Genomic DNA, 282291 nt, shown 5'->3' on the forward strand with positions numbered 1-282291 from the left:
ATTCGTGAAATTCAAAGAGCATCACAAGGATTACTCAATTCCACTGCATACTCCAGATGCTATTGGAAACGTTGGCACATCAAAATGGCGATTACAGTTCTTCTGTGGAATGGCAGATCAGTCACTTCAAACAGAGAATATCTGCAAAGAGAATAACTTTGCTAGGTACACACATTGCAGAACTCTCAGAAGTGTGATTTAAACCAAATTCTTTGTTCTCATTACCAGGCAACCACATTTTTCCACAGGGCAGATATGATGGAAAATGTGGTTTAATATGGTTTGTTAGGTCACTGCTTCCACCCTCTGCTAGTCCTGTAGAACCATACCGTACATTAAAGACATTTCCAGACAGTAGCGATGTGAGTTCAACTACTTTGGACCCTTTCATGTGGGCATTACACAGCCCTCCAAGGATAAAAATTGAAATTGATAAGTGGCAAGCTTTGGTTACTCAATTCCATCCCCATTCTTGTTCTGAGGAGAATTCAATACTCACCATACGACCTGGCAATGCAAGCTGGATGACATATATGTCTGAGATGCTTTGGACGTTGCAGAAGAATTCAGTTTATTTATATACTGTACAATGGTTGCCCAACTCTCACCCCGACGCCTGTAAGTCACTTGTCAGTGATAGACATCACCTTACGTTCTCCCAACAGATCACAAGAATTTAAATATGTAGTTTGTCCTTATTTGCAAGATTATGGCGTTCTTTTTGTACCATGTCTAGCAGATCTTGAAATTTGGTTAACGGAAATAAGTCTGTCAGTGTTGGCGACACTGCACGTGACATGCAAGGTTCTCGCACACGTGTTTTGTCGTAAAATGTAAACAAACTTGTGATAGATTGTTGTGTGCAGTTTTCCACTCATTGTGTTGCGTTTAAGTATGAGCACATACTGTGAATATCGGTTGTAGAAGCTGGCTGTGTGATGGTTACGCAGAAAAATTAGTTTCTCATATTGAGTTATAGGACACTGTTACATACGGCTGCTTTTATTTGGTGTATATATCCGTTATTGTGAATGTAAGTACGTATTGTAATTTCGTGTGAGCTATATTCAGTAAAGATTGGAGGCAGAAAGTTCCACTAATGTTAAGGCTTTAAGTGTTTTTCGATGCTTTGATGACTGGGTGTCAGTCTACATAGGAAAGAAAATTTGTTCGTAGAGTGTATTTTTATGTCACTTAACGTTACTTGCAATTATCTGGCGATCGGAAAAATTCAATTTGAAAACGTCAGTTTAGTTTTACCATTTAACTGAATGAATGGGATGCCCCATATGTGGGTAAATGTGATCGACCAAGAAGTGAAACATTATTGTGCTGAATCATCAATCAGCAACTGCTTTATTTTTCTTGACTGCACCATAATTCATGTGTACCATTTTCTTACAAATTGTCTTACGCTCAAGTGGCCCTGTTTTATCTGTTATACAGCTACTTGTAGTATCAATGGATTATTAGTGAAAATTACTGTTTTACCTACTATCCAAGTCGAAGAACAAACTTTTGCACTGTTAATGCTACTGGGGTTTCACTATTACTTGAGTGTCTTTCTGTCAGATATAACAACATGAAACATGATATCTTTATGATTTACAATTCAAGAACTGTTAGACATTTAATCAAAGAGACATATCCACACGTTAGAAAAACACACTATTTTAGTGACTGGTGACCAAGGCAATACAAAAATACATTTAATTTTATAAACTTATCTCTGTATCAAATTGATTTTAAAGTGAGCCCTAGTTGAGCTGTCATTCTTTGGAAAAAGTCAAGTAAAAACAGAGTGTTGTAGTACCAGAGGGACACTTTAAAAGCATATCTCGATAGGGACATTAACGGATACGTCTAGAAAGTCAATATTATCTGCTTCACTATACTGGCTTCAGCATTGTAATGTTAAATGACAAAGTTATTTGTATGCTATTTTGGAGAGGTGTATAGCAACTATGTTCAAAACTTGTGAAATGTTTTACAGAATTACAAACACTTAAAAATTCCAGAAGCTTCCATGATTTTAAGCCATTGGATAGATCCTAGGTAATCAGGGAGCAAGTAAGATCAGTAATGATGTGGACACCTATCTGGAATGAAGAGTTAAGGAATAAATTGAAATTCCTTGCAACATCATTATGGTACAGTGGTACTGTTCAGTTTACGTATTCTACAGGATCTTCACTGTCATTCGATTGGTGCATACTATAGGATATTTGCCCAGTTCACCTTACCCGCTGTATGCAATCCTCTGAAATATGTAGGCCACTGTCTGCTGACTGAATACTTATGCACATTCAACTTATATGGCAAATGTCGGTCCACGTTTTGTAAACATCGCAGCACAAACGTTTCATTACGATAACTGATGACCCGGCATGTGCCATAGACAACCATGAGGCCACAATGTTGATACTTCTAGACTTCAGCAAAGCATTTGATACAGACTTTGACATACTGCTTAGAAAAATGTGGCAACTAAAATTTTCAGATGTGCAGCGAAGTGGCTGCTTGAGAAACAGAGAACTAATGAAATGATCATTTGTCACTGATGGCCGGAAGTCCCCATTTGTGGAAGTTTGGCTGATGAGGTGCAAGTCTTTCCACTTGATGCCGCATTGGGTGACGTGTGTGTTGATGCGGAGGAAATGATGATAGGGACAACACCCAGACCCCAAGTGGAGAAAATCTATGACCTGGCCGGGAATCTAACCTGGGCCCACTACTTTTCAGTCAGACATGCTGGCCACTCAGTTTGTTGTCTGTGGGAATGATGAGTTATCCTCAAAGCACATTATCTCGGTACAGCCACAGGACTCGGCCGTAGGCCCACTGGTGTTCTCCATGTACATCAATATCTCGCCAGTTCTGTCATCCTGTAAATATAATTTATGTGCCGACAACTTCCGGCTTCACTGAAGTGCTAGATCTGATATATCGATACTGCCGTCATTCAGATGAATGACGATCAGTTTTCAGTCTTCAGAGGGACCAAAAACTAGGTCTCAAATTAAAACTGACAAGTCACAAGTAATTCTAGTACTGTTTAACAAATTTGTTGTTGTTGTTGTTGTCTTCAGTCCTGAGGCTGGTTTGATGCAGCTCTCCATGCTACTCTATCCTGTGCAAGATTCGTCATCTCCCAGTACTTACTGCAACCTACATCCTTCTGAATCTGCTTACTCTATTCATCTCTTGGTCTCCCTCTACGATTTTTACCCTCCACGCTGCCCTCCCGTGCTAAATTTGTGATCCCTTAATGCCTCAGAACATGTCCTACCAACCGGTCCCTTCTTCTTGTCAAGTTGTGCCACAAACTCCTCTTCTCCCTGATTCTATTCAATACCTCCTCATTAGTTATGTGATCTACCCATCTAATCTTCAGCATTCTTCTGTAGCACCACATTTCGAAAGCTTCTATTCTCTTCTTGTCCAAACTATGTATCGTCCATGTTTCACTTCCATACATGGCTACTCTCCATACAAATTCTTTCAGAAACGACTTCCTGACACTTAAATATATACTCGATGTTAACAAATTTCTCTTCTTCAGAAACGATTTCCTTGCCATTGCCAGTCTACATTTTATATCCTCTCTACTTCGACCATCATCAGTTATTTTACTCCCCAAATAGCAAAACTCCTTTACTACTTTAAGTGTCTCATTTCCTTATCTAATTCCCTCAGCATCACCTGACTTAATTCGACTACATTCCATGATCCTCGTCTTGCTTTTGTTGATGTTCATCTTATATCCTCCTTTCAAGACACTGTCCATTCCGTTCAACTGCTCTTCCAAGTCCTTTGCTGTCAGTGACAAAATTACAATGTCATCGGTGAACCTCAATGTTTTACTTCTTCTCCATGGACTTTAATACCTACTCCGAATTTTTCTTTTGTTTTCTTTACTGCTTGCTCAATATACAGATTGAACAACATCGGAGACAGGCTACAACTTTGTCTCACTCCCTTCCCAACCGCTGCTTCCCTTTCATGCCCCTCGACTCTTTTAACTGCCATCTGGTTTCTGTACAAATTGTAAATAGCCTTTCGCTCCCTGTATTTTACCCCTGCCACCTTTAGAATTTGAAAGAGAGTATTCCAGTCAACATTGTCAAAAGCTTTCTCTAAGTCCACAAATGCTAGAAATGTAGGTTTGCCTTTCCTTAATCTATTTTCTAAGATAAGTCGTAGGGTCAGTATTGTCTCACGTGTTCCAACATTTCTGCAGAAATTTATTGGTGCTAAATTCTGTGAAAAATCACATGCAGTCCTTTTTGACAGTATCCTAATCCTGTGTCAGAAAACTATGAAGACTTTGGGTGTATCTTAGATGAGCTCTTGTACTGGGCATGAAGTTTCCTTCTTGCCTCTGTGGCCCCAGGAGTTTTCGTGGGGGAGGCGCGATGTCCTCACTACTGGTGGGTCTCTCTCATCCTTTGGTCAACTGATCTGCCATTCCTTTTATTCCTTCCCCAGTATATCCCTCTCTTGTTCCCAAGGAATGAATGATTGGTTCTGAAATATAGAATGGTGTTTTGTCTTTTTGTGTGTGTGTATTGCCAGTACTGATATTTCACATTGTGAAGATAGTACTGTTCTACCTCATAATTTTATAGTTTTCTTAAATGAATTTCATTTTGATGTGTACACAGCTTTGGATTCGCAAGCGTATTTAGGTAGGCTTAAGCTGTCTGTTGTCATGATTACATTCTGTAAAACGATTTTTACATCAATCCTTTACAAATAGCTCCATGTTATAGGAAAACTTTAATTATATCTCTGTCTAACATGCTGTCTGTACTCTGTGTGCACTGTTTAGATTTTATTTTTAATTTATTTGTTTATTATTTTTGAAAGCAACAGATTCAGATCTCAGAGTGTGTGTATATGTCAATGCTGCCACGTGGAAACGGTTTCCTATGTTGTAAGCACTGTGATATGTATGAAATGTGAGAGGTTTTAAGCATTTGGTCATTTTGTTGAGATATAACTCTATTATTCATTCACCACTGTTTAACTGTCTGCCTTCAACAGCTGAGAGGTTAGTGTGGCTGACTGTCGTGCAGGGAACTCAGGTTCAATCCGGGTCCTGAAAGGGATTTTTCCTTTTTGGAGGGACTGTATTAGGCTCCACTAAGTCTTGTGATGTCAATTGAGCAGCGACTTCATCAAATAGTACTGGCCAGGACTGGGGTGTACTGATCACCATGCCTCCATACCGCATCCACGTGACACCCTCGGTTGCCAGATTGCACTGCGTTCAGTCGGGTTCAGTTGGCTCTTCTGTGGCAAGAAAGACAGTGCTTTGGGATTTTTTAATAGTTATTCTCTTTAGGGATATGTAATTATACCTCAGATATTTCATCCACATTAAGCTTTGTGTATTCCAGCAATAAAATGTGTTTTGATCACAGGTTTTTATCAAATCATTTTGTCTGTTCAGTGTAAAGTAATCCCTTAATTGACTAATTGGCATCATAATCAATCATAATGAAATTCCTGTGGACGTCACCAACAGGAAATTTAAAATCAATTAGCGTTGCTTTTGTAAGTGTGTGAAAGAAAAAAACACCATTGTGAAATATGTAAGGGTAAATTGCGAATATTGGAGAAAATAATCTTTGAAATATGTTGTTGTTATGGTATTCAGTCCTGAGACTGGTTTGATGCAGCTCTCCATGCCACTCTATTGTGTGCAAACTTCTTCATCTCCCAGTACATACTGCAGCCTACATCCTTCTGAATCTGCTTAGTGTATTCATCTCTTGGTCTCCCTCTACGATTTTTACCCTCCACACTGCCCTCCAATACTAAATTGGTGATCCCTTGATGCCTCAGAACATGTCCTACCAACCGATCCCTTCTTCTTGTCAAGTTGTGCCACAAACTTCTCCCCAATACTATTCAATACCTCCTCATTAGTTATGTGATCTACCCATCTAATCTTTAGCATCCTTCCGTAGCACCACATTTCGAAAGCTTCTATTCTCGTCTTGTCCAAACTATTTATCGTCCATGTTTCACTTCCATACATGGCTACACTCCATACAAATACTTTCAGAAACGACTTCCTGACACTTAAATCTATACACGATGTTAACAAATTGCCTTTGCCAGTCTACATTTTATATCCTCTTTACTTTGACCATCACCAATTATTTTGCTCCCCAAATAGCAAAACTCCTTTACTACTTTAAGTGTCTCATTTCCTAATCTAATTCCCTCAGCATCACCAGACTTAATTTGACTACATTCCATTATCCTCGTTTTGCTTTTGTTGATGTTCATCTTATATCCTTGTTTCATAACACTGTCCATTCCGTTCAACTGCTCTTCCAAGTCCTTTGCTGTCTCTGACAGAATTACAATGTCATCGGTGAACCTTAAAGTTTTTATTTCTTCTCCATGGATTTTAATACCTACTCCGAATTTTTCTTTTGTTTCCTTTACTGCTTGCTCAATATACAGGTTGAATAACATCGGGGAGAGGCTACAACCCTGTCTCACCCCCTTCCCAACCACTGCTTCCCTTTCATGTCCCTCGACTCGTATAACTATCTGCTTTCTGTACAAATTGTAAATAGCCTTTCGCTCCCTGTATTTTACCCCTGCCATCTTCAGAATTTGAAACAGAGTATTCCAGCCAACATTGTCAAAAGCTTTCCCTAACTCTACAAATGCTAGAAACGTAGATTTGCCTTTTCTTAATCTGGCTTCTAAAATAAGTTGTAGGGTCAGTATTGCCTCAAGTGTTCCCATATTTCTACGGAATCCAAACTGATCTTCCCCGAGATCGGCTTCTACCAGTTTTTCCATTCGTCTGTAAAGAAATCACGTTAGTATTTTGCAGCCGTGACTTACTAAACTGATAGTTCGGTAATTTGAAATATAGGAGTGATTATTATGTAAATGAAAAACCACCAAACTGAGGAAGCAGAATATAATATTAAAAGGCCTACCATATGAATCTTAAGGACTCTTGTCAGCTCGTGCTGGACACTGAACAATCAACTGGCCAAACAGGTTGTAAATAACCCCTGTGCAATGATTAAAATGGTAGTACATGTTAATAGCATTTGAAACTGTTGGCTAAATGAGGTGTGGCAGAAGACATTTGAGACAGTAATGGAATTGTTTCAAAAAAAGCATCAAAATTATTAGCTGTTCAAGAATCTGATATAGTCACTGGGTTAGGGAGTGTAGGACAGTAGCAATGTCATTATATTTGTTATAGGCTGCCATCTGTGACACAGCCTCTAACCATACAGTCATACAGTCATGTACCGTCAGTTGGTGGCTCTAGAACCAACTAACAACACTTTCCTAGATCTCAAACATAAACAATCTGCATCAACAAACTCGCACTGCCTTGTGTTAAACTGAACATCCAGTAGCCGTTACGGTACCCTGTGGTGCCAGGGGCATAAAATCCCTGCAAACAGCATTGGTGTCATGGCCACTACCTCACTTCCCCCTAGTTGTGTGCCTCCTGAAATATCCTTCTGCTGGTTGAGTATTTAGACCACTACCTGACAGCTCTGTAACCAGTTCACACCCTGGGCTTACACCGACCGTGCTTAGTAGCCCACCAGTTGTGGAGTTCACACGAGCTCGCGCTTATTTCAGACTGGGCTTATACTGGCTGTGCCTGGCTGCTCATTAATCGGAGTACACTTTACCGAGTCAAACAAGGTGTATCTCACCACTGTGTCTGAGAAAGCTAGAGTGCATTTCACTTGCTGGCAGCCTCACAGACTTTGTCCATTCTAGAGCAACCTCTGTGTACCGTTGGTGCTGAGTCTTGTACATCCTTCGGCGCCCTAGGCTCACCCCTGACCCAAGCCTCATTTGTGGGCTGTCAGCCACAACAAAGTAGTGTGATTCATGTCTCTTGGAACTGGGATTGTACTCTGCTCTTTAGACTTAAAACAAACATACAGTCATCCTTTGGTACCTAGGCACTTCAGTGGTTGTGTGTTGATCCACTCAGTCACGAACACTACCATACCACAACTTACATGTCAAGTTAAGTAATTTGACAGTGCTCGGTATGAGATGTGATGTGAGTGTGAGGGGGCTTGTTATTAGATGGTTGCTGACATCCGTTGAGAGTGCAGCATACAAAATTGCTTGCAATATCCTGAAATGAATATAGTCAGCAAATGCATAGTGTATTTAGAATAAGTGCAGGCCTAATCCCAGAAATTTGCAAGGTATTTTCCATAGCAATTAAAAACTTGTTGCACGGAATATAAAGCTAAAAACGCTGTGTGAACTATTCAGTAACTTTTTGTCCCTGCAGCCGTAACTCTGGCCGTTGTTTTACATTCGTTGGATTCGCCAACTCGAAACCTGTCCTTTTTCGTCCTACCCTAGACTTCTGGCTTATGTAAGTGTCATCACTTCAATCTTCAGTGATAATGCTCACTGTGTATGAGGCATTCGACAAGCCTCATGTGCCCCTCAGGTAGTGCCAGGTGGCAAGCATCTCAGGAAGTTCAGTCTTCGTTGACTTGGGTTCCCGGGGCTGGGGGCTGGCAAATGCAACCAGCAAGCTCTGTGCATGGTTCGGCCATCACTATTGTGTGTCACAAGGACCACCCAATTCTAAGAGAGTTTATGTGGCTACCTGCCACTACTAAAGAAAACAGATACAGTAACATACAAAGTCCTGTAGTTCATAACAGTTCCATTATTCCCAGATGGACGGCAGGTATGCTTGAGAATCTGTCACCATTCTACAAGAATAAAGTGATGGACGTAATTGCAGAAAGACTTCCGCAAAGAGGCTGCATTTCGACACACTCCTGGTTGATACAGTGACGTACACCCAAATAACCAAGCTGTTAAATGCCATACTGCAGAATATGCCATACAATGTGTGCTGCACAGCATGTGAAATTACATGAATGTTGATACCAAAGAATTGCAAGATATAATGTCGCTAGAGTAAAGAACATGACAAAGACATGTGATCTTGAAAGGCAGGAGATTTTATTCTGAGATGCAAGATACTGAAATTGAACAAATACATTGCTGCAGTCCTGACCTATCTCAGAAATAGGCCACATATAGCTAACCTCATGTGCTGTTTCAAAGTGTGTTCCTCCTATCTGTCCTCTTCTATGTTCTATGTCAAGCAGTTCTACTAAATCAAACAACGTAAAATTCAGGATGGAATGTAACAATCTTATAAAAAGGATAGTTGCTACCCACCATATAGCGGAGATGCTGAGTCACAAACAGGCACACACAAGGCTGTGAGATAGTTACCCGTCACTTGCTTTGTGACAGTATGAAGTGCTACAGTGTAAACAGTATGCAAATGGAATAGAAGGAAGAAAATAGATACGGTTGGCAGTTTAATACATAATCATGTTGCATTGTGCAAAATTCTCAATGGGAAACTACTATATGTGTGTAAATAGAGTATATACGATACAAAATAATTTAAATTATCACAGCAGAGTAATGTCTCTTAAGAACAGGACAGGAATGTTCTCCTTTCACTTGGACTTCAACTGTTTCCCTTTTGCAGCTATGGTCCCCAGCCGATGTACATTCGTCCGAGATTATCGGTACTGGTTGCTTTCGTAATGAGACTATTGGCTTGTCCTAACAGACAGTGGAAATGAGTATAGTTTGCTTACAAACAGCAGAACGCCTTTCAAACATTGCTCTAATCTTGTGAGGTTTTGCACAGCCATTCCAGCATTTATTTACTCATTTTTCTTTACTGAAATCTTGTACTTCCATGTAATAATTGGATCATACAGAGAAGGCTACAAAACACCCATAAGAATATCACTTTTTGTGTGCAATAAACACAGTGTAATCTCACTGGCACATTGAAATGGTCCTTTTGTTCCTAACAGGCCCATAGCTGGAACCGTGTTGTGTGTCAGTTGAAATTGTACTACTTCTAGACAGTCAAAATTCTCACCCTTGTTGAAAAGACAGGTTCTCACTAAATTCATTATACTACTGTCCCGACCACGTGGGGATTTTAATTTACACAATGTGCTATGGGGCTCAGTAGATACCTGCGCAGGTGTAGAGCCATTGAGAACATCATCTGCAGTGGGCAGAGGTGCCAAATTCAGTACTGCAGCAGGGCCATCCACTGCTGTCAGTCTACTCATATGCTCTCCATTCTTGGTGCACATTACTCTAGAGATGCGGATTCACTCCCCAGACAGGACAGTGCTTGAAAGAAAGCTGCCACGAAGGGTGCTCACTAACTTAAACTGAATGCTGTACAAGCCGCTTTCTGTATTTTAACACTCGTATAGCACCCAGGATTTGTCAGATCACATTATTACCTACGTAATTGACAACACTGCCGAAATGTCCATACCACAATCCTCAGGCTGGTGATACAGATGCCGCGCCGCATTCAGGCAGGGGCGTGCAGACAACTCTGTGTAGGTGCAATAGCTGGGCAGCTGCAGAGAATTTGTCAGCCTTTTGTGTAGTGGGGGTAAAATGTTGTCACATTTGTAGGGTGAGCGTGACAGCAGTTGCTGATCACCATCAACTGGGCAAAGTGCTGTGTGTCCAGTTGCTAATGTAATGTATCTACACACTAACTTGCAAATCATTGTCCAGACAATTGCAGAATATTTTGCCAAAGTTACCACCACCACCACCAACTGCCAAAATCCAACTTTACTGTGCTGTTCTACATCTGCATACACACTCTGCAAGCCACTATACGGTGCATGGTGGAGAGTACCACATACCATTACTTGTCGTTTCCCTTCCTGTTCCACTCACAAATAGGGTGAGTGAGAAAAACTGCCTGTAAGTGTTCATATGATCCCTAATTTCTTTCTCTTATCTTCGAGGTCCTTACATGAGACGTACGTTGGTGGCAGTAGAATTGATCTGCAATTGGCCACAAATGGTGGTTCTCTAAATTTCCACAATAGTTTCAAGAGTATCACCTTGTGACATTGTGCCTTGTTATCCAATTGATGTGTTTCGAGCAGCACGTGACTAATGCTGTGTTTGATCACTACAGGATTGTTTTACCCACTCATCCGAATTAACTTTAATTTTTCTACATTTAGAGTAAGCTGCCATTCACCACACAAACTAAAAATTCTGTCTGTCATCTTGTATCCCCCTACAGTCACTCAAGGATGACACCTTCGTGTACACCACAGCATCAGCAAACAGTCATCAGTTGCCATTCACCCTGTCCGCCCCATTTGTGTATATAGAGAATAAGAGTGGTCCTATCACACTTCCCTGGGGCACTCCTGATGATACTCGTGTTTCTGATGAGTACTTGCTTTCAGGAACTACATAGTGGGTTCTATTACTTAAAAAGTCTTTGAGCCATTCACGTATCTGGGAACCTATTCAGTATGCTCGGAACTTCGTCAACAGTTTGCTGCGGGCACTGTGTCAAATGCTTTCCAGAAATCTAACATGAAATCTGCCTGTTGCTCTCCATCCACGGTTTGTAGGATATAATGTGAGAGAAGGGCAACTTTCACACAAGCGATGCTTTCTAAAACCGTGTTGATTTGTGAACATAAACTTTTCTGTCTCAAATAAATTTATTATATTCATACTCATAATGTGTTCAAGAATTCTGCAGCAAACAAGTGTTAAGGATATTGGTCCATAATTGCACAAGTCCGTTCTTTTACCTTCCCTATATATATATGAGTCAACTGCGTTTTTTTCCAGTCACTTGGGTCTTTGCCCCGGGCGAGACATTCACGATAAATGCAAGCTAAGTAAGGGGCCAATGCCACTGAGTACTCTCTGTAAAACTGAATTCGGATTCCATCTGGATCAGGGTACTTATTCGTTTTCAACTTTCAGTTGCTTTTCTGCGTCACGGATGCATATTTCTATGTCTTCTGTGCAGGAACCTGTATGACAGCCAAACAGTTTGTACAATCCTTCCATGTGAATGACTTCTTAAATGTGAAATTTAAAACTTTGGCTTTCTTTTTGCTGTCTTCTGTTTCCACCCCAGACTGATCAACAAGAGACTGGATGGAAACCTTTGCCCCACTTAGTGATTTTACATATGGCCCGAATTTTCTCCAGTTCTCGGCAAGATTTTTTGCTAAGTTATGATACTGGAAGTTGTTTTATGCTTCACGCATTGATCTCCTAACAGCTGCGCGAATTTCTGTTAACTTTTTCCTGTCAACATATGTGTGTCCATTTTGAACCAAGAGTGCAAAGGGTCATTTCAATCCTTAATCCACTTATTTGAAACATTCATCTCCATAGTGTGATTGCCCCCCCCCCCCCCCCCCTCTCGGCGGCTCGCCAATATTTGGCGGGTTCGTGCTTGGCTACCACAGGGCCCCAGCCTTCGCTGCATTTTTCCCCTTCTGTGCAGCATGTCTATCCTCTTGCTGTTCTTTTTCCCCTCACTTGGGGAACATGTCTGGGATGTTGCTGGGAATGTTGTGCATTGCCTGTTGTTGATGTAAGAATAGTCTCACCTTTGTTTCTCACTCCCTTTCCCTTTTTTGTTTCATTTCTCCTCTCGTTCCTCCGCTTCAGCATTTGAGGTTCCTCTTTTTCTTCTTCCTCCCTCTGCACTCCTGAAGGCTGGCCCATGCGTCCGACGCGTAACAGGTGACTGGGTAATGCATAATTCCCAGCCCTGGGTTGACAGGTTGGGTTTGCACGTACCCCCTGCTACAGGCCAGTCCCTGGAAGGGGTAATTGCCTGAGCTGCAACCTTCCCGAATTGCTGATTGGTCCCTCTATCAGGTGTTCGGGAGGTGTGAACAATCGCTTAAGGCGGTTGCACCCCCTTGTGCAGGGGCCCCCAGTTGGAAGGAGCATGCCATTGGAGATGGTGGCAATCATGGGGGATTTTCTCGCAATTAGTTAATCATCTTCCCAATTAATGTCTACGAAACGTAAACGTTCTGAGGCTAATGATTCGAAGACCCTTCCAGCTGCACAACGGTTCCTCATGGTCTGATGTACTGAAGACTGCCAGTCCTTTGCCACGGTAACTCCATTTATTATTCAGAAAGGTATTGATGCAAATTGCCGGCCCTGTGAAATCCTGCTCTCGTTAACGGAATGGCACTTTGCTTTTGGAGACTACTTCTGATTCTCAAGCACAACAACTGCACGCTGCCTCACTTCTCCACTGCTACCCTGTTCATATCGAGGCCCGTAGAACTTTGAATTCATCCTATGGTTTAATTTACACCAGGCTGCTCGACGGTAAAACTGAGGCCGGAATCCAGTCTTACCTCTCTGGTCAGGGTGTCATTGCTGTCCTTCATGTAATGAAAAAGGTAGATTCCTCCTTAGTGCCCACCCACACTCTTTTTCTCACCTTTCATAGAGTGGTGCTTCCGTTCAAGATCAAAGCCGGCTATGAAATTATCACAGTTGAGCCTTATATTCCGAACCCGATTTGCTGCCATCAATGTCATCATTTCAACCACACTATAACGTCTTGTTGACACCCAGCCAAATGTGTCACCTGTGGTAGGGATGCGCATGAGGATGATTGTCCACTTCCTTCTCCGTGCTGTATCGACTGCAATGGCAGCCGTGCCGCCTCCTCTCAGGATTGTCCCCTGTATCTTGATGAGCGTGCTGTTCAAGAGATCCGGGTAAAGGAAAAAATGCCTTACCCAGTAGCTTGCAAGTTACTAGCTAGTCCCAAACCCTGCATTCTCCCATCTGGCACCTATAGTTCTGTTCTTTTTACCCCTCGCTCGGTGAAGGACATCGCAGACATGTGACTTTCAATTTAGCTCTGAGGTTGTACAATCGCCCAGTGTCAGGGTAGCGTCACCATCCCCCCGTCCACCTGTGCAACGAACCATCAAACTCTAGCCTCAAGGGGCGAAGCCACAAGCTACACAACTGGTGGGCCAGAAAGGACAGGAGGAGTACTCCCTTGAAGACATCCTCCGTCCATCCAGCCAAACAGCACCGAAGATTTCCTCTAACTGGAAAGGCTCAAAGAAGTCCACAAAGGAAAACAGTCTTCTCCTTCGCCAACTCGAAGATCCTCTCAATGGTGTCGCCACATGATACCTTAGCCTGGATGGCCTCTGTGTCTCCAGTGCACACCACCATTTTTTTTTCAGCGTTGGACTCCACAGACCGACCCAATAAGCAAGCTGATACTTCTGTGGACCCCATGGAGCAGGATCCTCCTGCTTCTGTGCTTTGTAGTAATGGCTCTTCATGGCTGTCACTCGGCAGCCGCCGAGGTGACACCTCTACATCCCTTCGTTTTGACTGCCCTCCAATGAAACATTCATGGCCTTTGGCCCCATAAAGAGGATTTATGGCTGGGTTTAGCATCGCAGCGTCCTCTTGTACTCTGCCTTCAGGAAACAAAATTGAACCCTCATGACCACTGTGAACTTTCAAATTTCCTGCTGATTCATTTTAACCTTCCCCCCGAGGTCGGCGTTCCATCTAATGGGGACGTCATGCTGCTCATACAGGATGACATTCATAGTCAACAAATCTCCCTGCTACCCATCTTCAGGCTGTTGCAATTTGCCTTTCCTTCCCCACCTGACTTTCCGCCACCTGTACCATTTACGTTCCTCCATCATTTGATGTCATCAGGGCAGACTTCCTTCAGCTTATTGGCACATATCTCCCCCATTTTGCTACTCGCTGACTTTAATGTGCGTCATCCCCTTTGGCATTCTCCAGGACCTGTCAGAGAGGTGCCCTCTTGGCTGACCTTAACCAACTTAACCTCTTTTGCCTTAACACTGGAGCACCCAATTTCCTTTCCGACTCCTCGCACACCTATTCCCATTTGGACCTGCCCTTCTGCACTGCCCAGCTTGCCCATTCTCTTGAGCGCACATGATCCCTGTTGTCTGTTGCACCCTAAAGCAAAACAAAACCAAAGCCAGTAGTGTGATATACAGTCAGTTTAAACTTTGCCCATAATCCCTCTAAGTCCGCCATACTGGAGCTAAATTCTGTCCATCTATTGTCTAAGTGGGATGCTAACAATCACTTATCTCCTTTTCCTGGCATAAATACTCTCCTTGCTTTACTTTAGTAGCTGTCATCACTATGACATTGTGATCACTAATTCCTGTCTCTACACTGACGCTGTTGATAAGGTCAGACCAGTTTGTAGTTGCGAGGTCTAAAATATTTTCATTGCATGTGGGTTGTTGAACTAGTTGTTCCAGGCAGTTTTCAGAAAATGTGTTCAAAAAATACTTCGCAAGACTTTCTGATAGTACCATCTGCAGTGAATCCATTGACCTTACAGTCTGCACTCAGTGATTAATGATACCTCCAGCTGGTACTGCATGATCCCAGTCATGTAGTACTAGTGGCTTACTGAGCATAGACTTTCTGTGAATGATTTTACAAGGTTATGGTGGAATCGGGTGGCCAGTAAAAACATCCAATAATTAACTTGAGTTTACCTAGGCCTGCTACTTGAATCCAAATAACTTCACAGTCAGACTCATTTTTGACCTCGATAGACACAATATTTTTGTCGGCAGTTTTGAACACTTCACCTCCTGTGGCATCTAATCTCTCTTTTCAATGTAGATTCCTTAGCTTGTTAAATATTTTGGAGCTTTCTACTTCTGTTTTCAGCTAACTCTCAGTTCTGAGAAAAATTTGGGCACGAGAGCTTCCCTGGGGGACAGTAAATTCAGGAACTTTGTTACAATACTTTGACAATTTACTGACTAAACGTTCTACAGTCGAACTGTCTTTACTCTGAACACTGTCCGATTTTGCATCCTGCCTGTCATCTGGCGAGTGTTCGTCAGAGTACCTGAAAATGCTGCGTAGCCTAAAAACTCCCAGGTGCTGCTACCCAAATGGCTGCTTCCGTTGTGTAGTGCACCACTGATTGTCAGCTACAATTCTTCATCCTCTAAAGCAGGCCTAGAAATCTGCTGCGAAGACCGTCACAGAAATAACAGAGCCTTTGGTTGAGACCATCCACTTGGCTCCAAACCGAAGGACCCCAATCAGTTCCAGGAATGATACTGCAAATTGTGAGTTCTTCTGATACCCCATACATGAGGCCAGCAGTATTCACTTATTCCACCAGCATCCGGTACGAACTGGGGACGGCTTCAGAGCCAAAGTGATGGATGTCACCGGTGCTGATGTGACGCACAACTTTCATGTGGTGACTGTGCCCTGCTCACTCAATAGCCACAGTCAGGGGGTTATCCACTTCCCAGTTGAGGCCCCCCTACAGACATGAGTGCACATTGTCTTTCTTTCCAGCCCTGGATGCTGTTTCCTTAAGGGGCGCCATAACATGTCTAATGTTAGAGCTCCTCCCCCCTGTGTGCCAGGAGCAGCCACCTGCCCATTCACAGGGTGAACAGGTGAGGGCAGATGGCCAATCTCCACATTAATTTTCTGCCTAGAGCTATGCAAACAGATTACAACCTGCAACTCGTCCTACAGTGAATGCAGATTTCCTGCAACAGTTATGCTACAAGGTGCCTTGGCAGCAGAGCATGTGTGTGAAACAGGTGACATCTGAGGTGTCCGGTGTGAGGTGCCAGATGCTCTGCCATTGCCACACCCCAAAACAGCAGCCTGCAACATCTTCAGCTGCTCGTTAACTGCAACCAGTTCCTCCTATGTCTGCGCACAGAATGCACAGACCCTATCCGTTCCACTAACTTAAGATTTAAACTGTGGAACAAACAGGAAAAGCTAAGTATGTGACTTCCTAGACTCCTGTAGCTTCACCAGTGGACGTTGCCACCTAACGGAGCTGTGAAAGATGGAGTGGCATAACAATATGCACAACAAACTGTGTGTCATTAAGGAGAGTGCGAATGTGTGGAAGTCTTCCCTGCGTGCTTCTCGCAGGGTATCGGTTGTCCTTTGTCGGCTCCACATTGGCCGTACGTGTCTCACATGTGGTTACCTCCTCCTTTGCGTGGACCAACCTCAGTGTCACTGTGGCTCCCAAATGACAGTGATCCACTTCTTGCTGGACTGCCCACTTTTAGCCGCTCTGTGGCGGGCTTTTAACTTTCCCAGCACCCTACTTTCAGTGCTGGGCGACAGTGCCTCAACGGCAGCTTTAGTTTTATGTTTTATTCGTGAGGGTGGGTTTTATCATTCGATCTGAGTTTTAATGCATGTCCTTTGTCCCTCTGTGTCCTCCACCCTAGGGCTTTTAGGCTGGAGGTTTTAATGTGTTTCAGAGTGGCTGGCTTCTCCTTTTTTATTCTCATGGTCAGCCAGCCATGGTAATCTGCTTTCTTGTTTTTAATCTCTTCTCCGTGTTTCTTGCATCTCTCTGTGGATTTCTTGTTCTGTTTTGTCCATTGTTGTGCTTCTGTCATACTTCTGGATTTTCCTTTCTCCTATTATTGTGCTGTATGCCTTCTTTGTTTTCTTCTTTCCCTTCCAAAGGTAACTGTTCTACTGGGAACAAGGGCCCAAATGACCTCACAGTTTGGTCCCTTTGCCCTCCTTGTAAACCAACCAACCAACTTAACGGAACTGTAGTCAGTGCTTACTATTTTTTGTGGTGGGGGGGAATGACTACAGACTACTTGAATACGCATGTTACTGTTACTAAAATGTGATACTGTACCTCTCAAATACAAAAATACTACACAATGAATTCATGAATTCAAATATATGCAAGCACACAAACATGCAAAGAATTTAAGGATTAAACTACAAACACAACAGAAAAACTAGGTGCTGAGTGATTTGGTGGTGAACCACCAGCAGTGGAGGGTGTATCTTTGACACTGCCAGCCCCTGATGATCGTGAAATGGCAGAAAAATCGTTAATCGAACATGTGCAGAAGATTCTGAGACAGCCAACCGGTAATAGGTCAATAATAGGCCACGAAAGCCACAACAATTTGTAATATGTTTGCTCCTTTTCCATGGGGCCATTTCACTGTCTGCAGTACGTGATATGTCACCTGGGCACTGGAGGATATGTCGATGCATGATGCGGGACCTCACAGGGAGTAAAAGAAACATCCTCACTGTTTTAGTTAGCTAACAGGAGCATTGAGGAAGTAAACTTTGTTAACCAATCTCTTCAAACCAAGGAAGGACCTCAAATGCTGCATTAGTTGTTATATTTAGACTTGCCCACAGTAACTGCATCAGAAAGACATTGTAGCATTTGGTCATCTGTCCCCTTGTCAGGAGCTCAGAATCCAGACAACGGCTCAGTTGTTTTCAGTGGGGATTCAGGAAATATCACTCCACATTCACTTACCTGACCCTGCTGGAAATAGTTATACAGAGGGCTTTCCTGTGCAGATGTCCCTTAACAGAGGTTTTCCTTTTTCTTTGAGGAGTCCAATTTAGTTAAACTGTTGGTATAATGTGAATTTTAAAATTTTCCCGGCGAATTGACTGTTCAAACAAATTTCGGGCTTGCAGCCGGTCGTCGTTCAGTACTTTGCACGATATTTCAACTGGGCACATGCCAGTCATCTTCAGGTGAGCCGTCGCAGACTGGCGAAAACGTCCCCCATTCCGCAATATATAGCATACTGTAAGTATTCTGCGCATGCGTCGAAAACTTGATAGTTGAACCACACTGCCCGCCGGCAGTGCCCTCACTAGTGGAATAGCGGAACTCAGACGCCCTCTGCGTTGCTGTTTGCCACGGCCGTCGACGCACTCTGTTGCATAGGTCAAACCACACGCACCGTGAAAGAACGCTGCACTGAACATCAACGTTACACCCGCCTTTTGCAGCCAAGCAAGTCCGCTATTGCTGAACATTGTATTTCTACTGGACATTCAATGGAGTATGAGAAAACAATGATTTTGTCCACAGCAACGTCTTTCTGGGACTCCATTATTAAAGAATCCATAGAAATACGACTGGCGGAACATCTGTTAAACCGTGACAGCGGCTACCAGCTGGACAGTGCATGGAATTCCATCATCTCCACGATTTGCTCAGAGTGCGTCGACGGCCGTGGCAAACAGCAACGCAGAGGGCGACTGAGTTCCGCTATTCCACCAGCGAGGGCGCTGCTGGCGGGCAGTGTGGTTCAACTATCAAGTTTTGGACGCAGTACGCTATATATTGCGGAACAGAGGACGTTTTCGCCAGTCTGCGACGGCTCACCTGAAGATGACTGGCAGGTGCCCAGTTGAAATATCGTGCAAAGTATTGAACGACAACCGGCTGCAAGCCCGAAATTTGTTTGAACTGTTGGTATAATGTCCTCAGACAACTCGACGAGTGTGGATTCTGAGAATGTTTTCACATTTTTATATATTCCTTGTCTCCCCATGTTATTTTAAACATCATCTCTGACTGCTTAATGTACAGGGTAATCTGTCGTGTGACCAAAGTGAGAATTTGTTGTGTATGTTACCTATCATAAGACCAAAGAGAGAATTTGTTGTGTAGTTTTTTCTAAGCATTTCTATTCAATTGCCGGTCTCATTTTCTCCAGCCCTTTGTCTGTTGTTTCAGCTCAAGGAACCTCTGACTCTGAAAGCTGGCTTCTGTGAGATTCTCAATCTTTACCTGTTTCTACAGTTGTGTTCTAGGTAGCAGTTATTTGGTTTAATTTTAATTTGATGTTAGCTAATAGTATTGAAATATTTACTGATACATTTTTTAGTAAACTATCAGGTTTTAATACTGCTGACATAAACAGAAATTTTGTTTGTGTAGGAATGCTCAGTAATTTGTGTTTCATAAGAGAATGACTAATTTCTTTTTATTCCAGGCCATAGGGTTAGCTTGGTACATAGGAGCATCATGGGGAAGAAAAATAGAAGCAAAAAATTTGAAAGGGAAGAAAAGTCCAAAGTTAAACTGAAGAAAAAGCAGCTTCTTCCAAAAGGACAGAATGTGACAGATACTACTTTCAAAGTTAAAAAGATAGTTATTCGTGAACAACTGAAAGCACCATCTTCAGAGGAGCCCCTCTCAAGCAGAAAACTAAATGTGAAGGTAATTAAAAAGGATGTGCAAGTATTTTCATTGAGTGATGTATAAAATGATGGACTTAAAAGAATTGAGGAAGTGATTTTTAAAAAATCCTAAAATAGATTTGTTGATTAACTTCCTTACATTTCCCCTAAATAGTTTCAGCTGAGTGCAAACTTGGCAAAATCATGACATTTAAAACCATAATGATTTGTTGAGACAGTATGTTATTGGAATAAGATGCTTTATTTATACCACACGTCAGTCTCAATCCATACAGTCATTTTGAAGTTTGTTACATGTGCTTGTGATCATATAAGGGGTGGACCATTTTAATCCATAATGGGAAATAACTCTGGATAGAGATGACATACAGCAAAATGCCTTAGATAAAGTTGTAGGTGGCAAAGAGGATCACATATTGCTGCTAATGGCCATGACCTTGAATGTAGATTCCAAGATGATTTGGAGGCTAAAGTGATTTTTTTTTTTTTTTTTTTTTTTTTTTAAATGGGAACACTAATATTTGGTCCAAAGTGTGAAAAGAGCGGCAAATTTTAAATATAAAATGCTACATTATACAAGGTCGTGGCAAACTTCAATGAAGGTCAAATGAGCAAGTATCTGTTTAGTTCTAGTAGGGATTAACTTGGAATACAGGAGGAATACAGCAAAATACAATGTTAGATACAAATTGGAAGAGGCATAAGGGGTCATGTATCATTTACTGGTAATCATGATCATAAAGTTAATAACTGAAGGTCATTCAAAGGTTGACTTTTGCTTCATGGAAACTCCCATTGGTGGTGTCAGATTTGGAAAGATTGAAGAGAGATTTGAACTTCGTTTTAATTAACATGTTTACTGGAAAAAATAAATACATGGTAACATATAAAAGTTATTTTGACATTTGCAGGACAGAACAAACACAAATAAAGCAGAGATAATTGATTTACAAGTCCTTGAGTGTGCCCCCCTCATTCCTCAGGATGCCCCATCTAATTTGTATCGAACATTATATTTTGCTGTATCCCTTCTCTGTTCAAAGTTAATCCCTCCTAGAACCAAAACCGTGTTTACTTATTCAACTTTCATTGATTCTTGCTGTAACCTATAATAATGGACCATTTTATACATAAAATTTGTACTGTTTATTTCATTCTGCCAATGGGTATGAGCGTAGTTAACAGGTGTTATGTTTCACAGATTGATTTATATTTAGAAGGATCACTGATGCATTTGGAACATGCCTTGGCATTTTGTTTTTGTTTTTGATCCCTTTTTCAATCTACATATAGCATATGTATGGTTGCATGTACGTGTACACTTCAAACTTGAAACTGGACAGCAGTGGTAAAAACAGCACATTATTCAAACAGTACAGCCAAGATTGCATTTAATTGATGTTAAATTGCTGTGACCCAAAGATAAGATCAGTTGGTTTTTATTTGGTCCCATTTAAATGCATTGTGTATGGATTGTGTACATTTGCGAGGAGTGTTCAAAAAGTATTAAACGTTTGGCTGTCGGTAATACATTTATTGATGTGGAGGTACTAAACCCTAATCTCTTCAAAATATTGTAGTTGGTAATGCACACACTTATCTTAGCCTCCTTACCATTGTTGGAAACATTTCTGGAACACATCTTTTGAAACGGTGATCAGCCAGGCTGTCGCATTCTGCACAATGTATTCTCTCAACTCAAGTTTTGTTCCTTTCAGGGTCATTTTTGGCATGGGATTAAGGATCCTGATTAACTGCAAGAATGTGTGTTTGGTAAGGAGAGTATCGAAGGTGATGAAAGACTACCTGGTATAGACCTTCCCATATTGAGTGTGTAACAACATACAAATTTTTTAATCAAATTAATTTATGTATTATTGCATTGTATGCTACCTGTGATTATATACGAAATATGATATTACTCAGATGCCCTTCACGACTGCAGGCACACTCCTGTACTTCCGATGAAACTTTGCACAACTTTCTGGCACACTTGCACCGCATTCTGTGCTGCGAACTTAATAGAACAGAAATAGTGGGCATTTCAAAAGTTGTGTTGTCTGTGAGACACCCTTTATTATTCCTTTGTGATGGTTTGCCCTCTTGGCACGTACTGTCATTGTAACACCCCACGAGAATCGAAGAAAATGGTCAGTGTGACCTTCACATCAATATGAATCTGCCATGCAATTTTTGGCCTAGGCGATGTCTGCTGTTTCCACTGCGATGACTGCATCTTGGTTTCTTACTCACATCAGTAAACCCATGTCTCATTGCCTGTAATCGTGGTATTCTGTTTGCATTATTCGGCACGTCTTGTGTGATTTCCAGATAGTGTTGCTTCGGCTCCAATGCCACCAATTTTGGTGCAAATTTCTTAAACATTTTCCTTGTGCACAAATCATCGGTCAAAGTTGAATGTACCAATCCAGTGCTTACCCCTATCTCGTTCACAGGTGCTTTTACTGTGATACAGTGGTCTCCCTTGACCAAAGTCCCCATTTGCTCAGCCTCCAGGTGCCCCACAGCTCTTTTTTTTTTTGGGTACAGTGCCCTGAACTATTGCAGCCTTTCTTCCTTCCCAGGCTGCATTGCTTTCTCAGCACCCATTCCTTTCCGTCCTAGCTCCTCTCCCTCCTGCCCTCTGCCCTCCCTCTCCCCTTTCACCTACGATGTTTTCCTTCATGACAGCCTTGCTATTCCCTCAGTTCCACTATTCCCTTTTACTCTTGTGTCTTGTGTTTCCACTTTCCCTTGTTTACTGGCCTTGTTTGGTCCCCCTTGGGATTTGAGCCTCACTTTTTGAATAGTTTCCGTGATGTGATCCATGTAGGGAAGAACCCTGGCATCTCCGATGTGGATTCCTCTTTCCCTCTCACCCCTTCTTCTCCCCTTCCCCGCTGTAGCCCTGCCCCCCTCACTAGGTCACCAGCACATGTAACCAGTCTGTACAGGTACTGTTTATACCAGAATGGCTGAGCCCCCTGACAACACAGGGCCCCTGGTGACCTGAGTGGGTGGTACCGGGGCAAACAAACTGTGTGTGAAGCTGAGCTCCATCCTTGCTGCTCTTTTGTGGCCATCTCTTCAGACAGGAAGGATTCTCTCTCAACCCTCACAGTTCCTCCCTCGGCCTTCCCCTTCCTGGCCACTTCCTTGGAGGAAGCCCACACCTGCCGGCTTGGGGCAAAACCCTTTCCCCATTACTCGACTTGTTCTAGGACAGATGGGGAGGCTTTTGCTGCTACTGAACCACTCTTTTTTTAGAACATATTGAAGATAAGTTTTATGAACTTGACTCAGTTAGAAACATGCGATCTGGTTCCCTACTGATTAAACTCTCTTCTCCAGTCAGTTGCCTTGCATTTGTTCTTGTGAGCACTTAGGAGACATCCTAGTGAGCTTCACTCCTCACCAGTCCTTAAATATCACGTGGGGCATTATCTCCCATACGGACCACCTCCTTCAATGTGACGAGGAACCCGGGGCTAATCTGGCATGGCATGGCATTGCATTCATTTCATCCGGCAGGTCCAGAGAGATCCTAAGAACAATTGCGTTGATACTGGCACATTCATCCTGTCTCTTGAGTGGGTAACCTTCCTGAAAAAGTCAAAAGTTATAGTTCACTGTTGCGACACGAAGCCCTACACGCCACCTCCAGAGCGCTGTTTCTGATATCTCTGTTTTGGTCACTTAGCTTCACGATGTGAGGCAAATCGTATTTGCAGTTACTGCAGCTGCCCTCTCCATGTGGAGAGTCCTTGCACCCCACTGCCCAACTGCACGAACTGTTGTGGCACGCCTTCTCCTCGTTCATCGGGTTGCCAGACCTATAAAAAGGAAAGTAAAGTTCAGGAAATCAAAACTCCCAACCCTCTATCCTAGTCCGAGGCATGAGAGAAATTCGACTGTCTCCCTTCCTCAGTCCTGTCCGCCTTCCCTTTACTCCTCCCCGGCAATTCCCATTCCCTCCCCTCATATAACTGCTCCTTCTTCTCAGCCGAAGAAGAAACCCTCTTCCCTGGCACCTGCCGGGAATGGGGCTCCTTCTAAGAATCTCCTTTCCTGGCACCTCCAGGACAAGAAGCCTGTTGCTTCAAGTTGCACACAGGACCCATACTCTGTGGGTGTCGAGGCTGCTAGTTCTCTTTTGGATGCTGATATTGCTGTGGCTGGCTGTCTTCCTGACTGCACCCCTCTCACACTGTGATGGAAAAGATGGTGACCCGTAAGTATCGGAATGAGGTCCCTCTGGTGCCCCCTCTCCTCAGTCAGGATTTGATCTTACATTCATGGATGTCACTCCATCCTTACAGATTCTGCCTTATTTGATGTCCAGCCAGCCTCTTCTACTACCCTCCTCCAATGGAACTGTAATGCTTATTATTGTCACCTTCCTGAATTGAATTCATTTCTTCCTCTCTACTCTGTAGCTTGTGTTGTATTGCAGAAATCTCATTTGGCTGATACTCATTTGCCAATTCTTCCTGGTTTCCAGGCCTTCTGCTGGAACGAGGTTGGCCCTTTGCGAGTCTCTGGTGGTGTCTGTACATTGGTCCACACGGACTCTTCTTGCGCTCTTGACAACTCCCTCCTCCTTCCTCGTCCTTGGGGACTTTAATGCCCGTAACACCCTGTGGGGCAGTACTGCAACCACTGACCGGGGCAGGATTGTTAAAGACCTGCTGGTGGGGCAAGATCTCTGTCTCCTCGACACTGAAGTCCCCACACGTTAGTGTGGCACACAGTACTTTCTCAGTCATCGATTTTTCCATCTGCATCCCGGATTCCTCCTCATTCGGGGAGGTCGTGACAATTTGTGCAACAGTGATCATCATCTTAACTTTACCCCAGCATCACTTGCCAGGACCCCCTGCCAGATGGGCCATTACTAATGCAAATTTGGATGCCATTTCCTAGGCTGCCACCCCAACTGCTCCACCGCATGACAGAATTGATAAGTCTGTACAGAGTTTGACAAATACCATCCTTCCTGCTTTCGCAATTCCTTCTTCCGTGGGTTCTCCCTGATAGATGACTGTTTCTTGGTGGTCTTCCCCAAAAATTCTGTGACTATTAAAGGCCACTGTCGTGCCCTCCAACACTACAAACAGCATCCATCTCTCGACCACCTCTTGATCTATAAATGGCTTCATACCTGGGCCTCTTATCTTATTGAATGTCAGAAACAGATTTCTTTCAAATGATACGTTGCTGCAATAGGGCCATATACTCCCTCTTCACAGAACATGGCTACAACCAGGCACATTTTTGACTGCCGCCCTCCTACAGGTGTCGCAGGAATTTCCTTGAATAGTGTTATCCTCACCGGCCCGGACTCTCCTTTGTAATTGTCCCTGGAATGAGGGGGAAGTCCCTTCGCAGTGGTGAGAAACTGTTGTTATTCCAATTTTGAAATTGGGTAAACTGCTTCTTCAGGTGGACAGCTATTGTCCAATAAGTTAACCAGTCCCCGCTGCGGGTCGGGGGGCTAGAAAAGGCCCGAGATATTCCTGACTGGCGTACGAGGCGACTAAAAGGAGTTTCACATGTTTCGGCCTTTATGTGATGGTCCCCTGTAGGGTTTGACCCCCATTCTTCAAAATTTTCCCGAAGAGTGAGTCAATTGGGGAAAGGCACCTTACAAGGTGCATCGTGTCCATCATGCATTGAGATCTTTAGCCCACTTTCTCGTTGTCACATTGCAATCCTGCCCATTCTCCATCTCTTGGGCGAGGACTCCTTCCTGGGTGCGTTTTCCACCGTGCACTATGCAGTGTCGATTTCTGTGTCGACGATGACTGTGGACTTCTTTGCAACTGATATCCAGTACGGTAGCCAGTCCATTGTGGTGGGGCCGCCATGTACCCTGTTGCTTGTAGCCCCCCTGACCACACAGGGATTTCTCTGCTGATGCCTGCGCCGTTAACTCCCCACGTATGCCAAGGGGCAGATGCCCATCCCCCTGGGGCATCGGGACTCCCGGCAATGGCCATCCTGCCAGGTGGCGCCCGTGGGGAGGGCCTCTAGGTGGAGTGGATGGCATCAGGGCAGATGGCATGCAATGAAACGTAGTCCATCATCTCTTGCTGGTGGTGAAACATCTGCAGTCTCTAAGCAATCACGAGCTCAATTCAGTGCACAGAAGTATGACCCCAAATTGTTCCCCATCCCTGGCCACACCATGGGAGGAACACCAGGCTAAGGATGGCAGTGGATCTTATTCGCCCCAGTACCTTCTACGTTCGAGAGCTGACGGGGAATCTTTCATGTTGCTGAAGCCTCAGTTTTTTGTTGAGCATTTAGAGGACAAGTTCAGGGTGGTGGAGGTCTTGTCCAAAATGAGATCTGGGTCAGTCTTGATCAAAACAGCATCCTCTGCCCGGTCACGGGAGTTATTTGCTTGTGACAAGCTGGGGGATGTTTCTGTAACCATCACGCCCCATAAGAACTTAAATATGGTGCTGGGTATCATATTTCACAGAGACCTTCTTTTGCAGTCCGACGATGAGCTGCATGCCAATTTAGAGCACTGAGGTATACATTTCGTCCGGCGTGTTCCCTGGGGTCCAAAGGATAATCAGATTGCCACCGGTCCCTTTATCTTGGCCATTGAGGGTGATACATTGCCCAAGAAGGTCAAGGTGATGGTCTGCCAGTGTGATGTAAAGCCCTATATCCCTCTCCTGATGTGGTGCTTCAAGTGCTGGAAATTCGGCCATATGTCTTCCTGCTGTACTTCCAGCGTCACATGCCGAGATTGCGGACGCCCATCACATCCCAATACTCCATGTGCACCGCCTCCCATCTGTGTCAGCTCCGGAGAGTACCTTTCGCCTTGCTTGCTTGACGCAGGATTCTCCAGAAAGAAAGGAAAATCATGGAGTAAAAGACCCTGGACAGACTGACCTATACTGAAGCTAAGAGAAAATTTGAACGCCTGCATCCTGCGTGTATGACATCGTCTTATGCCGCTGCTACAACAGTTCTGGCTTCATCAGCTCCGCTATCCTAGGTCACCTCTCAGAGCCAGAAGACTACACCTGCCTCCTTGATGGGGGGGGGGGGGGGGCATTTCCTTCCCTGTTGCTCCTGCACCACCTTCTTCTGGAGCAACACCCCCCAACCATCAGGGACGTCTGTCCCCACTTCTAAGCCAGCGAGGCGTAAGCCTTCTTCACCTTCTCTAGCTAGGAAGGGGTCCCTTGGGTCACTCCCTTCCCTGGTTTCATCCAGTGGGAAAGACAACACCCGGCAGTGGCTGAAGAGCTCAAAAGCAGCTGGTCCTAGGGATTCACACTCATCCTCAGTCCTGGAGACTGAACCAGTGAAGTCCTCCCAGCAAGGGAAACCCAAGGAGCAGTGAGAGAAATCCAAAAAGAAAACCCCTAAGACCAAGGAAATTCCGGTGGCACCCACACCACCGCTACCTACCAGCTCTGCAGCTAAGGATGGGGTGGAGATTTTGACATCCACTGAGGACCTAGATCTTGCCAGACCCTCAGACACTTTGGATATAGACTGCTCAGGCAGTAAGTTGGTGGCAGCAGGTGACTCTGAGGCATAAACTGCCTCATTGAATGTGCCATGCCTTCCCAGTCTCACGATGTCATCCTCCAGTGGAACTGCGGCGGTTTTTTCCACCGCCTGGCTGAGCTACGGCAAATGTTAAGCTTTACATCTGCTATCTGCATTGACCTCCAGGAAACCTGGTTCCCAGCAATGTGGTCCCCTGCCCTCCGCGGCTGTAAGGGATATTACAGGAACTTTAGCGACTATAATAGAGTGTCAGGTGGAGTTTGCGTTTATGTCTTAAACTCACTCTGTAGTGAACATGTGCCCCTTCAAACTCCTCTTGAAGCTGTGGCTGTCAGAAGAAGGATGATGCAGGAAATAACTGTCTGCAGTGCATATCTTCCTCCAGATGGTGCAGTACCCCTGAATGTATTAGCTGCACTGATTGAACAACTCCCTAAACCTTTCCTACTTCTGGGACATTTTAACGCCCATAACCCCTTGTGGGGTGGTACCATGCTTCCTGGCCGAGGCAGAGATGTCGAAACTTTACTGTCGCAATTCGATCTCTGCCTCTTAAATACTGGGGCCGCCACACATTTCAGTGTGGCTCATGGTAGTTACTCGGCCATTGATTTATCAATTTACAGCCCAGGAGTTCTCCCATCTATCCACTGGAGAGCACATGATGACCTGTGTGGTAGTGACCACTTCTCCACCTTCCTGTCACTGCCCCTGTGTCTGGTGCATAGACGCCTGCCCAGATGGGCTTTGAAAAAGGTGGACTGGGGAACTTTCACCTCTGCTGTCGCCGCTGAATCTCCTCCACACGGTAACATCGATGTGATGTTTGAGCAGGTGACTAGTACAATTGTTTCTGCGGCAGAAAACGCGATCCCTCGCTCTTCAGGGTGCCCGAGGCATAAGGCAGTCCCTTGGTGGTCGCCGGAAGTCACTGACGCAATTAAGGAGCGTCGGTAAGCTCTATGGCGGCATAAGCGGCACCCCGCATAGCCTTTAAATAGCACTGTGCCCGTGTTCACTACCCTATCAAACAACGGAAGGAGGATCATTGGGAAAGATACGTCTCCACCATTGGGTGCCACACGTCATCTTCCCAAGTCTGGGCAAAGATCAAACGTCTTGTGTGTACCAGACACCAACAGCTGTCCCCAGTGTTACTGTAAATGATGAGTTATGTACCAATGCAAACGCGATTGCTGAGCACTTTGCTCGAGCCTCTGCATCGGAGAATTACCCCCCAGCCCTTTCACACACTCAAACAGCGGCTGGAAGGGAACATCCTCTCATTCACTAAACCCTGCAGTGAATCCTATAACGCCCCATTTACAGAGTGGGAGCTCCTCAGTGTCCTTGCACATTGCCCCGACACAGCCCCTGGGCGTGATCACATCCACAGCCAGATGATTAAACATCCCTCATCTGACTACAAGCGACATATTCTCGTCATCTTCAACCAGATCTGGTGCGATGGCGTCTTTCCGTCACAGTGGTGGTAGAGCACCATCCTTCCGGTGCTCATACCGGATAAAAACCCGCTCGATGTGGATAGCTATCGGCCCATCAGTCTCACCAACGTTCTTTGTAAGCTGCTGGAACATACGGTTACTTAAAGCATATGACACGACTTGGAGACATCATATCCTTGCCACATTGTACGAGTAGGGTATGCGGGGATCACTCCCAATTTTGATCCAAAACTTCCTGTCGCTCCGTACTTTCCGTGTCCAAGTTGGTGACTCGCATAGTTCCATCCATATCCAGGAGAATGGAGTCCCATAGGGCTCTGTATTGAGTGTCTCTCTATTTTTAGTGGCCATTAACGGTCTAGCAGCAGCTGTCGGGTACTACGTCTCACCTTCTCTGTATGCAGACGACTTCTGCATTTCGTACTGCTGCTCCAGTACTGTTGTTGCTGAGCAGCGCCTCCAGGGAGCCATCCACAAGGCGCAGTCATGGGCTCTAGCCCACAGCTTCCAGTTTTCAGCCGCAAAGTCGTATGTCGTGCACTTCTGTGGGCGTCGTACCGTTCATCCGGAACCCGCATTTTACCTTAATGACGATCCACTCACTGTAGTGGAGACATACGAGTTCCCAGGACTGGTTTTTGATGCTCGATAGACTCGATACCCTCATCTCCGTCAGCTTAAGCAGAAGTGCTGGCAGCACCTCAGTGCCCTCTGTTGCCTGAGCAACACCAAATAAGGGTGGAGATCGCTGTACGCTGCTGCAGCTCTACAGAGCCCTGGTCCAATCCAGAATTGACTATGGGAGTGTGGTTTATGGTTCGGCAGCACCTTCAGCATTGCATTTGCTTGACCCTGTGCACCTCTGTGGGGTTCGATTAGTGACAAGAGTTTTTAGGTCAAGTCCGGTGACCAGTGTACTGGTGGAGGCTGATGTCCCTCCACTGCAGATCAGACGTGCGCAAATGCTTGCCAGTTACGCCTCACACATTCATAGTTCCCTGAGCATCCAAAGTACCGTCTCCTTTTCCCGCCTGCGGCAGTCCATCTCCCGCATCAGTGGCCCAGATCGGGGCTAACGATTGCGATTCGCGTGCGGTTCCATTCTCTCTGAACTGAAGTCCTTCCCTTTACCACCTCTACTTGCGGTCCGTTCATGTCTGCCTCCATTGTGTACGCCTCAGCTGCAGCTTTGTCTGGACCTTTTGCACGGCCCTAAGGACTCTTATTAACCCTGCCGCTCTCCGCTGTCACTTCATCTAGATTCTTGACGTGTTCCAGGGCTCTGAAGTGGTTTACACTGACGGCTCAATGGCTGATGGTCACATAGGCTTTGCATATGTTCATGGAGGACATACTGAGCAGCACTCCTTGCCAGTTGGCTGTGGTGTTTTTGCTACAGAGCTGGCGGCCATATCTCGTTCTCTTGAGTACATCCGCTCGTGCTCTGGTGAGGTATTTCTCCTTTATACTGACTCACTGTTCCGTGGTGTTTGTGTGGACCCCAGGACACACCGACAGACTGGTGAAACAGGCGATGCGGAAACCGCTTCTGGAGATAGGCATCTCTGAAGCTGACCTGCATTCTGCCTTACACCGCTTGGTTTTCTGGCTTTGGGAGACGGAATGGCATAACAGCACACACAACAAATTGCTTGTCATTGAGGAGTCTATGAATGTGTGGGAGTCTTCCATGCAGGCCTCTCACAGGGAATCATTTGTCCTCTGCCGTCTGCACATTGGCCATATGTGGCTAGGAACGCACGGCTACCTACTCCGTTGTGAGGACCCACCTCAGTGTCGCTGTAGCGCCCAAATGACAGTCGTCTACCTCTTGCTGGACTGCCCACTTTTAGCCACTCTGCGGCAGACTTTTAACTTTCCCAGCACCCTGCCTTTGGTGTTGGGCAACAATGCCTCGACAGCGGCTTTAGGTTTGCGTTTTATCCGTGAGAGTGGGTTTTATTCTTCTATGTAGGTTTTAGCGCATGTCCTTTGTCCCTCTGTGTCCTTCACCCTAGTGCTTTTAGGGTGGAGGTTTTAATGTGTTGCAGAGTGGCTGGCTTCCCCTTTTTATTCTCGTGGTTGGCCAGCCACTGTAATCTGCTTTCATGTCTTACTCTCTTCTGTTTCTAGCGTCTCTCTGTTGTTTTCTTGTCCTCTTTTGTTCCTTTTAGTGTTCGTTGCCTTCCCTTCGTTCTTGTGACTTTTTCTTTCTTTCCGTTCTATGTTACGTGTTTCGTCTGTTTTATTCTCACACTTGTGGCATTGTTTTATTAGGAACAAGGGACTGATGACCTCGTAGTTTGGTACCTTCTCCCACCTCTAAACCAACCAACCAACCGTATGTTAACCAGTGTCCTCTCCAAGTTACTCGGATGAACGGTGAGTCGAAAACTGTATTGGATCCTTGAGTCCCACGACCTTTTTTCTTTGAACCAGAGTGGTTTTTGCCGAGGCCACTCTACTGCAGATCAGTTAGCGGGGACTCTGCTATCTGAATGGCTTTTTTCTAGCGTCATCACCTTGTTGCATGCAGTCTTCTTCAATCTGCATAAAGCTTATGACACCACACGGTGTCAACACATTCGTGCCACTGTACACGAGTGAGGCTTCTATGGCCTGTTCCTGATTGTTATATGGAACTTTCGTTTGTGTGACACTTTTCAGGTACAGGGCTGTGCCTCCCATACCTGAGTCCCTCTCTTTTTAATGACTAATGGTCTTGTCACAACTATGGCTCCTGCAGTGTCCCCCTTCTTGTATGCTGATGACTTTTGTAATTATTTTTGTTCTTCCGTTATGAGTGTTGTTGATTGCGGACTGCAGGGAATAGTACACTGAGTGCAGTCATGGGCTCTCACTCACGGCTTCCATTTTCCAGCTGCTAAGACCTGTGTTATACAGTTGTGTTGCCACCGTACAGTCCATCCCCGTTTGGATCTGTACCTTGATAGCCAGTCCCTCAGTGTGATGGACTCTCATTGTTTTTTGGGATTGATCTTTGATCCCCGGTTGATGTGGCTTCCCCATCTCTGTCAACTAAAGCCGACATGTTGGTTGCACCCCAGTGCTCTTTGATGCCTCTCACATCATGTTACAGATGCTGGACTGCGAGGTACAACTGGCGACTGGTCCTACAACTGGTGCCTTTCACACTAGCCCCATGATCAGCATCCTAGTGGAGGCTTCCTCTAGAGATTGTCCTATTTTTAAAGATGAATGATTTATTCAGCAAATCTGAGTGAAGGAAAAGGTGTCTACCTTTGCCTCTCGTACGTTATTTGCCAGTAGAAATCCCACTGTGCTCCTAGTGGGTAAATATAACACTGTCCTAGCATCTCCTCGACCTACTGAGGAGGTAGCCACGGAGACTTGGGATCTCACTTTCAGCGCCACGGTCGTAAGTTCGGCGAGCCCAGAGATTGCCCATTCTACCTCCCCACTGTCACCTACTCACTCGTAGGCTCAACCTTCATAGTCTGCTGCTAAATCACAGGCCCCAAAATCGGACACCCGTACTTCCAAAAAAGAGCCTGCTCGTGAAGATTTTATGCGTACCTAGACCTCCAACCATCGACTCCTCCCTCATGTCAGTGCCTTGCTTCCAAGGAGGCTCATAAGAAAAACAGTTCCTCTCCTTCGCCGTCATGGCGTGTGTCTTCTACAGTGCCACCCATCGGTAGCCACCCTCAGCCTTCTTCCGTGTCACTGAGAGGCACGTGCAGGCGGCCGATCAATCAGCCGATCACCGGTGGCAGGAGCTGCCCCCGAACAACCTATGGATCAGGATCTTCTGCCTTTGGCTGAATGCTGTTCTACACCATTGGCCACTGGCTGTCAGCAGTCGTTGAGTTGCCTGCAACAGAGGTGCATTTTTTTCCCCTTTTCTGTCCACCCCATGTCAATTAATGATTGGAACATCCACAGAAATCGCTACTCTCATTTGGACCTTTCGGTTGGTACTGTTCTTTTAGCTCGGTGCTTTAAATGGTTTGCTCTTGCTGTTACACACTTGAGTAACCGTTTTCCATGTGTCGTTTGATTACAGTCACAACTTCCATTTAAGCGCCAAGACGCTAGCAGGTTTCCCAAGCCGATTGGACACTTTTCTCCTCTCTAGCAACATTTGATGACCATCAAAAAAATGGCTCTGAGCACTATGGGACTCAGCATCTATGGTCATAACTCCCCTAGAACTTAGAACTACTTAAACCTAACTAATCTAAGGACATTACACAACACCCAGTCATCACCAGGCGATGACCATCAATTTCCTAGCATCGACAATAGGTCATTCATGTTACAGAAGTTATTCTAACAGCCGCGGCATGTTCAATGCCTCATATCTATCTTTTCGCTCCCCTCCCCCAGTTCCTTGGTGGAACAAAGCATGCCGTGATGCGATATGTGAGCGGAAACGTGCTCTTTGCGTTTTCCGCCATCATCCTATGTTGGCCAACTGTATCCGCTGTAAGCAATTACATGCACGATGCCATTGCATCATCTGTGATAGCAAGAAGGCAAGCTGGGACATCCTTACCAGCTCCTTTAAAACCTTCACTCCCTCGCCTACAGTTTGGAGTCGAATTCAGCAGTTATCTGGTGTGTCTAGTTCCTCCCTGATCTCTGGCCTCACTGTCACGCATGATACCTTAGTGGACCCAGTTGCAATTTCTAACTCATTGGGTCAACACTTTACTGAGATTTTAGCTCTTCAAATTACCCACCAGCCATTCTCCCGAAGAAACGAGCATCGGAAGTGCGACCTCTTGTTTTCTCCTATCAAAATCGCGGAAGCTATAGTACCATTTTTTCTATGTGGGAACTCCCAACACGTACCACCTTCCTCTCACACTTCTGCCCTGGGACCGAATGGCATCCATGTCCAAATGTTGCTGTATTTATAATACCATAGTCTGTGTACATCCTCCACCTTTGTAATCAAATTTGGACTGACAGTACCTTTCCCAAAAGATGGCGGGATGCTATTTTTATTCCTGTTCCAAAACCTGGAAAGGACAAACATCTCCCCTCTAGCTATCGCCCCTTTCTCTCAGGAGTAGTGTATATAATGTTTTGGAGCGTATCGTAAATTGCCGTTCGGGCTGGTGGCTGTTGTCCTGAAACCTTTCACCTGCCCAATGTGGTTTCCAAAAGCATTGTTCCGCAGTTGACCATCTTGTTGCCCTCTCCACTTATATCATAAGCAATTTTCTCAGGAAACGTCAAACAGTAGCTATATTTTTTGATCTGGAGAGGGCATACAGTACCTGTTGGGAGTCAGGCATCCTCTGCACACTATTCTCTTGGGGATTCTGAGGTCAGCTACCCCTTTTCATGCGTGAATTTATGACAGAGCGCACATTTAAGGTGCAGGTGAACACTACTCTTTCCTTTACTGTCTCCCAAGAAAACGGGGTTCCCCATGGCTCCGTGCTAAGTTTTGTACTGTTTGCCATCACCATAAATCCAATTATGTATTGTCTCCTTCCCAATGTCTCGGGTTTGTCGATGGTTTTGCAATCTACTACAGCTCTCAACGGACCAGCCTTCTTAAACGACATCTTCAAGGATGTCTCGATTGCCTCCACTCGTGGGGCTTTGATACCGGCTTCCAATTTTCTCCCAGTAAGACTGTTTGTAGAAATTTTTTGCATCGTACAGAGTTTGAGTTTTATCCGCCTTCCCTACATCTAGGCCCTATCGACCTTCCATTCGTGAATGTCACCAAATTCTTGGGACTTATGTTTGACTGAAAACTGTGCTGGTCTTCCCATGTTTCATATCTATCGACTCGCTGTCAGCAATTCCTCAACACCTTCCGTCTTCTGAGTGGTACCTCCTGGTGAGCGGACTGAGTGGTCCTACTCCGCCTATATCATGCTTAAGTGCGCTCAAAATTTGACTATGGAAGCATAGTTTACTGATCTGCCCGGCTGTCTATTCTTCGGCATCTAGACTCTGTCCACCCCCGTGGAATGCGTTTAGCGACTGAAGAGCCTTTACACTGAGACTGCTGAACCTCTGCTGTGCAATCAGCGAGCTGTCCTTCTGAGTTGTTACACTATTCATCTGTCTTCCATGCCTGCTCATCTGACCTATGCTCTTTTCTTTGACGCCTGCTTGGATTTGGGCTACGCAGGCCGTCCTTCCTCACTACTACTACTACTGGGTGTCCACTTCTGTCAACTGTTACGTTCACTTTCTTTCCAATTTCCTAAAACTTTCTCGACAAATGGGGCCACCTCGGCTTCACCCCTGGACCTGCCTTCTCCGTGACCTGTGCCAGCTTCCCAAGGATAGTACCCCCCCATATAGTTTATTGTCGGCATTTGCTGCTGTATGCACACGAATGGAGGATGTCACCTGTATTTACATTGATGGCTCCAAGACTACCTTTGGTGCCGGGAGTGGCTATATTGTTGGCAACACCCTTATTAGATTTCGGCTTCATGACCAGTGTTCGGTTTTTCCTGCGGAGCTTTACGCTGTCCAATACATCCAGATACAGTATATTATATGCTCGGGTTCACTCAGCTCCCTTCTCAGCCTCCAAACTCTTTATCCTGTCCACCCTCTGGTCCACTGGATTCAGGACTGCCTCCACATGCTCCACTTTGGGGGGGGGGGGGGGCATCTCTGGATCCCAGGGCACATTGGTATCTGTGGAAACGAGGCAGCTGATATAGTGGCAAAGGCTGTAGTCTCTCTTCCTCAGCCTGCTGTTCGCATGGTTCCCTTTGCCTATGTACATAGCGTTTTATGTTGTGGTGTTGCTCTTTTATGGCACACACATTGGTCTGCACTTCCCGATAATAAATTATGGGACATAAAACTTCTTCCCTGTGCTTCGACCTCTTCCTCCCGGCCTCGTCGTTGGGAGGAGGTAATTTTAACTACACTCCATATTGGCCACTGCCATCAACAGCTTTTAAGTGGCGATGCTCCCCCTCTTTGTCCCCACTGTTCTCAACTGTGGATGGTGAGACACCTTTTACTGTAGTGCCCCTATTTGAACCTGCTACACACCTGTTTACAACAGTCACCTGATATACCTTCCCTTTTAGCAGTTGACACACGCTCAGGCGATCGTGTCCTTGAATTTGTCAGTGTCATTGAGATGACATTGGTCATTTGAAGCTCTTTTCCTGGGAACCCCCCCCCCCCCCCCCCCCCTGCTTCAATAGCAGTGTTCTAAGATTTCCTTCCATATTTAGTTTCCCTCCTCCTGGAGTTTCACTTCCATTGCTGCTGATTTAACTTTTGGTTTTTTACCTCTCACTAAGACACAGAATGGGCGCTTATGCCCGTAGCAGTTTTGTGCCCTAAAACCATAATTAAAAAAAAAAAAAAAAAACTTATTCAGCAACATTGTTGTTTTGGCTTGTTGAGGGTCTGCGTCAAGGCAATTTGCTGTCCATTGAAATGCGGCCATCTTTGAAGTAGTCATACTGCTCGTTTATATGTAAGTTGTTTGTGACATCATCCCCAAAAGCTTGTTGAATTTTGTGAATGGTTTCCACTTGGGTATCACCAAGCTTTTGGTAGAATTTGGTGCATTGTCATTTTTTCCTTCATTTTACATCTTAACTGGAATCTGATGAGTTGTCCTCACTCATAGCCCATCTGCCAGTGACTGACTTTCTGCAGGTGGGAAAAAATTCATGAATGAGTGTGAATGTCTCCTACCAAATCTCCACTGAAACTAGTCTCCCACACTTCATTGGTTTACACAGGAAAGGAGAAGGTGCAATACTCTTTGAACACACCTCATTAGATAGGACAAGTCCGCTTATAATTTAATGTTTTGAAATTAATTCACTGATTGTGGTTTCCTTGACATCAGCTGTATTAGGTATAGATTTACTAGCCAATAGAGGCATGTGAAAATCTGTGCTGGATTGGGACTCGAACCTGGATTTGGGCTGGGCCAGTCTATGTGGTTAAGGCGACAACTCGCAATAAGCTGGAAATTTTCATTTGAGTCATAGACCAGCACAGATTTTCACATGTCACTATCGGCTAGTAGATCTATACCTAATGCTGATGATGTCAAGGAATTTGTGATCAGTGAATTGATTTCTTTCAGGCATGCATGTAATTATTAATCCAATGTCTAACATATTTATCCTACATGCTACAAAGCAAAACAAAAATTTGAATAAGAGGTATTACTTGTGTGTAGTTTCATTTGTATTTATGTTTGGGCCTTAGAGTTACTTAAATACTCTTTATATCAGCTGTTTGCAGCACAGACTTTGGACAACATATGGGACTTTCTATAATTTACCTTATGTGTGTATTATATTCATGGATCATTTTCACTCACTCTTTCACATATGTAACTATAATATGTAATGATGATAAAAACATTCCCCATTGTTTACATATATACTCCTCTACACTGTAAAAATCTTTATGCATTGAGTATCTTTAAGAAATTTCTGGAACATCTTCTCATTCACACTGTCTCGTAAATTCTTAGCTACCACTGTGCCAGTTGTGTACTTGACTGCTCTGGTCCTTTTTCAACAACTCTTTCTGTATGGTATACTTTTCAGCTGATATTTATTTCTTGTGTCATAAGAATGGATCTCAGCATTTTTTGCAAATGTATTGTGTTTTATTAATGACACTGTTGTTCTGTAAATGTACATAGATGAAAAATTTAATACTTTTGGATTATGGAAAACACCTCTGCGTGAGTCTCTTAGATTTTTATTCACATTGATCCTAACGACTTTGCTTTTTTCCCAGTGCACATTCTTTTTTGTGTTCATGCTGCTGGAGATTCCCTACACAGTAATTCCATACTGTATGTATTGTTAAAAAGTCAGTGGTATACTGTATACAGATGTTGTGTACTGGTATAACGTGAAAGGTATTTTGTGATAAGTACTACAGTACGTAGAGCAGACATGCTCTACATGTTATCTCCTTTGGGTGTTATTGTCTAACACAGTACCCAAAACTTTTACCCAGAAACTTCTTCCAGTATTGTTTCACTTACAGATATTATCTGCGTGACCTGCTTTTTATTTATTAGTAAACAACATGAACATGGACGTATTCAAAAGAGACAATTTATATGAGCCATTAACTGTGTTATTTGTTGAGATAAATGTGCTTGTTTCAAGTGTTTCCAATTTTTTTCTGCATTTACTGATGTCGTCATCAGTGCTCAATATTTATTGTTCTTTATAAAGAGACTGAACAACTGTGATCTGTTGTAACATGTTGCTTCCTATTGCCAACATGTGATTTTATCCATTGTGCTGCATGTTCATGTATGCCATAGCTTTAAAGTTTCCACATTAGAGCTGTGTGGGTCATTGTTTCAGAAGCTTTAGCCAAATCCAGAAACGTAGCAGCTACACAGTTTCATTTGGGTACTGCATCTGTAATGGATTGTGTTAGGCCAGAAATAGATGTTTCTTTATATTTCCATTATTGGAACATTATATTCATGTATAAATTGAATACATGTATAAACTGAATATTGTGCCCAGAATGAGATTTTCACTCTGCAGCGGTATGTGTGCTGATATGAAATTTCCTGGCAGATTAAAACTGCGTGCCGGACCGAGACTCGAACTCGGGACCTATGCCTTTCGCGGGCAAGTGCTCTACCAACTGAGCTACCCAAGCACGACTCACGCCCCGTCCTCACAGCTTTGAATATTGTGTGTCTCAAGGACTTTAGTTAATCTACTGTGCATAAGCATCTGTAATAGAGTTGAGACATTCAGTACTGTAGATAAACGTTTAGGAAAGTTCTGTCACAGATACTTTTGGATTAAAGGAGCCCACACACCAAAAAGCAAAAGTGTAGAGTCATCGATAGGCACACGCAAAAAGAAAGAAAACTCACTAGCTCTTGAAGTAACTCTTTTTTGAGCTAGAAAGTAAGCTGCACAGAGGAAACACGCTTGCATACACATGTCTATGCCTGCTGGAAAACAGTGCCAATGCTGCATTTTTGCAGGTAGACTAGGTAGTGGTGGGGGTAGTGTCAAGTGGGATGGACAGAGGGAGAGAGAGACTTGGAGAGTGGTTGTGGGTGGTTGGCTAGCAGCTTGGTGGGAGACAGCTGGTTTGCTGCCTAGGACTATGAGGGGTGGCAAGAACACAGTCCAGGCATGTGATGCATGGTTATCAGAGCCAGTGAGGAGGAGTGCACGCTGAAGGTTTCGAGGGAATGACAGGACAGAGAAAGGGGAGCTTTTGGGTGGACGGTGCAGGCACATTAGGTTAACAGAGATTGAGGCCACGATAATTACAGGAGTGGAGGATGTGTTGTAAGGATAGCTCCCATCTGTGTAGTTCAGATAGGCTGGTGGTGGTGGGGAGGATATAGATGACCCTGAATTCTTCACTCTGCCACCAGCTACTGTGAACTGTGCAGATGGGAGTGACCCTTCAAATTGTATGCATCACCAGAGGGAGGTATCTTGTCTGATTACGAAAATAGTGTACCTTCAGCTTCCTTCTGTACCAGCAGAATTCAAAAGCTTCTGTTCTCTTCATATCTGAACAGTAAACAGATGCAAATGGATGTCTCTTGCTGTGGGTATACAAAGATTGAGAGACTTGCACAGGGTAGATCATTATGGAGAGCTGAATCAGAGTAATTTTCAGATTCAAGGCAACAATAAAAATCTTGACTTGTTGTGTAACAACTAGAATCATTTTCTCTCTTCCACCATGGGTTGGGAATTGAGTATATATGAAGAAATAAGGGAAGGGAGGCTGTAAAAAGGAGTGAGTGAAAGAAAGAAAGTTATTCAAAAGCTGTCTCCAATGTTGGGAAAAAGAAATAATCTGGTGACTGTTATAGTTATTAGAATTTCACTTATAAAGCCTTGCACTGTATATGTTGATTACAAAGATAGGCATGTCTAATATTGTTGTGGATAATCAGTGTGCAAAACTGATAGACCTAAGGTGCATTAACTGATATTTTTAAAAGTGCATGATTATGTTTGATGAAGGTGAATATACATACATAAATTTGGAATTTCATTTGTCCAGGAGCTTCTTACTAGACTGCAGCATCACAATAGCTCAATGCGTCAGGATGCTATACGGGGTCTGGCTGAACTGGTGGCAAATTTCTCATCAGAAGTTCTAGATGATGTGCACTTGCCCCAAGTGATTGAAAATGTTACTCGCCTTTCTCTAGAGTGTGAATCTGCTGTTCGTAGAGAGGCAGTAAAACTTCTTGGATCAATTTTCAAAAAGGTAATTGATGTATCTTTATAAAATTCAGCTTGGAAAATTAGTTTTGTATCATGATCCAAAAAATAAGTAGAATTTATTCAGTAGAAACAACATTGATATTTTGTGTGTGTGTGTGTGTGTGTGTGTGTGTGTGTGTGTGTGTGTGTGTGTGTGTGAGAGAGAGAGAGAGAGAGAGAGAGAGAGAGAGAGAGAGAGAGATTGTGTGAGTGAAGTTATTTGTGAACAGTTCATTGCTTTCATTCGTCTGTAGATCTCATTGTGTTTGCCTGTTATTTAGCATCTTCTTTCTTTTAACTGACCTTGTGAGATTTTGTGAACTATTAAGAGATTTTCAATCTATTCATCTTTTCCATTTGAACCTTTAATTGACTCTGTGAATAACTATTACTGATTTAACTGCTGATTTTCGTGTATTTGTGTCACACATCCTTTAATATAGAGTTAACAGTGTTCAGCAGTATCCAAAATGAATATATCTAAAATTGTTTCATTTGATCAGTGTCATCATTTTCAAACTTCTAACCGTATTGCTCAAGTTCTTATTTTGATTTCCTTTGGAGATGAAACTAAAAACCTTTTGAAATTTTCTATAGAATTTTATTGTTTTCAACCTTCCTCTCTTTCAGAACATTTATTATTTCTTTCAACCGTTAGTGACAAGGAGATTTGTTTGTGTCTGACATGTTTGACAGTCATCTTGCATAGCCTGTTTTCTTTTGTGTGTGATCTAGATGTACTTGAAATATCGTTCTGCATTTGGTTGCATTCAGTTGCTGATTTTTGTTACACAGAGCTTCATAAACTCTCTTCATGCATGTGATGATTTGTTTTCAGTATTTTTCTTAGGATTTTCTTCTCTCTCTTTTTCATCTACATCTACATGGCTACTTTGCAAATAACACTTACGTGACTGGTGCTGGGTTTCTTGAACCAGCTTCACACTAATCCTCTGTCATTCCACTCTTGAACAGCACATGGAAAAAAATGAACACCTATGTCTTTCTGTGTGAGCTCTGATTTCCAATATTTTATTATAATCATCATTTCTTTCTATGTATCTCAGCATCAACAAAATATTTTCGCATTCATAGGCGAAAACTGGTGATTGAAATTTCGTGAAGATCTTGCCGCAATGAGAAATGCCTTTGTTTGAATGAAGTCCATCCCATAGCTTTTATCATGTCTGCAACACTCTCTCCACTATTTCTCAATGAACACAAAATGTGCTGCCCTTCTTTAAACTTTCTCAATGTACTCCGTTAATCCTATCTCATAATGATCCCACATCATGCAGCAGTGCTTCAAAAGAGGGTAGACAGGTGTAGTGTAGGCAGTATCTTTAGTAGATCTGTTACATCTTCTAGGCATTCTGCCAGTAAAACACAGTCTTTGCCTCACCTTCCCCACAACATTTTTTTGTGTGTTCTTTTTCAGTTTAAGTTGTTTGAAATTGTAATTCCTAGGTATTTAGTAGAATTTATGGCCTTTAGATTAGATTGATCTTATCATGTTAACACAGTTGAGTGGGTTCCTTTTAGCACTCATGTAGATGACCTCACACTTTTCTTTATTTAGGGTCAATTGTCCATTTTCACACGAAACAGATATCTAAATTGTTTTGCAATTAGTTTTGATCTTCTGATGACTTTACTAGATGATAAATGACAGCATCACCTGCAAACAACATAAGATGGCTGCTCAGACTGTCTCCTAAATCAGTGATAAAGAGGAGCAGCAGAGGGCCTGTGACACTACCTTGAGAAACACCAGAAATCACTTCTGTTTTACTCAGTGACTTTCCGTAAATTACTATAAACTGTGACCTCTCTGGCAGGACACCGTGAGTCCAGTCACATAACTGAAATGATATTCCATAACTGCACAGTTAAGAGTACAAGATGCTTGTGCGCTACGGTGTCAAAAGCCTTCTGGAAATCTAAAAATAAGGAATCAGTTTGAAATCCGCTGTCGATAGCATTCATCACTTCGTCAGAGTAAAGATCTACTTGTGTTTCACAATAACAATTTTTTTTATAAATCTGTGTTGACTATATGTCAAGACACTGTTCTCTTCAAGGTAATTCATAGTGTTCTAACACAATATATGTTCCAAAATCCTACATCATATCGACATGAATGGTAGGGGGCCTGTAATTTAGTGGATTACTTCTCTTGCCTTTCTTGAATGTTGGTGTGACATGTGCAACTTTCCAGTCTTTGGCTACAAATCTTCTGTTGAGCGAGTGGTTGTACACGATTGTCAAGTATGGAGTTATTGTATCAGCATACTCTGAAAGGAACTCTACTGGTACACAATCTGGACTGGAAGACTTGCGTTTATTAAATGATTTAAGTTGCTTCACTGCTCCGAAACTATCTACATCCAAGTTACTCATGTTGGCAGGTATTCTTGATTCAAGTTCTGGAACATTTGCTTGTTCTTCTTTGGTGAAAGCTGTGATTAGTAACTCTGCTGTGGCAGCACTGTCATCAGTAGTATTTCGATTGCTAACACACAGAGAAGCCATTGATTGTTTGTTGCATATTTTACATACGAGCAGACTCTCTTTGGACTTTCTACCAGGTTTTGAGACAAAGTTTTGTTGTGGAATGTATTATAAGCATCTCACATTGAAGTCCGCACTAAATTTTGAACTTCTGTAAACGATCACCAACCCTGGGGGTTTTTGACATTCGTTTAAATTTGGCATTCTCTTTTTGTTGTTTCTGCAACAATGTTCTGACCTGTTTTGTGTACCATGGGGAAGCAGGTATGTCTTCAGTTGCTGTTGACAGTGTTTCTGTGAATTCATGCCACAAATGGTCTGTACTTACAGTGTTAATTTGGAAGGAGTGGAGATTGTTTCTCAGGAATATGTCAAGCAGAATTTTTATCTGCTTTTTTGAATAGAGATATTTTTCATTTATTTTTGGAAGAGTTGGGTGTTACATTATTCAGTGTCGCTATGACAACCCTGTGTTCACTAATGTGTGTATCCATTTTGATGCTCATTATTAACACAGGAATACTTGTTGCTAAGAGTTCAAGTGTGTTTGGACAACCACTTGCTATTCAAGTGGGATCATGTACTAATTGCCCAAAATAATTTTAAGAGAATGCGATAGCACAATTTTGGATGATGTTTTATGCATACCACCAGATTTAAATATGTATTTTTGCCAATATGTTGAGAGTGAATTGAAGTCACCAGCAACTATAATTTTGTGAATCGGGTATGTGTTTGAAATTAGACAAGTTTTCTTTGAACCTTTCAGCAATTGCATCATACGAGTTGAGAGGTCAATATAGGAATCCAACTGTTAATTTATTTCAGTTGCCTAGAATGACCTCTACCCATACTAACTCACCAGAAGTATCTACTTCAATTTTGCAACAAGGTAAGCTACTTCAAACAGCAACAAAGACTCCACTGCTATCATTTCCGAATACCATTAGATCCTTTGTAAAAATTTCAGCTGAATTTATCTTGGCCTTTTGCCAGCTTTCAGTGCCTGTAATGATTTGAGCATCAGTGCTTTCTATTACAGGGTGTATACGACCTGGGACAACCGGGAGATCTGGGAAAAACCCGGGAATTTTTTCATCCGGGAGAAAACCGGGAAAAACCTGGGATTTTTTTACAATTCCGGGAATTTTTCATTGTTTTAATTTTCAGTTAATTTTTTGTAACTTTGACTGGTAAGAACCAATACTCCAACAAAGAAACTGTATCTCGCTGCTGTAGAATAATACTGCAGCAATAAAAAACGAACGAGAGAAAAAAATGAAAATAAAACTTAAGTTGCAAAGAAAATGCACCATATACAACAACAAAACACAGTGCTCATACAAGCGTCTGCCAACAGCAAAATCTGTAAAATGCTTTAGGAAGGCCGGCCGGAGCTGCAGAACGGTTCTAAGCGCTACAGTCTGGAACCGCGCGAACACTACGGTCGCTGGTTCGAATCCTGCCTCGGGCATGGATGTGTGTGATGTCTTTAGGTTAGTTAGGTTTAAGTAGTTCTAAGTTATAGGGGACTGATGACCTCAGAAGTTAAGTCCTATAGTGCTCAGAACCATTTGAACCATTTTTTGAGCTTTAGGAAGACTATGCAATGTTTCATAACAGGCCTGGAACTAGGGGGCGGGGGCAAACCGGTATCTGCCCTGGGTGGCAGTTTCGGAGGGGGGGGGGGGGGGGGGGGTCACACACGACAGATTCATATTATTGAGGAAAAAGACCTTGTTTCACAAAGCGTCTAGCATCCAGCGCACATTGGTCTATCGATTACTCATATGATTTCGAACACATCCGTGTTGATTTTTGAATACGTGCATAGTATATGTGATGTCTCTGCCAAGGGAATCCCCGTCGCATCTAGAAATAAACTTTCCTGCAGACAAAAGGGGACGGGTCTACACGAGCTGAGCGGAATAAAGTCGAACGGGTGAATGCCAATCGCTGTTTATTTGTTTGACTGTGTTTGCAAATGATCGGCGTTGTTATAATTACTAGCGAATTCCATAGATTCAGACTAACAGAGTGGAAATAAACGACTATCAGGAATAACAGGCAACAGAGATTACGCATTGTCTTCTCCGTCTATCCAAGAAAATGAAATTTTGACAGAAAACTTTTGACCAGACCGCTACAATACTAAGGGCCAGTTATACAGTCCATGGATAGCAGCCGCTAAAGTTCTATTCTGGGGGTAGCGCGGAAAACGCGTTGTATGAATATGTAATAAGGTATAACTAAACCGGTGACTGTGGCAGGATTAGTTAACCAGAGAATAAGTTTTGACACTGGCAGGGATAGTTACAGAATTAGTGATGACAAGATTGTTTGTTAGAACGAGGAAGGAGAAGAAACGGGAGACTCAGACAAATTACGGAAGAATATGACGATTCCAAATTTATATAAAAATTTCGTGCTACTACTTTTCGATCTCATGCTTCAGAAGCCAGAGAGTATGAATAAAATGTGAAACTATCTCCTAACATAAAACTTTTTGCTTGTAGTAGGCCTAATAGGCATTTGATATTGGTACTTCGTGAATTACATTCCGTTGTGCTATAAAAATGACCTTTTGTGCCAAACCAGTCTCATGTATTCGGTATGTGTAACAACTGCTGCAATATTAGGCAGGCCTATTTGGTTTTACCCAGCAGACAGTGACAAAATACACGTAATCACCTCGAGAAACCACACCAGTCTTGGGTACAATTTGTATTAACAGCTTTTTTTAGCATTAGACGACAAGATTTCGTTTTTTGATGTAGCAAAACCTTCGACAAACTTTGATGAGGTAATAGATTCTTTTCCAGAAAGTACGCCATTTAAAGCTGTGGCAGGATTAGAGAGAAAAAAAGCTAGGACTTGTAAGGAATGAAGAAATGTGTACTGTCTTGTCTTGACTCGTTTTATGTATTCTATATTTAATTTTATGTCACACAAAACAACAAATTATTAGCGAATAGGCAGTAAAGACAGCAAATTTTCTGGAGTTCTTGTTCTGCCGGTTACAAATAATCCCATCCAGTATTAATTGCGAGATTTTTTTTGAAGAGGGGCAGGGTGTCAAAACGGCCGACTGGGAGCAGGAAAGGCATCACAGGACATTTTAATTTCCACTGGCCTGAATATAGTTTGATGGCACCCATTACAAAATATTACACGTTTGAATTCCACAGAGCGAAATACGTGCGGTAGAAGAATGCTGTGTGAAGAGGTGTGGCACTGCACTTTGGCACACTTAAGACCGAATAACATGTCTTACGTTTCCTCGAACACATATGTTTTATGTTTCAGACTTTTCAGAAAGATGTGCGCTAGAAGATGAACATATTTTTGAAAAGCAGATTTTTTTAAATTTTTGGCGTCCTACCTCAAACGCTCGAGGGAGGGGGAGCGCCACTATCTAATATTGCCTCGGTTCGGATTTACGTTAAGTGATTTTGCTGTTTCCTCTTCATTTATTGGTCTCAAGTCAAATGAAAACAAAACGGATTTCTTTGGTGGGAAGCTATCAAGTGCATTAAAATACATTCACGTAATTACGGAAGTCTACAAATGTTATTAGTTTCAGATTTATTTTGTTTCCACCTTTCTAACAGTCAAGTGTTAATCGCCTTGCAGAACAATGAAGTTATTTTTGTCGGTTTGTTAAAGAAATTTGACCTTTATTAATCTTTTGTGCTGAGGCAGTCAATTTATTTGAAACGAAGTGTTTAATTCGACACTATTGGGTAGTTTCAACTGTTCGTTGCATTTCAAGTTCACATCTTCATCTTCTAGCACGTATGGCGTTATGCCATAATAAAGAACCAAACATGAAATAATACAGTGCTGGTACTCCAAGAAAATTTACATCTGAATCTGGACATACGAATGTGCATTTTAAGCCGAATTATGCATTTTAGTATGATTCACAAAATTCCCATGCTCTTGGACTATCCCCTAATGTCTTGTTTCTAGTATGACATAATGTAAGATCTTTTAATGTTTTACACGTACAAATGTACGGCGCGGCGACGCCTGTTATCTGGTGCTCTCTGGCAACTGCCGAAACGAATCTGTTTCTAACTGGTCGCGGGAAAATATTCCGAATGGTTGTTTGAAAAGCGTTACTTTCAAAGTAAATTTCCTTATGAACAAAAAGAACTCTGTGCGCGAATGTCCCATGAATTTCTTAAATCACAGAGCGTTCAACTCTCTTTCAAAAATCAATTCTTTGAGGACGACCATTTAGAATATTTTCGAGCCCATAGGATCAGACATTTATGTCGTTCTTAAAAATTTTAATGGCACATTTGTGTGACGTATCTTAAATAGTAACACGCGCAAAAAACAACAACATTATGTGTGAAAGCTTAGCTTCTCTTGCAGCTTATTAATCTTAGAGACCAATATTATACGTGAAAGCTTTTCTTGTAGCGACACTATGTATATTAATTTAAACCATTATCTTTTCTTATTTGTGTGTTCGACCCCTTAACAGTGACATTGGTATTGGCCGACTACATCACATGTCCTATGCTTTGAATATCGGCTGGCGAGATCGCTTGACATGAGCTATGACTGGCTTGCAAAAGCGCATCGCAATCTCGGACCAATCCTTCAGAAAGTAACATGCGGTATTTTGTGGAATTCGAATTTATACTTTCGTAATACGAAAAAATGCAGTGTACATGTTGCTGCACATCAGAAATCTTTCCAAAACGTGTTTTTTCTCCTGAGTTTCGCTTTCTAAAATGCCGAGAAATTATCCGCCAGTGTATAAAACCACAACCATTGAAAGGATTGATACATTTTACAGTTCCAAGGAAAAGTATACTGTTATTTAACACAGAAAAAGTGTATTTTCATCCGGGAGAAAGTGTATTTTTAACTGGGAAATCCGGGAATTTTTTTTTCTTTGTCCACGTATACACCCTGTATTAGCGCTTGGAGCTGTGGTACTTTCCCAATTACGACTGTTATTTGTATGGTTTCTAAATCAATTTTGTTCCTGCGTGTGTGATCTGCACCCTTTGTGAAAAACAGAAAGGGCTTCAGTCTCAGAGATACACTAACAGGTCATTCCATGTCAATTCAACCAATTTGAGAAAATGTTCCAGCTGATACCCTCAGATTTGACTGAAATTTAGCATGCCAATGTTACCAAGTGTGGAACACTCATGTACAAAATTTTAAGTTCCCCTGCCAATTAGTTCCAGAATTATGGCTTGTGAAAGGAGGTGGCGTGACCCGGAAATTGCAACCCGCATCTGGCAATCTATCTTCAGACCCAACTTCAGGTCTTAATAACTTTGGAACTATTCCGCACAGTCCAGTGAAATTTTTACAACCCAGAAACATCCACTTAGATAACACACTCAAACACCAACAACATATTTCTGAGGGAAAATAAAAAATTCCAAAATGTGATTTAAAAAAAGTAATATGTTAAAAGGTACATATTGTAGGTGCCCTCTATGCCAAATATAATTCACTCAAAGAGGGTATACGTTTTTTTGTGGTAAGCTTAATGTGGCCTAAACACACACAGAACTCATCTTGCCCATATCACTCACACAAACAGAGTTACATGCACATGAAAATACAAAAATTTGAAAAAATTACCTAAAAACATGGATTTTCTAAGAGTGGTAGCACAAAAGGGACAAGTGATATCCAAGCCAAATTTCAAACACAGCATAAGTAGACCATAATATAATATGTGGCAAAATTTCAACTTGTTATTGCAAGGCATATGTGTACAATAAAGATGTATTTGGTTAAGTTTCTTTTAACACGATTTAGTAAGTAATAGTGATGATGCATACAGCTTGTTTCAGATAAAGCTGCAGCAATTGTTGGGAACCATTAGACAACAGAAAGTTAAACAATGGTAGTTTTCAGGTACAGAATGAGTCATTGTTAGGCAGGAACAACAAAGAAAACAAGCAACAATCACAGGTTACTCATGTTTTTAAGATTCTAGTTCAGACTGGTCAGTACTCTTGTGGAAAGTCAGTATGGAGGCAGAAGAGTGTACTAGTGGTGCTTATGTTCAAACAAGTTGCAGTATTGGTAGAGCACAAGCATCTGAATGTCATAAAACAACATATGGAACAAAATGTGGCACTCGCTTTGTTCTGTATGATCTGGATGAATCGGACCAAGATTTGTTGCTGTGGAGATCCGGGATACACCCCGTGGGCACAAGAAGTATGATTCCAGGAAACTTTAGTGTTTGTTATCATCATATGAAAGTGTTTCTGGATAAGTATTCTTTCCTGCAAAGAAGTTGTTTTGATTCATTTCGGATTCATAAGAAGACAGTGAAGTGTAGCCTCAGAGAAATTGATAAAATCAGTATTGAAAGTGAATCAGTGCATGGGACTTAACATGAAACCAGGACAAAAGTTATGTTCCAGGTGTGTTACACTGCTAAAAAATGAAGAATATTCTGATAATTTACATGACAGTGACAAAGAGTATCAGCTACCTACAACCACAGCAGATGAGCAGTTAAATACTTCAGTGACTGCTCTTGGTTTGTCTCCCATGTAAACACACAAAGTTGGGAAAAGAGTCAGTCCCAACTACGGTAGAAGAAAACTACAAGAAGCTCAAATGGAATTAAAACACAAAATAGCTGACACACTATTGGTGGAAGAGGAAGAACCATCTGCTCCAAAGGAACAGAAATCATGCCAGAAATGCCCTGACTTGGACAAAATTGTGCACGATTTGAAAGAAAAATGTGCCATATCCACACACCAGAAAAAAGTAGCTATTCTTATCCTTGCACTTCCAGCTGGTCTATTGACTACACTGCAAAGGAATTCAGTATTTCTACATATATGGTAAAGCAAGCTAGGAAAATAAAAGCAACCCAAGGAGTGCTTCCACAACTTCAGCAGGCTCAGGGTAAGCAATTGAGTTCAGAAATAAAGGTGCTTGTGTCTGAGTTTTATGAAAATGACTACAGCCGAATAATGCCTGGAAAAAAGACTATGTAATGGTGAAAATGAGAAATGTACGTGTACAGATGCAAAAAAGACTGTTGCTATGCAACATATCAGAACTATATGTAGAATTCAAGGAAAAGTATCCGAATACCAAAGTAGGTTTATCGTCTTTTTTCAATCTTCAGCCAAAATAGGTTGTGCCTGTAAGTGCATGGGGCACATACAATGTTTGGTATGTGAGACCCATCAAAATGCTAAGCTGATGTTTGCTGCTATAAAGGATTCTGGTCTGTATTACAAAGGTGCAATGAAGCTGCTAGTGTGTGACATCAGTTCCTACCAGTGCATGACAGACAGGTGTGAAAAGTGTTCTGGTAAGGCAAATTGTGCAGAACACATGAAACTATATGGTGAACTCTTTATGGATGATGGAAACACACAGATCGCACAAGTCTTGAAACAAAGCATGGTACAGTGGAAGATTTTGTTGAAATGTGTTGTCAAAAAACGGACAAACTGACCCCACACAGCTTCACAGCAACGGCACAGTTGGCTTATCTCCAGTTTTATAAGGATAATTTGAAACAAGATGAAATTGTAGTAATACTAGACTTTTCTGAAAATTAAGCATTTACAGCTCAAGATGCCATCCGAGGATATCATTGGGACAAGAGTCAAGCAACTCTCCAGCCATTTGTGATTTACTATAGAGGTGAATCAGGTGATGTGCCTGTCAAGAACCTGTGCATTTTTAGTGACTGTTTAATTCATGATGCAATTGCAGTTCATGCCCACATTCGCACTGTCATGGCATATGTGAAAAACAAGCCGCCTCACATACATTTTGCGAAATACTTCAGTGATGGGGCAGCTAGTCAGTACAAAAACTGTAAAAATCTCAAAAATTTCTGCATGCATTACCATGATTTTCGGATTCATGCAGAATGAAATTTTTTCACAAGTCATGGTAAAAATGTATGTGATGGTATTGGTGCTACCATTAAGCACATGGCATCACGAGCTAGTCTGCAGCACCCTACAGAAGGTCACATTCTAACACCTCTTTAATTATTTACTTGGGTACAGAAAAATATCTCTGGCATACAGTCATTCTATGTTTCGAAAGATGAGGTTAAATCAGTCGAAGAGTTGCTAAAAAGCAGGGTAGAACACGTTAAAACTGTTGCAGGCATAAGGAGCCATCATCACTTCTCTCCTGCAGACTCTGACAATGTGCAGATGAGCAGACTGTCCGGTTATAACTATAGGTTCATGCGCAACATCTGTCTTCACAGTGTGTCTGACTCAGGATTCAGAAGCAAAAGCAGCAACATACAACCAGGTTGCTATGTTATTGCTGTTTATGATGACAAATGGTACTTAGGATGTGTTGCAGAGTGCTGTGAAGCAGAAGGTGATGTATTTGTGAACTTCATGGTACCAGCAAGATCATTTCATTGGCCACGTTTGGCAGACAGGTGTTGGATTCCTTTTGAACATATTCTTATGACGGTTCCAGTTCCTACCACAGTGTCAGGAAGACAGTACAATTTGCCACTCAGTGTACAGTGTGGGAGAACTTCTGTTCAAAGCACAATCGACTAGTTTTTGGCAGTTAAGGTGCAGTAAACGTTAATGATAGTTGTGTTAATCTGTCTATATGTTGTTGCTTAGTGATTAAACAGTTGTGGGAGAGGATAAGAAGAGGCAAAAGAGTTTACGATATGTTTTTACAAAATTGTGTTGTGGAACAATGGCCACATCACCAAACACATCTGTCAACTTCCATTGTACACAAATGTCTTGCAATAACATGCTGAAATTTTGAGATATATATCATTATGGTCTACTTATGCAGTGTGTGAAATTTGGCTTGGATACCACTTGTCCCTTGTGTGCTACCACACTTCAAAAATCCATGTTTTTCAGGTAATTTTTCAAATTTTTGTATTTTCGTGTGCATGTAACTTAGTTTTTGTGACTGATATGGGCATGATGATGAGTTCTATGTGTGTTTAGGCCACATTAAGCTTGTTGTTGTTGTGGTCTTCAGTCCTGAGACTGGTTTGATGCAGCTCTCCATGCTACTCTATCCTGTGCAAGCTTTTTCATCTCCCAGTACCTACTGCAACCTACATCCTTCTGAATCTGCTTAGTGTATTCATTTCTTGGTCTCCCTCTACGATTTTTACCCTCCACGCTGCCCTCCAATACTAAATTGGTGATCCCTTGATGCCTCAGAACATGTCCTACCAACCGATCCCTTCTTCTGGTCAAGTTGTGCCACAAACTTCTCTTCTCCCCAATCCTATTCAATACTTCCTCATTAGTTATGTGATCTACCCATCTAATCTTCAGCATCCTTCTGTAGCACCACATTTCGAAAGCTTCTATTCTCTTCTTGTCCAAACTATTTATCGTCCATGTTTCACTTCCATACATGGCTACACTCCATACGAATACTTTCAGAAATGACTTCCTGACACTTAAATCAATACTGGATGTTAACAAATTTCTCTTCTTCAGAAACGCTTTCCTTGCCATTGCCAGCCTACATTTTATATCCTCTCTACTTCAACCATCATCAGTTATTTTGCTCCCTAAATAGCAAAACTCCTTTACTACTTTAAGTGCCTCATTTCCTAATCTAATTCCCTCAGCATCACCCGACTTAATTAGACTACATTCCATTATCCTTGTTTTGCTTTTGTTGATGTTCATCTTATATCCTCTTTTCAAGACACTGTCCATTCCATTCAACTGCTCTTCCAAGTCCTTTGCTGTCTCTGACAGAATTACAATGTCATCGGCGAACCTCAAAGTTTTTATTTCTTCTCCCTGAATTTTAATACCTACTCCGAACTTTTCTTTTGTTTCCTTTACTGCTTGCTCAATATACAGATTGAACAACATCGGGGAGAGGCTACAACCCTGTCTTACTCCCTTCCCAACCACTGCTTCCCTTTCATGTCCCTCGACTCTTATAACTGCCATCTGGTTTCTGTACAAATTGTAAATAGCCTTTCGCTCCCTGTATTTTACCCCTGCCACCTTTAGAATTTGAAAGAGAGTATTCCAGTCAACATTGTCAAAAGCTTTCTCTAAGTCTACAAATGCTAGAAACGTAGGTTTGCCTTTCCTTAATCTTTCTTCTAAGATAAGTCGTAAGGTCAGTATTGCCTCACGTGTTCCAGTGTTTCTACGGAATCCAAACTGATCTTCCCCGAGGTTGGCTTCTACTAGTTTTTCCATTCGTCTGTAAAGAATTCTTGTTAGTATTTTGCAGTTGTGACTTATTAAGCTGATAGTTCGGTAATTTTCACATCTGTCAACACCTGCTTTCTTTGGGATTGGAATTATTATATTCTTCTTGAAGTCTGAGGGTATTTCGCCTGTTTCATACATCTTGCTCACCAGATGGTAGAGTTTTGTCAGGACTGGCTCTCCCACGGCCGTCAGTAGTTCCAATGGAATATTGTCTACTCCGGGGGCCTTGTTTCGACTCAGGTCTTTCAGTGCTCTGTCAAACTCTTCACGCAGTATCATATCTCCCATTTCATCTTCATCTACATCCTCTTCCATTTCCATAATATTGTCCTCAAGTACATCGCCCTTGTATAGACCCTCTATATACTCCTTCCACCTTTCTGCTTTCCCTTCTTTGCTTAGAACTGGGTATCCATCTGAGCTCTTTATATTCATACAAGTGGTTCTCTTTTCTCCAAAGGTCTCTTTAATTTTCCTGTAGGCGGTATCTATCTTACCCCTAGTGAGATAGGCCTCTACATCCTTACATTTGTCCTCTAGCCATCCCTGCTTAGCCATTTTGCACTTCCTGTCGATCTCATTTTTGAGACGTTTGTATTCCTTTTTGCCTGTTTCACTTACTGCATTTTTATATTTTCTCCTTTCATCAATTAAATTCAATATTTCTTCTGTTACCCAAGGATTTCTACTAGCCCTCGTCTTTTTACCTACTTGATCCTCTGCTGCCTTCACTACTTCATCCCTCAAAGCTACCCATTCTTCTTCTACTGTATTTATTTCCCCCATTCTTGTCAATTGCTCCCTTACGCTCTCCCTCAATCTCTGTACAATCTCTGGTTCTTTCAGTTTATCCAGGTCCCATCTCCTTAAATTCCCACCTTTTTGCAGTTTCTTCAGTTTTAATCTACAGGTCATAACCAATAGATTGTGGTCAGAGTCCACATCTGCCCCTGGAAATGTCTTACAATTTAAAACCTGGTTCCTAAATCTTTGTCTTACCATTATATAATCTATCTGATACCTTTTAGTATCTCCAGGGTTCTTCCATGTATACAACCTTCTTTCATGATTCTTAAACCAAGTGTTAGTTATGATTATGTTGTGCTCTGTGCAAAATTCTACCAGGCGGCTTCCTCTTTCATTTCTGTCCCCCAATCCATATTCACCTACTATGTTTCCTTCTCTCCCTTTTCCTACACTCGAATTCCAGTCACCCATGACTATTAAATTTTCGTCTCCCTTCACAATCTGAATAATTTCTTTTATTTCATCATACATTTCTTCAATTTCTTCGTCATCTGCAGAGCTAGTTGGCATATAAACTTGTACTACTGTAGTAGGTGTGGGCTTCGTATCTATCTTGGCCACAATAATGCGTTCACTATGCTGTTTGTAGTAGCTTACCCGCATTCCTATTTTCCTATTCATTATTAAACCTACTCCTGCATTACCCCTATTTGATTTTGTGTTTATAACCCTGTAGTCACCTGACCAGAAGTCTTGTTCCTCTTGCCACCGAACTTCACTAATTCCCACTATATCTAACTTCAACCTATCCATTTCCCTTTTTAAATTTTCTAACCTACCTGCCCGATTAAGGGATCTGACATTCCACGCTCCGATCTGTAGAACGCCAGTTTTCTTTCTCCTGATAATGACATCCTCTTGAGTAGTCCCCGCCCGGAGATCCGAATGGGGGACTATTTTACCTCCGGAATATTTTACCCAAGAGGACGCTATCATCATGTAATCATACAGTAGAGCTGCATGCCCTCGGGAAAAATTACGGCTGTAGTTTCCCCTTGCTTTCAGCCGTTCGCAGTACCAGCACAGCAAGGCCGTTTTGGTTATTGTTACAAGGCCAGATCAGTCAATCATCCAGACTGTTGCCCTTGCAACTACTGAAAAGGCTGCTGCCCCTCTTCAGGAACCACACGTTTGTCTGGCCTCTTAACAGATATCCCTCCGTTGTGGTTGCACCTACGGTACGGCTATCTGTGTCGCTGAGGCACGCAAGCCTCCCCACCAACGGCAAGGTTCATGGTTCATGGGACATTAAGCTTACCACAAAAAAATTATACCCTTTTTGAGTGAATTATATTTGGCATAGAGGGCACCTACAGTATGTACCTTTTAACACATTACATTTTTTTAATCACATGTTGGAATTTTTTATTTTCCCTCAGAAATATGTTGTTGGTGTTTTGATTCATGGAGTGTGTTCTCTAAATGGATGTTACTGGGTTGTAAAAATTTCACTGGACTGTGTGGAATAGTTCCAAAGTTATTAAGACCTGAAGTTGGGTCTGAAGATAGATTGCCAGATGCGGGTTGCAATTTCCGGGTCACGCCACCTCCTTTCACAAGTCGTAATTCTGGAACTAATTGGGAAACTAATACTTTGTACACAAGTGTTCCACACATGGTAGAATTAGTGTACTGAATTTCAGTCAAATCTGAGACTATGAGATGGAGCCCCTGGTTGAACTGACATGGAATGACCCTATAACCTAAAAAACTGCCAAATGTCACACAGCCTCAGTTACCTGTGTAGCGGCCTCCTGTGTGTAATGGACATCTGACCTACTTAGCGGAGCCCGAAACCCCACCACCATATGCCACAAGTCAAGGAATCTGCTGCCTACAATAAGAGGCCCCATAACACGGTAGCTACAGGCTGAGATGTTCCACTGAAGCAGGACAAGTGGCTGCATCTGGCTGAGGGACACTGTCAGCCACAGGCAAGCTTTAACCTGTTTGTCAGGCTATCCAGGGAGGCATTACGTTTGTCTCCCAGCAAGACTGTTGCAGCCCAAGGCAACTTCCCATTTGACAGCAGGTAAGGGGTCAACATCAGTCCAAGCAGTAACTGGGCTGGCCATGTGTGCAGACTGTTTGGCAGACATGCTAGTTGTCGTGGATGTTCATTGGATCCCTCCAGTCAGTACACCGCTGTGATTCCCATCCACTGCAGCCTCAAGCTATGTAACCAACGCCAACACAGCCTGGACCTGAGAGCAAAGTGTCACATGCGTAGCCAGCATCTGCATACAGCAATTACAGTCCCTATCCATACTAAAGACTACATTACCCAACCAAACAAATGACTAATGGCATGCTGTGAAAGTCTACTGTAGAAACTGACAAATATGCAAGAGATGTGTCTAATAAAATAGATTAACATACAATATTAGACTATTTCCGGCTTCAGTTGTGTGTGAGAGTTGCATTTGTGTGTGTGTGTTTTTATTCTGGACAAAGGCCTTGTTGGCTGAAAGCTTATTTTGTGGCAGTCATTTTGTTGTGCCTATCTGTGACTCAGCATCTCTGCTACATGGTGAATAGCAATTATCCTTCTCATAATATTGTTACAGTTCATCCTGGATTTTTCATTGTTAGATTAACATACAGATATTCAAATACCAAACTACCAAAGCACACAGGTGGGATTAAATAATTTTCTCCCGGTTAGGAACTTGTAAAATGTCACAAAACTGTTTACTTTCTCACACAAATGAAAACACAAGAACTGTGTCTATTAAATATTAAATTAAGTTGCAGAAATTCAAAAACTTAATTTCCAAAGCACATAGATGAAACTATATAATTCGCTCCTGGTTAGGAGCTCGTAAAATGTCACAAAATCAGTTACTTCTATTGTTTCAGTCAAATATAGGCACTCCGCTACTTATAAACATTCTGATTTTATCATCGTAATGCTGCTGCTTTTCTTGAGAGGAAATAAACCTTTCGCTACACAGCATTATCCAATGTATGAGCCATTCCTGTCTTTCTTGTCTTGAATTTTTTGGTCTCATTGCCATATCTGTTCTTTTGTATTATCTTAGTCAAAGGTATTTGGATTTATAGACCTTTTTTAAAAAATTTTGCCATACTATGTGTTCAAGAAAACCATCTTCTTGTCTTAACATCTCTTTAGACCTAAAGATTTCTTCATTAATTCATGCATGGGCACTAGTTAGTGAGTACATTTAGTTTACACATTTTATGTTTAATGGAGAAATACTTTCAGAGGGACTTCTTGTACCAAGTCTGTTATTCTTTCCTTTATAACAAAAGCTATCTTATAGTGAGGCATGCCTTTCATTGTGCGCTTTCCAGGTTTATTTTACAGTAAATCTTGTACTTTCAAATTTGAGAATATATTGATCCATAAAACTTGTAGAAACAAATTGCTACACTTTGGTCAATGATTTTTGTCAGCTATTTCAGTTTTACAACTTTTTAAATAGTTTCAGTATTCCATTTCCAAGAAACTGAGATTCTAATTTTTTTCACTGCATGTTGGTTAGAGGTACCCAAAAGCCAGTGGCCCAGCACTTGATACCCTGGGAGCAGTTCTCTCTCTCTCTCTCTCTTTTTTTCTCTTTCTGTTCCGCATATTTATTGAAAGTATGTGCATTCCAGGACTTAAGATTGAGAATGTGAGTCCCAAAATTCTATAATAAATGTCTGTGTTATGTACTACTGTTAGCTGTAATGTAAAGATTTTACTCATGTATAACATGATTTGAATTTCAATATTATGGAAAGTGTAATTACTATTCACCATATAGCAGAGATGCTGAGTCGCAGATAGGCACAACAAGAAGACTGTTTTGTTGTGCCTATTGTGCCTATCTGCGATTTAGTGTCTTCGTCCACTATATGGTGAGGAGCAACTATCCTTTTAATAATATTGTTACAGTCCTTCCTGGATTTTCCATTGTATGATTTGAATTTCCTTGCAGTCAAACTGAAGTATGTTCACTGTACTTTTATGAACTATCTTGAGCTAATGCTAGAGTTTCTTTCTACACAAAAGACAACTTACTCCTCAGGATTCCTTGAGTGCCTAAGAGAGAGTCTTTTAGACAATTCTCATTTGCACTGTCTTCCTATGCCAGCATCGCCTTCTAGGTATATTTTTTGACATCGAGAAGGCCTATGATACTACTTGGAGCATCTTATCCTGGAGCAGCTTCACGAAGGGGATATTCGTGGTTGTCTTCTTATTTTTATTCAGCCCTTTCTTCTCGCCATGATATTTTAGATACTGAGTTGGGGACGTCCTGTCTGATCCCTTTGAACAGGAGAATGGTGTCCCTTAAGGAAGTATTTCAAGTGGTACTGTCTTTGTCATTGCTATTAATAGCACTACAGTCATAGTGAAAAGTCCTGTCCAGTGTTCTTTGTTTGCGGATGACTTCTTTGTGTTTTGTTCTTCTTCAAGCCTCGCAGCAACAACACATCAGTTGCAACTAACTCTTCAACATTTGGATGAATGGGTACTGAAGAGTTATTTTGAGTTTTCCAATGAGAAGTCTGTGTGTGTTCTTTTTAACCGTTCTCATTCCATTGTAACCTTTCCTGAGTTGAGGATGACTGACACTGTCCTTACTTTTAAAGGCACAGTGAGGTTTCTGGGCCTCATATTTGACTCTAAGCTTATGTAGTTACCACATCTTAAGGACCTGAAAAAAATAGTCACTTAAAGCTTTAAGTATCTTAAAATGTCTTAACATCATGATGGATACAGGGATTAGTGAGCACAAGGGCATTGTAGCAAGGCTCAAAACCGTATCAACCAAAACAACTAAAAATAAACACAAAATATTTTTGTTTAAAGCAGTGGACTAAAATTCGCTTGATGCCTTCCTAAGAGTGTCTCCATTCCTTCCAAGCTAATTATGTAAGTGTAGACTAGATATGGCTCAAATTCAAAGATACAGTATCGACAGAAATAGATAGATTCATACCGCATAAGTTAATAAGAGATGGGACTGATCCACCATGGAACACAAAACATGTCAGGACACAACACAAAACATGTCAGGACAATGTTGCAGAAGCAACGAAAAAAGCATGCCAAAATCAGAAGAACGCTAAATCCCCAAGACTGGCTAAGTTTCACAGGAGCTCGAAATTTAGTGTGGATGTCAATGCGAGATGCTTTTAATAATTTCCACAATGAAACATTGTCTCAAAATATGGTAGAAAGCCCAAAGAGATTCTGGTCATATGTAAAATACACCAGTGGCAAGAAACAGTCAATACCATCACTGCATGATAGCAATGGAAATGTTACCAATGATGGTGCCACTAAAGCGGAGTTACTAAATCCAGCTTTCCATAATTCCTTCATGAATGATGATGACGTAAATATTAAAGAATTCGAAACCATAACAGCTGTTAGCATGAGTGACATAAAAGTAGATATCTTAGGTGTTGCGAAACAGTTCAAATCAATTAAGAAAGGCAAGTCTTCCGGTCCAGATGGTGTACCAATCAGGTTCCTTTCAGAATATGCAGACACAGAAGCACCTTTCTTAGCAATCAAATACAACTGCTCACTTGATGAAAGGTCTGTTCCCAAAGACTGGAAAGTAGCACAGGTCACACCAGTATTCAAGAAAGGAAATAGGAGTAACCCATTGAATTACAGACTCATATCACTGACTTCAATTTGCAGTAGGATCTTGGACCATATACTGTACTCAACATTATGAATCACCTTGAAGAAAAAGGCTTATTGATACATAACCAACACGGATTCAGAAAATATCATTCTTGTGCAACCAGCTAGCTTTTTGTTCCCATGAAGTAATGAGTGCTGTCGACAAGGGATCTCAGATCGTTTCCATATTCCTAGATTTCCAGAAGGCTTTTAATACCATTGATACTATTAATCAAATTGCGTGCATATGGAGTATCATCTCACTTGTGTGGACTGGATTTGTGATTTCCTCTCGGAGAGGTCACAGTTCGTAGTGATAGATGGTAAATCTTCATGTAGGATAGAAGTGATATCTGGTGCTCTGCAAGGCAGTGTCATAGGCCACCTGCTGTTTCTGATTTATATAAATGATCTAGGTGATAATCTGAGCAGTCCTCTTAGATTGTTTGCAGATGATGCTGTAATTTACCATCTAGTAAAATCATCATACGATCAATTCCAATTACAAAATGATCTAGAGAGAATTTCTGAATAGTGTGAAAAGTGGCAATTGGCACTAAACAAAGGAAAGTGTGAGGTCATCAACATGGATACTAAAAGAAATCCGATAAATTTTGGGTATACGATAAATCGCACAAATCTAAGGGTTGTCAATTCGACTAAATACCTAGGAATTACAATTACGAGCAACTTAAATTGGGAAGACTACATAGATAATATTGTGGGGAGGGCAAAACAAAGACTGTGCTTTGTTGGCAGAACACGCGACAAACCCTCTAAAGAGACAGCCTACATTACACTTGTGTGTCCTCTGCAGGAATATTGCTGCATGGTGTGGGATCCTTACCAGGTAGGATTGATGGAGGACATTGAAAAAGTGCAAAGAAGGACAGCTCTTTTCATGTTATTGTGCAATAGGGGTGAGAGTGTCACTGATATGATACGCGAGTTAGGGTGGCAGTCACTGAAACAAAGGCGGTTTTCTTTGCTGTGAGATCTGTTTACGAAATTTCAATCGTTAACTTTCTCTTCTGTATGCGAAAATATTTTGTTGACACCCACCTACGTAGGGAGAAATTATCATCATAACAAAATAAGAGAAACTGGAGCTTGAATGGAAAGATTTAGGTGTTCCTTTTTCCCATGCGCCATTTGAGAGTGGAATAGTAGAGAAGTAGTATGAAAATGGTTCAATGAACCCTCTGCCAGGCACTTAACTGTGAATTGCGGAGTAACCATGTAGATGTGGATGTAGCCACAGCAGGAGGAAGTAGTTTTACAGGCATACGTGTGATCTTGGCTCGATTATGTGTGCACGGTGTACGGGTCTGCAAGACCCTCCTATTTAACAATGTTGGACGTGGTGCACCGTGAAGGGATTCAGTTGGCCACTGGGGCATTCAGAACAAGCCCCATACCAAGCCTCTTGCAGAGGCTGTTTAACCACCACTTCACATCAGGCGATGGCTGCTTACGGTGCGCCAGTTGTATAAAACACTGTCCACACCGTACCCACCCATCTACCATACTGTTGCTTAGCCTTCACTGGAAAGACTGTTTTGTAACTGGCAACAGTCAATGAGACCTGTGCGATTCATGCACAGAATTGGCTTCTAGAGATGGATGTGGCCTGTCTTCACGTTTTACATCACGGTAGTAGCAGGTTTCCACTGTGGCTTCTGTGGAGGCCCAGACTTATTTTAGAGTTGACAAATTTTAAGAAAGATCGTATATCAGATTTTACGTTTCAATATCTGTTTTTTAACATTTTAGATATGCATCATAGTTCCACAATAGTGTACACTGATGGCTCCAAGCAAGAAATTTCCTCGGCTGCCCTGTCGTGTTCCCCAGCCGCGTCGCCAGGATTCGCCTTCCTGACGAATATACCATTTTCTCAGCTGCGCTCTTCACGATCCTGAAGGCACTGGAGCAGGTGCTTCGTATTGGGGGCAAACGGTTTCTCATTTTCTCCAATTCCCTTAGTGCCTTACAATTGTTACAGAACATATACCCAGTTGAGGAGTTAGTCTGGCTGATATATGACTAACTGTACTTGCTCCAGTGGCAGGATAAGCAGATGTCATTCTGCCAGGTGCCAGGTCACGTAGGGATATGGGCAAATGAACGGGCCGATCGGGCTGCCGAGGAGGTCCGCAGAGGACAGGATGTGGCACAGTGCCTTATTCCCTTGCAAGCTGTCATTTACGGGATGAGGATTGGCTGGCAGTGACTGCTAATAAGCTGTGGCTGGTGAAGACAACAACCCGGCCGTGGCATTCCTGGTGTCAGTTGCTTCTGCGAGATGAAGCGACCCTCACGCATCTTAGAATCGGGATCGGGCACTGCCCCCTCACACACAGCTTTTGACATTGTCGACAGGATCCCCCATTTTGTGATGCTTGTGCCGTGCACATCTCTATCTGCCTTATTTTAACAGAGTGCATTTTATATTGTGATGCAAGGACAGGAGCAAATATTGGTGGGATCTGCACTCTATTTTAGCTGATGGTGAGACGAGTGTGATTAAGGTTTTAAAGTTTTGTGATGTTTCTGGACTCGGGCCTTAACTTTTAGACTGGAGGTTTTACTGTGTTGCAGAGTGGCTGTCTTCTCCATTTTTTGTTCTTGTGGTCAGCCAGTGGTGTCCATCTGCTATATTGTTTTAGCTCCTGACACCACTTTCTTCCTGTGTCGTTAATGTTTACTACTGATGTAATACTTTTTTGCGTGGTTCTGTGCGAGTGTGCAAGTAGTTTTTCAACATTTGTTACCTGTGTTTTATGTGCTGTTTTATCTTCCTGTTTGTGTATTTTACTGACACTCGTATGGGCGCTAAAGACCTTGCTGTCGTGCGCCCGTACAAATGTGTCCGTCATTTGCACAGTCTCTGACCAAGTACTGCTGTGTTCATTATCAGGGTGACACCTGTTGTCATTGACACTTTATACAGATATTTATTTACTTTTCGAATTTTCACTCTGATACGTGTATATTGTAAGAAGCTACGTTGCAGGGTAACTGTGCACATTCGCAAAGCGTATACACTATTTGATCAAACTGTCTGGGGACCTTTATGTTACACTGAATTGATCACTAGATGCCTCGACAGGCAGACCCACCAGCATAAAAGAAGGCAGGGAGTACATTGTTGTCAGCAGAGAAGAGGGAGAGCAGAATTGGTCAGCCAGGAGAGCTCAGTGGCTTCGAATGTGGACTAGTCATTGGATGTCACGTGAGCAACAAATCTATTGGGGATATGCCAACTCTTGTAAAGCTGGCCAAGTCAACTGTTAGCAATGTAGCTGTAAAGTGAAAACATGATGGAGCAACTGCAGCTAAACTGAGTACTCATATACTAATGGACAGGGACTGTCGAACGTTGCGTACAGTGATTGTAAAAAATTTCGTGAAATTGGTGGAAGGAATCACCTGAGTGTTACCAGATGTCCAACTAACACAGTGACTGTGTGCATGAAGTTAAAAAGAATGGAGTACACTGGTTGAGCAGCTATTTGTAATACACACATTTTTGTAATAAAAAATAAGTGATGCTTAAAATGGTATAACAAGTGGTGCTATTTGACAGTGGATGGCTGGAAATGAGTGACTCACATTGATAAATTGTACTATATCCTCCGATAATCTGATGGGAGGAGAACACTACCTGCCATAATGGCAGCAGTGATGTACAGAGGTGGTGGCTTTACTGTAAGGGGGTGTTTTTTGTGGTTTGTGTGGGTATGGTCCACTTATTGCACCTAAGGAAATGCTATATGTGGAAGGATATGAACACATTTTACAGCGTTGTTCATAAATTAAGGGAAAGGCGACCACTTGCATAAAATGGCCTGATGTGACGCACAGAAACATGTAACACACTTAGCTAGAAAAAGAGTAAGAGCTCAAAGGATAGTGTGAATACTGTTTTCCGTTACGTGTTTCTATTTGTCACACACATAGCTAGAAAAAGAGCAAGAGCTCAGAAGTTAGTGGGAATGTTGTTTGCTGTTATGTTTTTCTATGCATCACACATCAGGATGCTTCAGATGAATGAATGGTTGCAATTTCCTTATTAGTATTATAAATACTGAGAATTTCCATTGTTGTTTTGCACCATTGTGTATTGCGAACAGAAGGGAAACTGATTGTTTTTTGTCTGCGTGACATTTCACACTCTCGAGAATCGGCACGAATGAGGCAGTGGTTTGTAGACAATAGCATTCAAGTGGACTGACCTGCCTAGAGTCCCGACCTGAATGCAGTGGAACAACATTTGAGTCTTTTTGGTAAAGTGACTGACTGATCAGCAGTGCATATTCAGAGAGAGTGCGTGCATGTGTATTTTAGAGAGTAGTCTCTTTTCAGAGAATGTCTGACAATTAAGTTGATGCACGCACACACACACACACACACACACACACACACACACACACACACACGGCATGTTACTGGGTCTTTGACAACAGTACAAGAGAATAGGACATGAGGATGAAATGTATTATCTAAATGATGATTAATCATTAAAGTAAATTTACAGCAGACTTCCAAAAAGTTACAGGCATCAGTGATACACTACACAACTTGCTCTTTGCTTGTAAACACAGGTAAACTATGTAACTTGCTATTAGCTCAAAACATAACTCGTTGTGACAAAAAGAATATAGAAATAGTGTGATTTTTGGTTGCAAGGATACAACAGCGACATTGCTCGGTGCCTAGCTTTTGTGACAGAGTTCATGTGTCTTGTCACGGTGGAAGTAGAATAAACAAGAATACGAACACTTTGTTTGCATAGGATGATGTCTATACTTTTTTGTCTGAAGTGTGGACTATGGCTTCAAACTTACTCCAGGCATTACATTTGCAGTTTGTAATTGTGTTCATTGCATTATTTAATTTTCATCTTACGCTCTCGACAGTCTCACAAAAATCTCCATTAGAGGTCATCAGATCCTGACAGACTACCCCTTTCTGTAGTGGATTTTTAAGCCTTCCTTCTGCTTTTCGTTTCTCCAATTTTATGACTTTCGTTCCCATTGCCGCTGGTTTCCATTTTCGGTTTTTTACTGTTTCCTAAGTCACGGACCGGGCGCTAATGACCATAGCAGTTTTGCGCCCTTAAAAAAAAAAAAAAATCGTGACAGACATTTAGCCCTGTCAGTGTTACTTTACAATGGCAAGATCGTGCACTTAACTTGATGCTGAGTCACGAGTAGCCTTACTCTCCTGCACACTTCGGCAAGAGAGAACAAGTCGATTAGTAAGAAGTGAGCGCGGCGCCTCTGTTCTCGGACTTGCCGTATCTGCTACAGTGGGAAGGAAGTAAGTCTGCATTGCACTGGCATAGTGTGTTAATTTAATTCCTTATGTGTGCATCCCTCAGTATTAGGCCCTAGGCTTGTACTCGCTCTCCTGCTAATCTCTACCAGCTACCACAAGTTGTGTCTTTTTTGATGCACGCTGTTCTGCAATCTTTTCAGAATCTGAGAATAGAAATTTGATGGGGAGTATGACCTGTCGAAAGGATCTACGATAGTACTATCCTATTTGCATAAAAAATTTAACACAGTCGTGATATCGACTTCATTTGATGAATTTCAGTTTCAAAACTGCAGTCCCTTTGTCACTGTTACAGTATTGAAAAATAATCAGCATTGAGCACTAGTTTGTGAATTTTCTTGAAATTGTTATCTGATTGGTAGTTTACAAATGTCCAGATGATGATTACTATTTATCTACACGTTTTTAAATCAAGAACATGATTTGTAGATTGTTTCCAACATCACAACAGTATCTGTGGCACATTTGTTCACCAGGAAACAAAATTTCTCAGCTTCACATTGTTCAATTTTCATTATATTTTTGAAATAACAAATAAATGATTACTGTCTACTTTAGTATTCGGTGTTCCTCAGATATGCAAATATCCAGTTCACGTTTATTTGAACCAGTGCACAACTTTTGTTATTGTCTTATATGCTTATATTGTGTCAACACTTATCATTCATTACAACATCATAAATGTGTACCATTTTATTTTTCTTCTTTGTGTTTTGTTTATTATAAATTACTATAACGCAATTGGTTGTCGTTGTTGTTGTGTTGTTGTCTTAAGTCCATAGACTGGTTTGATGCAGCTCTCCATGCTACTCTATATTGTGCGAGCTTCTTCATCTCCAAGTACCTACTGCATCCTTCTCAATCTGCTTAATGTATTCATCTCTTCTTCTCCCTCCACGATTTTTACCCTCCACACTAGCCCTCCAATACTAAATTGGCGATCCCTTGATGCCTCAGAACATGTCCTAACAAGCGATCCCTTCTTCTAGTCAAGTTGTGCCACAAATTCCTCTTCGCCCCAATTCTTTTCATTACCTCTCTATCCATCTAATCTTCAGCATTCTTTTGTAACAACACATTTTGAAAGCTTCTGTTCTTTTCTTGTCTAAACTTTGATCATGGATTTGTAATCTTCTGATACAATGTATTCGTCACAGTGAGCACAAGCCACTGTACATCGCTCCTGGTGCCCAGTGAATTTATTGTCCAGTGAAGTTTATTTGTCTACTTCACACTCTTGGCTCATTAAGCCCCTGCACTTCGTCAGTGCTATGTGCAACACACACTGTATACCAGTTCTAATGTTCTCCCCTCACTTAATATTTGAGTGTACGTAACCACATTTTATTGATCTGAGTTGTCTTACTCTTCTTCGGTTTTGATGGTTTGCATAATTATTATCTGAGATGTCTCAATTCATTTTTATAGTAATGTTTTCAACTACTGTGTATTAATGACAACACCTTTTAACAGGTAGATGAAGTCCATATACTGCCATTGATGAATGTGCTGTTCTCCTACATGTGCTGTGCCATGACACACATAAACCATGCCATTCAGGAAGACTCCCTGCTGCTTCTGGATGCAGTTTTGGACTCATATCCGAAACTTATGGCTCACCACATACACACAGTTCTTCCCAAATTTTTCGACATGATTTCAAGACTTCGTTCGGATTCGAAGCCTGGACGGATGCTTACAGTGAATCTCGGGAGCCGTCTGACGAGCGTCAGGTGGAGAATACAGGTGATGTATTACATGAAGAGAATAATAAAAATGCATATATTTAATGATAAGAATATTACTTTGAAGCATACAGAGGTGAGCAACATGAGGTACTCGCTCTGATGTTTATAGGAGAGCTCTGGTTAGTGGTCTGATTATCCATCATTACTACTTGAACTTCTGTATGTCTCAGTAGGTGGCAGTCCATCATTTCTGTTGTTTTTGTTAGCAGTTTTTAACTCAGAAATATGGTGGTGTTGTCCAGGATGGAAACAGTAAAAGGAAATAGAAATTACATTTTAAAAAAGATAGAAACTAGAACTTATGTGCTGAGAAAAATGTAAGAAAGTGCTGCATTTTGCAAATGGGATTTCACTTAATAACTTTGGAAGCATTTATTAAATGACTGCATGCCACTTTAATTTTGGTTTACGTCTGCACTGTTGCACAGTTATGGCTTGATAATTTTCAAGTGCGCTGTTAACATTATTTTACGAAAAGGAATTTACATCTTCAGTACGGTATTTATTGTTAATGTTAAAGTTAAAAGCAGAGAGTAAACAGAACATAGCTAACATTATATATGGTAGATGCTTACGTATATTTGTTGGATGTTAAGCGGTCACAATTCTTTAACGACAGATATTGCCATATTGGTTTGTTGTCTCTGTCAGTATGAAGCACACTACTTATCCAAGTACTTCTGAGAGCAAACATCATATTTATCATTAAAACATTGCTACTATTGCTAAAATATTAAAACAGTCTGATAAACGGATGTATGAAACTTTATGGGTAGAAGATGTACTTATCATCAATGCTATATTTCTCAAATGGGATTTAGCTTAGTAACCTGGGAAGAGTTCTTTAAATGACTCTATGGCACTTCAAATTTTAGTTTATTTATGCACTATTAAAGCTCCACCATCTTGAGACAGTAGCCATGTGTGTGAGTTGTGTTTTTATGAATATATGTGTGTATGTGTGTGTGTGTGTGTGTGTGTGTGTGTGTGTGTGTGTGTTCTACTACAGATGCAGTACTTTGTCCGAAAGCTATAACATTTTAGCAGTGTTTGTGATTGTGCTAACTTCTCTATGAGGTGAGTAGCAATCTGTCCCTTCTGTGTTGTTGTTCTCGCATGGATTTTACATTGCTTGATTTATCATCAATAATTGTAACATATTCCTCTTAAAGCTTTGCCATGTTAAAAATTAGATATGTACAAAACTTGTTTGGAAACCACTCAAAATTTTACACTGGCCAAACGGGAAGAACTTTTAGCATATATTTTGAAGGATACACCATAATTTGTCCCTGTCTACCTTTGAAGCACATCTGAAGGAGTCAAAACACAAAGCTCTTGGCATCAGTGACTTAATGGAGGTTCTGTACAAGACATAAAAAGCGCTATTTGGAATGTATACAAAGAAGTGGAAATGTATAACTGTCTCAGAGGCCAATACAATAGTATTTTAAATGAACAGAACTACTTAGGAAATGAGAAACTGCTCAACAATTTTTTACCAGTTCTATGATGAAGCTTACTTAAAGTAGTAAAGGAGTTTTGCTATTTGGGGAGCAAAATAACTGATGATGGTCGAAGTAGAGAGGATATAAAATGTAGACTGGCAATTGCAAGGAAAGCATTCCTGAAGAAGAGAAATTTGTCAACATCGAGTAGAGATTTAAGTGTCAGGAAGTCATTTCTGAAAGTATTTGTATGGAGTGTAGCCATGTGTGGAAGTGAAAGATGGACGATAAATAGTTTGGACAAGAAGAGAATAGAAGCTTTCGAAATGTGGTGCTACAGAAGAATGCTGAAGATTAGATGGGTAGATCACATAACTAATGAGGAAGTATTGAATAGGATTGGGGAGAAGAGAAGTTTGTGGCACAACTTGACCAGAAGAAGGGATCGGTTGGTAGGACATGTTCTGAGGCATCAAGGGATCACCAATGTAGTATTGGAGGGCAGCGTGGAAGGTAAAAATCGTAGAGGGAGACCAAGAGATGAATACACTAAGCAGATTCAGAAGGATGTAGGTTGCAGTAGGTACTGGGAGATGAAAAATCTTGCACAGGATAGAGGAGCATGGAGAGCTGCATCAAACCAGTCTCAGGACTGAAGACCACAACAACAACAACAATGATGAAGCTTTGCACTGTCTCAAAGCTCGCCCTACCATCACAGTGACTCGAGACAGACACAGACATGAAACAGGTGATTATATCAAGACACTTCTTTCCTAAGATATTATGGTTTTAATATGTACATGTAATATCTTACAATATGTTTTATTATGTTTTTGTAATTTGTAGACTACACTCTGCTATAGTTTCAACATCATTAAATTTACTGCACTGCTCCTCCTCCTGTGTGCATACTACTCGATAAAAATTGAATACGTACGATACATATGTAACATCTTTGTAAATATTCGATGTACCTTTTGCATAAGGTCCGAACATGACTGCCACCGAACGTGTTTGCACGAACTGTCGTTCGTTTGAAACCGTATCTCAAGTACAATTTTGTTGTATCGTCATTCTGTTTGAGTAATGCAGTACTGTATCGTTGGTGTCTAAATATGTTTATCAAACATTTGATACAAAAGGCCAGTTTGACAATATTTGTTGTCACAGAGTTGTGATGCTCCAACAACCAACAAATGTATGCTGATGAGCTAGAACTTTATATGGGCACATCAGCCGACCTTAGGAACGTGGTACAGCAGCAATCCTGTGTGGCAGGGGTTGAGCAGGTCCCTTGTGCATTTTCAGAACTACGTACCACAGCACCAGTTGCATACGCACAGGTCACACAGTTCTCGTAAACTGTGGGCCAGTGGTTTCTGGATGCAAACCTGGTGCTTGGTAACGTCCCAGAGGTGTGTTTCGTTGGGGCTCAGGTAGGGCCGATGGGACGGCCGAGGCATCCACTCCAGTTCACTGTCATGCTCCTCGATCCACCGTAGGGTCAATCCATATGAAGTGGTCCAGCGATGGTTGCTTGACCATTTTTAAATATTTCAATTTTTTATATGTGATTGTCTGTATTTGAGAAGTTCAAAACAGTTTAAAAAAAAAAAAAAATTATCTTGCACCTTTATTGGATGGTGGCCGTTTTTATTTGTAGGCGTGCAACGATTTTTCAGTCTGGAGACATTAGCGAAAATTTGAATATCTCTGCACTGGCTTAAGTTACAACATTGCAATTGACATGATTGTTTTTAGAAAAGTGTCCTCTACAACATTGTCTATTACACATACTACCCTAAATTCAAAAGTAACCAGTGAAAATGACCTCCAAAGTTTGGTATCCAAATTTTCAAAAATCCAATTTTTAGGCTCAAAAATAACAAACAAGGAGTGAGTATGAGTGTGTATTTTTTTTCCTATCGTTAAATATCATACACTACTAGCCTCATATAGAGCCAGAACACTTACAAATGTTTCCTTCATATTTTATGAATTTTTGAAATTTGAAAATTTTCATTTTTTGTGAAGTTTGGGGTTAGTTATCTCAGGTGGGACTGAATATAAAAAAAAAATGATTTTTGCACAGTTTGTACACCTATACGATAGCAACGTACCGTAAAAATTTCAACGTTGATATCTGACTGTGAACAAAGACATGAATTTCTGAAAATGAGGAAATAATTCACATTACTCTACAGCTGATCTTGTGGCTGTTTGCTATTTAAATGGTTTATTGTTGCATTGTAATAAAATTGAATTGTGACACATATTTAATTAACACTATCACCCAATACTCATTTAGTTTATTTATTTTTAATAATGCAATATTAAACAATAGGAGCTTTTGCGTTTGTTCTATGGTAATAAAACTGCCCATTTACGTTTAGGTTTATCGTCAGTAAAGAAGTACATTATTGGTGGGTGTGACATTGTTGTAGTCAGTCTGTTTCTGAAACCTCTGTTAGAGTGGATGTACATACATCATGGAGAGTGTAGAATGTGTTATGTGCTTTGTTCTGTGTGTAATTTGTAATTAATTTTGAGAGATTTACAGGTATGCAATAACATGGCTGAACAGTGCTCTGTTGGACAGATAGCAAGTGAAGTGTGTCACAAAACAGTTTACTGTTGTTTCAAAAAGCTTGAAAAATGTCAATGACTTTGATGAAGTTAGACAAACTTTTTTTAAATTCCAAGTAAGTTCTTGTCTAACATTTGTGTGTGAGTATCAGGAGAAGAAATATGTTCTGAAGTACAACCACATTTTTGGAAGAAAGTGCTGTGATCCACTTAATGTTCATTATAAGCCTATTACTAAAGGTGTGAGGGAAGAACATTTGTCCTTGTTATGTGAGAGTGAAACAGCGTCCCATGTGAAACATAATGTGATTCCTGGGAATTCTCTGTGCCCAAATTGTTACTTAAAAATGTTTGTTGTGAATCCAGAACCAGAATCATGCAACCTTGTTAATGACATTTATATTCCTAATGAGAAAGCTGTTAGCATATTGGATTTTGCTTGTCCTAAGTTAGACATATCTCCTGCTTCGAAAAGAATAAAATTAAGTAGCCGAAAAAGAAAAACAGCTATTGAAAATAAGGTGCAACAAATTTCAGACAAAATTAGAAAAGACTTGGAATCATGCTTTAATAATACAGATATCAACATTATTTCTAAAGAAGAAGAAAACATACCCTCAGCATCATCTGTCACTGCATATTTGAGCTTAATAGAGAAATTAAAAATTAAATGTTCAGTGACATCTAAAGAGGAAAAAGTTAAAATTTTAAGATTGCTCCCTGACTCACGGTCAAGAGAAAAAATAGTTCATGAATTCAACGTTTCTCATCGTTTGGCTAAACTAACCCAAAAATTAGTGAAAGAACAAGCATTTTTCCAGTTTTAGGAGAGAAGAAAGGAGTAGGTATAAGTGAAGAAACTATTAAAAAGATCCAGCAGTTTTTTGAAGATGATGAAAACAGTTGAATGTACCCAGGTTGCAAAGATAGCAAAAGAGTTGTTAAAAATGGAGTTAAAGTAACAAAGCAGAAATGACTAGTGCTGTCAAATTTAAATGAACTTTATGTAGCTTTCAAAAATTCTCATCCTGAATGCAAAATTGAAAGGTCATAATTTTTTGACCTCCGCCCTAAGTGGTGTATTTTAGCTGGGTCCTCAGGGACACACTCCATATGTGTTTCTTTATATCATCAAAATGTCAAACTGGTGATTGCAGGTGCAAACCTCAGTGATTTTAACTACAAAGAGTTACTAAATTTAATGGTCTGTGATACAAACAGTTATGACTTCATGACGAGTTTGTGTAATAAATGCCCTGGTAAGGAAACCGTTATTGAATTGTTTCACGAATATGATGAGGAAATGCCAGACAGTATTACCTTCAAGCAATGGGTCACAACTGTCCGGGCAGAAATGATAACAGTGGTTAAATCTCAGGAAGAGTACTTGTAACTGCTTGGAGCACAAAACTTTGGTTGTACATGTGTTCCAAAAGTATGTAATAAATTACATAAAAGAAAGTTTTCCCAAGGTTGAGAAGCTGATATACTTTGCAGATGGAAGTGGTAGTCAGTATAAGAACAAAAAGAATTTTTCAAATCTGTGCAACCACAAAGTATACTTTGGGTTGGAGGCTGAATGTCACTTTCTTGCATCTTGCCATGGTAAAAATGCATGTGATGAAGTAAGTAAAGCCAGCCTACAAATACCAACCACAGACCAAATTCTCACAATACAGGACATGTTTGTCTTTTGCTAGGATAATAGTAAAGGCATTCCTGTTTTCTGATCAAGAATTGGTTCTGCAAATGAAAACAACACTTCAAACGAGGTTTGAAAACTGTATAGCAATAAAAGGAACAAGGCATTTCCACAAATTCCTAGGCATTGCAGAAAACTTAGTTCAATGCAATGTAACATCAGAAACTGAAATTTATGAGGATCATTGTCTCGATAAAATTAAATCTCTGTCCTTAATGTTGAATGACATAGTGGCATGTGTGTATGATGGACAGTGGTGGCTTGCGGAGGTTGAAAGAATAAGTTTGGAAAACAATGATGTTTTGTGCATTGTTACCACCATGATGGCCCAAGAACATCATTCAAGAAATCTACTAGTGACAAAGTTTGGATACCAATGAAAAATGTTTTAAGGAAACTTTCAGTGCTTGAACTTCCACAGCAACTGGGAGGTCTTATTCTATATCACAGAAGCTGTCTGAAGAAATAAGTGTTCTTAACATTCACCACCAGGTTTAGGAACTGTTGCATCTCGAAGGATGGTAACTCTTTGAGGGGCACTAAAATTTACTCTAGTGGGGCAAGAAAAATTATTTGCAAATTTCAAATTTATTTTACTTGTAACTCATTTGTTTTATTGTTTTGACGTGTTTTATACATTGAGTTTGTAAAAATTCACTTAAACAACAACAGAATATTAACATTAAATGTGGTCACTACAGGTAACCACCACCCCATTACAGTATACAAATTCGATATTTGGTGGTTGAACTTGGAAATAACTAGTTTTTAATTTTCGTGGTATCTCTTGAAACAGTTCTTGCCTGATCGCAGACACAAAGATACTTTGCACACTGAACACATCCACACTGTTCGCACTGGATTTTTCTTTGAATTGCAAACTGCGCATCTTCTAGATGATGAGTGAATTGGTTGATGTTTACTGCTGTCGTGCCGAATACTTTCGTCTATGTATGGTTTGTGTGATTTGATCTGGGTTGCTATACTACTATGGGATACACAAGCAAAATTAGCTGCCACTGAAACTATTTTTGGAGCCAACAAGATTTTGTACACCTCTCGATGGAAGTCTTTATTGGAGAACTGCTCCATTTCGATTTCTTTGTGCGTAATGAACATGTTTGTCACACTGCAGTCTAAAAAGTGAAAAAACAATCTCATCCCCCATTTCTTGCTTTTTTTCTGTCAATAGCATAGTCTGACTTTAGTCGATCAAAATTATCCACATAGTTCATACTGGAATTGCAGTCTTTCAATTCAGTTGGACAAGCGATATTGGTTATTGTTCAATCTTACATTTTTCGAGTTACTGTGGACACATCTGATGGTGAATGACATGTTGAAATCAAGTTGACTGCCCTATTATTTTTCCATCTACAGGTTACTATGCCATGATTGCCTATTTTGTAATCGAATTCCCCTTTTTCCAGTTTCTTTTCCTCCTTGAGTTTTGGCATATTTTTCCTTTTGGGATTTATTGTTCCACAAGTGTACACACCATTGGATTTTGGATCCTTGAACAGATCATATGATGTAAAATAATTGTCCATGAAAATAATATGATTCTTCCCATGAAGATCACTGGTTAAATTTAGAACAACTTTCGATCCTAGCCCCACTACTGGAGATTGTGAAGCTTTTCCTGTATAAACATCAAATTTAAGGTTGTATGACGACTGATCACATAACATCCACACTTTGAACCCTCTTTTTATAGATTTGTCCCTCATGTATTGTTTGAGAGATGATCTGCCTTTGAATTTAACCATTGCTTCATCAATAGCAAGTTTTTGATGTGGTTTATAGCAATCCTGGAATTTCCTGTTCAAATGGTCTATAAATGGATATAGTTCGTACAGTTTATCATAATTTTGACTATTTCTGTCGGAGCAACCGAATTATCATTGAGGTGCAAGTTACTCAGTAGCCAGCTAAATCGTTTTATTGGCCACAGCTTTGATATGTAACTTTCACCAAGATCTGGATCAGTGCTCCAGTAATCTCTGTAGCTAGGCTTTTTAGTGATACCCATATAAAGATTTATTCCAATAAAAGTCTAAATTTCAACTTCATTGGTGGGCACGAAATTTTTGCCTTTCTGTGCAGCATACAAATTAGTTTGGAACACTATGTGTGTTATTAGTGTTTCATCGAAAAATTCACAAAAAAGTCAATTGGCTTTAGGTTCACTTTTTTCTTTATTTCTGCGATCACACCACCTTCTCCAATAAATAATGGCACTTGGTCAACACTTGTTTCTTGGCTCCAGTTTACCGTGACTGTTGATGGAACAGTAGATGGCAAAATATTATTTTCATTGATGTCATCAATTTCACTGTCATCCCAGAATCACTACTGCTGTACACACGACTACACACAAGACTAGAACTTGTACAACTTGTCGTGAATGTGGGGTCATTTTCATCACTGTCAACACTGCTGTCACTAGAAGGTATTTCTTCAAATAAAATTTGGTAAGATTCATCCTCGGTTATTCCTTTTCGGCTAGATGTATTCGATGGAGACAAAGAAAATATACTGGGTGGAGCAGAAGGGCAGTGGTTAGCAGCACTAACCACACAGAAATTTGTCTATTACTGCACGCCACTTCCAAGAACAGTGCTAACAATGAAGTAGTATCAACTATTGTTCTGAACACACGGCAAAAATTCGCGCAGAAGACCTGCACTGCCATCTAGCGGCATTTTAGGCAACAATTAGGTGGTTGGCAGAGAGACTACTGGCCCCTGAGCAGTAAAGGGAGAAAATATTATGTTGTTAGCCACAGTGACCACTGCCCATTGAAACCGCCTACGTCTGTGGTTAGTTACAGTTTTGCCTACCCTTCAAAAATTCCACTTTTTTATGTAATTCAGTACCTTACTTCAATACTAATTGATTATATCCTGCCAATATCACACAAGAATAGGCAGCAGCCATAAGATCAGTTGTAGAGTAATGTGAATTATCTCCTCATTTTCAAAAAATCATATCTTTGTTCACAGTCAGATATCAATGTTGAAATTTTTACAATATGTTGCTATCATATAGGTGTACAAACTGTGCAAAAGTAATATTTTTTATTCAGTCCCACCTGAGATAACTAACCCCAAACTTAACAAAAAATGAAGCTTTTCAGATTTCAAAAATTCATAAAAAAATTAAGGAAACATTTGTAAGTGTTCTTGCTCTATATGAGGCATTCACCTTGGTGATGGTGGAAGTGAATGTAATTGTCGATGTGGAGTAACAAGAAGCCGTTTAAAATGTTTCCATTGAAACACAGTCCAATCATAATTTATCCAGTGCCCACTAAGGGCGTATTAAGCCCTGGGACAACTGGGAAACCCAGAAATGTTTTCATTGGAGAGACAACTGGGAAAACCCTGGTAATTGTTTTAGAATTCTGGGAATTTTTCATTGTTTTAATTTTCAGTTAAATTTTCCTACTTTTGACTGATAATAGCTGATAACCTAACAAGAAATATTGCTTTAGCCTGTTACTGCAGAATAATACTGCAGGAATAAAACATAAACGAGAGAAAAACACCAAAATAATGTTTAAATTCCAAAGAAAGTCTGCCATTTACAACAACAAAACATAGTGTGCAGACAAACCTCTGCCGACAAAGACCGTGTAATACTTCCTAACGACAAACTGAGTGTGACATCGCAGCTTTTAAAATTAGATTGTTTTGAGCAGTGGCTGGCAGGCTGAAACTTAAATGGCATACGAGCAGAGCCTTCTCTTGCTTCTGGCTACTTAAAGTGTGGCTATTAGCTGTATGAGCACTAGCAACAAGCAGCCAGAAGCAACCCAGAAAATTTTTTCTGGTGCATCCAAGTTGCCAGATATGTGCATGCGCAGAGCAGTCTGAATTGTAGTGGGGCAGTGGTGGTCGCCACATGACCTGTGTTTCGTTTCATGATTTTGCTCCTTTCTCTTCATTTACAGCTGTCTCGTCAAATGAAAACAAAATGGATTTTTGTGACTGGGAGCTATCAAGTGAATTAAAACCATTCACATAATTATGGAAGACCAAAATATTTTATTAGTTGTGGTTTCCTGATTATTTAATTCTACGTTAGTGGCAATCTGCCCTTAATCACATTATGGAGGCAGTCAATTTATTTGAAATGAAATGTTGCATTCCACATTATTGGCTAGTTGATAATGTTCATTGAGAAAACCTTGAAAAAAAAATCTCACATTCCAAATCCTCAATGCGTCTGTACTCGAGTCGAGCGGCAGCGAGGTCAGCGTCTGTCCATCTAGTAGGTGCGGCTGTATTATATGCTCCAGGAACTGACAATCCCTGGTTCTAAACACCCAGTGGAAACACTGGACCAAAACTTACAAGCTATCATGATTCATGAGAGTAATGACAGAATTACCCCAGGTGGTAACCAATCCACTCGTCGACAGACGACAACTGGGTTTTCGGATTCTGGGGAACCCGGGCCATCACGATCAGAGTTCTCAGGCAAACTTCGTCCCAAGGTTCCCATGTACATGGGTACCTTTAACATTCAGACCCTAATTCAACCTGGAAAATTACACAACTTAGTAACAGAGCTAGACCAACAAAAAATTAAGATCTTAGCATTACAAGAAACTAGATTCACGGATGAAAATACAATAGACTATGGAAACTATCGCATCTTCAAGAGCAAGACTGACAAACGAATTGCCAATGGTACGCCACTCCTGGGCATGGCATTTGCTGTGCACAGAAATATATTAGGCTCAATTAGAGAGGTCTCTTCCATAAATAATCGCCTCATGACCATGCATATCCAGTGCACCAACAAGAAATACACATTGATAAATGTTCATGCACCCACAAACATAGACAACAAAAAACGCCAACTACAAACTGAAAAATTCTGGACTAAACTTGAAGATGTCATGGCCAAAATTCCCCGGGATGATATCAAAATCTTAATGGGAGATTTCAATGCACAAATTGGCAGAGAGAAAGAACACCAAAAAACTGTAGGAAAATATCCAGCACACAGATTCACCAACAGAAACGGACTGAGATTTATTGAACTATGCCAACAAAATAATCTAAAAATAATGTCTACGTCTTTGAGAAAAAAACCTGGAAAACAAAAGACCTGGAGGTCCCCCATACAAGAGATCGGCGAATATCAGATTGACCACATTGACATCTCCTATTTCGTACAGAAAGAGATCCATGATGTCCAAGTCCGCAGAGGGGCGAACATTGACTCAGACCACTACTTAACACGCATTAAAGTGAAATTCACCCCAAAAAAATTCTATCCGAAGAAAACACACACGATGAAATTTGACACACGAACAATCAAAGAAACCAATCTGAAGGAGGAGTGGGAAAAGGAACCAGCTGACTCTTGGGAAAAATTTCGAACAAAAATTACAAAGAAGGCAAAAGAACTGATCCCATTGAAAAAGAACACAAAACACCCCTGGTGGGACTCTGGATGTGAAAAAGCGCTGGAAGAAAGAAAGAAAGCCTTTCTGAAGTATAACAGTAAAAAATCCCCAGAAAATCTAGATCACTTCCACAACACCAGAAGACAAGTGGCAAAAACAATCAGACAAATCAAGAGGAAGTACCTCAAGGAACAGTGTGAGTCTATTGAAGAAAATTTCCGTAACTATAATGTACGAGACTTCTATAAGACCTTTGCTGGGAGAATCAATGGATACGGCTCACGAAATCTATGTTTCAGAAAACCAGATGGAAAACTAGCGCTCACAAATCGGGAAAATTGTGAGGAGCTGGCAAGATACTTTTCTGGACTCCTCAATTGCCCTGAACCTTCTTCAAGATTCCCTCAAGAAACTGCTATCTACACAAATCCAGAATCCCCACCACCTACACTAGAGGAGATCCAAAGACATATTCATAGACTGAAAAACAACAAGGCATCCGGAGAAGATAATATCACTGCAGAACTACTTAAAAATCTTGGACCAAATTCCCTCAAAGAACTCACTCAAATCATCACAGACATTTGGCAGCCAGAAAAACTACCAGAAGATTTGAAATGCGCCCTAATTCATCCACTGCATAAAAAGGGAGACATGGCAGATATAAACAACTATCGAGGAATCTCCCTTCTCCAAGTCACTTATAAAATCCTCTCAGCTTGTCTTCTTCAATGAACACAAGAACAACTCGAACACAGTATTGGTGAATACCAAGCTGGCTTTCGCCCTCACCGATCCTGTGCAGAACAAATTTTCAATTTGAAGACAACACTAAAATACAAAGCAGTCAGAAACAGTCCGATCATTTGTTCCTTTGTTGATTTCCCAAAGGCTTATGATTCAATCGATAGGCAATCTCTCTTTATTATCCTTGAGGAGCTAGGACTCGATCCGAAAACCCTAAACCTTATCAAAGAAACGCTCACAAACACAACTTCTAAGATAAAATTCCTGGGTGAAATATCAGAGCCCTTCCTGATCAAAACCGGCGTCAGACAAGGTGACGGCTTGTCTCCACTCCCCTTCAACCTTGTCTTAGACAAAGTCATCCGAGAATGGGAAAAAGAACTGAAGAATCAAAATTACTGGAAGCCTATACAACTAGGAAGATCTAAAGATGGTATTAAAATTTCATGCTTGGCATTTGCAGATGACGTGGCCATTCTAGCAGAAAACGAGACCACAGCAATTAAACAGATAGACATTCTCAAAGAATGCGCCGAAAAAGTTGGACTACTAATTTCCTTCCAAAAAACCAAATTCATCTGCTCAAAATTTGAAACTCAAAAACTGACTACAAAATATGGACCAATTGAGAGAGTTCCATTCTTTAAATACTTAGGCGAGGTCCTAGAACCCACAGGGGGAGAGAAAACTGCACAAAAAGTTCGACTGCAAAAACTGAAAAGAGCATACTGGAAAACCCACAACATCTGCAATAAAAAGTGTCTCTCCATTCACTCAAAAATATGACACTACAATACAGTAATCAAGCCCGAAGCACTATATGCCAGCGAAACACTCACACTCCATGGAAAAGGCGACCTGGAAGGCATCCTGAAAGAGGAACGCAAAATTATCAGAAAGATTCTTGGCCCAAAAAGAACGGAAGATGGATACAGGTTACAGTCTCGGAAAACTACAGAAAAATTATCTAACCTCGCCGCAGACATCCGGAAAAGAAGACTAAAATTTTACGGTCATATCCACAGACTCCCAACACCCAGACTCTCCCACAAAATTTTAATATACATTGAAAAATTGAAAACCATACCCTGGATACAAGAAACCAAAACAGATCTAGCAAATGCACAAATAAATTCTTCAGAAGTTATAAACAGAAATGTATACAGGCAAAAAATCAATAGTTGGAAAGTACAACCCGAGAATGAAGTTTGCAAGAGACAGGGGACAAAATGGACAGAGGAAAGAAAGAGAATTCATGGGGAAAGAATGAGAGAAGTTTGGAGAATTAAAAAATTGAATCGGAAAAGCTTTGCGTGATCCGTATGGGTCCAATCGCACATAATAATAATAATAATAATAATAATAATAATGTTCATTGAATTTAAAGTCCACATTTTCGTCTTCTGGCACATACGGCATTATGCTATAAGAAAGAACCAAACACGAGGTAAAACACCACTGGGTACACGAGGAAAATTGGCATCCTGAAAATCACACTGAAAAGCATAGTACCAAGTAGGGGCCTACTTCATTGTGAATCTTGGCATATGACTGTGCACTTAGTGCTATTTTCTTAATTTGTGTTGTTACTTCTTGAATTTACAGAAACTGTTCTTTGGTAGATTGTAGACTGGCAGCACACTGTGCTTTATCACTATAAATCATTGCTTTTATTTACCATGGAGCAGAATATAAACTGCCTATTATACAGTTTCTTGGCTTCACAAACAACCTTGTTAATTGTTTACAGAGTGTGAAAAGCCATGAAAAACTTATTGTTCTTAGTTCTGATATATACAGACAACTAGCTTTTTGTAAGAAATTTGTATTCCTTCTTGTTAGCTTTTCCCAGTGTTGTGTTGCTGTAAACCTGATTGAAAATGCTACGTAACAGTATTGCAGAGTTCGAATAAAAAAAAGAAATCACGACATAGCAAAATAGTAGGGTACCTCATAATGAATATTGTGACAAGGACTGCTTTTTTATTTTGCCTTTCTTATGTGGATAGGATATGATAAAAAAAAAATTGTCATATGAAGAATATCTCCGTGTGTCCCCTCCAAACACCATTCCACAGTGCAGCATGTGGTCACATATGCCCCACTACACACAAAATTCCAAACAGAAATGCAACAGGAGGAATATAAGAAGAGCAAACACGAAGCATGGGCTGCACATGCACAGTAATGCCTGCTTTCTGGTGCTCTCTGATTAGTGGCCAAACGAATCTGTTTCTATCGGAGTGCGGGAAAATATTGTGAATGGTCGTTTAAGAAGCATTACTTTCAAAGTAAATTCTCTTTTACGGAAAATGAATAATGTTATGTGTGAGAATTTCATAAATTGCAGAGTGTTTGACTCTAATTGAAAACTCACTTTGAAGACCAGCCACTTAGAAAAATTTCAGGCCCCGAAGACCAGCCATTTATGTGAGTATTTAAAATTTTACTGTCACAATCGTGTTTGATATATCTTAAACAGTAACATGTGCAAAGAAGACCAATCTTACGTGTGAAAGCTTAGCTTTTCATGTAGCTATACTATATGTATATTAATTGAAACCATTAACTGTTGCTATTTGTGCATTTGCACCACTTAACAGTGGTGTTGCTATTGGCTGATTACACAACATATCCTATGCTGAATATCTGCTGTTATTGGCAGGTGAAGTCATGTGAGATGATATATGACTGACTGGCAAAGTGCATTGTGATCTCAATTTTAATGCTATGTTTGGTGGAATTTGTTTTATACTTCATAGTACAAAAATACGCAGTGTACATGGTGTTGCACATCAAAGATGTCTCCAATGGGCATTGTTTTTTGCTGAGTTTCATTTCCTAAAGTGCTGGGAAGCTCTAAACTGATGTATAAAATCTTTTCCATTCAAAGGATTGACGAGTTTTACAGTTCCAAGGGAAAGTATACTGTCACCTAACGTGGAAAAAGTGTATTTTCACCCAGTAAAAAGCATATTTTTAACCGGGAAATATGGGAAAAATCAGGTAATTTATTTTCTCCTTGCCTACATATACACTGTAGTCAGAAATGACACTGTCATCAGATCGATGAGGGAATGTGGTCGTCTATTACAGAGTCCCATGTTCCACGGTGTCCACTGATTGGTGTGCTCCGAACCGTTTTTACCTTCACCAGTATTATACTCTGTCATCAAATTTGCCACAGATCACCATCTATCCTGCTGTGATGAGGTGTTGGCATCCGATGTCTTGTTGCCTACTTGTGGCTTCGCTGTCCTTTCCGCAGATGCTCATTACTGTAGTATGCAAACAGCTGAGCGGCTGGTTGCCATGCCACATTGTTCACTACAGTGATTCCCAGTTCATGTCTGCTTCATGTTTTTGTGTCAAATGACTGCAATGATACCGGCTGGCATTCAGTCTTGTGGTGGGCAGTTGTCATAATGTTTTGGCTCAACTGTATACATACTAGTTTATTGCATATAACTTTATCAGTGTTCTGTTTATTCTCTGCTTTTAGCTTTAATAGTATCTATAAACAGTGTTCCGAAGACTTAACATTTTTTTTTGTAAGGTATCGTTAACAAGGTACGTGAAAATGACCCATATTCAAAATTGTGCAATAGCACATAAATAAAATGAAATAGATGGAAAATTAACTCTTTCTTGTACTGATTGGAGGGGGGAGGGGGGGGGGGGGGGGTGGAGCAAATCAGAAACTCATGTATTCGGCAGTTAAAAATAATGATATTCCGACAGTAATGAGTAGTGTGGATTTTTATGTAATGTCAACATGCAAAATATGTATGTAATGAAAACATTTGAAATGTGTAAGAGAATATATAATATCACAAAAATATGTTAAAGATTTAATATAAAATAATAATTTCAAATCAAATCAACTTTTGTATAGCCAACTGTGTTATCTTAATATGCACTTAAATGTAGCAGAAATATGAAAAGTACATTGAAAAGATGCACTTTACATTAGTTAATTTGTTTTTATTTTTAAAGTCTATGCTGCAGTAATAAAAAAATTGTTTTTGGCCACATCTCTCTACTAAAATGTTCACCTTCACTGAAATTACTAAGGTACCTTAACTTACCTTTAATTTTGAGGTGCAGTGAACAGCTAGGTACTTCTTCACATTCTCTCTAGTCATAGAATGTCACCAATCAGAAACAGTGTTTTTGTACAAGGAAAATGATCTCTAGTTGTCACAGGATGTTGGTGCAAATTTTAGGGACGAAATATTGTTGGAGATGTCCACTGCAACATCTTCTTCTCCCCCTCTGAGGATAATGTAGATAGTAGCAAAAGTCAAGTAGCCTTGATCTCTCAGCAAAAAAAGTCAAGATGATTTTTACCTTCTGCGCAGTAGCACCTCGAATGTCAGTCAGTCTTCATTTGTCATCCCAAAAATTTCTAACAATTTCTGCAAAGGCAGCCTGATAGATTCTAATTCCTTGATGCTGTTGGCAAGTAAGATGGAGTTATGTTAAGTGAAAGCAGTTTATGCCTCTCGTATAAACTGAAGGTTTCCTCAGAAATGATTGTGTGGCTTGAAAGTGTTCATTATAAAAACCTACAGCATCATTCTGTGTACCTTTCCTCCTTAGGACTTGCTCAGGCAGCAACACCAAGTGCAGGAGCAGTGCTGTGTAAAGTAACATATAGCACAAAGCTTTGAGGAACACCTGCTTGGTGTATGAAATTATTTTATTTACTTCTGGATAACTACCACGCATTTGTTTTCCGATATGTTGCAGTGCGTGGACCGGACAGATGAAGTGTGTTACCTGTGGATAGAATGTCCGTAGGACAGTTGCCACTGCTCACGTGATGGCTGTGACATCCAATAACAAGGAATTTTCCTTCTTCAATTCCCCTTAAGACTGCCAGTCACAAAATGAGCTACTGCTGAATGATTTATGCATTCCAATAATTAGCAAGAAATCAATAATGGCTTTAACGTTTCTTTTCCATCAAGTTTGCCATCAGTGAGATTGCCAGTCAAATGTACACATACGTCCATTGTCTTGTCAACACACTTTTAAGAGCCTCCTGGGAACAAAAATATAAATAGTTTTCCTTAATGTCAATTTATCAGGAATCTGTTGCTCACAGTACTTAGCGGGAAAACGTGATATTTATACCGTGGAAAGTTCGCAGCAACAATAACAGAGCACAGGTTGTGGAAAATTTGCTTCTTAGACGATTGCACTGTTTTGTTCTGTATGTGCACATCAATACATATATATTGCAGAAATTGGAACTTTACAGAGAACCAGTCTGCTTATTGCACACTTGACATAGTACAATCTCTCCATCACTAGTGGAAGCACCATCCAGTGTAACCAAATATCTTAATTTTGAAGGTTATTTTGATGCATCAGGAGGCATCACAAATACACACAGCCGTGAACTCTTAGAAGTATTATTTGGCAAACCATTTTTGGCACAAGCAGCTGTTAAAGTTCAGTTGGCAGAAGAAGAACCCTGACTGCTGCCAGTACTGTTGCGAGCTTTCAACTGTGAAGCACCAACAAATGCTGATGAAAAAAATAGATGTCTGTAGAACTGTGACAACAGTTGAGATGTTGCCACAGAGACGTTTAATAAATCGCATTACGTGATTGGTTTTTGTAGCTGTGCAAAGCTATTGTGTCAAGGCCACTGCGACTGTAGGGGTATCAACTTATGCCAACTCAGCTGTAGTTCTGAATCAGTACAAGTTATAAGTAGTCAGAAAACTTTGGGCCATTAGTCTTTTGTGTGCTTCAGTGGCAAACTTGACAGCACATGAAGCCCTTTGTTACACACAGTAATAGCTACTACAATCCTACAAATATTATTTTTATTGTTTGTCCCTTGATATTGAGAACTGAAATTACGAATCTTAGAAAATCAAGCAGAAGTATGTTATTCGTGACCCAATTAAAGTGCAACCAATAATGTTTTATTGCACTAGAATCTGATTTTTATACATAATGTACTTTGTCTCCAACCATTATGGTATGTCGGATTTGTATGTTTTCCAAAGGTAGTGGCGTACTTATTGTATGGAGAAATATGAGGAACAGTAAGAAATTAAATACAGTATTTTATATAGTGTAAATTTAAAAACCTGTAGTTATAGTGAAATATATAAAATACATAATGATAAAATGAAATATATTAATACAGACAACATATTTTGTGAACATTTACACCTTTCACCTGAGTAGTTGTGAAGGTAAAGAGTATGGAACTACATAAAAATCTGGCCTCTTAGTAATAACAAATGAGGTATATGAAGCCATTCAAGGAAGTAGAAGCACCTGAAGACAATAGTGTCTTGATAGAAATGGATAAAGTTGCAGAAAAGTAATACAAAAGGAAGTTGCAAAATGTTTATAAAATGACTCTGTATAAAGATAAGTCTCTAAAACTGGAACACTGGTGTAATGATAAAGGACAAGTTAAAACAGTGATCCTTGTCAGTAATTTTAATTTTCTGCTTAAGCATTTTTAGGGTACACAGGGCGGTCCATTGATAGTGACCAGGCCAAATATCTCACAAAATAAGCATCAAACGAAAAAACTACAAAGAACGAAACTCGTCTAGCTTGAAGGGGGAAACCATATGGCACTATGGTTGGCCTGCTAGATGGCGCTGCCATAGGTCAAACGGGTATCAACTGCATTTTTTAAAAATAGGAACACCCATTTTTTGTTACATATTTGTGTAGTGTGTAAAGAAATATGAATGTTTTAGTTGGACCACTTTTTTCGCTTTTTGATAGATGGCACTGTAATAGTCACAAACATGTATGTACGTGGTATCACATAACATTCCGCAAGTGCGGATGGTATTTGCTTTGTGATACATTACTCGTGTTAAAATGGATCGTTTACCAATTGCGGAAAAGGTCGATATTGTGTTGTTGTATGGCTATTGTGAACAAAATGCCCAACGGGCGTGTGCTACGTATGCTGCTCGGTATCCTGGACGACATCATCCAAGTGCCTGGACCGTTCGCCGGATAGTTACGTTATTTAAGGAAACAGGAAATGTTCAGCCAATGTGAAACACCAGCCACAGCCTGCAACAAATGATGATGCCCAAGTAGGTGTTTTAGCTGCTGTTGTGGCTAATCCGCACATCAGTAGCAGACAAATTGCGCGCTAATCGGGAATCTCAAAAACGTCTGTGTTGAGAATGCTACATCAACATTGATTGCACCCGTCCCGTATTTCTATGCACCAGGAATTGCATGGCGACAACTTTGAACGTCGTGTACAGTTCTGCCACTGGGCACAAGAGAAATTATGGGATGATGACAGATTTGTTGCACGCGTTCTATTTAGCGACAAAGCGTCATTCACCAACAGTGGTAATGTAAACCGGCATAATATGCACTATTGGGCAACGGAAAATCCACTATGGCTGCGACAAGTGGAACATCAGCAACCTTGGCGGGTTAATGTTTGGTGCAGCATTATGGGAGGAAGGATAATTGGCTCCTATTTTATCAATGGCAATCTAAATGGTGCAATGTATGCTGATTTCCTACATAATGTTCTACTGATGTTACTACAAGATGTTTCACTGCATGACAGAATGGCAATGTACTTCCAACGTGATGGATGTCCGGCACATAGCTCGCATGTGGTTGAAGCGGTATTGAATAGCATATTTCATGACAGGTGGATTGGTCGTCGAAGCCCGCAGTTCACCGGATCTGACATCCCCGGATTTCTTTCTGTGGGGAAAGTTGAAGGATATTTGCTATCGTGATCCACCGACAACGCCTGACAACATGCGTCAGGGCATTATCAATGCATGTGCGAACATTATGGAAGGCGAACTACTCGCTGTTGAGAGGAATGTCGTTACATGTATTGCCAAATGCATTGAGGTTGATGGAAATAATTTTGAGCATTTATTGCATTAATGTGGTAATCACACTGTAACAGCATGTGTTCTCAGAAATGATAAGTTCACAAAGGTACATGTATCACATTGGAATAACCGAAATTAAATGTTCAAACGTACCTACATTCTGTATTTTAATTTAAAAAACCTTCCTGTTACCAACTGTTCATCTAAAATTGTGAGCCATATTTTTGTGACTATTACAGCGCCATTATCACAAAGTGAAAAAAGTGGTCCAACTAAAACATTCATATTTCTTTACGTACTACACGAATATGTAATAAAAATGGAGGGTCCTATTTAAAAAAAATGCAGTTGATATCTGTTTGACCTATGGCAGTGCCATCTAGCGGGCCAACCGTAGCGCCATCTGGTTTCCCCCTTCAAACTAGACAAGTTTCGTTCTTTGTAGTTTTTTCGTTTGACGCTTATTTTGTGAGATATTTGACACGGTCATGGTCAATGAACCACCTTGTATACATCCTCTCTTCAAATGGATGAGTTGGTAATATTAGAATTTCTTTTCCTGGATGCAGGCATTTGTCTGCCGTAAAATTCATTTCAAAAATGTTCCAGCAAAAAGGATGCTTAGGGTTATTAAACATCACATTTGTGTCACTGAATAGCATGAAAACAATAAACTACACAGAACTTCTTTTCTCTTCAGCATGAAGGTAATGCAAACAACTGGCTACACCCATGAAAATAAATTCTAAAGTAATTCACTGATCCACCTGAAGGTAAAAGTGACTTACACAGATAATTCATTGTCTTTTGTATCATGAACAGTTACAGGTCTCAAATCACAGTCCAACATGGATGCTGTAATAATGTGATTTCACAAGAAAGGAGGTGCAGAAGACATAAAAACACTAAGATTGATCCCTCTATCATGAGACATATCGGCCTCCTCTCTGTAACAAACAATAAAAAGATAATCACCTCTGAGGGAGGATGGGGTTCATTGGCTTATAACCAAGTAATTAGACAAGGCGGCCTTAGAAGTGTAAGAAGCAAACTAGAACACCACCGACAAACTTTCAGAAGTACAGACCAAAACAAGGAAAAAAGTGTCCAGTAAGGATGGTCTCTAAACTGCATGGCTTAAAAGCTTTGAGCATTTGTTAAGTAGAAGAGATGTGTTTCACAGTAGCGAAGATAAACAAGTGCTCATAGCTATTAAAGCATGCACTTTAGAGCCTATGTTTACGGGAATTTTTTGTTTTTTGTTTTGGGTCACACTATCACCTCTGAAAGTTTGTTGGTGGAGTTCTGGTTCACCGTATATATGAGGTGTGTTCAATCAGTAAGGTAACTTCATATTTTTGATGAAAAAATATTTATTTATTCTTCAATATTCGTGTTGTCCCCTTCAGAGTAATCCCCCCTCAGATACAATGCCAATGCTTCTTCCAATCCTCGAAGCGCTTCTCATAAGCACTTTTTGGTACAGCCTTGAGTACTTCCAGCAGTGCAGTTTTTCTTTCCTCAATCATTGAAAATCTTCATCCTTTCATAGGTCTCTTCAGTTTTGGGAACAGGAAAAAGTCACAGCGGGCCTAATCCAGTGAATATGGTGGCCGAGGCATGATTGTCGTGTTGTTTTTCGCCAGAAAATCTCTCACAAGCAAAGATGACTGAGCAGGTGCATTACCGTGATGCAAAAGCCATGAATTGTTTTTCCACAGTTCCGGATATTTTTTGCGTATTGCTTCTCGCAAACGGCACATAACACCAAGGTAATGCTCCTTATTGACTGTATGACCTTGGGGCAAAAATTCATGGTGCACTACATCACAGCAATTGGAAAAAAAAAAAAAAAAAAACAGTGAGCATAACTTTGACATTTGATCAAATTTGGCCTGATTTTTTTTTATCTTGGCTCTCTGGGATGCTTCCATTTGGACGATCTGACTTTGGTTTCGATGCTGTAACCGTAAACCCATGTTTTGTCGTCAGTTATGACCCTTTTGAGCAAATCAGCATCATCACTGACATAATTCAAGAGCTCCTGAGCGATGCTCATGCAACGATTCTTCTGATCAAAATTGAGAAGTTTTGGAACAAACATCGCTGGCACACGTCTCATGCCCGAAACACCTGAAAAAATTGCATGACACCAGCTGACCAATGTGCCAACATCCTCAGCAACTTCTCTTACGGTAACTAGACGATTTTCTAAAACAATTTTCTTCACAGCTTCGACAATTTTTATAATAATTGAAAATCACTGAGCACTTTGAAAAACATCTAAGCTTTCTATCTGTGAAAAACAAATGAAGTATGCTGTGAATAACGTTCGGGACGTGTGTACTAACACAACAACACCAACAAAAAATCAATTATCGAATGCATGTTGCCCATGCAATTTGGAAAGTCACCTTACTTTTTGAACAGCCCTCATATAGCAGTATGGACCACTCACAAATGAAACAATGACTATAAGTTACTGTTTGGTATGGGTTTCAGAGATTTTGGAAAAGATTTGACTCAGTCAACTAAACCGGTAGGTTACCAATAGCCTTTTGAAAACAAGGCACTGATGCATATACATTAGCACACTGAAGAAAATGTATGTCAAGACCATAACCTCCATTAGGCCTCATCAGGATTGGGAGAAATTCAGGATAAAAAGAGTGTGAGGCAAGGACAGAGGAAGCAAAGAAGGAATATGTTGCTAGGATGTAGTATAGAACAATGTGCTTTGCTGCATATAAATTTCAAGAACTTGTGGAGGAACTCAACAGAGAAGTTTGAACGTAAACCTAATAAGACCAAACTAAACTGTATGCAACAGATTTAAAGAAAATGATACAAATCAACTGTGAAAATCATAGGACCAGTTAATGTATTTTTGAACTTTCAACAGTTGAACACAATGACTGTGTCATTGGAAAGAGAAAGAAACAGACGAAGGTAGATCATCTGAGATGGTTTTGATAAAAAAGTTTTCAAAATTTAGCTTCTGATGCACCTGAAAATGAGAGTTTAAGTGTGTGTTACCAGTTTGACTTAGGGCTGTGAGACATGAATTTTTACTACAAAAACGTTTCAAAAACTGAGGATCATTTAGTGAGTAGTGTAGAAATAGCTGTTGGGAAGTACTGGAAGATGCAGGAAAAGAAAACAATTGATCAGGGAATACAGTGAAGTGAAGACATATTTATGACTATGAAGAAAATGAAATGTCGGTGCTGGATCGGATATGTAACCAGGTGAGTGGATGAGGCTGACTTTCAAGAGAGACAGGAAGAGAATGAGTGGACAGCCAGATGGAAGGTGGAGTAAATGACATTAGACAACAGGTAGAAGCTAAATGGGGTGCATATAACTAAAGTCTAAAATGGAAGAGTCTGGTGAATGCCTTTATTCAGTAGCAGATATTGAGTTACTGATGATTTATTGTGAGATAAAAGAAAGTGTATTTTGCTCAACTAGGAAATATAAAAATATATTTTTGGGTAAGGTGATTGGGTCACAAATAGTAACCTCTTCAAAAAAAAGCGCTGAAGTGTATTTTGCTCAACTAGGAAATATAAAAATATATTTTTGGGTAAGGTGATTGGGTCACAAATAGTAACCTCTTCAAAAAAAAGCGCTGGGTTTATTATGTCTTAGTATTTGCTTGATATGCCTGTTTTGACACTAATTCGTGAACATTACTTTTCTTAAGAATAATATACTCTTGTAGCTACTTATTGTACTACAAAGGAAATTATGATTGCAACGAATTTTGAAAAGAAGTTATATTCACGGATCATTTAAAATAAAAAACATTTCCACTTTTGCTTACTCTTGTTTACTGATGTATATTTGGCACCAATGTTAAGTATTTTTATGTTCGAATTTTTTGTTATTTTCTGCGTAAAATGTTAATGTCTATTATTTATAGGTGTTAACACGGCTCCATAAGTTGATGAGTTCACTATCTGCTGCTGTAGACACTGGATTTAAAGACGCTTGTAGGACTGTCAGTGTAAAATCAGAACAGCAGCATGTTCCTCTGTTTGAGGGTGATGTTAATAGTGTGTGTGACCTACCAAACATACTACAGCATGGCTCTGACACCTCTTCGACAACAGCAGATGAGAAAGAAGTACTTCAGAACTATGTAATAACCCTCGTACCACTGCTGTTCGAAACATGGGTTGAAGTAGCTCCTGCGGGCTATGGAGATGATGGTAAGTTTAAATTGAAGTTTTTAACATAAGTATGATAATCAGTATAATACTGTACTTTACATTATTTGCACGATGCAAAAAAAAGAATGCTAATAATATTTGCAACACTACAGGAATGTTCCCTTACCAGATACTGCATTAGGGATAACTAGAACAGAACTGAAACTGACAAAACATCTTGAGGTATACATAGTTTTGATTCTTCATCTTGTTAAAATCATGTTCCATATTGAACAGGACAGCAAAAAGTAATTTAGTCTAAGGACTAGGAAATATGAAAAGTTTTGTCACAGTATAGTTGTGCCAGTAGTAACGAGCACAGTAGAAGAAAGTAAGAAATCTTGCTGTTATGTAAACTGGGTAAGTGCGTGCTTGTCATAACGTAGACACGAGCCAGGTTTGTTTAATTTGGACGGATATAGAGGGACGTGTGTAAAATTCAGAGAAAGCTCTACAAAAATATCTAGCTAGGGGAATAGTTAAAATTGACATCCAAGAAATATTTAGATGTCGTCTGAAGAAACACTAACTGCTACACAACAGGAAGCGAAGGGTGGTGGGCATCAGCAAAGTAAGCAACCAAGTCCAAATCCAATCTGCCAAACTCGAATTCACTTGTTTGTGTGTGCGCACATCCCATTTTGTTGTGTTAATATTAGTTCTTGAAAAATGAAGTGACTCAGTCCTTCATTTATTAATTCAGTCATTACTTTACAATTTATGTGTGGCAAGGACATTATTGACAGTATGTGCGTTCTACGAGACACTTCCATTTCTTTCTGTCAAGTGCATGCACTGTTTGTTCATTTGAGGGTGATATTTATCCCAGCTGTGTTCTTCCAGAAGTTATCTCACCACCGTATTCTGGGTCATCCTCTTCCTCTCATTCTATATATTGTTCTGCAGAACACTGTTCTACAGTCAAGTCAGCATTAAAAGATCCCCGATAGTTGCAGTGGCCTTGGTGTGGTAACTTAGTGTGCTTACCTCAGTCAATCACGTAATGTGATTTTGTTAACATCTCTATGGCTTTGCATCTGTGTTGTCACAGCTCTATATGCAGTATTGTTTTCACCTGCAGCCATTTGCAATTCACATTTGAGAACTGCAACAGTGCTGATGGATGTGTGGGATCTTCTCACGCTGACTTGACCAAAGGTAGTCTATTCTCTGTCATTCTTGCTATGAGGCCATACCAGCTCAGTTTTGTCTTCTTTAGCACATTGAGGAAGTTATAGTGTTTGTACAGCTCCTGTAGTGCATTTTTTCTTATCCTCCATTGTGTCTTGTCTTCAAGTCCAAAAACTTTCTGTAGTATTTTCCTTTCAGATACTAACAGTTTTCTTCTTCTTCTTCTTCCTTCATAAATACTGTATTAGCACTTAGCAAACCTGGCAGTACTTGGCAATTGCTAAATATGTATAGGAACTGTGTATACATATTAAACTGCTTCGCCCCACCCTCTCACAGCCCCTTACCTCCTCCTCCCACTCTATTTTCGTATCCCTCTTTCTGACCTTGAGCATTGTTTATTGTTATTGCAAAAGAAATCTTGATTGGGAATTAAAGTCACTGAGAATGAATGGGTAAATCATTTGAGATCATTGATACGAGAGAGGCCTCTTCAGCTGTTGGATCTACGAGGATAGTAGTTTCAGTGGCAGTATTTCACACAGTTTTAATCTGTGAATGGGTAGGACTACAAACTTTTGGATGATTCATATTCTTTCACGGTATTCTAATCATGAACTGAGCCATAAATACAACTTTCCTTTTTTTGTAAAACTGATGACAAGGAAGAAAAGAAAGCAGCTCATTGCTATGCGTAAAATTTTTATTTGAAATTATAGGTATGAGGAAAGAATATATGAGGAAGAAGGAATGCCCTGCTATCGTAATTGAAACTGACTGAGAAAAAGAAAATGAAACTATAGTCTGTCCAAAATAATGTTAGTATTGAAAGCCTGGAACAGAGTTACCACATCCTGCATGAAACATAAATAGGAAAATTGGATCAATGTGTACTGGAAGAGTTAAAGTACATTATGATTTTAGTTTTATTTGAAGCAACATTTTCTCAAGGCATTACCGAATTTTTGTCATATGGGAAACTTTTTTGTTATTGAAGTTAGGTGAACACATTCTGCAAATGAAATCTTAAGAATACATCGTATTTTCATATGCTCAAAACAAGAACTCTGTCAGAGATATCTAATGTGAGATAATTTGAGTAAATATGATGCACAAGGGTCTGCTCATACGTCAGCTACTAATCAGGCACCCATACAGTTTTGACACGAGAAACAGATCACTTTGGGTTTGTATTGAAACTGTTATTAAGTTTTCTGGTCATCCTGCGTAATTCTAACTCAACAAAAAATGAGATTAAGCCTGTTCATCACAGTGGGAAAATGTTTCTTAAATAGATAACCGCAATTGTTTAGAAAGAACAAAAGTGGTACAAATAACAGGGACTTGGAATCACAGCAGTGACATTGTAACGGGCTGTGTGTGGCCAGGGACAACTGGGAAATCCAGTTAAAACACTGGACTTTTTCATCTGGTAGAAATCTGGGAAAAACATGGTAGTTTTTTGCACTAGGAATTTTTCATTATTTTAGTTTTCAGTTAGATTTTTGTAATTTTGACTGGTAAGAACAGGTAATTCTCAACAAAAAAATTTACTGTAGCCTGCCACTGCAGCAATAAAACATAAATGGAAAAATGACACCAAGATGAACCTTTAGTTGCAAAGAACATGCTCCATTTACAACAACAAAGCACAGCCCACACACAATCGTCTGCCGACAGCAAAATGTGTCAAAAGACTGTGCAATATTTCATAACAATCAACTGCTTTCAGTACATCTGGCTCGTGTTTCGATGTGTGTGACGTCACAACTGTTTACATATCTAACAGGTTGCGAGAAAATGTTACGAATGATGGTTTGAGAAGGATTACTTTCAAAGTAAATTTCCTTTTATCCTAGATAAATTGTGTTATGTATCAGAGTGTGCGATGAATTTCTAAAATCACAGAGCGGTAGACTCCCATTCAAAATTAACACTGAGGACCAGCCCCTTAGAAAAATTCTTGGTGCAGAAGACAAGTCATTTATGCCACTATTTAAAATTTTGCATTCAGATTTGTGTTCGATATGTCTTAAAGGATAACACGTGCTAAAAAAGACCAAGTTTCAAGGTTAACTTTCCATATTTATATTAGTTGTTACATATATTACAAATTAGGCAGTAATGATGGCAAAATGTATAATTATTCTTAAAAAAAAAGTGTGAAGTGAGTTTTTGAGCAATTTCATCCTTGATTGGTTCTTCTATGGAAAAGTTAAAGTGCTCAACAGAACGTGTAGTCAGCCAGGTAACTAACAAAAGGTTCGGTGCACTGTACTGAAATTAATAATTGTACTTGTTAGAAATATTCAGCTGCTGGAATTTAAGCAGTGTTCTTAGTATCCTGCCTAATAACACCAGTGGTGGAGGTTAGGGTGGGGTGGAGTTGGGGGATGAGGGAGTTTTTGACGACGAACATTATAGATGAAAGCTTAGCTTCTCTTGTAGCTATACTGGAAAACCATTAACTTTATTTGTGTGTTCATGCTACTTAATTATGATGTTACTATTGGCTGACTACATCACATGTCCTATACTCTAAATGTTTGCTGTCATTGGCTGGTGAGATCATGTGACAAGAGCTATGGTTGGCTGAGACAAAAGTACATCGCAGTCTCAATTTCTGTGCTTCGGAAGCTACTGTGCTGTATTTGGTGGAATTCCTGTTTATACAGTAGTAATGCCAAAACATACAGTGCAAATGTTGGTATGCATCTAAGATCTTTCCAAAACACAATGTTTTTTGCTGAGTTTTGTTTCTTAAAGTGCTGGGAAGTTCTGTACCAGTGTATAAAACATTCACCATTTAAAGGATTGGTAAGTTTTACAGCTCCAAGGGAAAGCATATTTTCACTTAATACGGAAAAAATGTACTTGCACCAGGGGTATACTGTATTTCCACCCAGGAAAAAGTGTATTTTTAACTGGGAAATCTGGGAAAAATCCTTTTTTTTCCGCGTATATGCCTTTTGTAAACAGTAATATTTATTTTTTGAGATACATACTGAATTCCTAAGACGAATGTCCTTTGGAATTAGTTGTTTTTAAGGCCTCCTAATTAAAATTTCAAAACTTACAATGCTATAATCTTGTTACAATATTATGAAAAGGAAAGTTGCTACTCACCATATAGCAGAGATACTGAGTCACAGATAGACACAACAAAAAGACTGTCACAAATAAAGCTTTCGGCCAGTAAGGCCTTCATCATAAATAGACGACTAACACACACACACACACACACACACTCTCTTCCAGATGTAAACTGCATGTGGCAGACATGTAGCTGAATCTGCCTGTGCTCCATTTCTACTGTGATAGTAGGAAAACTCCACTGATGTCACTCTTATTGTTGTGATGGATTCTTGAAGTGTCTTTATCACTGTCAATGTTGTCATTAAATGAAATTATCATGCCCTCCACTGACTTTTCCGAAAAAGCTTCATTGAGCCATGCTCTTTCCTTGGTGCTCTCCGTATGTTTGGCAGCTTTCTTCCACTCTTCAGCAGTGATTTTCCTGACAGATTCTTGTGTGAGTGCTTCGACTGCAGGTAGGATAAATTTATTATTATTATTACTGGCAATGCAACCTTTAATTTGGTCCCATATTAACTTTATTGGGTTGAAATGGCAGTGGTAAAGTGGCATCCTAATGAAATTTCCTGTGTGCTGGACCGAGACTCGAACTTGGGACCTTTGCCTTTGCAAAGTGCTGTATCATCTGAGCTACCCAAGCATGACTCATGCACCGTCCTCACAGCTTTACTTCTGCCAGTATCTCGTCTCCTACCTTCCAAACTTTACAGAAGCTCTCCTGCGAACCTTGCGGAACTAGCACTCCTGGAAAAAAGGATATTGCGGAGACGTGGCTTAGCCACAGCCTGGGGGATGTTTCCAGAATGAGATATTCACCCTGCAGCGGAGTGTGCACTGATAGGAAACTTCCTGGCAGATTAAAACTGTGTGCTGGACTGAGACTCGAACTTGGGACCTTTGGCTTTTGCTGGCAGGTACTTTACCACCTGCGCTACCCAAGCACGACTCATGACACGTCCCAACAGTTCTACTTCTGCCAGTACCTCGTCTTCCATCTTACAAACTTCACAGAAGCGAAAAAAGGATATTGCAGAGATGTGTGGCTTAGTCACAACCTGGGCGATGTTTCCAAGATGACGTCTTCACTCTACAGTGGCATATGTGCTGATATGAAACTTCCTAGCAGGTTGAAATTGTGTCCGCAGCTCATGGTCTAGTGGCTAGCGTTACTGACTCTGGATCATGGGGTCCCGGGTTTGATTCCCGCCTGGATTGGGATTTTCTTTGCCTAAGGCCTGGGTGTTTGTGTTGTCATCATCATCATTCATGACAGTGGTTAGATTGGAATGTGAAAAAATTGGCTGATGACCGCATTGTTGAGTGCCCCACAAAGCAAACATCATCAGATTAAAACTATGTGCCGGATCGAGACTCAAACTCATGACCTAAGCCTTACAGTTTTAATCTGCCAGGAAGTTTCATATCAGTGTACACTCTGCCACAGAGTGAAAATTAAACGCTCTGCAACGAATCAAAATTGGTAATCTGCTTATCCATATGACTCTTTTCCCCAGGGGCATTATGTTTCGGTGGTTATTCAGCTTCCTTTTCTTTAACCAACATTTCCTTCACAACCTGCACAATAGTATTTTTGTTTATATTCAGAGCTGCAGCGGTTCTGTTGATCACTTTGCTAATGGAGAGCAGGTGGCCACCATTAAGTTTTTCATTCTGAAAATAAGCACATAATTCACAAACCATTTCTCCTAACTGTCTTCATATGGCAATTCCCTGGCCAGGAGAATGATGTTGAACTTTCTGGTTGTAACTTTCAATGAACTTCCCGCTGACGATGTTCAGTACCACACAACGATTAACGGAAACAACAAATAATGGTAAATCATTGTCACCCTCATTTACACTTTTACATTTCTCTAAAAGCTCTACAATCTCACCGTCAGAAAGACTGCGTGTGAAGAACTAGCCATTTTGCACCTGCTAACTTGTTCATGATTATTACAACCTTCCTGCTGAACACAAGTGCTACAGTTCCAACACCGAGATAACACAGGCTTCCGTAGATGACAGTACTATGCAGCGTTGATGCCTAGTACAGTCAGATTCGAGAATGAAGCATGTGAGAGCTATGAAAAATAATGTCAAATGAGGCTTGACAACATAGTGGCAAACAAAATTCTCCCACTTGCCACTGGGGTGGTAATAGTTCATAAATTACATACATTCCTATGTCCATCCAAATGTTCATTATGTATAGTGTAAAAATTTTAAGTAAATCGATCTTGTACTTTTTGAGATTTTTGGAAACAATATTAAGTGATGTCTTCTCTTTATATAGTAATATAGAAGATTAATTCACTGATGATGTTCCAGAACTTGTATCAGTAAAAAGAACCTTCAAAGACTTGGAACGAGTTCTAATATCATTCCCTCAGAATCTCTTGATTTAATTCAACTGCATTCCGTTACTCTTGATTTATTTTTATTTATGTTCATCTGGTAAAGTCTTTTCAAGGCACTGTCGATTCCATTCAGTTACTCTTTTGAGTCTTCTGGTGTGTCTTACAGAATTACAGTGCCATTGGCAAACCACATTGTTTTTATTCTGCTCCCTGATATTTAATTCCTATTCCAAATTTTTGCTTGGTTTCTTTCACAGCTTAAGTGTGTAGATTGAATAATGTTGGAGATAGGCGACAACCCAATCGCTCTTCCTTCTTAACCACTGCTTACCTCTCAGGCCCCCTGGCTCGTATAACTTCAGTCTGGTTTCTGCACAATCTATAAATAACATTTCCAGTTATAACTCTAAGTGAACTTCCTGCTGACATTTTTCAGTTCGACACAATGAATAATGGAAAAAATGAATAATGGTAACAACAAATAAAAGAATAATTCTTAAAACTGTAAAAACAAACACAGAAATTCACAGGGCACAGTGATCTTACAGGACAGCAAGCTGGCTGCAGCTAAAGCCCACTGGAAACAGGAAGTGGTGTTGTGTCAGTTGCAGGTTTGGTAACATAGGGGAATTGCTGCAGCTGCAGGTAGCGTGATGTTTGTGGGAAGTTAGCCGGCCTGCTGTGTGGGCTTCGCTTCCTACCAGCTCTGTTCTTGCTGTCAGTCCTAAAGCAATTTTGGATGACTATACACATTTTCTCAGCAGTCTACATTGTAAGTTAACCCATAGTGTCAGCATGGCATTGTAAAGTCCCCCAGTTAAATTTGACATAATATGTTAAAAGGAAAGAAAGAAACCTACTGCTGCTTTGTAAAAAGCTGCTACAATCTGAATTGTGTTAAACAGCAGCCCTCCATTCTGTATCAGAGCTGTTACATTTATAAGTGGAGCATTAAAGTCTTAATGAAAGTAACCAAAATAATCCTTCTGATGGTAAAACACATCTCTAGATTCACAGTTATGTCAGATCAATCTTTAAACTTGGTTTCTTCTGTCTCTGCAGGTCCTGTATTAAGTTTGGACACTACAAGTTTTGTTGGAGTCTACTACTGTGTGAAATATAAGTGTTAATGATGAAATAAGTGTTAATTAAATATTTTCTAAAATTAAAGGTGTGCCACATACAGATTCAAACTTGCAAACCCAGAACCATATCTTAGTGCAGGTAGTGCACTATTAATTATGCCACCTGAGCATGTGTTAGGAAGAATCCGCTAGGGTAGCTGAGAGTGCTAACGCACTGCTTCCTGGGCTCACGTAGGCGCGCTGGCCCCGGATTGAATCCGCCTGGTGAACTAACAACGATGGCTGACATGGATGTGTTTTTAGGTGGTTTTTCACATCCCGCTAGGTGAATACCAGGCTGGTCCCCATGTTCTGCTTTTGTTACACGACTGACAGACCTTTGAAACACATTCTCACTATTCCATGGATTATGCTAGACACAGACAGTTGTGGTACCCACATTCTGTCCGGGGGGGGGGGGGGGGGGGGGGGGGGGGGGGGGGGCACATGGTGGCGACAGGAAGGGCATCCAGCCACCCCTTAAAATTAACACGCCAAATCCGGTTAACCATAACAGCAGACCCTGCCAGTGGGGATAAATGATTGAAAAGAGAGAGAGCATGTTAGGAACAGATTTAATGTTAGAAATGAAAAAACAAATGTCACTGGTGTAGTATTCTACACTATTAATTATCATATGTTACAAACCAGTTTCCAGCTGTTAATGCCATTGTGAGGTACAAAGATACATATACTTGATGACATGGCATTACAAAATACTCTATCAAGAACCAGTAGAACTTCCCTTTTTCATTTATCCAGGTGATGTTCCCAAAGCTGTGGATAAGCCGAACTGCACACTATGTGCAGGATGTGCCCACACAGGATGTGTGAGGTTTGAAATGCACTGTGAGCAATCAGTAGCATGCAGAAGCTGTTAGACAGCCCATGCAGCGTGTTTTTGTAGAGTGGCACAGGGCTCTGAGTTCATTTGGTTTGGTGCACTGTTTTAATGAGTCACGAAATCTTTGTCACTGTGCATACTCTGCTAAAGATTGACTGTGAGCCATGTAAGTGCTAATTGTTCAAAATTATTTTATACTAACCTTTTGTTCGCATGTTCATCTGCATACACTTATGTTAGTATATTGCAAACATTTACATGTTATACATATATTTTACAGCAACCAGAGACAGTAGCCGTGTGTGTGTGAGTTGAATTTATGTGAAAATATGTGTGTGAGGTTTTTTAAAAAGCAGTCCTTCTGGCCAAAAGCTTACATGCTTAGCAGTCATTTTGTTATGTCTGTCTGCAACTCAATATCTCTGGTATTTGGTGAGTAGCAGTCTATCTTTTCCATTGTTTAACATATTTCGCCCATATTTACACACACATTTCATATGTATGTGTAGCAAACTTCGCCCTGCAGTTTTTCTCTGAATCCTGTCATATCCAATCCCATCCCCACGGTATGTTTATACAAAAAAAGAGTCATGTGTGTACAAAATTCGATTCGCTTCAGTCTTTTCATAGTTATACTTCATGTCACTCTGCCATCTGTAAGGGAGGTAGTTAATTATTATCTCCGCAGTGATTCTTTATAGATAGTAAGTCACATGTGTACAAAGTTCATTTGAAATCAATTCAGTAGTTTGAGGATATATGGAATATACTCATACAATACATATAATGATTTTTATAAATAAATAGACTTGTAATTGGTCAGTTACTGATTTGTCATCATCTTCTTGCAGATAATTCCTTGGGTGAAGAAAATGCAGCACTCCTGCAGTGCATCCTTGGTATAATGAGTTACATGTGGAAGTACCTAAAAAACTGGGAAGCAATGCAGTTGGAAAGCGAAACATTAGTAGGTTTGAGAAGTCACTTCTATGCACAGGGATGATTGCCTTTATAATGTATAAAATCTTATGCTGTACTTGAACTATATGTGATGAAACCCTGGACGTGTGTGTGTGTGTGTGTGTGTGTGTGTGTGTGTGTGTGTTTGTGTTTGATGACTAGGTTGACTTCACTTTTAAAATGCTAGAAACAGCAAACAGGAAAATTGAGCAGTGGTAAGGTTTAACACCCCACCAATGATGTGGTATTATATGGACAGAACATTGACTGAGGAGGAGGAGGAGGTGGAGGTGGAGGAGGGGGGGGGGGGGGTTGTGTCTTCAAAGTAAACATCTCAGCACTGAGGCGGGAAACAACAGAATAGCTGGATCTGGTTTATAGTACACAGTATATACTATATAGAGTCTCACCTGCATGTAACAAGTTATTGACAACCAGTTTCAGAGTGCAAACATTCACTATCGAATTTAGAGTAGTGATGAAACAGTTTTGTAAATAATTGACAGAGATTTTTCTGAGAGTTTATACAGGGTGTCCCACTCAAACCTCCCTGATTTCAAGGACCCAGGAGAGAAAAACCACAGTAGATACGACAATGAAAAATGCACCACATTGTAGAGCATCTCAAAGACTTTATATTCCCACATCAGAAGTGCCAAGTATCGTTGCCAGAGTGCAGCATGGTCATATGAAGTGAAAATGGAAACTCCACAGCAGCACACGCAAGCAGTAGTGTGGTTTGCAGAAACAAAATCGTCAATTACTGTTCAGAAAAATTATCGTTGTATATATGAATGTGATCCACCTGATGTGAAAACAATTAAGGAATGCTACAGGAAGTTTCTGGCAGCAGGAAGTGTTTTGAAACATTCTGGCAGTGCACATTATGGAGTTTCAGATGAGACAGCGGAGGACATCAGACAAATGTTTCACAGAAGCCCACGTACGTCAATTCGTCAAGCATCTAGGCAACTTGACGTACCGCAATCAATTTTGCATCGTGTAGTTCACCGGCATCTTTGTACGTGTGCTTGCGAAGTGCAAATTCTGCAACATCTGACGGCGAATGACAAACCACACCAACAATTTGCTGCGTACGTGCTGCAGCATACTGATATGGATGCCAGCTTCCTGGAAAGATGTTTATTCTCAGATCAGGCAACCTATCATCTATCAGGAAAGGTTAATAGGCATAATGTTCATATTTGGGGTTCACAAAATCCACACGTTGTCATTGAACATGTTTGTGATAGCCCTAAACTAAATGTCTGGTGCGGGCTAATGCACTACAGGATTATTGTACCGTTCTTCTTTGCGAACAGATAGTGAATAGGTCAGGGTATCTGGACATGTTGGAGCAGTTTGTGTACCCTCAGATAAAAGACTTGCAACCCAACCTCATTTTCTAACAAGATGGAACTCCACCGCATTGGTCAACAGCTATTCGCAAGTTCCTGGATAGGAAATTTCCCAATCATTGGACTGGACATGGAGGACCCATTGCCTGGCCACCACGTTCACCCGACATTACGCCGCTGGATTTGATCATGTGGGGATTCTTGAAGGCCCACGTGTATGCGACCAAAGTGGACTATATTCCTATGTTGCGACATCATATCAGTAATGGGATTGCAATAATAACAGAGGAAATGTTACCAAGAACTTGGCAAGAAATTGAATATAGACTCGATATTGTTCTTGCTACAAATGGTTCACATGTAGAAGTGTATTGATGATAAATAAATAAACTCTGTGAAATGCTCTACAGTGTGGTGAATTTTTTATTGCTGTATCTACTGTGGTCTTTTTTTCCCCCTTGGTCTTTGAAATCAGGGAGGTTTGTGTGGGAAACCCTGTATTATATCTCCAAATCCTCTGTAAAATATCTGTGACAGAATACATGTTTCATCAAAATTTCAAATGTGATAATGGATTATTGCAATCTGAAACCTGTCATAAATAAATAGTAGTATTTTCAAGTTAGACTGTATACTGCGAATTTTATTCTGACCATCTGCAATTGCTCTGTGCCACAGGGGCAAATGTTACTGAAATCCAGGAACCTGGCTGGTCCTGGGCATCAACCAGTGGGAAGCAGAGAGATGAGAGGTAAAGTGTGCAGGAGTTTTTAAATCTGCCTGCCATCCCTGCTCCAGCTGTTCATGTTTCAATGCATGTTGAATATACACTTCTCTTAAATACCAAATATTTTCAATATATATGCATATTTTCATTTTTTTGTAGTTTTTAATTATGTGAATGGATGGTACTGAATTAAATTATCAGTCTTATCAATTTCTCAGTACAGTGTCTGTATTGAGTACCTTCTGCAAGTGACTTAATTTTGGAAGATTACTGAATCTACACCTCTTTTTTCCCCCATGGTAACCTAGATTTGATAAATCACAAATTTGGTATTCATATCAAGAACCATAACATTACAATTGCAGATAACATTTACAGGTTTTTCAGTCCAGCTGGGAACTTCCTCCTGGAGGCTTCTTGCACTTGCAGTTAATCTCTTGTGGGTGTTCCCTCACCATTAGTTGCAATGAGATTCAACATTTTAGTGACTGTCTGGATCCTTGATATGGGTAAATTCACATTTATAAGATGCCATAAAGCTTCTCTGTACAAATTACTTGGTCCCCTCTGCTGAAGTTACCACGTGGTGACTGAATGCTGGGTAATTTTTTTTTTTACTGGCTAACACCTGTGATACTGCTTTTACATTTCCTTCTAGTGCCTGGAACATGGCAGTTCATCATTCTGCTGCTTTACTCATCACTGCACATGATGGACCACACTGTGAACAATGTTGATCAGATGATAGCTAAAATCGAGATAGAAAATGTGTATGTTAATATTCACAGTCCAAGCTAATATGAACTCCTAAAACTTCAATGGCCTTCTGTTTCTCTGATGGGTGCTCACCTTTGGTTCAGTCGTTATTTTCAAGTTAAGGTTCCTGTTGTAGTATTCTCATTTAGCTGCTATGTTGTTTTATCTGAGCAATGTAGAATGCTATATCAGATGTATGCTAACAGAATGGTCCATCTCTACTTCGTATACTAAATCTTTGCCTTTAGCTGGCTTCAGAAACTTTTGCTGTGTATGAAAGGTACATTCAGTAGGATCGAGAATAGTGTTCCAGGTGAATGAGTAGTAAGATCGACAGATTGAGTGGTTGTTGCAGTCAAAATCAGCAATGTCTGAGGAAGCGGTTGAGACTGAGAGAAAGTGAAGACAAGAATTGGTTATTCTCCTTATTTTGGTCCTTTCTGTGGGAAGATGGGTAAACTCCCTACAGAAGCATGGCATTCAGCATATTATACTCCAGTCAGCATAGATAAAACACTTTCTTAGTCCCCCCCAGGGGGTCCACAACTCTTTTGTGGATACGTGCGTAGCGAGCACAGGACCCCGAGCTAATTTGGCCCTCCTTCCTTTCCGGGCTGCATACCTTCCTTTTCCGCATCCTTCCCTATCCCCCATCTTCGCCCCCCCTCCCCTCACCTCTGGCTCTTTCCTTCCCTTTCTCCCCCTCTGGGAGTATGGTTTGTGCCTATGTCCAGAGAGGTATGCTCGTAAATGTAACGCATTCTTCGCCTTCTCTGCTTGTATGTCTTCATCCTTCCTTTGTCCTTCTCTTTTCCTTACCTCTTCTCTTTACCCTTTTCTCCGCTGCGGCGTTTGAGACCTCTCTTCTTTCCTTTCCCTTTCTTTGTTTTTCCCTTTCTCTTTCTTCCACCCTGTGCGTGTCTGAAGGCTGACCCACGCATTTTCGAGCGTAGCCGGTGACGGGGTAACGCGTAATTCCCTGCCCCGGGTAGACAGGTAGGACACGTACGTACCCCCTGGTAACGGCCAGGCCCAGGGACGGGTGATTACCCGAGCTGATACCTTCCGAAAGTGCCGATTGGTCCCTCCGTCCGTTTGTCGGGAGGTGTGACCTGAGGTGTGAACAATCACCTAAGGCGGGAATGCCCTCAGAGAGGGCCCCCACAAGGGAGGAGCGCGCTATCGGAGATGCCGGTAATCATGGGGGATTCTTCCGCAATGGTTTCCTCGCCTTCCACTATGTCTGCTCACAAGCGTAAGTTCACTGAGTCTCAGCCACAGACAGTTCTTCCCTCGTTGCTACAGTTCCTTGTTGTTTCTCGGTCTGATGAAGGTCATGACTTCTCCACGGTCAACCCTTTCATTATTCAGAAAGGTGTCGACACAATTGCAGGTCCTGTAAAGTGTTGTTCCAGATTACGGAATGGCACCTTGTTGTTAGAAACAGTCAGTGCCCTCCAGGCACAAAAATTGCTGTGTACTTCACTTCTCCACACCTTCCCTGTCTGGGTGGAATCGCACCGTACTTTAAATTCCTCGCGTGTAGTCGTTTATACACGCTCCCTCGATGGATTGTCTGACGACGAAATTCAGCACTACCTGTCTGACCAGGGCGTAACGGCTGTTCATAGAGTTATGAAAAGGGTTGACACGAACATCATTCCAACCCGCACTGTCTTCTTGACATTTGACAGAGTTCAACTCCCATCCAAAATCAAAGCAGGCTATGAGATAATTTCCGTTCGCCCTTACGCCCCAAACCCTATCCGTTGCTATTGGTGTCAGCGGTTCAATCACACCAGCCAATCCTGTTCCAATCCGGCCAAATGTGTTACGTGTGGCAAGGACGCCCATGAGGGTGCTTGTCCACCTCCATCCCCTCGCTGCATTAACTGTATGGGTGACCACGCTGCTTCCTCTCGAGATTGCCCCATTTTTAAAGATGAAAAGCTCATCCAGGAAATCAGAGTGAAGGAAAAGGTGTCGACCTTTGCTGCTCGAAAATTATTCGCCAGTCGACAGCCCACCGTGCCTCAGACAGGAAAATACAGCACTGTCCTTGCTTCTCCTCGGCCAACGAAGGAGGCGGCCACGCAGACTTGCGACTTCACCTTTAGTGCCACGGTCGTCAGATCGGCCAGCGCAAAGATCGCCCGTTCAACCTCACCACTTTCGCCAGCCCACTCTACGGCTCACCCTTCATCGGGTTCTGCTAAATCTCGAGCCCAAAAGTCAGACACCAAGACTTCGAAAAAAGAGCATACTCGTGAAGATTTTTTACATACCCCAACTTCACAACCATTGGTTCCTCCTTCATCTAAACATCATATTTCCAAGAAGGCTAATAAGAAACCCAGTTCATCTCCTTCTCCGCCAAGGCGTGTCTCATCTACAGCACCACCTGGCGGAAATCGCCCTCGGCCGTCTTCTGTGTCGCCGAGGCGCACTGCTGGCGGCCGATCAACCGGCCGATCGCTGGTGGCAGGAGCTGCTCCTGAACAACCTATGGATCAGGATCTTTTGCCTTCGGCTGAATGCCATTCCATGCTGTCAGTCGCAAGCTCTGAGCAGTCGTTGAGTTGACGGCAACCTTGGTCACATTCCTCAATTTTTGTTTCACCCTATGTCCATTATCCACTGGAATATCAGCGGCATTCGAGCCAATCGAGATGAATTGTCGATCCTCTTACGATCCTGCTCGCCAGCCATCTTCTGGCTTCAGGAAACAAAGCTGCGTCCCCATGACCGCTTTGTTCTCCCCCATTTTCAGTCCGTCCGATTTGATCTCCCCTCTGTCGAAGGCACTCCAGCCCATGGAGGACTCATGATTCTTCTCCATGATACTCTCCATTATCACCCAATCCACTTAAACACTTCCTTCCAAGCTGTTGCTGTCCGTCTTTCCCTTTCTGGATATACCTTTTCTCTTTGTACTGTATACATTCCCTCGTCCACACCAATGGCACGAGCTGATCTCCTTCATCTTCTTGGTCAGCTTCCACCCCCCTATTTGCGGGTTGGGGACTTCAATGCCCACCACCCGCTTTGGGGATCTCCACATCCTTGTCTACGTGGCTCACTATTGCTAGATGGCTTCCACCAAACGGATCTAGTTTGCCTCAACACTGGGGTCCCTACATTTTTGTCTGCCTCCACGACAACTTTCTCTCATTTGGACCTTTCGGTCGGTACTGTTCCGCTAGATCGGCTCTTCGAATGGTTCACCCTTGATGATACACACTCGAGTGACCACTTTCCATGTGTCCTTAGACTGCAGCCTCAACTGCCCTATATGCGCCCGCGACGCTGGAAGTTTGCCCAAGCCGATTGGACACTTTTTTCGTCTCTAGCGACATTCGATGACCGTCACTTTCCTAGCGTCGACGATGAGGTCACACATATTACCGATGTTATTCTCACGGCTGCGGAACGTTCAATACCACGCACCTCCGAATTGCCCCGGCGCCCCCCCAGTTCCTTGGTGGAACGAGGCATGCCGTGACGCGATACGTGAGCAGTAACGTGCTCTTCGCGTTTTCCGCCACCATCCTACTTTGGCCAGCTGTATCCGCTATAAGCAGTTCCGTGCGCGATGCCGTCGCGTCATCTGCGATGGCAAGAAGGTAAGCTGGAAATTCTTTATTAGCTCATTTAACACCTTCACTCCCTCCTCGGACGTTTGGAGTCGGCTTCGACAGTTATCAGGCATGCTTAGTTTCTCCCCGGTCTCTGGGCTCATTGTCGTGCGTGATACGTTAGTGGACCCCGTAGCAATTTCTAACTCCTTGGGTAAACACTTTGTTGAGATTTCGAGCTCTTCAAATAACCTGCCAGCGTTTCTCCCGAAGAAACGTGCAGCGGAAGTGCAACCTCTTGCTTTCTTCTCTCAAAATCGCGAAAGCTATAATACTGTTTTCTCCATGCGGGAACTCCAACATGCACTCTATTCTTCTCGCTCCTCCGTCCCAGGACCGGATAGTATCCACATCCAAATGTTGCTGCATAGCCATAGTCTGTGTTACCTCCTTCGCATTTATAATCGAATTTGGACCGACAGTACTTTTCCCAGATGATGGCGGGAAGCTATCGTCGTTCTTGTTCCGAAACCTGGAAAGGACAAACATCTCCCCTCTAGCTGTCGCCCCATTTCTCTCACGAGTAGTGTATGTAAGGTTTTGGAGTGTATGGTGAATTGCCGTTTAGCTTGGTGGCTGGAGTCTCGCAGTCTTTTAACACCTGCCCAATGCGGTTTCCGAAGGCATCGTTCTGCAGTTGACCATCCTGTTTCTCTCTCCACTTATATCATGAACAATTTTCTCCGGAAACGCCAAACAGTAGCAATATTTTTTGAGCTGGAGAGAGCATACGATACCTGTTGGAGGACAGGCATCCTCCGCACACGGTTCTCTTGGGGCTTTCGAGGTTGGCTGCCCCTTTTTCTTCGCGAATTTATGGCAGAGCGCACATTTAGAGTGTGGGTGAACACTACTCTCTCCCGTACTTTCTCCCAAGAAAACGGGATACCCCAGGGCTCCGTGCTAAGTGTTGTACTGTTTGCTATTGCCATAGATCCAATTATGGATTGTCTCCTTCCTGATGTCTCGGGCTCCCTCTATGTGGACGATTTTGCGATCTACTACAGCTCTCAACGGACCAGCCTTCTGGAACGACATCTTCAAGGATGTCTCGATCGCCTCTACTCTTGGAGCACCGAAACCGGCTTCCGTTTTTCTCCCAGTGAGACCGTTTGTGTTAATTTTTGGCGTCGTAAGGAGTTTCTTCCACCCTCTTTACATCTAGGACCTGTCAACCTTCCGTTTTCGGACGTCGCTAAATTCTTGGGTCTTATGTTTGACAGAAAACTGTGCTGGTCCTCCCACATTTCCTATCTTTCGGCTCGCTGTCTGCGTTCCCTTAACACCCTCCGTGTCCTGAATGGTACCTCCTGGGGAGCGGACAGAGTGGTCCTTCTCCGCCTCTATCGTGCCTTAGTGCGCTTGAAATTGGACTATGGAAGCATAGTCTACTCCTCTGCTCGGCCGTCTATTCTTCGTCATCTCGACTCTATCCACAGCCCAGTGGAAAGCCTTTATGCTGATACTGCTGAACCTCCGCTGTCCAATCGGCGAGCAGTCCTTCTGAGTCGTTATGCTAGCCATCTGTCTTCCATGCCTGCTAATCCAGCCCATGACATTTTTTTTGACGCCTCCTTTGGTGTAGGGTATGCAGGCCGCCCCTCCTCCCTACTACCACTGGGAGTCCGCTTCTGTCAACTGCTCCATTCTCTTTCCTTCCGCTTTCCTAAAACCTTCTTGACAACTTGGGGTACAGCACCGCCTTGGCTCCGTCCCCGGATCTGCCTGCTCCGTGACCTTTGACAATTTCCCAAGGATGGTACCCCTTCACTTGTTTATCGTCGGGCATTTGCTGCTCTATGTGCACAAATGAAGGAAGCCACATTTATTTACACTGATGGCTCGAAAACATCGTTAGGTGTAGGGAGTGCCTATATTGTTGGCGACACCCCAAATCAATTTCGGCTTCCCGACCAGTGTTCGGTTTATACTGCGAAGCTTTACGCTGTTCTCCAGGCTGTCCACTACATCCGCCGCCATCAGCGGATACAGTATGTTATCTGCTCAGATTCTCTCAGTTCTCTCCTCAGTCTCCAAGCTCTCTACCCTGTCCACCCTCTGGTCCACCAGATTCAGGACTGCCTGCGCTTGCTCCACTTGGCGGGCGTCTCGGTGGCGTTCCTCTGGCTCCCAGGACACGTTAGTATCTATGGAAATGAGGGGGCCGATACAGCGGCCAAGGCTGCAGTCTCTCTTCTTCGGCCAGCTATTCGATCGATTCCCTTCGCCAATCTACGGAGTGTTTTATGTCGTTGTGTTGTTCTTTTATGGCACGCACTTTGACGACACTTCCCCATAATAAATTGTGGGACGTGAAAGCTCTTTCCTGTACTTGGACCTCTTCCTCCCGAACGCGTCGTCGGGAGGAGGTAATTTTAATTAGACTCCGGATAGGGCACTGTCTTTTTAGCCATCAACATCTTTTAAGCGGCGATCCTCCCCCTCTCCGTCTCCACTGCTCTCAGCAGTGGACGGTAAGACACCTTTTAATTGAGTGCCCCTATTTTACTCCATTACGCGCCCGTCTACAGCTGTCGCCTGATATATCGTCAATTTTAGCAGATGACACGCGCTCGGCTGATCGCGTTCTCGAGTTTATTAGTGCCAGTGAAATGACGTCAGTCATTTGAAGCCTTTTTTTTTGGGGACAACCAACCCCTTTCTGTAGTGGATTTTTAAGCTTTCCTTCTGCTTTTAGTTTCTCCATTTTTTTGAGTTTCGTTCCCATTGCTGTTGGTTTCTATTTTCGGTTTTTACTGTTTCCTAAGTCACGGACCGGGCACTAATGACCATAGCAGTTTTGCGCCCTCAAAAAAGAGAAGCTTTCTTAATCATGTTTAAGTCAGTGTAGGTCTCTGAATGGTCTGTATGTACCACATTCCATACGAGTGTGGCTCATCTTTTGTGGGGTAGGCTACTAGAGCACTTGAGGAGAGGTACAAGGAACATCATTGGCACACCGAGTAAAACAACTGAGCAAATTACCTGCCACTGAGCACTGCCTCATATTTAATTGTGAGATGCAATACAATGAGACCAGTGTGCTTGTGCAAACACCAATTTTCTGAGGCATTGTAATTAAGGAGACTATAGAAATAAAGGTGTCAGAAAATCTAATAAACTGTGACGTAGATTTCAGTTTTAAAAAGTCTCGGGGTCTGGTTGTCTATTAATATTTCGCCAACTATCTCGTCCCCAGGTGACAGGAGATGAACTTATAAATAGCGGTGTGGTGCCAACAGAACCTCGCAATCTGGTTGGAGTTCAAGCAGCAAGTACTTGCTACAACACAACTTGCAGCACCTGATTAAGATGACTGTACCAGTCATCAAAATATTGTGCATAAAAATTGAAACATCATTTCAACTGAATACCTGGAAGTATGTAATCAATCATGCAGAGGAAAACCTGAGAGATCACATGTTCTACAAGGTAGACAAGTTGCATAACTGTGAATTTCAAAAGTTTTGCAGTGAACTGAATATTCAGAGAAGTTGCGGGCCTGCAGCTGTCATTCACTTCACTACATGATATTTTGAATAGGCATCAGCCAGCCATCCTCAGGCAAGCCATCAAAGACAAACTGAGCCATCCCCTGTCCTTCCTGCAATTTATTAGCAAGCTGTGTGTTCCACACATGTTAAGATTGTGGCAACAGACTGACCACATCACATCTACATCTACATATATATCGATACTCCACAAGCCACTGTACAGTGCGTGGTGGAGGGTACACTGTACCACTGCTTGTCATTTCCCCTCCTGTTCCACTCACAAACAGTGCGAGGGAACAACAAATGTCCGTACACCTCCTTATGAGCCCTAATTTCTTGTATCTTATCTTCGTGGTCCTTACGTATGATGTATGCTCGTGGCAGTAGAATTGTTCAGCAGTCAGTTTCAAATACTAGTTCTCTAAATTTTCTCAATAGTATTTCTCAGAAAGAACACTGCCTTCCCTCCTGGGACTCCCGTGTGAGTTCCCAAAGCATCTCTGCAACACTTTCATGTTGTTCGAACCTACTGGTAACAAATCTATCTGCCCACCTCTGAATTGCTTCGACGCCTTCCTTGGATCCCATGTGGTACAGCTCCCAAACACTCGAGCAGTACTTGAGAATTGGTCACATCAGCATCCTACATGCAGTCTCCTTCGCAGGTGAACCACTGTTTTCTAAAATTCTCCCAATAAACCAAAGTCAGCCATTTGCCTTCCCTACCAGAGTTCTCACATGCTCGTTCCACCTCATATCGGTTTGAAACATAATTCCCAGATATTTAAACGACTTGACTGTGTTGAGCAGAACACTAGTAATACTGTATCCAAACATTACAGGTTTGTTCTTCTTACTCATCCGCATTAACTTAAATTATTCCACATTTAGGGCTAGCTGCAATTCATCACATCAACTGGAAATTTTGTCCAAGTTGTATCTACCTACAGTCACTCAACTTTGACATCTTACCATACACCACGGCATCACCAGCAAACAACTGCAGATTGTTGCCCACCCTGTCCACCAAATCATTTATGTTTACAGAGAACAACAGCAGTCCTATCACACTTCCCTGGGGCACTCCTGATGATGCCCTTGTCTCTGACACTCCTCAATCGCCATTGAGGACAACATACTGGGTTATTTAAGAAGTCCTTGATTCACTCCCATATCTGTGAACCTATTCCATATTCTTGTGTCTTCCTTAACAGCCAGCATTTGGGCACTGTGTCCAATGCTAGAAATATGGTATCTGCCTATTGCCCTTCATCCTTAGTTCTCAGTATATCATGTGAGAAAAGTGCAAGCTGAGTTTCGCTCGAGTGATGCTGTCGAAAACCATGCTAATTTGTGGACATAACCGTCTTGTTGTTATTGTTGTGGTCTTCAGTCCTGAGACTGGTTTGATTCCCCCTACATCCTTCTGAATCTGCTTAGTGTATTCATCTCTTGGTCTCCCTCTACGATTTTTACCCTCCACACTGCCCTCCAATACTAAATTGGTGATCCCTCGTTGTCTCAGAACATGTCCTACCAACCTCAGAACATGTCCTACCAACCGATCCCTTCTTCTAGTCAAGTTGTGTCACAAACTCCTCTTCTCCCCAATTCTATTCAATACCTCCTCATTAGTTATGTGATCTACCCATCTAATCTTCAGCATTCCTCTGTAGCACCACATTTCGAAAGCTTCTATTCTCTTCTTGTCTAAACTACTTATCTTCCACGTTTCACTTCCGTACATGGCTACACTCCATACAAATACTTTCAGAAACGACTTCCTGACATTTAAATCTATACTCGATGTTAACAAATTTTTTCTTCTTCAGAAATGCCTTCCTTGCCATTGCCAGTCTACATTTTATATCCTCTCTACTTCGACCATTATCAGTTATTTTGCTCCCCAAATAGCGAAACTCCTTTACTACTTTAAGTGTCTCATTTCCTAATCTAATTCCCTGAGCATCACCTGACTTAATTTGACTACATTCCCTTATCCTTGTTTTGCTTTTGTTGATGTTCATCTTATACCCTCCTTTCAAGACACTGTCTATTCCATTCAACTGCTCTTCCAAGCCCCTTACAGAATTACCATGTCATTAGCGAACCTCAAACTTTTTATTTCTTCTCCATGGATTTTAATACCTACTCAGAATTTTTCTTTTGTTTCCTTTACTGCTTGCTCAAAATACAGATTGAATAACATTAGGGATAAGCTACAACACTGTCTCACTCCCTTCCCAACCACTGCTTCCCTTTCATGCCCCTCGACTCTTATAACTGCCATCTGGTTTCTGTACAAATTGTAAATAGCCTTTCCCTCCCCGTATTTTACCGCTGCCACCTTCAGAACTTGAAAGAGAGTATTCCAATCAACATTGTCAAAAGCTTTCTCGTAAGTCTACAAATGCTAGAAATGTAGGTTTGCCTTTCCTTAATCTTTCTTCTAAGATAAGTCGTAGGGTCAGTATTGCCTCACGTGTTCCAACATTTCTACGGAATCCAAACTGATCTTCCCCGAGGCCGGCTTCTACCAGTTTTTCCATTCGTCTGTAAATAATTCGTGTTAGTATTATGCAGCTGTGACTTATTAAACTGATAGTTCGGTAATTTTCACATCTGTCAACACCGGCTTTCTTTGGGATTGGAATTATTATATTCTTCTTGAAGCCTGAGGGAATTTCGCCTGTCTCGTACATCTTGCTCACCAGATGGTAGAGTTTTGTTAGGCCTGGCTCTCCCAAGGCTGTCAATAGTTCTAATGGAATGTTGTCTACTCCGGGGGCCCTGTTTCGACTCAGGTCTGTCAAACTCTTCACGCAGTATCATATCTCCCATTTCATCTTCATCTACCTCCTCTTCCATTTCCACAATATTGTCCTCAAGTACATCGCCCACGTATAGACCCTCTGTATACTCCTTTCACCTTTCTGCTTTCCCTTCTTTGCTTAGAACTGGGTTTCCATCTGAGCTCTTGATATTCATCCAAGTGGTTCTCTTTTCTCCAAAGGTCTCTTTAATTTTCCTGTAGGCAGTATCTATCTTACCCCTAGTGAGATAAGCCTCTACATCCTTGCATTTGTCCTCTAGCCATCCCTGCTTAGCCATTTTGCACTTCCTGTCGATATCATTTTTGTGACGTTTGTATTCCTTTTTGCCTGCTTCATTTATTGCATTTTTATATTTTCTCCTTTCATCAATTAAATTCAATATTTCTTCTGTTACCCAAGGGTTTCTACGAGCCCTCGTCTTTTTACCTATTTGTTCCTCTGCTGCCTTCACTATTTCATCCCTCAAAGCTACCCATTCTTCTTCTACTGTATTTCTTTCCCCCATTCTTGTCAATTGTTCCCTTATGCTTTCCCTGAAACTCTGTACAACCTCTGGTTCTTTCAGTTTATCCAGGTCCCATCTCCTTAAATTCCTACTTTTTTTGCAGTTTCTTCAGTTTTAATGTACAGTTCATAATCAATAGATTGTGGTCAGAGTCAACATCTGACCCTGGAAATGTCTTACAATTTAAAACCTGGTTCCTAAATCTCTGTCTTACCATTATATAATCTATCTGATACCTTTTAGTATCTCCAGGGTTCTTCCATGTATACAACCTTCTTTCATGATTCTTGAACCAAGTGTTAGCTATGATTAAGTTATGCTCTGTGCACAGTTCTACCAGGCAGCTTTCTCTTTCATTTCTTAGCCCCAATCCATATTCACCTATTATGTTTCCTTCTCTCCCTTTTCCTACAATCGAGTTCCAGTCACCCATGACTATTAAATTTTCGTCTCCCTTCACTACCTGAATAATTTCTTTTATCTCATCATACATTTCATCAATTTCTTCATCATCTGCAGAGCTAGTTGGCATATAAACTTGTACTACTGTAGTAGGCGTGGGCTTCGTGTCTATCTTGGCCACAATAATGCATTCACTATACTGTTTGTAGTAGCTTACCCGTACTCCTATTTTTTTTATTCGTTATTAAACCTACTCCTGCATTACCCCAATTTGATTTTGTATTTGTAACCCTGTATTCACCTGACCAAAAGTCTTGTTCCTCCTGCCACCGAACTTCACTAATTCCCACTATATCTAACTTTAACCTATCCATTTCCCTTTTTAAATTTTCTAACCTACCTGCCCGATAAGGGATCTGACATTCCACGCTCCGATCCGTAGAACGCCAGGTTTCTTTCTCCTGATAACGACATCCTCTTGAGTAGTACCCACCCGGAGATCCGAATGGGGGACTATTTTACCTCCGGAGTATTTTACCCATGAGGGCGCTATCATCATTTAATCATACAGTAAAGCTGCATGCCCTCAGGAAAAATTACGGCTGTAGTTTCCCCTTGCTTTGAGCCATTCGCAGTACCAGTACAGCAAGGCTATTTTGGTTAGTGTTACAAGGCCAGATCAGTCAATCATCCAGACTGTTCCCCCTGCAACTACTGAAAAGGCTGCTGCCCCTCTTCAGGAACCACATGTTTGTCTGGCCTCTCAACAGATACCCCTCTGTTGTGGTTGCACCTACGGTACGGCTATCTGTATCAATGAGGCACGCAAGCCTCCCCACCAACCTTCTTAGTCTCAAGTAAATGTATTATATTCGAACTGACAATATGTTGAAGGATTCTGCAGCAAACAGAAGTTATGGATATTGGTCAGTAATTTTGCGGGTCCGTTCTTTTACTTTCTTATACACTGGAATGACCTGCGCTTTTTTGCAGTCGCTTGGGGCTTTGTGCTGGGTGAGAGATTCACCATACATGCAAGCTAGGTAAGGGCTCAGTGCCGTAGAGTACTCTTTGTAAAATTGAACTGGAATTCCATCTGGACCTGGTGATCCCCCCCCCCCTCCAAGTATTTCAGTCGCTTTTCTACGCCAGGTATGCTTATTTTTATGGCCTCCATACAGGAGTCTGCCCAGTGGTCAAATGACGGCATTGTGTACAGTTCTCCTTTGTGAACGATTTTTTGAATGTGAAATTTAAAACTTTGGCTTTCGTTTTTGCTATCTTCAACTGCCACACCAGACTGGTCAACAATGGGGTGTCTTTTCCATCCTTTATCCACCCTCTGGGCACGTAACTCTCCAGACCACAATTTACAATCTGCTTAAACTTTGCCCATAATTCCTCTACATCCACCTTAGTGGAACTAAGAGATGCAGATTCACCGTGTAAGTAATATGTTAATAACTGCTTATCTGCTCCATCTCGCAGAAACACTTTCCTAGCCTTCTTGACTGATTTATTAACTTCGGTGATCACTGATGCTATAATGACATCTCGATCACTAATCCCTGTTTCTGTACTGGCACTGTCAATAAGGTCTGGCTTATTTGCAGCTACAAGGTCTAAGATATTTCCATTGCCTGTGGGCTGCTGAGCTAGCTGCACGAGACACTTTTCAGAAAAGATGTTCAAAAGTATTTCGCATGACTGACTGACTGACTGTCTGTCTGTCTGTCTGTCTGTCTGTCTGTGTCCTCCACAATGAATCCATAGACATCTTAGTCTATACTCAGTGGGCTAAAGTCGCGTCCAGCGAATGACTCTGTAACTGTCACAGCGGAATCGGGTGGCTGGTAAAAAAATCCAACAATTGACTTAGTTTCACTTACACGTGTTATATGCAACCAGTTGACTTCACTCTCACACTCAACTTCGACCTCAATAGACAATACTTTTTGTCAACTGCAATGAACTGTCTTTCTAAGATATGTTCAGGGTGTATACGACCCAGGACAACCGGGAGATCTGGGAAAAACCTGGGAATTTTTTCATCCGGGAGAAAACCAGGAAAAACCCGGCAATTTTTTAGAATTCCGTGAACTTTTTGTTTAGTTTTCAGTTAAATTTTTGTAATTTTGACTGGTAAAAATCAATACTCTAACAAAGGATATTACTGTATCCCGCTACTGCAGAATAATACTGCAACAATAAAATGTGAATGAGGAAAAAAAAACTAAAATAAAACATAAATTGCAAAGGAAATGTGCTCATACAAGCTTTTGCCAACAGCAAAATGTGTCAAAGACCTTAGAAAGACTATGCAGTGCTTCATAAAAAGAAATTGCCTCCGGTGAGCGTGGAGTCACAACTGTTTACATTAGATTCGTTTTAGCAGTTACGAGCGGGCTCATGCGCATGCGCAGTTGAGTCACGTTTGAGTAGTAGATTCTCCCCCTTCTGGCTACAGGAATGTGGCTGTTGGCTGTGCAAGCAGTCGCAGCAAGCAGCTAGATGCTACCGGGAAAAGGGGGTGCCAAATTCATATTCTTGAGGGGAAAAAAACTTGTTTCACAAAGCGCCTAGCATCCAGCGCACATTGGTCTATTGATTATTCATATGATTTTAAAAACACATTCCTGTTGGTTTTTATCATTCTTGAACACATTTTAAGTTGATTTCTGAATGAATCATAAGTTTATTTTTGAATGCGTGCAGAGTGTATGTGATGTGTCTGTCAGAAGAATCTTCGTCGCATCTAGAAGTAAACTTTCCGCAGACAAAAGGGGATGGGGCTATACAAGCTGAGCGGAGTAAAGCCGAATGGATGAATGCCAATTGCTTTCTGATTATATGGTTGATTGGGTTTGCGAATGATCAGCGTTGTTATAATTACTAACGAAATCCACAGATTCAGACTACCAGAATGGAAATAAATGACTAACAGCAATAACAAGTGTGAAAAATTACGTATTATCTTCTCTGTGTATCCAAGAAAATGAAATTTTGACAGAAAATTTTTGGCCAGATCGCTAGACTAGTAAGGACCAGTTGTACAGTCCCCGGCTAGCAGCCTCTTAAGTTCTATTGTGGAAGTAACACGGAAAACGTGTTGTACAAACATGTAACAATGCTTAACCGGAGAATAATCGCGAGATTACTAAACCTGTGATTCTGGCAGGGTTAGAGAAGTTAATTGGTGAGCAAATTTTGAGAATGGCAGGGATAGCTACAGAATTGGTGACGACAAGATTGTTTGTTAGAATGAGGAAGCAGAAGAAACGGGGACGTCACATGAATTAAGGAAGAGTAAAAGGATTCCAAATTTATATAAAAATTTTGTAATACTACTTTTCGATCTCATTTGAGAAACTGGTGCGTATGAATGAAATGTGAAACTATTTCCTAACACAAATTTTTTTGGTTGTAGTAGGCCTAATAGGCATTTGGTATTGATACTTCGTGAATTATATTCTTTCGTGTTATAAAAATGACCATTTGTGGCAAAACAGTCTCATTTATTTGGTGTGTGTTACAAAATTGCTGCAATATTAGAAAGGCCTATTTTGTTTTATCTAGCAGACAGTGACAAAATAGACATAATCAGATTGAGAAACCACACCAGTCTTGGGTATTATTTGTATTAACAGCTTTTTCAGTATTAGATAACGACATTTTGCTTTTTCATGTAGCAAAACGTTTGACGAACTTTGATGAAGTAATAGATTCTGTCGCAGAAAGGAAAGCACGCCGTGTAAGGCTGTAGCAAGATTAGAGAGAAGAAATGCTAGGAGCTAAGGATTGAAGAAATGTGTACTTTCTTGCTTGTCTCTTCTCTTTAGTGGTTTTATGTATCCTATATTTAATTTTATGTCACACAAAACAGCAAGTTATTAGCTAACAGGCAATAAAGAGTGCAAATTTTCTGAAGAGTTCTTGTTCTCCCGATTACAAATAATCCCATTCACTATTAATTGCGAGGTTTTTTTTATGGGAGAGGGGGCAGGATTTCAAACGACTGGGAGCACGAGAGGCACCACAGGACACCTCAATTTCCACTGTCCTGAATATAGTTTGACGGCATCCGTAACAAAATATACATGTTACAATTCCACAGAGCGAAATATAGTGATGTGCGATAAAGAATGCTGTATGAAGAGGCGTGGCACTGCACTTTGGCACACTTAAGACCAAATAACATGTCCTACATTTCCTCGAACACATATGTTATACATTTCAGGCTTTCGAGAAAGATGTGCGCTACAAGATGAACATGTTTTTGAAAATTTCGATTTTTTTTTAGTTTTGATCCACAGTACTGGCTAGTTTCAACTGTTTGCTGCATTTGAAGTGCACGTTTTGATCTTCTAGCATGTATGGTATTATGCCATAATAAAGAACCAAACATGATATAATACAGCACTGATGCTCCAACAAAATTTACATCCCTAAAACCACTCTGAAAATCTTAATATCAAGTCGACGTCTACTTCATTGGGAATCTGGACATACGAATGTGCATTTTAAGTATGCACTTTAAGTATGCACTTTAAATGTGCACATTTTAGTTATGGTTCATGAAATTCCGATGCTCTTGGAGTATCCTCTGATGTCCTGTTTCTTTTATGACATAATGTATAATCTTTCAATGTTTTACACGTACGTACTGTGCATGTCAGGATGTGGCTGAGGTGGAAGTGGGGTCTAAAAAAGAACAAGTGTTAATTTTTCAACTCCGGTCGGCAAACTGCCTCCCGTTTATTGAGAAAACATTTACTGATGACCTAGCTGGGGTACATTATGTGAGTTTAGCGGCCCTAAGGCGCAAGCAGATTGAGCCAGTGTTCGAAACGTGCACGGAGGCAACTGGCCAGTGCGTCTGATCTCGTCAGTGGCCTGTCAGTAAAAGAGGGCGATCCACACGCCTCGTTCGCGCAGCTCGGCACGGTGGGTGCTCACACGTGGTCACCTGGACCTTTCTGATTGGCTGCTGTAGGAGCTCTGCCTAGGCAAGCGACGCTTCCCTAAGTGTCACCCCATCAGTAGAAAGGTTGTTTGTTCGTCAAGCACGTGAACAAGCTGTGGGATAGCGGCACATACTGGAAAAATCTGATGTGTCGCCAACCCAGGGCCCGTGCACGGCTTTGTGAAGATCCATTGCCATCCATAGCTTATGCATTTAAAAAAATTTCACTTTTCTTTTATTGAAAATAAAGGACTCCCGTACTCAGTCTGTCAGCACATGTACATCTCCTTCCCCTTCCACAGGAGTGAGGTTTTATGGTGAAAATTAGTTGTTGCTCGTTGATAAAAGAAAACAATTTGCTCCCTTGGTTGGGTGTGCTAATATTTGCAAAAATAGGGGTGGGAAAATCTCTCACAGCCTCAGTCAACCGAGGATCTGGTCTGACACCTTCAGCACTAATGACATATCCCAAGTACTGGACTTGTGACTGTGCAAATGAACATTTTTCTATCTTCAGGCTTAAATGGGCACTCTGCAAACATGACACAACACACCTCAACCTTTCTGCATGTTCTTCAATAGTTTTAGAAAATACAATAATATCGTCTAAATAAACTAAACATGTGGTGAGCTTTAAACCACGTTAACAATAAATCAGCAAATCTTTGAAAGGTTGCAGGAGCTTTCCTGAGACCAAATGGCATACGTAAAAACTCGTACAAACCCGAAGGCACAATAAAGGCGGTTTTAGGTCTGTCCTTGGGAGCTATAGGAATCTGATGATACCCTGATCGCATATCTAAAGTTGTGAGATACTTGCAGTTTCCTAATTGATCTAGGGTTTCGTCAATACGGGGCAAAGGATAAGTATCAGGTGTTGTTACTGTATTCACTGCTCTCATATCAACACAGTGCCTATAACTCTTCTCGCCATTGATTGATTTCTTACGAACCAGAACGATTTGGGACGACCAGGGGCTGGCAGAGGGTTGAACAATCCCTGCTGCTAGCTGCTGTTGAACTGTGTCTTCCACTATTGGTTGCAAATGATAAGGGATCTTATATGCCTTTTGAGATATAGGTCTAGCATCCCCAGTGGGAATCTCGTGCTGTACGAGGTCAGTAGCAGGCAAATATTGCCTATTCTCAAACAACCACGCAAATTCCTCCAATACGGGCCATATTAGCCTCTGCTCTGCTTTACACAAATGCTCTAACTTCTCATTAAATTGCTTTTGCAAAGAGGGTATCAGGGTATGCACACTTCTAATAGGGAACTGCTTCCTATTTTGACTCTTACCTTCTTTAATCACTCAAAAATCATCATCTCCTATTTCCTGACCACTTGCTAAAACTGTTCCACGTGGAATCTCTATCTTTCTCAAACCAAAATTATCGACACATACAGGTACACAAAACTTCTTCCCTTTTCTCTCTACAGCACATAAACCTCTCTTCACATGAACTTGTAACCTGTCCAACACATCGTTTTGACGGAGCAGATTCACAAAAACGATTGAACTAGTAGGCAATGGAGCTTTGATATCAATCCATAGAACCTCGCCTGTCCCACTCTCAATGGTAACTGGGTGCAACGATTTAATGGGCCATGTATGCGGTTCTGTCGGATCCTGTGAGAGCGGCCGTCCCTCACAGCTTCCTTGTGCGCTTTCAGTCCGAACGCCGCCGAAAAAGTGAGTTTCCTCACCAAATCGGACAGTGTACGTCCTATAATCGATTACCCCTTGGTACTCATTGAGGAAATCATTGCCTAGAATGATATCAAAGTCCCTCTTCCCCGTTTCCATACAACCTCCATGTTAAAACCATATGTTTTTTTACTTAACTGAAAACGTAACGAAAGATAACCCGGCAGGAATGATCAGTCCCTCACCCAATCCTGCAATGTGATAGCGGGGCGGTTTCAACCTCCGCTTATCGTGATAGAGGACAAACAGCACGCTAATTTGTGCTCCCGTATCTACTAACACACTAATTGTTCTACCCCTGAGGTTACCCTCTAGCAAAACATTTGCCACCTCATCTTTCTGCTGTTTTTTATACACCAGTTTCATTACTTTTATCGGGGGCGAGGGTTGGTGGCTGAGCCTGCCCCCCGACCATTTCCCTGTTGGTAACTACCCCGTTGCTTGTTTGTCTGTGGAATATTTTGCTGCCCTTGTCTGGTTACATTATTTTGGGGGCATGTGGCATTAGTATGCCCGATCTTGCGGCATCTGCCACAACACAGTGCGCAGCAGCGCGCGGCAGTATGATGAAACTTCCCGCAGCGCTGACATTTTGCATCATTAAGAAACACGCGCTGCGACTTCGTGATGGGTTAGTAACAAATCTCCCTGCTTCCTCAGTGTGCAATTCGCACAGCTTCGTGCAATGTAGTAGGGGAAGCCATTTTCACTTCTGTCCTGGTTTGTGGGTTAATCCCTCGAATGAACACATCTACAGCCCTTGCTTCTGCTTCCTCTATTAAAACTTCATTACGGGCCTGGCAGTTGCTAAGCACATAAGTGCGACACGATACTGTGCGGATTCGATCAGCAAATACTTCTAAATCTTCATTGGTTTTCTGTCATAAGGAAGACAGTAAATCCCGATAATAACTGACACTCTCTTATCGGAATAGCGCTCTGCTAACCCTTTAGCCAGGGCTTCAAAAGTGATAGCATCTCGCAGAGTGTCGACTGACTCAACATATGTTCGAGCGTCTCCTGCTGGTTTCAGCTTCAGCACACTCAAAAGAAAACTATCAGGCCACCCACAAGTCCTACCTATATCTTTGACACACTGCAGAGACGTCGTTACATTTTCGTTAGTTTTACCCGCAAAAGTCGGAGTGATATTTACGGCAGGGAAGCTGCCAACAAGAGTGGACATAGGCGGAACTGTGCTAACTGCAGAGGCGCGACTAGCGCTTGCAGCTGCTTGTTCAATTGTAACTTTTTTGTTGCTTTCCGCCGCAAGCGCATTGCACTGCTCTTGCAATTCCATCTTTTGCATAGTTAACCGTCTTATCTGTTCTTCTAACATAGTGACAGGGTCTGCTCCAGGAATTTCGGCAGCACCTCCTGCTTGCTTATTTGAACGGGTGTCAGGCATGTTTACAAAATGACTTCACTAACAACTCAAGGAATTGCTACAAAGATAGCAAGGCCAGGCTACTGCAATTGCTTGCGACTTACACTACTTCATTATGCTGGAGGCGGCGACATTGGCGGCGGCGGCAAAGGCAGACGAAGCGGCAGCCCGGCGTTGACTGCAGGCTGCGCAGCGACGCTACAGCGGCGGTGAGAAGTGCTGCCCCGGCAGCATCTGATACAGTGGCATCCGGCTGACTGCGGCTCAGCTGGCGGCGTGATGGTCAACGCGCGACTATGTCGCTGTATCGTGTGCGTTAATGCTGAAATGTGCATGTCAGGATGTGGCTGAGGTGGAAGTGGGGTCTAAAAAAGAACAAGTGTTAATTTTTCAACTCGGGTCGGCAAACTGCCTCCCGTTTATTGAGAAAACATTTACTGATAACCTAGCTGGGGTACGTTATGTGAGTTTAGCGGCCCTAAGGCGCAAACAGATCGAGCCAGGGCTCGAAAAGTGCATGGAGGCAACCGGCCAATGCGTCTGATCTTGTCGGGGGCCTGTCAGTAAAAGAGGGAGATCCACACGACTCGTTCGCGCAGCTCGGCGCGGTGGGCGCTCACACGTGATCTCCTGCACCTTTCTGATTGGCTACTGTAGGAGCTCTGCCAAGGCAAGCGATGCTCACCTAAGCATCACCCCGTCAGCAGAAAGGTTGTTTGTTCGTCAAGCACGTGAACAAGCCGTGGGATAGCGGCACATACTGGAAAAATCTGATGTGTTGCCAACCCAGGGCCCGTGCACGGCTTTGTGAAGATCCATTGCCATCCATAGCTATTTTTGTAACTACCTCTTGTTTATATCTATTCTTGTAACTTCAACAGAAAGATGGGAACTCTTACAAAAACATGTACCCACAACACAAGCAGGTGGTCTGCAAGAGTAGAGGCGGTCAGGGTTATTTACTAGTATTTTGATAAAGTTATAGAGGCTCTGGAAGTAGTTGTCAACACCAGGAACAAAAACTGAGGCAAGATCTATTTTAACAATGTGAGAAAACTCAGTTTTATTGCTTTAACTTGCTTCTGGTTGGTGTGAAATATTTTTAAAAATCATTGTACATCCAAAGCTATTTCTGAGGCTCAAGTATTAGCAGAAAAGAACAAGATATCAATGGAATTCTCTGGATTCTATTAGAAATAACTGACAGAGTGGTAATGGAGTTGAGTACCAGGTTTAAGGCACAAGAGAAAATTTGTGCCAAGTTCTGTTCTTCGTTTGGTGTCCAAACTCAAGAAATGGAAGTGGAGCATTTAAAGATCGAAACAGTGGAATTGGCAGATGCCTATGTAGAAGATCTTAACAAGGAATAATTTATTTTTGTGCACAGGCAATAGAGTGTGGCTTGCCAGACGTCATTGTATCATCCATATTAAGTTCAGTTTATAAAAACAAATTGGTCGAGGGGTAATCCAAAATTACTACAGCCTTAAAATATTCCATGCCATGCCTGTTTCTCTTTCCTCTGGAGAGAGGAATTTTAACAAGCTGAGACTAATAAAACAATATTTTAGGAACACAGCTGCTCAACAAAGGTTAACAAATCTCAGTACAATCTCCAAAGAGCACAAACAAGCTGCTTCCATAAACTATGATGAGATCATAAACATTCTTTGTGCAAAAAGAGCTCAGGAAGTGAAATTTTAATTTTATTATTTGTACAGAGAATAATAATTTTCTATTTTTTTGTATTTTATGTTTGTTTGGACTTTGGCCTTACTTCAGTCAATAAAATAAGTTATGAGATGGTGATATTTATTTTGAAATATATCATTTACATTACTGTTATAAAACTGTGGAAAATCCAAGATGGAATAAGACAATATTATGAAAAGGAAAGACTGCTACTCGTCATATAGAGGAGCTGTTGAGTCATAGTCACAACAAAAACATTGCCATACATGTTGAGATTTTGCCCAAAAGGCCTTTTTCTAAAGCAGTCAACACCCACATATTAACAAAAGCACAACTCACACTCTCTAGCCTCAATGGCTGTACACAGTGGTCATGTATGTGTAATTTGTGCTTGCTTGAATGTGTGCATATTGTCTATTTTAGGAGAAGGTATTTTGGTCAGAAGCTCAACATGTATGGCAGTCTTTTAGTTGGGTCTGTCTGCATCCAACAACTCGTCTATACAATGAAGCAACTAAAGTCACTGGATACGTGTTAAGATCTTGTCGGACCCCTCCTTTTGCCCAATGTAGTGCAGCAACTCAATGTAGCATGGACTCAACAAGGCATTGGAAATCACCTAGAGAAATATTGAGCTGTGCAGCCTCTAAAGCCATCCACAGTTGCAAAAGTGTTGCCAGTGCGCAGGAGTTTGTGCACGAACAGATCTCTCTCTGTCCCATAAATGTTCGATGGGCATCCTGGTTGGTTAAATCATTCAGTCAAATTGTTCATAATGTTCTTCAAAACAATCGTGAACAACTAAAGCCCATTGACTTGACACATTGCCATACACAAAAATTCCATCATTGTCTGGGAACAGAAAGCCTATGAATGGCTGCACATGGCCTCCAAGTAACTGAACATAACCATCTCTAGTCAATGAAACTTCCTGGCAGATTAAAACTGTGTGCCCGACCGAGACTCGAACTCGGGACCTTTGCCTTACGCGGACAAGTGCTCTACCAACTGAGCTACCGAAGCACGACTCACGCCCGGTACTCACAGCTCTACTTCTGCCAGTACCTCGTCTCCTACCTTCCTATCAGTGCACACTCCGCTGCAAAGTGGAAATCTCATTCTGGAAACATCTCTAGTCAATGATTGATTCAGTTGGACTAAAAGATCCAGTCGAGTCCACACCATTGTGGAGCCACCACCAGCTTGCACAGTACCTTGTTGACAACTTGGGCCCAAGAATTCAAGAGTGTGGACGGGAAAGGGGGTGGGGGGCTGTGCCAAACTCGACCCCTACCATCAGCTCTTACCAACTGAATTGGCACTCATCTGACAGTGCCATCTGGGGTCCAACCGATATGGTCATGAGCCCAGGAGGGGGCTGCAGGAAATGCTGTGCTATTAGCAAAGGCACTTGTGTCGGTCAACGGTTGCCACAGGCCACTGACACCGAATTTTGCTTCACTATTCTACTGAATATGTTCCTCGTACATTCCACATTGATTTCTATGGTTATTTCATGTGGTGTTGCTTGTCTGATAGCATGGCTAAGACATGTATCCACAATATTCTTTCTTCCAGTACTGCTAGTCCTCCAAGTTTCACAGGAGAACTTCTTTGAAGTTTGAAAGGTAGGAGACGAGGTACTGGCAGAAATAAAATTGTGAGGACGGGTCGTAAGTCATGCTTGGGTATCTCTGTTGGTAGAGCACTTGCTCGCGAAAGGCAAAGGTCCCGAGGTTGAGTCTTGGTCCGGCACACAGTTTTAATCTGCCAGGAAGTATAAAGCAACCATGATCTTTTAACTTTTGTCCCACTTTTGAAACCAATCTTTATTTAAACTTCTGGCTTCTCTATAGCTTTTACTGATATCAGGATTGTATTCATTTCCTGCTCTTGTTTTTATTACATAACACCTTTCAGGGTCAGAAAACTGCTTTGACCATGTGAAATGATTGTTAAAATCAAATTCAGGCAGACAAGTTCCACACTTAGACTGGAGCTCCAGGAATTGGTGTTCCATATTTCACTGTGTTGTCTATTTCTTTCTAACTTGCGTCAGATTGGTTGTTCAACTTCAATTTCACATGAAACCAAAAAGTATAAAATCCGTACTAAACTTGTGTGATTTACTGTGCTGAAGTAACTTGTTTACATTCATTTCTGTCAGGGTAGTATTACAGCGATAGTAAGGGGTTAATCCATCCTAAAAGTGACACTTAAAAACGAATACAAAAAGAAAGCTGTCCATACACAGTCGGTTGTCTTGTAATTTACATATATAAGCCTATTGGTTATGTAAAACCTAAATGATTGCATGAGGCAATGGAATAGAAATCTACAGTTATCTGCTTCAAGCTTGGATACAAGTTTTCATCTGTAAATTTATATTCATATTTATACCTCTGATTCATCTTCTATTTCATATCTACACATCATTTTTAGGACATTCAACATTCAAATCCATTTTTATATGCTCTATATTTAAAGACGCATAGCTATGTTTGTGTGTACGTATATCTTAAGACAGCAACTATTTGATAATTTTCATTGTTCAGAACTTTCACATACACAGAAATAATGCAAACTCGCAACTTGAATGATTGCATGAACATGTTAAAAAATGAATCAAATGATAAAATCGGGATAAAAGCAGTTATATATAAAAGCAGAAATCAGAAATTTTTTTATTAGAACTCACTCACACTGCCACAGGCAAATTCAAGTCATGAGAAATAGAAGCAGGAAGCAAGTCAATATGTTGCAAGTAAGTCAGGTCGTCGGCACTGTTTGCCGAGCAAGGATACGCTTTCAGCAGAAAAGAGATTGCAACACAAAACCAAAGGAAGTGAGACAAGCGTATTTGTTAACTCATAATGCCCGTTGCAAGAAACTGTACCTCTTTCATAAGAACACATAGCGAGGGGCCAACACAGTGGTTAACAGCCTGTTAAGTGAATATAGCAGAGTGAGGAGGACCCATTTCATCATAACGAACCAAGCTTTGCATAACAGCCTCACGATGGCTCCCTTTAAATATTCCAGCTCTCATCATGACCTGATCATAGGAATTAATGGCATTCACAGTAATAGCACTCAATTCAGTGATCCCAATACTGCAATGAATCTATGTGTTAGATGCTCCAGTACAGTCTATGAAGTAGTCAAAATTTACTCAAGATGATGGCCTTCACCTGACAAATTTCATGCTGCTCACTGCCTACCATCTTCTGATGGAGAAGCTACCTGTCTTCCGACAACACCAAATCACAATGTGCCGCCAATGCCAGACTCCAATGCAGAAGCCAACAACAGCGCCTCTCGGGGTCCACATTCCTGTTGAACACTGAGGGGTAGAGAGGAGATCAACCGACCACACGACTTCTGACACCGAGCACATTGCAGATGGGTCATCAAGCATCATTATAGAATTTGCAGTGTGATGAAGTACACTCCAGCAGCTAGCGCAAGAACTACTTCGCACTGGGCAGTGGCTGGTAAATGACATAGTTGCTTTCACCTGGGTCTTCCACAGGGATATGATTCGTGTGAGAGGGTATTGATATGGGGATTGGGAGTGGCAGTGGCAAAGAGATGGACTAGGGTATTGTGAAGGTTGGGTGGGTGATGGAACACGGCTTTGGAAGGAATGGGAAGTATCTCAGATTGGATGTCACTCATTGCAGGGCACGATAACACGTGTTCTAGCTTAAGCTGCTGCCAGCACATCAGCCGTCAAAGAGGTTGCGAGAAGATTGATAGTAGGCGCAAGCAACGCACCTATCAGGAGGGAGGCCAAAGATAAACTTGCAAGAAACGTGCCACCAACCCACCCCTCCCTCCCCCCAACCGCCATGACTGCCAGTATTTAGATTGCCACCACGGACTGGAGGGCCCAGTCAGGCATCCATTGAGTCAGTGAGTAGAGTCATCACTTGCAGCCCAGTGGGAGTCGCAGTCCCAGTTAGCTCTGCCTCTAGTTCAGTCAGCCAGCACATAGCAACCAGAATACAGAATAGTGTGCAGTGCACGACACCAGCAGTGAGGCCAATATGGACTATTACAGAAGAGCTTGTACCACATGAGCTAGCCTAAGATCTACATCTACATCATTACTTTGCAATTCACACTTATGTGCCTGGCAGAGGGTTCATCGAACCATTTTCATACTACTTCTCAACCATTCCACTCCCGAATGGCACATGGGAAAAGGGAACACCTAAATCTCTCCGTTCAAGCTCTGATTTCTCTTATCTAATTATGATGATTATTTCTCCCTACATTTCGGAAGAGAAAGTTGGTGATTGAAATTTCGTAAATAGACCTTGCCGCAAACAAAACACCCTATGTTTCAGTGACTGCCACCCCAACTCACGTATCATATCAGTGGCACTCTCACCCCTGTTGTGCGATAACATGAAATGAGTTGCCCTTCTTTACACTTTTTCGATGTCCTCCGTCAATCCTACCTGGTAAGGATCCCACACCACACAGCAATATTCCAGCAGAGGACAGACAAGTGTAGTGTAGACTGTCTCTTTAGTGGGTTTGTCGCATCTTCTAAGTGTTCTGCCAACAAATCGCAGTCTTTGTTTTGCCTTACTCACAATATTATCTATGTGGTCTTTCCAATTTAAGTTGCTCGTAATTGTAATTCCAATTTAGTCAAATTGACAGCCCTTAGATTTGTGTGATTTATTTTGTACCCAAAATTATCGGATTTCTTTTAGTAGCTATGTGGATGACCTCACACTTTTCTTTACTTAGTGCCAATTGCCACTTTTCGCACCATTCAGAAATTCTCTCTAGATCATTTTGTAATTGGAATTGATTGTGTGATGATTTTACTAGACGGTAAATTACAGCGTCATCTGCAAACAATCTAAGGGGGCTGCTCAGATTATCACCTAGATCATTTATGTGAATCAGGAACAGGAGAGGACCTATGGCACTACCTTGTGAAATGCCAGGTATCACTTCTATTCTACTCGTTGATTTACCGTCTATCACTACAAACTGTGACCTCTATACTCCATATGGACACAATTTGATTAATGGTCAGTTGTGAGGGAACAGTATTAAAAGCCTTCTGGAAATCTAGGAATATGGAATCGATCTAAGATCCCTTGTCGACAGCACTCATTACTTCATGGGAATGAAGAGCTAGCTGTGTTGCATAAGAACGATATTTTCTGAATCCGTGTTGGTTATGTATCAATAAGTCATTTTCTTCAAGGTGATTCATAAAGTTCGAGTACAGTATATGCTCCAAAATCCTACTGCAAATTGAGGTCAGTGATATGGACCTGCAATTCAATGGGTTACTCTTACTTCCTTTCTTGAATATTGGTGTGATCTGTGCTAATTCCCAGTCTTTAGGAACAGACCTTTCGTCAAGTGAGCGGTTGTATATCATTCCTAAGAAAGGGGCTATTGTGTCTGCATACTCTGAAAGGAACCTGATTGGTATACCATCTGGACCAGAAGACTTGCCTTTCTTAAGTGATTTCGCAACACCTGAAATACCTACTTTTATGTCACTCATGCTAACAGCTGAGATGAGTAGCTTCCTGTTCTGGTTAATAAAGATCCTTCTTAATATATGTGTGCAGTTTGTGTTATAGAAGAGGATACCGGCCACCAGACAACATTCTATCCTCGTTTCCAATGGTACAGGCCTACAGTGACAATGAGACGACATACAAACAGGTAATCAAAGCTCTGGCAAAAGATGATGTTCAGTTGTTCCAGTCTGGGGTGGTTCTGGGTGATGAAGGGGACACTCCATTGTGGCTGGTTCTTGGGAGTGGTGGGAGGATTGCAACTGTGACGGGAATTGGCAAGGGAGATCGGGTTGCAGACTAGATCCAGTGGGTATCCCCTTGCTCTTGACCATCTGTAGTAGTATTCCAGACATCACCTCCATAACTTATCCAACCTGCTGACATCCTACTCCTGTCTCAGGGCACCACTATTCAACCCCTTTCATACCTACAGTGTTCCTCCTTGTCCACTTCTGACCTTTCCAACTTGCCTCATCCCCCAAAACTCCTTACCAACTCTCCACCAAATCCAGAGCCAACAAATTCCCGTGTTACTGTTATTAACCTTCCAACCAATACCCTCAGCTCCATAGAAGTTTGAGTGCTATCCAAGGGACTCACCTTTAGCTCTAAACTCGAATTTAACCATGCTGGACTTGTCAAAAACCTACTTTCATTCTCCTGATCCTTGCAATGGAAGCATGTTGCCAATCCCTCCTACCAAAACTACCCTAATTCCAACATTCAACCTTGCCTCTTCCTGTTCATACCACTATCCAACTATGATCCTCCCTCTCTCCCACCTAACCATTCGCTGGTCAACTTTCAGGAATTCCTTACCTTCAACTTAGCCTCACCATCCTTCCCCACATTCCTTCCTCAGAACAACAGCCTTTCAGTAAAAGAAAGAACAGCCATTCACAACCTCAAAACAAATCCTGACCTAATCATCCTACATGCTGACAAAGCCTCCGCCACTGTTATGAATCACAGTGACTGCATGGCAGAAGGCTTCTACCAGTTATCTGACTCCTCCACCCGTAAACAATGCCAGAGTGATCTCATCCCTCAAGTTCAAAACCAACTCCAATCCCTTCTTAAAGCCTTAGGCCCTTCCCTCGACACCCTGCACACCCACCTCCTACGTGCCCCCCAAAATCCACAAACCCAAGAATCCTGGATGCCATATTGTCGCTGGCATTGTGCCCCCACTGAAAGAATTGCGGCCCCCCATTGAGCAACACCTCCAACCAATTGTCCGTAATCTAGCCTCCCATGTCAAAGACACCAACCATTTCCTTCATCAACTCTCCACCATGCTCACACCTTTACCTCCTGGATCCGTACTCGTCACTATTTGACACCACCTCCTTATATGCCAGCATCCTTCGTGCTCGTGGTCTTACCATTATCGACACAATCTTTCCCAACATCCTTCAGACTCCAAACCACTATTATAGAAATTATTAAACTAATTTAAATACACTACTATTAGACAACACATCTGAAAACAAAGGAAGTAGGTTACAGTACGCTTGTTCACCCACTGCTTGAATACTGCTCAGTAGTGTGGGATCCATACCAGAGAGGGTTGATAGAAGAGATAGAGAAGATCCAACGGAGAGCAGCGCGCTTTGTTACAGGATCGTTTAGTAATCGCGAAAGCGTTACGAAGATGATAGATAAACTCCAGTGGAAGACTCTGCAGGAGAGACGCTCAGTAGCTCGGTACGGGCTTTTGTTAAAGTTTCGAGAACATACCTTCACCGAAGAGTCAAGCAGTATGTTGCTCCCTCCTACGTATATCTCGCGAAGAGACCATGAGGATAAAATCAGAGAGATTAGAGCCCACACAGAAGCATACCGACAATACTTCTTTCCACGAACAATATGAGACTGGAATAGAAGGGAGAACCGATAGAGGTACTCAGGGTACCCTCCGCCACACACCGTCAGGTGGCTTGCGGAGTATGGGTGTAGATGTAGATGTAGATCAATAAAACAGCAATAACAGTTAGCAAACAATGCAATGTCATATGATGGGAGGGGTAGGCTGCATGCGCATCACGTGTGAGACCATTTCCGTATCAACATGGGGAAACTCCAGTTTTATTGAGTGGTATCGCTTTTTATTGCACAGGATTCACAGGTATATAGTTCTGTGATATATCAATTCATGAAATATTTTTCAAAATTTGTTGGTGAAATATTAGTTTCTTTTTCAGTCAGAATGTTTAGGTAAATTATTTGATAAAGGAAGATGCAATTTTATTTCCACGGCTGAAAAAAATAGTGACTGAAATGATTAATATGAGAATTATTTGCAGTTTTTTCATCCTTCTAGTTATTTATCCAATTTCCTTTTGGTTTGGTTTGTATTGTGATGTACAACATTTTGTGAGTTCACAAAGAATTATAATTTATGGAATTAGTGCACAAATGACAGCTTGTATATAATTGAGGCCACCTCACAATTCAATTTGTTTCCACTCTTGTGTTGATCTCACCAAAAACAGTGTCTTTAAGTCAGAATTTTCTTTCCACTCTTGGATGTTTTATGTTAGTGTATTATCATTTAATTAGTTGCTCTGCAGACTAGATCTATGGAACTCTTTTGTTATTAACTGAGCTTCACATTTACTTTCAGTTTTCCTCTCTTCTTCCAGACACTGTTGTTTAGGCAACAAAGTTCTTCTGACTTCAGACAGCATTTGATGTCTGGTTTCCCGTACTCGATCAACAAGTTGCCGTCAAGTGACAAGAGAGAGCAGCGGGAGCACCGCAGAAATATGCAGCTGCTAACAAAATCTGGAGTGCCTGCAGCTCTTGATGCTGACTGTGTGCAGCAGAACCTGGCCCTCTGCTATTTGGCGTGCTGTCTGCTGCAGCCGGTAGACAGCCAAGTCTCTGAGATGGTGTTGCAGTATGTAAGAAGTGAGTTCTTGTCATCAAGTTGTAAATTATGTTTGCCAATAATTTTTGCAAAAATAAAGAATGCGTAAAACTGTTTTCAAGGGAATCTGTTGTTATAAGTAAGAAATTTTCCAAAGAAGGCTCAGTTGAAAGACAAATAGAATAACGAATTCTGGTAAATAGACTGTGAGAACAGTTATTTTTAATTTGTTTTTTCCATTCAAGGAAAGCAAAATTTTGATGTATGTATGACGAAAGTCAGTATTCTTGATCATGATTGGGGCCATTATCAAGCTATTAGTGTCGCCTGTATCAAACGATGTGAGATATGTGGACCAGTCACATCCATATGCTTCTTTGCTAATCTAAAACTTAGCATTTGTATGGCTCACGTGTTGCGTAAAATAAAAATGAGGAAAGGCAACTTCAGCATATGGCACAGGCAAACGTAACAACACTGAGGTTGTTGGATAGATTTTTCTCAGTACATATGTACGAGGGCTATCCACAAAATACATTACGTTTTGGAATTAAAAATAAATAAAGTATTGGAATTTTTTTAATTATATACAGATGAAAGCCACACTTAAATACTACTTTTCTACATAGTTGCCATTTAAATTAAGGCACTTATCGTAGCGATGGACGAGCTTGGAAATTCCTTCGTCGTAAAATTCGGCCGCCTACGCCTTCAACCACGTGGTTACCTCTTTTGGGACAGAAAAGGTGTCATTTTTGTGGATTTCCTGGAAAGAGGCACTACAATAAACTCTCAAAGGTATTGCCAAACTCTGCACAACCTCAGAAGAGCAATACAAAACAAGCGCAGGGGAAAGTTGGGCTCAAAGATCTAGCTGATTCACGACAACGCCCGGGCCCACACGGCAAATGCCACTCGTGAAGTTCTCGAATCTTTTAAGTGGGAGTTGTTTCCTCATCCTCCGTACAGTCCCGACCTGGCACCGAGTGACTTCCACTTATTCCCAGCAATGAAGAAGTGGTTGGCTATGCAGCGTTTTGATGACGACGCACAGCTTCAAGAAGAGGTAATCACGTGGTTGAAGGCACAGGCGGCCGAATTTTACGACGAAGGAATTTCCAAGCTCGTCCATTGCTATGATAAGTGCCTTAATTTAAATGGCAACTATGTAGAAAAGTAGTATTTAAGTGTGGCTTTCATCTGTATATAATAAAAAAATTTTGCAATACTTTATTTATTTTTAATTCCAAAACGTAATGTACTTTGTGGATAGCCCTCGTATATGTATATATTTTATACACAAGTGTTTTAATGCGTGTACAGCACCAAATGATATAGGATTAAACAATTACCTAGTTACATACTTTAAATAAGCATTACATAAATGTTTAACACAGCTAGTTGTAGTAATTATTTCAGATCGAAACGAATATTCTTCTGTCACACATGCTTCATAGAGGGATGAATCAGTCAAAAAGACATTGACTGAGACAGTTGATAATTGAATAGCTTTAGAACATGTACGGACATGGGTTGGACTGTGGACCACAAGAAGTAAATTTTTAGTGCTGTGGCACCATTAAATTTGTTCTTGTTTCAGTTTAAAAACCGGTCTTTGCAATATAGAAAAGTTAGTTATCTGAATAATAGCTTGGTTTGGTGATAGGTAGCAGATTTTCTAATATTTTTGTTTTAGTATATCTGTAGTAGGCTATATCTCAGTTGTTAGTTTATGTCATTAACTTTCTCCTCTAAAATGTATATTTGAGTGTCACTACAAACATGAGGTGATTGAAAAATAAGTGCAGAAGCCGCGATTGAGTTCAGTTCAGCAAGAAAATGGTAAGTCTTTTGTCTAAAAGCCCCTGCCTAATGATAGAAATAGAATTTGTAATGAGGCATGTAGTGATGGATATGGAAATGTGATTTTTTGGGGGGGGGGGGGGGGGGGGGGGTTTAGAGCAAATATTATGGTGCTTCAGTCACATTAATCCACAGTGAGATATGCTGTGTTGTCAAGCCAGATCTAATGGAGGTATTTTGAGACTAGAATTATTATAAAATGTAACATGTGGCTATCCAGCAGGGATACGACTTCCTCAAATCCTGCCCTGAAATGAGATCCATCCTTCATGAAATCCTCCCTACTCCACCAAGAGTGTCTTTGCGCCATCCACCTAACCTTCGTAACCTCTTGGTTCATCCCTATGAAATCCCCAAACCACCTTCCCTACCCTCTGGCTCCTATCCTTGTAACCGCCCCCGGTGTAAAACCTGCCCCATGCACCCTCCCACCAGCTCCTACTCCAGTCCTGTAACCCGGAAGATATACACAATCAAAGGCAGAGCCACGTGTGAAAGCACCCACGTGATTTACCATCTGACATGCCTACACTGTGAGCCCTTCTATGTGGGAATGACCAGCAAGAAACTGTCCATTCGCATGAATGGACACAGGCAGACAGTGTTTGTTGGTAATGAGGATCACCCTGTTGCTAAACATGCCTTGGTGCATGGCCAGCACATCTTGGCACAGTGTTACACCGTCCGGGTTATCTGGATACTTCCCACTGACAGTATTTCCTTTCCTTTCATTATTTTTATAATTTCATGCCAGTATAATGCAGTTACATTTCTAGCCCCATGATATTTTTCTGAATAAGTTACTGAATCATCTCTGTAATGAAGATTTAAGTTAAAAATTGAAGTTATTTTAGATTAATGGTCTATTGTATGTATTGTACATTTGTGACAGGTTAAAAGTGTGTGCCGACAGTTGGTTCAGGCTGGAAAGAAGCAATGAAATGTTTGAATGTGTCTGTAAAACAGGTCGCTTTAATGGAAGGGCACAAAGCTGTAAAGGATAAGGAGCTGGGATTGGGAATTTGGTGTCACATTTTAACACATGTCACGAAGAAGTGATTCACATTTTGTGCTCAATGCTTACTTCTATTTCATCTACCACTTGATCTCACAGTAAATAAATGCATCATAAGTGTGTTGCAGTATGACAGATTGAGGGTCGACTTGTCTTGCAGAGTGTCTGGAGTCTCGCACCGTTGACGATGCCGAGCTGCTGCCTGTGCTCCGGGAGTTGCTCTTGGGAGAAGCGAAGACGTGGAGTGGGGTGCCAGAGCTCCTGAATGTAGTTGTTGCTGTCATCGGAAGGAGAGCAAAACTCATACATGTCCTATGTGAGTTACTGTCCAGGTCTGAAATCTCCTACTGGCAAAGGTAACATTCTAATTTTCACTTAGAAATTCCTTCTTGTTGATGCTTTCTGTGAAATAGTGTTTTGTCTCTAGTGTTACTTTCAGTGACAAAAAGTCTAAGAAACAAGTAGAACATTTTTATGCTAAATCTCTGGAAACTGTTGAAACCAAATTGTTTTACATTGGCACATCTCCAACATATCTCACGTAGTTTGTCTGTAGAGTTAGTTTACCTCAGCTTGTTGAATTGAGGAAAAGTTTATGGATTTACAGCTGAGAGTAATTGTACTGGTGGCTGTAAAGGATGATTATCAAGACTTTGGGGGTGGGGGTGAAGCTTAAAAGAACCAATCTGGGTAGATGCCAGAGTTTGGCCCTCTGGGGAAAGATCGTGGTATAGCATACCATATAGTGCTTATTAGTAATTATGAGGACTGCCAGAAACAATTTGTGCACTCGAGGACAACATCAAGCACATCACTCGGAATGCTGCTCGTACTAATGTGGAGACTGTCACTCTTCGAGTGATACTACTGGCCCAGGAAGATGCATTCAGTCGAACATATAAATGCATAGCTTCAAAGTCACTCGAGAAAGTCAGTGTGATTGGTGATCACCCTTCACATAGTCGCAGCACAGATGGCACGGTCTATATCTCAATGTTCCTCGTTAGAGGGTACTTGCACAGTTAATGTCCAGAAGCGTTGAGTATAACAAGAGCACCAAATCTGTGTGACTTTCAGTGTTTTTGCTATGTCTCTTTTAGGATAAATTTTCTCAGAAAGTCAGAGATGTGAGATAAAACCGGATACAACTGCAACAGTTTTTGGAGAAACAAAAAATGACAGTTTGGACAGCACAAAGGGTAACAGTCATGATAAACTTGGTGTTTTCCGTAAGAACATAAGAAGCTTATTAAAAAATAATCTTATCATCCTGATTTAGGAAGTTAAAAATATTGAAGCTGCTTTTCAGATCATTAATGACATCCTCATTATCTGAAATGATGTGGAAGACACCCTATCCATATTCCTTCAGAACTTCAGTGCTTTCTCCTCCATTTACTTGACCTGGTCCACGTCAGCCCAACCGGACAAATTCCTCAATGTTGCCCACCACCTTACTGATAGCTCCATCAGCATCTCTGTCCACATGAAACCCATCAACCACCAACAATACCTCCATTTTGACAACTGGCACCCATTCCACCTGAGGATGGCCTTTTCATACAGCCTAGCACAGTTGTTGCGTCTGCAGTGACAAGCATTCCTCCTCCAAATATTTGGAGAGTCTCACTGTGGCCTTTGCAGATGGAGATCACCCACCACACTGTCCAGAAACAGGTCACCTGTGCATTGTCTCCATACATCACATTTCCACTGGCTAGCTACGAAGAAGCGCACCATACGTGTCTCAGTACCATCCGAGACCAGTGCAATTGAATTGCATTCTCTGCCTCTCGGTATCCCATGAAATGAAACGTCTGCTTGTATCTGTATATGTGTGGATGGATATGTGTGTGTGTGTGTGTGTGCGCGAGTGGATACCCGTCCTTTTTTCCCCCTAAGGTAAGTCTTTCCGCTCCCGGGATTGGAATGATTCCTTACCCTCTCCCTTAAAACCCACATCCTTTCGTCTTTCCCTCTCCATCCCTCTTTCCTGACGAAGCAACCGTTGGTTGCAAAAGCTTGAATTTTGTGTGTATATTTGTATTTGTTTGTGTGTCTATCGACCTGCCAGCGCTTTCTTTTGGTAAGTCACATCATCTTTGTTTTTAGATATATTTTTCCCACGTGGAATGTTTCCCTCTATTTTTTTATACAGGGTGTCCCAGCTATCTTGTCCACCCAAAATATCTCTGGAACAATAACAGCTATTGGAAAACGACTTTCATCGGTATCAATGTAGGGCTGGAGACCATGAATGTACATATTTGGAAACATTCTAAAACAAAAGCATATGTGTTTTTTAACACAAACTTATGTTTTTTTAAATGGACCTCCTATATTTTTTCTTCAGCAATCCATAGTATGACAAAGCACATACACAATGGCGTTGATTGCATCGCAATATTCCCATTACATCCCGAGATATTGAGACGCGAAGTTGACACTTGAAACTCCCGACATGCACTGCTAGCGCACGTCCTGAGGCTCAGGCGTGAACCCCATGCTGCCCGTAATCGCGATGTGATTGACATCTGTAATCACACCTCCATACATATCAAGAGGGACACTTACTTGTCAATCACATCACGATTACGGGCAGCATGAGGTTCATGCCTGAGCCTCAGGACGTGCGCTAGCAGCGCATGTCGGGAGTTTCAAGCGTCAACTTCGCGTCTCAATATCTCGGGATGTAATAGGAATATTGCGATGCAATCAATGCCATTGTGTATGTGCTTTGTCATACTATGGATTGCTGAAGAAAAAAATATAGGAGGTCCATTTAAAAAGACATAAGTTTGTGTTAAAAAACACATATGCTTTTGTTTTAGAATGTTTCCAAATATGTACATTCATGGGCCCCAGCCCTACATTGATACCGGTGAAAGTCGTTTTCCAATAGCTGTTATTGTTCCAGAGATATTTTGGGTGGACAAGATAGCTGGGACACCCTGTGTGTGATATATATATATATATATATATATATATATATATATATATATATATATATATATATATATATATATATATATATATATATATATATGGAAACATTCCACGTGGGAAAAATTATATATAAAAACAAAGATGAGGTGACTTACCGAACAAAAGCGCTGGCAGGTCGTGTCTGCTTGTGTCTGTATGTGTGGATGGATATGTGCGTGTGTGCGAGTGTATACCTGTCCTTTTTTCCCCCTAAGGTAAGTCTTTCCGCTCCCGGGATTGGAATGACTCCTTACCCTCTCCTTTAAAACCCACTTCCTTTCGTCTTCCCCTCTCCTTCCCTCTTTCCTGATGAGGCAACAGTTTGTTGCGAAAGCTTGAATTTTGTGTGTATGTTTGTGTTTGTTTGTGTGTCTATCGACCTGCCAGCGCTTTTGTTCGGTAAGTCACCTCATCTTTGTTTTATATATATATATATATAGACACACACACACGGTTTTAAATGTACCTGTCTGCTGCTCAACATCTCCACTATATGGTGAAAAGTAATCTACCCCAATTCATATTGTTTCTACAGGTATGTTATACATAACAGAACATAGTTTGGAAGCCACAGGTACTGAACAGGAGCATGTTACTGTGTGGTGGTTGTTGCTGTTGTTGATTTTAGTTGAAAGACTGGTTTAATGCAGGTCTCCACGCTAGTCTCTCCTGTGCAAGCATCTTCATAGCTGCATAACCACCACAACCTCCATCCGTTTGAACCTGCTTACTTCATTTTAGCCTTGGTCTTTCTTTACAATTTTTACCCCTTACACTTTCTTCCATTACTAAATTGATAATTCCTTGATGCTTCAGAAAGTGTCCTGTCAACTGATCTCATTTTTTCAGTCGGGTTGTGCCGTAAATTTCTTTCCTTGCCAGTTTGATTCAGTACCTCCTCGTTAGTAATCTGAGTTAGAGTGGACACACAATAAATTGACCACTACCTGCACAGACGACAGGATAGGGAAGGGGGTGGTGGTGGTGGGGGGGGGGGGGGGGGGGGGGGGGGGAGTGATCAGACTAGACGACGACTGTGCCGTAGGGGCAGTGCAGTCTGACAGCTGAGGCCTGCGCACAGACTCCTATTTAGCATAACTTATAAGCTACATCCGGCGAGTCTGCAAATGATTGAATTAACAATTTATGTCTGTATGACGAATAAGTTGACAAAAGTAGATGTTCAAAGTCAATAGTTTTCACTAGAGTATCGAAAAAGAGGGCTGAAGTGCAGCGACATATGGAGAACAAAATTGGTTAAAATGTTATCCACTAACACCTGTTCCTTCTTTGTTTTCACAGTGTAAGGTGAAAATATTCTCTTGGTCATTTTTGGCTGTATGGAATCTCTTGGTTTGACTCCTCTTTCAGTTACAAATTTGTCAATGTCCTGATGAAGTATGAGCAAGCTGTAGCGAATGGCACATTGTTCTTGTTTTCGGCCACAATCACTCGGTGTCCAAGTGCCAGACTACAGGTCCGAAAGTCACATTCCCAATGAGAAAGCTTCAGGGAATAGGCGGCAAAATTCCTCTAACATCAACAATACATGTGCTGACAAACTAGGAGAGGCACTCAGCGCAGCAAATATCATCAGGAATACAAAGTGAGGTCATTCTTTTAATCATAATGGCAATACGCTCCTGCCATTTGTTGAGTTGTGTGAGGACTACATTGTGGTGAAGCATTCCCTCTGAGGCATGCAGCCATAAAAACGAAATTTGTCTGTAAATCAATGAAATGTTGCACCTATTGGACCTGATCTATAAAATGGCCCCAAACCTATAAAGGGTTAAAACTGATTAAAGAAAATAACAGCTTCAGTGTTGGTCAGTCTCTATATGTCAAGTTAAAATTATGTACCAGTCCCCTGTACTTGTTTGTTAAAATGATCTGAATGTTAAGTTTTCTTTTGCTTTCTCTGCAACTTTCCTGGGGGGATGGAGGTTTAAAACCCATGGTAGGTGCCAATGCCTACTCTCCCCCCACCCCCTCCCTCCTACCACCACCATCACCACCAAACACTAGTGGCCACCCTCTCAAGTTCATTTTCAGTGGGACTGTTACACACTTGTTTGCCTCTCAAAACATGGATTCACATTCTCAAGTACCTCAGTACAGAGAGCTCTCCGCACACCTTCAGTCCACGAAGGTTCTGATTCACCACTTTGCAGTGCAGAGATAGCAACACAAATGCTCAAAACACACTGGTCGGCAACCGACAGTCGACTGGCTACTGAGACAGAGGTGTAACAGAGGGTTGGATTTGCCTGATGCACTCTGCCATTCAGCACTGGCAGGGTTGCCTTTACGGGTGGATTTACTTGTAGGCCCTGTGTAGGCAGAGGTGAGTACCACATGCTGCCAATATGTGTATGTCTGTGGTTCACTGGTGTAACAACATTCCAATTTTTCTCTCACACTTGCAGGTGACTAATGGATGTAATCCTCGAAATAATTATATTGGCAGTTCAATAAGAGACTGTGTTCAAAGACAGATGTCACTGTCAGTGTAGGTTGGTGTGGTACTGTCGTGTACTGCCATCTGTTAGACTACATTGAGACAAAATTACCTGATTTTTAGAGATATTTAGATTTGACGGCCACTGCAGTAAGTTGTGCTACACTTTTTTTGACAAGATAAAAACCAAAATGGATTTTGTTTGTGATGACACTTCTTCAGTAAGAATAGTTAGCTCTTGGTTCTAGCACCTAGGTTTGACAAGGATTCCCCAGTAGAGCCAGCAGATGTGGTTATCGAAGAAATCACTGAAAAAGCCCACAACACGAGTCTCATCAATTGTCAATCAAAAGTATGTGAAGCAGCAGAGGCTGTAGGAGCATGCCAATAGAAATGACAGTTAATATTTTACAAGCTAAGTTGCCGACAGAAAAATTATTCACCCAAAGGGCCTTGTGAAGGCAGACAGTGAATGACAGGTGGATGCGGCTTTCAACATGGAAGAAGTTGTATTGGGAGCAAATTGAAACAACGAAAACGATGGGTCACTTCCGGTAAATGTACTGCAAAGAAGATGGAGATATTCCCATCCATCCAAAAGTTCTGGCGATGATATTATGGCATCTGAAGAAAGAATGATGACAGAACAATATACCAGTAAAATATTTTACTGCTGCACCAATAAAGTGAATGAAACACAGCCACATATCACAAAAAAAGTTCTGATTCATCCCATTTATGTGGAGTGGTAGGTGGAAAAGAGCAAGAATTCCATTTGAATTGCTGCCGCACCCTCTGTGTGGGAGGTGTCTGTCAACGCATACACTTATTTTAAGAGTTTGGAATGCTCCTGCTTACCCCCACCCCCGTCAGCTTTTTAAAAAAGAATCGGACTTTGAAGAAAATATACCATCAGAAAGGTGACCAGATGTAAAAAAAAAAAAAGGTGGTTTTGGAAAATAATAATGTCCTCATTCCTAACAAGGGCACTGAACTGACAGTGTAGCAGTGTTGGGGCTAGGCAGCCGGACAGCAGGTGGTCTGTACAGAGGCTGTCAGTTGATTTTCCAGTTCTCTCTGGGTCTTCTGAGATTGTAATAACTTCAAGTTGAACAATTATATTTCAATGAAGACGCAATACATGACAGTCACAGATCAAGTAAACAGAGTAAGACGTGTATACACTTTAGCAGTCCAAGTCTAGCGGCCACTGGCTGGCTGGCTGCTTAGGTGCACTGCTGCTGCATGGCTGGCAGACAGCGCCGCATGTAGAGGACGCGCGTAACTGCGTGGCGGCACCTTGAAAGATCGGCGAGTCACAACATTCCCCCCCCCCCCCCTTTGAAGTTTTTTCACAGGTCTTGATGGAGGTGGTCTGTAGATTGCTAACATCCATAGGTGTTGTTTGACTGGCCATAAAGTCTCGAGGAGGAGGCTTCCCGTACGGACGGAAGTGTTCCCGATGATAACGGGTCGAGATGACAGGAGACGTGGGGGGTCGAATCTGCTGGGGCCCCGTGCACCAATCTGCCCACTGCGGCAAGTCCGGTTGTTATAACAGGAGACGTGGGCGATGTATCCGCATCTGTAGGAGAAGGAGGTGAGTAGAGTTGCTCGGACAGATGATGGTCATCTGGTTCCTGCATGTGCATATCTCCTGGTGGCGTCAGTTCTTGTGCTGGCACCGATATGATGGTGAGAGGACTGCGTTGTGAGTAATGAGAGATTCCAGTATCCTGAGCATCAGGTAGAGCCGAAGGTGGTGTAACAGCATCCGGAGCAGGCGTTGCCGGCACAAGAGGCTGAAGCTAGTCCCAATGACGCACTGCAACACCCGTGTCCGTCTGGATTTCATACAGGCGTTGGCCACAGTGTCGTAAGATGCGGCCAGGACTCCATTTTGGCCACCTGCCATATCCCCGTACCCATACGAGGTCGTCGGTGGTGAACCGGCCAAGCGAAGGCACCCGCGGCCGTGAGGTGGAAGGCTGCAGAAGATGAAATAGCGTGCGGGGCTGTCGGCCGTGTAAGAGCTCAGCCGGGGTGTGGTCGCCCATGGGGGTGAAACGGTAAGAAGCCAGAAATTGGAGAAGCGCATCATCAGTAGAAGAAGTCAGGAGTTTCCTCATCTGAGCCTTAAATGTGCGGACCAGTCGTTCAGCCTCACCATTTGACTGTGGATGGAGCGGAGGGGCCATAACATGCATGACGCCATGGTGGGCATAAAAATCCGCAAAATTGGAAGAGGCAAATTGCGGACCATTATCTGTAACAAGAGTAGAGGGAAGGCCTTCCAAAGAGAAAATGCAAGCTAGAGCATTGGTGGTTGCCGAGGTGTTAGGCGACGTGCAACGGACAATGAAAGGAAAGTTAGAGTAGGCGTCAGTAACGAGAAGCCAATAAGTACGTAAAAAAGGTCCCTCGAAGTCAGCATGAATATGCTCCCAGGGCTTCTCAGGCGAAGGCCACAGTGACAAAGATGACTTCGGGGCGGCGGCCTGTGACACACAAAGGCCGCAGGCAGCGACCGTGTGTGCAATTTCGGAGTCGATGCCGGGCCAGTACACATGACAGCGCACCCGAGATTTTGTGTGAGAGACACCCCAGTGCCCTTGGTGAAGGAGGCGCAAGACCGAAGCACGCAAAGACGCAGGTACCACAACACGCGGCGAAGAATTTTCGGTGGAAAGGAGGATAACACCATCCCTAGCCATGAGGCAGTAACGCAAAGCGTAATAGTTCCGCAATGGATCAGAAGTCTTAGCCGCCGGACAATCTGTCCAACCCTTCTGAATACAGCGTAAAACCCGGGAGGGAGTAGGGTCAGAACCCATAGCAGCCGCCAGCCGGTACCCCGGTGATGGGAACCCATCCACAACCCGCCGCTCGGCAACATCGAGGTGGAAACACAAAAGTTCGTCGGTATCGAATGCCAGATCAGGACCCATGGGAAGGCAAGACAGTGCATCAGCATTCGCATGTTGAGCTGTCGGCCGGAAATGAATCTCATAATTGAAACGAGACAAGTAAAGAGCCCAATGCTGGAGGTGGTGTGCAGCCTTGTCGGAAAGTGACGTTGATGGCTGAAACAAGTAAACAAGTGGTTTGTGATCCGTAACAAGATGAAATTTGGATCCATAGAGAACAACACCGAACTTATGAAGAGCATAAATAATGGCCAAAGCTTCTTTTTTAATTTGAGAATACTTTTGTTGGTCATCCGTGAGCGTTTTGGAGGCATAAGCAATGGGTTGGTCAGAACTGTCAGAAAAACGGTGCGCAAGGACTGCACTGACCCCGTATTGAGAGGCGTCCGTGGCAAGAACGAGATGTTGGCCAGGTCGATAAGTAGCCAGGCACAGGGCATGTTTCAGCATAGTCTTCAATTTCTGGAAAGCCGCATCGCATGACGCGGACCAGTGAAAAGGCACGTTTTTATGCAACAGGCGACGCAACGGCTGAGCCACCGAAGCAGCAGACAGTAAAAACTTGTGGTAGTATGCTATTTTCCCCACGAAGGCCTGCAGTTCCTTAACAGATGTAGGGCGAGGAAGGGCATCGATCGCAGCGACAGTTTGCAGTGTACACTTTAACAGTCAAATCATAACTGAGTCCAAGTCTAGTGGCCGCTGGCTAGCTGGCCGATTAGGTGGCGCTGCTGCTGCTGCTGCATGGCTGGCAGACAGCGCCGCATTGTAGAGGATGTGCGTAACTGCATGGCGGCACTTTGAAAAATTGGCAAGTCACAACAGAAATCCTTTTCTTGAGTGGTGAATGCTTATCATCACAACTTGCTTCCAATAATGTGAATTAGTGACTTTTCATGATAGTAATGTTTCGAAAACAAAAGGCATTGCTGCCAACAAGTCACTTTCATCACCTGAAGTCACTTTGTATCATTGAGTTACTTTTTCTTGTTATAAATCACTTTTAGTCACTTTTTCTGCAATCTGAGGTGGTTTGTGTAGCTTTTTGGCAGAGAAGGAAAATACTTAAAGGTGATTTTCAAACCACAACCAGAGATACAAATTTATTCAGAGCAATATAAAAGAAACACTACAATAATTTACAATGCTTGCAATTAAAATGCCCATTACTTAAAAATGACACCACATAAATGGCCGCCATATTCCTTCATGCTCATAATCAGCCATTTATGGAAGTAAGACGTCATATCTTGCAAGACTGGCACTGAGATTTGATTAACCTCCTCCCAAATTTGATCCTTCACAAGTCCTGGATGCTGTGTAGTGGGTCACACTAGAAGATCTGAGATATCAAATTACCCCAATGGACAAAATCATATGCTGATAGGTCAGGGGATCTTGGAGACCAGGAAAGATGTTCTTTAGCACGTTAATAGAATGCCTTGAGGTTTTGTATGTGGCCTTGCCTCGTACAGGTGGTATTGCAGTTCCTCGTGCAATATTAGCCACACCCTGTGATTTGATGTGTCAGGTTGCAGCGTGTGCTTGCTTGCAGATTGGCGGGACTTCGGCTGGAGGCTTCTTCTACTCACGCAACGTTCTCTGGTGTGCGCTTGTGTTTTACACTTCCACGTCTCTTTCTCAGTATGTCTCCCATTTACCTCAAAGTTCTGTATTCAGACTCTTGATAGTATGTGTTGACTGGAGCGGGGCATGATGTTCATGATTATATAGAGCAGAAAATACACGTTGCACACCCACATAGCTGCCACTGTTTTGTAAAACTCCTCCACAGCAACAGTGCATTGTTCACCAGTCCACGATGTCATCTCGACTGAGTGTTGATATTAGGGTCAATTGAAAAGGTCTGTTGTTCATATGGCACCACTCCTGCTTTCTGATTTCTGACTAACCTTTTGTTTACATCCCATGTAAGTGTCAGTGACATTGTAAACACCTCAAAAATATTACCTCAGGATACTGACTGTGGTCAGCTAGTGGATGAAAGGAGGCTTCTCCAGTTAGAAACCAGCACAAGTTCAAGCAAAATGTTGTGGACAAGTAGAGTGGTGACAGCAGCTCTAGCTCTGTCTCATGGGAATGCTGAGGGTGCAAATTAGTTGCTTTCCATCAAGAAGATATCTTACAGAAGACAGACATCATTCAGAAAAAAAACCGTCACTGCAGTTATGACAGTAAAAGGTAAAATGAAATTCGATGACGATGAACCAGAAAAACTACCTATAACCAAAGAGCTGATTTCTTTGGTGCATAGAGCATACAATAAATACCAGAACTATCTAGAAGAAGAAAGGGAAAAACAAAAATATGAAGAGGAAAAAATAGCAGTTCAGGAAGAAGAAAGTCAACAAAAATTTGAAGGGGAGAAAGAGAGTTTTCATCATGTGAAGAAATACTTAAAAATGACAGCAGGCACAGGAAAACTTATGGCAGCTAATAAGCTCTGATACTAGTGAGGCTTGTGGTTGCCTTACAAAAGAAAGACTTTTAAAAAGCAAGGTTTGCCCAGGCCATGTCGACAGCTGCTCTTCAGGTCCAGAAAGAAGTTTAGAATCAGAAAAAAAGATGCAGATGCTCTCCAGTCTAGATTTAATAAAAGAAAAAAATGCTTAATGACATCATTTATAACAAAAAAATCAAAGAATTAAAAACATTAATTACTCCGATGTAATTTTCTTTGCAATTACAAGCTTGTTTTTTATTTTATCTCTTTTCAGTACATGACTTACATTATGAGCTAAAGTGTTTATTAATAATGGTGGAAAGTTTGTAAACTGTACACAACTTATGTAATTAGTTAGCAAACCACATCCAAAGTTGTACATCTACTGTTGATAACAGCACAGTACATAGAAGTTTGATATTCCCCTTATACAGTCCAGGAAGATAAAATAAGTATGAAGCATGTCACATTTGACAGTTATTAGAATAAAATTTAAAGAAATGATTTATTCTTGTTTTTAAGGAGTTATGATCTTATCTGGCCTTTTTGGTGGGGGATATTTCTTTTCTTATATCAATAATGTTATTTTTTAAGTAAATGTCATCACGTTTTAAATAAAGTTAGTCACTTGTTTGCTAAATTTTGTCACTTTGCCGGCCAGAGTGGCCGAGTGGTTAAAGGCGCTACAGTCTGGAACCGCACGATCGCTAGGGTCGCAGGTTCGAATCCTGCCTCGGGCATGGATGTGTGATGTCCTTAGGTTAGTTAGGTTTTAGTAGTTCTAAGTTCTAGGGGACTTATGACCACAGCAGTTGAGTCCTGTAAAAGGGCTCCATGTAGGCACACGGTGTGGCCCATCTTGAACCTATTCAGTTGCTCGTTATCTGTGAACCCTTCATTTTGACTTGTCAGTTTTCAAAATATACTCCTACAGTAGATGTGTGGACAATAGCGACACAGATTCCACTTCTACACTGTGAAATGTCCTTGTTCTTTTCATGTGGGAAGCTGCTGTCCCCTGTTGCGTTTCGAGCAGAAAGAAAACACATAGGACATTAACCAGTGATGGCAAGTTTTGCCAATCATTTATTCCTTGCTGGCACTAACTTTTTATGCCACACTGCGGTCATTACTGACCATTGAGACAGTGACTGAAGTAGGCCTGTAGGCAATGTGCATGTATATAAAAAAAATGTAATAATAATAATAATAATAATAATTCACTCACTTCTCATTTCGTGTGACTTAAAATTGTATCTGGACTTTCTCCGCCACTGTTAACTGTACATCAGTACTCCTCTTATGCAATGGGGCATTCCAATTAAGAAAGGAAAGGGCACAGCTGTGATCACACCATGTGGCAGTATCATGTGTGCATTACCTGTTGTACAATAAAACAATAAATACAGATGCATAGACAGTAAATATGAAACAATGTTACCATGATCATGTGGGACAATGATTTAGTATGACGTTTCAAAATGAAAGGGAAATTTTTAGACAGAGCATGGTATCAGCTTAGTACCCCCGTGAAGGAGGAAAATTTGTGGAATTTGCTTATGCCACATTGTCATTAAAGTGATGCTGACTATTAAATAAAAAATACCATACTTTGAAAATTAAAATGGTGAGCTTTCATAAAATTTCCCAAGTCACACCTTCAATACATGTAGTTTATGGAACTGACAAAAATTCAGTTCACGTTTCATTTTTACTTTATTTCTTTCTTTTTTTTCCACTTTTTCCATTGTGCAGGCAATAATAAACCGTGTATTTTTCTTCCTCAGGAGTCCTTCATTCAAGAAGTGGATTGGTCTGTTACCTGATGAGTTATGCAAAGAGCATGTTCCTTACAAAGTTGTTCAAGCTGTCCATCAGTTGTTATCCCAGAAGAATGTTCTTTTGCTTGAGCAGTTATGTCATAAGATTCACAAAATAATCGGTAAGTCTACTTCGTTCAGTGGTTTTACTGCGGTATTTTAGTGTCAGAGCTACTCTGTGACTGATATTGAAATACTATGTCATGTTAGTACAACTAGCATTCGTTTCTCTCTGTAATTTTACTGTTGTTTCATTTCATGTCCATTGGAAATCAGCTTAAATACACATCATCAGCTTATAATGAAAACATTCTATCTCAGAAAACACAAATTTAACAAGAGGTGAAGTAAACTGATTTTGAGTTAATGAGTTTTGCATTCTATCTGACATAACCTTTATACTTGGTTTTCACTTATAATTGTAGCGTTTTGAAATAAAATTATTTGGGTATATTGATTAAGGTATTAATGTAAAGATAAATGGAATTGTACATACCTAGTGGCGATAAATGTATGCCTGGCTGTTGAAAACTGCTGCAAATTATTAAAACACATAAAACAAACTTCTTGTGCATGGTTTTTTCATTTAACATGCTCGCCTAGCAGTATACATGGTTTCTTATTTTCCCTCACTGAACACAGCACCTCCCATCGGCGTACTGATAGTTGAGATAAAAAGTTTTTTACAGAATAATTATTACGTAAAAAATCTTGGATCTCAATTATTATTTATAAGATGGTTTCATTCTAAGCCGATGATATTTTATATATAACACATGTAATATATGTGACTCTCAATTCACACTATCTTTCACATCGTTTCCTTATTGGCACCTAACTGGATTATGAGATTATGGACACATGCCATGATGGTTCAACTTGAACTTGTCAGTTCAAAATCATTTGTGTACTGGAAAAAAGAAAATTGGAGATGAAAATCTGTGCTGCAAATACTGAAGGATAGGATGAGTAGTCAGCAAAATACAGTATAAATTATGAAGAGACTGGCAATAACAAACAAAAGTTTATTTATTGTTTTCAGAATTTGTTTTTGTTCTCAATGAGAAACAATCAGAAAAGAAAGCTGAAATGAAATGGGGTGTTAACAACTCATGTTTTCAAACTATTAAAACACAACTGCCTTTCCCTGGATAGTGGGATAAAGGGATGACTTGTTAGGAGTTGGAAAAAAATGGCAGGTTTAGTAATCTGCCTACATTTCAGAGTGCAAGCAGTAATATATATAGAAGAAGAGAGTTTGAATTTGTATCATTAAAATTTCTCTCAAATTTCATGCAGAATTTAATACAGTTTCTTTCCTATAAATTATGTGGTTGCTGGAACCCAAAATGTTGTTTTCAAGTTGCTTTGTACACTTGTCTCAGTACCATTTTTGAATAATATGAATTGCCATTACCATCCATTATAAAGAAATATATGGCACTACACCTATGAATACAAACCTTTCTGGGATACAATCCATTCGTCTTTCTCTGTAGATTCCATCAAAGTCAATTCAGTCAGTTGTTGGAAAACAACTGACTCATTCAGTTGTAGATTTACGTATCGGGTGGATTAGTCATTTATTCTGTCAAGTGAAACTGTCTGTGGGAATTTTGAATATTGACTGAATTACTCCATATTTCTTTTGAAGTGAAATCAGTCTGTATTTGTTATGTTGGTGAAACCATGTATTCGTTCTTTCAGCTGAAACCACTTTCCAGTATTTTAGTTGGCTGGATATCCACTCGTTCTTCTTAGTGAAACCAGCGTTTTCATCATTTGTTATTAATATGTTTAGCATTTTATCCATCCTCAGCAACTGTAGTTTTATGTGACGAAATAATAAGCAACCAGTTGCACAAAAGAAATTTAATTTTTTTAACAGTTTTGGGCACTTAGTGCCCTTCTTCAGAAAGTTACATGTATCGCGTTATTTGCAGGTGTCAGCATTATGAGGCACACGGCAAAATGTTGTTGTGGAGACACTGTGAATCATATGATCACAGCACCACCAGTAAAGAAATTAAATTTCTTTTTTGCATAAGGTTGTTTATTTTGATTAATATATTGCTGTGGATTAAGTCTTTCCAAGTGTAACATGTTAACTAACTAAGCTGATGTATCATTGGGGGTACAAAGTTGAGCATAAAAGTTCCCTTAGGGGTACATAAAGAAAAAATGAACATGGATAAATTTTAGCGACTGATTGCATTCTGTTTTACTGGAAGTGCATGATGATGTCCATTAATGTGAAATGAACATTTAACACTTATTCAGCAATTTATTTGTGTAGAAAGTAAATGTATCGTGTAGAAAATTAAGTTGGCAGCTACGTATGTCCAAACCGTACCCATGCACACAAACCTGTTTAAATTTTACAATCTTGTAGCTATAGTATTTCACAGGCATGAACAATCATAATGTGACTGCCCAGATAACCTAGGGGCTACCGACAGTGTCTCCTCGACGACTCGTCACGAACTTTGTTGTGTACAGTACTCCGCAGCAGGCGTCTGCTTCACGCACGCATACTGACTGTTTTCCATCTGCGATGAAGACTGGAATTTGCCCGCCATTCCCCCGAGTGGATGTTCATTCGGTGACAAAAGCTGACCTTTTCAGATTAATTACATTTTATGCTGTCTTAGATGCCTGTCGGTTTGTAGGCTCTGAAACGTCTGAAGGCAAACACCCTACAACAATTGCCAGAAGGATCCAGGCCAGAGGCCATTCCCTGGGTGATTTTGTCATTCTGGTAGGCACGAGGGATTAACATAAGTATTGATCTATTCTCGGGGACCATGTCCACCTCTACACGCAGTGTGTTTCTCCTCGGCACAATGGCATCCACCAGCAGGATTATGCAACGTTTCACACAGCTTGCTGTGTACGTGTGTGGTTCGAAGAGGACTGGGATGGGTTTACCGTACTGCCCTGGCCACCAAACTCCCCGGATTTAATCCCAATCGGGAATGTGCGGGACTACGTCATTCAGGCTGTTCGCGACACGGACGTTTGCCGAGAGACCCAGCACAGCTGGCCATGGCACTAGAGCCGGCACGGCTCCGCACGCACGTCGATACCTTCCCGAACCTCGTCGACTCTCTCACTGCGCATCTCGCGACAGTCCGCACTGCGAGAGGTGGTTATTTAGGCTATTGGCACGTAGCCAGTGTAATATTTATTTATTTATGCATTTATTTTACCTGGCAAGATTAGGGCCTTCAGGCCCTCTCTTACACCTAACCAGGCATACTCAGATTCAACAAATTTCAGTGTCTACAGAAAATTAGGACATATAACATGTTATACAGTATTAATGTTAAAGAAAAAAATAGAGATTATAAAAGTAGTACAATGATAATTATAACAATCAAAAAATAATTATAACAATCAAGAATAATAATAATAATAATAATAATAATAATAATGACTATGTATATGAAAGTAAACATTTTTTTTTTTTTATATGAGTGTCAGTCCTATTGCTAGTTGGGAATTTTCTCGTTATATTCTTGCAGCTTGTGAGTTATTCTCATCAAGCAGAGACATAAGACGATGTAATGGGGTGAAAGAGATATAGAAGAGGTAGATAGGTTAGAGGAAGAGAAATAGAATGGTAAAATTCGAAGCTATGATGGAGAGGAGAAAGAAAAAGATGAGGGGTGGGGGGGCACAACAATGGTGGCTATACCGTCCCTAATATGTAAGTCTTAAGTTCCCTCTTGAATGTTGAGTGGTTTTGGATAAGACGCAGATCACAGGGGAGCGCGTTCCATAGTCGTATGGCTGAGATGGAGAATGACACGGAGAAAGATTTTGTGTTATGTAAAGATACAGCCAAGATGCTAGACGTATCCGATCTGGTATTGCGGTTGTGGAATGATGATAGGTGTTTAATGTGAGAAGATAAGTATTGGGGGCACCAGTGGCTAAGAAATCGATGAAGTAAGCACATCGTGTGGAGATCGCGTGCCTTATGTGGGCGTATCCAACCTAGCTGGGAGTATGAAGGACTGATATGATCATACAACCGTATGTTGCATACGTATCTAACACAAGCATTCATCACTAGCTCGAGGCATCTCGAATTTTCATTATTTGTACCATGTTGAACTACATCACAGTAGTAAAGATTAGGCAAGACTAGTGTTTGGACTAATTTTTGTTTAACATGGGTTGGAAATATTTTTCTAAATTTTTGAATTGCATGTAGGGAGGAGAGCGATTTCCGGCAAGCTGTGACTGTTTGTTCTTCCCAGTTTAGGTGTTCATCCAAGATTATTCCAAGGTCTTTTACTGTTTTTTGGTATGGTAGTTGGGTACCACTGAGGAGTATTTGAGGGACTGTTTCGCGAAAGTACCGACTGATTAACTTTGGATGAGATATAAGTATGACCTGGGATTTCTTGGGGTTTAGTTTCAGACCTAGGTTCTGTGCCCATCGAGAAACAGAGCAAAGATCTGCGTTCATACTCGCTACTGCGTCAGCAATGTTCTTGGGGCTTGCACTTATGTACAGTTGGATGTCGTCGGCATATAGATGGTAGTTGCAGGAGTGAATCACTGAAGAAATATCATTAATGTACAGTGAGAAGAGTAATGGACCAAGGACGGAGCCTTGGGGAACTCCAGAGCGCACGTTTTTCCATGATGACTTTTCCGACCCACAAATGACTTGTTGACTTCTGTTTTTGAGGTAGCTGTCGAACCAGTGTATTGCGCTGTTTGAGAAATTCAGCTGCTTCATTTTAATTAGTAATATATCAAAGTCAACTGTATCAAAAGCCTTGCTAAAGTCAAGCAGTGTTAGGATGGTAGCTTCACGTCTGTCCATAGCATGTTTAATGTCATCAGTTACTTTGATTAATGCAGTTGCTGTACTATGGTGCTTTCGAAAACCTGACTGATATTTGTCGTGGATGTGTAGTTCAGTTTTTGTATGTGTTCGTGATTGGGCATTTACTTCATAGTGAACTTTGTGTCTTGATCAAAATGCTGAAATACATAATGGTCATGGAAATGGGAGAACTCTTATGACTGGGTAAAAAGGAATACTCGAGATAAATTCAATGTGATACACCATATCTGCAAAGGGGATTCATATTTTGAAACTATATTAATTAAAGAAATTCTAAGGAAATTAATGCACAATGGGAAATATTTCTTGCAAACTGACATGCTTAAAAAACAAGTGATTAAGTCACTAAACAATAAAAGAAATATATCTTAAATGCTTTCTGTTTAAGTCATCTTAACATTTACCAAAAGAATTATTGGTGACGAGTTTGAGCCATTGGGAAAAGAGAGACCGAGCTTTGAGAAACTTAAATTAAAAAGAAATTGTTTGTTTCTTCAAACATCAATTTATAATGTAGCAGCAGTTATTGACTTTTTCAAACCAACCAAAAATCCATATTTAACCCTTTCTCTGCTAGATAAGTGCTGTTTGTATTCTGTGTTTTTGTTATGGCTGTACTGGTTGCCAAATGCTGGTACCTGTAGTGAGAGATGGTGTCATTCCAGCTTATATGAAATTCTTAGCATCAAATTTTTCAAAAAGTAGTGGGTAAAAAATTAATTTCTGCACATCTTTCAGTGTGATATCTTCACTCAATGAAGAACTGAATTTATTTTTGTTATTCATCATACAAACTACACTGTAAGTAAATTAAGTAAAATTTTGATCGAAATTTTAAAGATTTTTCAGAGGTAAAAATGCATTGCATAAATTTTGCTTATGGTTGATCTCAGCTTGCACTGCAGTGAATGAAATGTGGGTAAGATTTGAAATTTGATTTAAAATTGAGAGCAGGACTATATCTCATTTTGTTCACGAGTTACTGTGTTTTATACCCAATGGACAGTCGGGCACGATGTGCCCAGTTCTGGCCATGCGGACTTGCCAGATGCTTTGAAATAGATATCATCTGTTCTTAAGAAAACTATTAGGTGAAAAAATGTTGTATTTGCATATCTTCACTTCATAAGGTACTGACTTTCTTTTAGTTACATGCCATGGTTAGTGTGCTGAATCAACTTAAGTAAAATATTGCATGAAATTTTCAAGATCTTGCAGAGGTAAAAACACATAGTGTGAGGTTGATTTTAGCTTGCAGTGAATGAAATGTACATAAGATATCGAAATTTTGCTTAAAATTGAGAGTAGAACAATATCCCATTTCATTCTCGAGTTATTCGGTTTTATATTCAAAGGAAGGTTGTGTGTGATGTGGCCATTTACATCCTTGTGCATCGCGAATCATGCGGTCATAAAAATTGTCATATCTTGTAAACAAGTCAAGATATTGAAACTTTTTTATTCACCGGGATATGGAAAAAAACATGTCCACAGGAGTGGGAGTTTGGTGGCTCAGGACACATTCAGATATCCATAGCCCTGCAGGAAACTAAAAGCAGAGTGTGTATACACCTCCACAACACATGGAGAACTGCGTAGCAGGACATGTAAACAGGCCCATAGCAGTGAAAATGTTAATGCCAGAACTATGAAAAAATCACATTCAAGCAAAGAAATACATGAAGTTTCAAAATACATAATTTTTAGAAATGTACTTGCTATTTACCTCTCCTTGAAATTAGATACATTTCAAAAAAATGTTCGCAACCCTAGTCTTGGTTTATTTATAACCAAAAAGAATGAAAAAGTATGTAAATGGAACCACTCGAACCTGGAGACCGAGTGAAAACATTCATATAACTGACATAACTGTCAATATTATGAAAATGATAGATTGCTACTCTTCATATGCTGGAGATGTTGAGTTGCAGGCAGGCACAATGAAAAGACTGCTAAACAAGCAAGCTTTCAGCTAAAAGGCGTTCTTCTGAAATAGCAGAAAAAAACCCACATGTGTGTGTGTGTGTGTGTGTGTTTTGTCTTTTTCAGAAGAAGACCTTTTGGCGAAAAGCTTACTTGTTTAGCAGTCTTTTTGTTGTGCCTGTCTGCAATTAAACATCTCCACTATGTGGTGAGTAGCAATCTATGCTTTTCGTAATATTTTCATGATTCGCTCCTGGTTTCTCCATTGTTTGACATAACTGTCAGAGACTGCTTGAACAGAAAGAAAGTTAAAACCAGCCTGTTGTCCTATTACTACAGATGACCTTCTGTTGCTGCTGACCCTTTCCTCCTCGTGGATGGAATTTGTGTACCATGATGATGAGGAGGAGGTCCCATACTCCAAGGAGTGTAGGGGACAATGCGGGAGACCCGCACCGCCATACTAGGCAAGGTCTTAGTGGAGGTGGTTTGCCATTGCCTTCTTCTGACCATAATGGGGATGAATGATGATGATGACGCACCACGACCTAGTCATCTCGAGGCAGGAAAAATCCCCTGACCCCACCAGGAATCAAACCTGGGACCCCGTGCGTGGGAAGCGAGAACGCTACCGCAAGACCACGAGCTAATAGCATAATTGCATGCTAAAGTGTGCGAATCTGGGTATCCGTCTAGTTGGATGTGGGAAACTGCCTAAAAATCACATTCAGGATGGCTGGCACACCAGCACTCATCATTAACCTGCTGGGCAGATCTGATTGAGTGCTGGCATGATTCCCCAAAATCCCAGAAGTGGTGTGCTAATGTGTGCAACTATCTGGTGGATCAGTTCCAAGCTTTTATGGATAATCTTCACATTCCTCAAGTTCTCTCATTTTTTAAAGTTCTCCTTTTAGTTTCTGTGATAATTATTCATTTCTTTGCATTACAAGTGACAAGATTATCTTTCCAGCAACTGGAAAAGCTCAAGCCATAGTTATCATTGACAACCGCTTGACTTCCTTTTGTGAATAATCTTGAATGTCGAGTACTGGCATCTCCGTTTGATATTCTGATGGTGAGGCTGTGCTCCCTTGACTTGTCCAGTTTTCTTAGAGGTTCTAATTACTTATTTTAAGGCACTGTTGTCTCTCCTTCCCTTTGCTGCATGTCAGAAACACACTCTTTTGAAGTTGGAGAAGGGGGGGGGGGGGGAGGTGCAGGAAGCAGATAACTCCCTGCCTGTAAGGTGAGCGGATGGAATGACAAAAGGAGCCAGCCGCTATGGGGTGTCAGGGAGGCCATGCAGTGAGAGTACTATTCTCTGACAATGAGTCCTGTGTAGAACCTATTATTGACTCACTGTGGATTGGAAGTTAAACAGAGGCATCAAACACTGCCTGTACAGAGAATTAGATCAGAACTGACAAATTTTCAGTTTCTCACTCTTAAATAACACTCACAAAATGTTAAAAGTTGATTTTATTAAACTGAACAAATAATTGAGCAATGAAAAATGGCAGCAAGTGTTTATGTTTTTATATCTGTGAAATTACTTGATGTAAGTCACAGATATAATCATTAAACTGCAATCTTAACACCCCTCCTCACCGTAATGATTTTACATTTAATATTAAGAGAAATTGAGATAAACCTAACAAGCTTCTCAAAGCAGTGAGTCTAGGGGCTGGTAAGCCTTTAGTATGCCTGCAATCGGGTCCTCCAAATGTTCACACTCGGCAGTGATGTTTTTTGCAGTGGTGAAGTTGATGCACAAACATATATCTTAATGTTCGTGTGCTTCAACCAGTGATATTCTCATTTCTTCAGTAACCATATACAGAACTGCTTACGATGTGGTAGCTGGAGTGGAATTTGAATATTGTCCAGCAAGTATTTCAGCTAGAGTAACTCAGCAGCAGTTGTCGGCAGAGCTACACATTCTCCCTCTGTAGAAGACAAAGCAACACTAATCTGTTTCTTTGTTGCCCAACAGACTGTGTCATCAAAAATTGTAACAGATCTTCCTTTTTGTTCCAGTTTGCACGGCATAGGCCAGAAGAATTCCTCGATTCCCTTTTCAATAATGTAATTTCCTATCAGTGGTTCCCTTAATATCGCTCTAAACTCTTTTCCAGCATCTTCAGAGTTCTTCTAATGGATTGTTTTGATGTCTGCCCAAGAAGCTGACCACAGCACACAAATCTGTTCTTGGTGCTGTCATTGCATGCATCAAACATCCAATTGACACTTTGCGTAGCTTATTGATCCTTTTTCTCTCCTTTATGTCCAGTGTAACATCTGTCGTTGCCTTGACCATCTTGTATGTTGAATCAATCTTACAAACTCTTCAAATACAACGTTTGGCTCAGATATGTATCTCCTTTGTTCCTTAGAATCTCAATTCCCAAGTATGGTTGCGGTTCTCCCAGTTACTTTATTTTAAACTTGTACTTTAACTCAAATTTCACTCTGTCCATTTCCTCGCTGTTATTTCCTGTCATCAGAATAGATTACAATGTAAATGAGAAGTTCCTTTAAAATCTTACAGTAAAGACATTTATTTGCTTCTGACTGAGTGAATCTTAAGAAGTAAGGAATGTGTGAATAGAATGATTCCATGCAAGTGGTGCTTGCTTTAAGCTGTTTAAAGATTCCTGTAACTTGCAAACCAAACCAGTTGTGTCTTTCAGTTCTTGAGGAATAGCCACTACTTCAAGAATAACTGTGTATATTTCCTCCTTGAGCAATCCTTGAAGAAAAGCATCAGTGAGAACCAGTCCTTGCTGGATTGCAGTAACTAGCATTACTCTAACAGTTGCAGGTTGAGCCACTGGTGCATATGTTTCCTCACAGTCAAATCTCTTTTTCTGTGAACACCTGGTACCCAAAAGTCTAGCCTTATGTCTTACGATATTTCCATCCTTGTCCTTCTTCAATTTGAATACCCACTTACTACCAATGGCCTTCCTTCCAGGGGTAATTTAACAATGGTCCAAGTCTTGTTTTCCTTTATAGAGTCAGTTTCATCCAGTATAGCTTTAGACCAGTATTTCTTACCTTCACAAGCTGCAGTTTCCTTGTAGCTTTTCAATTCATCATTGATAGACGATTCAGCTTTCAGTGCACGAACAGCATAGTCGTCCAGGTATTTCGGAGGGTTCCTCTTTTCTGGTAGAACATCCAACAGTTTCCTTTTCAGTTTCCTCTCTGTCATCGGTCAGTTCTGGTATGCCAATTCTTTTATGACTCCCATCATTTGACTTAACATTTTCTTCGGTAAAGTCTCTTTCGTTTATCACCTTTGTGTTCCTTCTCTGATTATCCCTGTACACGTTCTGGAATCCAGTCCTCAATCAGTGCACTATCAAAGTCAAATCTTCCTTCATAGAAAACAATATTCTTTCCTGTAGCTATTTTTCCTTCCTCTGACATCAAAGTCTGCAGTCAATAGGACAGTAGCCAGTGAAGTAGTACTTCAAGAACTTGCTTGCTAAACTTCCCTGGTTCCTATGGTACCAGTAGATAAGTAGTGCATCCAAATACTCTCAGCTTCCTCAAGTTAGCTTTCCCATTGTACCACAAAGCTGCAGGAACCTTTCCTTCCAGAGTCACAGTAGGATTTCTATTAAGTATGTTCACGGCAGTACAAACAGTTTCTGACCAAAACGTCTTATTTAATTTACATTGAAGTAGCATACGATGAGCTTTCTCAATAAGAATTCTGCTCATTTCCTCCAAGACACCATTTTCTGAGGACTATATCTGATTTGAAACTCAAACTGCATTCTTTGTTCTTCAAAAGTTGCTTCAACTCATTCGATACGTGTTCACAATCATTGTGTGATTTTCAAATTGAATAGCCACGGCACGAAACATCTTCAGGTAGCGAATACCCCCAACTTCAATTCCAGTGCTTAGGCCACTGCGAAATGTATAAAGTCTTCGACGAGGATATACTTCTTTTTGTCAAATGATTACAGTGACGTTGGCCCACACAGGTCACTGTGGGTCAACTCGAGAGGACTGGGAGGACATTTCCTACTGTGACAGTATGACAGCTGTAATTGTTCTTCTTTGACACAATCTTAGCATCGACCAGTGGGGATTGTTGGTGTGTCCAGTTCCATACTGTCAACATGTGACTGGAGGCGTTTAGTGCTATCGTAACTCAAACGGCTGAATCTTCTGTGCCACAGTTTCACATGAGATCCAGATGAAGCAGCTGACAAGGCTTTACATTGCAAAAAATTTAAGAATATAACTGAGATTCGTTCCTATTTGCAGTGGCAATAGTTTCTTTTCCTTTTTTGTTTAAACCGTAAGCTTTTTCAAACATGACACTAAAACCATTTAATTAAGTTTTCCGTTGCTCCAATCCAAGAACCAATTTATGTTGTTCATTGATTGGTTCTCACTTGATGCTGCAAAACAAAAATCATCTTCCTCCTTGATGTTTGCTGGTTCCCGAGTTCTTATTTGGTAACTTCACACTTCAGTAAGCCCTTTTGTGACCAGGCTTTTCACAACGTTGACCAGTGAAGTTGTATGAGTTCCCCTTGTTGGCATCTGATTCCCCGCCCCCCCCCCCCCCCCCCCCTCCCCCACACCACACACACACACACACTTTCTTTTTGCTATGGAAAGCTGAAGGAGGCCTCATCATTTTTCACGAAACTCAGCGTAAAGTCTTTCATTGAGAGTGTTTCCATTGCAATAACCACTTCATTGTATTCTGCAGGGATCGTTAAAAGTAGGTTGCACACAATGTCGATATCCTTGGTAGTAGCTTTAGTCGAACATAAATCTTGAATCCATTTATCAAACTTTAGAAAATGATTAACTGGCATATCATTTGTTGCATTAAATTTCATAATTAACAGTTGTTTTCTCAACAAAGGTTAACTAGCAATTGCACAGAGATGTCCATAAATCAAGAGGTTACCTTATCTTTTGCATATACCAAGAGACCATCTCCAATGAGTTGAATGAGATGAGATTTACATTTCTGATCTTGTTTAGCCAGTTCAGACCCATCTCTCCGGCCGCCTTTTACCTCCAGTAATCATTCGATACCAGGCTGAGTAGACATGGGACCGTCCCAGAGGGACTAGAACGAGTAAAATCCCCCGCCCATATTCAGGATTGATCTAGGAACCTCTAGTGCTCTACCCACTTGACCACCGTGGCCACACTAGCATAAAATATTCTTACAAAATCTTAACTATTTTATTTTGCGAGCAGTAAAAATAAATGATTCTAAATTAAAAGAGTTGTAACATAATTCCTAAGGATATAAGATAACTTTACACATTCTGTTGGTCTGTGTGCTATACGACAGCTGTTCAAAGGTCTTTGAGTGGACAGCTGAATCATTGGTTGACATCCCGTAGCGAGGTATTATAATCTGTGTTGGGGATTAGGATTCAATAAGAGGGTTAAGTGCTATCAATAATCAGCAGTGTTATACAGTGTGATGTATAATGGAGATTCAAGTGTGTTTAACAATGCAGTTTTGCTGCTTGCACGTTTTTAACTCTGTATATTAGCACAATACTTTTAAGGTATGGAATGCCACATGGACAGAATAGAAAACTATCTATTATATATATTACTTTGCGAAATGATGATTCAGTAGATTGCTACTCACCGTATAGAGGAGGCATTGAGTCCCAAACAGGCACAGAGAAAAAGAATGACAGAAATATATCAAGCCTCCATCAGAAGTAGAAAACTCTCACACATTCACATGACAACTAACACCTCTCTCTCTCTCTCTCTCTCTCTCTCTCTCTCTGTGTGTGTGTGTGTGTGTGTGTGTGTGTGTGTGTGTGTGTGTGTTTTTCTCTATTCTGGAAGAAGGCCTTTTGGCCAAAAGTTTATATATATAGCAGTCTTTTTGTTGTGCCTGTCTGCAACTCAGTGTCTCCTCTATATGGTGAGTAGCAAACTTTCCATATTGGTTCTGTTCCATACTGGACTTCCCATTGCTTAAAATAATGACTTGTGTGTTCCTTGTTTGTAGCACTTGATAATGGAAGTATGTCTTCCCAAAATGTGTTTTAGAGTAAATAAATTGATCATTCACACAACAGGTGCATCATAATCACCTTACTGATACGAAAATTTTGATTTCACTATCTGTTTGTTGTGCTGTTTCATTCAAGAGAAAAATATTTGTTTTAAGTTCCTCTCATAGATTTGTATTTTGTGGAACAAATTATCACTCAATTTCTTTCTTATTAATTGTGCAGCGAGTAATATTTTGTGAATATTTTTTCAGATAATCTGGCATACATTACAATCACTGGCACAGAGAATACTCTTGAGGCAAAAAAATATCTAGGCAATTCAGTGTACTGGGTAATGAACCATGATAGAAGAGTGGCACCTGTAATACAAAAGCACATTCAGAATGATAAACTGGACAAGGAACTGAAAGTCCATATCGCTCAAATTTTGGACCTGTATAATTGAGCATGATTCTTATAGAATGTTTTGGAACTATAAATAAAAGTACAAACAAACTTTTTTCTGCTATTTAATTATTAATTCTGTTTAATTGTAAGTATTTAAAAATAAATGAAGCAACATAAAATACAGTCGAAACCAGTTTATCGACGTCGAAGGTCATTATAGCTAATAGTTGCCAAAAAAAAAAAAAAAAAAAAAACCACACCTTCTTCTTCTTCTTCTTCTTCTTCCTCTCTCTCTCTCTCTCTCTCTCTCTCTCTCTTTTTTAATAAAAATTTCATATCTATAAATTTTAGGCTACTGAAGAGTGAAAACTTCAAAAAGTATCAGATATACAATACGGCTACAGTATTTGCAGTATGCTATTCATGGAAAGGGGCTGAAGAGATTTTTTCTTATACTTATGCAGCACTTACAGCTATAACATGCCAGAAAATTGTAAAACTCTTTAATAAGAGAAGAAAGCAGCAGCAACAATGTAAATTGTTCAAACATGTCGAACATGGTCTTTGATAGTGAATGAGGTAACATGTTGAGCGTGTTTAAAACTTACTATAAGTGCTGCATAGTATGATAGTCATTCCAATTACTGCATTACTAAAATTAATCAGCAGCACCAAAATGAAAAGACAGTATTCTTTATAATGAAAATATCCAGCACATATAACCACAGAACATCAATAACAAATACACTGTTATTCCACTCTATATGTTGAAAAAATAACACATTTTGGAATTTAATTTTCTAGTATTCTACCATCACAGTAAAGACAGTTTTGTTTTGATTTCAACCAGTTGCTTTAAATTTGAAATGCAATAGAGTAATGCATTCACTGTTCTGCTATCTTTTGTTTGCTTTTTACATTTAAATTGTGCATAAGCAGTTTCCAGATATGTTGCATTTGTTTTAACACCTCATTATTGTCATTTGTATTTAACACTTCTTTGAAAATAAGAAATAATGGCGAGCTCAGAAACATTGTATCCAAGATCAACTGCTGAAGTTTGGATTTCCAACAGACATGCACATTTATTAGCTTTTGCTTGAAAAATCGAACCATGAAGCAGCACATTGTTTGATTTTTTCTGCTTAAACCATGTAAGTAGAGATTTTTTTTTAAAAGTGGTGTTCAAAAAGACTGTGTTCTCTCCCTGACTTTCCAAATTGTAGAAATTGTGATGCTGAAGTGTGTTTCCCCATTTTCTAATTGCATTATGTGTGACTTTTCTTCAATGTTAAATACTTTCCTCTTCTTTTGCAGCATTTTTAAAGCAATGCTTGCATTGGCTGTTAAACAAACAAATTGATTTGAAACAAACAAACTACAGAAAACAGGAGTTTGAACATGGCATTACGTCATTGTTCGTAATGTCCAAGTAGCTAACAAACAAAAATGAATATTGAATGTTATACTCGACACATTTCTCCGAAAATGTAATGAAAAATATGTTGTTTTACACAATAAGTCAACGTAAGCAATGTTGTACTAAGCAATTTTTTTTAATATAGCATTTACATATAATTTAGAGGGAGCTTACATGCAATTTAGGGGGAACCATTGGATTTTGACTGTTATAGTCAATACATCACTAAAAGTGATGTTGCTGTAAATGGTATTGACTGTATATTGTTTTAATGTAATTAAATTGGATGATGACACATTGGTGAGGCCACACAGCAGCAAGATCTTCGGCATCTGTATTAAAATATAGTGAGATGAGCATGGATAAAGGTCACAAAAATATTAAAATGGGAACTGCAAGTAAAACCATCAAGAATGCTCCCAAAACTTTCGTGTGCTGAATGGTGTTTCCTTTCCCCACTGCTGTAGGTTGTACAGCTGGTCATCCACAACCTGGACCATTTTCTTTGCTAGGTACACATGCTGCAGAAATTGTAGGGTACAGAGAGTCAGGGTCTCTTGGAGCTCTTTGGAAAATACAATATAATGATTAGGAAGATGTATCCTGAAGACACTGTTGGGGTAGATTACTGAACACCTAAGGGAGTCCCCTTGATGGCAGCCATCAGTGTACACAATTTAAAACTGTAATGCCCGTCAAAACAGAAATTGAAACATAAAATCTGGAGCACAGTATTTCTTAAAATTTGTCAACTCCAAAATAATTCTGGGCTTCTGTAGGATCCAAGATGGAGACTTCCTCTAACATTGGTGTTAAACCTGAAAACTAGCCACACCCATCTCCAAAAAGGCAATCCTTTGCACGAATTATGTAGGGCCTCATCGGTCTACGCTGTGTAGGAAAGTGTGTTCCCATTGGTGATAGAGCAACGATTTGTCATGCAGATGTGCACGACGTGGACTAGGCCTGGCGCATTGCGAGGGGTTGTTGCCTGATGTGAAGCAGTGGCTCACTGCCAACTGTGCTGAGGCTCAGTGAGAGTCTGCTTTTGACCAGCCAAATTTCTTCATGGCACACTGCAGCCAACATTTTCAAATGAGAGTGTCCTGTGGATGCATACACCATGCTCCCTTAATCTACCCGAATTTGCATGAAAGCCCTGTAAAACTAGAGCAGACAAGTTAAAGACTTTTAAAATATTGTGTGGTTTTAGGGACTGTCTTTTCATGTTTGAAGGGTTGGCAACCGTGTAAGTTGAGAGTGAAATGTGAGGTCCAGAAACATCACTATCTCTTTAAAATTAAGAACAGTGCCCCTCATTCTCAACACAGGAAAGTTTAAAACAGAATGCGAACAGTTAAAATGAGTGCAAAAAGACTTCTCGGTTGAGAATTTAAAACCTCTCTTCCCTGCCAATTCATTCAACCATCGAAGAGTCAGTTGCAACTGATGAGTTGTTGTTACAAGGCTTGAAGAGGAACAAAAGGTAGAAGTTGTCAACAAACAAAGAACGCTGGACAGACGGTTTAACAGTGACCGTGACACTACTAGTAGCTGTGGCAGAGACAGTCACACTTAAAACACTATGTTGAGGGCCACTGTTCTCCTGCTCAAAGCAATCACAGAGGATGTTACCAACTCAACATCGAAAATAGCAGCCCGAGAGGAAGGACTATAAAAAGATGGTAAAACATCCTTGAAAACCTCATTAAAGGAGTTGCTGGGATAATGTGCCTCCCAAGTAATATTGTACGTCTCCTCAGTTCAACAAATATATCCAAGAGGTGATGTCAGTGCAGGAAAGCCAATTGTATAGCTGCTTCCAGATGGACCAGGCGATCACTTCCTAAACCCACACTGAAAGTGAGCGAAGGAGCTGTCTAAACTCTAAGATTCAGACAAGGCGGTGGTTAACCATCTGTTTTCCCAGACAGCTAATGAGAGCAACACTGCAATAGCTACTCAGGTATAATAAGTCCCTCCAAAGTTTTGAAAGTGAATTTAAAATGGCCTGTCACCATGAGTCGGTAAAGTACACCGATGCCAAAATAAGATTAAAAAGGATGAGGAATATTTCTTTGCTTCGCCCTGTGAGGTGCCATAACATACTATAAAGGACCCTATCATGCCCAGGTGACGTGTTACAAGCTGCAGATAATGCAGAATCCAGCTCCCACATGGAGAAGGGATAGTTGTATTCTTCATGGGTGGTGGAATTGAAGTCGCAACTGCCTCTCAGCAGCCACTCCGTAGTGCCAGAAAGTTTAATTGTGATGCAGTGGCTGTAACTGTAGCAATATAGACTGCCATAGTCTGAGCAGTGTCTTGCAGCTTGATCTGGAGACTTCCACTCCCCATTACAACTGCCACTAGGCACCTTCCTTCTTTCCCAGAAATCCTATTGATGGCCTCCCATAAGACTGTACTCTCAGTGGAACAGTTTGTGGTGGTCAGGGACTGTTGCCACAATCTCTTCTTGTTCTTCCTAATAATTCGGCGACATTTTTTTTTCCCTTGCTACCTGGAAATTTGTGAGGTTCTCTGTAAGTTGGCCAGCCATTGAACCAAAGCAGACTGCCTTTTCAACTGGCCTGAAGATTGCAGAATGGTTGCTTCAACAGCTCGGTGGATCATTTGGGCAATATGACCTACCCAGTCCTAGACCGTGTTATGGTTTTCAAGCACAGCAAGTTACATGTAATGTGTCCAGTCTGCCCTACTGAGCACGAATTTACTTTTTGCACAATTCTGTTTGGCATGTGAATCCAGATAGGGAAGTGATCACTCAAGTGCAAGTTACTGACCACTTCTAACTGAGCAGTGTGTGAGAGGGCTGGAGAGTGTACCAAGAGATCAATAGCAGTGAACAACTTTATCACAGTGCTGAAATAGGTGCGGTACCCCGTGTTCTACAAACTCACACATGAGGACATGAAAAGCTGTTGGTTGCTATACCCCTGCAGCAGGTGCTTGCTCCAAAGCACCACAAAGGATGAAGGGGTGTGGGAGCTAAATAAGGAGGTCACAGAAACCTCTTCTTTTGGCACCTCATGTGGGGGCAAGTAGAGTGAACAGATTGCCAACCGATGGCGCGCACACACACACACACACACACACACACACACACACACTCACTCACTCACTCACTCACTCTCTCTCTCTCTCTCTCTCTCTCTCTCTCTCTCTCTCTCTGTTACAGCGACTGCTTGTGGGGCTGGTTGTGAGGGAGAGAAATAAAGAGCGATAGGCAGCCTGACAGAAAATAGTGTTAGCACCCAGACATTGACAGTTCAACAAGCTTTCCTACACCCAAAATAGTGGTGGCAGCTCAATCTGGTGTCAGCAAGAGTAACAGCCCCTTGCAGCAGGCAGGAGAAGAGAATGAAAAACATATTTCTGCTAAAACAGTCTTACCGCTGCTCCCAAAACCAAGGTGGGGAGTCATAAGGAGGAATGTGTGCTCACAAGCCTACAACCTCCATCACCTCAAGGGGATAAAGAAAACCCTACTCGTACCACCAAACGGTGGGGAGAAGTCCAATGACCACTCACATCGAGTGCCATTCCATTTCATTTATGTGCTCTACTGTCATTGCAGAAGCACCCTGGACAAATGCTTTCTTTTAGCATTACATGTTTGGAGAACTGCTTGGAGCAGGAATGCGGTGGTGATGTTCTCCGTCTAAAATTACTCTATACTGTTTGCCAGAAATTATTTACCATGTGCATTTTATTATTATTATTATTATTATTACTCTCAGAATTCTTCCTGTATGTTGTGTGTGGCACCAAAACTAGGAATCTGTCACTGTCACCATCATAGTGGTTTTCCCTTTCTGACACATTTCTAAATGACACAATTGAGGTTAGAAAGTGAGCTTGGCGTTATCAAGTACATTGGTATAATGTACAAGATTTTTTTTATGCTGTCACATGGGACTTAGGTATAGCACTGTTGTGCTGCAGCACTCTTTCAAGTACAAACTATCAGCACTGGGTCGCACCACTGATTATAGGCAATTGGGTCTCACGATCTTTTGCAATTGACTCGAGCTGCTAGACCAAAATATACTGTAGCTGTGGCTTATTTAAAATGTGAGCCAGTCACGAAGTGGGGACCAAAAATGTCCGCACCACAATCCAGACAGTGACTGTACCTGGAGTGATGGCAGAGCTGCAAGATGTCAGCGAGGTGCACTGTACGAGAACTGCCCCACACCCCACCGTGGGCACAGGTGCTGGGGTAGCACTCCTACTTATAGACTTGTCTTTTTCTTTACTTTGTGACCTAATTTCTCTTTTGTACTTTTTATTTGGCTGCTTCTAACTAAAGCCACAGAATATTTATAACCATGTTTCTCATGGTATATTTTTAAAGGTGCAATCTTACGGTTCTTGCATGCACTTGTACTGACTCCTTTATGCTCGAGTCCATTCTAATGAGAGAGGTGTCCCCCCTCACATTTTCTACACACTACCTTCCTCCCAGTGGAAGTATTCCTCCTCAAGAGCATGGAAGCTACTGTGACATAGTTTTACATTACCGGAAATTGCTCTGCATTGCACCTTGTGGTAAGGAATACTCCATCATATTTTTTCTACTACGTATGGTAATTTAACAAATGAAAACCCGTAAAAACCAACCGTACCGTGACATTTTTCCCAGTAAGATACCGGAATTTAGCAGTGGTCGAATTTATGTGCACGAACTAAAGGTCCTGACATACGGGGCTACTCATAAACGAGAAAAAATATTTCATCCGTAGTGTCACACATTAGGGCACAAACAAAGAGAATTCTTTTTTCCCCATGTTCCTGTTAATAGTAACTGAATTTTATAAAGCAGAAATTTGAAGGGAGCTTTCGGATGTGCCTTTGTACCTGCATAAACCAGAAGGAAACAGGACAAAAACTGCACAACTTGACAACACGAGCAATACAGGTATTATTGTTAGTGGTGTTGGGAAACATCTAAACCAAACAAGGCTCCAGGGCCTGATGCAATCAGTATCAGAACCTATACAGAATTTGGAAGCCGAGTCTGCTCCGCCTCTCATAATATTCCATAGAAATAACTCTACCCAGTGGTTAGAAAAAAGCATAGATAACACGTATCCACAAGAATGCTAGCAGAAATGACTCACAAAATCACTATTCAATCTACAGACTGGAGACTGCACCAGGGCTAGAAGGAGTTCTCAGCCCTCTTTCACAACACCCCCTTCAAGTTGGGGGACCTGCAATCAAGAGTGTACAGGTTGTCACCCTTCCACTGAAGGAGCCACCCCAACTGTCCCAACTCCTAGCTGGCAATCGGGCCTGACGGAGATCTGGTGGCGGGCCAGATGTTCTGCTGTCATGTATGCCATTGTGACCTCACCACCACAAGTGGACCTGTAGTTCATCTCTGTTGCAAACATATGGAGGCAGCCAATGAAGAGAACTGGGTACACTGGCCAGAAGCAGCATCCCCGTCTTTTGCTAGGGCAGAGGTTGAGTTGCTCCGGGAAGTGACATGTCTTCATTAACCAACAGTTGGCACATCTTCCTGCACATCCAGTGTCAGAAGAGGTAACCTGCCCACTGAAGGCAGGTACAGAAGTTAACGGCTGTCCTGTGTGGTGGTCAACACGAGTAGGAATCTTCTCTGGGGGCACTGGGTCTGCTGCTTGATATGGTGTGGTCATCTCTGCATCTGCCACCAGACGTGGGTGGCACCATTTGGGCTTAGACACCAGTGACCTACTGTTGGGGAAGATTACATCTAGGCTATCAGAGCATGAACTGCCCACACACCTCATGGTGTCGTTGTGAAGTATCATTGATGATGCAAGTTGGTGCTGAGAGGCTTCGATGTCACTGTGGAGTCCCACCTTTGTACTGTACATAAGGAAGAGTCCAGAAGTGGGACTTCTTTGCCAGCAACTGAGAGAGATGGCCTTCAACTAGGTTGTGAATTGTCAGGTGTGTGTGTGTGTGTGTGTGTGTGTGTGTGTGTGTGTGTGTGTGTTCAATCAGCTTCAACATCTACGAACTTATGGCAGCCACAAGGCCAATGCCAAAGGTTAACATTGATTAGAGAGCCAGTATTTATGCGCACTGATTTCTGGTGCCTATCCCAACAGAATTCCATTGTCGTTTGTCTTGTCTTTGTGTTTTTTTCTTTGTGTGTATGGTTCTGTCTTTCTAAATGACCAGGTGGTCATGTAGTGTGAATTTCATTCATGTGAATGTGTGTGTGTGTGTGTGTGTGTGTGTGTGTGTGTATGTGTGTGTGTATGTTGTCTAACGCAGAAGAAAGCCTTTTGTCTTAATGATTAAGTAATTAGCAATCTTTTTGTTGTACCTGTCTCTGATGGAAGTATCTGTCTCTCTCTCTCTCTCTCTCTCTCTCTCTCTCTCTCTCTCTCTGTGTGTGTGTGTGTGTGTGTGTGTGTGTGTGTGTGTGTGTGTGTGATATTCACTATAATCAATTAAAAGTGACTGAAATGTGCCCCAGGGAAGCAAGTTGGAGCCATTGCTATTCATATATGATCTGGTGAATAATATTAACAGTAGCTTCAGATTATAGTTCTTCATTATGTGTAACAATCTGAAATAGCTGCAGAAATATTCTACATCTACATAGATATTCCGCAAGCCACTGTATGGTGTGTGGCGGATGGTACCCTGTACCACTACTTGTCACTTTCCTTCTGTTTCACTCACAAACAGAGTGAGGGAAAAATGACTGTCTGTACGCCTCCGTACTGGCCCTAATTTTTCGTATCGTATCTTCGTGGTCCGTGTGTGCAATGTCTGATGGTACCAGTACAATTATCCAGCAGTCAGCTGGAGTCCCCAACATATCTCTGTAACACTTACTTGTTTGAACCTACTGGTAACAAATCTAGCAGCCCGCCTCTGAGCTGCTTTGACATCTTTAATCAATCTGACCTGGTACGGATCCCAAATACTTGAGCAGTACTTAGGAATTGGTCGCACCAGTGTCCTATATGCAGTCTCCTTTATAGATGAACTACACTTTCCTAAAATTCTCCCAATAAACCAAAGTCTACCATCTGCCTTCCCTACCACAGTTTTCCCACCTCGTACCGCTTTGCAACGTTACACCCAGATATTTAAACAACTTGATTGTGTCAAGCAGGACACTAGTAATACTGTATCTGAACATTACAGGTTTGTTCTTCCTCCTCGTCGACATTAACTTACATTTTTCCAACACCCTGTCTGCCAAATTATTTATCTATATAGAGAACAACAGCGGACCTCTCACAATTCCCTGGGACATTCCAGACGATATTCCATCAGATCTTGATAAAATTTCAAAATGGTACAAAGGTTGGCAACTTGCCTTAAATTTTCAGTAATATAAATGAATTCACTTCATTAAACACAGAAGCATAGTATGCTATGACTACAATATCAGTGAGTTGCAGCTAGAATCAGGCAACTCATTCAAATTACTGGATATAACAAATTCTGTGGGTACAAATTGTAATTATAATTTTAGGTAAAGAAAGTGGCAGAGTCTGGCCTGTTGGTAGAATACTGGAAAAACGTAGTCAGTCTTATAGGAGATGCTCATGTAACACTTAGGATCTTGCTCGAGTGGGTGATACCCTACAATATATGACTAACAGGGGATACAGAACATATAAAATGGAGGGTAGTATGAATGTCTACAGAATACATGGCACAGTGGGACGCACTCTCTGCTATGCACTTCACATTTATTTGTGGAAGGAAGATCAGGACTTAACGTTCCATTGACATTGAGGTCATTAGAGATGGGTTGCAAGCTCGGAGTGAATCAAAGATGGGGAAGGAAATCATCTGTGCCCTTTCAAAGGAACCATCCTTGTGTTTGCCTGGAGTGATTTAGGAAAATCGTGGAAAACCTAAGTTGGGATGGTGGCATTTGGATTTGAACCGTTGTCCTCCCAAATGTGAGTCCAGTGATCCATGTGGTTTGCGAATAATGGGTATGGAGATTGGAGAAAAGGGGGGGGGGGGGGTGGAGACAGAGAGAGAGAGAGAGAGAGAGAGACAGAGAGAGAGAGAGAGAGAGAGAGAGAGAGAGAGACAGAGAGAGAGAGAGAGAGAGAGAGTTCAAAACTTATACCAGTCATGACTTTAATTTTGAATAATTCGTGGTTTACATTACCCCATTTTTACAGAAATGCCATCAGGTCAGTAGGTGCACGATGTATGCAATCAGATGATTTCTACCCAGCGTCTCACACTCATTACAGGAGCTTGTACAGTGAGAGTTGGTACCTTGCAGTGGTGAGCGTACAGTTAATGAAATGTTCTGACAGATTAAAATTGTCTGTGGGTCTGCATTTCAGTGTTGGCTCTTGCCCTCTGAGAGCAGTTTTCTTGCCGGCAGCTAACCAGAAGTGCCTCACCTGGTCTTCCAGAGCATTTCTTGTATGTTACCAACTCTTCAGATGCACACATCGGTGCACTCCTTTTGCTTTGAAGTTGTAACTTTTTGCAGTAAATGGTACATGGCTGATACTGTTTGATTGAGTAAGAGAAAAAGACAATCTTTTCAGTGATACACTCAAGTAGGGTTACTTTTTATACCTTGATTTTAATAAAGAATGTGTTAAAAGCTGTACTGTACTTTGTGTATTACTGCCACTATGCACTTTGGGAGATTATTACAGGTGAAATAAAATTTGAGAGCATAAAAGTGTACTCTGAAAACATTTTATAGAAAGTTACAAAAAGAATAATTTCAAGTCTACAGTCATTTTTTATGCCCTGAAGAAAATGTATATCAAACATCAGATGGCCTGGAGTTCAAACGACTTTGAAAGTATTGTTGAGAAACATGGCTCCGATTGTGGTACATTATCACTGTCTGTTGTTGGAACTGCAGGAGATTGTTCTGTAATTGCAGTGCTTTGATCTTTGTCATTGTGTGGGTCTTTTGCAATGGGATCAGACACTTCTTGTGAAAGAGCAGGCACTAATGCTACTATACTATCATCAGTAGGTAACAACACATCAGAATTGCAGCACAGATTTCCATCAATAGTTATACTGAACGGCCTCCGCGTTGCTACTGATCCTGAAGCAGTATTTTTCAGTTCAGAAACAAGACTGCTATCAGTTACGGCTGCTGAAGAGACACTTAATTCTTGTGCTTCATTGTGGTTTAACAATTCAGTTACAGTGCAAAAACTGGTATTTTTCTGAGTTTCTTCATCACAGTCCTGCGTGTATGATTGCTCACACATATGAAATGAAAATAGACTGGGTAATTCATTTGCTCCTGGTAGCTGCAGGCTAACTGACGAGTGTATCTGGGTATGCTTAACTAAACTGTCACGGTAACGAAATGATTTTCGGCAAATGTTGCAGCGATGGGGTCTCGAGGATGTGTGCAGTGTGGAATGTGAACACTGGTCTCTGTCTAGCGAACACACTCTCTCACATTCGTCAGCTGGAACATTATCAGCATTAGTGGTATCACCTTTGTCTTCTGTGCCCTTGTGGGACCGGAGGTGCTTGTTTAGCGTATCTCTGCTGGAACATTTCTTGTTACATACTGAACAGGTAAACTTCCGTTCATTTGTGTGGGAACGTGTGTGCTGTCGCAGTGCGTCAGGGCGAGTGAAGGTTTTGCCGCAAGTGGTGCACTCGTGTGGTTGTTCACCGGTGTGGGTTCGCCGATGGTAAATCACTGTGCTGCGACCTGAAAACTTCTTGTTACATATATTACACGAGTAGGGGCGTTCACCAGGTTTAGAATGCTCACGAATTCTGTGAGAAATCAGTTTTTCTTCAGTTTTGTACTTCTTTTCACAGCTGTCACATGAAAATTTGTCTTCATCTTGACCTTCTCTTATATGTGTGTCCATATGCCGTAGAAGGTGGTTCTTCTGCATAAAACCTTTTCCACAGATATCACACTGGTGGCTCATATGACCTAAGTGAGAGCCAGCAATATGTATTTTTAAAGCAGTTTTAGTTGAAAATAAGTTACCGCAAAGTTCACAACGGTGAGTTTTATTGTGCGATTTCATGTGTGTCCACAGTGCGTGACGTGTAAAGTTTTTACCACATATCTCACACACAGTACTTTTCCTAGAATTGTTGTCTGTGTGAATTTTTTTATGATGATTGAGACCTGTCCTTCCGACGAATGCTTTATGACATATGGAGCATTCGTACGGTTTACTGCCAGTGTGAGTTCGTAAGTGTTCTGTCACGTACTCCTTTCGACTAAAGGATTTATTGCACACATCACAAGCATACAACACCGACTTGTCTTTTGTATGAGTTTTTCTGTGTTTAGTGAGTGAACTTTTTGCAGCAAACCTCATACCACACACGTCACACTGAAATGGCTTCGATCCAGTGTGAATCCGAATATGCAGTCTCATCTGACTGGGTTTTTCAAAGCCTTTGCCACAATATTTACATTTCATCATTTTAGCATCAGGATGAATTTTCAGATGCTGTCTAAACTGCTGCCGATTTGGAAATGTCTCATTGCAACTGTGACACACCAGCCCCAAATTGTTTTGATATTCATTAAAGTTGTCCAGGATTTCTTCATCATCATCTTCTTCTTCTTCTTCTTCTTCTTCTTCTGAAATAGGCCGTGTGTCAGGTAGTGATGCCTGTAAATGAGAGAAACTGTGCTGTTTATCCCTCTTTGAAGTACCTTTCCTTTTTATATACACTAACTGAAAATCACAATTACAGAAGGTAAATAAAAAGTATACCATGAAGGGTATAAAAAAAGATAGAGCTTGAGACAAACCAGCTGTTTTTATAAAGAAAGGACTAATAAAAGTTAATCAAAGAAACTTTAGAGCATAATGACTCCTCTAATGGATGGGCTATGGCAGGTCAGTGAAAAGAGATTTGTGAAAGTAGCTGACAGGAAACCTATTCACATGTTAAAACCGATCAAGATAGGCACACAGATTATGCGTAAAAAAGGAGGCTAGCAAAAACTTTGGGAAAAATAGAGAGAGAGAGAGAGACCAGAGACATATTCAGCTAGAGAACAAAACTGGGATGCTGAAAGTGATTCATTACAGTATTTGCATACATTCCTCTATAATCACACAGTATTTATCACAATTAATTATTTTCCAGAAGACAGTGCACCAGCACTAATTTACATCCTCATTGTGCATGATGGATAGTGCTTGTCATGAACTACAAGAATCCTTGGCTCTCCTGGTCATCACAAAGGTTCACAAAAATATATCAAAAGTTTCTTCTAGGGACCATATGACTAGAAACATTGGGTCTATGATCCTAATTTACCAATTTGACATTGAAGGCACAAGCAGAGCAAAATGCAAGTTATTGTAGTTGCAATGTTCAGTCTGAATACTGGTGTAATGCAAGTCTGTCCTGTGCAAGCCTCTTCATATCCAACTAGTTACTGCAACTCCTGTCTATTTGAACCTCCATTAACAGATAGATGATTCACTGACATCTTAGCGTGTTTTTTATCAACCAATCCCTTCTTGTAAAGTTGTGCCATAAATTTCTTTTCTCCCTAATATGATTTAGTACATCTTTATTAGTTATTCAACTCGTTCATCTAATCTTCAGCATTCTTCTGTAGCATCATTTTTCAAAAGCTTCTATTCTTGTCTGAACACCTTATCCCCTGTGTTTCACTTCTGTGGAGGACTACACTCCAGAAAAATACCTTCAGTAAACTTTACCTAACATTTAAATTTATATGATGTTAACGAATTCTTCCTTTTCAAAAATACTTTCTTGTATTGCTAGTCACCATTTTATATCTTCTCTAATTCTGCTATCATCAGTTATTTTGCTGCCTAATTATCAAAATTCATCAACTATTTTTAGTATCACATTTCCTAATCTAATTCCCTTGTCCTCAGCTGAATTAATCTGATTACATTCTGTTACCACTGTTTCACTTATGATTATATTAATTTTATAGCCTGCTATCAGCAAACTTCCATTCAACTGATCATCCAAACCTCAAAGTTTTTATTTTTTCTCCCTGGACTTTAATTCCTTCTCCAAATATCCCCTTGGTTTCCTTTACTTCTTCCTCAATCTACAGGCTGAATACACTGAGAACAGTCCACAAGCCCGTCTCCCTCCCTTCTCAACTAATGCTTATTCCCTTTTATGTTCAGTTCTTGCGATTGCAGTCCAGCTGTTGTGCAAATTGTGGATAGCACCTTGCTGCCTGTGAGCCTATTTTATCCCTGCTAGGTTCAAAATTTCAGAGAAGTGTATGGCACAATATTATCTTAAGCTTTCTCTAAATCTACAAACGTTATAAATGTAGCTTTGCCATTATCCAGTCTGTCTTCTATGGTGGGTCATCAGTTCAGTATTGCTGTTTTTACATAAAGTATTGCAATTCCTGTTTAAAAACTGGTAACATGTAAAAGAAAAAAACCTTTGTTTTTATATGTAGTTGCATGAGTAGGACAAGATGTGTTTGTTTAAATTAACACTCATCATCTATACATGCCCTGTAAACTAAGTCATTCCACACCATTTCGATAAAAGAAATCATTTAAATTATCTACGGAACATGTAACTACCTTACTTGTATTTTCCTACAAATCTCTGGAATACAAACTGATCTTCCACAAGATTGGATTCTACCAGTTCCTCAATTCTTTTTTAAACAGTTCTTGTCATTATTTTACAACTATGACTCATTAAACTAATGCTTCAGTAACATTCACACGTGTCAGCATCTGCCATTTTGGAACTTGAATTATTAATTTTTTTTCATGTATGCTATAGGCATTTCACCGGTCTCATATGTCACGCACAGCAGTTGGAATATTTTGTCATGCCTGGCTGTTCCAAGAATCTCAATAGCACTGAGGAAACGATGTCTACTGCAGGTGCCTTTTGTCAACTTTAGTCATTCAGTGCTCTATTAAATTCTTCCCGTAATATGACACCTCTTACCTCGCCAACTTTTCCATCCCTTTCCATTAAATTGTCTCCAATTTCATTTCCTCTGTGTGCTGGGACGACAAAAGTGATGGGATAGCAATACGGACATACAGATGCCGGTAGTATCGAGTACATGAGGTGTACAAGGGCAGTACATTGGCAGAGCTGTCTTTTGTACTCAGATTATTCGTGTAATAAGGTTTCCAAAACGATCACGGCTACACAATGGGAATTAACTGACATTGAACGTGCAATGATAGTTTGAGCTAGATGTGTGGAACAATCTATTTTGGAAATCATTAGGGAATTCAATAGTCAAACATCCACAGTGTAAAGAGTGAGCCAAGAATACCAGATTTCATCCATTAACTCTCACCACAAACAATGCAGTGGCCAACAACCGAGAGTAGCGGCATTTGTGTAATGTCGTCAGTGCTGACAGACGAGCAACACTGCACGAAATAGAAATCAGTGTCGGCTATATGATGAATGTATCCGTTAGGACAGTGCAGCAAAATGTGGCACTGACGGGCTGTGGCAGCAGACGACTGACGTCAGTGCCTTTGCTGACAGCGTGACGTCACCTGCAGCACCTGTCGTGGGCTTGTGACCGGATTGGTTGGACCCTAGATGACTGGAAAACTGTGGCCTGCTCAGATGAGTTACGATTTCAGTCGGTAAGAGATAATACCAGGGTTCGAGTGTGGCGCAGACTTCGCGAATCCGGGCTGTCGAGGACGCACTGTGCGAGCTGGTGGTGGCTCCGTTAGGTTGTGGGTTGTGTTTACACGGATTGAACTGGGTCCTCTGGTCCAACTGAATCCATCATTAACAAGAAATGGTTATGTCTGGCTACTCAGAGACCATTTGCAGCCATTTGTGGGCTTTATGTTCCCAAACAATGATGGAATTTTTATGGGTGACAATGTGCCATGTCAGAACATTCTAGGTAATTCACGCAAATTATCTGACCGTCCAGAACACCCAACATGAGTTCCATTGAACATTTATAGGACACAATCGAGAGGTCAGTTCACACACAAAATCCTGCACCGGCAACACTTTTGTAGTTGTGGACGGATATAGGAGGCAACACAGCTCAATATCCCTTCAAAAAACTTGCTAAGTCCACGCCACCTCGAGTTACTGCACTACGCACGGCAAAAGGAGGTCCACCGTGACATTAGGAGGCGTCCCACGACTTCACCTCAGTGTATATTTCTTTCGTATCTTCCTTTCACCTTTTAGCCTTTCTTTCTTTACTTAGTAATGGCTGAGTATCTGAGCTGTTGACATTCATACAGCTGCTTCTTATTTCTCCAAAAGTTTCCTAGTTTCACTACAGGTGGTATCTATCTTTCTGCTAGTCATACATGCTTGTACAGTTCAGCATTTCTGAGTCTGCAATTCTAGCTTTGCTATTTTGCACTTTCTGTCAGTCTCATTGTTCAGAGGTCAGTATTCTCTTTTACTTGCTTTATTTGCTGCATTTTTATATATTCGTCTTTGCCAATTAAATTTAGTATCTTATGAGTTATCCAGAATTTTTAATCAAAATTGCCCAGAGTCCACACCTGCCCCCGAATATGTTTGACAGTTATCAGGTTCGAAATATCTTTCTTACCGTTACATAATCTGTATGAAACCTTCTGGTGTCTCCAGGTCTCTTATGCAAATACAGCACTCTTTCACAATTCTTAAACCAAATGTTGGAAATGATTAAATTACTTTCTGCGCAATTTCAGAGCCCCGATCACAATAAAATTTTTGTCTCCTGTAACTATCTGAATAATTTACTTTATGTAATCGTAAATTCTTCCGATCTCTTCATCCCCTGCAGAGCTAGTAGGCATAAAAACTTGTCCTATTATGGTGGGTGTTGGCTTCGTGTCTGCCTTGGCTAGAAGAATGCATTGACTGTGTTGTTTCTAGTAGTTAGTTTGTTTTCTTATTCATTATGTTTCTTTGTTGATTATTATTCTTATTTATTATTATTATTATTCATGTATTACCCGTATTTATACATGAATAATAATGTATTACCCATATTTACCCCCCCCCCCCCCCCCATAAACCATATGCCTCAGCGATACAGATAGCCATACCGTAGGTGCAACCACAACGGAGGGGTATCTGTTGAGAGGCCAGACAAACGTGTGGTTCCTGAAGAGGGGCAGCAGCCTTTTCAGTAGTTGCAGGGGCAACAGTCTGGATGATTGACTGATCTGGCCTTGTGACACTAACCAAATCAGCCTTCCTGTGCTGGTACTGCGAACGGTTGAAAGCAAGGGGAAAGTACAGCCGTAATTTTTCCCGAGGGCATGCAGCTTTACTGTATGGTTAAATGATGATGGCGTCCTCTTGGGTAAAATATTCTGGAAGTAAAATAGTCCCCCATTCGGATCTCTGGGCGGGGACTACTCAAGAGGACGTCGTTATCAGGAGAAAGAAAACTGACGTTCTACGGATCGGAGCGTGGAATGTCAGATCCCTTAATAGGGCAGGTAGGTTAGAAAATTTAAAAAGGGAAATGGACAGGTTAAAGTTAGATATAGTGGGAATTTGTGAAGTTCGGTGGCAGGAGGAACAAGACTTTTGGTCAGGTGAATACAGGGTTATAAATACAAAATCAGATAGGGGTAATGCAGGAGTAGGTTTAATAATGAATAAAAAATAGGAGTGCAGGTTAGCTACTACAAACAGCATAGCGAACGCATTATTGTGGCCAAGATAGACACAAAGCCCACGCCTACTACAGTAGTACAAGTTTATACGCCAACTAGCTCTGCAGATGATGAAATGTATGATGAAGTAAAAGAAATTATTCAGGTAGTGAAGGGAGACGAAAATTTAATAGTCATGGGTGACTGGAATTCGATAGTAGGAAAAGGGAGACAAGGAAATTAGTAGGTGAATATGGATTGGGGGTAATAAATGAAAGAGGAAGCCGCCTGGTAGAAATTTGCACAGAGCATAACTTAATCATAGCTAACACTTGGTTCAAGAATCATAAAAGAAGGTTGTATACATGGAAGAACCCTGGAGATACTAGAAGGTATCAGATTATATAAGGGTAAGACAGAGATTTAGGAACCAGGTTTTAAATTGTAAGACATTTCCAGGGTCAGATGTTGACTCCGACCACAATCTATTGGTTATGAACTGTAGATTAAAACTGAAGAAACTGCAAAAAGGTGGGAATTTAAGGAGATGGAATCTGGATAAACTGACTAAACTAGTGGTTGTACAGAGTTTCAGGGAGAGCATAAGGGAACAATTGCCAGGAATGGGGGAAAGAAATACAGTAGAAGAAGAATGGGTAGCTTTGAGGGATGAAGTAGTGAAGGCATCAGAGGATCAAGTAGGTAAAAAGACGAGCGCTAGTAGAAATCCTTGGGTAACAGAAGAAATATTGAATTTAATTGATGAAAGGAGAAAATATAAAAATGTAGTAAATGAAGCAGGCAAAAAGGAATAGAAACATCTCAAAAAAGAGATCAACAGGAAGTGCAAATTGGCTAAGCAGGGATGGTTAGAGGACAAAGGTAAGGATGTAGAGGCTTACATCACTAGGGGTAAGATAGATACTCCCTACAGGAAAATTAAAGAGACCTTTGGAGAAAAGAGAACCACTTGTATGAATATCAAGAGCTCAGATGTAAGCCCAGTTCTAAGCAAAGAAGGAAAAGCAGAAAGGTGGAAGGAGTATATAGAGGGTCTATACAAGGGCGATGTACTTGAGGATAATATTATGGAAATGGAAGAGGATGTAGATGAAGATGAAATGGGAGATATGATACTGCGTGAAGAGTTTGACAGAGCCCTGAAAGACCTGAGTCGAAACCGGGCCCCGGGAGTAGACAACATTCCATTAGAACTACTGACAGCCTTGGGAGAGCCAGTCCTGACAAAACTCTACAATCTGGTGGGCGAGATGTATGAAACAGGCGAAATACCCTCAGACTTCAACAAGAATATAATAATTCCTATCCCAAAGAAAGCAGGTGTTGACAGATGTGAAAATTACCAAACTATCAATTTAATAAGTCACGGCTGCAATATACTAACGTGAATTCTATACAGACAAATGGAAAAACTGGTAGAAGCCGACCTCGGGGAAGGTCAGTTTGGATTCCATAGAAATATTGGAACACGTGAGGCGATACTGACCCTACGACTTATCTTAGAAGAAAGATTAAGGAAAGACAAACCTATGTTTCTAGCATATGTAGACTTAGAGAAAGCTTTTAACAATGTTGACTGGAATACTCTCTTTCAAATTCTGAAGGTGGCAGGGGTAAAATACAGGGCGCGAAAGGCTATTTTCAATTTGTACAGAAACCAGATGGCAGTTATAAGAGTTACCCGCTTAGGATTGAAAAAAGGTAATGGGAATGACATGGTCATAGTTGAGGAAATCTACACTGAAATTACTAGTTCAAATATTATACACTGATAATTACTGGAATCGCTTCTAGGTGACTTTATACATTTATATGAGGTGTGACTGAAAAGTAACAGGAATTTTTGTTTTTCTTAAAGAGTCTTTATTCATTCATAATAATCAACTTTGTCGCCTTCAAAGTAATCCTCCCCAGATATAATACACTTGTGCTAGTGCTTTTTCCAATCTTGGAAGCACTTCTGGACTCACTGTAAGTTATGGTGTCTTATCTCATCAATGGTGGCAAAACAGCATCCTTTTGTGGTTCTCTTCAGCATCAGGATTAGAAAGAAGCTGCAGGGTGCCACATCTGGTGAATATGGTGGTTGAGGCAACATAATGGTACTGTTTTTTGCCGAAAAATCACGAACAAGCATTGAAGTGTGAGTGGGATCATTATTGTGATGGAATTTCCACAAGCATTTTTGTCACAATTCTGGTCATTTTCTTCAGATTGCTTCACACAATCGGCACGCAACTCCCAGGTAGTATTCCATATTGCCTGTACAACCATCGGGCAGGAACTCGTGGGGAAAAGAGTGAGAAGAACCTTCACATGATCAAACTTGTCAAAAATATTTTTTTTTTTTTCCGGCCTTGACTCTTTAGGCAGTCTCCATTGGGATGATTGGGCCTTGGTTTCGATGTAACACCTCATGTTTCATCACCTGTTATAACCTTCTTTAGAAGTTCTGGATCATTGTTGACTTCATTCCACAATTTCGGAATGATGTCATTTATGGTTGAAATTCAACAATTTTGGAAGAAACTGTACTGCTACACATTTCATGCCCAAAACACCCAAAACATTGCTTGGCATGAGCCAAAGGATAGGCTGACAGCATCCCCAACCTCTCTGTTGGTGATTCGGCAATTTCCCACAACCATTTTCTGTACTTCTTCCCCACTGTTACCTGTAATTGATGTCTTCTTCAACGTCTTCTCGACCCTCTCTGAAATATTTATACCACTCTTAAGCTCTTGTCTTACCCATAGTAGACTTGCCAAAAGCCAAAGTCAACATTTCAAATGTGGTGCTACACTTTATTCCATTTGCAAGGAAAAATTAATGCTGATTCTTTGATCCAACTATTTCAAAAGCAAAAATTTTCTGGGCTCTCTAAATTGTGTATAATCATTTCAGCTGTCAACAATAAACTAAACATTCAAAACAGCTGAAAATTCATACATACATGAGGAACATGTGTACCAAAAACAGAAAAAAAAACCTGAAAATCAGATTTACAAATCCCTCAAAATTAAAAACTTCCCATTACTTTTTGATCAAACCTCATATATACACCATCTCCGGGTTCGATTCCCGGCGGGGTCAGGGATTTTCTCTGCCTCGTAATGACTGGGTGTTGTGTGATGTCCTTAGGTTAGTTAGGTTTAAGTAGTTCTAAGTTCTAGGGGACTGATGACCATAAATGTTACGTCCCATAGTGCTCAGAGCCATACACCATCTAATCAAAAACATTTAGTGACCTATTAGTGGACATTAATATGGGATGTGTGAACCATTTTCTTTTCAAGACAGCTTGAACTCTTGAAGTATAACATGCTGTTCTTGATCTACATTGGCCAACAATTTTGTGTGTGTGTGTGTGTGTGTGTGTGTGTGTGTGTGTGTGTGTGTGTGTGTGTGTTAAGGTAGTTAACAAGTAGAAAGCACCCCACTTTTAGGAGATTTTTGATGGTTTGTGCAGATCAGAGTTGCACCAATCCTGTGCTACCAGCGTTGACGGCTGTGGACTGGCACCTGTAACTGCTCGGTGGAGGTGTTTGCTTCTCAGGGCCACGGGTAAATGGTATGGAGTGAACACGACCTCCAGGATGTCAAAGAAATCGTCACCAAAGAGACAGCTGAAGTTCAGATTTTATTGTAAAAAGTTGTTCAAAGTCTCTTGTGAGACACACTCGTGCAAAAGTCTAGACAAGATTTTAAGTTTATGAAGTCAATCAATTAGAAGTTAGGATTGTATGATGTAGGAAATCATCTAGTTCAACTCCTCTGGGTGTGTTGTTCCTCTATGCAGAAGAAAAAGTCTCTTTCAGTATAATTGACACTGCAGATGAAAGTCCACATGGGAGAAGCTGGTTCACAGTTCCAGGGAACTGAGTAACAGGACCCTCACAGCATCAATATTGTACAGCGACCGACAGAAAATGTAAGAGAATTGGAAAATCCAATAAAATACAAGAGCTACATATCAACTACTGGACTCTTTCAACAGCCCATTCCTCTCACCCCCAATAGGAAAATAAGCCGCTAAATATTCCACATAGCAGGTATACTTTCAATGAGGTGTCTGAATGTCTGTGGAGAACTGGCAGCCCATTCTTCCACAAGAACCAGAGAAGATGGTGACGTTGGACACTGGGTTTACAAACGAAGTTGATATTCTAACTCATCCCTAAGGTGTTCCATTGGGTTCAGGCCATGCCATTTCAGGAATATTACTGCCAATAAACCAATAAACCATTGCCTCACAGATGATGCTTCATGCATAATCATGCAGATACAATTAACGTCATTGAATTGCTCCCCTACTGTATATGGTATGCAATGCTGTGTAATGTGTTCATATCCTTCTACATGTAGCATTTTCTTAAGTGCAATACAGGGACCACACCCCAACTGTGAAAATCACCAGCTCCTCCATATTTCATTACAGGCACTACACATGATGAGAGTTAATGGGTCTCCAGGTACTCACCAAACTCAAACATTTTCACTGGACTGTCACTGACTACAGCATGATTTGTCACTACAAATCACTTGTTTCCCATCATGTATATGATTTTGCTGACGAAATCCACACAATGTAAATTGTTACATGGATTAATAAAGAAATCAATCGATCAATCAATCAATCCACTGTCCAGTGGCACTGCTCATTACACCACATGAAATATTGCATAGCACTTGCTACAGGAATGTGTGGCTTATGATGAGTAGCTGCCCAACAATTATACCCCATGCTTTTTACCTCCCTAGACACAGTCCTTTTACTATCTGAACTTCTGGTAGCACTTTGGAACTCTCGTGTGATGTCTTGAGATTTTGTACAAACACCCTCTGGAATTCTAGACGAGTCCTTTCCATAAGTGCATAAGGTCTGTCTGGTCATGTTTAACTGTGGTCATTCTTTTGTGTTTCCAGTTTACAATCACATCACCAAGTCTACACGGGCAGGTTCTAAATGTCCCTGATGAATTTGTTAGAAAGTTGACATCCAATGACTAGTCCACATTTGAAGTCACTCAGCTTTCTTGACCAACCCATTCTGCTGTTACTGCTTGTCTACGATAACACAATAGTCCTCACCTCATTTTATACCAGTGGGTCCGCCTCTCATGAGAGCTAGCGGTCAATGCCACTTTACGCAGGGGTGTCTGGATACCTCTTACCAGAGAGTTTTTGTTAGAAGAACAGAGAGCTACTTTGGGAAAAAAGCCATTACTAGCACCAGTCTCAACTTCTCAGTCACTGGTGTTCTCTGCTACTTCATATGAAGCATTTATGTAACTTCACTGATTTGAGAGACCATTATCAGCTTTCTGTATACTAGAAAAGTTAAAACCTGCTTAATACGAACATAACTGTTAACCAGACTTTGTATTCCCAAGCCCAGATATTCTGATAAATTGAGTCTATAGGTGGGAATTTCCAATTTACTTTCTTATGTCTACCACCAGTTTGTTGCAGAAGAATGTAAGACTCTGTTCTGATCCATAGACAGACACACATAGTCTGTATGTAAACTACTTTTATTTCTAGTACTCAGGCTACCTGCCTGGAGAGCTGTGCATGTCAGAGCACTGCTTCTGGGATTGGGAGATGCGCCAGCCACAGACTGGTGAGGGTCAGTGTGCCGGCTAGTGTGAATGTGGTCTCTACATAGTTTCCCCTATCCTATTTGGTGAATACCGGGCTGGTACAAAAGTCCTGCCTCAGTCAGGTGATTTCCAAATATTTATAAAATGTTTGCTCGCTTACTTGTGTGCAGAAAGTTAGATTACACATATTCCGTTCCAGGGGATAATGGAGTGGTGATGAGAATGGCATCTTGTCACTCCACCAATTAAACGTGACAAATCCATTCCTAACTGTGTTGACCTGTGTTGATGTCGGAAAAAGGCACAAGAAAAGAATTTGGGAATTTTTGGTAAGATCTTATGGGACCAAAATGCTGAGGTCATCGGTCCCTAAGCTTACACACTACTTAGTCTAACTTACACTAAGGACATCACACACACCTATGCCTGAGGGGGGAGGACTTGAACATTCAATGAGGGGAGCCGCACGAACCGTGACAAGGCACCTAAGACAACGCAGCTACCCCGTGCAGCAAAAAGAGAGAGAGAGAGAGAGAGATATTCTGAGTTCATCCTAAATTCACTCTTATTACTGACCATAAAGGAGCATATGTATTTTCACATAAGAGTGAGAACCGCAAGGTTTTTGAAGAGGCTTCTGCAAGATGTTGAGTTACTGACTTTTACACAATATTCTTACTGCACACTTTTGTAGAAGCAATACATTTTTACCATAGCTGGTTTTCCCCAGAAGGGTGCATCATAAAACAGCATCAATTGAAAGTATGCTAGCAATCCCCTCAGCAGGTCGATACTATGAGAGGGGGCTTGTAAGTGCAATCGGGCTGAACTGAGAATTTTGACTTACATCTTTCATTGTGTGCCCGTGAACTACATAACTGGTACCTGAACTAAACTTTTATTCATCTGGAACAAGAGTCTCTGTAAGATGAAGCGTTCAGTGTTTGCGGTGAACCAGCTGTAAGCCTGTTTCATTATTCTCTTGTCTGTGTCTGGCTTCACTTAATCAGTATATTTGTGTCATCAGCAAACATCATAGTTCCTGGAGTTCTCCTGTGTCTCTGGCAAATGATTTATGTTTAAAAACAGGAGTGGGCCAAGCACCAAACCTTGTGGAACACCATACTTAATGTTTCTCCATTGCAAATTTACTTTTATTCCTGTGGAGCCATTTTTCAAATTCTGTTGTACAGTTCTGAACTTCATCTGTTGCCAATCAGTTGGTTTGCCTCTCATCCAATTATTTTGTGTCACACTTCGTCATTGTTGTTCTGTTTGCTGTAGTTGTTTCATTAACATCAGTCTGTGTGCTATTACATATCACTGACTCACTGCATAACTCTACAGCTTCTTGTACGCCTGCACACAAAGTTTATATAAAAATATCTAGTGTTTGTTCAATTAAAACAGAATCATTAATATTTTTACATAACTTACCTTTCCTTCAGCAGTATCTTCATTCTCTGAGAATATAGTCTTCTCCATTGAGTATATGTTTGTGACGTTTTCACTGGATGATGTCTCATTAACTGTGTCGGAGTCCGTATTATCGTACTGCGTTGTTACGCTGTTTTTCTCACACACTGGGAGCAAATCAAAATCTAACCATTCAGACATGAATTTACAGAAATCAGACACACTGCCAGGAAATTCTGCTTCCCCCCTATATATATAATCAATGAAAGCTTGTATATGTTGGATTCTTAAGCCACTAATCAGCACGATTGTATGGCTCAATTTGTCTTTGAGTTTGCTTGTGATATTTCTGAAGAGTGTGCTAAAAATGCTTAAAATAAGGAGGTGAGCTTCAAGTTTTGAATTTTCCACATATATAGAAACATCAACTAAATTACCACACTGCAACAGAGAATAAAACAAGTCCTGCAGGGGATTTCTTACAATACCAGACTCCTCACATGCCCCGAATGATGTTCTTATCCTACTCTGTTCTCTTGAATTTACAACTTTTTGCATAACTTCTAAAACATATGGAAATGCTGAGGAAAGTTTTTCACAAAGATTTTCGACACCTAAAAGCTTTGCTGTTTTGTACACAGATCTTGAATTTTCATTGCTAATCACCACAAATCCTTTATAACAAAACTCAAGTACAATTTGTAAGTCATCTTCTGTCACATTTGGCAGCACAAATAGAAATGGTTTTTGTTTTTCTTTTCGATGTTCTTGAAAAATGTGTAGCAGATAGGAACTGCAGGCACCTAAAATGCAAGAGTGAGCCTGCAGCTGAACATAACCACTTGTTACAAATATAACATCACACTTTGAAGGATCAATTCGTGAGTCCCACAGTTCCTGTAATATTGTTTCAGGGTAGTTGGGTAACGTGTAGTAAATTCCTTCTTGCTTCACATCTTTCCTTGCAGCCACAAAATTGATGTCAAAAAATTTAGCACTGTTATCAAACTGACTTTTAAGTTCATTAGGTGCTACAACTACTCCTGTATAAAAATAATCAATCACTAACTTCAGGCTATGAGAATCGATTTTTGTATCAGAAATGTACACTGAGTATACTTCATCACAGAGGCAGTCGAGTATATGTGAACTGAAGCACTGGATTATAGGAAGATGAGCACAAACTTTGGTTGTCCCAGTCACAAAAGTAACATTTGTTAATATTCCATCTGTGCAAAATGTTTTCAGGGTATTAATGATGTGTCCACAATGATTTGTCACCACAAGCTTTTGAACAGATTTGTCATCTGTTGAACACATTTCCAAGGGTATTCTCGCTTTGGGAGCCTTCTACCAGTACATCACCAGCTTCTTCCTGCAATAAATAATAAAATAACTCATTAGAGGGACAAACTACTTAACTGCCAGAAAATAATAATTTTACAACTAAAAGCATGGCAGATAAGTGCAACTAAAGAACAATGTATTTTTAACACTGGGTTGTTGGTCGAAAGAGCCACAAAATGTAAGATATACTTACTGGATCTTGAACAAAAGAAGACAGGATAGGAATAAAAAACACAGATGCTAATGAAGGATGATGTTTAAAAATGATGTTAAGTTAGAATAGTCAGCAAAAGTAGAGGAAAGTTAGGGTGTAACATCCTGTTGATAACTATATCGGCAGAAATGAGACAACAATGGAGCACAAATTCAACTTGAGCCTTTTTAAAGAAGTTTATTCACTCACAGGAAACTTTTTTAGGATGACCAGAAAGGTATTTCAAACCAGGACCCCACAGAATGTGAATATGGTGTGTTTGCCTACTGCTCACCTTCCCAGAATGCTGTAGTTACAAGTAAATTCCTCATATGGCCTAAAGTGACTGTCTATGACCAGTGAATATTGCTAGTACTAAATTATGGAAGTGAAACATGCACTTTAAATGCTCAAGCAGTTCAAAATTTGAAGGGTGCCCAAGAAGCAATTGCAAGACGTGTGTTCCACATCATCAGAAGTGACAGAAAAGCAGACAAATGGATAAGAGAAAAGGCAGGAATTAAAGATGTGATAGTGGCTGTTACAAAACTGGAATGGATATGGACCAGGAAACCAGCAAGGCAAAATGATGGAGATGCATTAAGGAGTTTCTGTGTTTGATTCCTCATGATATGAAAACAGGCTATAGGATGATGTAACTGAATATGGATTGATGGCATAAAGAAAACACCCAGGGCACAATTTGATGCAAAAAGCGAAAACATCATAATGTATGGGAAAATCTGGATAAGGCCTATATCCAGTGGTGGGGGACGATGGATGATGGGTCCCTGCTACAAAGAGAGACTTAAAACGCAAACTTAAACTGAAGAAATACATTTTAAATATTGGTGAATAGTGTTTATTTGTTCCTGCCGCAATACGTGATGTTTTGTTCTGTTGTGTTTAAGGGTGCCAAAACAACTAAGGCCATATGCACCCATCTCAGAACCACAGTACACAAAGACAAAAAAGGAATGAAAAGTGACTACACATTAAGCCTAATCAATGGAAGGAAAGACAGCTAAAAAACAGTGACTTTCTCTTGGAGAAAGGGCCATAAAGTATGCCATAGAGACAATGGAGGTTCCGAACTAAACATTAAATGTCCTTCACCAGATTGTTACGACGGATAAAAAGTAAAACATGGCCAACAGCCCACACTCATTCACTAAAACAGCTGATAATTCACATAAATTAGAATGTAAGCAGTTGAAAAAGGGCATTCCATCAGGAAACGGCAAAGCATCAAAGGTTGATGACGATGGGCACAAATTGGTGGGGGTTACCACTTAACAAATGGAAATGGCTAAGCAAATAGTGCCCAATACGCAACCTGGCTAAAATGATCTCCGTGCAGCCAGAGGGTTTAATTTCCTGGAACTTATTCCCACGAAGGGAAGTCCAGTGGTGATGCCAAGGTGACAGAGATCATCAGAGGGAATGGAAGAACTAGCAGGCCGAGGTACGAAGACTGCAGCCTTGGCAGCAGCATCAGTGGCCTCGTTTCCCATCAGACTGATGTGGCCAGGGACCCACAGAAAAATCACAGTGGCTCCATCAAGAGTGAGCAAGTGAAAGCTTTCCCGGACCTGCTGCACTAAGGGATGGACGGTGTACAGCACACAGAGGCTCTGAAGGGCACTGGGAGAGTTTGAGCAAGTGACACAGTCGAAAAGCCTGCGTTGCCAGATGTACTCAATGGTCTGACACAGGGCGAAGAACTCTGCTGTAAATACTGAGCAGTGCTCCTGAAGTCGATACCAAATATTGTCAGTGCCAATGACGAAGGCACACCCGACACCGTGGTCAGTCCAAGAGCTACCAGTATACACAAAGGTACTATCATGAAGTTCTGTGCGAAGGTCAATAAACTTACAGCGATAGAGAGTCTGGAGTAGTGTCCCCAGGAGGTGAATGAAGTCCAAGGTGAACATAGACAGCCACATGAAGCCAAGGTGGTGAAAGGTTCACCCCCATCAGGAAAGTGGCAGATAGTGTGAAGTTAAGCTGCTGGAGCAATAGCTGAAAGCAAACTCCAGTAGGTACAGAGAAGAGGTACGCACCCCATACAGTCAGTCAAAGAGTCATCAAAGAAGGAGGCACAGGATGGGTGGCCAGACAAACAGCACGTATATTCGCTAATGAGAGCACCGTATCAGTACGATGGTGGTAGTTCGGCAGCTTTTGTATATGGATTCTCAATCAGGCTAGTGTGAAAGGTTCCAATGGTCCGTATGGATGCCATGATGGTGGATTGTATTGAGACGGTGTAAGATGGATGGATGTGCAGATGCATAAACAAAACACGCATAGCCTAGCTTCGAAAGGACAAGGGGTTGGCACAAATGGAGGAGGTGGTCCAATCTGCTCCTCAGGAAGTACCACTGAGGACACATAGGACATTGAGTGACTGGGTACAGGAGGTGGCCAGGTAAGACACACTGGAGGACCAAGAAAGTTTCCTATTGATCATAGGCCTCAGAAATTTTGTAGTTTCAATGAACGGAAAAGCAACAGACCCAAGATGTAAAGACAGTGGAAGAAACCCATTGTTCCATCAGAAATTCATACAAACGGTTTCGTAAGTGGAAAAGTGAAAGCCATTGTCAACGCTCCACGAGTAAAGATGATTGAGACAATGTCGGAGATGCCACTCACGGAGACAAGTCCAAGGAGAATGGCAATAGATGGCAAAATTGTCAACTAAAACGGAGCCGGAGATGCCCAGTGGGAGACAGGCCATAATAGCGTTATTGGCGATGACAAAGAGGACGATGCTCATGACGGAAACCTGTGGCACACCGTGTCCAACAAGGCAGAACCCACACGTACCTTGAAAAATCTGTCTTCTAAAAATTCCTGAAGTAAATGGGGCAGGTGGTCTCGGAAACCCCACATGTAGAGAGTACTGGGGACATCAGTCCTCCAACAAATGCCGCACACTTTATCCAAATCAAAAAACCTGGCCACAGTCTGGTATTTCCGAAGAAAACTGTTCATGACACAGATTGACAAAGTGACTCGATGATCAACTGCAGAAGGTCACGCTCGAAATCCACATCAGTAAATTGTTAGGCTCGAGCCACCATACCAGCTGGGCATGAATCATACATTCCATCACCTTGCAAAAACAGCTGGCGAGAGAAATGTGGCGATAACTACAAGGAAGGTATTTGTCCTTACCAGGCTTAGGTATGGGTATGACAGTGGCTTCAGCCCAGTGTCTGGAAAATGTGCCCTCTGCCCACATATGAAGGAGAAAGTGCTTGCCCACAAAAGAAAGGTACTGCAGCAACATCTGAATGTGAACATCGTCTGGCCCTGGGACTGAGGATGGGGATGGGGATGAAGCCAGAGCACGATCTGGCTCCCTCATAGTACAAGTGGCGTTGTAGCACCCACGATTCTGAGAGGAGAAGAATGTCACCCGAGCCTCCTTCAATCATTTCTGATGGAGGAAGACTGGGTGATAGTGCGTGGAGCTCAAAATCTCTGCAAAATAGCAGCCCAAGGTGTTGGAGACAACAATAAGGTCCACAATGACATCATCTGCTATGGTCGGGCTGAAAACTGGAGGATCATACTCCATAGAGCCATCGGAGGTAAGCCCACACGGCCGAAGAGGGAGTGGAGCTGTTAAAAGAACTTCTAAATCCAGCTAGCTTTTTTTGCTATCCCAAAGAATGCAGTGAGACTGTGCATACAACTGTTTATATCAAATGCAGTTCACCATCGTAGGACAGTGGTTAAAAATGTGGAGAGCATGTCTCTGAACCGATTTGCATTGGGGCACGTCTCAGTTCACCAAGCATCCAGGACACACAGTGGTAAAGATGAAGTGAGAGGAATGGAATGTTCTGCAACAGTAGGGATATGCTTGATATGGTAGTCTACCTGTTCATCACAGCAGGGCAAATGTTGTTTGTCGAAGGTCATGAGGAAGGAGTAAAGCCTCCTATTTGCCATGAAAGCTGCCATTTGGGTTTGCACGTACATGCGGTAGGAGTCAGCAAACCAATAGCACGTGGGAAATGGTCTCTCCAGTATGTGTCAGAGAGAATGGACCACTCGAGATGACGGGAAAGCTGGGCAGTGTAGAAGGAGAGGTCCAAATGGGAATAGGTGTGCATGGAGTCTAAAAGGAACACGGGTGCTCCAGTGTTAAGACAGATGAGGCTGAGTTGATTGAGGAAGTCAGCCAAGAGGGCATCTCTCACACAGGTTCTGGGAGAGCCCCAAAGGGGATGGTGAGCATTAAAGACACCGAGCAGCAAAAAGGGGTGAAGGAAATGCCCAACAAAATCATTCAAATGACTCTGAGCAATATGGGACTTAACATCTGAGGTCATCAGTCCCCTAGAACTTAGAACTACTTAAACCTACCTAACCTAAGGACATCACACACATCCATGCCTGAGGCAGGATTCGAATCTGCGACTGTAACGGTCGTGCAGTTCCAGACTGAAGTGCCTAGAACTGCTCGACCACAGCAGCCGGCGAAATGCCCAACAATGTGGGCAAGTCTGTCCTGGTGACACCCCATAGAGGGAAAATGTGAAGTGAGCAAGGAAAATGCAGGCTGCAGCAGCTACCAACTGGGTGTTTAATTGAGATGGTTTGACTATGAAAATTGTCATGGATGAGCAGCATGACTACCCCATGAGATGGAATACAGTCCTCAGGTGGAAGGTCAAAGCGGACTGGAAATAAATGCAAGAGATCAAAGTGAACCAGAAAGAAATGTGAGAGGTCAAAGTGGTCATGAGGACACAATTTTCTCTCCTCCTTATTGGATTTAAGGCCGGAAAAATTCCATTGGAGGTGGGTGATGATAAGGAAAGGGGAGAGGGAAAAAAATGAAGGGTTGTCACCTCGGTGGCTGCCGAGTGCCAGCCTTCAAAGACTCTCTGCAGTAGGATCCTGCTGAAGGATCCTGCTCAATGAGATCTATAGAGGCATCGGCATTCTCCCTCAGTCAGTCTGCAGAATACAGGGCAGAAAAACAGTTGGCTGTGCACACCAGCGACACAGAGGTCAGCCAGGTGAGGGTATAATGTGGCTACACCATTGAAGAGGATCTCCCAGTCAGCGAAGGAGAAGATTGTTTGCATTTGTTGGACTTCTTGGAGCCTTTGTGGTTGGCAAATGATGATTCAGATGTTTGTTGGCTTTGTGTGGATATTTCTTTTGTCCTTTCTGGCCTGCCAGTTGTGCAGCAGGTGATTTCACGGCTCGAGTCGAGAATTTGATGGCTTGTTGCACAGCGGGAGGAGAAGGAGATGAGGGTGCTACCATGACACTGTCAAATTTAAATCAGTGCTGCTGAATCTGAGGTCGCATGTCTGCATGGCTACGTCCTTTGTGGGGCAAGATGTAACAAGAACAGTACTACTAGTGCCAGATGGTAAAATGCAAGTTTTCTGACTAGCCAACAACTTGCGAGCGACAGGGAAAGGCACTTTCTCCTTCACCCAGACCTCCTGGATGGCCCACTCATTGAGATACATGGGACAATCATGGGAGGGGGCATGGTCACCATTGCAATTGATACAGCGGGGAGAAGGAGGCGGAAAATTGCCCTCGTGTGGATCCATACCACAGGTTAAACTTTTGGCCAGGTGTCAACAGGGCATTCGAGTGTGACTGTAAGAATGACATTGGTAACACTACATCAGGTTTGGAATGTAAGTTTGGATTTCTGCCTCTGTCAGACCATTGAGCAGCCTAGTGTGATATCACCATGCAAACACTTTAGCATTCGATGGACCTCGAGATGAACAGAATAGATGTGAAGGGGTGAAGCTGCAAGCAGTTGCTACACTTGAGAATCACAGGTAGTCTCCAAAAGCAAAGTGCCATTGTGTGAATGGGAGCAGGATTTCACAGGGCCGGCAATTGCATCAACACATTTCTGAATGATAAACAGATTAACCATAGCAAAGGGCTGACCACTTTCAGTACAGGGTACCATGAGTACAGCTGGGAGGTTCTTTGAATTGTTAGTCTCATTCCATTTACGTTTAGTAAATTTCAGCTGACAAGATGATGATTGGGTCATTGTAAGAAAATGCCCCATGTTAGCCAGAGTCTCTAGAGACGGGATGCTCCTTCCAACTGCCCCTCAGATGATTCTTTGGTCACCCAAGTCACACTCCCCAAACACCTGACAGAGGTACCAGTTGGCAATTTGGGAAGGTAACAGCTCAGGCAATCACCCCTCCCTGTGCCTGGCCAGCCAGAGTGCACTGCAAACCCTACCTTCAATCGGGCTGGTAATTACACATTACCCAGTCACCTGTTACACATCGGACACATGGGAAGGCCTTCAGGAATGCACAGGGAGGAAGCATCTCATTTTCTGAAGTGGGGAAACATAGGAGAAGGGGAATGAGGAAAGAATACAGGAACAGAAAACAGTGGGTGGACTGTTCTGATGTCAGGCTACTGAAAATGCAAAACACATCACCAAAATTATCCCAGACATGTTCCCCAAGGGACAGGAAAAAAAATAGCAAGAGGCTAGACATCCACCACAGAAGGGGAAAGATGCTGCAAAGGCTGGGGCCCGGTGATAGCCAAGCACGAATTCACCAAAGAGTCATGAGCCCTCTGGTGGGAGCAATATATGATGATGGCACATTTGATTTGGTGTATATGTGTGGGTATAGGATGGGGGGTGCAACCAATTTCACATAGTCTTTAACGCAGAGACCAGTATCGATAATTGTGGTGCTTTAGTAAATTCTGCAAGACTCTGCTGTATCTGTTTTGTGCCCACCACCAACTGGGTGTTAAGTGTCAGCTAATTGTGTTGTTCCTTTACTTCTTTATATTTCTCCATCCTCCCAACTATCACCCACTATCTTCCCTTTTGTCCAAGTTTTCCTCATTTATGTTTCTGTACCTGCTGGCTTTTTTGTTACATCTAATGTGCTACATACCCTCCATGTCAGTTCTGATCCTTTGGTTTTCATATTTATACCGAGACAGCCCTCTGGTTATTGCTTTCTGTTTTATACTGTTTTTTTTTTTTTTTTTTTTTTTTTTTTTACTATGCTTTTTTTTTTTAAACTGGGGTCTCAGACATGTTCTTACTCAAACCCTGACCACTTCAAACTCTTTCCTCTCCTTAGGCAGATGGAATAACTTTCAATTTGGAAAGTTAACATTTGCTGGTATATATATGTGTCAAGTAGATGAATTTTTAATCTTTGCTCCACTATGTCATCAATTTGGAGATTCTGTTATAAAGAATAATTTGAGAGTTCATGGACTATAAAAGCAATCTGTCAGCACAAACATACAGTTAGATATTTACCCCTTGCAGAAAAAGCCAAAATTAAAAGTTCACAGGTAATTTACATCACACATAGTATAAAGGGTGTCCCATAATTAATAGCATAAATGCATACAGTTAAAAGTACACAATATTAGAAGCAAAAAATTCTCAGTAAATACAAGTGCACAAGTGGACTGTTTGTCAGATAATTTTGACTTTGTGGTTACCAGCCACTACTAATGTGATTCTGTGTAAACACTGCATGCCAGTCTGTGGTGTGGTCTTTGTTCACATTTTCAAGATGTGGAGTTGCAAACAGAATGGCTACAATAATGTAATATACAGTCAGAGTACCACTCCTGGCGTTTATTTGTAGAGCATCAGTTGTGTTATATTAGTGTTGATGGCAACAAGGAACATTACAGTAACAAGGAATATATGGCTATGCAATTTGTGTGTGGCAATGCACGGGAGGCTGCACACTTTTACTGAGAAGCTTATGCCCCCGAAAGACACTCCGAGAGTTGAAGATTTACAAGAGTGCAGCAATATCTCCAAGAAACTGGAAGCTTTGGACATGCTGTGAGAATGAGTAGGTCTGAATGAATTACACATATGCTTGAAAATGTGGGCTGGAAACAGTGAAGCAGTCTCCACAAGGAGACCTGCAACACAGTAGTGTTTGTAGGCTAATGCTTCACAAGGCAATATAACCTTACCACCTTCAATAAGTTGAGTTTCTTAGGCAGACTTTGGTCCTAGACTAACGTTCTGACAGTGGATGCAACAATAAGTTGTAAGCAGCTCTACGTTTGACAATAACATTTTATTTACCGATTAAGCAGGATTCGCTCATCATGGTCTGTTTAATTATCACAATTCTCACGTTTGGAGTCATCTAGGCTCCAACGTACATGCTGTGCACAAGTCTGCACATCACTGACATTACTCAGTGAATGTGTGGTTACTAGGAGATTTTCGTATTGGGCTGTACTTGTGTTCAGTGGATGAAATTATCATTGGTTTTTGTGGCATCATCTTACAGGATTGCTAGTTCTCTTACAGCAGTGCCAGAGGATGTGGTACACACACCGAGCACTGACACATTTTGCTGCTACAGTGAGATGACATCTAATGTGTCAATAGGGCCAAAGATAGACTGGCTGAGGAGGATCTGTTCTGTAGCCCCCAGTACTGCCTGATATGAACCCCACAGATTTCTGTGCTTAGGACCACCTTACAGGTGTTGTGTTCACCATTCCAGTTAACATGGTTGAAGTGTTGGAATAGAGATTTGCAAATGCTTGCCATAATTTCAAAATGATCCAGACACGGTTGAAAAGATTCGAAACTCATTTTGGCAATGGGAATAGTCCTGCATCTGAGTACAAGCATGACATTTTTACATTCACGTAATTGGTGTTGCGTTCATTCAAAATATGCACTACTGCCAAAGTATCTCTAATAACATTTGTTAATGTTGTACATTATTGTAACCTTTTCCTAACTGGTATGACGTTCATACAAAATAGAATCAGCGGTGGCCAGTAATGACAAAGTTGCAAACCATTGACTGTTTCTTTTACTTATAACAGTTTATAAAGGAAAGGCATGAAGGTATTAACTGCAACTTGTCTCTTTGTAAGAACAATGAATTGTGAAACAATACATGGGCGTAGTTAATGATATTAATTTGTGGAATTATCACATATTTAGATGGGAATCCAAACAGGCGGTCAGGACTCCCCACCCCCTCAAAAAATTATTTTAGTAAAAGAATTTATATTTTTCTCTTTTCGAGATGACTTTTGTTGAAAATTACAGGTTTTTTTGTAACACACACCAGGATACTCAGCTGCATCCTGCAGAAAATACACCAGCCAGGTAGAGGTGTCCATGCATGGGCTGACTGCATCTGCCACCAACGAGCCCGACACCATCCATGGGTCCACAGGCAGAATTGGCAAACGACAGGAAGCTGAGGAGAAAATGAGAGAAAGACTGACTTCCCTAATGCAGGCAGCGACAGCTGATTCATAGTCTGGCACTTTTCCACTGAGTCACATGTTGTGTAAATCAAGTTGTTAGAATTTCTAGCGGTTATAGCTTTTAAATCAACTGCCTAATGCATTTACTTTACGAGGGTCACTCCAAAAGAAATACAAACTATTTTTGTAAAAATACAGTTTTCATTCTGCATGTGTGAAAGTTTTACAGTTTGTAGATACATCCTTCCCACTTGTTTTCAAACCTGTTCCTGTCAGTGGCGCTGTCACAACTTGTCTTCAAGATGGCTGTTACACTTGACGTTTGTCAGAAGCAACGTGCTGTCATAGAATTCCTGTGCTGTGAAAACGAGACAGTGGGAAACATCCACAAGAGGTTGAAAAAGGTGTATGGAGATGCTGCTGTCGATCGCAGTACAGTTAATCGGTGGGCAAGCAGGTTGCGTGGTGAAAGCGGGCACAGCAATATTGAGGATTGTCCTCGCAGCGGCAGGCCTCGTACTGCACACACTCCAGAGAATGTGCAGTGTGTTAACGAATTGGTGACTGCTGACTGATGCTTATGTGACGACACTGAAGAAACTTCAAGCTCGACTGAGTCGTGTTTGACCATATCAGCAAAAGCAGGGTGTTTTGCTGTTGCATGACAACGCACGGCCACAGGTCAGTCAAAAAACCGTGGAAGCGATCACAAAACTTGGATGGACAACACTGAAACACCCGCCTTACAGCCCTAACCTGGATCCATGTGACTATCATCTTTCTGGGAAACTGAAAGACACTCTTCGTGGAACAAGGTTTGAAGATGATGACTCCCTTGTGCATGCTGCCAAACAGTGGCTCCAAAAGGTTGGTCCAGAATTTTACCATGCGGGTATACAGGCGCTGGTTCCAAGATGGCATAAGGCAGTTGAAGGGGTTGAAATTATGTGGAGAAATGAAAATATTGTTCCTAAAGGATGTATCTACACACTGTAAAACTTTCAAACATGTAGAATAAAAGATGGATTAAAAAAAAATAGTGTGCATTTCTTTTGGAGTGACACTCGTAGAACTATGCCATGTTGAAAGTTGGAGTAATAGCAAAATAGCAAATTATAATTTGGCAGAGTATGGGGGGGGGGGGGGGGGGAGTAAGACATGGAAACAATCTCCCTACCCACATGGTCCTCTCAGAACTGAAACCTGGATCCCCACAATAGAACATACGTTGTTTGCTGTGATACATAGTCATTCATCAATAACATTGCCCAGTTTGTTGCAATCATTAACAAAAAGTATACTTTGCTTATTAATGCTATGATGAGATTCAATGTGAAGTTATTATTTGTGAATGTGCCAAGAAGGAGACCACAAGCATTTTATGCAAATCCCTGGCACCTGACACCTGTGAAATACTGATGATTGTGATGACCCGTTTCATGTGGATAGCAAGCTCTACAAACAGCTAGAGGAGGTCACTTTGGGCAGTCTGTTAGTTGACAGTTCATTCGTGGAGAATTCTGAAAGACAGACATGGCAACTCGTAAACGTAAGGTGTGTTACAGGTATGTCAATGACACACACAAATGCAACTCACACACACATGACTGCAGTCGCGTGCACGTGTGTGTGTGTGTGTGTGTGTGTGTGTGTGTGTGTGTGTGTTTTTGTCATCTAATTTTGTCAAAGGCCTTACTGACCGAAAGCTTTATTTCTGACAGTCTTTTTGTTGTGCCTATCTGCGACTCGGCATCTCTGGTATATGGTGAGTAGGAACTTCCCTTTTCACAATATTGTTACTATATATTACACTTATTTACTTCCAGGATAAATTGTAGCTCCCTGCACCAATCATCAATTCTCTGTAAGTCTTCTGGCATTGCAAACTTCCTGTAGACATCAGCATCGTCTGCTTGTGGTGGTATGCACAACTGCCCATTCTGAGATGTGGTGCAGTTGAAGCAATATAAAACAAATGTATCCACACTTTTCAAATGTTCAGGTAAGCTTTAAAATAACGTTTTCAGAAGTCTAGCCTAGTCACCACAGCATCACCTGCATACGCATCCAATATACGTTGCACACATCTCCTCCTCCCCCCTCTCTGTCTCGACCTCTTCCTTCCTTGATCTCTCTGCCCGCCTCATCTTCCCAGCTCCATCTGTCCCACCTCCTCCTCCTCCTCCTCACTCTCTCTGTCTCTACATCTCATCTTACCCCTCTTTGTCCACTTCCTCTGCCTCTTCTCTCTAATTGCATCTCCTCCTCCCCCTCTCTCTGTCCATCTCGTCCTATTCCTCTCTGGCTTTCCACCCCCTCTCTCTGTCCACTTCACCCCCCCCCCTCACCCCCACCTTTTCTTGCCCATATCTCCACTGTTACGCAATCTAGAGGGTTGTAACCCCCACAGTGCTGATTCTCATATAGCAAGCAGTGCAGCATTTCATTGAAATCGCTCCAGTAGTTTAGGAGGAGGTGGTGGACTCTCTCTCTCTCTCTCTCTCTCTCTCTCTCTCTCTCTCATTCATTCTCTCTCTCCCCTCTTTTTGTTCATTTCCTTTCTCTGACCATTTCCTCCTCCCCTCTCTCTTCCCATTTCCGCCTCCCTCTTTTACTTTTCCACCTGCCCACTATCCCTCTACACCTTCCACCTCCCTCATGCATCTCCCTCTCCTCCATTCTCTCTGTCCATCCCCTCCTCTATCCATCTCAATTTTTCACCAGCCGTTCCCACTGGCACCCCAATAAAGTTCAGGAAAGCAGGCTGATATTACTCCAATATAGCACAACTGTCATGCAAGGCAGACTACATGCCGGGGACCAGAAAACAGTTGCTTGCCCATGACACGTAGGCTGCTGTGCAAAGCAGGTTGATTTGGCTGGTCAATTATGTTCCGACACAACATGCCTGTCATGTAGGGCAGCCTATACAACAGGGACTGAAAAAAAACACGTTTGTGCCCATATCTCCAACCCTATTGGAACTAGTTGGTTAGAAACCCCATAATGCTGATATTCATAAGGCTTGATGTTTCTGTGCCAGATTTGGTTGAAATCAATCCGGGGTTTGGGAGGAGATCCCAGACACACATACATACATTCTACTTTATGACACATACAAAAATCACACCCTGAAAACCCATTTTTAATTAGAGTGCATTCTTATTAGTTACAATTAGATTTTACTGAATGCCTTTGCTAAAACTAGAATTTACTGCTGGTCAAAAGTGAATGTCATTCAAAACTGGTTTTAACTTCACAAAACATATTTTGGCAAAAATGATTCAGTTAAAACTGTTTTGACCCTTACACGTGATGCAACAGAGTTAATTGTGATTGATCGAGTGACGTCCCCTGATTCAGGCGGGAAAAGTTGATCGAAAAGCAGCCCTCCTGGGCACATCTGTCCAGCACACACAGATCGACTGATATACATTTCTCACGGCGGGTGTAAATCAGGAAATGCGATAGAAAGAAGCATTTTTAAGATGGATATTACAGACTGGGGAACACAAAAAGTAAAACCTCTACAATAGGATTACAAATGAAACTTAGTGATACGTTAGTGGACAAAACTGAAGCTCAATTAACTGAAAGAGAGAGACAGAAACAGCTCAGGAAATTAAATCAGTCCAGAGTTATTAATATTTATGCATTGCTAAAGTTAACGACGTAAGAAAAGGCTACGAAGTACTGCTTACACGTAGACAAAATTTTGGATGTTACTGAAGCAGCTCATATGGCTGTTGATCACAGAGGCCAAGACAAACTAAAAACTGAAGCTTCAAGAAAATATGTGAACATTACAATATTTGAGTGTCCGTGTGCAAAACCTGTAAGCGTAAAATGAAGGTGAAGAAAAGGAACTTGTTTTGAAACCTATGCTTCATTCAGAAACGAACAGTCATTGACAAGTTAATCGAAACGACATGCAAATGCAAGAAGATAACAGATATAAGTTTATAATGCTATATGAGTACCACATGATAAAATTAGTTACCATGCACTGCAAAGCACAAGAGCCATGGAAGTGGCATGTCAATTAACAGGTATATTTTTGTGTTTGGTGCTCCTTGCCACTCTGATGATACCAAAGAATTTGTTAATTCTGTCACAAATGGTCTGACTTCATTTTGGCACTGCTGTAAACTGGTTCATGAAACCCAAGGCACAGCCAAAGTCAAAGTCCTATTGAACGCGCTAACCAAGGCATTGAAAAAGTGTTGGCTTTATGGATGCAAGATGACAATACCATAAATTGGTCAAACAGCTTTCCTTTTGAAATTGGTCAAACAGCCTTCCTTTTGCCTTTTGTACAGTTTGTGGAAAATCTGGCACTTCATTTTGGTATCAAGCAATCACCATATGAAGTCATGTTTGGTACAGTCCTGTGAACAGGACTTATGACTTCGAGTTTGTCTCTAGATGTTATTAAGGAAATATGAGACAGTTTTGACAGAGTCTTTAAGTAAAATTATTGTGATAGATGAAGCAAATGATATAGATATATTACATAACTCAAAAGAGGTAATGGCTTTAGCAGTGGTCAGCTGCAGTCAGTGAATAAGACCCAGAAGCCATATCTAGTACAAGTTCAGACTCTTAAATAATTGCAGATAGTGATACAGATCTAGAAGCTGCAGCTAGTGCAAACTGACAGTCCCAGATAACAGTAGCTAGACAAGACACTCATGAAAACTTGACAAACAGACCAAGAGAATAAAATAGGCTTTGGATTCAATACATATACCTATAGAAATCAGTAGTAATAGAATTATAGCAATTCCTAATGTCGATAGAGGAAAGAGAGATCTTCGCAGTATTATAGGAGTTGTTCTTCTAAAGGATGAACAAGGTCTCCACAAGACTGGAACAAAATATGGAATGCTTGACAAAATGGACTGTACTGTTGAACTGATTTCAATAATAAGGGCAGAATGTTGTTACTAACAGTTTCAGTGGCTCATTAGTTCAAAGCACTATTTAATGTTGCTAATATGCAAGTAATTCATTAATGTTTGAAGGTTTAATATTTTTACTGTAATACACATAGAGTGCAGAATCACCTATTAAATACCTAATCACTTGTTAAGTAAGCTAACTATACGTGTTTCTTCAGGTGCGAATTCGGTGTGTCCAAAGAAAAATTATTACTTTTAGAAGAAGTGCCAGAGACAAATTTCTTTTCAAGAACTGTTGCCAAGACAGCAGCCTTAGGAACAGGACAAGGATTTGTTTGCTGTGTGTACAAGCAGGCATATATGTTAAAAAGATACTTTTGCAAGGAAAAAAAGGCAACCTGTATAACTCAAAACTTACTTGTTCCCTTTTTTATTAAGACTCAAGCTACTTTCGTTAAATGTATCAGATTAATTCACATATTTTTAATGTATGATTATTTTCATTTCACATTTTTTAATTACTGCTGCCGACAATGCTCTGTAAACAATACTTTTCTTTTCTTTTCTTTCTTTTTTTTTTTTTTTTAAATTCCAGTCAACATGTAATTGGTTTTGATTGAATTGTTTCCCCCAAACAAGTTTCTCAAGCTAATGTGCCAGTTTCATCTAACTTTCAAAGTTAAAACTGGGTTCATCTAAAATTCAAACCTTTATAGTGGTATGTTCTAGTTATATATAGGAAATTATACAAAGGCATTCAATATAAACTAGTTTTAACTAGAGAAAACACATTCTAACTAAAAATCAGTTTTGACTGCAACATATGTAATGGCCCTGTAAGGCTCTTTTTGGGTACCCCAAAATTACTTTCACACCTCTTGATTTTGTCTTGTTAAGAATTAAGAATAACACACTGAGTTCTCTCTCCTAGAATGTCCTGAATCCTGTCACAAATCTGGTCCACTACTCAACAGGCTCATATTTTGTTCACTAAGTGACAATGTGAAACACCATTGAATGCCTTCCTAAATTTCAGGAACATTACGTCAACTTAGATGTCTTTGCCTATGGTCCTCTGAACATCATGGATAAACAGTGTGAGCTGAGTTTCACAAGATTTCTGTTTGCAGAATTAATATTGGTTTTTATAGAGTACATTTTCAGTCTCCAGAAATATCATAATGCATGAGCACAGAAAATGTCCCATAACAATATAATGAAAAGGGTAATTGTTGCTCACCATATAGTGGAGATGCTGAGTCACAGAAAGGCACAACAAAAGACTGGCGGAAAGTTTGTAGCTTTCGGCCAACAAGGCTTTGTCGAAAGTAGACAACATACACACACGCACACACTCATGCAAACACAACTCGAACACACATATGACCACGGTCTCTGGCAGCTAGAGCACTGCAAGCAGCAGGGCATTATGGGAGAAGCAACTGTTTGAGGGTAAGGATGAGATTAGGGTGAGGAGGGGGAGGGATAGCAGGGTAAGGGTTGGGGACGGTAAAGTGCTACTGGGAGTGTGCAAGGACAAGGTGGAGAGTGGGGGCAGCTACATACAGTTGGGAGGTTATATGGAGAGTGGGGTTTGCAGAAAAGGAGAGACTGTGGTGGAATAGAGGGTTGTGTAGGTACTGGGAATAGGAGCAGGGAAGGGGCTAGATGGATAAGACAATCACTAATGAAGGTTGATACCAGGAGGGTTAGGGGAATGTAGAACATATTGCAGGGAGAAAACTCACCTGCGCAATTCAGAAGAACGGGTGTTGGTGGTAGGATACAAATGGCACAGGCTGTGAAACAGTCATTGTAATGGAGAGTGTCATGTTGCGCAGTGTGTTCAGCAGGAGGGTAGTCCAGCTGTTTCTTGGCCACAGTTTGTTGGCAGCCAATCATGCAGACAGACAGCTTGTTGGATGTCATGCCCATTTAGAATGCAGCGCAGTGGTTGCAGCTTAGCTTGTAGATCACATGACTGTTTTCACAGGTCGCCCTGCCTTTGACAGGGTAGGTGATGTACTTGACAGAACTGAGGTAGACAGTGGTGGGAGGCTATATGGGACATGTCTTCTATCTAGGTCTACTACAGGAATATGAGACACGAGGCAAAGCCCCGGGAACAGGGGTTCCAGTTATTCAACACTTCCCAAAGCCCCCACCTACCGGCCAAAGAGGAGTGTTCACCTCATGACTCAGTATCAACCAGGACTGGAGCAACTGAATTACATTCTATGCCAATTTTTTTACTATCTCTCATGTCCTGAAATGAAAAAATTTCCTACCCACTGTCCTTCCCATAGTGGTATTTCTGCCACCCTCCAAACCTTCACAATATCCTCTTCCATCCCTACACAACCCCTGCTGCCAGGCCCTTGCCTCATGGTTCATATCCCTGTTATAGACCTAGATGCAAGACATGGACCATACATCCTCCCAACACCACCTACTCCTCCTCTCACAAACATCACCTATCCCATCAAAGGCAGGGCGACCTGTGAAACCAGTCATGTGATCTACAAGCTAGGCTGCAATGAATGTGCTGCATTCTAAGTGGGCATGACAACCAATAAGCTGTTTGTCCACATGAATGGCCACAGTTTGTCGGACCACCCTGTTGCTGAGCATGCTGCCTACCATGACATCCTTCATTTCAGTCACTGCTTCACAACCTGTGTCATCTGGATCCTTCACACCAACACCAGATTTCTGAATTGCACAGCTGGGAACTCTCCCTGCAATGTATCCTACTTCTCTCCTTTTCTGCAAACCCCCCTCCTCCTATGCCCTATCTTACCTTCCGACTGCTCCTAGCTGCCCCACTCCCCAACTCGTCTCTGCACACTCCCAGCATCACTTTACTGTCCTTTACCCTTACCCTGCTGTCCCTCCCCCTCCCTACCCCAGCCTCCCCCTTACCCCCAAAAGGTTTTGCCTCTCCCATAATGCCCTGCTGCTTGCAGTCTGGTGCTAGCTGCCAGAGACCATGGTCATATCTGTGTGTGAGTGCATGCATGTGTGTATGTTGTCTACTTTTGACAAGGGCCTTGATTGCCAAAAACTACTAACTTCCTGGAAGATTAAAACTGTGTGCCAGACTGAGACTTGAACTCAGGACCTTTGCCTTTCGCTGGCAAGTGCTCTACCATCTGAGCTACCCAAGCACGACTCATGACCCATCTTCACAGCTTCAATTCTGCCAGTACCTAGTCTCCTACTTTCCAAACTTCACAGAAGCTCTTCTGCGAACCTTGCAGTACTAACACTCCTGGAAGAAAGGATATTGCAGAGACATGTCTTATCCACAGCCCAGGGGATGTTTCCAGAATGAGATATTCACTCTGCAGTGGGGTGCGTGCTGATATGAAACTTCCTGGTAGGAGTGCTAGTTCTGCAACGTTCACAGAAGAGCTCCTGTAAAGTTTGGAAGGTAGGAGATGAGGTACTGGCAGAACTGAAGCTGTAAGGACAGGTCGTGAATCGTGCTTGGGTAGCTCAGATGGTAGAACACTTGCCCGTGAAAGGCAAAGGTCCCTAGTTCGAGTCTCGGTCAAGCACACAGTTTTAATCTGCCAGAAAGTTTCATATCAGTGCACACTCCACTGCAGAGTGAAAATCTCACTCACTAAGTCTACTAACTTTCCGACAGTCTTTCTGTTGTGCCTTTCTGTGACTCAGCGTCTGCACTATATGGTGAGTAGCAGCTGTCCTTTTCATTATACTGTCACAGTCCATCCTGAATTTCCATTGTTTGATTTTGAAAAACTGTTTTATGTCTGCAATATATGTCTATAATTGTGCGCACCTGTTTGATGACCCCTGTTGGAAACAGGAATGATGTGCTTTTTCCAGTTGTTTGGCACCTTTCATTATTCCAGCTTACAAAGAAAAGCTACTCATAGGAGGAGACCAAGTTCTTTTATGCAGTCTCTGTAGAATTTCTCAGGTATTTCATCCTGTCCAGATAACTTTCTGTTATTGAGCAGTTTTAGTCAGTATTCTATTCAGCAACCATTTATCTCAATTTCTGCATTTTGGTGTGATGACTGAAAGGAAGAACTGTATCATGATCCTCCATAGTGAAACAATTTTGGAGTACTGACCTCTCTTTTTGGAGTGATTATAGTCACTGAGGGACTGAATAGATGATGTGAACCAGCATACTGATTTTATGTAAGACCATAACTCCTTAGTCAGATCTGTCCCCTATTTACCTTCCCCACTACTGATCTCACATTGTTTCTTAATGTTACCCTTAAAAATTTTGACAATGTGACAGGCTACGGAAATTTACCAATATAATCAGACACTACTGATTTCTTTGAGTTTGTTAGGAGCATTATCTTACATTTATTTTTTACATTCAGTGAGCTATGTCACTTTACTATAGGCAACATCATGGTCAGCATACAATGAGTGTGCTGCATTGTGTATATTTAGCACACTGGCAGTCTTATTTCATTTCTTTGTAACACACCTGATGTTCTTTGGCCACCCCTTCTGTTGAATGTTCACTGCTCAGTATAATAAACTGGTTTCTACAAGTTTAAAAATTCCTTGAGCTAATGTATATTTGTGAAGATACTACATATGATCATACCTTGATTATCTGCCAACAATGTAGTACACAGTCAAACACCTTTCAGGAATCTACTAACATAGTATCATCTTTTTCATCTTCCAAGACTCCACAAACACAGTATCACTTTTCATCAGTGTCCACTATTTACAACTTATCGTGCGTGAGAAGATCGAGTTCTTTTTAACAAACCTGTTCCAATTCATTGAAACAAGCTTCTTTTCCCTTTTTCATTGTGTGCTCTAGGATCCAAAACAGGTGGACATTAGATATATTGGTACATGATTCTGTGCGATCCATTCTTTGATCCTCCTTATAAAGAGAGTGACCTGCACTCTTTTCCAGTGGTGTGGGATTTAATGCTGTATGAGAAAGTGTTAAGCAATATAAGTTTTGAAACAGGCTGATTCTGCAGAGAATAATGGGCAAATATACTGAGAAAGGAGTGTAAAAAATCCACATTTGCTGAAGAGGCATCTGTACCGTTGTCTGCTGTATGTAGTTTCTTTATTGCTTGAAGCAAGCAAGAGAGATTCATGATGTCGCTGCTGTTATATTCTCTATTCAGCAGTCTACAGAACTATGAAAATAAATGTGTGATGTATCCACATACAATGTCTGACTACGGCTTGAAAATGTATGGGGAGAGCATATGCTTTTCATCCAAGAATTCCTGACTGCTGGAAACAGTAAATTTCTGGAAGAATTATTTGTGTTATAAACACTATTTGGTTACTTGTCAATAGTAAGTGATGTCATAAATGTACAGAGTCTAGCTGAAATTTCTTAATGCATTCCACAACTACGCTTCATATGTTCCAGTTAGTTATTCTCTAAATTTTTTTTTTAATGACTAACCTGATCTTGGCATTTGCAACCTTTCACTCTTCTCAGAAATTACATGTCAGTTGACTGTACTTTACTTTGCTTTTATCCCTCTTTATTGTAACCCCAGTTTCACTCCCCTACAGTAAAGATATCACATCCATAGTTTTATAAAACTTTGTTTTTGTTTCCTCTCTGACTCTGTTCTGTAAGGTTCTAGTACTAGTGTCACATATATACTGAAACTGAAAGCTTGTTGTCTATATCTCTATTATGCTGATATCTTATTAGGCTTCCTAAGTAGTTAACCATGTTAACATGTTTAATTATTCTGTCACTGATAATTTTTGATTTGATTGGCTCAATTCCTTTAAATGCCTTTACCTTCATTTTATTAATTGAGATTTCCATACAGTATTCTTTGCCCAGCGAATGCAGCTCATGAGCTTATGTATGGCTTATTGTAACTGATTTTCACTGTCAGATACAAAAAAATGATGGGCTGCAAAAAGACAAATGTTCATGATTCTGTACTGTGTTATCTGTAAACTTGAATGTACTTATTGTATTTCAGCAATGTATATATTAAATAATGTCAGTGATAAACTGCACCCTTGTCTGATACTCTTATTCTATCAAATATAACATTCTTGCATCTATTTTTTTTTTATTTTAGTGTCTGTGTACATATCTTCCAGAAACTTTATGATGTGTTTCGGATAATCTCACTTTTCTAGTGTGCTCCATAGCTTTTGACTATATACTGTACTGAAGGCTTTTATGTTATCTATGAAGACTATAATCATGTCCATATTAAAATTGTGCCTTTTCTCTACTGTTTTATAATGCTTTCCACCGAAAATATGTACTATAATGGTACAATTGATTCATTCCATAACACAGTGAGAGGTCACAATTATGATCCACAGAAATTAACTAACCAAGTGTTTCTCTTTTCCTCTGTCTGTGCTTTTGTCTGTACAAATGGTTCATCACAAAATTTTAAAAGGCAATAGTGTTCTGTTTCCAGAGTGCAAACAGTTCTAACCCACACAAATTTTCAAACTGTTGTACACTGTTAAAGAGGGTTATCTAAAAAAGGAACGAGAAACAGAAAACAACTCTTGTTCACAGAACAGCAACAATGAGCACAACCTCCAGATTCCTGCTTGCCTCCATGGTCATTCAACAACACTGCAATAAGCAAAGTGTCACTAAGACATATATAGAATTCCTACCACTTGAGAAGTATGTCACACCACAGATCATTGAGGAAACCATTGTGAATCAACACAATCTTACAAAGATGGTCAAGAAATTAAAACACTCAGCTTCATCAAGTGTCACGGCTTTTGTGATGTGGAAACATTAATATAGTCCTGGAAAGTTCTGAGTTGAATATAACAATGGTAACTGCATCTCAAACCACCTTATAGTTGAGGTGTAGAGTGGTTAATAAACATGCCGCTTTCGCGAAGAGAGAGAGAGAGAGAGAGAGAGAGAGAGAGAGAGAGAGAGAGAGAGAGAGAGACAGGCAGCATGCACAGCTGTCATATATACAGGGTGAGTCAGGAGGAAAGATATATGCTTTGACAGGTGATATTACTCGTGATTCTGGACAAAAAAACTTCTAATAAACATATGCCCATCTCTTAACTGTCCCCAGGTAAACCAATGAAAACAGCTAGGAATGGGAAAGGTGCAGGTGACAGTAAATTATGGTACTGTTATGTTATGGTTTGTTTAACTGTGTACATTTTCTCACAGAAGATGTTCAAACAGTCCACCGTCAACTTCAATGCATATTGCTACTCTCGTAGACAGGTGTTGTGTCACCGGTTGGAGCTCAGTTTTGCATTCCTTTAACTGGGTACAAACATGTAAAATTCAAGCGAGAAATTCCTCTCTTGTGTCCACCACTCTGCACTTGTAGCCATCGCTCTTCAGCTGCCCCCCCCCCCTCCCCCCCTCAAACAGTAATCCAGTGGGGTAAGATTGGGTGACCTCGGTGGCCAAGCAATGACTCTACAGCGACCAGAATACGTTGTGTTGAGATACTGTGTCACTGGCCGTACTGAATGTGTCGGAGGTCTGTCATGCTGAAAGTACATACAAGTCCATGTTGCCAAAGGGGTATTCTCCAAGTATTCTGGTAACACATTTTGAAGAAACTCAAAATACCATGTCCCAGTAAGACGGTTATCTAAAACAACTGGGTTTGTCACCAATAATACCGCACCACACGTTGACTGAGAAATGTCATCTAAAATTCGTTTCCACAGTAGCGTGCACATTTTCATTTTTCCATACATGAGAGCTGCGCATGTTGTTGATTCCGTTGTGGGTAAATGTTGATTCTTCAGTGAACAGAATATGTGGAATTAATCGCTCATCAGCAATGATCCATTGACAGAATTCTTGCTGGGCGGCAGCATCTCCTTCATGCAGATGTTGTACACTCTGCCAATGAAAGGGATACAGACTGTGCTTGTGTACTGTGTGTATCACTCGTGTTTGTGGAACACCAAGTTGGGCTGCAATTTTTCTAGAGCTAGTAGTAGGTTGCGTGTTCCACTACTTGAAGAATGTTCTTAACTTCATGAAGAGTTTGTTGTACGGGACGTTCAGAGACAACATTTATGCTGGGAAGTGCACCACACTGATGCAATCCGTGGAACACCCTGCTATCTGGCACCCTGCATTTTGGAAATCGTTGTCGGTATTCTCGCACAGCAGCTGGAATTGCCATTGGACGAACCATAGACAAACGCCATGTCAGCGTACTCTGCATGTGTGAAGATCCATGGCATTTTCATAACACAAACCGTATTCGTTGTTCACATAACAACACTGTAGTACCGAGACTTGAGGTAAACTGTACCATGCACAAGTGAGCTGCATACTGATACAGTTAGTAAGGACAACGCTTACATGTTTCCTATTCCCAGTTGTTTTCATTAGTTTACCCAGAAACAGGTAAGAAAAGGGCATATGTTTATTAGGAGATTTTTGTTCAGAATCACCACTAGTATCACCCCTCAAAGCATGTACCTTTCCTCCTGACTAACCCTGTATTTAGTCTGCAGCAGAGTTTGCTTGACTGAACTGCAGTGCTGAGACAAAGCAGCAGCAGCAGAGAGTGAGTGAGTGTGTGTGTGTGTGTGTGTGTGTGTGTGTGTGTATGTGTGTGTGTGGTGGGGGGGGGGGGGGGGGAGGGGGGGCACGCACAGCAGGGGGGCAGGGGTGTCTATTGCAGAAGATGACCTTCTTGCCGCAAGCTTAATGTTTTTAATAGTCTTTACATACTTATAATATAGATATAGCTGTAAAACACGTGATACCAAAATGCATCCTCCCAATGGATGTTGGTAAATAAAACTAAAAACTGTCACACTACACTTTCTGTCAATATGTTCAGGCTAATATCACTAGAGTAGAGTGATACACAATGAAGGTTTGTCTGTATAATTTATAAATATTTCATGAACTATGACGAATTAAAGCCTCCCACCACTGTAAAAATGATGCTATTACCATCTAGTTGTGTATGGCAGGACTTTATTCACAAGGGAGGCCTGTGGGCCCAAGAGACAGGGCCAGGCCAGTGAGAGCCACTGTAGCCAGGAGAGGCTGGCAAGAGCCGCCACCCACTTTGTAAGTGACCTGTGATACAGAACCTGTCAGATATTAAGAACATATTTATGAAGTATTTGTGAGAAACAAACTACGACTGTTCCCAGCTTTTACAGACCATTGAAATGAGTGTCATTTCAATCCTAAGAAAAAAATGTTTATGGCTAACATCATGAATCAACAACAAGAAAGAGAAATTCTCTTTTTATAGTTGCCTGGAGGCACTAGCACACACATTTTTAAATAATCTACTACTCCCAAAAGTGAGATCTGGTGGACAAATTCCTCTCACTCTAGCACTGTCTCACATTGTTATGTTTTGTTTCAAGGTGCAAAAACAACTAAGCTCGTATGTGCCCCTTTCAGAACTGTAAAACACAAATATGACAAGGGAGGTATGAGTGACTACATTTCAAACCCAATTGTCAGAAGGAAAGACAGTTAAAAAAAGCAGGGACTTTCTGTTGGAGGAAGGGCCACAAAATACGCTATAGAGACAACAGAGGTCCTGACTAAAGATTAAATGTCCTTCACCATATTGCTTCGATGAATAAAAAGTAAAATGCGGTTGACAGCATCGTTCACTAAAATGGCCGATAATGCAGAAGGCAAACATAAACTAGAATGTAAGTGGTTAAAAACAGGGCATTTCTTCAGGAAAGGGTGAACCATCGAAGTTTGATGGCAATGGGCACAAACTGGTGGGGCACCACCACTTAACAAATGGCAATGGCTAAAACGACAGTGCCCAAAACGTAACCAAGCTAAAAGGCCACGAGGAAGTCGGCCAAGCCGCTGGGAGGGATTTAATTCCTCAGGAAAGGAAGACCAGTGGTGATGCCAAAGTGACACCACCTGCTGACAGACAGCAATACAGAGATCATTGGAGGGAATGTAAGAACTAGCATGCTGAGGTACGAGGACTGCTGCCTCGGCAGCAGTGTCAGCGGCCTTGTTTCCCATTAGACTGACGTGACCGGGGTTGCACATAAACATCACAGTGACTCCATCAAGAGTGAGAAACTGAACGCTCCCTGGACCCGCTGCACTAATGGATAGACAGTGTACAGTACACAAAGGCTCCAAAAGTTGGAGCAAATGACACAACTGAAAAGCCTTTGTCACCGGGTGCACTCAATGGCCTGATATGAGGTGAAGATCTCTGCTGTAAATACCGAGCAGTTTCTGGAAGCTGAAACCGCAAAAATCATGAGTGCCAATGATGAAGGTACACCTAACACCGTGGTCATTCCGAGAGCCACCAATGTACACAAAGGTACTGTCGTGAAGCTCTGCGCGAAGGTAGAGAAATTTACAGTGATAGAGCGAGTCTGGAGTTGTGTCCTTAGGAAGCGAATGAAGTCCGAGGTGAACACGGGCCACTAAATGAAGCCAAGGTGGTGATGGGTTCACACTGGGGAAATTGGCAGGTAGCGTGAAGTTAAGGTGCCAGAGCACGATTTTCAGACTGAAGTCAGCTGATAGGTATACCTGCTTAAAGGAAGTCCCTCTAACTAAGGGCTCACCTTCAGAGGATGTCACGTTTCCAAGTAGAGAAGGAACTAGCATATTTCATCAAAATATAAGGCTCATTAGAGATAATGTTAGTGAACTGCTTATAGGTGTTGACTCTGAAATTATTGGTATATTGGAGCACCACTTAAATAATTTGACAATTCAGAGGCTTCCTTTACCAGGATACAGCTCAAGGAGTTCCTTGAAGGGTGGAGGAGTGGCCATGTACGTAAAAAACAGTATTCCATTTGAGTTCATAGATGTATCATGGCATTGCGCTGAACAGATATTTGAATGTTGTGTAGGGGCAGTTGAATTTAGTTAAACTAAACTTCTAATAGTTGTTGTTTATAGGTCCCTTCAGAGCATTTCTGCTCAAGCTAGAAAGGTTTCTTGATTCACTTTATAGGAAGTCCCAGATATTAATTATATGTGGTGGCCTCGATATTAATTTTGTATACGATGGTGCAAGAAAAAGGAAGTTAGTAGTTCTCCTAAATTCATATGATCTGATGCAGACTGTCTTTTTTCCAACTAGGATGCAGGAGAACAGTAGCACAGCCATAGACAATATTTTTATTCATTCTTCATTACTAGATGGGCATTCTGTTAGTAAAAGGGTGAATGGCCTTTCATACCATGATGGACAAGTTTAACACTAAAAGCTTTTAGTACTTTAGTACTCAAACAAATGTCACATATAATTAAATAATAAACTATGTAGGAAGTTAACCCAACAGCAATAGAGTTTTTTAAACCTCGCCAAGGAACAAGAGTGGCAGGATGTTTAAAGTGGTGATAACATAGATGATAAATACAATGCTTTCCTTAACACATTTCTCATGCTCTTTGAGAGTTGCTTTCCATTAGAATCCTCTAAACTGGGTACTAGTAGTAAAAGGCAGCCCAGGTGGCTGACTAGTGGGATAAGGATATCATGTAGAACAAAGCAGGAATTATATCAAAATATTACAAGCATTCACAATAAAGGTACAGTAGCCCATTACAAACAGTACTGTAAGGTACTTAAAAATGTTATTAGGAAGGCAAAGAGTATGTGGCATGCAAATAGAATAGCTAATTCACAGGATAAAATTAAAACCATACGGTCAGTTGAGAAGGGAAGTGTCTGGTCAGCAGCACAAGGTCGACGATATAAAGTCAGTTCGTAGTAAAAATCGCAGTATCACCATAAGAGAAGTTGCTGATGATGCCAGCATATGCTTTAGCACAAGCCCAGCAATATTTTTGGCATGAAATGCATAGCAAAAACTTTTTTCCCAAATTGTTTAATTTCGACCAAAAACAACTTGCGTAGTCATCGCTCAGGAATTGCTGAACATAGTCAACAATGATCCAGAACTTCTAATAAAGTTAATAACAGGTCACGAAACATGGATACACAGGTGTGACATTGAAACCAAGGGCCAGTCGTCCCAATGGAAACTGCCTGAAGAGCCAAGACCAAAAAAAATTGTCAAGTTCAATCACATGTGAAGGTTCTTCTCACTGTTTTCTTCAATTACAATAGAAGAGTGCATCATGAGTTTTTGCCTTATGGATGCCCAGTCAATAAGGAATACTACCTGGAAGTTATGCACCATTTACGTGAAGCAATCTGAAGAAAATGACCAGAATTGTGGCAAAACCACAGTCGGACATTGCATCACGACAATGCTCAACCTCACACCTCAATGTTTCTTCATGATTTTTCGTTGGAAACAAAAATATTCTGTTACCTCACCCACTGTATTTATCAGATGTGGCCCCAAGCAACTTCTTTCTATTCCCGAGGCTGAAGAGAACTGTGAAAAGATATTGTTTTGCCACCATTGATGAAATAAAAACACAATTGCTGAAGGAGCTGAACACCATAACAAAAAGCAAGTTCCAGAAGTGCTTCCGTGATTGGAAAAAGCGCTAGCACAAGTGTATTATATTTGAGGGGGATTACTTTGAAAGGCAGACAGCTGATGTTGATCAATGAATAAAACCTGGTTAAGAAAAACAAAAATTCCAGTTACTTGTTGACCATATCTCGTATAACATTTTTACTGCTCTGAAGAACAATGAAAGTTTGAAGTGCAGGAAATCTTCAATATTTTTTATTCACATGTTTGCTGATAATTACTTCACCTTTAGGGTTCTTACACCATTCATAGGAGTGCGTTGAAACTTTGATGAGTTGGGCACATGAACATGAAGATTTCTGTGGGCATAAGACCAACCTGTCACCTATGGGGATGGGTTTGAAGAGGGCTGACAAAGCTGTGCACAGGGAGCAATTTCAATCAAATTTGTTTATACATGACTCATTATTTGAATAATTATATCATGGGAGTAATATACTCCAACCACTCATAGGAGTGAGAAAACGTGACGTGTAAAAATATTCAACAACCACCAACACTAGTACCAAATCCATAGTTTTCAGGGTCACTAGACATATTGGTGACAGTCATTATGACATTTTATCCCTTGAGATGGCAGTAGTGGTGCTGGAGTGTGCACAGACAATGACATATCAGCATATCTCCATAATACCTGACAGAATTTCTGCCAAAATTGGCATGCATATCATTTGTTATCAGGATAAATTTACTGCAACTTACCACTGTGGCTGATGGTGTGGGTGAAAAGGGATGACATAAAAGCATAAATGAGGAACACCTAGAGCAATTTCAAACAAACTTGCTATAAACGTGTATAAAAATACTGTGGGAGTAAGGCAATCCTACTAACACAAAAGATGGGGAGGGGATAGCAGGTGACAATGGGAAGTGGCGAAACCCAGAAATGTCCAAAAATGACCTGTTGGCATTTCTTTCCTACAGTTAGTTTACTGGAATACTTCAAACGTATGAAACGGCATTATGTCATTCAGCACATCAACCACATCATGAGAACGAAAACTGCAGCAAATCAATAATTTTGCCACTGTGTTTTGGAGCCAAAGATCATACCAGATGGCTCAATACCACAGATACATTTTATGTCCTGTCTAGAGGTGCTTGGTGTAGAACAGCAGAAAATTAGACAGTTGTCAGTAAAAGTCCTTTTCCTTGAACTAATGATTGATTACTGGTGGAATTACAAGTTTCCTCAGAATTCAAACTAAATAGTAGGGCAAAATTCACTAGAGGTACAAATGAAGTACATGTGCAAATATCTGTGAAATATGTTAAATTTATGTGAAATATATATAACACATTTGCATATTCGGGCGAAACTGTGGGCAAAAAATTTTCAAGTGTGTAGATTAAATCTGAAAAATCAGTACTATTCACATGGTCCGTTATGCTCATGAGTACGGCAGTCAACAAATTTGTTTGTTTTTATAGAAAATGGAAGGACCGAAAACACTGTATATCCCAAAGTATTTGAATACACATTTTACACTATATTTAATGCATACCACAAATCAGTGTCTTTCATTTATTTTGTACATGAAATTGTGCCTGCTTTATATACCTACTTAGAAGAAGCATTACACTTCATGGTGTGCACAGCTCGTATTAAAATAAATTTTAGGGGCACCTCTGGTAACATTTCCATACAAATGAAGTGACTACTTCATTGCAGTAGTCTACTCTACTATGAGCTGGTGGATAGCCAAACAAATACCCCAATGTTATATTTAAATTGAAGGGTATCATTGCTGTTAGCTGCACTAGTACATTATGTGGAATTAGTGGCAATGAGTGAAAATGTGTACCGGACGAGGATTCAAACCCGGGATCTTCTGTTTAGAAGGCATGTGCATTAACCACTGTGCCATCTGGGATATGTCTGAAAGAACAGACACCATGCATTTATATGATCGATACACCTAGCTGGGCAATGGATCCACCTTCTTCAGTGCTGATGCACTAATATATCTACATCTACATCGATAATCCACAAGCCATCGTACGGTGCATGGCAGACGATACCCTGTACCACTACCTGTCATTTCCTTTCCTGTTCCACTTGCAAATAGAGCAAGGAAAAAATGACTGTCTACATTCCTCCACGAGCCCTATTTTCTCGTATATAATCTTCGTGGTCCCTACATGCAATGTACGTTGGCAGCAGAAGAATCGTTCAGTAGTCAGCTACAAATGTCAGTTCTCTAAATTTTTTCAGCAGTGTTTCTTGAAAGGAACATCACATATTCTCCAGAGATTCCCATTTGAGTCCCCGAAGCATCTCCATAACACTTACATGTTTTTCAAACCTACTGGTAACAAATCTAGCAGCCTGTCTCTGAATTGCTTCGATGTCTTCCTTCATTCCAACCTGGTATGAACCCCAAACACTCAAGCAGTACTCAAGAACAGGTCACACCAGCATCCTATATTCTGTCTGCTTTACGGGTGAACCATTCTTTCCTAAAATTCTCCCAATAAACTGAAGTTGACCATTCGCCTTCTTTACCACAGTTCTCGCATGCTCGTTCCACTTTATATCACTTTGCAACATTACAGCCAGATATTTAAATGACTTGACTGTCAAGCAGGACACTAGTAATACTCTATCCGATCATTACAGGTTTGATCATCCTACTCACTCGCATTAAATTACATTTTTCCACATTTAGGGCTAGCTACCATTAATAACACCAACTGGAAATTTTGTCTATGTCATCTTATATGTACCTACAGTCACTCAACTTCGACACCTTACCGTACACCACACCGTCATCAGCAAACAACAGCAGACTGCTGCCCACCCTGTCCGCCAAATCATTTATGTATATAGAGAACGGCAGCAGTCCTAAGACACATCCCTGGGGTACTCCTGACAAAACCTTTGTCTCTGATGAACACTCACCAAGTACAACATACTGGGTTCTATTACTTAAGAAGTCTTCGCACCTCTCGCATATCTGTGAACTTATTCCGTATGCTCGTACCTTCGTTAACAGCCTGCAATGGGGCACCTTGTCAAATGCTTTCTGGAAATCTAGAAATATGGAATCTGCCTGTTGCCCTTCACCCATTGTTCTCAATATATTATGTGCGAAAGGGGCAATCTGTGTTTCGCACGAGCAATGCTTTTAAAACCGTGCTGATTTGTGGACATAAGCTTCTCAGTCTGAAGAAAGTTTATTATATTCAAACTGAGAATACATTAACGGATTTTGCAGCAAACCAAAGTTAGAAATATTGGTCTGTAATTTTGCAATTCCATTTTTTTTTACCCTTCTTATGTACTTACTGGAGCCACCTGCACTTTTTCCTAGTTGCTTGGGACTTTATGCAGGGCAAGAGATTCACGACAAATGCAAGCTAGGTAAGGAGCCAATGTCATAGAGTACTCTTTTTAAAGCAAAATTGGGATTCCATCTGGACCTGGCGATTTTTATTTGCTTTCAAACCTTTCAGTTGTTTCTCTATGCCAGGTGTCTATTCTTTCGGACATGTCTAAAGGAACAGACACCACGTGTTAATAAAATATCAAACAGTTTGTTCTTTAGTTGCCATTTGTATTTTCTCTCAGACTTAACATGAAACCCAACTCTGGTGTTGATTTGAGTATGTGAAAATTGGCAGCAAGCTAGACTGACATTTTAATTACAGCTTAACTGGTAGGTTGTGCCTTCATTGAGCCAATGTAGCAAAATGTGTTAGTTTTGATTTGCCATTATACAGTTCCCAGCAAAAGAAATAAGATACACAATTGCGTACTTCATATTAAGCAACACACACACAGCAATTTATATTTCTGTGATGGAGAAGAAACAATTTCCAGTCTACTTGGATGCAATTATAGAAAGAGGGAAAGAGCTACTGAATTGCATGGCTGCTTTTACTGCCACTTCAAAGTAGTACAGACCACTGAGGTATGCAACTGATGTCGCAGTCAGAGCTGAGAAAGCAGAAAATATGATAAATCGAGGAACGTTCAAAAATTAAAGTTTGCACATAAACCTACTACTGACTCAGTGACTGCACCGAATGTAATACTTTCAGACTTGTGATGCACAAATGGTTTTCATATACACATAATGTTTGAGCCTGTAACAATCACTGCAGGCTTGTTGCCATCCACCGTCAAACTTCTAGCAGAATATTTAAGAATGCGCAAAAAACATCTGTTACAGATTGGGGCTACTGTCTGTTATGCCCTGTAAGTTCGGATGGGTCATCTGATTGAGCAGAATTAATCCTGAATGATTAATGAACCACGTGATCAGTGTACAGGTTTTGTGTATGATGATATTCAGGGTACTGGCAAGGACTACTTGTTGACACTACTATTTGACTCTACAAGCAGTCACAAGATACACGGAGGGCTAAATAAACTGATGTTTAAGTGAGACCAATGAAATGATATTTAAATGATTATGGTGATGAGTGAATAGAATATGTGCCAAATATAATGTATCTTATTTCTGTAATCTGTTAACAAATGTTTCCAGATGACAAAGTATTTTTTTTTTTAATTTTCTAAATGACCACTATACTTATGCATACTGATAATTAATTGAAATCACACCAGCTTGCAGAGGATGACTTTGGGGACATAAAAAGTTCCCAAAATTTAATGAGGTCATATTTTCCAAGAGTAACCTTCTAGTCTCCTCTGTTTTAGTGTCAGACTGATTAAAAGTAGTGTCCAATTACTAGTTCCCAAATTAAAGCATATCTTTTTACTCAGAAAAAGTGGTTTATTTACACAGACATAACTACTACATATTTACAAATAAAATGCATTAGGCACAACAGCAATTCACTTTTTCTCAGCTTGCTCCAGAGCTTTCAGCATTTCTACATCTCTCTTGCGTTGCAGCTGTTCCGCAAACTCTTGGATTTGTTTTCTATGCTGTGCACTCTCAGGGGGATACAATTCTCTTCTTGTCTTAATAACCCACTCTTCAAAGTATTCTGGCTGATTAAAAAAATGAAACATAGCAACAGGAAATGAAAGATATATTGCCATTTTTGCAGCTTCAAGTTTCCAGCCTCCCATTATCTGCTCCTTTTTTATAACAACCTGAAGTAATAAATAGACTGTACAGTTTGTTCTGTCACATTAATATCTTCTATGATAATAAAGGAAATGTTCCCCATAGAAACAATATACCTGCAAAAGTAGAAATAATAATTACTTCACACTTTATTCGTTGTGTCAAATTTTAATGTAAATGTAAGTTCTATAAAAGTTTTTATTGGCAATTAGATATTCCACCAATCATTCCATACCAATATCTACAACAGATGTGTAATGGTAAACTGTTTAAATAGTTTTAATTACCTTGTGAATAGAGAAGAGTTCACTAGACCCACTTGGACACCCTTTCAGCACAAGCATGGATTTCTTGCGGATGCACTCTCTTGCCTGGCACTGAAACAACATTGAAGGCACCATAAACATATATAATTAATGTCACAGACAATTAACAACTTAACAACTGTGGAGTGGCAACAGGTTGCAGTATTGGCTTCTCACTGCTGTGCTAAGACAACTGACATCCAATGTAAACAACATGAGAAAAAAGATAGATTACTACTACACGTAAATGTGACACATTGAGTAGCAGAGAGGCACAACGGAAAAACTTTTACACATTTAGTTTTTGTCCACAGCCTTCTTACACACGCACACACGCACACACACACACACACACACACACACACACACACACGCGCACACACACACACATGCATTCACACAAGCACACATGACCACCATCTCCGGCAGGTCATACTGAAGCGCCATTCCAGTCCGAGCTGCGGGTGATGGAGCTCCTGGTGATGGCAGTCATGTGTACATTGTTTGATACTGAATGTTTTTCTACCCGTATTCTATCAACTAGTGCTGAGGTATGGATGTTGTCTTGGAGCGTTTACCAAATACACTCCTTAATTACTGAATCACGGGCAGCTTAAAAGATATCGGAGAAAAACATCAGTGCGAGCATTGTGGGATCGTGATGCCTCGATGCACAGATGACTCAGCCAATGGTTGAGTTTGTAGATTGCCGTAGTTATTACTTGAGTCTCTCATATATATATATATATATATATATATATATATATATATGGCAAGCTTTTCTCTTCTGCTAATTTTGATAGCAATTTTACACAGAGAAATACGGTGGTGTCCAGTGTCGAATAGTCAAATTAAGAATTCCACCATGAGAAAAGTGGAAGATGATGTTAACATGTTCAGGAAGACAAGAATGTCAGTTAAGCACAAGAATTTGATTTGTGAGGATTTAAGATATTGTTTCATTATACCAGAAGGAAGAATATGAGAGCTCCACAACTTCTCAGCTTGAGGCAAAAGAGGTGGACTAATATTTTCTTTAATCTTCTTTCATATGATTACTTAAATTCACAACACTCTACAGAAAAACTGGCATTTAATTAAATTAAACAATAAATATTTAAAAAATTATGCACAAATCTAACTGATGACTTATTCAATTAACCTGAAAATACTTCATTTAATTTCTCAGTTTAATTTTCAAATTTTTGTCTCCCCAATGAAGCAACATGTATTCAGTTCATTGTGAACCAAGCTATTTATGGAGACTATTAAGTGTCATAACTCATGCGTTATCAACAGATTTTCTTGTAATGAAGGTATTCACCTGGTTGGTTGGTTGGTTTAAAAGAGGGGGATGGAATGGACCAAACTGCAAGGTCATCGGTCCCTTGTTCTCAGTAAAATAATTACGCAATGGAAAGAAGAAAAGAAAGGAGACGTACAGCGCAATACCAAGAGAAAGGAAGAACCAGAAGAACAACGGAAGACAACCAACACTACTATGGACAAAAACAGGAAAAGAAAACCATAGAGAGAAGCAAGAAACAGGCAGAAGGGGTAAAAACAAGAGAGCAGATGACCGTGGCTGGCTGACTACGAGAAGAAAAAGGAAAAGCCAGCCACTCTGTGACACATTAAAACATCCACCCTAAAAGCATTAGAGTGGAGAACACAAACAGACAAAGGACATGCACTAAAATTTATATAGAATGATAAAACCCACCGTTGCATATAGAACGTAAAACTAAATTAGCCGATGAGGCGTTGTCAGCTAAAATTAATGGCAACGAGTCCGGTAACTGAAGAGTTCGTCGCAGGGCAGCCAATGAAGGACAGCTCACCAAGATATGGGCCACTGTCAGCTGAGTGCCTCACCCACACTGAGGTGGGTCATTACAGTGCAGGAGGTAGCCGTGTGTCACCCAAGCGTGGCCAATGCGGAGCCGGCAGAGAACCACAGAGTCCCTGCGAGAGGCTCGCATGGAGGGCTGCCACACATTCATAGTCTCCTTAATGGCACACAATTGTTGTGCGTGCTGAGGGTATGCCATTTCATCTCCCAAAGCCACAAAACCTTGCGGCGTAGTACTGAATGCAGGTCAGTTGCAGAGAAGCTGATCTACATAAGCAGTTTCCGCACAGCCCGTTTGGCCAACCTGTCGGCAAGTTTGTTGCCCGAGATTCCGACGTGACCTGGGATCCAGATAAACACTACTGAACGACCGGACCGTTCCAGGGAATAGATGGACTCCTGGATGGTCGCTATCAAAGGATAACGAAGGTAGCACTGGTCGAGAGCTTGTAGGCCACTCAGAGTCAGTACACAGAAGAAACGCCTCCCCAGAGCATGAATGGATGTGCTCAAAAGCACAAGATATAGCCACCAGCTCGGCAGTGAAAACACTGCAGCCATCGAGCAAGGAATGCTGTTCAATATGTCCTCCACGGACATACGTGAAGCCGGCATGAACATCAGCCATCGAGCCATCAGTGTAAACCACTTCATGGCCTCGGTAATTGTCAAGAATCGAGAGGAAATGGCAGTGGAGAGCCACGGGGTTAACTGAAAGGTCCAGGCGAAGCTGCGGCCTAGGTGTACACCACGGAAATGTACGTGAATGGACCTAAACTATAGGAGGTAAAGGCAAGGACTCCAGTTCAGAAAGAAGAGATCAGACACGAACTGCAATTGGAAGCCCTGACCTGGGCTGCCGATGCGGTAGATGAACCGACGTGGGTGGGAAAAGGAGACGGTGATTCAGATGCGCAGGAGAACTATGAATGTGTGCTACGTAACTGACCAGCAGTTGTGCACGCCTAACCGGCAATAGAGGCACTCCGGCTTCTACAAGGATGCTGGTCACCAGACTCATCCTAAAAGCTCCTGTCACTAGGCCAACGCCACAGTGGTCCACTGGGTCGAGTAAATGCAACGCTGAAGGTGACACCAAACCATAAATCAGACTCCCATAGTGAATGCGGGATTGAACAAGGGCTCTGTAGAGCTGCAGCAGCGTAGAGCGACCTGCACCCCAGTTGGTGTTGCTCAGGCAGGCAGCGGAGGGTCATGAGGTGCTGCCAGCACTTCCATTTAAGCTGCCAAAGGTGAGGAAGCCAAGTCAATCGGGCACCCAGAACCAGTCTTAAGAATCAATATGTCTCTACTACAGTGAGTGGATCATCATTATGGTGAAGTTCTGGTTCTGAAAGAATGGTACGACGCCAACAGAAGTGCATAACACGTGACTTTGCAGCTGAAAACAGAAAACCGTGGGCTAGAGCCCATGACTACGCCTTGTGGATGGCTCCCTGTAGGCACCGCTCAGCAACACCAGTACTGGTGGAGCTGTATGAAATGCAACCCAACCCAACCCAACCCCAAACACACTATACGTTCCAGCAGCTTACCGAGAACGTTGGTGAGACTGATGGGCCGATAGCTATCCACATCAAGCGGTTTTTTACCAGGTTTGAGCACCGAAATGATGGCGCTCTCCCGCCATTGCGATGGAAAGACGCCATTGCACCAGATCCAGTTGAAGATGACGAGATATCGCTTGTAGTCAGATGAGAGATGTTGAATCAACTGACTGTGGATCGGATCTGGTCCAAGAGCTGTATCAGGGCAACGTGCAGCGGCACCAAGGAGCTCCAGCACTGTAAATGGGGCATTATAGGATTCACTGTGGCATGAAGTAAACGAGAGAACTTTCCCTTCCAGCCGCCGTTCGAGAGTGCTGGAGGGTATTCTCCAAAGCAGAGGCTCAAACATAGTGCTCCGCAATTGTGTTTGCGTTGGTACATAACATGCCATTTATGTTAACACCGGGAACACCTGTTGGGGTCTGGTACCCGAAAACACGTTTGATTTTTGCCCAGACTTGGGAAGGTGATGTATGGCACTCAATGGTCAAGACATATCTCTCCCAAGACTCCTGCTTCCGTCGTTTGATGAGTTGGCGAACACGAGCACGGAGCCATTTACAGGCTATGATGTGCTCCAGGGAAGGGTGCCGCTTATTCCGCTGTAGAGAACGCCAATGCTCCTTAACTGCTACAGCGACTTCCGGCGACCACGAAGGGACTGTCTTTCGCCGGGTGCATCTTAAAGAGTGAGGGATCGCATTTTCTGCCACAGAAACAATTGTTGTAGTCACCTGCTCATCTGGGGGAGATTCTACAGTGACAGCAGAGGTGTGAAAGTTTCCCAGTCTGCCTTGTTTAAAGCCCATCCGGGCAGGCGTCCGTGGGCTTGATGCCGGGGCAGGGAGAGGAAGATGGGGAAGTGGTCACTACCACATAGGTCATCATGCGCTCTCCAGTGGATAGATGGGAAAAGTCCTAACTTCAGATTGATAAATCAATGGCTGAGTAACTACCATGAGCCACACTGAAATGTGTGGCGGCCCCAGTATTTAAGAGGCAGAGGTCGAGTTGTGAAAGTAAATTTTTGCCATCTCTGCCTTGGCCAGTAAGCACGGTGCCACCCCACAAGAGGTTATGGGCTGTAAAATCTCCCAAAAGTAGGAAAGGTTTAGGGAGTTGATCAATCAGTGCAATTAATACATTCCAGGACACTACACCATCTGGAGGATACACATGGCAAACAGTTATTTCCTGCGCTGTCCTTATTCTGACAGCCACAGCTTCAAGAGGGTTTTGAAGGGACACAGGTTCACTACAGACTGAGTTTAGGACATAAACACAAACTCCGCCTGACACTGTTACAGTCAGGTTCCTATAGAATCCCTTATAGCCGCGGAGGGCAGGGGTCCGCATCGCCGGGAACCAGGTTTCCTGGAGGGCAATGCAGATAGCAGGTGCAAAGCTTAACAGTTGCCACAGCTCAGCCAGGCAGTGGGAAAAACCGCCACAATTCCACTTGTGAATGATGTCATCGTGAGACTGGGAAGGCATGAAACATTCAATGAGGCAGTAGACACCTCAGGGTCACCTGCTGCCCCTGACTTTTTGCCTGAGCAGTCTATATTCATTTTGTCTGAGGGCCCGGCAAGATCTAGGTCCCCAGCGAATGCCAGAATCTCTACCTCACCCGCAGACGCAGAGGTCCGAGGTAGCAGTGGTGTGAGTGCCACCGCAATCCCCTTGGTTTTGGGGATCTTCTTTTTGGATTTCTCTCACTGTTCCTTGGGTTTCCCTGGCTGGGAGGACTTCACTGATTCAGTCTTCAGGACTGAGGATGATCGTGAAGCCCTGCGACCAGCTGCTTTTGGGCTCTTCAGCCACTGGCGGGTGTTATCTTTCCCACTAGCAGAAACCTGGGAAGGGAGTGACTCAAGGGACACCTGCCTAGCGAGAGCAGCCAAAGAAGTTGTACACTTCTCCTGCTTAGAAGTGGGAATGGATGTCCCCGATGGTTGGGGGAGCAGGCGGGAGGAGGGGGGTGTTGTTCCTGAAGTAGGTGGTGCAGGAACAACAGGGAGGAAAGTGCCTCCCACCATCAAGGGGGCAGGTGTAATCTTCCGGCTCTGAGAGGTGACTGGGGTTAGCGGAGCTTGTACAGGATGTAGGCACTAAAATTTCCTCTTAGCTTCAGTTTAGGTCAGTCGGTCCAGGGTGTTGTATTCCATGATTTTCCTTTCTTTCTGGAGAATCCTGCACTCTGGCAAGCAAGGCGAATGGTGCTCTCCACAGTTGACACAGATGCGAGGTGGGGCACATGGAGTATTGGGATGTGATGGGCGTCCGCCATCTCGACATGTGACACTGTAAGTACAGCAGGAAGACATATGACCAAACTTCCAACATTTAAAGCACCGCATTGGGGGAGGGATTTAGGGTTTCACATCACAGCGGTAGACCATTACCTTTATCATCTCGGGTAATGTATCACCTTATCTTCTCGGGTAATGTATCAGCTTCGAAGGCCAAGATGAAGGCACTGGTGGCAATCTGATTATCCCTCGGACCCAGGTGGACATGCTGAACGAAATGTACACCTCGCCGTTCTAAATTGGCACACAGTTCATTGTCAGACTGCAAAAGAAGGTCCCTGTGAAATATGATACCCTGGACCATATTTAAGCTCTGTTTTGATCGAGACTGACCCAGATATCATTTTGGACAAGCCCTCCACCTCCCCAATCTTGTCCTCTAAATGCTCTACAAAAAACTGAGGCTTCATTGTCATGAAAGATTCCCCGTCAGCTCTCGAACATACGAGGTACCGGAGCGAATAAGGGCTGCTGCCATCCTTAGCCTGACATTCCTTCCATGGTGTGGCCAAGGAGGGGAGCGATTTGGGGTCGTACTTCTGTGCACTGAATTGAGCCCGTGAAAACTTAAGAGACTGCTGGTGTGTGACAACCAGCAGGAGATTATGTACTTCACTCCATTGCGTGTCATCCACACTGATGCCACCCACTGCGACCAGGACCCTCTCCATGGTAGTCACCCAGTGGCAGCAAAGGCCATCTGGCAAGATGGCCATTGCCGATGGTCCCGATGCCCCAGGTAGATGGTCATCTACCCCTGGGCATACATGGGGAGTTAATGGTGCAGGCATCAGCAGAGCGGTCCTTGTGTGTTCAGGGGGCTACAATTAACAGGGTACATGGCGGCCCCACCACAACGGACCGGCTACTGTTACTGCACAGTTGATGGAAAAATACGCACCCAGGAGGGTGATCTCGCCCAACAGTTGGAGAATGAGCAGAAGTGCAGATCCATATCAACGAAGGATGCAATAGGTCTCAGGGCATGAGGGACACGATGCACCATGTTAGGTGCCCTTCCCCAATTGGCTCGCTCTTCGGGAAAATTTTGAAAAATGGTGGTCAAACCCAACATGGGACCACCACAAAGGCCTAAACATGTGAGACTCCTTTTAGTCACCTCTTATGACAGGGAGGAATACCTCGGGCCTATTCTAACCGCCGGAACCACAGGGAGGGCATTCACCTTGCAACCACTGTTGGAAGATGGTAGCTGTTTGTACACCACGTGGTTGCACAATTATGTAGCTCCATCACCCCCTTCCTATACAGGCACCAAACACTCAGATGTGAGTAGGCGCACATTAGTGAGCTCATCCTGGTGCAGGCAACACATATAACAAATCAAACTTGAAGTAACTGTCACTGAGTGGAGAAGTGACTTGCACTATCCTTCATGTACTCTTAGTGTAGCACAGAAATAAGTGAGACACTCAGCAACAAAAATTTTTGACCACTTACCCAGTTACGTAAATAATTTAACAGATGGTAAAATTAACTACAAGTACAGACTGAAATTGTATCTGCTCGGTAATTCCTTCACGTCAACTAAACCTACGAATACCAAATATCGTCTTCATCCCATAACATAATAATGGTGTGATACAGAAAACAGAAAATTGGCAGAATGCAGACAGTAATTCTTTTGTGTCTACATTAGTTTGTGTTGTACCTACACTCTTTACCGATAACCACTACATATACAAAATCACGTCAGCTGACAACTGCTTGCCTAAAATGACAAGGTCAGAGAAACATTAACAAAACTATTAACTATACAAGTACAGACTCCTATCACTGACAACTCAATGTACACAGGCACAGATCTTGTCTGTCTGGAGAACATTAGCTTACTGCAGAGAAGACCCAAGTGGATGAGGCCCCACTGGCAATGGCCCATTGTGTGTGTATTTCCTGGCAGGAGCACTGGTTGCAGGCAGCAGTGGTGCATCTGCTTTGCCCAGCTGCCACTGGCACTGGGTACAAACACTGTAGTGGCAGATTGCATGGGTCCACTGCCTCTCCTGTGGAGCCAGTGCCGCAGGCATCAGTGCCTGAAAAAAGGGAAGAAGGTCGGACGGCCAGATCTGCCCAGGTGACCCGACGATGACGACAGCAGTGATGGCAGTGGCACACCGGCAGCTGTACTGCGACATCATTGACTTCCATTGGCCCCTACACATCTGAAGAGGGATTGCCATCACAGAGAGTGGCTATCAGCTGCCTCCAGCCTGGCGGGGTGCGTGGGCAGGAGTGTTCCAGATGATGGTGCGACGGCCGAGCGATGTGATGACCCCACATGTGAGGGAGTCTGTGGACCGTGTAGCAGCAAGAGAAGGAGGTAGCAACGATAAGAGAATGTCTGCCTGCCTGGTGCTCTGAAGAGTGGGTGGCATTCGGGCAGCCACCGTCAGACAATGGTAGAGGGTGCAGGGCAGCAGTTCCATCTCGACGTCACCATCGGCTACTGGCACATGCGAGGAAGGAGTCTCCGTAGTGCCCGGCGCTCGGTAGGACGCGGCACCAGCAGGAGGACCCTCCGACGGCATCCACTGCGGCTGTGGTGGATTGTTGCCTCACCAATGGTGTAGTCGACTCTGATGCCGGGATAGTGACGCCCTGCCGGTGTCCACAGTGAACATTCAGCGACTCGGCATCTCCCAAATCGTAGCCGGTGCCCATCCTGGTCACTGACTAGTACACACACCCAGATGGGATCGCCCACGGCACATTGTGAAGGGCACAGCCGCACCACAGGCCGTGGCATAGGATGGAACAGTATCTGGATTTGTTGGCTATGTGGAACCTCTGCTGAGCTATTGTTGTACAGAGGGGTGGTCCTGTAGGTGCTTAGGAACAGAGGCAATGCTTTATCAGCAGACAAGTCCACCATGTAGTTTGTCAATGGTGTCTCAAATGTATGCAATCATATGTTGTGCCTCACAATTCAATTGGAGGTGAAATTGTGCAGATGGGAGGTGAATAATACCATTCTGGATGCAGAAATTGTGGAAGAACACCAAAGCAAATTGTGGGCCATTATCAGAGATGACTGCCTGTGGCAATCTTTCGATCACAAAAATCTGCATAAGAATCCACACAGTAGCATCTCCTGATGTGGAGCACATGTCATATGGATAGTTTGACAGCGCATCAACCACTACTAACAACATGGAATTACAGGAAGGACCTGCAAAATTGATGTGGATGTCACACTTTGCATCTGCAGATAAGCTTTTCAAGCAATGCCGAGCCAGTAGACAAAACACCTTGCCTCACTAATATTTTCATGCAGTTTATGCTTCAGTGGTTATGGTGGAGAAGAACAAGAATCCAGCACCACACAAACAGTGTGGTGATAATGTGGACTTCATCCTTACCACAAAGGAGTGTGGCCGTAAGGTGCCACAAGCGTGAGATGGAATTTGTTTCCATAAAGGAAAAGTGGAACTTGTAGACCGTTTAGTCAGTCACCAACACTTCCTTTTGTATTTGTGAATAACTGCATTGAGCTGTGGTCAACATCTTTGAGGCGTATGCCAGAGGTTGCTCAAATCCATCAGCTTCCCTGTGAGACAAAACTGCCCTAAGTCCATACTGGGAAATGTCTGTGACAAAAACCAGCTGTTTACTGGATGCAAAGGTAGCAAGACATGGAGAAGACATTAATTAGCGAGGACTTGATGTGGACAAATGCCTTGTCACAGTTCACTGAAAACACAAAAGAAATACCTTTCTTCTGCAAACTGTTTATGGGATGAATGAGTCTGACATACTGGGAATGAATTTTGAATAATAACAGACTTCCCCTAGAAAAGCTTGAGTTCTTTCAGGCTTTGTGGTTTAGGAAGCTTGATATTCTACTTCTGTCTGGGGGAAAAACAACTTGGACTTCCACAGGTTTTACTTAAGGCCTGTCTCTTTCAGTTTAGTGAAAAGATACAGAAGTTTGTCAATAGGTTCCTGCCATGAGGACCCTGTGATGAGAATATCATCCAGATAATTTGCACAACATGGGAGGTCGCATATGAACTGTTCTAAGAATTGCCAAAAAATAGCAGGGGCACTCCCAAAGCCAAACGGCAAGCGTGTGTAACGGTACAACCTGAACAAGTGTTGAGAACCATAGTCTGTTGGGATGGGAACCCAGACGGAGCTGTAGATACACCACTGTGAAATCAATTTTTGAAAAACATTTGCTAGACAGCGACGACTAATGGTGGATTTGAAATCTCCACACAAACGAAGTGACCCTGAAGATTTGTGAATGACAACCAATGGCATAGCCGATTGGCTAGAGGGAACTGGTTCAACGATACCCAGCCTCTGGCTCCTGTCGTGTTACTCCTTGACTGCTGATCTTAGGGTGAACAGGAGAGGCTGTTCATGACAACTTTTAGTTATGGCCATTGGTTTGCGGGTTATGTGTGCCTTAAAATCCTTTAAATTCCCCAAACTCGAGGAAAGCAAGATACCAACCTCATGGCAGAGGTCATCCATTTCCTGGAATGGAATGAAGTTGGAAACCGAGATCGACCACATCTCGAATTTGAAATCTAAAATTTTCTCTAATGTGGCACTGTCTCCTGCCAAAAGATGTGATTGTCCTCGTGACAAGTTGATACTCCATGTCTATCATGAACTTTCCTTCAGCAGGAATGGGCTTGTTTCCATAACCAACCAAACCATGATTTGTGGAGGAGAGAGGTGGTCAACCCAGACAATGATATGTTCCCAGGTCACGAGGGGCACAGAGGACCCGGTGTCAACCTGGAAATGGAATGGTTGTTGCTCAATCAACAGCATAATATAAATCTTGCTGGGGATGTTGAGCTGTCAGCCATGGACTGGTGTAACACTGTGCCCTTCTGTGAACTTCAGACCCACATCCAAAGCCCTGCTGCACAGGTAGCAATGACACACCAAGGCAAACAGGGCCTTGTTTACAGGAAGTGGCCACACACAGCACGCCTATGTGGGCAACAGTGGCACGAGTGTACACACAAACAGTCAGGGCACGACAGGAAACTGCAGCGGAAAACAGCAGCTGCTGATTGTGACCTAAATAAATTGGAGATCAAACTGTGGGCATCAGGGAATGCCGCTGATATTGTGCCAACGAGCGCACAGACACAACATCCGTGACACTCTGGATGATCTAAATGCAACGCCTCCCGATGGACCTCTCTGTCTGGAGCAGAATGAACAACAATGTTGCAAATCAGAGAATCGACACAGGAGGGTTGGCAGTGAGCGCACACAAATTTATGGACCTCCATATGGAAAACAACCATGTGTATTTGTTTAAGATAATAACCACTAAGGAAGTCATATTTCAGAAATAACAACACTGATGGGCCTTTCAAAAGGGGCAAGTTTTCGAAGTAAATAAAATGTTCTAGGTGAAAGCTTTTTGCAGTGATGGATCCTCTACCTGATATAATGCTGTAGTAGACACTGTGCCTTTTATGTCAGTGTGTGTGTGTGTGTGTGTGTGTGTGTGTGTGTGCCAATCTTCCTTTGCTTCTTGGAATAGTGGACGAACAGAGAGTGGGCAGATTCGCATATATGCAGCAGAGAACTGGGGGAGGGGGGGGGGGGATGCGTTCTTCCCAGCGAATTTATACATAACTGATGAAACAAGTCTAACTCCTGCTGTAGGTGCTCAAGCTGTCGCTGCTGCATCTATCGAACTATAATGCCTGATCCATTTCGCTCGCAGAAGACACACACCGAATGAACTCTCTCTTCATCAAAACTACTATATCTGGCAACCACTACATACACAAAATTGTGTTGGCTGGTAATTGCGTGCCAGAGAATGAGAAGGTTAGTGAAATATTAACACAAGTATTAAGTGTACAAGTACAGAGTCCTATAACTGAGAACTGAATGCACACCATCACGGAGCTGGTCCGACTCAAGAAAATTTGCGTACGACTGAGAAGATGCAATTGGATGAGGCCCCTCTGCCAGGGACCCAACGTGTTTGTATTTGCCGGCCTGAGCACGGCTGCAGGCAATGATGGCACAACCGCTTCGCCCAGCTGCTGCTGGTGGCAGATTGCATGGGTGCACCGCTACCAATTGTGGTGACAGATTGATCGGTTGCGTACCGCACACTCTAGCTTAGGATGGAAGGTAACATTCTGGATGTGAATTGGGAAAGCCAATGAATGTGAATATCAGGTCTTGAATGTGGCGACATGCTGACCAGTACTGTAGTCCACAATCTACATCTGCATCCATACTCTGCAAGCCACCTGCCGGTGTGTGGCGGAGGGTACCTTGAGTAACTATCGGTTCTCCCTCCTATTCCAGTCTCATATTGTTCGTGGAAAGAAGGATTGTCGGTTTGCTTCTGTGTGGGCTCTAATCTCTCTGATTTTATCCTCATGGTCTCTTCGTGAGATATATGTTGGAGGGAGCAATATACTGCTCGACCCCTAGGTGAAGGTATGTTCTCGAAACTTCAACAAAAGCCCGTACCGAGCTACTGAGCGTCTCTCCTGCAGAGTCTTCCACTGGAGTTTATCTATCATCTCCGTAATGCTTTCGCGATTACTAAATGATCCTGTAACGAAGTGCGCTGCTCTCCGTTGGAACTTCTCTATCTCTTCTATCAACCCTATCTGGTACGGATCCCACACTTCTGAGCAGTATTCAAGCAGTGGGCGAACAAGCGTACTGTAACCTACTTCCTTTGTTTATGGATTGCATTTCCTTAGGATTCTTCCAATGAATCTCAGTCTGGCATCTACTTTACTGACGATCAACTTTATATGATCATTCCATTTTAAATCACTCCTAATGCATACTCCCAGATAATTTATGGAATTAACTGCTTCCAGTTGATGACCTGCTATATTGTAGCTAAATGATATGGGATCTTTCTATGTATTCGCAGAACATTACACTTGTCTACATTGAGATTCAATTGCCATTCCCTGCACCATGTGTCAATTCGTTGCAGATCTTCCTGCATTTCAGTACAATTTTCCATTGTTACAACCTCTCGATATACCACAGCTTCATCCGCAAAAGCCTCAGTGAACTTCCGATGTCATCCACAAGGAAAAGTGAGTTCAGTTGTGAGTTGGTAAATGTGTAATAATATGGTTGTGTGTGTGTGTGTGTGTGTGTGTGTGTGTGTTTGTTTTCTACTTCTGAGGAAGGAATTTCTTTATGGTTGTGCCTGTCTGTGACTCAATGCCTCCTCTACAAGGTGAGTAAGGTTCTATAATGATGTATAACTGCAAAACTCATTCATTCTACATTAAAGCAAGAGGTCGCAATCGCGATCGTGGAGCAGGCAAATAACTTTAAACCAAACACCATATGCACAGCATATGAAGTCACATTTCAAAGAACATATTTATGTATCATGTTGTTCACTAGACACTTGCTGATTAAGAAAATGAGCTTTTCATAGCTTGTTTCTCATATTTCACTCTACAATATCTGATGGAATTCATTCTCCATTGTGTAGCTGAAGCAAGTAAAGTATTCATCAAGAACAACTTATAAAAATAGTCTATTGTGTGAAGTGTGTCACTCAACATAGTATTGAGGCCTCTGAAACACATTTGTTTCCCTTTAAATTTACTCCTTAATGTAATTTGTGGGCATTAAAACATACTGCTTTCTGGTACATTGATATTTATGCAACCATAGAGAATAAGTATAAAAAGAATTTTCTTGTAGCCACTGCCTATTTGTCCGAGACTCAAAATAAAGATCTTGTTCTTATGCCATATGTCCTTAACAAGCAGACAAGACACAAAGAGCAAGTAATATCTGTCTAAACTCAACAGAAAACTAGAAGTACAGTGAAATACATATACAACACATCAATTACTTGCAATCTTTGAGAACACTGACAAGAGTAGAGAAATAGACACTTCAAAGCGAGTGAAAAAGAGTATCTAAACAATGGTTTCGTATTCTGGATGATGTCAAAAGGTTGCTCCTTACAGGGATAAATAAAAAGCAATTGCAAGGAGACACTATTAATGAGAACATCATTTGTGAGATGGCGAGAATGATTTCTGCCAATCTCATTAAGAAGATACCAGGATCACAACGAGCCGAAGAAGTGTTTTAAGGGAAGCCATGAATGGTTCCACAAGCCTAGGCCAGAACTGGCATCCACAGCACTGTGAGAGACAGCGAAGCAGGCAGGTCCGACATACAGGCAGCAGCGAACGTCGTCAGCAATTTCAAGATGCTCGTAGAGTCTGAGGGTTATCTGCCACAATAGGTTTTTAACTGTCACGAGATGGGCCTATTCTGGAAAATGATGCTGAAGCATACCTTTATAATAGTAAAGGAGAATGCACTGCCTGATCACAAGCCACTGAAAGACGATCTCTCAATGCTATTCTATGGCAATGCTAGCAGTGATTTGAAAATTAAACCACTGCTTGTTTATGTTTTTTGTGATTCGATCAATAAGGTATTTGGTCTTTCAGTGAAAAAATATTTGCTTGAGATGAATCTGCCACTCCATGTCTTGCTTGTTACAGACAATGCTCCTGCCCATTCTCCAGGCCTACTAAGACCATCTCCTTGAAGAATTTCAATTCATCAAGGTCCAATTCCTGCCTCCGTTATTCATTCCTATGGACCAGCAGATTTTCTAACTAAGAATCTCTACACTGACGTACTCATCGAGCATTGCTTTGAGTTGACTGAAGCTACCAAACACACTCGCAGAGGGTTTTGGAAATACTGAATGATTAATTTAGGGCAGTTATGGGACTAAACAGCAGGGACATCAGCCCCTCGATACCGGAGTTAAACAAAGGTTTCCAAACAAAGGGGTTCCACTAAAAGTGGATGGATCCAGTCAGAGGAGTCAAACTATAAAACTAGGAAGTTAAAATACACACAGTGGAAGATAGAAAAGGGTAGCCCAAATATAAAAACTGGGAAACAGAGGGATAAAAGAGGGGTCTATGCAATGGGGAGTCGTCATAGGTTCTAGACCGAGAAAACAAGAAGAGAGGCCCCAACCACAAGCACCCTGCCCCTGCTCCAGGGGTAAAGGAAAACCTTACACTCGGGAAAAAAACAACACTTTCATGCAGAAAATTGAGAACCAGTTCAACCATTCACGAATCGTCTGATAATATTAAAATTAAGTAATCTGGAAGACTATGCTTAGTATGAAGGGGCAAAAGAAGAGGACATTCCACCAATATGTGGGATATCATCAGTCTGGCTCCACAACCACATTATGGGGGTAGTTCGTTACGTAGGAGGAAAAAATGAGTGGGCGTGGTATGACCAGTGCGTGGATGGAATAGGACAGTGGACTTCTTCTGAGAGGAGCAGAAGGAAGAGCGCCAAGCTGCCATAGACTCCCTGCTTGTACAGAGCTTATTACTGAGAGCAGTACCGCACCAGATGCCATTCCACTTTGAGGGGAAAAAAAAGATTTGATGTAGGTCTGCATATCTACAGCTGAGTGTTGGGAATACCACTTTGACATCATTGTCTGTGTCAAGATGATCGAAAAGGCGTGGGAAGGGGTTACCGAGAGAACTCTCACTCCTGCTTGGAAGGAGCTTTGGCCGGATTCCATTGTCATATGTGACTCCAAGGCATTTGAGTCGGTACCTGTCGAGCCTGTAGTCAACGAGATGGCCAAGACTGTGTGACTAGAAGTGGATAACAATGATGTCACTGAGTTTGTGGAACATCACAGCCAAGAAAAGACCACCAAAGAGCTTATGAGGTTCCAGTGTGTTTCTTACGAGGACACTGTGGAGAGGAGTTCTTCAGAGGATGAGGCAGTAACAGCAAAGCAGCAACCTTCTGGCGCAATAAGAGGAATGCTGAAAGCACGGGAATCAGTTGCATCGTAAAAGATAAAACTTTTAGTATTTTTCTGCACAGAATGTGTTATCATATTTTAGGTTAATTTATATGGGATTAATTATTTAATTTAACGAGTGTTTTGCACTATGAGTAAGATTCTGGAACGAATTATACTTCCTATGCGAGGTTCCACTGTATGTTATTAGGGCACACACACATGCGCACACACACACAAACTTCCTTTTTTTTCTGGAACTGAAATTTCCTTCTTCAGAGATGAGCGACTGATAGCCCAGAAAGGAAAGGTGAGGTCAGTCAGACTCCAGGTCAAGAGCAACATGTCTGTTGTAAGGGTGAAGGGAGAATGAGATGAATGGGGAGCTGTCGGAGAAAGGAGGTCAAAGACAGCAAACTGTTAAGTTCTGTGTCAGTTCACATGCAGAGGTCATGGCATAAAGTAAGAAGTAAGGATAGATTAGAGAGAACAAGAAACAAGAAGTGGAATGAATAGTGTATCTAAAATTTAGTACGAAGTTAGAGGCGGAAAGGAGGGAAACCCAAATGAAAGAGGAGGAAAAACGAATATATAAAGTAAAGTATAAAAAAAATGGAACATAGTAAATTACGAAAAAAAGGGGGCGTTAACCGAGTTTAAACCCTGGAGGGTGGTGGGTGCTAGAATAAGTTGGAAGGGAAGTTCTCATATCTGGAATTCAGAAAAACTAATGTGACAATAAACAAGGTTTCAGGGAGACTGCTGTGAGCATTACGCCTGAGGTCTACAGTGAGGCACACTGAGCGTAAACTGCAACACTCGTAAGGATAGCAAAACAAAGAAACTTTACCAACGGTGCACATACAGCTCATCTACACTCCTGGAAATGGAAAAAAGAACACATTGACACCGGTGTGTCAGACCCACCATACTTGCTCCGGACACTGCGAAAGGGCTGTACAAGCAATGATCACACGCACGGCACAGCGGACACACCAGGAACCGCGGTGTTGGCCGTCGAATGGCGCTAGCTGCGCAGCATTTGTGCACCGCCGCCGTCAGTGTCAGCCAGTTTGCTGTGGCATACGGAGCTCCATCGCAGTCTTTAACACTGGTAGCATGCCGCGACAGCGTGGACGTGAACCGTATGTGCAGTTGACGGACTTTGAGCGAGGGCGTATAGTGGGCATGCGGGAGGCCGGGTGGACGTACCGCCGAATTGCTCAACACGTGGGGCGTGAGGTCTCCACTGTACATCGATGTTGTCGCCAGTGTTCGGCGGAAGGTGCACGTGCCCGTCGACCTGGGACCGGACCGCAGCGACGCACGGATGCACGCCAAGACCGTAGGATCCTACGCAGTGCCGTAGGGGACCGCACCGCCACTTCCCAGCAAATTAGGGACACTGTTGCTCCTGGGGTATCGGCGAGGACCATTCGCAACCGTCTCCATGAAGCTGGGCTACGGTCCCGCACACCGTTAGGCCGTCTTCCGCTCACGCCCCAACATCGTGCAGCCCGCCTCCAGTGGTGTCGCGACAGGCGTGAATGGAGGGACGAATGGAGACGTGTCGTCTTCAGCGATGAGAGTCGCTTCTGCCTTGGTGCCAAGGATGGTCGTATGCATGTTTGGCGCCGTGCAGGTGAGCGCCACAATCAGGACTGCATACGACCGAGGCACACAGGGCCAACACCCGGCATCGTGGTGTGGGGAGCGATCTCCGACACTGGCCGTACACCACTGGTGATCGTCAAGGGGACACTGAATAGTGCACGGTACATCCAAACCGTCATCGAACCCATCGTTCTACCATTCCTAGACCGGCAAGGGAACTTGCTGTTCCAACAGGACAATGCACGTCCACATGTATCCCGTGCCACCCAACGTGCTCTAGAAGGTGTAGGTCAACTACCCTGGCCAGCAAGATCTCCGGATCTGTCCCCCATTGAGCATGTTTGGGACTGGATGAAGCGTCGTCTCACGCGGTCTGCACGTCCAGCACGTCCAGCACGAACGCTGGTCCAACTGAGGCGCCAGGTGGAAATGGCATGGCAAGCCGTTCCACAGGACTACATCCAGCATCTCTACGATCGTCTCCATGGGAGAATAGCAGCCTGCATTGCTGCGAAAGGTGGATATACACTGTACTAGTGCCGACATTGTGCATGCTCTGTTGCCTGTGTCTACGTGCCTGTGGTTCTGTCAGTGTGATCATGTGATGTATCTGACCCCAGGAATGTGTCAATAAAGTTTCCCCTTCCTGGGACAATGAATTCACGGTGTTCTTATTTCAATTTCCAGGAGTGTACATACATACTGTACAAGCCACTGTACTGTGTGAGGCACAGCATAGCACGTATTACTACTCATTATTTCCTTTCCCGTTCTGCTCACAAATACAGTGAAAGATAAACAACTGCCTGTATGCCTCCATATGAGCCCCAATTTCTCTTACCTAGTTCTCACAATCTTCAAGCAAAATGTACGTCAGCAGCAGTACAACTGTTCTGCAGTCAGCTGCAAATACTGGTTCTCTAAGCAGTATAGCGGGAAAAAATACACGATTAAATTTGTATGAAATTTGCAGATATAAGGATTTGAAATTTAGTGCACACAGCTGCCAACTCTGCCAGCAACAGCAGCAATAACCTCGACAGGCACCGAGCTGCATTCACCTCGGATGACAGGTAGGCCTACGTGTAATTGGGTATGTCATTCTGTACTGCTGCAGCTATATGCCACAGTTGACCAGTCATGGTGATGGCATCACAGTCTCTCAGCAAATTGTGGTTTGGTTTGTGGGATTGAAGGGACCAGACTGGTACGGTCATCGGCCTCAGCAAATTACGACCAGACATTTTCAAAGCATGAGATGCAGAGAGATGCAGAGAGATCGTGCCAACCAGACTGACAGGCGAACACACACTGTATTGAAGCAGGTCAGGATGGCAAGGGTAGCGCACAGTCTTGCGCTACCTCCTCCGAGGGCACCAATATGGAGACGCCAAAGGTAGAGTAGCCGCTGGCCTCGATATGTCAGAAATGTGACATCTGCTGTCCAAAATACCAGCTACAACAAATCGGAGGTGACTGTGTAGCATTGTCAATGGTACTCCATACCATCACGCCAGGTGAATGGTGCGCACGATGGAGACTAATGTGATCTAGTAATGTCAGTTTTCTCTGCATCCTCGTCACACAGGTCCATCCATCGCAATTCTGTACACACTCCCGTGCTCAGTGCTACCATTGAGTACAGTTTTCCAGGCTGCCACGTTGACGGAAGCTGCGACTGCGGTAACCGTGTCGACAATCTGCAGTCCTCCAAACACTGTCATAGTGACAATATAAATACTTGTTCTGCTGAAAACAAACCCATTTATAAACTCATAGCATGCGACTCGGCAATACAGTCACACACGGATGAGTGAATGATGCGTCTGTCAACAAGAGCATCAATCGTGCGGAGTAACTGGTTCAGTACAGTATCCCGTCCTGGTCTTCCTGAAGCCGTCCATTTCATTTCCCACACAGCAGTTGCAGGATTCCGACTGTAAGGAGCAGCAATATCCTACCGAGCAAGGTGGCGCAGTGGTTAGACACTGGACTCGCATTCGGGAGGACGACGGTTCAATCCCGCGTCCGGCCATCCTGATTTAGGTTTTCCGTGATTTCCCTAAATCGCTCCAGGCAAATGCCGGGATGGTTCCTTTCAAAGGGCACGGCCGACTTCCTTACCCGTCCTTCACTAATCCGATGAGACCGATGACCTCGCTGTCTGGTCTCCTTCCCCAAACAACCCAACGCCCAGCAATATCCTGTAACTGTAAACGGCAGTCATGACAGGTGCCATTCCTGTCCTGCCTCTCCTTTTTACATGTGGCACAACATGATCTTCTCCAAACCAAACTAACTGAATGGTATTTCCTAATGAGAAACCCAGTGGGTAATCTTTCTTTGCGTATATCTGGTGTAGTTGGTATTACTCCTACCTATGCTGTTGCATATCCAAGCATATAGTACATTTCAAGCCTGTTTGACATTTGTCACATGCCGCCTTTGTGGTGTTCCAGCATTAACAGTCAACAGCGTAAGACTCAGAGTCAGACGGAAGAGAGGGATCCAGGTGGGAAAGGAACAGATGTGGGCTCATGCATTCTAGGAAGTGGTTGGCATGTTCATGTAGGATGAGAGGCTCTGATGGATTGAAGGTGCTTTCTGTAGGCAGTTTGAAGTTCATTACAATGTGCCAGCAGAGGTGGTCGGTATTTATGGAAGCAGGTATAAGTTAAGGATGCATGAGCCAGGAAGTGTTAAGGAGTTCAAAGTAGGCAGTTGTGATGGACCTAGAGATTTTTGAAGATTTTCTGCAGTTCGGCCCAGATAGGAGCATGCAGTACCCCATTACCAAGTACAGTGTGGCGCCTGAGTAGCTATACACAGCACAGCACACCATACTGGTTCCCCTCAACTCCAGATAAGGGAACTTGCTCTCCAACATATTCCTACACCTGCCAAAATCCTGGGGTTAACCTCAATTTAGGCCCTCCCCCCCCTTTTTTCCCCTCTTTACATTAGTAAATTTGCCCTGTCTTTATTTAATATATAATATTTCACACTTACTCAGTTATTTACTCTTTCTATTTTCTTTTCTGTACCTTTGTGTTTTACTCCTCCTCCCCCCCCCCCCCTCCCTCTCTCTCCTGCCATGTCTTTTCTGCTTTCCTTCCAGTTCTTAATTCCTCTACTCATTTTACTTTTCATTTCTCTTCCTCTTAATCCAGCTTTACTTCTCATTCTACCTTGTCCTCTCTGGACTGACGCTAGCTTAGTGTTTTCCAATGTACTACCTTAACCCTTTCTATCAGTTACCCATCATCTTCGCTCTCCTCTTCTTCAAAACATATGATACTCTTGACCTCCTACTCCTTCCCAAATCTAACCTTTGTGTTGAGTCCTATCGACAAGTGACTTCAAATTGTTTCTAGATTTCCAGAAGGCTTTTGGCACTGTACTTCACATGCAGCTTGTAATAAAATTGCACACTAATTGATTATTCATCTGTTACACGACTGGATTCGTGACTTCCTGTCAGAGAGGTCACAGTTCATAGTAACTGATGGACAGTCATAGAATAAAACAGAATCGATTTCTCCCTTTCCCCAAGGTAGTGTTAAATGCCCTCTGCGTTCCTTATCTATATTAATGATTTAGGAGACAATCTGAGCAGCCATATTAGGTTGTTTGCAGATGATGCTGTCATTTAATGTCTAGTTAAGTCATCAGAAGATCAAAACCAATTGCAAAATGATTTTGATAAGCTATCTGCATGGTGCAAAAATTGGCAGTTGACCCTAAATAATGAAAAGTTGTGAGGTTATCCAAACGGGTGGTAAAAGGAATCTGTTGAACTTCTGCTACATGATAAAATCAATCAAATCTAAAGGCCATAGCTGTAACTAAATACCTAGGAATTACAGTTATGAACAACTTAAATTGGAAAGAACATACAGAAAATATTATGGAAAAGACGAACCAAAGACTATGGTTTGTTGTCAGAACACTCAGATCTACTAAAGAGACTGCCTACATTACGCTTGTCTGCCCTCTTTTGGAGTACTGCTGTGCAGTGTGGGAAGCTTACTAGACAGGATTAACATACTACAGCCAGAAAGTTCAAAGAAGGGCAGCAAATTTTGTATCATCAACAAAGAGGAAAGAGAGCATCACGGACACGATACAGGATTTGGAGTGGAAATCATTAAAACAAAGGCGTTTTTCAGTGTAGCAGCATCTTCTCTCGACAATTCAATCATCAACTTTCTCCTCCAAATATGAAAATATTTTTTTGATGCCAACCTACATAGGTAGAAACAATCAATCATGATAGTAAAATAAGGGATATCAGAGCTTGCACAGAAAGATATAGCTGTTTGTATTTTCCATGCACTGTCCGAGAGTGGAATAACAGAGAATTAGTGTGAAGGTGGCTCAATGGATCCCCTGCCGCCAAGCACTTAGGTGTGACTTGCAGACTAGCCATGTAGATGGAGATGTGGATGTACCCATCGTTAATCCTTGTGGACGGAACTGACAGTTCTATAGCTTGTTAATAGTTTTTCCTACTTTGGGAAGTGACCGTAATTTCAACGCACGAAGCTATGTGACAGCCAACAACCCTACCTCAATTTTACAGGTAATGGATATTCTTTCATAATAATTAAGCAAGCAATAGTAGAGAAAAAGATAGTACAATTGAGAAAATAGTAGGTTCCAGAATTTTTCTCCGAGCCATGGCTTTCCTGTTAATTTTATTAAATTTCATTGTTGTATTTATGAGTAGTATGTAAGACTTTAATAACATTCAATTTTGATAGCACCATACTTCCCTCTGGTCCTTCTTTCTATACTCCTGAAGGCCCTGCTTCCTAATGGGATCTAATGAAACTGAAGTACCAACTGATGGAATCAGTTACATTTTCAGTTAAGTAAAAGTCAAAATAATTCTGCTTGCCTTGTTCCCTCAGTTATAAGGCTTAATTTTGCTGGAAACTCTTGCGTTGATTTCTGTTTTCAACTGCAGCATTTACACACAACTGTTCGGTCACTACATTTGATAGAGTCACTGTAGAGCGCTGCCCTCTCTGAAGTTATTTGTGCCTGAGCATCTATGTTCAGCAGGTCACCAATCTAAGGGTGCCTAATGGTATATTTGCAGCTGCAATGAAGAGAACGGCTGTGAATTCAGGCTCGGTCAGTCAACTACCACAAGCTAGTGGCTCATGTGTCTCATACACTGAACGGGGATGTGTATATTTTGGCAACAATGAACTGTGGAAGATCTCAGATGCAAATTAATAGTGACCAAGACTTTCCACAATTCATTGTACGCCAACTCTGAATGGTCGCCTGCTGTGTAGATGAACGCATTTCTCTTATCAAGTGAACACTTATCAACATTCACTGCAATCTGAATGGATCCAAAATTGATGCCTTTTAAATTCCTTGTCCTCCGATAACACATTTGGTTTATGTTCTGTCTGCAGATGTAAACACTTTGGTTCTTCTGGACCAGATTGCAATGAATTCAATGAAGCAACATGCAGTGGCAGCCATCTGTCAGAAGAACTGCAGTGACAACTTTCCGTGAAACCACAAGGAGATGCAACCCACAGCACCGACATGACACTTCTGTAAGCAGAGTATCCAGTCTGGCTATGCTGCTTCCTGTAATTTCCATTCATCCTAACTGCTGCTTCTGCTGCTGCATGCTAGCATTAGCTTTCTACAATGAACAAAATTGTAAGAAAGGAATTCGTAACTTCATGCTCAATGGAGAAAGCGAGTCTCATGAGACAAAGTTTGTGAACAAATCTGGCGTAACAGGTATACCGGACACCTCTGATACTACTGTCAGGATAGAACAGTTGCCAAATATCATGGAGAAATATGATGTGCATGCAATCATAGCTTTAATTGTTTAAAGAAAGAGATATGAGCTGAGGAGAAAGAACGCTCCAAAAATATGGAATCCAGCACCTGGTGAAACCTTGTCTGCTGTGTTGGCGTGATTCATCTGAATTGCTACTCTTTGTCTTTTTCTTTGCCAGATGCTGGGTCTGTTCTGAGTGTATAAAAACACAGCACCAAGTTGCCTGCCATAAAACTGCCACATTGACAGTGATGTAATGCAATGCAGGCATCTTTGTAAATCTCGTCCTAAGTCATAAGGAATTTGAGGAAATTGGTGTCATCATTTGTTTAGTTCATTAACAGGTGAAGCACACGATGTAACTACCATCTTCTGATGATTAACACTAATTTTAAGGCAGCTTTTGTTTTGTTTGCAATAGATACAACAATCCTCGATTGATTGCATCAGCGCATTTAAAGCAACTGTTACTTCTACTGTCAATGACAGAGATATGTGCAAGTGAACTTCGTGTACTACTGAATGATGCTTCAAGCAATATGCAGGCAGTACAACTAGATGCCTCTTTGCAAGATGTAATTGTGTCACAGCCACTCATAGAAAGGCGTGACAAGTCTCTAAGATCAGGATCTGAAGCTAATTCGAGCTCAAAGAGCTTCCTGACATTCAAATAAAGTGCACATTTCTTGAAATCAAATGCAAATCATAAGAAATTGTCAAGGCTACAGTACCACCAGATAAGGGCACACCCAACAATAAACAGCCCAGTGCGTCAATGCCAGACAGTTTAGGCATTTGAGACAGACTAATGTCACTGATAGTGCTGCTTGTGTCATGTGCTATCAGCCTAATGTGCTGCACAAGTGCAGTAGATTCAGACACACCACATGTACAGAGTCCAAAGACATTGTGGTGCAGAAAAACGTTTGCTACAATTGTCTGACGAGTAATCACAGGGCTTCCTACTGCAAATCTGTTGGCTGTGCTACTTGTCGAGACTGACACTACGCGCAGAATCACAATGGGCACAAGGTGGAATAAGGAAGGACTGCACAAATGACACCAAACACACGTACAATGGCAAAACATAAATCAATTACATTGAGTTGATGTTCGCTGAAGGTCACACCAGGCAAACAAGTGCTTCATCCAACAGTGAAAATAAAGCTGCAAGATAGTAGAGGCAAGTGGAAAACTTATTGCGCTTTTTTAGATTGATTTTCGCAATACAGGCTGAAGTGCACTTATGGAGTGCTAAGCTCTTCCTTTGTGTCCTGCTGTTGGCAATATGTTTCTGACAGTTGTAGCCAATTGCATGACAGTATATAGTAGCCAATGAGAGTCACTTAATCTGATATCCATAACAGACTGATGTGCAACGTAGCCCAAGATGTACATTCATCATTGCAGTAACCTAAGTGTATGTTTTATTTCTGATTTTACCAAAAAATTATGACAACAGAATAAAAAAAATTGACAATAGAATAAAATACCAACTAATGCTATTTATGAACCCTAGGAAATTATGAATGTGCACACCGTAAGCGCACTTTTATCCAGTAATGCTTCAAATCAGAAGCATGTACACAACACTTCAGACTTCAAAGGTGGCACAGCAAAGTACTTATTTAAGGAATAGGTGCAAACCTCTCAGGAACAAAACATTGTGTCTCTGTACAAGTGGGCTCTGCATAAGCATCTTCTTGTTGTCTGTTGAATGTTTAGTTTTGCTGAAGATAAATGACACCTTGCCCGAACATACAACGGAGCCCAATGCATGGAACTTGGCAAAATTTATAACATCCTGAACCAAAGTTTTTGTCATCTGACAAGATTGACGTATTGCTAACAGCAGAATTTTGTCCACACATTAAAATGTCTAGGACTATCTGCAGAGGAACTGATCACATGTGCTTCAGGAGACAGAACTAGGCTGGACCACATTATCAAACAGTAAACACACCAGTCTGTACAGGCAGCCTGTCGTTTCACGCTTTGTAAAAAGTGGCCCTGGCGTTCAAATACTTCTGAAGAAATTCTCCGAGACAGAATAATTATGTGAAGTTACAGTGATGAAAGAAGAGGAACAGTACGAAGCACATTTTTCTGAACATGGGAGGAGGGATTCTATAGGCAGATTCATTGCCCATCTTCAATTTCATGAAGAGTTAAATGAATTGAGTGATTTTTTGCAAACAGCATCAAAATGCTTCTCTCAGACTGAACAGAGACTAGCAACACTATCAAAGTGTGAGGAAAGCTACACAGAGTTTATGAGGGAGTATGAAAACTTAAGACATATGGAACCCTTTATCGACAATGAAGAGCCTAGCTGGTCAAACATCGTGAGTGTCTGGTGCAGACATGCAAGAAAACAGCCCGTGGGGGGAGGGTAAGCTGGCTTGAAGAAAAAATCACTTCAAGGCCTGTGCTACACACCTCTAACATTTCTGCATCTGAGAAGGTGTCACAAGAAAGAGCTAAAGTTCTCTGTCACATCAGTAGAACAATCCAAGATTAAGAAAGCATCAACCAGCATTTCATTCTTCCAGCATCACCATAGTTTGATTGTAAGTTCCACTTGAGACAAATTATGGGATCATAGATCTAACGATCAAAATGTTTACAATGCTGACTTGCAATTTGAGGCTTGCTTGAAATCTTGCCCACTCACAGATCTATCTTACAGTCCTGCTAAACCCCAAGGCCTCACCCCAGGTCATTTCCTTATTGTAACCACAGTCAACTATCCCTCAGCCAGATAAAGGTACAGCCAACATGAGCTTGCTCACAACGTGGGAACTACTGCAGCAAGAGCTCCCCATCTTCCAGCAGTGCTTGTCATCTGACTTCCTGAATCATCTGCCGCAGCGGGCCAAGTGGACGGTCCCCAGTCAGAATTTGCAACTAATCACACTGGCTGTAATAAGGGAATATAATGTGCTACGTTTCTGCTGAAAGCTGGTCATCATCGAAGGGGTACACCATGGGCATAAGTGAGTAGTCACTGTTTCCACACTCCCAAGCAGTTTTCAAGACACCAAACAGCAAACTACGCCCTTTACCAAGTGTAGTGAAGCAAAATAGAACAGCATATTCATGTTTTGCCTTTTTTAACTTTGTATATTTTCCTTTCTTTGTGTATACTGCATCAGCAGACTCGTGTATTTTATAATTTTATTTTTATGTTTCTGTGTATTTTATGTTTACGCAGTCATGATTTTCATGATCCAGTTACGAACTATATCTACTGACAGAGCAGGTAGTTGAATGACAACGATATGTGTATGTCCACATGTCCTCTATCATGGTTTACCATGACATGCATTACTTACAGTATTCTGAAAGGAAATTAATATTTCTTTGGCAACCAGAATATTTGGTTGCTACATTCAATCAAGTCACTGCAGAGTGATGTGACCTCTGCCGTTATTTGTATCTGAAAGGGGGGGGGGGGCGGCAATGATCAATGGGCTACCCATCCTAGGTGCCTAACAATACTCTCGCTGCTGCAGGAGTGAGAACAGTGATGTATGCAGTCTCCGCCAGTTTGCTGTCATAAGCTTATGGCCTGCTCGGCTCATATGCTAAACAATGACATTGAACTGTGAATAGTAAGTGATTCACTGAAGTCCGTTTAAACTCTTGGTCCTCCAGCAAAATGCAGGGTTTATATTTCTGTCAGCAGGCACAAACATAACTATTTCATGTCACATTAATGTCAAATGTGTATTTTTTTTTAATCAAAAAAACTTTTAAAATGGTCACAGGTGCTAATTTTGTATGAAAATAGCAGCTGTTTTCACGTTCTTTCTTCAGTTCATTCTAAGTAAACAGGCAAAAATACATCACAAGTTATCTCTTCACAGTCCTATTTCATCATATGTCATAAATTCCCTGTTGTATATAACATGTCACAAAGATAAATACATTTTCTTTCACTAATTTCCAACCCACCTGTGAGAGTCAGACATGTTTTATTTAATTTAGCTGTTATATCTAGATTGTCATTAACACACTTTACCCCCTGCACTTCTCTCTCATCCTCAGTAAGCTGAATATTTTGTGTAATGCTTTCAAACAGTGTTGTCTTTCTATGAGACACCTAAGCTTCCTTCCAAATATTATTTCCAGTTGATGTCCGATATTTACAATGGTAATCAGTGACTTTATTATGTGGAAGAAAGCAATATCAAGCTTAATGTCCCACAAATGTACGCCTTCTTAAATGTGGAGGGGTCTTTGAAATGAAGGCATTCTGTACGCAAGTTCACAGGGGTCACCACTGTGTACACGATTTATCAATGGACTTAAAATGAAACTGCTCTATCAGCAACAGCAATACTGGTGTATTAAGTTACATTAACAACACATGCTATATTAATCCATATAGAGATAACCACGCAATGCCAATTCACCAGCTAATAAATACATCTGCATAACACGGCCAATATCCAAAGTAACCAGATTATAACAACAAATTCATGAGATGTGAAACTCCATTAGCTTATTGTTCAATGTTTTCAAAACACAAGGGTATGGTAATCACAAAAGCTGTTTGCTTAGCATCACTTGTCTCGTAAGTCATCGTCAATTCTATATAAATGCTAATTTTCTAACCCCGAAGACATGGGTTTCCAGAAATATCATACTTTCCGGGAATTACATGGGAACTTGCATGAATCATCGCTGCTAGTTAATATGCTTCACACAAATTTTGTTTTATGTTTGCAGTCTCCTATCAAGAGTTTTTGACATTAGCAGGCATTACGCAACTGAACAACAAAAAATTTGGACATCTGTACTTGCTGCTCACACAGCATATCTGAAATTTTTCCATACCTCGGTATCCCCACCGATTCTACTCCTCCTCGGCACAAAATCCACTAGCACTTTCCTCACCTGTAAAAATCACAACATAAACATTTGCATCCAGATATTTTTAGCGGAAAGAAATAACACATTTTGCTCGTGATATGTCCGATTTCGATTGTCGATTCACCATAGGATGCTAGTTGGGAAAATGGATGGCAAAAGTATGGAACTTTCTGTAAATGAATAACTGTACCACGTCGTTGTTACTATTTAGTATTTACCTTTCATTTTGTCTTTTCAGAACATAAAATCGCAGATATTCTAATATTTTCATTCGAAGGAAAAATGTTTCTACTGAACTATTCGTAATTGACTGGTTAATAAATTCCATTTAATGTGTCTGAAGTCATATTTTCTTATGTACAAATACAATTATTACAATGTTTTTGGGTAATTGTCTATTGAACGTCCGGGCGTCGTGTATCGAATGTGCGACTCGATGTCGACTACATGATTCTGGTGGCGCGAATTATGATAAACCCGTAGTGAGTTGCCGAGGGAACATAGTTCATAGCTATTACAGCGCCATCCATCACAAAGAGAAAAAAGTGGTCCAACTAAAACATTCATATTTCTTTACGTACTACACGAATATGTAATAAAAATGGGGGTTCCTATTTTTAAAAAACGCAGTTGATATCCGTTTGACCTATGGCAGCGCCATCTAGGGCCAACCATAACGCCATCTGGTTTCCCTCTTCAAGCTAGACGAGTTTCGTTCTATGTAGTTTTTTCGTTTGATGCTTAGTTCGTGAGATATTTGGCCCGGTCACTATCAATGGACCACCCTGTATGTAGTCTATCATGGTATGCGTTGTCTATCATATAGTTTAACAATGAGAAGATGTTGATGTGATTCATTACTCACACAGCTGGCTGCTGGTACAGTTGCATTGAAATTACAGAGAACAGTGACATTATTATAATTATTATGAGAGGTATAGAAGAAATAAATCACAGTTTGTAGTAATCTACATATTGTTTTTATTATTGAATGATCTTACCTTGAATGCAATACATCTGGGAAAAAATCAACAGGCTCTTTCTTCACCTTCACTCCTGTACAGAATTTATCAAATAAAGTTTGCATGTACGTTTGGAATTCAGCTTGAATTTCTCTCAAACCTGTTGGTTTTCCTTTGGTTTCTTTTGGCACTGTATTGAAACACTGTTGTACATAATCAGCATACATACTTTTCACTTGGAGATAGTACACAATATCTTTGTATATATGTTGAACATAAGGAGCTATCCGTTCACTCTTTCCAGCGCAATGGATAGCACCATCCACAGGCCAAACACGTTTATAATGGTGGAGCACTTTAAATAAATGGACCGACCACTTGATCTCAGCATGAGTGCAGTACCATTATAAAGTAATGTTATTGATAGTGTCAGGCCACCTCTGCAAATCTCCGGTGGAGGGTGGGACAGACCATACTCTATGGTCATCTTCCGATTAATGTGGAGCCCTGCATTACAGAGTTCATCCCATTCTAACTGTATAAAACTCACATTAACACCTCTCGATGCATTTTCAATCTCTGTCACAACAGATTAGTCACTGTCCACTGATGCTTTTATGCCAATATTTAAACGCTTTGAGGCGCTGGTTGTTACATTATAACTTGAACTGAATAGATTTAGAGCATTCGGAGGAACTGACAGTTTCTCACACAACAAATCTACACATTGTCCTTGCAGTAACACCAGACTTTTGTGGGATGGTGCGTATATCAGAGATGAGTAGTAACCTGCATTGTGTGGGGTAGAGATTTAGGGACTGGCTGGGTGTCTTCATTGCACAAATCGACGACCGGGATGGATAACAACAACACATTGCGCAGCTCCAACATGGCAGTCAGATGCACTGCAGGATCCTATGCTGTTGCAGATTCCAACAAGCTGCTGGCTGCCACTGCAGCTGGTCTGGCCATGACGGAGGTTGCTGTAGGTTCTGACAACCTAGGTGGTGCTGCTGGTCTGAACAAGCAGGATCCCTCTGAACAGAAAAGTAGAAGAAACAATAAGCATCCACAGACAAAGACATGGAGTTGAACAGAGAACGACTATGTGCTGTAACAGTAGCAAAGACATGTAATGAGAACTTACTCTGCCACTTCTTCTGCAAGATGGAGGTGGACGAGGATCTCGACTGCTGTTGACATTTCGTGGCTAGTACTATTCCACTGACTGAGACTGGTGCACTGACCCATTCTGACTGGCTGTAGCATTCCTGCATTCCTACTGGCCCACCCCAATTTCCAGGTGAGGAGGACAAAATGCTACATTCCTATTGGCTCCTTGAGAAGGAGCAAATCCCACTCCAAGCGCCATCCATGAAGGTTTTGTGAACCAGCTCAGCCAGTCTGGGTTGTTGGTGAAGAATGCACATTCGTCTGTTAGACATATTGACAGGACATTTCAGAAAAGATAGACAATACCAGCACAGACAGTGATCTGCACAGGTTGCAAAGTGCATTTGCTGAAAAGTATTCTTCTTACACTCATCCATTATCTTTCGTTTCCATTCCTCATTAGAGAGCTGTGGATGCAGTCCTCAGCTATGTACTTGCAGGTAGTACACCTATTAAAATTCTCCCTGCTCGTCACCAGCATCTCCTCAGTTGTACACATTCTGAACAAGATGACTACATCAGAGCAGATGACTGTCCCACCTCTTGCACTTTGAAAGACTGAATGGAATTTTCATGAAAGATCTATAGTTCCAGCACAAACATCTGTCAACATGAGTTGTGAAATGTAGCTTCAACCTAGCCCACTGCATCTTCTATATTTGATGAAACATATTCTAGTTACCCTAATCCAATACCTGTATGGAGACTGAGCGTTTCCTGCTGTTTCCAGGGGCAGGATGGTGGTGGAGGTGGGTAACGTCATAGGAGTGGGGGAAAGATGGGGGAGTTAGGTTAGTGGAGGTAACCCAATTGTCCTTTTTCCCACCAAAATTTCCCACCATTTCCAGTGGGTGGAAGGGTGTGTGACGCCATACAGGGAGGAGTCAGCCGCCATTTTGAATAAATAATCTCTCCCATGAACTTCCTAGCCCCACTATTGCTCTGCTAACTCATGTACTCACTCCATGTCTATGTCCAGACTCTGGGCATACGAATAACCCAGCATGACCAGCCTTGGCACACTCCTATTTTCCTTCTTCATCTCTTTCTTTCTTTCTTTTATCTCTCTTTTTTTCTATCTCTTTCTTTCTCTTCCTTTTTTCCTTCTCTCTATTTTTCTTTCTTTTTTCATTCTCTCTTTTTAACACAAAAGCAAAGTTTCCAAGAATGCTTACTTTACAAGTTAACTTCATTCAGAACTTGGAAAATAATTTGATGTTCAGTACAAGATAGAAAAAAGACTCATTTCCAAACATTAGATTTATTCTGTTTGTCAATAAGAGGAAACTACATACGCATGAGATAAATAATATCCTTTAAATCTAGGAGATGACTGTCTTTAAAAAGAAAACAAATGAAGGACATCATATATTCACAACTGTGAGTAGCAGGACAAAGACAGTGCTGCCCAGCCTGCATTGTTGCCAAATGTATTCAAGACTGCAGCCACAGATATGGCAACATCACAGTGACATTGTTGTGTCTAGACAAGACAGCCTAGACACAATGAGAGGAAGCCGAAAGGCACGCGCTAAGCTAAAGCAGGATGGCGTGAGGTCTGAAACAGGATACGTAATGAATGCTATAAAGAAAAGTACGTAGCTTCTGGAATACTTAACTTTAATCCGTCCTTTTTGGTACATCTGGAGATTGTGGCGATACAAGTGAGACTCTTTAGATACATGCAATGTTACTAATGGCGCCTTGCTAGGTCGTAGCCATTGACTTAGCAGAAGGCTATTCTAACTATCTTCTCTGCAAATGAGCAATGCTTCGTCCATGCAGTCGCTAGCAAAGTCGTCCATACAACTGGGGCGAGTGCTAGTCCGTATCTCGAGACCTGCCTTGTGGTGGCGCTCGGTCTGCGATCCCTGACAGTGGCGACACGCGGGTCCGACACGTACTAATGGACTTCGGCCGATTTAAAACTACCACCTAGCAAGTGTGGTGTCTGGCGGTGACACCACAGACATCATGGTGGGAAGTTCAAAGTTTGGCAGGAAAATAGGTCAATTAGGCTACCTCCACTAACCTAAGCCCAGGCCCATTTGCCTCGCCCCTCCCCTCCCCTTTCCCAACTGGAAATTGGTGCGGAAAGGATTCAGTCTGTGCTGTGCTGCTGGATGGGATGTGTGGTATCGATAGCTACGACGCCACAACGTAGGTCCGCTCCGCTAGGTTGGCACTACAAGCGACACTGACGACAGCGCCCTCTGGCCGGTGCTGCCGAGGTCTACGAGCTCCGCGACTGCTTCAGCTCATTCGATCAGGTGCAGCCAGCCAGGACACTTCGCCTCAGCATCGCACCTATGTACAAAGTTATGTAATCGTTTATCACCTTGTTTTTGCTCCAGTAAACCATTTTCTAGCAGTATCAACTTGTATTACCTTTCCCCATTCCTACCCACGTGACGAAGATGGGACTAAAATTTTTTTTTGCCTTTCCTATCATTTCCTTTTTTGCTCGGTACTGCTTTAACTTTTTTGTGATACTCTCGTGTGTACGAGTGTTCGCACCATTCGCTATAAGGCTTTCATTTGTGTAAACCGTGGCTTCGCCACATGAACAGGCTTTGCTGTCCGATCTTGTCCACTTTCAGGCTCAGCAAATGACGCAGCTGCTTGCTGCCATAAATGGACTGGTCACACAACAAACTGCAGCTACTTCGGCGCCGCCGTCGCCGACGGCGCCTCCATTTCGTGCCTTCAATCCTGACTGTGAGCGCTGTCCAGAATACATCGCACAGCTCGAGGCACACTTCGCAGCTTACAACATACCACGTACAGGGCGGCTTGCCTTTTTCATTGCCAACGCGGGTGTTGTGTTGTACCGTGTGCCCGTGAAATTGTTTCCCACCACCCGCCTAGAAACTAAAACGTACGACGAAGTGATTGATGCCTTGAACTCCCACTTCCGTGACAGGGTAAATGTGGTAGCTGCACGCTACAAATTCTTTCGTCTCCGGCGTGGCCCTACTCAGTATAATAAATCTTGGTTAGCGGACCTTCAGGAACTAACTTCTGATTGTGATTTTAATTGCTCATGTGGACGCTCATATGCGGATATAATGATATAATGATTAGATACGCTATTGCGCAGAATGTGGCGGATCACCGCATCCGCGAACAAATCTTCCGATTTAAAAACCCGTCTTTGCAGGAAGTAGTGGACTTGCTAGACAGACAAGATACTTCAGACATGGCTACTTCCGCGTTCGACGTGACCCCGGGTGTGTGTACTGTTAACGCGGCACAACACGTGTCCTCCAATCCAGCCACGCCAGCGCGCCGCTCACACGCGCGTAAACATGGTTCAAACCAGGCAGCCTCGAACAAACTGAAATCATGTCCGAACTGCTTTCGTGCCCACCCACGGAACAGTTGCCCATCCCGTCTAGCACAGTGTTATTTTTGTAATAAGAAAGGACATGTGCAAGCTGTGTGTAGTAAGAGAAACTCTGATTCACAACTTGTCTCCCGTTCGCGTGCCTCGCGTGGGCGTCACCACAACGGCAACCGCCGTGATCATGATTCACATCAGCCTATGGACGTTAATGCCATTTATTCAAAGCCTTCTGCTTCACGTGCTTCGACAGCTCGTCGTGTGCATCAAGTTTTGCCAGACACTTCCTCTCGCATTCAGAGCGATGCGAGGAAGCTTTTTGTGACTTTGAACATTTGTGGACGTTCTGTTCGCCTGCAGCTGAACACTGGTGCTTCAGTTTCCTTACTGAACAAATCAGCGTATGACTTCCTTGGTTCGCTGCCGCTTCGTCGTTCGCATTCCACGCTGACTGCATTTACTGGACAGGAGATATCAGTGCTCGGCGTGTGTAGTTCGCAAACCACGTATGATGCAACGACGCAGACAGTGTCTTTCCATGTGCTCCGCTCTAGTGATGCTAAGAACAATTTTGGCATGGACGCATTTGAACTCTTTGGCCTCGCAATTCAGGACAATGTACTTTGCATCAACGCTAGTGACCATGCAGGCAGTATTGCCACACTATGCAATGATTATGCTGAACTCTTTTCTGATGGCCTTGGTTGTGCCACAGACTTTGCAGTACATGTTGTAGTTAAAGACAATGCCATGCCTATTTTTTCGGGGCGTACACCCGGTACCACACGCACTGCGGGACGTCATAGCCGCTGAACTTACACATTTGCCATGGGCTTCGCCTATACTGTGTGTGAAGAAACCAAACGGTCGTCTCCGGATTTGTGCTGCCTTTAAGTCTACAGTAAATCCGCAGACAGTGGTAGCTACGTTTCCCTTATCGCGTACTGAAGACATTTTTGATAAGCTTGGTGCGGGAAAATTCATATTCCGCTAGACGAACAGTCGCAGTGCTATTTTGTGATCAACACCCACGTTAGCTTGTTCAAGTTTCGCCGCCTTCCGTTCGGTTGTGCTTCGGCTCCTGCTATTTTTCAGTCTTACTTGCAGCAGTTGTGTGCCACTGTCCCTGGTTGTGCGAATTATCTGGACGATATAGTTGTATCAGGTCGCACCCCTGACGAACATTTGCAGAATTTGCGTGCCTTGTTTACTGTGCTTTTGCAGGCCGGACTAAAGTGTAACAGGGACAAGTGCAAATTTTTTCAAACTGAGATTCTGTATTTAGGACATGTGATTAACGGACAGGATATCCACCCCTCACCGTCACATCTCAGTGCAATTACAGACTTGCCAGCACCCAGGAACTTGAAGAACTCCAGTCTGTGTTGGGCAAAACCACTTCCTATATTCGGTTTATACCAAATGCAGCGCAGACTGCAGCGCCTTTGCATCGCCTTCGGCGTAAGAACGTTGCTTTTGTTTGGTCTTCGGGATGTGACGCTGATTTCCACAAGCTCAACAAATCTGCTTTGTTGATTGATCGCTGTTTGATTCCTTTCAATCCCTCCAAACCAGTTGTTTTGGCTGTCGATGCATCTTCTCACGGCATCGGAGCGGTTCTCTCGCACCGCACTAATTCTGTCGATCGCCCGATCGCTTTTGCGTCCAAATTGCTGAATTCTGCCCAGCAAAACTATTCTCAAATCGAGACGGAAGCTTTAGCTATTGTATATGGAGTGACTAAGTTTCATGATTTTTTTGTACGGTCGTAAGTTCTATTTGGTCACCGACCATAAGCCTTTGACGTCGTTGTTCCCCCATGAAAGCCAGTTCCGGCCCGTACTGCACAAAAATTGCAACGCTGGTCTTTGTTTTTGTCCAGCTACAATTACGAAATTTTGTTTCGCCTACGGCCCAGCATGGCAATGCTGATGCTTTGTCTCGTCTGCCTATCGGTCCTGACTAAGTGTTCGATTCTTACGAACTGTCCTGCATGTTTATTGATTCGCAAGATAAAGAATTATCTGATGGTTTTCCAGTGGATTTTCGTCGCATTGCTGTCGCGACAACCGCCGATGCTTCTTTGCAGATTCTTTTGCAGTATATTCGTACTCAATGGCCTCCATGTGCTACGCAGATTCGAGATTCACTCGTTCGACGTTACTTTGCGCAACGTCACAATTTGTCTATACACCACGGTGTTATCTTGTTACGACCTGACAATGATCAGTCTCCTCTCGTGTGGTTGTACCTCGTTCGTTGCAGCCGGAAATCCTCCGTTTGCTGGACGCTGGTCATTAGGGTACAGTGCGGACGAAGCAATTAGCGCGTCGTCACTGCACTTGGGTCGTCGCTGACAGACAAATTGAGAATTTGCTGGCTAACTGTCGCTCTTGCGCGGAGCATCGATCTGTTCGCCGCCAGCGCAGCTTTGAGTGGCCTACTCCTACTGTGCCTCGGGAGCGAGTTCATATGATTTTGCGGGTCCCTTCTGGGACACCCGCTGGTTGATAGTTATTGATGCGTACAGCAAGTTTCCTTTTGTTGTACCTATGTCCTCTACTACATCTGCCAGCACTATTCGGACTCTGATGTCTATTTTCTGCATTGAGGGCCTTCCTGAAGATATTGTCTCCGACAATGGCCCCCAATTCGTGTCCTCAGAGTTTGAAGCGTTCTGCGCTGTTAATGGCATTCGCCAGCTGACCTCAGCTCCCTTCCACCCCCCCGTCGAACGGCGAGGCTGAACGCTCTGTGTGTACGTTTAAGTCGCAGACGGGCAAGTTGCGCGCCACGCACTCTCGCGAGCGTGCGCTCTGCACTTCCCTTGCTTCCTATCGTTCTCAGCCGCGCGGCACCCGCTCCCCAGCGGAATTGCTACACGGCCGCGCCCGTCGGTCGCTCCTGCAGCTATTGCACCCGCCGCCGCACGCTCCCGCTGCTTCGCCTCGTTCTGGCTCGGCGCCGCACGATTTGGTGTTCTATCGCGTCTTCTCTGGCAGGCAGCGCTGGGAGCAGAGGCGCATTCTTCGCCAGCTCGGCCGCGCATTATTTGCCATTTCTGGTCTCTCCGGCACTGTCAAATGACACCGGAGCCAGATTCGTTTGTGCCGTCCTCGGTTTTCTGGCGCCGGTTGTTTTCCGGCAGAATTGGAGGCTTCGCAGCTCCCTGCGCCACGGACCAGGACTCCACCGCCGGCGCCTCCGGCGGGGGCGTGCCTCCGGTCGTCGCCGCTGCCGGTCCGGTCAGCTGCTCCGGACGGCCGCCTCCCGCCGCTGCCACGTCCCTCCGCAGTGCCAGAACCGATGGACGCTGAGGCTGCCGTCACGCCGGCGTCGCCCGCGGAGGTCGCTGCTCCGCCGCCTCCTCCTCCTCCTCCGAGCTTACCCAGTAGCGGCGCGCGGCCTGGGCAGGTTTTCCGAGGGGCGTTTTCCTCGCCCCCTCGCGAGCAATTCGGGGTCGCGGCTGGACAGCGCGCCCCGGCAGTTCTGCTGTCCGGCCCTCAGCTGCGCCGCCCCTGGGTCCCTCCACCCGCCGTCAGAAACCCTACTCCACGACGGTGCGTCATTTCAGCAGGGAGGGATGTAGTATCGATAGCTACGATGCTACAGCGTAGGTCCGCTCTCCAGCCTGGCACTATGAGAGACACCGACGACAGCGCCCTCGAGCCGGTGCTGTCCAGGTCTACGAGCTCCGCGACTGCTTCAGCCCATTTGATCAGGTGCAGCCAGCCAGGACACTTCACTTCAGCATCGCACCTGCGTACAAAGTTATGTAATCGTTTATCACCTTGTTTTTGATCCAGTAAACCATTTTCTAGCAGTACCGACTTGTATTACCTTTCCCCATTCCTACCCACATGCCGCCTTCCAGGTGGGATACAAAAAGATGGATGTCTTTAATTTGTATGCATTGTTTATTTAAACAATTTGAGTTGTCATATACAGTGGCTCTATCCAGTGTGTTTACTATGAGATCCAGAGTCCAGCTGACCCAGTTCACAACACTACCATCAGAGGGCTCTGTCGGCCCTCCGCGCCTCCCCTCCCATGATATAATCCGAGATGGCGGTCTGGGAAAAAATGATGGGGAAAGGAGTCAGTGTGTGCCTAGCTGCTGGACTGGGAGACGGACGTAATTGTTTACTGTGTGTACTGCATGTTCACTGGATGATACGTCTGTGCTGGAGGAGGAGGAATTTGATCGGTGTACTAGGTGCAGTCGTGCAGCTGAGGACCGTGTCCACAGCCACCTGCACGGTATTTGGTAGGCAATAATATTTGGTAAATGTATGAAGAAGATGAATATGCTTCGTCAAATAATGAAGATGCAGCAGGATGCAGCTAAGTTACACTTCGCAACTCACGGTGATAAATGTGTGTGCTGCAACTGTAGATCATTCGATAAAAGTCCAGTCAATCTTCCAAAGCGCAAGAGGCAGGATATTCACCCCCTCTGGCACAAGCATCCGTGTGTACAATTGAGGAAATGCTAGTGATGAGCAGGGATGAATTTAATAAGTGTACTACATGCGAGCACACAGCTCAGGACTGTGACCACAGTCTCCTACACAATGAGTGGAAAGAAAAATAACGGGTGAGTCTGTGGAAAATACTTTTCGACAAATAATGGCAACACATTGGAATGGCGTGCATATGCATTTCAGTACTCACGCACATAGATGCTTGTGCTAGAACTGCCTACCCATAGGTGTTCACCTTGAGGTTTGGAGACCAACTGGCCTAGTTTACAACACTGTCACCAGAGTGCACTGTTGGCCCTCCCCCCTCTCCCCTCCTGTGACGTAATCCAACATGGCAGTCCGGAAAAAAGGGCAGAAACAAATAGGAGTCTTGAATCCAGTCACGTGACAGGCTTGGGACAATAGGATCACAGTATCTGGTGACGTCATCAGAGGGGACATAGGGCAGGCTCAGGAGCTCTGTGGCCTCTGTCTCACCCAGTCAGCCAGCAGCAGACGAACCATGAAGTGTCAGCAGCAGTCAAGATCCAGCACAGCCCTGCACAACAGGAAAAGACAGACAGGTAAGTATCCTGTATCACATCTTTGTCTGTAGTTAACAATATCATTATTATTATTGACTGTTTTCATGTCTTGGTCTGTATGTAATGTTTTCTCCTCCTCTTTGTTCATCAGTAATTTCGAATTGTCGAAGCTGCAGGGGCGAGCGCCAACATGTCGGCCTCTGCCACGTCTGGACCTGCAACAACTTCAGCTGCCATCTTGTTCAGACCTGCACCGACCTCTTGGCATGCGACAGCAACAACCTCCAGCATGTCTGAGCCAGTAGCGACCATGTGGGATACTTTAGCGCACATGACCCACTTTCTGGAGCACGACACAGAGCTGTTGTTGTCTGTCCCACTCATCGATTTGGGTAACGAGGATGGCCAGTCTGTTCGTAACGTTTACAATGCTGCTGGAGATCCTAAACAACAGCAAGATGGAGGTGAGTACCGGTCACCAACACACGATCCATCCATCGGAGTACCCCTGTGGTAGTGCAGGAACAGAGTGCAGATGCTGTGGATAGGATGGTTCCACACAAAGTCCACTGGCTGGAGCAGGATACGGAGCTGTTATTGTCTCTCCCACTCATCGATTTGCGTGGCGAGGATGCACAGTCTGCTGCCACCACCTTGAATGCTGCTCGTGGTCCTAAACAACCAAGATGGAGGACAGTATTGCTCACCAACATAGGACCCATCCCAGCAGAACATCCCTGTGCTATCCCAGGGACAGATTGCAGATGCTGTGGATAAGAAGGTATCAAGTGTGTCCTTTCTTTTCAGTTGTACATACAATTTAACTCCTTATTGAACAGAACATCTGAATGTGGACATGGAAGCACATCACGACTGGGGCTTGCGTGGCGAGGATGCACAGTCTGCTGCCACCACCTTGAATGCTGCTCGTGGTCCTAAACAACCAAGATGGAGGACAGTATTGCTCACCAACATAGGACCCATCCCAGCAGAACATTCCTGTGCTATCCCAGGGACAGATTGCAGATGCTGTGGATAAGAAGGTATCAAGTGTGTCCTTTCTTTTCAGTTGTACATACAATTTAACTCCTTATTGAACAGAACATCTGAATGTGGACATGGAAGCACATCACGACTGGGGCTTGCGTGTGAGAACAGAAACTGAAAATGCATCGAAGGGTATTAAAGTGATTATTTCTGAGTTCGACTGGGACGTAATGTGTCATGCAGAGCACTAAATCAATCAGCAGATGACCATAGAGTATTATCCAGCTCATACCCCTCCAGACATTCACCTTCTGGTATGACACTATCGATTACAACGGTGTATGATGACTCTGCACTATGTGCGAAATCAGATGACAGGAGTGTTTATCTATGGCACGCCTCAGTTATGAACTTATACAATTTGGATGCTGTGCTATGCCTTACATTGAAGACACTGAGCCGTTGGTTGCCGAGCATAGGCTCGACATACAACAATGTTGTAAACTTTCTACTTGTGCATAGTGAACAAGTTGATGATTTTTAGTGGCACCTTTGTTTGCACATGAATATGTGGCCAAAAGAGAAACAGGTTGCATGTCAGTATGAAAAATTACAGTATTGTGGGCTACTCATCGTTTTGGAGGAGATACGCACAGAATTTTTTGCACATAAAAAATCTTTATTTGGGAAATACTATACAGGTACAAAGAAGAAGATAAAGAAAGAGACTAATTACTTTTAAATACCGGTACTGCATCCGATGTACTAGATTTAAATAAAAAATGTGTATATAAAATCTCAAACTGTGTTTGTGTTTTATTTTATACCTCTCTCGTTATGATCCGAGTATCAGATTTATTAGTATCATTATTTTCAGTACTGCACCTATAATAAAGCAGCAGCAGACAATTGCCTCAAACACCTCCTCACCAATCATTGACAAAATGAATGATGAAGCTATTCTTTATGGGTAAAGATTCTCTGTGTAGCCAATATAGATCAGTTGGTTAAGTGATGGGGCTGTAGTGGATACACATACTGTTAGCATCCTTACAAGTGTATCTTTCTATATATGCCAATTACTTGTCAGTACCTGACGTAGTCGGTATCATGTTGGAATGGGTGAAACATTCCCGTCACAAAGACTTTGTTGTTGGTGACTGGTCCTGTGAAGATCCAAAAGAAGACCTGAAGAAGAAGAAGAAACTCCTTCCTGATAATATACGAGCAATTATTGTAGGTCCTTCCAATTGTGGCAAGACTAATGTCCTCATGACACAAATAACACACGTAGATGGAGTCCAATTTGAACATATTTGTGTATTTTCAAAAACACTGTTTCAGAATAAGTATCACCTATTACAGGAGATATTGTGCAGTGTAAAAGGTGTTACATACGCGACGTCCAGTGAAAGCGGCGATATCCCCCCACCTGAAATAGTAAAGCTGAACACTGTCTTCATATTTGCTGATGTTGCTGTGGAAAACCAAGACCAAATTCGAAAATATTTCTGTTTCGGTCGTCATATGGGTGCTGATGTGTTTTATCTAAGCCAAACATATTCCAGAATACCGAAACGGATGTTATGGATAATGCAAACCTCATTATAGCTTTCAAGGAAGACATTCTGAATTGGAAACACAGTTACCAAGCACATGTAGGAACTGACATGTCGACCAATGATTTTTTGAAGATATGTTCCGATTGCTGGAATCATTCACAGTATGGTTTTCTCGCTATTGGTAAAACAAGAAAACTGAATGATAATATGTACAGGAGAAACTTCCAAGAGTTTCTGTGCCAGGTAAGATAGGTGAGTACGTCAGTATACACTGTACCATGGACAAATTCGTGCGCACGTCTAGTTTCCAACCGAAGAGAATGGGTATACACAGACAGAACATTCGCTTGTATTTATACATGGAAAATTCGGACTATCGTGCATAAAGTTGGAGGTATGCACAGGGGGTTAGAGACATATTGTCAGACTCTTCTGAGAATGATCAACGCATTAAATGAGTTAGTTAATGAAATTGGTACGTCAGTAACGGGCTTAACTGAAAAGGTTGAGGCTATTGAGGGGGAAATAGCTGTAGAGCCCCTTCTTGTTGACAAGGGGAAAGGGGAAACAGACACAAATAAGAGAGAGAAGAGCGGATGTATAAAGCCTCGCGCTGCAGTGACGTCTGATTAGAATACACTGAGATGTCAATGAAGCAGAATGTCATTCAGGCACAGAAAGCCCTTCGAGAGAAATTATGGTTGCTAACATTAAGGTATAGGGATCGCAAGAAAACCCTAAGAGAGATATTTCAGCCAGTTACTGAATCTCTCTGGCAGTTCTCAGCAAAAACAAAACCACACTATTAAGATGGTGTTGCCACTGACGAATTCATTATCCATCATGCCACCTGGCCATGCAGATAGGATATTTGGCGTCAGCAGGGGAAGACCGTACATGCTGGGTACACAGCCTGTAAATGTAACTGATGACACAGTACAGATTGGTGATAGGCGCTTTGAGAAAACACCTGGCTTAACGAATCTTATTTTCCTAAGACCCACGAAAAAACCCATAAATTAGTCAGTTAATTATAGGGAAATATATCATGAAATACTACATTTGACTGATGTAAGATCACAAAAACCCAGAGGAACAAGAAATATAAAACCAATACTTGATGGTGAAAACCACAACAACAACAGCAGCAACGGCGACAGTTTTGACAGTGAGCATAAAGCAGTGAACAATGGAATCCTGCAGTATGTATACACTTCTGGCCATTAAAATTGCTACACCAAGTAGAAAAGCAGATGATAAACGAGTATTCATTGGACAAATATATTATACTAGAACTGACATGTGATTACATTTTCACGCAATTTGGATGCATAGATCCTGAGAAATCAGTACCCAGAACAACCAACTCTGGCCGTAATAACGGTCCTGATACGCCTGGGCATTGAGTCAAACAGAGATTGGATCGCGTGTACAGGTACAGCTGCCCATGCAGCTTCAACACGATACCACAGTTCATCAAGAGTAGTGACCGGCGTATTGTGACAAGTCAGTTGCTCGGCCACCATTGACCAGACGTTTTCAGTTGGTGAGAAATGTGAAGAATGTGCTGGCCAGGGCAACAGTCGAACATTTTCTGTATCCAGAAAGGCCCGTACAGGACCTGCAACATGCGGTCGTGGATTATCCTGCTGAAATGTAGGGTTTCGCAGGGATCGAATGAAGGGTAGAGCCACGGGCCGTAACACATCTGAAATGTAACGTCCACTGTTCAAAGTGCCGTCAATGCGAACAAGAGGTGACCGAGACGTGTAACCAATGGCACCCTATACCATCAAGCCGGGTGACACGCCAGTACGGCGATGACGAATACACGCTTCCAATGTGCGTTCACCGCGATGTCGCCAAACACGGATGTGACCATCATGATGCTGTAAACAGAAGCTGGATTCATCCGAAAAAATGACATTTTGCCATTCGTGCACCCGGGTTCGTCATTGAGTACACCATCGCAGGCGCTCCTGTCTGTCAAGGGTAATTGCAGCCATGGTGTCTGAACTGATAGGCCATGCTGCTGCAAACGTCGTCGAACTGTTCGTGCAGACTGTTGTTGTCTTGCAAACGTTCCCATCTGTTGAGTCAGGGATCGAGACGTGGCTGCACGATCCGTTACAGCCATGCGGATAAGATGCCTGTCATCTCGACTGCTAGTGATACGAGGCCGTTGGGATCCAGCACGGCGTTCCGTATTACCTTCCTGAACCCACCGATTCCATATTCTGCTAACAGTCATTCGATCTCGACCAACGCGAGCAGCAATGTCGCGGTACGATAAACCGCAATCGCGATAGGCTACAATCCGACCTCTATCAAAGTGGGAAACGTGATGGTACGCATTTCTCCTCCTTACACGAGGCATCACAACAACGTTTCACCAGGTAACGCCGGTCAACTGCTGTTTGTGCATGAGAAATCGGTTGGAAACTTTCCTCATGTCAGCACGTTGTAGGTGTCGCCACCGGCGCCAACCTTGTGTGAGTGCTCTGAAAAGCTAATCATTTGCATATCACAGCATCTTCTTCCTGTCGGTTAAATTTCGCGTCTGTAGCACGTCATCTTCGTGGTGTAGCAAATTTAATGGCCAGTAGTGTATTATGACCATCCAAACGAGCTAATAGATCGACTGCGGCTGCTCATGGAATCAGCTGCTGCAGGTAATACAGCTCATTCGAATGAGGCTCTTCCAGTAATCTCTATGCTTAGAGGTATCATCGAGAAAGTATGGAGATAGTAGTTCGAGAAATGGACAAACCATCACGCAAAACTTACTTTCGTAGGGATGTTATGGTTAAAGGGAGGGAATATTCACATGAAGATAATGGATTTAAATATATTTTAATGGCTATTGATACATACTCCAAATCTGCCTGGGCATTATCTGTTAAAACAAAAATGGGGAGGAATGTTGCAGATGTGTTTGAGCGTTTGCTGCAGACAGGGACAAATCGATCTCCAGACAACCTCCAAACCAATCAAGGAGGAGAGTTTTACAATAGATATTTCAAGACAGTGATGCAGCGGTATGGAATACATCACTACTCAACATTCACCCATCTGAAGGTGAGTACTGTGGAGTGTCTGAACACAACAGTAAAAGGTCAAATGTGGATGCATTTTATCTTTGCTCAGTATAATAGAACCAAACATAGCACAATAAAAATTAAATCAATCGACGTTAGTGATAAAGACTCATGGATACGCTGTACTATCGCATTAAAATGCTGGATCCACGCAAACATAAATTTAATGTAGGTGATTTGGTATGTATCTCATAACACAAGACAGAATTTGAGAAATCATACCTACCAAAGTGGTCAACAGAGATATTTACAGTCTCAAAGGTGCAAAGAACTTATATCTTGAAGGATAATAAAGGTGAAGAAATTGCAGGTTGCTTTTGAAAGGGGGAGTTGCAGAAAAGCTCAGAACCAGATGTGTTTCTTGTGGAGAGAGTCATAAGGTATGGGGAAATAGAGCGCTAGTCAAATAGCTTGGTTTTCCTGCAGCACAGAACAGTTGGTTTGATGCTAACGATTTGCTGTATAATGGGGTGCGCAGTCCACAACCACCGCAGTAGCGTAACATGCGTGCTACGAGATGCATTAGGGGAGGTGGTGGTATTCTAGACAAACTGCCAGTGGAATTACACATTCCAGGGTATAACTACTGTGGAGCTGGAACAAAGCTTCAGAAACGCTTGGCATGAGGTAGTAAGGGGATTAATCTGCTCGACGAAACTTGTATGGAACACGACATTGCATATGCTGCAAATATAGATCTCCCAAGTTGTCACATTGCAGATAGAATTATAGCTGATAAGGCTAAGGCAATATGCAGAAGAAAGGATATTGGTATAAGGTGACACGCTGCATCATTTGCAGCTGATGAAACCACGCGTGAAAAAATTAAGTTGGGTTAGGAGTGATGAATTTCAAGTGACTTATGAATGCTGAACTTCGTGCACCAAAGAAGAACAATAAGAAGGGTGGGAAGCAGAGCTGCTTGAAGAACTGTATCCTGACAGCAATGTATGCAGCTAAAAACGCTCCAAAGCAGGAAGAAGAAGAGGATTGGTTCTACCAATACCCAAGACGTCTGGTGGTTTTCTTCCATCCATCATTCCAGCCGTCTCCACTCTTGTGTTGGCGTATGCTGTCGCCAGTACACAGGACGGCAAAGAGGTTGTAAGAAGATCGATAATAGGAGCTGGATCGAGCGCGCCTATTACGAGAGAGGCCAAAGACAGACTCGGAAGCAATGCGCCAGCAACGCCCTCTCGACCACCAGCATTTCGATCGCCGCCGCATGCCAGAGGCCCCAGTCAGTCACAGACAGTCAGCTCAGATGCAGACAGAATCAGATACAGTCGCAGCCTAAATCTCAGTCAGTATTCTGTTTGGCGTCTGTCTGTTCACGTCACTGGATATGAGGGTGTAGTGTTTATAGCGAGACTTGTATTTCAACAGCAGTGAGGTTAACGTGGACTGTTACAGAAGAGCTTGTACTACAACACCTGGACTAGCTTAAAGATAAGTAGCTTTCTGTTCTGGTAAATAAAGAACCCTGTTAATACACGTGTACAATTGTGTTGCAGGAGGATGACACTGGCCACCAAACAACATCCTCTCCTTGCTTCCCATGGTACAAGACTCTACAGTGGCAACGACGACACAAAAGTGGCAATGAGGGTAATTCAGTGCAGATCCTCTGATGTTTTAGCTTGCAGGGGTGGCATTTTGCTAATTTGTTGTTGTGTTCTTCCCTGTATTCCGGGAGGGGAGCCACAGAAGTAGTCAAATTTCCATTTCCAAAGGCTTTACTTGCTTTTTGCTGTGACATATTTGTGTAAACCGTGGCTCCTACGCACCCTCCACCCCCTGCCCCCGCGCCGTAGCCGCCGATGGCCAATGTGATGGACCTGACACTAGCTTCTCAGTTTCAGAACGAACAAATTGCTGCCTTACTGATGGCTGTACAACAACTTCAGGCTGCACAAGGTGCACCGACCGCACAGCCGCAACCGATCGACCGACCGGACCAACAAGTACCGCTGACAAGCGTACCAACATTCCGGCAGCTTAACGACACCGAAGAATAATGCCTCGAATACCTGAAACACATCCAAACACATTGTCAAGTCATCTAGTTCAAGGCACTTTAAAGCTAAAATACTTTCTCCCGATTGTAGGGTCCCCAGTGTTCAGATTAATACGAAAACTATTCCCGACTGCGTGTCTCGACAAACTCAGTTACGAGCAAGTAATCGCTGCATTAACTCAATATTATGACCAGCAAGTCCAAGTAGCTGCAGCCAGATATCAGTGTTTCGCTTGCAGAAAAAGCTAGAACAGGCTACCGCCCGTGGTACACAGAAGAAAAGGGCATGACTAGGAAGTGTAAATTTAAGTGTAGTTGTGGCAACTTTTACAGTGAATTAATGATTAGAGATACAATAACATTTATTGTCGCAGATAGTAGAATACAAGAACAGATCTTTAAGTACTCTGATCCATCACTTTCCGAAGTATTGCAAATCTTAGATCAATATGACTCGGGTGCCAGAGCGGCCCATAACTTTGACCAAGCCCTGATTTGTCGGGTCAAGCCGCCCCTTGCTCGCGACCGCTCCGAGCAGCCACAACAACGAGCTCGCACACAGCCGCGCGGACAGCCACTTAGACATGTAAACAATCCTGTAAATTTAGTGAAGTCTTGCCCTAGAAGTTTTGCTCGCCATAAAAGACAGGATCTCTACATCTACATCTACATCCATACTCCGCAAGCCACCTGACGGTGTGTGGCGGAGGGTACCCTGAGTACCTCTATCGGTTCTCCCTTCTATTCCAGTCTCGTATTGTTCGTGGAAAGAAGGATTGTCGGTATGCTTCTGTGTGGGCTCTAATCTCTCTGATTTTGTCCTCATGGTCTCTCCGCGAGATATTCGTAGGAGGGGGCAATATACTGTTTGACTCTTCGGTGAAGGTATGTTCGCGAAACTTTAACAAAAGCCCGTACCGAGCTACTGAGCGTCTCTCCTGCAGAGTCTTCCACTGGAGTTTATCTATCATCTCCGTAACACTTCTACGATTACTAAATGATCCTGTAACGAAGCGCGCTGCTCTCCGTTGGATCTTCTCTATCTCTTCTATCAACCCTATCTGGTACGGATCCCACACTGCTGAGCAGTATTCAAGCAGTGGGCGAACAAGCTTACTGTAACTTACATCCTTTGTTTTCAGATTGCATTTCCTTAGGATTCTTCCAATTAATCTCAGCCTGGCATCTGCTTTACCGACGATCAACTTTATATGATCATTCCATTTTAAATCACTCCTAATGCCTACTCCCAGATAATTTATGGAATTAATTGCTTCCAGTTGCTGATCTGCTATTTTGTAGCTAAATGATATGGGATCTATCTTTCTATGTATTCGCAGCACATTACACTTGTCTACATTGAGATTCAATTGCCATTCCCTGCACCATGCGTCAATTCGCTGCAGATCCTCCTGCATTTCAGTACAATTTTCCATTGTTACAACCTCTCGATACACCACAGCATCATCTGCAAAAAGCCTCAGTGAACTTCCGATGTCATCCACAAGGTCATTTATGTGTATTGTGAATAGCAACGGTCCTATGACACTCCCCTGCGGCACACCTGAAATCACTCTTACTTCGGAAGACTTCTCTCCATTGAGAATGACATGCTGCGTTCTGTTATCTGGGAACTCTTCAATCCAATCACACAATTGGTGTGATAGTACATATGCTCTTACTTTGTTCATTAAACGACTGTGGGGAACTGTATCGAATGCCTTGCGGAAGTCAAGAAACACGGCATCTACCTGTGAACCCGTGTCTATGGCCCTCTGTGTCTCGTGGACGAATAGCGCGAGCTGCGTTTCTCCCATTACGTAACGCAACGTGTTCCATGTATGGGAAAAAAATTCATGTCCATGCAGTTTGTTTACAACGGCACAAAAACGCCAATTTTTTCCGCTCCCAGAAGAAAGAGGTTCGTGCACATGCAGTGCACGTTTTGTTTTAAACCTACAACACGTTCTGACAAAAGTAAGGTTAAGGCTGTGCGTCCTTCTCACCCTAATGTTGTGCAGCGACGTTCTGACAAACTATTTCTCTCTTTACGAATTGGTGGCCGTCTTTTGAACTTTCAGTTAGACACAGGTGCCTCAGTAGCTTTGCTTAATCGTGCCACGTACGGACATTTAGGCTCACCACGCCTTTCTAAATCTAGCAAGCACCTCACTGCTTACAACGGACAGGAAGTTCCAGCGCTCGGGCAGTTTTAGTTTGCCTGCCACTTATAAATCTCTCACTAGTACAGTGAATTTTACTGTGTTGAAGTCAAAAGACAGTGACAACATTTTCTGTTTAGATGCATTTGATTTGTTTGGACTTTTGCACCAAAAGAGAGGATCGGTAGCTTGCTTAAGGAATTTCCTGAACTATTTTCAGAAGGAATGGGAGAAGCAAATAATTTTGTAGCGCATGTTACATTGAAAGACAATGCACAGCCTAATTTTTTCCGCTCCCGCCCCGTTCCAAATTGCTTTAAGAGACAAAGCAGCCAGTGAATTGAAAGCATTGCAAGATAATGGAGTTAAGTGCGCCGATGCAAGCTAGTTACTGGGCAAGTTCACTGGTTGTGTCGCCTGAGCCTTCTGGTCGTATTCGCATTTGTGTGTTGACTTCTAGTCTACAGTCAACACACAGACAGTACCTCGCCCTGGGGAACCCATGGGCAGGCTTGGTGCAGGACGCTACTTTTCCAAGATAGATTTGCGTGATGCCTACTTGCAATTCAATTGGATGAAGAATCATAGAAAGTGTTTGTTGTAAATACACGCTTAGGACTGTTCAAGTATTTGCGTTCGCCCTTCGGCAGTGCTTCCGCACCCGCCATTTTCCAACGTTACTTGGAACAGCTGACTGCAAAAGTGCCATTTTGTTCAAACTACCTTGACGATATGTCGTCTTAGGTCATACGCCAGAGGAACACATTGCCAATTGGCCTACTCTTTATGGAGTGTTGTTAGAAGCAGGACTCAAATGTCGTCTACGAAAAGTGTGATTTTTTCAAACAGAACTTCAGTACTTAGGTCATGTGATAAAAAGTCAGGGTGTGCACCCCTTCCAATCTCATTTGCTTGCAATCCGTGACCTGCCTGTTCCTAGGAAAAGTATCTGAACTGCAGCCAGTACCAGGCAAGATGACATACTACATTCAGTTCATACCGAATGGCGCTCAAATCGGGCCCCATTGCATCGCTTGCGTCGCAAAAATGTACCTTCTGTGTTGACTAACTGTCAAGACGCATTTGAAAAACACAAAAATGCTATGTGTAATGACAGATGTTGAGTACATTTTGATCCTGCTAAGCCAGTAGTTTTGCAGGTCGACGTTTCTTCCTACGGGATCGGCGCTGTGCTTTCGCACAGAATTGATGCAAGACAGATTTGCTTTTGCCTCAAAGTTGTTAACTCAAACTCAGTGCAATTATTCACAAATAGAAAAGCAGCTCTCGCTATTGTGTATGGTGTGACCAAATTCCATCACTATTTGTTTCGTCGCAAGTTCTATTTAGTGACAGATGTTCAAAAATGTTCAAATATGTGTGAAATCTTATGGGACTTAACAGCTAAGGTCATCAGTCCCTAAGCTTACACACTACTTAACCTAAATTATCCTAAGGACAAACACACACAACCATGCCCGAGGGAGGACTCGAAGCTCCCCCGGGACCAGCCGCACAGTCTAAGACTGCAGCGCCCCAGACGGCTCGGCTAATCCCGCGCGGCTTTAGAGACAGACCACAAGCCCTTGCAGTCCTTGTTTCATCCGTCAAAACCGATTCTTACACGCACTGCTCAAAAATTGCAACGTTGGGCTTTGTTGTTTTCGCGGTACCAGTATGAAACTGTGTACCGACGTACGGCAAAGCCATGGCCATGTAGGCGCCCTGCCTCGCCTTCCAGTTGGATTGGCTCAGACTCTGATTTTGATGCATCTGCCGCATTTTGTTGCCAAATCTATGGGCAGGACTCTAAATTGTTGGAAACGTTTCCCTTGAACTACAGAAAAACTGGACAGGCCACGGAGGCGGACCCAGATGTCAAGATTTTGTTGCATTACATTCGCACGTCTTGGCCTCGTTCATTGAACAGTATCCAGAACTCAGTCGTGTGCCGATATTTTGCACGTCAGCATAACCTTCAATTCAACAGTGTGTGATTCTAGTTCAACATGGCAATGGACAATCGCATATGCTTATTCCCAAAGTATTGCCAAAGGATGTGCTGCGATTGCTCCACCAAGGATATTCGGGAATTTATTCGCAATAAACAATTAGCGCGACGGCACTGTACTTGTCAGGGCACGGACGCCAGGTGATGTCGCAGCGCCGCGCACGGGCGGAAATCCAGTCCGATCCGCCGCAGACATTCTCCGCTCGGCCTTAGGCTCAACCGCCATGGCAACGAGTGCGCATTGGCTTTCCAGGAACATTTTGGAACACTCGTTGCCTCTTAGTGGCAGACTCGTTTTAGCAAGTTCCCATTTGCGGTGCATATGAACTCTACCACATCACGTAGCACCTTTCAGGCGATGTCCTACATATTTTGCATAGAAGGTTTACCAGAAGTACTTGTGATGGACAATGGACGCAATTCACTTCACAGGATTTTGAACAGTTTTGTGAACACTATGGCATTCGTCATGTAACAAATGCTCTGTTTCACCCACAGTCCAACGGAGAATCAGAAAGTTTTGTACACACTTTGAAGCAACAGACGGCTAAGCTTCGCACTAGCCACACACGGGACCAGGCGCTGCAACTCCTATCGCTGTCACCCACGAGACGGACCGTCATCGGCAGAACTTGTGCACGGCCGCCGCCATCGGACGCTGCTGCGCTTGCTGCAGCCACCGCAGCATCTGGGGCCGCAGAGCAACTGTGAGTGCTGGAAAAGCGGCGTGATCTAGGAACGCATTAGCTCTTCAGAGTATTTTATTGCAGGTCCCGACGGTTTGCAGCGCCGCCACCAGAACCAAATTTGCGCACGTCATTTTCCCCGTGACTCTGGTGCTTTTCCTGCCCCGGATTCACGGCGTCACGGGATGCACAGCCTCCGCAGCCGCCCGTTGTTGCCACCGGGGCTCCCCAGGAGCAGCGGATGGACGACGTGCCCTCGCCGCACTGTCCCCGCTCGCCGACCCTTTGGGCCCGGACGCGCCATCGCCGTCGCCGTCATCACCCCAGGACACGCCCCCAGGCCTGGACGTACACTCCGGCACCAGTATTCCGCAGGACGTTCCTGTTGCCCCGCAAGCCAGACAGTGGGGTACGGTCAGGAGTACGCAGTCTTCCACAGTCACGGCTCCTGGCTCGTCTCTACATCCAGTGTCCTGCCTCCTCACCCCCCCCCCTCCCTCCTCCCCCATTGTCGTTCGCATACTCCCTACGTGACGACGGTGCAGCATCTTGGGGGGAGGAATGTCTGGTGTAAGCTGTCGCCAGAACACCGGATGGCAAAGAGGTGGTAAGAAGATCGATGATCGGCGCTGAATCGATGGAGCCTATCAGGAGAGAGGCCAAAGACAGACTCGCAAGCAATGCGCCAGCAACGCCCTCTCGACCCGCAGTATTTAGATTGCCGCTGCAGACCAGTCAGTCGGTCACAGACAGTCAGCCCAGTTACAGCCGAAGTCTAAGTCTCAGTCACTGTCATAGTCGGCGTCGGTCGGTTCACGTCATCGGATACGAGAGTGTACTATTTATAGTGGGACATTTACTCCACCAGCAGTGAGGCTAACGTGGACTATTACAGAGGAGCTTGTACCACAACACATGGACTAGCTTAAAGATAAGTAGCTTTCTGTTCTGGTAAATAAAGAACCCTGTTATTACATGTGTGCAGTTGTGTTGTAGAAACAGGATACTGGTCACCAAACAACATCCTCCCCTTGATTCCCACGGTACAAGATTCTACAGTGGCAACGACGACACAAAAGCTGTCTCAGTGGTAGGGACCCTCGACTGTGGTGTTGCAGCTATTGCTCGGACAGTCAAGAAGGCGCGAAACTCCCAAGCGCAGTTAGAAGCAGCAGGAGGACGTCACAGCGTGATGGAAGACACAGCCATCGGAAAAGGAGCATACTTGAAACCGTACAGGAAAGGGCTTGGTCTGTTCAGAAATAAACGAAATGTCCATTAGCAGATCGGCCACTCACAAATACTGATAATCTTAAGATTGTTAGAAAAACATTCAACATTCCAAGACTCCGTGGTGCGTTTATGCGGGATTCGTGACCGAAGACAATGTGGAAAACTGGTGAATGTGATATTGTGAATTTAGATGTTGCTGGAGGTTCTGGCACCCACTGTACATCGTATGTTATGAACAATGCAAATACCGTCTACTATTTCGACTTGTTTGGTGACATGCAACCGCCAGAAGAATTACAACGATATTCATTCGCAGAAGAAGTGCGTTCGACAATTTTCGGCGATATCAGGCCTTTAATACACATCTCTGCGCACGTCTACGCATCACGTTTCTCTTAACGTTTAAAAAGAAAAGGAAGACCATATAAGGAATAGCTTCAGACATTCCTTCATCAGTTGAGGTTCAGATGCAATGTACTCTTTGATTTTAAAAGAACGATCATCTGTGCTACGTACAAATTACTTCGATACAATTGATTTGAACATTAGAGAATGGAGTATTGCACTGATCGGACTGGAGACGTATGACAGCATCCCAAAGGTCACCGAGGCTAACAACAAACTGCATCTGGATGTTAATGGTGAAAAAGACGTTGAGGAAATCGAATCAGGTGCGTACAATATCGACGATTTAAACGAAGTCTTAAAACATTCAGGAAAAGGTATTGAGCTACGTGCAAACATCAATACACTTAAATCTGAAATAAGGACTACGAATGCAACGATTGACTTTAACCAGAGAGGTTCAATAGGGCGCTTGCTAGGTTTCACAAAAGGGCACGTTTTGAAGAAGGATCCAAGTAAATTTTGCAAGTCAGATCAGACTGTGGAATACAGCACAATCCGAGTCGGGTGCAACATTGCAACGAACTCCTATCTCAACGATAGTCTGGTTCATACTATTTCGGATTCTTCCCCTCAGTTGCAACGGGGTAGAAGATTGTTGAGACCCCTGCCAATGCAATACACTTTCCATTGACAGCCCAGACATTGGATTATTTGGAGCTGTGTATTGTGGACCAGAATAATCACCTTGTTGACTTTCGTGGTGAAGAAATCATTGTACAATTACATCTAAGACAAGTTGGGCATACGGTATAAAACCAGTGTACGCAATCCACAACATGTCACTTTGCTACCGGACAGCAAAGTGATAACACATGCGAACTACGAGTTTCTTAAATCAGTTGGCTCGAAACCTCACAATGCCACCCTCACTCAGTATAACGATTCCGGTAGAGTATGATGAGAGAATTATCCATTGGAGAATACTTCTCTCATAAACCTTACTCTTCAACCACGATTGGCCGGCCGGTGTGTCGGAGCGGTTCTAGGCGCTTCAGTCTGGAACCGCGTGACCGCTGCGGTCGCAGGTTCGAATCCTGCCTCGGGCATGGATGTGTGTGATGTCCTTAGGTTAGTTAGGTTTAAGTAGTTCTAAGTTCTAGGGGACTGATGACCTCAGATGTTAAGTCCCATAGTGCTCAGAGCCATTTGAACCATTTTCTTCAACGGCGTTTAACAAGAGCGTGGAAATTAGGATTGCCATCCGGCACCAAGATGCACTCATGCTTTCATGCAAGAGTTTCATATATATATAGAGGGCTCATTCAAGAAAACCGACAGCAGCAATACAGTGGGATCCAAGCTTACACGTAGCGCTTTAGCATTCCTGTTCCAAGAGATACGCTGTGAACCCAGTGGGTCTGAGATCGACTGTACACGTAATGTCAGCGTAACAGCAACCCTTAAAACATACGTCTCTGCATCACCCACGGATTTGGAAGGTTCACAAAGTTGGGATGGCTCATAGACGATCTGGTGGATAGAACAGTTGCAGAGTACAAAGGATTTACTGCATGAATACCTCTAGAAATGCTTATTGGCTACTTTGAGAACATGAAGCCGATTATGATGAATGCTGAACAGGAACTCATTCTGATACGAAGAGCGACGGACAATAACTCATACATTCAAGCCTCTCCAGGGGACACCACCTTGACGAAGCACTGTCCGTGTGGGCAGAGAGGCTTGCATATCCGTGGGAAGCTGAGGGCTATGCCGAAGGTAGAGGACCTACTGCTAGAAAGGCCTTAGCCGATGGATCAGACTAAGAGTGTCCCACAACGTCCCATCTTCCCTATCCACACCTAGTCCTACCCTATTCCCTGACCCAACCACAGGTGTGATGCGATCCGTACTGAGGGGTGTGCGGCACATGGGAAGATGTGTCGCAAACAGAGCCTCAGGGATACCAGGCGACCTCCCTGAGTAATTAGCATTACACCGTGCGGGGTATTCGTGGTGTGGACCTTCTAGATCCCCAGATCTCGTGGGACCAACATGGAAACGACTACAGAAAAAGAAAAAGAAACTGAGGGGCAAATTGAGACCTCAGATACCCAAACATCGGGGATTGAACCGATGGAAGGCACTTCCACTACTGAATCAGGGTCTAGACCTGAGCCAGAAGTGGGAACTGTAACCGAGAAGCTAGACCAGATTAAGATCAAAGGCATGTCTGGGGCCCAAAGTAGGAAGCTACTCAGGGAACAGAGGGAAAAGGAAGCAAAAGATGGCTTCCTAAACACAAGTGGAGGGAAGTAAAGGGACTAGAACCCAAGACCCCCAGGAAAAAACTGTCTCAGGTTGAAGGGGACATGCAGACCCCCACAACATCAAAGACAGGTAGTAAGCGGATAAGGGAGGAATCACAGACTCCCTCCTCCCTGGATAAGCTACTCCAGAAAAAACCGAGGCAAGAAATAGGGAAACAGACCTATAGTACTGCAGTCTCGGTTTTTAGGATGGCAGTTATCCAGGAAGGTTATACGCTGGTGGCCGTTACCTCGCAGCAGGAGGAACTAGTACAGATGGCCCTCTTTCAAAAGCTAGACCAGATTAAGATCAAAGGCTTGTCTGGGGCGTAACAGAGGAAGCTACTCAGGGAACAGAGGGAAAAAGAAAGCAGAGAATGGCTTCCCAAACACAAGTGGAGGGAAGTAAAGGGACTAGAACCCAAGACACCCAGGAAAAAACTGTCTCAGGTTGAAGGGGACATGCAGACCCTCACAACATCAAAGACAAGTTGGAGGGGTCGCTGGCCCAGGTCCCAACTTCAGGAGGGTCTATCTAGATCGTGGTGCACTCATTTTTGTCTGTGAGTGTGTGTACACAGTAGAATGGCTCAAGGGCAAGGTGCCCATGAAATCCCCGTGGGAAGATGCGAAGCTGCTGGTCAAGACGGCAGCGGAGCTTCTTAAGACTTCAAAGATATCATTATGGGTACCCAATATCCTTAAGGAAGTCTCTCTCAAGACTCTGCTTGGGAAAATAGGCGCCCAGAACCCAAAAGTCCCGATAGAAGACTGGAGAGTGATTAACCAGAAGGTTGCTCTGGAAGGATGAACCTGGGTGGTGAAGGTTGGTGAGAAGTCCCTGAAGGCGATGCGGGAGCAGGACCTGAAACTGTTTGTAGGGTTCTCGCAGGTCACCGTCAGGGTTCTCAAAGACCTCAAAGATGGCAGTAACACGGAGCCTGGAGGTGCTGCAGATTAATCTGCAGCCCAGTAAAGGGGCCTCTGCTGCCCTGAGCCACTGCCTGGGGAGACAGCAAGTGGACATGGCCCTGATACAAGAACCCTATTTATACAAAGGGGGTGTATTGGGCCTCGGAGGCACTGGAGGTAAGCTGATCTATGCTAGGAATCTAAGAAACTCCAGAACGTGCATCTATGTTAGAAGTGGCATTTCTTTCATGCCAATGATGGGGTTCTGCTCAAGGGACTTAGTGACCATCAAAATGCAGCAATGTGCGGAAGGTATCACGAGGGAAATTGGCTTGGCCTCAGCATACCTTCCTTACGAAGACAGTTCTCCCTCTCCCTTGAAGGTGAGGAGACTGGCAGAGACTTGCCATCGGCAAAGTGACCAACTGCTGGTGGGGTGCGATGCCAATGCCCACAACCTAGTGTGGGGCAGCAAGGAGGTGAGTACCAACAGTAGAGGTGAGTACCTTCTTGAATTCCTCTTAGCTAACAACTTAGAGGTCCTAAATAGGGACAATGAACCTACATTCAGGAATAGCAGAAGGGAAGAAGTAATTGACATAACATTTGGTTCCATAACGATGGGTGGCTATGTCAAACAATGGCATGTTGTGTTGGAGCCATCCTCATCGGACCACATGTACATTAAATTCAAGGTTGAAATGCGAATCAGACAGACCATGACTTATAGAAATCCCAGGAAAACAGACTGGGAGACATATAGGACGGACCTTGACTTAGGCTTATCGGAAATTAAAACCACGATAAAGAAGCTAGTAGAATTTGAGGACGTAGCAGAGGCCATAGTGACCTCATATCAGGACAACTGCACAATCACCAGGGAGTGCATAAATAGGACTGTTCCTTGGTGGAATAACAAATTGGAAACGCAAAGAAAACAGGTATGGAGACTGTTTAATATTGTGAGACGTAAAGGACAATGGGCTAAATATCGTGAGGCCCTTGTCAGTTACAATCTTGCAATAAGACAAGCAAAGGAGGCATCCTGGAAGGCATTCTGTGAGGAAGTGGAAGGCACGGCTGCACAAGCCAGACTTCACAAGATTCTCACTAGACTACCAATCAATCCAGGAGGTACGTTGAGGAAGGAGGATGGGGAATATATAAAGACAGCACATGAGACGCTGGAATTTCTCCTCAAAACTCACTTTCCTCAATATGCTCTGCCGGATAACACAGACCAGTATGTGACCCCAGAGAAACTACGGTTCTCAGACGCTCGAAGAGAGAACTGGGAATCGGCCAAGGAGTGTGTGAACTTCAACGAAATCCATTGGGCGGTGGGAACATTCCAGCTGTTCAAGTCACCTGGCCCAGATGTAATTTTTCCAGCTCTCCTGCAACAGGCAGGAGGAAAGCTTATAAGAGTCCTATGCAGGCTATTCAGGGTTAGGTTAGCAGTAGGAATCATTCCCAATGTTTGGAGGGCAGTGAAGGTTGTCTTCATTCCAAAGCCAGGGAGAATTGATAATACCAAGGCCAAGGATATGAGACCAATCAGTCTGTCCTCCTTCATTCTCAAAACATTGGAAAAACTGGTTAATGTATACGTTGGGGAGAGGAGTCTAAGTAGGGTCCCTCTACACCTGAACCAACACGCATACCAACCAGGTAAATCATGTGAGTCAGCTCTCCACCAACTCATTGGGAAGGTGGAAAAAGCACTTCACTTCCAAGAAATAGCCCTCTGCATCTTCCTGGATATCGAGGGGTGCATGGTAAGGGCAACAGAGGTGCATGACCTGGGGACCACTATGTGTGGGTGGAAGGAAGGTAGACGCTACCATGATGAATGAAAGGAATGAAAGGATGGTTATTAAGACCACTAGAGGCTCCCCACAAGGAGGCGTTTTGTCTCCTCTATTGCGGAATCTATTGGTGAACAAACTCATTGAGGAACTAAATTCCAGACAATGCTTCTGCCAAGGATACGCAGATGACCTTGTCATAGTAATTCTTGTCAAATTCACTGACACAGTCAGGAATATGGCAGAAGGAGGGTTGGACATTGTGCAAAAACGGTGTACTAAACAGGATCTGAGAGTTAATCCTAAGAAGACTGTTGTGGTGCCATTTACGAAGAGAGATATTCAGCATGCAAGTTGGAATCTAAAGCTCTTCGATGAAACTCTACCTGTGAAGGGGACAGTGAAATATCTGGGGGTAACCTTGGATGAGAAGCTAACTTGGACCCCTCATATTAAGAGTATCTGCTCCAAGGCAAAAAGCACTTTAGTGAGTACTTGCAGGGCTTGTGGCAAAAAATGGGGCCTAAGCTCCAGGGGTATGCACTGGATATACACCACAGTGGTTAGAGGGGGTTTCCTAAGGGGCCGTAGTGTGGTGGAAGAAGGTAGAACAGCGGGTTGCTGCTAAAGAGCTTGGTAAGTTGCAGAGATTGGCCTGCTTAGCCATAATGGGTGGAATTAGCAGCACACCAACCGCTGGAATGGAAGCCATGCTGGATATGCCTCCACTCCACCTTTGGGTTAAGATAGAGGCAGCAACTGGGGCATACAGACTTAAAACTAGCCAAAACTGGGTCTCATTCGGATATCTAGAATCACACACTAACATAATGAGTGAGGTAAATATAAGTATGGCTGGGGAAATGCCCGCCGATTATATAATAAACCCGAACTGCTTCGACAAGCCTTACAACATAATAATTGAAAGTAGGGAGCAGTGGGAGAAAACAGTTCGGCATCGTACAGGGGACATCGTTTGGTTCACCGATGGGTCGAAAACAGATCAAGGCGTTGGGGCAGGGTTGTACGGGGTTCAGCCAAGACTGGAGAGCAGCATCTCTCTAGGGAAACTGGTCTCTGTATTCCAAGCCGAAATTACTGCAATCAGGGCATGTGTGGAGGAGTATATGAGTAGGTGCTACAATGACCGTAGCATCTACAGGGTTATTACAAATGATTGAAGCGATTTCACAGCTCTACAATAACTTTATTATTTGTGATATTTTCACAATGCTTTGCACACACATACAAAAACTCAAAAAGTTTTTTTAGGGATTCACAAATGTTCCATATGTGCCCCTTTAGTGATTCGGCAGACACCAAGTCGATAATCAAGTTCCTCCCACACTTGGCGCAGCATGTCCCCATCAATGAGTTCGAAAGCATCGTTGATGCGAGCTCGCAGTTCTGGCACGTTTCTTGGTAGAGGAGGTTTAAACACTGAATCTTTCACATAACTCCACAGAAAGAAATCGCTTGGGGTTAAGTCGGGAGAGCGTGGAGGCCATGACATGAATTGCTGATCATGATCTCCACCGCGCCGAAAATTCAAAGCGTTTGACTTTGGCATCGGGTGTCAGGGCTTGTAGAAATTGTAAACGGTAAGGCTTCTGCTTTAGCCTTTTCCGTAAGATTTTCCAAACCGTCGGCTGTGATACGTTTAGCTCCCTGTTTGCTTTATTCGTCGACTTCCGCGGGCTACGCGTGAAACTTGCCCGCACGCGTTCAACCGTTTCTTCGCCTACTCCAGGCCGACCCGTTGATTTCCCCTTACAGAGGCATCCAGAAGCTTTAAACTGCTCATACCATCGCCGAATGGAGTTAGCAGTTGGTGGACCTTTGTTCAACTTTGTCCTGAAGTGTCGTTGCACTGTTATGACTGACTGATGTGAGTGCATTTCAAGCACGACATACGCTTTCTCGGCTCCTGTTCCCATTTTGTCTCACTGCGCTCTCGAGCCCTCTGGCGGCAGAAACCTGAAGTGCGGCTTCAGCCGAACAAAACTTTATGAGTTTTTCTACGTATCTGTAGTATGTCGTGACCATATGTCAATGAATGGAGCTACAGTGAATTTATGAAATCTCTTCAATCATTTGTAATAACCCTGTACATCTATTCAGATAGCCAGGCAGCCCTGAAATCATTGGCAGCTCCTGCAACAAGATCTAAGATTGTCGCAGATGGGCACTGGTGGTGCTAGGGGGAAGCAATAGGGTGTACCTAGTGTGGGCCCCTGGTCACTCAGGGATCTGTGGCAATGAACAAGACAATAGATTGGCTAGTATGGAGGGAAACAACTCCATTTATTGGACCGGAACCTGTCTTGACAATCACAAAGGCTTGCTGTGCTGGTACTGCGAACGGCTGAAAGCAAGGGGAAACTACAGCCGTAATTTTTCCCGAGGGCATGCAGCTTTACTGTATGGTTAAATGATGATGGCGTCCTCTTGGGTAAAATATTCCGGAGGTAAAATAGTCCCCCATTCAGATTTCCGGGCGGGAACTACTCAGGAGGGCGTCGTTATCAGGAGAAATAAAACTGGCATTCTACGGATCGGAGCGTGGAATGTCAGATCCCTTAATCGAGTAGGTAGGTTAGAAGATTTAGAAAGGGAAATGGATAGGTTAAAGTTAGATATAGTAGGAATTAGTGAAGTTCGGTGGCAGGAGGAACAAGACTTTTGGTCAGGCGAATACAGGGTTATAAATACAAAATCAAATAGGGGTAATGCAGGAGTAGGTTTAATAATGAATAAAAAAATTGGAGTGCGGGTAAGCTACTACAAACAGCATAGTAAACGCATTATTGTGGCCAAGATACACACGAAGCCTACGCCTACTACAGTAGTACAAGTTTATATGCCAACTAGCTCTGCAGATGACGAAGAAATTGAAGAAATGTATGATGAAATAAAAGAAATTATTCAGGTAATGAAGGGAGACGAAAATTTAATATTCATGGGCGACTGGAATTCGAGAGTAGGAAAAGGGAGAGAAGAAAACTTAGTAGGTGAATATGGATTGGGGCTAAGAAATGAAAGAGGAAGCCGCCTGGTAGAATTTTGCACAGAGCGCAACTTAATCATAGCTAACACTTGGTTCAAGAATCATAAAAGAAGGTTGTATACTTGGAAGAAGCCTGGAGATACTAGAAAGTATCAGATAGATTATATAATGGTAAGACAGAGATTTAGGAACCAGGTTTTAAATTGTAAGACATTTCCAGGGGCAGATGTGGACTCTGACCACAACTATTGGTTATGAACTGTAGATTAAAACTGAAGAAACTGAAAAAAGGTGGGAATTTAAGGAGGTGGGACCTGGATAAATTGAAAGAACCAGAGGCTGTACAGAGTTTCAGGGAGAGCATAAGGGAACAATTGCCAGGAATGGGGGAAAGAAATACAGTAGAAGAAGAATGGGTAGCTCTGAGGGATGAAGTAGTAAAGGCAGCAGAGGATCAAGTAGGTAAAAAGACGAGGGCTAGTAGAAATCCTTGGGTAACAGAAGAAATATTGAATTTAATTGATGAAAGGAGAAAATATAAAAATGCAGTAAATGAAGCAGGCAAAAAGGAATACAAACGTCTCAAAAATGAGATCGACAGGAAGTGCAAAACTGCTAAGCAGGCATGGCTAGAGGACAAATGTAAGGATGTAGAGGCTTGTCTCACTAGGGGTAAGATAGATACTGCCTACAGGAAAATTAAAGAGAACTTTGGAGAAAAGAGAACCACTTGTATGAATATCAAGAGCTCAGATGGAAACCCAGTTCTAAGCAAGGAAGGGAAGACAGGAAGGTGGAAGGAGTATATGGAGGGTCCATACAAGGGCGATGTACTTGAGAACAATATTATGGAAATGGAAGAGAATGTAGATGAAGATGAAATTGGAGATATGATACTGCGTGAAGAGTTTGACAGAGCAATGAAAGACCTGAGTCGAAACAAGGTCCCGGGAGTAGACAACATTCCATTAGAACTACTGACAGCCTTGGGAGAGCCAGTCCTGACAGCCGGCCGAAGTGGCCTTGCGGTTAAAGGCGCTGCAGTCTGGAACCGCGAGACCGCTACGGTCGCAGGTTCGACTCCTGCCTCGGGCATGGATGTTTGTGATGTCCTTAGGTTAGTTAGGTTTAACTAGTTCTAAGTTCTAGGGGACTAATGACCTCAGCAGCTGAGTCCCATAGTGCTCAGAGCCAGCCAGTCCTGACAAAACTCTACCATCTGGTGAGCAAGATGTATGAGACAAGCGAAATACCCTCAGACTTCAAGAAGAATATATTAATTCCAATCCCAAAGAAAGCAGGTGCTGACAGATGTGAAAATTACCGAACAATCAGTTTAATAAGTCACAGCTGCAAAATACTAACGCGAATTCTTTACAGACGAATGGAAAAACTGGTAGAAGCCGACCCCGGGGAAGATCAGTTTGGATTCCGTAGAAATGTTGGAACACGCGAGGCAATACTGACCCTACGACTTATCTTAGAAGCAGGATTAAGGAAAGTCAAACCTACGTTTCTAGCATTTGTAGACTTAGAAAAAGCTTTTGACAGTGTTGACTGGAATATTCTCTTTCAAATTCTGAAAGTGGCAGGCGTAAAATACAGGGAGCGAAAGGCTATTTACAATTTGTACAGAAACCAGATGGCAGTTATGAGAGTCGAGGGACATGAAAGGGAAGCAGTGGTTGGGAAGAAAGTGAGACAGGGATGTAGCCTCTCCCCGATGTTATTCAGTCTGTATATTGAGCAAGAAGTGAAGGAAACAAAAGAAAAATTCGTAGTAGGTATTAAAATCCATGGAGAAGAAGTAAAAACTTTGAGGTGCGCCGATGACATTGTAATTCTGTCAGGGACAGCAAAGGACTTAGAAGAGCAGTTGAACGGAATGGACAGTGTCTTGAAAGGAGGATATAAGATGAACATCAACAAAAGAAAAACGAGGATAATGGAATGTAGTCGAATTAAGTCGGGTGATGCTGAGGGAATTAGTTTAGGAAATGAGACACTTAAAGTAGTAAAGGAGTTTTGCTATTTGGGGAGCAAAATAACTGATGATGGTCGAAGTAGAGAGGATATAAAATGTAGACTGGCAATGGCAAGGAAAACGTTTCTGAAGAAGAGAAATTTGTTAACATCGAGTATAGATTTAAGTGTCAGGAAGTCGTTTCTGAAAGTATTTGTATGGAGCGTAGCCATGTATGGAAGTGAAACAACATGGACGATAAATAGTTTGGACAAGAAGAGAATAGAAGCTTTCGAAATCTGGTGCTATAGAAGAATGCTGAAGATTAGATGGGTAGATCATATAACTAATGAGGAGGTATTGATTAGGATTGGGGAGAAGAGAAGTTTGTGGCACAACTTGACTAGAAGAAGGGATCGGTTGGTGGGACATGTTCTGAGGCATCAAGGGATCAGAAATTTAGTATTGGAGGTCAGCATGGAGGGTAAAAATCGTAGAGGGAGACCAAGAGATGAATACAATAAACAGATTCATAAGGATGTAGGTTGCTGTAGGTACTGGGAGATGAAAAAGCTTGCACAGGATAGAGTAGCATGGAGAGCTGCATCAAACGAGTCTCAGGACTGAAGACTACAACAACAACAACATGATCAAATTAGAACTACGGAACTGTCATAGAAAACGGCACGTAGGATATTGGACCAAGGTCCATAAACAAAAACATGGTAAGGTAATGATGCCCAAGCCATGTTTTAAAAGAAGCTCTGTAATTCTGGGATTGAACAGGAAAGAGATCAAACTCATGACTGGACTGATGACCTGCCATGGAAACTTCAAAAAGCACCTACACGCAATGGGTATAATGGAAGAGGACCCTAAATGTAGTATCTGTGCTGAAGGTGAAGAAACTGCATCACACGTAATCTTTGAATGCATGGCAATGGAGAGTAAAAGATACAGAATCTTGGGGACAATTAGACCTGAAGAAATTGTGTCTAACAAAAAACGTAGAGGGGCTCCTTGCACTATTTAAGGGCACTGGTTGGCTTTACTAGATATACAGGGAGCAATACCGCACAATAAACCTAGTTTCGGTGCGGGCAGTGGCGGGTTAGACCTAACCTGTTTTAGCTCTCCTGTTAAAATCAATCAATCATAAATTCAGGCAGCTCAAGAGGAGCATATGATCACAATCGGAAAGATAATATGGCAAACGCCTCACCTCAGTGTATCAGCCGAGGTTGGCTTAAAGCTTTTAAAAGCTCTAAATTCCGCTCGTGTCGTGGGAGGTTTTTCAGTAGCCAGTGCTACCGACTGCAAACAGACAAACATGGGCTATTAAAACCTCTTTGCATCTAGAGACGCCTATATTCATCATACTTGCGTTTCAGACAGATAGAAGAGAGAATAAAGTAAATGTTTCCACTGTATTCGACAACTGCAGATTAACTAATGCCAGAGTCTACCTGAATTCAGAATTCTACCCATATAACAAATTACACTTGCAGTGGGATAAAATGTATACAGTCTAGGATATGACATGTATGCGAGGTTTCGTGCTTGTTACTATGGAAGTGCTGAAGGAGGAGGAGGAGGAGGAGGGTGTCTGGTCAGTCCAAGGAAATTTAAGGAGCTGTCGCCAATCGTCATAATAGACT

At 42.1% G+C, this 282291-nt stretch overlaps 2 protein-coding genes and 1 non-coding gene across 6 annotated transcripts; 1 reads left to right on the forward strand and 2 right to left on the reverse strand.

Moving 5' to 3' along the window:
• The first annotated feature begins 800 nt into the window (after positions 1 to 800).
• On the forward strand, positions 801 to 160709 carry LOC126416187 (testis-expressed protein 10 homolog). The gene is made up of 10 exons (XM_050083769.1): positions 801 to 1033; positions 19725 to 19951; positions 39972 to 40181; positions 66182 to 66454; positions 90158 to 90446; positions 99853 to 99968; positions 131630 to 131897; positions 134895 to 135090; positions 147359 to 147513; positions 160462 to 160709. The coding sequence occupies exons 2-10, from the start codon at positions 19757 to 19759 to the stop codon at positions 160653 to 160655; spliced, it is 1896 nt and encodes a 631-aa protein (XP_049939726.1). The 5' UTR covers positions 801 to 1033; positions 19725 to 19756; the 3' UTR covers positions 160656 to 160709.
• On the reverse strand, positions 124373 to 124447 carry Trnat-cgu (transfer RNA threonine (anticodon CGU)). Its single transcript has one exon. It is a non-coding gene; the product is annotated as a tRNA-Thr (tRNA).
• Positions 160710 to 170716: 10007 nt separating the features above from the next.
• LOC126416489 (uncharacterized) lies at positions 170717 to 246093 on the reverse strand. 4 transcript variants are annotated; one of them, XM_050084227.1, is made up of 5 exons: positions 246009 to 246093; positions 218165 to 218254; positions 195325 to 195459; positions 184681 to 186034; positions 170717 to 172657 (listed from the first exon to the last, which is right to left on the reverse strand). In XM_050084227.1, the coding sequence occupies exons 4-5, from the start codon at positions 185977 to 185979 to the stop codon at positions 170813 to 170815; spliced, it is 3144 nt and encodes a 1047-aa protein (XP_049940184.1). In that variant the 5' UTR covers positions 185980 to 186034; positions 195325 to 195459; positions 218165 to 218254; positions 246009 to 246093; the 3' UTR covers positions 170717 to 170812. The 4 variants fall into 4 exon arrangements, 3 of the variants coding, with proteins under 3 accessions (XP_049940184.1, XP_049940183.1, XP_049940185.1); XM_050084226.1 differs by lacking the exon at positions 195325 to 195459; XM_050084228.1 differs by lacking the exons at positions 170717 to 172657; positions 195325 to 195459 and adding an exon at positions 184343 to 184602.
• Positions 246094 to 282291: the final 36198 nt, after the last annotated feature.

This window comes from Schistocerca serialis, chromosome 8 (assembly GCF_023864345.2).
Source record: "Schistocerca serialis cubense isolate TAMUIC-IGC-003099 chromosome 8, iqSchSeri2.2, whole genome shotgun sequence".
NCBI classification, from domain to species: Eukaryota; Metazoa; Arthropoda; class Insecta; order Orthoptera; family Acrididae; genus Schistocerca; species Schistocerca serialis.

Coding starts and splice junctions, on each gene's coding strand:
- LOC126416489 (XM_050084226.1), bottom strand. CDS start 185,979: ATGTGTTCAACAGATGACAAATCTGTTCAAAAGCTTGTGGTGACAAAT. Junction 172,658..184,680: donor AAGATACTGCTGAAGGAAAG/GTAAGTTATGTA, acceptor TCTCATTTACAG/GCATCACTACCTGACACACG.
- LOC126416187 (XM_050083769.1), top strand. CDS start 19,757: ATGGGGAAGAAAAATAGAAGCAAAAAATTTGAAAGGGAAGAAAAGTCC. Junction 19,952..39,971: donor GCAGAAAACTAAATGTGAAG/GTAATTAAAAAG, acceptor TCATTTGTCCAG/GAGCTTCTTACTAGACTGCA. Junction 66,455..90,157: donor GCGTCAGGTGGAGAATACAG/GTGATGTATTAC, acceptor TATTATTTATAG/GTGTTAACACGGCTCCATAA.